The sequence below is a fragment of the Bos indicus x Bos taurus genome, chromosome 10 (assembly GCF_003369695.1).
Source record: "Bos indicus x Bos taurus breed Angus x Brahman F1 hybrid chromosome 10, Bos_hybrid_MaternalHap_v2.0, whole genome shotgun sequence".
NCBI lineage: Eukaryota > Metazoa > Chordata > Mammalia > Artiodactyla > Bovidae > Bos > Bos indicus x Bos taurus.
The window spans coordinates 82,701,065-82,989,422 of NC_040085.1; the positions used below are offsets into that span (position 1 = coordinate 82,701,065).

General features: G+C 46.8%; 1 protein-coding gene and 1 long non-coding RNA gene across 3 annotated transcripts; one reads left to right on the top strand and one right to left on the bottom strand.

Moving 5' to 3' along the window:
- Window positions 1–22,223: 22,223 nt before the first annotated feature.
- On the top strand, window positions 22,224–162,586 carry ADCK1 (aarF domain containing kinase 1). 2 transcript variants are annotated; one of them, XM_027552541.1, is made up of 11 exons: window positions 22,224–22,482; window positions 45,651–45,796; window positions 50,473–50,556; window positions 86,723–86,926; window positions 118,917–119,075; window positions 130,563–130,721; window positions 138,126–138,242; window positions 153,425–153,574; window positions 154,983–155,180; window positions 159,231–159,424; window positions 160,911–162,586. In XM_027552541.1, exons 1-11 carry the CDS (start codon window positions 22,452–22,454, stop codon window positions 161,080–161,082), a joined length of 1,614 nt encoding a protein of 537 aa, XP_027408342.1. In that variant the 5' UTR covers window positions 22,224–22,451; the 3' UTR covers window positions 161,083–162,586. The 2 variants fall into 2 exon arrangements, with proteins under 2 accessions (XP_027408342.1, XP_027408344.1); XM_027552543.1 differs by lacking the exon at window positions 22,224–22,482 and adding an exon at window positions 28,765–29,375.
- Window positions 162,587–177,924: 15,338 nt separating this feature from the next.
- Window positions 177,925–178,996, bottom strand: LOC113899542. Its single transcript, XR_003512934.1, has 2 exons — window positions 178,420–178,996; window positions 177,925–178,112 (listed from the first exon to the last, which is right to left on the bottom strand). It is a non-coding gene; the product is annotated as an uncharacterized LOC113899542 (long non-coding RNA).
- Window positions 178,997–288,358: the final 109,362 nt, after the last annotated feature.

Consider the following 288,358-nt stretch of genomic DNA (forward strand, 5'->3'; position numbering starts at 1 on the left):
GATCTCCCTGGTTGTTCAGTGGTTTAGAATCTGCCTGCCAATACAGGGGACATGGGTTCGATCCCTGGTCCAGGAAAACACCACATGCCACGGAGAACTAAGCCCGTGCACCACAGCTACGAAGGCCTCATACCTAGAGCTTGTGCTCCGCAACAAGAGGAGCCCCTGCAATGAGAAGACCATGCAGCACAATGAAAGGAGCCCCCACTTGCAGCAGCTAGAGAGAGCCTGTGTTCAGCAACAAAAGCCCAGTGCAGCCAAGGAAAGAATACTTGCTGTGTGTTGACGAGCTCTTCCGCGTCTGTTTATTTCATTTAACTCTTGCAACAGCCCTATGAGTAGCTAACACTTATTATCCCCATTTTACAGATTGGAAAATGAAGGCTTAGAGATGTCATACAAGTTGCCAAGATGACAAATGGAAAGTGACAAATTTGGAAAGTGACTTAAACTGCCAAATATGATTTTACCCACTCTTCTTTACTGGCTCCCAAGTGGAAGACTGCCTTTCTAAAAAATCTGGAGTCAGACAGACTTGAGTTTGAGTCCTGCCTCCCTTGCTTCCTAGTTCTATAACCTTTAGCAAGCCTTTGTTGTTTAGTCACTAAGCCATATCTGACCCTTTTGCCATCCCATGGACTGCAGCTTCCCAGGTTCCTCTGTCTTTGGCATTTCCTAGGTAAGAATACTGGAGTGGATAGCCATTTCCTTCTCCAGGGGATCTGTCTGACTCAGGGATTGAACATGTGTCTCCTGCAATGCAGGCAGATTCTGTACCATTGAGCTACCTGGGAAGACCTTAGCAAGCCTACCTACCTCATAAAGCTTTAAAGATGCTATAATATAAATGTAATGTGTAAATGCTTGGTCTGGTGAATAATAAATGAATATCAGGGGGTTTTCTTCAAAAATGTATTAAGTACTTTCTCTGTATGAGACCCTAAGCTAATCTGAAGGGACTTGGGGTTAAATGCTATACAGCCTGAATCCTAAAGGCCAGAGGGATGGTAGATCTGGGGCTGATGGGCTGAATCTGGCCTTGAGAAGTGTTCTGTTTGTCCACACATGCTTTAGCACTTTTGAATTAGTTCGAGACATTTAAAAATTGGGAGATTTTAATAAAAATCTGATTTCCAGCTCTTGAAAACTAGTCGAGGGGGCAATCCTAGGCCTACATTCTCACATGGCAGCAGCATCTAGAAGGGAGTGTGCCAATACGGGCCACAGTCCCCTCCACTCCTTATTATATCTGAGGAAGTCAGTGGCCATCCACTGCTACAGTTGTGCACTCTTTTCTTTCTTTCTTTTTTTTGGCCACACCAGGCTGCATATGCTCCCCTGGTGGCTCAAGCGGGAAAGAATCTGCCTGCAATGCAGGAGACCAGGTTCAATCCCAGGGTCTGGAAGATCCCCTGGAGAAGGAACTGGCAACCCACTCCAGTATTCTTGCCTGGAGAATTTTATGGACAGAGAAGCCTGGTGGGCTACAGTCTATGGGGTCTCAAAGAGTTGGACATGACTGAGCAACTAACTTTCACTTTCACTTCTTTCATGCAGCATATAGGATCTTAGTTCCCCTATCAGGGATCAAACCCATGCCCCTGTAGTGGGAGTGCAGAGCCTTAATCATGGGACTACCAGGGAAGTTCCTCCACCATTTTCCTGAATAAAAGAAGTGACATGCTTCCTGTATCTATGATGCTCTTGAAAGAAAACAAAAGGTAGATCAAGGAAACTGTGTGATTTAAAATGGACGAATTTTTTGTTTTCCTTTAAAAGCCAGGACTATTAACATGTCTGACCTGCTCCACTTACTTTTGTTACCTTTCATTTATTTATTTGGCTGCACTGGCTCTTAGTCGTGGCATGTGGGATTTAGTTCCCTAACCAAGGGGAATGCAGAGCCCTAGCCACTGGACCACCAGGGAATCCTTATTTTTGTTATCTCTTTGGCCTCTGTAAGCAGTTGAGTTTGCAGCCCCTGGTGTAAAGAGGTAACCTCATCACAGTATGAAGTAAGCGCAAGTGCTGAAGGTGAGCCCAAGTAGCTTTGGAAGTATAGCCAAGCCTGGGAATTGAGAGGATGCTTCCTATAATGTCCAGTTGAGCTATTTCAAATCCTAAAAGATGATGCTGTGAAAGTGCTGCACTCAATATGCCAGCAAATTTGGAAAACTCAGCAGTTGCCACAGGATTGGAAAATGTCAGTTTTCATTCTAATCCCAAAGAAAGGCAATGCCAAAGACTGTTCAAACTACTGCACAATTGCACTCATCTTACGTGCTGGCAAAGTAGTGCTTAAAATTCTCCAAGCCAAGCTTCAACAGTACGTGAACCAAGAACTTCCAGATGTTTAAGCTGGATTTAGGAAAGGCAGAGGAACCAGAGATTAAATTGTCAACATCCGTTGGATCATCAAAAAAGCAAGGGTTCCAGAAAGACATCTACTTCTGCTTTATTGACTATGCCAAAGCCTTTGACTGTGTGGATCACAATAAACTATGGAAAATTCTGAAAGAGATGGGAATACCAGACCACCTGACCTGCCTCCTGAGAAATTTGTATGCAGGTCAAGAAGCAACAGTTAGAACTGGACATAGAACAACAGACTGGTTCCAAATCAGGAAAGGAGTATGTCAAGGCTGTATGTTGTCATCCTGCTTATTTCACTTATATGCAGAGTACATCATGAGAAATGCTGGACTGGATGAAGCACAAAATTGGAATCAAGATTGGAATCCTGGAATCAAGATTGCCGGGAGAAATATCAATAACCTCAGATATGCAGATGACACCACACTTAATGACAGAAAGCAAAGAAGAACTAAAGAGCCTTTTGATGAAACTAAAAGAGGAGAGTGAAAAAGTTGGCTTTAAAGTCAACATGCAGAAAACTAAGATCATGGCATCTGGTCCCATCACTTCATGGCAAATAGATGGGGAAACAATGGAAACAGTGACAGACTTTATTTCCTTGGGCTCCAAAATCACTGCAGATGGTGACTGCAGCCATGAAATTAAAAGAATTTTAATCTTGCTCCTTGAAAGAAAAGCTATGACCAACCTAGACAGCATATTAAAAAGCAGAGACATTACTTAGCCAACAAAGGTCCGTCTAGTCAAAGTTATGGTTTTTCCAGTAATCATGTATGGATGTGAGAGTTGGACCATAAAGAAAACTGAGCACCAAAAAATGGATGCTTTTGAACTGTGGTGTTGAAGAAGACTCTTGAAAGTCCCTTGGACTGCAAGGAGATCCAACCAGTCCATCCGAAAGTAAATCAGTCCTGAATATTCATTGGAAGGACTGATGATGAAGCTGAAACTCCAATACTTTGGCCATCTGATGTGAAGGAGTGACTCCTTGGGAAAGACCCTAATGCTGGGAAAGATTGAAAGCAGGAGGAGAAGGGGATAACAGTGGATGAGATGGTTGGATGGCATCTCTGACTCAACGGACATGAGTTTGAGCAAGCTTCAGGAGTTGGTGATGGATGGGGAAGCCTGGAGTGCTGCAGGCCATGGGGTCACAAAGAGTCTGACATGACTGAGTGACTGAACTGAACTGAATTTCCGATAATGTCACCTGACCAAGATCATGTGCCATTAATAGGTGAGACCCTGAAGAACAATTTCAGAGGTTTGGGTGTTGGGTGGAGTGGACGAGCTGTTTAAGCAGGCAGAACAGCTTGGGAAAGGGCTAGGGGTAGCAGCAATAGCCTCTGTCTCTTCTTTGATCTATTGACCTGCCTTTAAGTGTTCCATCCAGACCCCATTCCAGGTGCAAGTGGAGTCTCTGGCTCTGTCATCACTGGCAGAGGAAAGATGACTGAACACAGCTGATGGCTGAGACTTCCTGGCTCCATAGACTAACTGCACGCATATCCCAACGTTCTCCTTGACTAACCAGACACACATGTACCCGTGGGGACCACCTGTGAGAATCCCAACACAGGCTTCTAACAGAAGGAGTCTTTACACCCCTCACTCAGCTATACACCAACAATAATGTAGGGCTCTTGTTTCGGATGAGAAGCTGAGAATAGTTTAGTATTTAAAATAATAGATATCAGAGTTTGTTTGGGAGGTAGAATTTATGTCCTCCTACAAAATAACCACCCATAAATGCTTGTTCCTGACAAATGCCAATTAAATTCCTCCAGAGGCAATAAAGAAAAACCGCCAGAGGTGAGGAGAGAGTATTTCTGGAAGAATCCAGAAAAGTAGAGAGATTCTCTACTCTAGGAGAGAATTCTAGCTCCTTGCTAGATTCTAGATCCTTACAACATGAGAATGGAAGCCTGTCTAAATGGTCAGGATCAGTCTCAGCACATAGGAAAAAGAACATTCTTCAAAGTGGGTGAACTCTGAGAACTTTTTGAGGGTATCAGGAGACCATTCTTACCAGAGGTCTGGGAGACTTGGCTAATGCTGGGTGAATGCTGAGGATGGAAGAGACTCTTAAAGGTCAAGTTCAACCTACAGACAAGAAATTTGCTCCAGAGAGTTCCCTGGTTGCCTACGGGTTAGGATTCTGGGCCTTCACCTGGCCAGAGAACTGAAATCCTGCAAGTGATGCAGCATGGCCAAGAAACAAATATATATATATGTATATATATATATATATAAAAGAAATTTGCTCCAAATCGCAATAAGATACCACTCCATACCCACTAGGATGATTATAATCAAAAAGGCAGACAACAAGAAGTATTAGGAAGTAGAGAAATTGAAACTCCTATATATTGTTGATGGGAAGAAAATGATATGGTTGCTTTGGAATACAGTCTGTCAGTTCCTCAAAATGCTAAACACAGAGTTACCATATGACACAGAAATTTCATTTCTAGGTGTAGACCCAAAAGAAATGAAAACATATATTTATTATGAAACCTGTACACAATATTCATAGCAGCATTATTCGTAATAGCCAAAATATGGAAACACACTAAATGTCCATCAACTGATGAAACAGTAAATGAAATGTTGTCTGTATCTTCACACCATAGAATATTCTTCGGCAATAAGAAGGAATGAAATACCCCTACGTGATAATGACTTATATGAACCTTGAAAACATTATGCTAAGTGAAAGAAGCCAGTCACAAAAGACTAGATATTGTGTGAGTCCATGTATATGAAATGTCTAGGATAGGCCTGTCTGTACAGAATGTAGATTAGCGGTTGCCCGGGGGCTAGGACAGGCTAGAAATAAAGGGAGACTGGAACCAAGAAGTGCCTGCTACTGAGTACACATTTCTTTTTGTAGTCTTAGAAAAAGTCCTAAAATTAGATAGGGTGAAAGTTATAACTCTGTGAATATAATAAAAATCACTGAATTGTACACTCTGAGAGGGTGAACTTTATGGTATGTGGAATTATATCTCAATAAAGCTGATACTAAAAAAAAAAAAAAATCTCTGTTCCAACTTTCCGCAGACTCTCTCTGACATAAATGGAAGCCACAAGGGACTTCTGCCTCTTTCCCCTTATTTTGTAAAAAAATTCCTGAGCCCCTCTTTGTGTATTAACTCTTTATCTGCCCATCTTTCTTAAGGTTCTGCTTTAGACCCTTTTTTAGTTTAGCTTCCATGAAGGCCGACTCCCAACTTTTCCACTAACTAGTTGTGTGATTGTGAGCAAGTTAGTTAACTTCTTGTCCTCAAGTTCCTCATTTGAAAAGTGAAGATAATAATTGCACTGTTATTGAATCAGGTCTGGCTGCTCTCCACTGGAAAAATCAATACTTAGAGAGAGGCGTATCTTGGTAGAAAGGAAAGGTGCTTTTAATCAGAATACTGGTAATCTGAGGAGATGGTGGACTCAGTGTCCCCCCAAACCACCTCCGAAAATTCTGCTCAGCCATGAAAGTTTTAAAGGAAAGAAGGGAAGTAATCTCAGTTACCCACTGAGAGAGGGGCTCAGAGCCATTGTCATACCCCGCTGTGCACAGACTCATGGACTGCTCGTGATCTTCCTCTAAAGGTTATCTTGTTCACACAGTTTGTTCTTGAGATTATGGAAGGGGAAGCTAGGGAAGAGATCTCGTCATCTGTTAATAACTTATTCTTCTTTTTGACATGCTTTATTTATGGAAAGAACCAACAAGGTAGTGGGTGGTTAAAAGATTTGAAAGATGTGCAAGGGCCAGAGAGGAGAAGAGCATGGGGGTGCCTGGTTTAAGGTTAGTGACAAGACAAACAGGGTTCCTCCTGCAGAGAGCTCTTTCCTGCAAAGAGCCTTGCCCTGCCAAAAGCTGCTTACAGGGTCTCCTTCATAGGTTAAGTATGAAGATAAAATGACTAAATATATGAAGGCTATTTAGAACAGTACCTGGCACATTGTAAATTCTGTATTAGAATTTCTAATGATTGAAAGTGTGTTAGTCAGTCGTGTCCGACTCTTTGTGACCTCGTGGACTATAACCTACCAGGCTCCTTGGTCCATGGGATTCTCCAGGCAAGAATACTGGAGTGGGTTGCCATTTCCTTCTCCAGGGGATCGTCCCAACCTAGGGATTGAACCCAGGTCTCCCACAGGACAGGCAGATTCTTTATCTTCTGAGCCACCAGGGATGCCCATATTAAAACATTAGAACAGTATTTAGCACATGGTGAGTGCCCAGTAAGATTAGCCATAATTTAGCCATACCTCATTAAAAAAAAAAAAAGATTATTGTTCTTGTTTAATTGCTAAGTCACGTCTGACTCTTTTGGGAAACCATGCTCCTCTGTCCATGGGATTTCCCAGGCAAGAATTCTGGAGTGGGTTGTCATTTCCTTCTCCAGAGGATCTTCCCGACCCAGGGATGGAACCCGTGTCTTCTGCATTGGCAGGTGGATTCTTTACCACTGAGCCACCAGAGAAGCCTGGTAAAAAAAGATTAGCTATTGTTAAATTGAAGTGAAGTTGCTTAGTCGTGTCTGACTCCTTGTGACCCCATGGACTGTAGCCTACTAGGCTCCTCGGTCCATGGGATTTTCCAGGCAAGAGTACTGGAGTGGGTTGCCATTTCCTTCTCCAGGGGATCTTCCAGACCCAGGGATCAAACCTGGGTCTCCCGCATTGTAGGCAGAGGCTTTATCATTTAAATTTTATTAGAGAGGGTTATGGCAGATGGCACCCCACTCCAGTACACTTGCCTGGAAAATCCCATGGATGGAGGAGCCTGATAGGCTGCAGTCCATGGGGTCGCTATGAGTCAGACAAGACTGAAGCGACTTAGCAGCAGCAGCAGCATGGAAGATTTAGGGCTTCCCAGAGGGCGCTAGTGGTAAAGAACCTGCTTGACAACACAGGAGACATGAGAGGCAGGTCGATCCCTAGGTCAGAAAGATCTCCTGGAGGAGGAAATGGCAACCCACTTCAGTATTCTTGCCTGGAGAATCCCATGGACAGAGGAGCCTGGCGGGCTATGGTTCATAGGGTTGCAAAGAGTTGGACATGACTGAAGTGACTTAGAACACACAATGGCAAACTTGTCTAAGACTTTGTTCTCCTGTTGATGAACATTTGAGCTGTTTCCAATTTGGTGTTATTAATGAATAATGCAACTTTGAATATTTGCACAGCAGTTACTCTAGGATACACACTTAGGAGTAGATGACTGAGTCATAGGATATGCAGATATTCCTATTTCCAGATAATACCAAACCATTTTTCAAAGCGAGTGATTCAGTTTATAGTCCCACCTCCAACACTTGATATACTCATGTAAAATTTTACATCTGGTATGTAATGACAGCATTGATTTTAATTTGCATTTCCATGATTACTGATGAGGGGAGCAGTTTTGATTTCCTCTTTTGTTAAGATCCTGTTTAAGTCTCTTGTCCATTTTCTTATGGGTTGATAAGTCTTTTTCTTGATTTGTGAGAAATTGTCATTCTGTTTGGAAACCAGTGCTTTGTCTATTGCAAGTACTTTTAAAAAAATTTATTTTATTGAAATATAGTTGATTTACAATGTTGTGTTAATTTCTGCTGTACAGCAAAGTGATTCAGTTATACATATATGCATTCCTTTTGTATTCTTTTCCATTATGGTTTATCACAGGATATTGAATGTAGTTCCCTGTGCTATACAGCCGGACCTTGCTGTTTATCCATTCTATATATAATAGTTTGCATCTGCTAATTCCACACTCCTGATCCACCCCCTACCCATGTTGCCTTGGCAACCACAAGACTGCTCTCTATGTCTGTGAGTCTGTTTCTGGTTTGTTGTATTGCAAGTATTTTCTATTGGTCTACTTTTCTTTGGCTCTAACTATGGTTTCTTTTGGAGAAGGCAATGGCACCCCATTCCAGTACTCTTGCCTGGAAAATCCCATGGATGGAGGAGCCTGGTAGGCTGCAGACCATGGTGTTGTGAAGAGTCAGACACGACTGAGCGACTTCACTTTCACTTTTCCCTTTCATGCATTGGAGAAGGAAATGGCAACCCACTCCAGTGTTCTTGCCTGGAGAATCCCAGGGATGGGGGAGCCTGGTGGGCCGCCATCTATGGGGTCGCACAGAGTCGGACACGACTGAAGAGACTTAACAGTAGCAGCAGCATGGTATCTTTGGATGAATAGAAAATTCTAACTCTTAAGTAAGCAAATTTATGAATCTTTTCTGTAATGGCGTGTTTTTCGTGTCTTGTTTAAGAAATTCTGCCCTGTCTCAGGGTCTTGAATGTGCTTTCCTGAACTATCTTGTAAAAGCTTACTAGTTTTCCTTTGTATACTTAGGTCAATTCCAGTTGTATATGAGCTGAGATATGAGTGCAATTTCAGGTTTTTTTTTTTTCCTACACAGATACTCAATTTTATTAGCATCATTTATTTAAAAATATGCTCTTTCCTCACTGCTCTGCAGGCCACCTCTGTCATGTGGCAAGTATCCGTATGTGCAGGTCTGCTTGGGGGCTCTTTATTCTGTTTCTGTTACAGCAAGCCCTCTCACTTTATTCTCCTGATTCAGTAGTGTGTTACAACTTGGCCCTTTACCTTGAGAATGTGCTTATCCAGTTACACACACACACACAAGCTAAAACCTAAATAAAACAAAAACAGTTTTCTTAATCAGTATACATCTCAAGATCTAACTGGGGTTAAAAAGAATGAAATAATGCCATTTGCAGCAACATGCTTGGACCCAGAGAGTGTCAAACTGAATGAAGTAAGTGAGACAGAGAAGGAGAAACATCGTATGACGTCCCTCATACATGGAATCTAAAAAGAAGGGATTACAAATGAACTCACCACACAGAAAGAGACTCACAGACTTAGACAATGAACTTATGGTTGCCAGGAGGAAGTGATAGTAAGGGAGTTTGGGATGGTCATGTACACACTGCTTTATTTAAAATGGGTAACCAACAAGGACCTACTGTATAGCACATGGAACTCTGTTCAATGTTATGCGGCAGCCTGGATGGGAGGAGAATTTGGGGGAGAATGGATACATGTATACATATGGTTAAGCCCCTTTTTTGTTCATCTGAAACTATCACAACATTGTTAATTGGCTATACCCTAATACAAAATAAAAAGTTAAAAAAAAAACAAAACTAACTGGAGGGTGGGGGCAGGGGCTTTTTCTTTTTCCAGATGGAGGGGAACAAAGAAGCCTGTAGATTTAGTTGTGTCTCTTTGATTTGACAAACTGTCTTATTCTAGGAACATCATATTATTATGGGGTTGAAAACAACAGTCAGAAATAGGCAGACTGCTGAGGACAGAATCATTGAGGACAGTCAGAGCACATCTCCTGAATCCTTTGTCCTTCTTGATGCTGCAGCTCCATCAGCCTAACTTGGGCTTTTTTTTTTTTTGGAGGCAACCAAAAGCACCCTAACGTATCCATAAGCTGTCTTAAATTTGAGGTTTCCCAGGTGGATCAGTGGTAAAGAATTTGCCCGCAATGCAGGAGTTGCAAGTTCGATCCTTGGGTTGGGAAGTTCCCCTTTAGAAGGAAATGGCAACCCACTCCCATGTTCTTGCCTAGGAAATTCTATGGACAAAGGAACCTAGCGAGCTACAGTTCCATGGGGTCGCAAAAGAGTTGGACATGACTGAGTAACTAAACAACAACAGCACTTCTAAAATACAGACTTGAATGCAGGAACAAGTGAAAAAGCCTCTTCATGAAAAGGAAAACAGCAGTTATAAAACTATGAGTTTTACTCCATAGAAAGGTCAGTTCAGTTCAGTTGCTCAGTCGTGTCTGACTTTTTTCGACCTCATAAATTGCAGCATGCCAGGCCTCCCTGTCCATCATCAACTCCCGGAGTTCACCCAAACTCATGTCCATCGAGTCGGTGATGCCATCCAGCCATCTCATCCTCTGTCGTCCCCTTCTCCTCCTGCCCCCAATCCCTCCCAGTGTCAGAGTCTTTTCCAATGAGTCAACTCTTCGCATGAGGTGGCCAAAGTACTGGAGCTACAGCTTTAGCATCATTCCTTCCAAAGAACACCCAGGACTGATCTCCTTTAGAATATGTAATAAAAAAATAATAATAATGATAATGATGATAGTTACCGCTAACATCTGCCAAGCCAGGCACTGTGTTAGGAAATTAACAGAAAATATATCATTACATTTATGACTTTATTCAATGGTTATGACCTCCCAGTGCTAGTCTGTTCCCAGGACAGAGATGTTAACTAATTCTCCCAACATTACACAGCTAATAGTATTCAAAGGTAGGCTTGTCTGGCTCCAACACACTTATCAACTGCTCTTTTGACTTAGAATTTTTTATTAAGTAGGGAATATTAAATGCTTCCAGAAAAGTAAGGTTTCAGGAAAAGGGGAATTCTACTTCACTATAGGTAGAAACATAAGTGGATGACCTTTCTAAAGAGTGATTTGGTAGTTGTATTAAATACCTGAAAATGCTTAGTCTTTTAAGCACTAATTCTACTTTTTAAAAATGAGTGGTACCCCCAAATAAAGATTTTCAAGGATGTTCATAGCAGCAACATTTTTAGCAGTAAAAATGGAGTTTTGATTAAATAAATGTTAGAAACTAAAACACTATTATAGCCATTAAGAACAATGCTTTAGAGTTTTTAAGGACAAGAAAGAATATACTATCTTAAGTGAAAGAAGCAGTACAAAATGATATTCACAGCAGGGTTTCTTTAATATGTATTATTTAAAAGTCAAGAAGGATATACTGTAAAATGATAGTAGTGATTATCTCTGCAGGGTGGGATTATGGATAATTTTTCTTCTTTTACTTTTCTGAAATTTTCAAGTTTCAGCCATGAACTTCCAGAATATTTTATCAATGAAAATTTCAAAGGTCTTAAAAAATAGAACAGGGAAATGCACCTGATGAATTCACCAGTGACTTTAACAATTTTCAATACAGGCCAGTCTTGTACTATGATCCTCTTTCCCACGTCCTCTGTTGGATTATTTTGACGCAAATCTCAAGCATCATATTTCATTTGTAAAACTTTCATTATGTTTCTTTAAAAGACAGACTCCTATTTAAAAACCACAGCCACAGTATCATTGTCATGCCTAAATTAAAAAAAAAAATATCCTTGATATCATCAAATATCCAGTGCTTGAATTTCCCTGATTTTGTTAAAATTAGGTTTCACGTTAAAAAAACACAAAAGTGTTCTTGGGTTTTACTTTACACACACATGCATACTTGCATGCAATTTGTTTGTCTGAATTGAGATCCACTGTGTTAGGTTGATATATCTCATGGAACAGAACAGAATTCTGCAGAGCCCCTCCAAGCACAAAGGCCCCTCCATGTCTCCTGCCTCTTGTCTGTAGAAAAGCTGGTCTCCCAGGCTTCCCAGTGTCACAAAAGTGCTCAGTGTCAAGCAGTTAATGACAATAGAGTCACAGAATCCTTCAGCATGAGTTGTTTTCCAGATTCTGTAACTGTCATCACAGGGAAAAAGCTAACTGCACGATGACCAGACAGCAGCCGTGACATAAGCTGCTCTATCTTCGGCAGTACCGAATCTCTGGCTAGCACAGTCCCAAGAACTGGCCTTAAGAGAATGGGATTAATACTACTGCTCATAATTATCTGTATCTTTTGGGGCATCAAAATAATTATAGCTTGTTCAACCCATATATGTAAGCAGGCAGCTGAAAGTGTCAGCACAGAGAGGCTACAGACCCATGTCAACATCTTGTGCGCTGAGAATATGGTGCCCTATGTTACCCACTCCAGTATTCTTGCCTGGAGAATTCTATGGATAGAGGAGCCTGGTGGGATATGGTCCATGGGAGTGAAAAGAGTCAGACACAACTGAAGCGACTTAGCATGCACACATGCTAGCATGAAGCTGTTGTCGTTCACTCACTAAATCATGTCCGATTCTTTGTGGCCCGCCAGACTCCTCTGCCCATGGAATTTTCCAGGCAAGAATACTGGAGTGGGGTGCCATTGCTTCCTCCTGGTTATCTTTCTGCCCTAGGGATTGAACTTGAGTCTCTTTTGTCTCCTGCATTGCAGGAGGATTCTTATCTTTTTTTTTCTTGGCTGTGCTGGGTCTTTGTTGCTGTGTGAGTTTTTCTCTAGTTGCAGACAGCAGGGGCTACGCTCTAGTTGCCGCGCTCAGGGGCTTATTGTAGTGGCTTCTCTTATTACGGAGCATGGGCTCTAGGGCACAAGGGCTTCAGTGGTTGGGGCACATGATCTCAGTAGTTGGGGCTCTGGGGCTCCAGAGCACAGGCTCAATAGTTGTGGCAAGTGGGCTTAGCTGTTCTGTGGCATATGGGCTCTTCCTGCCTCAGTGATCAAACCCATGTCTCCTGCGCTGGCAGGCGAATTCTTGACCACCATTAAGCCACCCTGGTGGCTCAGACAGTAAAGCATCGGCCTGCAATGTGGGAGACCTGGGTTCGATCCCTGGGTTGGGAAGATCCTCTAGAGAAAGAAATGGCAACCCACTCCAGTATTATTTCCTAGAAAATCCCATGGACGGAGGAGCCTGGTAAGCTACAGTCCATGGGGTTGCAAAGAATAGGACACGACTGAGTGACTTCACTTCACTAAGCCACCAGGGAAGCCCTGGCAGGCGGATTCTTTACCACCGGCACCACTGGGAAGCCCCCTTCATCCATCATTCCATAGAAATGGAATGATGTTCTGACAAGTGGGATTTATAAGCAGCTTTTTGCAGAGAAGAGCTCTCTGCAGGAGGCCCCTTTTGTCTTGTCACTTTAGCAAAGCTATTGTAACTAACCTTAAACCAGGCATCTCCAGCCCAAGCCACTATTCAAATCTTTTGATCACAAAATATTTTGCCTAAACTGTTAGTTCTTTCCATTCATCAAAGTAAAACTTATTAACAGATATTGTTAACAGAAGTAGAAGTAATTAACAGATGAACAGATCTCTTCCCCAGCTTCCCCTTCAGTAATCTCATGAATAAACTGTGCGAACGAGACAGCATGTAAAGCAGGAGCAGGAGGAGTTGACAGGCCTGCACACAAGCCCACACACAATGGGAGATGGCCATGAGTCCGATCCCCTGTCTTAATGATTAACTGAAATCACTACACCATCTTCCTTTGGAAAACTTTCGTGGCCAAGCAGAATCTTCCGAGTTGGTTTTAGGACACAAGCCTGTCTTCTCCCCAGAGTGCTGGCTTTTTAATTAAAAGTAACATTTACCATTTCAACCAACACTCGCCTCTTGAATACTGATTTTTTGGTGGTGGGCAGTTGGACTTGAGTTCAGTAACATCATATCTCTTTTACTTAAAGGTTCCCCTTCCATCTCGTTTATTATTTTTTTTCCATGCAGTATTTTGTTTGCTTTGTAGAGGTTCCCATAACCCCTATTTTGTATCTTTGTAATGTTCCTCCTCTGTTTCCTATAAGTTCTTCATTAGGTCTAAAGGCCTGTTTAGATGCAGAGTTTTTTTTTTTCTTTTCTTCATTTTTGTGGTGGGGTCAGGGGAGGGAATAAAGCAATTTCACAGATAGTACTGTTTACTTCTATTAGGCAGATCCAAAATTTGGTGGTCTTGCTCATGATGTTAGCTGCCGTTTATGATCATTGTTACACCCATAAATCATTAGTTATTGTGAATTCAATTCAGTTCAGTCGCTCAGTCGTGTCCGACTCTTTGCGACCCCATGAATCGAAGCATGCCAGGCCTCCCTGGCCATCACCAACTCCTGGAGTTCACTCAGACTCACGTCCATCGAGTCAGTGATGCCTTCCAGCCATCTCATCCTCTGTCATCCCCTTCTCCTCCTGCCCCCAATCCCTCCCAGCATCAGAGTCTTTTCCAATGAGTCAACTCTTCGCATGAGGTGGCCAAAGTACTGGAGTTTCAGCTTTAGCATCATTCCTTCAAAGAAATCCCAGGGCATATCTCCTTCAGAATGGACTGGTTGGATCTCCTTGCAGTCCAAGGGATTTTCAAGAGTCTTCTCCAACACCACAGTTCAAAAGCATCAATTCTTTGGCGCTCAGCCTTCTTCACAGTCCAACTCTCACATCCATACATGACCACAGGAAAAACCATAGCCTTGACTAGACGAAACTTTGTTGGCAAAGTAATGTCTCTGCTTTTGAATATGCTATCTAGGTTGGTCATAACTTTCCTTCCAAGGAGTAAGCGTCTTTTAATTTCATGGCTGCAGTCACCATCTGCAGTGATTTTGGAGCCCAAAAAAATAAAGTCTGACACTGTTTCCACTGTTTCCCCATCTATTTGCCATGAAGTGATGGGACCAGATGCCATGATCTTCGTTTTCTGAATGTTGAGCTTTAAGCCAACTTTTTCACTCTCCTCTTTCACCTTCATCAAGAGGCTTTTGAGTTCCTCTTCACTTTCTGCCATAAGGGTGGTATTATTTGCATATCTGAGGTTATTGATATTTCTCCCGGCAATCTTAATTCCAGCTTGTGTTTCTTCCAGTCCAGCGTTTCTCATGATGTACTCTGCACATAAGTTAAATAAGCAGGGTGACAATATACAGCCTTGACATACTCTTTTTCCTATTTGGAACCAGTCTGTTGTTCCATGTCCAGTTCTAACTGTTGCTTCCTGACCTGCATACAAATTTCTCAAGAGGCAGATCAGGTAGTCTGGTATTCCCATCTCTTTCAGAATTTCCCACAGTTTATTGTGATTCACACAGTCAAAGGCTTTGGCATAGTCAATAAAGCAGAAACAGATGTTTTTCTGGAACTCTCTTGCTTTTTCCATGATCCAGCGGATGGTGGCAATTTGATCTCTGGTTCCTCTGCCTTTTCTAAAACCAGCTTGAGCTTCAGGAAGTTCACGGTTCACGTATTGCTGAAGCCTGGCTTGGAGAATTTTGAGCATTACTTTACTACCATGTGGAATGAGTGCAATTGTGTGGTAGTTTGAGCATTCTTTGGCATTGTCTTTCTTTGGGATTGGAATGAAAACTGACCTTTTCCAGTCCTGTGGCCACTGCTGAGTTTTCCAAATTTGCTGGCATATTGCGTGCAGCACTTTCACAGCATCATCTTTCAGGATTTGGAATAGCTCAACTGGAATTCCTTCACCTCCACTAGCTTTGTTCGTAGTGATGCTTTCTAAGGCCCGCTTGGCTTCACATTCCAGGATGTCTGGCTCTAGGTGAGTGATCACACCATCGTGATTATCTGGGTCATGAAGATCTTTTTTGTACAGTTCTTCTGTGTATTCTTGCCACCTCTTCTTAATATCTTCTGCTTCTGTTAGGTCCATACCATTTCTGTCCTTTATCGAGCCCATCTTTGCATGAAATGTTCCCTTGGGATCTCTAATTTTCTTGAAGAAATCTCTAGTCTTTCCCATTCTATTGTTTTCCTCTATTTCTTTGCATTGATCGCTAAGGAAGGCTTTCTTATCTCTTCTTGCTATTCTTTGGAACTCTGCATTCAGATGCTTATATCTTTCCTTTTCTCCTTTGCTTTTCATTTCTTTTCTTTTCACAGCTATTTGTAAGGCCTCTTCAGACAGCCATTTTGCATTTCTTTTCCATGGGGATGGTCTTGATCCCTGTCTCCTGTACACTGTCATGAACCTCATTCCATAGTTCATCAGGCACTCTATCAGATCTAGGCCCTTAAATCTATTTCTCACTTCCACTGTATAATCATAAGGGATTTGATTTAGGTCATACCTGAATGGTCTAGTGGTTTTCCCTACTTTCTTCAATTTAAGTCTGAATTTGGCAATAAGGAGTTCATGGTCTGAACCACAGTCAGCTCCTGGTCTTGTTTTTGCTGACTGTATAGAGCTTCTCCATCTTTGGCTGCAAACAATATAATCAATCTGATTTCGGTGTTGACCATCTGGTGATGTCCATGTATAGAGTCTTCTCTTGTGCTGTTGGAAGAGGGTGTTTGCCATGACCAGTGCATTTTCTTGGCAAAACTCTATTAGTCTTTTCCCTGCTTCATTCCGTATTCCAAGGCCAAATTTGCCTGTTACTCCAGGTGTTTCTTGACTTCCTACTTTTGCATTCCAGTCCCCTATAATGAAAAGGACATCTCTTTTGGGTGTTAGTTCTAAAAGGTCTTGTAGGTCTTCATAGAACCATTCAACTTCAGCTTCTTCAGCATTACTGGTTGGGGCATAGACTTGGATCACTGTGATATTGAATGGTTTGCCTTGGAAACGAACAGAGATCATTCTGTCGTTTTTGAGATTTCATCTAAGTACTGCATTTCAGACTCTTTTGTTGACCATGATGGCTACTCCATTTCTTCTGAGGGATTCCTGCCCACAGTAGTAGATATAATGGTCATCTGAGTTAAATTCACCCATTCCAGTCCATTTTAGTTTGCTCAATTCTTTCTCTTTAATGGCCATCTAATTTATAATAATTAGATGGTTTCCTACTATTCTTTACACGTGATTATTTTTTTGAGCATCATTGTAAACTTTATGGAGTTAAATGTATTTGATGTGTGTCAATCCATTAATCATTTTGGCAGATTGATGATCAACTTGCCCCACTTTTAGCAAATGGGAGACTCTTAATGTTGACTTCTGAATACTTTGAACCCAACTCCCATAGTTTTCGATAACGTCCATGCTTTCTGGAATGATGAGATATTCCAGGATCATCTTCTATATTTCCATCCCCAGATCTGAAATGAGACACAGAAACTACCCTTTGTAGAATGCTGCTAAACAGACAAGCTGATAGAGAAAGTCTGAAGAGGAGGGTATATACTGAGAATATTCCACGGTGGAGCTTACTTCTGAGAATTAAACCCTGATTTCAAAAGGACTTTATTCTCTATGGAAATTTTAAAAATAGAAAAGCAAACAGAAGAAAACAAAACCCACCTGCAATCCCATAATCCAGAGACAATTTCCATAAAGTTGGTGTATATCCTTCCAGGCTTGCGAGGGGCATTTCAATTACTCTTTTGTCCCAGCAGACACCATCAGGGACTTGCTTGGGTTCTCTCAGCAAGTAAGCGAGAGAATCTACTCTGGAACTCAGCTGCTGAATCCTGAAGTTCACTGTGCTCCACAGGAAGAAGGAATGGAGGGGCTCTCCCCTCCCCCAGTATTACTTTACACATTTGTCTATATAGACTATAAAAATCCCTTTATTGAATTTGTTACAATATTGTTTCTGCTTTATGTTTGATTTTTTGGCCACAAGGCATGTGGGGGTCTTACCAGGGATAGAATCCATAACCTCTGCACTGGAAGACAGCCTTGACCACTGGAAAACTGATTGTACAATTACAAAAAAAAAATCTCTTGTCTACTACCAAACTGTGGATTTCTCAGCAGTGCTGGGGCATCATTTTATTTACATCAGTGTTCTCAAAACAAGGTCTGGTGTTTGGGAGTGGCTCAGTACCTGGATCACGGCAGATCTCCGGTAACTGTTCCTTCCAGGCAGGGAGGCGGAGACAACTCCCTGGCCTCCCTCAGACCCGCATTGCAGGTGTCCTAGATTTTCCTAGACTGACCTGGTTTTCTCCCAAAGAAACAGTTTGTAGCACCCCAGCATTCGAGAAACAGGATATCTTCTTCAAAGCACGATGTAGGAATCAGAGAGGGTGTAACCTTTCAGACATTCCCTGGTGAGGCAGCCCCCTTCAGCGCATCAGTGTTCCAGAGAAGGGAGCTACTGTGAGCTGTTAGCAGCCAACACTCGTAGCAATTGGGTGATGGGCATACTAGCTGGTCAAGGGAACCGGACACCAACAGTGTGTATCACACACCTAAAATAATCTACCACTGGAAGCACTTAGTTTAGAGTGCTGTAGTTTAGAAACTCTGGGTATACAGGATGGCATTTTGAATACAATGTCTTAGATGGTGTTTTGTGGAATGTTTGGAGGAAGGGGGACTGGATGGAAGTCTAGTCATGGGATGTGTGTGGAGCTTGACAATGCTTGTGGTGATACGCATGGGGAGGAAGAGAAAGATGGGAAAGGTTATAGAAGGACATGTCAAAAGGGACTTCCCTGATGGTCCGGTGGCCAAGACACCACATTCCCAATGCAGGGGGCCCAGGTTTGATCCTTGGTCAAGGAACTAATCCCACATGCTGCAACTATGACCCAGCACAGCCAAATAAATAAGTATTTTTTAAAATAATAAAAAGAAGGAAGTATCAAGAGACTGAGTGAGTAATGAGGGGTTGAGAAGAATGAAGGGAAAAGGATGACTTGGGTTAGAACTTGGGGGCCTGGGAGAACAGAAGTGCCTGGGAAGGCATAGAGATTTTGGGTGAGGAAGCCAGCTTTGTTCTTCTGTCGAGACATAGAGAGCAATTCTCCAGTGTGAATGTTTGTGTAAATATCCTCTCCTTTGCTTTTGTCTGGAATATCCATTGTTAAAAAGTAAGGATTTGCTGCCCCCCAGATTTTAGCAGGGCCTCCCAGGTTGCAGAACCCGCTTGCCAATGCATAAGATGTAAGAGACGCAGTTTTGATTTCTGGGTTGGGAAGATCCCCTGGAGGAGGGCATGGCAACCCACTCCAGTATTCTTGCCTGGAGAGTCCCATGGACAGAAGAACCTGGTGGGGTACAGTCTATAGGTTGCAAAGTGTTGGACACTACTGAAGCGACTTAGCACGCAGCACAGATTTTAACAAAAGAAGCAGACTAGGTGATGGTCAAAACCCATCTGCCATGTCTTCCTACAGAAATGGCAACCCATCCACCTGCCCCCAAATCAGGGTAAGGCCAGGGTGTCAGGAACCCTCAGCAAAGCTGTAAGACTTTCTCCTCTTTCAGGATTGAATTAGTCCTATACAGTGAGTCACATTTCAGTGCCTTTCTGGCTAGAGGGTCCTCGCTGCCTCCACTGCCCTCCCTTCCTGGCAAGAGAAGCGTGGTGTGAGATTTAATTTCTTAAGAAAACTAAAAAAGACACAAAGATCCCCAGTCTCCGTCTCACGTGAGCCAAGATCGTCTTCGGGAGAAGAGGGTCAGTGCAGACAAAGGCGCTCTCATCACTTGCGATGCTTCTCTCTCTAATTATAGAAAGTATTTAGCTATTGTTCCCTAATTGCTTGCTGAAGTTGGGTTTCAGCATTGTTTTTTTTTTTTTTGACAAAAGCCTAGTTTCTTTTTTTTTTTTTCCTGTCTTGGTCCACTGCCGTATCAGCCCCTGGCTATTCCGTTGGAGAACTGAAGGAGGTGGTATGGGATTTCTGGAGAAGCCACTTTAACCCATCTAATTGTTCTGATGGCTTCCTCCCTCTTCCTCCCAGTTGCCTAAGAGAGAAAGACAGTTAACATCTACTGAGCATCTCTTTAGAATGTGCCAGGAACTGCATAGATTGTTATATTCAGTCCTTGAAGCAAAGCTGAGAGGCAGATATTATTTTCCTCAATTTGCCGATGAGGACTCAGACACAGGAAGTTCTTACAGCCTGTAAGTGACTGGGTCAAGGTTCAAACCCAGTGAGTTTGAACTGGAATTCCAACCCAGGTCTGTCTGTCCTACCCATGTCGCCTCTCTCAAAAGAGCCCAAGAGTTTGTTTTTTTTAAAATAGAGTTTGGCTAATAGAATATTGATACTGATGTTGCCACCACTGGAGGAGAATCGGGGAATCTTGCCCACTCCGTTGAAAGTGCCTATTTCTAGGCTCTCTGACTCCGAAAGGATGCCTGTGGGACTCTGAAAGGAGGTCTGGCATTCCTATGTCGGTTTATGACATGTGGAGAGACAGTGGCAATGATAAGGAGGAAAGCCATCCCACGCTCAGGGGCTGCAGTAGTCAGGGTCCTGTGGGAAACAGATGGCACATTGGAGGGTTTAAATCCAGAGTGCTGAACGAATGGACTGCTTTGAGGAGGCGTGGATGTTAAGGGGAAGCAGCTGGGTGCTAGTCGAGCAGGAAGCCATCATCATTCCTAATCATCCCTAAATCTAAAGGGGTGTGGGATGGGAGTGGTGTTCCTGCAGCCCGGTGGGAACTGGGGCCAGGGCAGTAGTGCCCCATGGGAGATGTGTCAGGAGAGGAGCCCAGCTGCTGTCAGAATGGAGACAGGAAGGGCAGGCGCACACGTGGTGTGTCTGTGTGTGTGTCTGTGTGTGCAGACACAGGGTCTCTCTCTCCTTGGCCTCCCTGCCTCCTGCTCACACTTAATACTGGCTGCACTCAACTGGAAGACAGAGGGCAGGTGAGCCCTGGGGATGCAGCCTGTACTGGTCAGCCTCCTGGGCACAGCACAGGGCAGAGAAGGGTGGAGAGAGGACCTTGGGGAGGACACAGAGGCTGTGCAGTACAGGGGCTTACTCATGCCTGCCTTCCCTGTCAGTCTATAGGGATAGGACATTGCTTACAGACTCAAAGAATCACGGAATGTGAGTGTTGGAAGAGCCCTTAGAATTGTGCCCATAGAATCCCTTTACTTTACAAAAGGGGCTTCCCTAGCTGGCTTAGATGATGAAGAATCTGCCTGCAGTGCAGGAAACCTGAGTTTGATCCCTGGGTCAGGAAGATCCCCTGGACAAGGGAATGGCAACCCATTCTAGTATTCTTGCCTGGAGAATTCCATGGATAAAGGAGCCTGATGGGGTTCAGACCATGGGGTGGCAAAAAGTCGGACACAACTGAGGGACTGACACTTTGATTTACAAAAGAGGATACTGAATCCCAGGGAGGGGGAAATGACAGGTCCAAGGTCAACTGCTAATTAGCATAGGCAAGACTGGAACCCAGCTCCCTAGCTCCCAGTCCACCATGCTTCTTATTTGAGACAGTTGGTAATAAAGGATTACTGCTGAGCCAGCTTGACTTTCTCCTGATAAAACTGCTCAAAGATCTCAGGGCGTATTTTACTTTGACCCCAGACATTTGCCTCAAATGATTCCCTTTCTAAATAGATCTGTGACCATCCTGGGTTGCCCATTCCAGAGAGTGGGCTCTGGAGTCAGACTCATGGGTTGGAAGTCCAGCTCTGCCCTTCCACATGACCTTGGTCAAGTTGCTTAACTTGCTGAATGTTAGTTTGCTCAACTATAAAATGCAGACAATAATGGTATCTATGTCATGTATCATGATGATTATATGAGAAAATGTCTATACTTAAAGCACTCGGCAATAATAAGTGCTTTATAAATGATAGCATATGTGTGTGTTTATAGAATATCTATTAGAATATATAAATGTACATGGGAAATATATATATAGTCTAATAAATAGAATTGGAATTCTGCTTAAGAATTCATATGCATTTTCTTTACTGAGATATATAAGCTATTTTTTCACAAGGAATTTTTCTTCTCCCTTATGACAGATAAGAAAAGTGAAGAGTATGTCAATTAGATTTCAATAAAGCTAGAGGAAAAAAACCTGAAGAGCCTGGGTGACGTGCTTTATGTGGGATTTCTCGGCCAGTCAGAGGCAGATAAGAAATCCCTGTTCTCCATATCACTCCAGCCCCTGGGTTGGAAATTAATTCCAGATTACTTATCTTGACTTATTTCCTCCCAGGTATTAAAGAAAATCCCTTTCATCCTTCCAGCAGGTTCAGGCCAGTTTGACCACCTCATGGGGCAGGCCAAGCAGGTTTCTGCCTTTCCACTCTACTACATAAGTTTTTATGGATTGGCTTGCTGATCCTCTGGCAAATGCTAAACTGTCCTCTGGGGTAGCTGGATCCTGACCTTCTGGTTCTGGGTCTGAGTCAACTTCCTTTGTTCTACTGGAACATTCTGTCCTGGGCGGGTGCCAACACAAGCTTCAGGCCAATAGTCCATGCCTCCTTCTGCTGCTGCTTCTGTGGACAGACTCCTGCCGGCATTGCTCCCCTCTGAGATGCTGCTGGGAGCTAACGCAGCTTTTCTGCTTTCTTTACCATGGACCTTAAGCCCCCTTGTTCCTTCCTTTGCAGTGCTCTTTTCTTGTGGCCTTAAGGAAGAACCTTGCACTTTAGTTTCTCTTGCTTTTCCTCTGCTTGGCTATAGGATGCTTTCTCACAGATGGTCCATCTCTGGGATAAGCCACACAGCATCCTGAATGAAAACCTCTCTTGGACGGCATTCAATCAGTAAGTATGCAATGTGCCAACCCAGGTCGTGCTGCCCCAGAAATGCACCTGGGACTCTGGCAGGTTCTGGGAAGAGTTAGTTGCTTCTCTTAATGGTTTTGGTTGCTCAGTGCATTTTCCACTTAGTTTCTCTGTTCATACCTCATGTCAATTTAAAACCCTTCAATGTGGGAATTCCCTGGTGGTCCAGGGCTTAGGGCTCTGTGCTTCCACAGCAGGTGGCATGGGTTTGATCCTTGGTGGGGCATCTAAGATCCTGCATGCTGCATGGTGTGGCCAAAGGAAAAAAAAAAAAAAAAAAAAACCCAAACAAACAACAACCAAACTTTCTACAGCAGAAACCAACACAACATTGTAAAGCAATTATCCTCTAAGAAAAAAAAAAAACACCCCAAACCCCACAAAGTGAAAAACAAGCAAAAAACAACCTTCAACGGCTTCCTATTGCACTTGGACTAAAACCCAAACTGTCAAGCCCTCCAAAGGCCCCCTGTGGCCCAGCCTCTGCCTGCCTCTCCTACTTCCTCCCACACCAATCTCTCTGTTGAGTTACTCTGGGTACCTTCCTGTTCCTCAAACATGCCAAGCTCTTTTCTACCCCTGGGCTTTTGTACTTATTGTTCCCTTCGCTTGGAACATGCGTCCTCATCTTCCTCATGGTTGACTTCCTCATCTGTTAGGTTGTGATTTCCTCAAAGAGACCTTGTGTGACTACTCTATCCAAAGACACAATACTGATTACATCCAGATACTCTTTACTACACCCCACCTCCCATTGCTTTCTTCCTTCACAGGGTTTATTACATCATGCAACTATCCCGTATGTTCTTTGCTAGTCTATTGTCTGTCTCCTTTTCCATCTCAGCCAAATGATGCTCTGGGATGGCAAGGACCTTGCCTGTTTTCTTCACTATTACATACCCAGCACCTGTTGTGCATCACCCAGTGCCTACTGTGTATCAAGCACTGTGGACCCAAATCCCTGCTCTTATGGAGCTTATATTCTAATGGAGGAGACAGAAAACAGCTGTCTTAAGCAAGTGAATGATGTAATTTCAAGTACTGATGAGTACTTCAAAAAATAAAACAGTGTAAGGGGATAGAATGTGCCTGAGGGAATGCAGACGGGTGGTGGTAGTTAGATAAAAGTGATCAGGAGAGGAGGTGTTGAAAGAGAGAACAGATTTCTGTGATAGGGCAGACCTTTGAAATTCTGGGGGGACAGCAAGTGTAAGGGCCTTAAGGCAGCAGCCAGATTGAGGGGTTGAGGAACAAACAGGAAGCTGGTGTGGCTAGAGTGTGATATGAGCTGGGGGAGAAGGCTGGGAAACAGAGGCTGGAGACAGAGGGAGTGGTAAAATAGCCATGCGGAGAAGGAAGGGTTGGGTAAAGAGTTTGCATTTTCTTCTAAGTGTGATGGGCCACATCTGTACAGCAATAGTCAATTTCCAAAGCACTCACACTGTCTCACTTGATCCTCACAAGAACCTCTGAGGTTAAATAGAACAGATGATAGTTAATATCTTTTATTAAGAAGGAAACCACCATTTGATCATTTTATAAAGAAGAAAACAAAGTTCTACCAAATTAGAAAACTTGAGTCACACAGTTCAAACAAGGTTCTTTATCTTTTTAAAACAATGTTTACTTTATTTATTTGGCTGTGCCAGGTCTTAGTTGTGACATGTGAACTCAACTCTTAAGCTACTCTTAAGTTGTGGCATGTGAACTCCTAAGTTACAGCATATGGGATCCAGTTCCCTGACCAGGGATTAAACCTGTGCCTCCTGCATTGGGAGCACGGTGCCTTAGCCACTGGACCACCAGAGAGGTCCCTCACACAAGATTCTTTAAATCAGTGGTGTTTAACCTTGGCTGTGCATGGAAATCCTCTGGGGGAGCTCTCTGCAAAATACTTCTATCTGGGTTCTGTTTCCTGAAAATGGATTTAAGAGGTCCAGGAGGATTGTTAAGGCTCTACAGGTGACTCTATGGGGGCTGAAAGCACTGCTTTCAATATACCCACTTTTCACTACATAAACTGCCAGCTTGACAGAGCTTTTCCACTAAGCTGCCCATTTGCCGGGAGCCATCTCCCGGCATATTGCATATTGAGTGCAGCGCTTTCACAGCATCATCTTTCAGGATCTGGAATAGCTCAACTGGAAGTCTGTCACTGCCAGGAGCCGGCGTGAGGAGCTCCACCCGTGGCAAAGGTCATGAGGAAGGAGGCTCGGCATACGCAAAGGCGGGATCAGGCTTCAGGAGTTCCCCTGGCAATTCTCGAGCATTTACCCCCAAAACCATAGTCTGCCTACTTTCTGCTTTGTGCTCTCACCTACACCTCTGACTTTATGGGGGGCTGTCCCCCACTACCTCTTTTTGAAAAAAGAGTTAACTAACAGCTCCAGTTAATAAAGTTCCTGGGTGTGATAGTGTTTCAACCTACAAACTCCTTTGGAAGTCCTCTAGCCTGCCTGAATAGGTTTTTCCGGCCACATGTGATTGCTCAGAGCCTCCCAACTGTGAGAGGCATGAGATGTTCTAAACTGTCTAAATACAGAGTCCTTTGATAAATTAAAAGATTGATTAGAAATTGTATTGGTGAAGGGTTTTTCACTTGTTGGGCCAATGTTTGCTGCTAAGTCTCCATATCCCTTACCTGCTGTGTCCCTGGCAGTGTATTGATTAATGTAATTGGTGTAAGTAGTAGCTTTAATGTTTGTAACCTTGGACCCTTGAGTTAATTCTTTTTTGTTGTAGCCCACCACACCTTTGCCCTATAGGAATGCAACTTTAATGCCTTTGGAGGGTGGCGCTTGCCTAATCACCTTTAGAGAAAAATAAGTTTTCTGAAGAAAGGGTCTTAAAATGTTAACAGGCCTCTGGGCCAGAAGATGATGCAAATCACCTAAACTTTTGCATAAGATAAGTTTGCAGGAAGAAAGCCTGGCTTACTGCATGACTCTACCCCTTCCCCCATTATCCTCTATGCATAACTTAAGGTATAAAAACTACTTTCAAAAATAAAGTGCGGGCCTTGTTCACCGAAACTTGGTCTCCCCATGTCGTTCTTTCTCTCACCTTCTGGCTGAATTATTCAGCCTCTTTTCTCCACTGAATTTCCTCACTGAGCTATCCTCATTCTATTACTCTTTATATCTTTGATGAATATTTAAATAAATAGGTCACCGAAGCCGTCTCTCCTTTGAATACCCTGGATCAGCCGGGGCTGGACCCCCGGCACCCATTAAAATCACAGGGGAGTTTTCTAAGAATTACAGAGGCCCAGACCCCAGACTAGACTCTAAAAATCAGAATTTCTGGGGTTCTGGGGACTTCCCTCTAGGTCCAGTGGTTAGGACTCCAAATTTCCTTGCAGGGCTGGGGGGTTGGAGGCAAGGGGTGGGGGGTTGTCTGGGAACTGGGATCCGGCATGCCACCCTAAGAGGCCAAAAGAAAAAAAAAGAATTTCTGGGGTTGGGGCTCAAGCACTAGCTTGTTTAAAAGCACTTTATGTCCCTATCTGCTTTGGAGCTACCCACATTTATTTTTTAATTTTTCCTGTCTGTTCTTGTCTCCTTTATTGTTCCTTTTTGGGTTTATGCCTTTTTATTCCTTTCCTGTCATTTTCATGGGCCTTTAGGAAGACATGAATTTAAATGGGTATACCAAACATACCATGTTGAACTGGAAATTTGCTAAATTAAAATAAAATAAAATTTTTTTTTCTGGTCACACTGCACAGCTTGCAGGATCTTAGTTCCCTGACCAGGGAGGGAACTTGGGCCTTTGGCAGTGACAGCATGGAGTGCTAACCACTGGACCACCAGGAGATTCACAAACAATGAAATTTTAATTATAAAGCTTATATGCACACGCAAAACAAAAAATTATCAGCACATTCACTGTAAAAAAAATCAAATACTACAAAAGGGTACAGAATACACTGAAAGTACTCCAGTCTCACCTTCCTCATTCCCATTCCTTAGGGTTAGCTGCTAGCCTGCTTGTAACAATTTCATAGTTAAAGTTCAGTTAAAGTAATTGTTTTTAGTACATTTTCTCTCTGTAGTTTAAAAATTTCCATTTTAATTTAAATGTCTTTATGCCTTTTACTGTGTTCTGCATCTTTATGCTTTTTTAAAAAACTATTTTTGTTATTGCTATTTTATTTTTTGACCATCCTGCTCGGCATATGGGATCTTAGTCCCCTTAGACCCCAGAGATCAAACCTGCGCCCTCTGCATTGGAAGTGTGGTCTTAACCACTGGCCCACTAGGTAAGTCCCCATGCTTTTTTCTATGACTTTTCCTGCGCCTCGGCTGCTCCCTAACACCCTTCTCCTGGGGGACCCCTGTTAGCCTATCAGGTCTTAGTTTGCAAAACATTTCAAAATCGCTTGGCCAAAATTAATGTTTTCTCCTTTGTGTTCTTACACTACTTTGTTCATGACTCTATCTTAATGCTTCTGATACCATTTGGAAATTATTCATTTTCTTTTCTTAGCATCTATATATTGGTACTTCCCAGGCAGTCCCGTGGTTAAGATTCTGAACTCCCAATGCAAGGGACAGAGGTTTGATCCCTGGTCAGGGAACTAGATTCCATATTCCAAAAGGTGTGGCCAAAATATTTAAAAAACAAACAAAACAACACCTATACATTGCAAACTTGAGGTGGTGGGGGCTGTATCATGCACCTCTGTGTTACTGCTAGTTCTTTACTGTGGCTTTGTACTGCAAGTGTCTTCTCCCAAGTGGTCTTGTCTTTTTCTTCATGCCTTTTGATGAGGGAGTTCTTAACTTTCATGTCATCCACATTTACCAAAGTTTTCTATACCATTTGTGCCAATGTTATTTAGTAAACCCTTCCCTGAGATAGTAAGTAGGAAATTTTCCTTTATTTTCCTTCAGAAGTTCTGATTTTACTTTTTCCTTTTAAATTCTTTAATCTATTTAGAGTTAGATTTTGTGTTGGGTGTCCAACAGATAAGCAGTTGGTTCAGCTCAGGTACTGAATAATCTATCTTTCCCTATTGTTCTATTAATATAATGCCAGATCTGTCATATATCAAGATTTCACATATGCCTGGATTGTTTCTGAGCTCTCCAGGCTGATTCATTTCCCCCCTCAGCCTATCCCTATACTAATATCCCATGGTCTTAATTTTTATCAGTTCAGTTCAGTTCAGTCGCTCAGTCGTGTCCGACTCTTTGTGACCCCATGAATTGCAGCACACCAGGCCTCCCTGTCCATCACCAACTCCTGGAGTTCACCCAAACTCATGTCCATCAAGTCAGTGATGCCATCCAGCCATCTCATCCTCTGTTGTCCCCTTCTCCTCCTGCCCCCAATCCCTCCCAGCATCAGAGTCTTTTCCAGTGAGTCAGTTCTTTGCATGAGGTGGCCAAAGTACTGGAGTTTCAGCGTTAGCATCATTCCTTCCAAAGAAATCCCAGGGCTGATCTCCTTGCAGTCCAAGGGACTCTCAAGAGTCTTCTCCAAAAGCATCAATTCTTCGGCGCTCAGCCTTCTTCACAGTCCAACTCTCACATCCATACATGACCACTGGAAAAACCATAGCCGTGACTAGACAGACCTTTATAGTTTCATACTAAATGTTGATATATAGAAGGATAGGTCCTTGAAACAGGAGCTGAAATAGGTCTCTACTTTTCAAGAGTGTTTAGGTAATGCTTTGTCCTTTGTTTTTCCACATAAATTTTAGCTTAGCTTGTAAACATCCACGGAAAATCCTGTTGGAAATTTATTAGAATTGCTTTGAACTGGTGGCTCAGAGGGTAAAGCCTCTGCCTGCAATGTGGCAGACCCAAGTTCGATCACTGGGTCAGGAAGATCCCCTGGAGAAGGAAATGGCAACCCACTCCAGTATTCTTGCCTGGAAAATCCCATGGATGGAGAAGCCTGGTAGGCTACAGTCCACGGGTCACAAAGAGCTGGACACGACTGAGCAATTTCACTTTCTTTCTTTGAATTGACAGATGAATCTTCCACCCCATCTCTACCCGACATGAAGTATTAATAATAGCTCAAGAGATGTTTGGAGAAGGCAATGGCACCCCACTCCAGTACTCTTGCCTGGAAAATCCCATGGACGGAGGAGCCTGGTGGGCTGCAGTCCATGGGGTCACGAAGAGTCAGACACAACTGAGCGACTTCACTTTCACTTTTCACTTTCATGCACTGAAGAAGGAAATGGCAACCCACTCCAGTGTTCTTGCCTGGAGAATCCCAGGGACGGGGAGCCTGGTGGGCTGCCGTCTATGGGGTCGCAAAGAGTTGGACACGACTGAAGCAACTTAGAAGCAGCAGCAGCAGCAAGAGATGTTTGTAGAATGAATGAAGGTCTGATGATCATCTCCAAAGTACACCTTATAAACAAACATTCCATAAATAGAGGTCAATGAATGAATGGATGAGAGACAAAGATGACTAAGATGAATCAGCAACTGTGTAAAAATTTTCCTTGCCTGTTCGAATACCTTATTTTAAATACACAAAGCCACAACTCCATCCTCTTACTGAACATAAATTTATGACCAGTTTGGAAAGACTCTTGGAGATAATTTTTTTCAGGAAGGCTCGTGTCCGCAGCGCAGGCAAAGAAACAGGCTACCTGCTACCCGCAGGTCAAGTGTCTGCGACGCCTCGGCCTCCGGAGGAAGAGCTGTCCAGAGGGAGCGCGGTCTTTCTCCCGCCCCCGTCTCCGCGGCTGAGGGCACCAAAGAACTACAACTCCCGGCAGGCCGCGCAGCGCCCCGGCTTAACCAAGCGCAATCTGGGGGGTGGCGGCAAAGTTGCCCGCGAATCCCCGCCGCCCTGGTTGCGGCTGGAAGCCTAGCGCCACGTCTTCCTGCTTCCCTACTCGGGTGAGTAGGGGCAGCCCCACTTCGGAGGCCGAAGCCGAGCCCGGGCCGCCAGGGGCCGCGGGAGCGCGGGGAAGCCGCAGTGGACGCGCCTCCGCCGGGGCCGCCGGTCGCGAGGGGACCCCGCGCGAGTGTCCTTGGCACCCGCGGGCCCGGCGCGCGGCCACGTGACTCGGGCGACTAGCAGGGCCCCGCCTCCTCCGCGGCCACTTCTGCCGGCTCTCCGGTGGGCGGAAACGGGGCGCGGTCCCGTGTGTCCGGTGGAGCCGGCTGGAGGAAGGCAGCCGGTGGCTCACTCAGACCTCCTCGGGCCCTGTGGTCTGTGGCCTCCGAGGCGCAGGCGTCCCGGGGCCTGAGCGCGGTCTGGATCAGAAGCAAGAGCGCGCGGTTATCTCTGCCCTCCGTTGGGGCCCGCGGCGCCCAGCAGCTCTCCTTATCTGTAGCACTGGCTGGGGCTTCCCTGGTGGCTCAGATGGTAAAGAATCTTGTTCAGTTCAGTCGCTCAGTTGTGTCTGAATCCTTGCGACCCCATGGACTGCAGCACCGCCAGGCTCCCGGTCCATCGCCAACTCCCGGAGCTTACTCAAACTTATGTCCACTGAGTCGGTGATGCCATCCAAGCATCTCATTTTCTGTTGTCCCCTTAAGAATCTTATCTGTCTGAAATGCAGGAGTGCCAGGTTCGATCCCTGGGTAAATAAGATGCCCTGGAGAAGGGGGCATGGCAACCCTCTCCAGTACTTTTGCCTGGAGAGTTCCCATGGACAGAGGAGCCTGGTGGGCTACCGTCCATGGGGTCACAAAGAGTCGCACATGACTGAGCGACTTTTTCACTTTGCTGGGCTCTGAGCTTCCGGATTGCAAGGTAAACTTGTGCTGATGACAGCCGGTGTGTGGAGAGCTTCCTCTAGAAGATACCTACTGAGTACAGCTCTCTCCCCAGGATAAGTGACATTTACTTTGTACTGACTAGGAAGTCATTCGATTCAACAGATACTTACTGATCACCTCCGTGATTCTTGGCACTTGGTGTTCAGGAAATATTTGCAGAGTTGAAAGTGAGTTAGACTTTGTCTGTGCCTTCCCACCGGGGAAGGCAATGGCACCCCACTCCAGTACTCTTGCCTGGAAAATCCCATGGACGGAGGAGCCTGGTGGGCTGCAATCCATGGGGTCGCTATGAGTCGGGCACGACTGAGCGATTTCACTTTCACTTTTCACTTTCATGCACTGAAGAAGGAAATGGCAACCCACTCCAGTGTTCTTGCCTGGAGTATCCCAGGGACGGGGGAGCCTGGTGGGCTGCCGTCTCTGGGGTCGCACAGAGTCGGACACGACTGAAGTGACTCAGCAGCAGCAGCAGCAGTGCCTTCCCACGTTTTCATTAAGCAGTAGTTCTCAAACTTCAGCGTGTATCAGAATCACCTGAAGGGCTTGGTACAACACAGAAACCTGGACCACATCCCCAGAGGTTCTGATTCAGTAGGTCTGGGGTTCCCAGATGAAAGCTCAGTGGTAGAAAAAGTCCTCCTGCCAATGCAGGAGATGCAGGTTCAATCCCTGAGACGGAAAGATTCCCTGGAGTGGGAAATGGCAATCCACTCCAGTATTCTTGCCTGGGAAATCCCATGGACAGAGGAGCCTGGAGAGCTACAGTCCATGGGGGTCACAAAGAGTCCGACATGAGTGAGCACTCACACACGCACAGTTCTACGGTGGGGAGCAAGTATTTGCATTTCTAACATTCTGTTCTGGGGATACACTTTTGTGTATCATTGTTCTGTAGGAAAAAAATCCTGTGAACTTAAAGCACCAGCTCTTCACTCCTGGACCTGGGCTTTTCTATGCTGGTGCCCGTTTCACTTTGGTAGTGATAGTGAGCATGTACGTATTACTTTGTTCGCTGTAACTTCCCCCACATTTTATACAGATTTTCATGTATAGGTCTACACGTGTCAGTTTTCCTGAGTTACATCGTATTTTATCTTGCTGTGTCTGCTTGGCCATTTCTCAGCAGCCCTCAGGATGTAAAATTTGACCTCTGCTGGTAGAGTTTACATTTTTTTTTCCTTTCTGATATACACATTTTCTTCTCATACAAGGGACCTGTAAGATAAGAATAGTGCTTGGTTCAGGCATCTACCCCTCCCCCCCACGACTCACTGAATAAACTATTTCAGTTTAGCTATATGCATCAGAGGCGCTCAGCAAGCCCTGTTCTCATCCACCTTGTGTGCTCTTGTTTGGATCAGATAGGCTTGTATTCAAGTTCTGGCTGCATCACTTAGTAGCTTTCCATCCAGGTTTCTTACTTTTTCTAAAACTCATCTTCCTCTGTAGAATGAGGGTATAATAGGATGCACCCCAGAATGCAGTTGTGTGAGTTACATGAGATGTTTAAGCACACTGTTCTTCCTGAGTCCGCCTCTCTCTGGATGAAATAGTGGTAAATTCTACTCCTTGCCTGGGTGAGATTTATTTTTCCTGTCTACTCCAGGACTTTGGCATCAGTTGGGGATTCATCAGCATTGATTTGAGACATCAAGTCAATGGATGGTACCATCCCCTTGGTCGCTTTTTGTCTACATCAGTAACTAAACTTCCCTGAAAACCTGATCACTCTTTCCAAAGGTATTGTTGGGTCTTTTCCAGTCCTGGGAGCAGACCAAAAAAAATACTGCTCATCTGCGTAACAGTCTTTCTAGGAAATGGGAGGGGGTGCTGTGGTCACTTTATGGGATTAATGGGATTAGAGCCTTAAATTATTTCCTCTGTGGTCATTCTCACCTGTGCAACCAAATAGGATGCAGTGATTCTAGGCTTATTGTCCTGGAATATGGCTTGGGAAAGAAGCAGCAGATGGATGGTAGTTGAAAAGACCCAGCCCAGTGAACAGTAAGTGCTTGGTTCCCTATTTAGTTCGATACAGGGGATGGAATTGCATTTGACCATTAATTTATCAGACTCTGCTCTTGCCTCGTCTCATGACTTGCTGGTATGTTTCCTGTGGTCCAGCAAGATGGATACCATTCTCATCCTTGACTTGACAGTGACATAGCTCTCCTAAACATTTCATAGCCTGGAGTGGTGGCTTATAGTGATTTTTTTTTTTTTTGATTGATCTTGTGACATGCTGTTGATTTCTGGGGTGCCAAGTAGCGATGTCCCTGTGCCTAGCTCTGTTTGGGGTTGGTAGAGGGTCAGAAGTCATAGTGACTGATGTAGTTACTTGAGAATGGAGGTGAGAATGATGGTGATTGGAGGTCTGCATCTGGTGATCGGAGTCCCCGATCAGGAAGGTCTGAGGTCACGTACCATAAAGAGAAAGCGCTGAAGGGATTTCCCTTGTGTGTATATGTGTTAGTTGCTCAGGGGTGTCGGACTCTTGGCGATTCCATGGACTGTAGCCCACCAGGCTCCTCTGTCCTCTGTCTACTCTGCTGTTTACTAGCTGAGCCACCTGGGGGTAAATCCCTCACCCTTTCTGCTCCTTGATGTCCTCATTTATCCCTGGGGGTGGCAGTGGTATTTGTCTCACGTCACTGTGTGCTGAGGGGGATGTGTGGAACAGGTGTCCTCAGCCTCTGAGATCTAATGCCTGATGATCTGAGGTGGAGCTGCTGTAATAATAATAGAAATAAAGTGCACAATAAATGTAATGCATTAGAATCATCCCCAAACCATCCCCACCCCTCACCCTAGTCCATGGAAAAATCATCTTCCATGAAACCCATCCCTGGTCCCCCAAAGGTTGGGGACTGCTGGTGTGGAATAACTAATGAGATAATGAGTGCAGAGGGCTGTGTGAAGGTCAGTTATTACCAGTATTATTATCTAATTGTTAGGTTTTGGGGTCCAGTGTCCTCAGGCACTCCGCCTCTCACCCTCAACTGAAAGAAAAGAAGGACGTGATGGTATAAGAGACAACTCAGGTGAAAGTCAAAAAGGCAAGTAAATAGAACAGGGCAGGTGATTCATTAGCAAAAGGTTTAATAATGAAAGGTGTTTCTCATCGACAGACATATTTCATGGCTGACAGAGTCTTTTAAAATACCCCGAGGGAAGCAACTCATTTACATGTTAAAGACTCACTGACACGTTTTGAAAAACTCCAGCTCCAGTCTATTTAGACACAGTTGGGCTCCTATATCATCTATTTTATATTTTTCAATTTCCACCTCTTTTATTACTGAGGACATTTGCATGAAAGCTGAGACTTGGGAATTGTGTCTACTTCAGTGCTGATGTCCCATTCAGAGGTGGTCTCAAGGCCGGGGGAGGCCTGTCGCCTGGAGGGCCAGGCCTGGAGGGTGGTGCAACCTCAGGAAGATGGGCTTGGGGAGGGTGGGCTGGGAGCTGGGGCCGGGGATAACTGGGGGAGCATGGCAGCCCTGGGGTTGTGATTCTTACCTGGGGACCTGTGTTGTTACTGACTCAGTACAGGTCTCACAGGGTGTAGTTTATCCATCTCAGAAGGGCTCCAAATATGGGGTGGTTAGTTTTTATGGGCTGCTGCTGCTGCTGCTAAGTCGCTTCAGTCATGTGCGACCCCATAGACGGCAGCCCACCAGGATCCCCCGTCCCGGGAATTCTCAAGGCAAAAACACTGGAGTGGGTTGCCATTTCCTTCTCCTTTTATGGGCTAGGTAATTTCATAGGCTAATAAGTGGGAGGATTCATTCTATTTTGGGGAAGGGGTGGGGACCTCCAGAAATTGGAAATTCCCGCTCCCAACAGTCAGCCTCAGAACTGTCATGGCCCCTGTGGGTGTGTCATTTAACATGTGCTAATATATCACAATGAGCGTATAATGAGGCTCAAGGTCTGCTGGAAGTCAAGTCTTCTGCCATCTTGGGCCTAATTGGTTCTAACTAGTTTATGTCATTTCTTTATGTCAGTTCTAACTAGCTATGCCGTTCTTTTAAAGGGTGTGCCCTGCCCCCTTTGCTCCTGATTCACTTTGAGTGAGGTGGGCGCCACTGGAGAGTTAGAGCACAGGAATGCATAGTTGGACTTGAGTTTCCATGTTGAAGATAGACTGGAATATTTTCACTCTTTCATTCATTCAGTGTGCCGGGGTCCAGCCCTGGTGGATCCAGGGAATTCGAATCGGGGACGGCGTTGGCGAACTGGAAACAATAGTTTTAATTAAATATTAATTAGAGACATAAAGAGTAATAGAATAAGGATAGTTCAGTGAGAAAATTCAGTGGAGAAAAGAGGCTGAATAACTTGGTTTACGTGGAAAGCTAATAAAATTCCAAAATAAGGAATTTGTGTCACCTATGTAGGCTGCAGGCATCCTCCCGTTCTCCCGAAGGAGAGGAGACACTAAGGCCTCCCTGGTCAGATCTTAGAAGCCCAGGCAAAATTAGTAGGCTTGACGAGCCTCCCACGCCCCAGATGGGAATTCAGCCAGAAGGTGAGAGAAAGAATGACATGGGGAGACCAAGTTTCAGTGAACAAGGCCCGCACTTTATTTTCCAAAGTAGTTTTTATACCTTAAGTTGTGCATAGAGGATAATGGGGGAAGGTCAGCAGTCCTTGATCCTTATCGAAGCCAGGCTTTCAAACTTATCATATGCAAAAGTTTAGGTGATTTACACCATCTTCTGGCCAGGAGGCCTGTCAACATTTTAAGATCCTTTTTTCAAAAAACTTATTTTTCTCTAAAGGTGATTATTCTAAAGTCAGGTGCCACCCTCCGAAAGCATTAGATAAAGTTGCATTCCTATAGGGCAAAGTTGTGGTGTGCTATAACAAGAAAAGAATTAACTCAAGGGTCCAAGTTTACAAACATTAAAGCTACTACTTACATTCCTATACACCAATTATGTTAATCAATACACTGCCAGGGACACAGCAGTTAAGGGATGTGGAAACTTAGCAGCAAACATTGGCCCAACAAGTGAAAAACCCTTCACCAATACAATTTCTAATCAATCTTTTAACTGCTCAAAGGAATCTGTATTTAGACAGTTTAGAACACCTCATGCCTCTCACGGTTGGGAGGCTCTGAACAATCACATGTGGCCAGAAGAACCTATTCAGGCAGGCTAGAGGACTTCCAAAGGAGTTTGTAGGTTGAAACACTCTTGTCACGCCCAGAAACTTTATTAACTGGAGCTGTAAGTTAACTGTTTTTCATAGAGAGGTGGTGGGGGACAGCCCCCCATAAAGTCAGAGGTGTAGGTGAGAGCACAAAGCAGTAAAGGAGGCAGACTCTGGTTTTGGGGGTAGATGCTCGAGAATTTCCAGGGGGATTCCTGAGGCTTGATCCCGCATTTTCGTATGGCCGAGCCTCCTTCCTCATGACCTTTGCCACGGGCAGAGTTCCTCACGCTGGCTCCCAGCACAGTGGGTATTCTTTTTTTTTTTTTTTTATTAGCAGGGTTACTTATTCATTTATTTATTTGTTAGTGAATTCTGCCCTTTGCATCTAGTGGAAAAGGCAGACATTGGACCAGATTATTAGACGTAAAAGCATTGCGCAATAAACCAGAGAGGAAGGAACAAGGAAGGCTGGAAGGTTGACTGATAAAAGGCTTCATAGAAGGTTAGTAGGGGATTGACTGTGGGAGATGAAGCTGCAAAGGTGGATGGGGATGAGAATGGGGTGGGTCTTGAATGCCTTACTAGAGAATTTGGACTTTTTGGTAGATAGTAGGGAGGTAAGATAGAATGTGGTCCACTGGAGAAGGGAATGGCAAACCACTTCAGTATTCTTGCCTTGAGAATCCCATGAACAGTATGAAAAGGCAAAATGATAGGGTAGTGAAAGAGGAACTCCCCAGGTCGGTAAGTGCCCAATATGCTACTGGAGATCAGTGGAGAAATAACTCCAGAAAGAATGAAGGGATGGAGCTAAAGCAAAAACAACACCCAGTTGTGGATGTGACTGGTGACAGAAGCAAGGTCCGATGCTGTAAAGAGCAATATTGCATCAGATCAGATCAGATCAGATTAGTTGCTCAGTCGTGTCTGACTCTTTGCGACCCCATGAATCACAGCACACCAGGCCTCCCTGTCCATCACCAACTCCCGGAGTTCACTCAGACTCACGTCCATCGAGTCAGTGATGCCATCCAGCCATCTCATCCTCTGTCGTCCCCTTCTCCTCTTGCCCCCAATCCCTCCCAGCATCAGAGTCTTTTCCAATGAGTCAACTCTTCGCATGAGGTGGCCAAAATACTGGAGTTTCAGCTTTAGCATCATTCCTTCCAAAGAAATCCCAGGGCTGATCTCCTTCAGAATGGACTGGTTGGATCTCCTTGCAGTCCAAGGGACTCGCAAGAGTCTTCTCCAAAAGCATCAATTCTTTGGTGCTTAGCCTTCTTCACAGTCCAACTCTCACATCCATACATGACCACTGGAAAAACCATAGCCTTGACTAGATGAACCTTTGTTGGCAAAGTAATGTCTCTGTTTTTCAATATGCTATCTAGGTTGGTCATAACTTTCCTTCCAAGGAGTAAGCGTCTTTTAATTGCATGGCTGCAGTCACCAACTGCAGAGATTCTGGAGCCCAGAAAAATAAAGTCTGACACTGTTTCCATTGTTTCCCCATCTATTTCCCATGAAGTGATTGGGACCGGATGCCATGATCTTCGTTTTCTGAATGTTGAGCTTTAAGCCAACTTTTTCACTCTCTTCTTTCACTTTCATCAAGAGGCTTTTGAGTTCCTCTTCACTTTCTGCCATAAGGGTGGTGTCATCTGCATATCTGAGGTGATTGATATTTCTCCTGGCAATCTTGATTCCAGCTTGTGCTTCTTCCAACCCAGTGTTTCTCATGATGTACTCTGCATATAAGTTAAATAAGCAGGGTGACAATATACAGCCTTGTTGTACTCCTTTTCCTATTTGGAACCAGTCTGTTGTTCCATGTCCAGTTCTAACTGTTGCTTCCTGACCTGCATACAAATTTCTCAAGAGGCAGATCAGGTGGTCTGGTATTCCCATCTCTTTCAGAATTTCCCACAGTTTATTGTGATCCACACAGTCAAAGGCTTTGGCATAGTCAATAAGGCAGAAATAGATGTTTTTCTGGAACTCTTGCTTTTTCCATGATCCAGCGGATGTTGGCAATTTGATCTCTGGTTCCTCTGCCTTTTCTAAAACCAGCTTGAACATCAGGAAGTTCATTGTTCACATATTGCTGAAGCCTGGCTTGGAGAATTTTGAGCATTACTTTACTAGCGTGTGAGATGAGTGCAATTGTGCGGTAGTTTGAGCATTCTTTGGCATTGCCTTTCTTTGGGATTGGAATGAACACTGACCTTTTCCAGTCCTGTGGCCACTGCTGAGTTTTCCAAATTTGCTGGCATATTGAGTGCAGCACTTTCACAGCATCATCTTTCAGGATTTGGAATAGCTCAACTAGAATTCTATCACCTCCACTAGCTTTGTTCATAGTGATGCTTTCTAAGGCCCGCTTGACTTCACATTCCAGGATGTCTGGCTCTAGGTGAGTGATCACACCATCGTGATTATCTGGGTCATGAAGATCTTTTTTGTACAGTTCTTCTGTGTATTCTTGCCACCTCTTCTTAATATCTTCTGCTTCTGTTAGGTCCATACCATTTCTGTCCTTTATCGAGCCCATCTTTGCATGAAATGTTCCCTTGGTATCTCTGATTTTCTTGAAGAGATCCCTAGTCTTTCCCATTCTGTTGTTTTCCTCTATTTCTTTGCATTGATCACTGAAGAAGGCTTTCTTATCTCTTCTTGCTATTCTTTGGAACTCTGCATTCAGATGTTTATATCTTTCCTTTTCTCCTTTGCTTTTCACTTCTCTTCTTTTCACAGCTATTTGTAAGGCCTCCCCAGATAGCCCTTTTGCTTTTTTGCATTTCTTTTCCATGGGCATGGTCTTGATCCCTGTCTCCTGTACAATGTCATGAACCTCATTCCATAGTTCATCAGGAATTCTATCTATCAGATCTAGGCCCTTAAATCTATTTCTCACTTCCACTGTATGATCATAAGGGATTTGATTTAGTTCATACCTGAATGGTCTAGTGGTTTTCCCTACTTTCTTCAATTTAAGTCTGAATTTGGCAATAAGGAGTTCATGGTCTGAGCCACAGTCAGCTCCTGGTCTTGCTTTTGCTGACTGTATAGAGCTTCTCCATCTTTGGCTGCAAACAATATAATCAATCTGATTTCAGTGTTGACCATCTGGTGATGTCCATGTATAGAGTCTTCTTTTGTGTTGTTGGAAGAGGGTGTTTGTTATGACCAGTGCATTTTCTTTGCAAAAGTCTATTAGTCTTTGCCCTGCTTCATTCTGTATTCCAAGGCCAAATTTGCCTGTTACTCCAGGTGTTTCTTGACTTCCTACTTTTGCATTCCAGTCCCCTATAATGAGAAGGACATCTTTTTTGGGTGTTAGTTCTAAATGGTCTTGTATGTCTTCATAGAACCATTCAACTTCAGCTTCTTCAGCGTTACTGATTGGGGCATAGACTTGGATTACTGTGATATTGAATGGTTTGCCTTGGAAACGAACAGAGATCATTCTGTCCTTTTTGAGATTGCATCCAAGTACTGCATTTTGGACTCTTTTGTTGACCGTGATGGCTACTCCATTTCTTCTGAGGGATTCCTGCCCGCAGTAGTAGATATAATGGTCATCTGAGTTAAATTCACCCATTCCAGTCCATTTCAGTTCGCTGATTCCTAGAGTGTCGACATTCACTCTTGCTGTCTCTTGTTTGACCACTTCCAATTTGCCTTGATTCATGGACCTGACATTCCAGGTTCCTATGCAATATTGCTCTTCATAGCATCGGACCTTGCTTCTATCACCAGTCACATCCACAGCTGGGTATTGTTTTTGCTTTGGCTCCATCCCTTCATTCTTTCTGGACTTATTTCTCCACTGATCTCCAGTAGCATATTGGGCACCTACTGACCTGGGGAGTTTCTCTTTCAGTATCCTATCATTTTGCCTTTTCATACTGTTCATGGGATTCTCAAGGCAAGAATACTGAAGTGGTTTGCCATTCCCTTCTCCAGTGGACCACATTCTGTCAGATCTCTCCACCATGACCCGCCCGTCTTGGGTTGCCCCATGGGCATGGCTTAGTTTCATTGAGTTAGACAAGGCTGTGGTCCTAGCGTGATTAGATTGACTAGTTTTCTGTGAGTATGGTTTCAGTGTGTTTGCCCTCTGATGCCCTCTTGCAACACCTACTGTCTTACTTGGGTTTCTCTTTCCTTGGGCGTGGGGTATCTCTTCACGGCTGGTCCAGCAAAGCACAGCCATTGCTCCTTACCTTGGACAAGGGGTATCTCCTCATTGCCGCCCTTCCTGACCTTCAACATGGGATAGCTCCTCTAGGCCCTCCTGCACCCGTGCAGCCACGGCTCCTTGGACATGGGGTTGGTCCTCCCAGCCACCGCCCCTGGCCTCGGGCGTGGGTTGCTCCTCCCGCCTGTTGCCCCTGGCCTCGGGCTTAGGGGCATGGGGTAGCTCCTCCCGGCCACCGCCCCTAACTTCGGACGTGGTGTAACTCCTCTCATTGCTGCCCCTGACCTCGACGCTGGGTATCTCCTCTCAGCTGCCCTTCCTGACCTCGGACGCAGGGTAGCTCCTCTCCGCCGTTCCTGCGCCATCTCAGTCTGGTACTGTCTGCCTCTGCCCCTGACCTCGGACGTGGGGTAACTCCTCTTGGCCGCCTCCCTTCGGGCATGGGGTCCTCCTGACTTCCTCCCCTGACTTCAGACGTGGGGTGGCTCCTCTCGGCTGCGCTTAGCGCGCCGGTCGCAGCCGCCTGCGCTTAGCGCGCCGGTCGCAGCCGCCTGCGCTTAGCGCGCCGGTCGCAGCCGCCTGCGCTTAGCGCGCCGGTCGCAGCCGCCTGCGCTTAGCGCGCCGGTCGCAGCCGGCAACCTGCATAGGAACCTGGAATGTCAGGTCCATGAATCAAGGCAAATTGAAAGTAGTCAAACAGGAGATGGCGAGAGTGAACATTGACATTCTAGGAATCAGCGAACTAAAATGGACTGGAATGGGTGAATTTAACTCAGATGACCATTATATCTACTACTGTGGGCAGGAATCCCTTAGAAGAAACGGAGTAGCCATCATGGTCAACAAAAGAGTCCGAAATACAGTAGTTGGATGCAATCTCAAAAATGACAGAATGATCTCTGTTCATTTCCAAGGCAAACCATTCAATATCACGGTAATCCAAGCCTATGCCCCAACCAGTAACGCTGAAGAAGCTGAATTTGAATGGTTCTGTGAAGACTTACAAGACCTTTTAGAACTAACACCCCAAAAAGATGTCCTTCTCATTATAGGGGACTGGAATGCAAAAGTAGAAAGTCAAGAAACACCTGGAGTAACAGGCAAATTTGGCCTTGAAATACGGAATGAAGCAGGGCAAAGACTAATAGACTTTTACAAAGAGAATGCTCTGGTCATAGCAAACACCCTCTTCCAAAAACACAAGAGAAGACTCTACACATGGACATCATCAGATGGTCAACACCGAAATCAGATTGATTATATTGTTTGCAGCCAAAGATGAAGAAGCTCTATACAGTCAGCAAAAGCAAGACCAGGAGCTGACTGTGGCTCTGATCATGAACTCCTTATTGCCAAATTCAGACTTAAATTGAAGAAAGTAGGGAAAACCACTAGACCATTTGGTATGACCTAAATCAAATCCCTTATGATTATACAGTGGAAGTGAGAAATGGATTTAAGGGCCTAGATCTGATAGATAGAGTGCCTGATGAACTATGGTCTGAGGTTCGTGACATTATACAGGAGACAGGGATCAAGACCATGCCCATGGAAAAGAAACGCAAAAAAGCAAAATGGCTGTTTGGGGAGGCCTTACAAATAGCTGTGAAAAGAAGAGAAGTGAAAAGCAAAGGAGAAAAGGAAAGATATAAACATCTGAATGCAGAGTTCCAAAGAATAGCAAGAAGAGATAAGAGAGCCTTCCTCAATGATCAATGCAAAGAAATAGAGGAAAACAACAGAATGGGAAAGACTAGGGATCTCTTCAAGAAAATCAGAGATACCAAGGGAACATTTCATGCAAAGATGGGCTCAATAAAGGACAGAAATGGTATGGACCTAACAGAAGCAGAAGATATTAAGAAGAGATGGCAAGAATACACAGAAGAACTGTACAAAAAAGATCTTCATGACCCAGATAATCACGATGGTGTGATCACTCACCTAGAGCCAGACATCCTAGAATGTAAAGTCAAGTCGGCCTTAGAAAGCATCACTATGAACAAAGTTAGTGGAGGTGATGGAATTCCAGTTGAGCTATTCCAAATCCTGAAAGATGATGCTGTGAAAGTGCTGCACTCAATATGCCAGCAAATTGGAAAGCTCAGCAGTGGCCACAAGACTGGAACAGGTCAGTGTTCATTCCAATCCCAAAGAAAGGCAATGCCAAAGAATGTTCAAGCTACTGCACAATTGCACTCATTTCACATGCTAGCAAAGTAATGCTCAAAATTTTCCAAGCCAGGCTTCAACAGTATGTGAACCAAGGGCTTCCAGATGTTCAAGCTGGGTTTAGAAAAGGCAGAGGAACCAAAGATCAAATTGCCAACATCCGTTGGATCATAGAAAAAGCAAGAGAATTCAAGAAAAATATCTACTTCTGTTGCATTGACTATGCGAAAGCCTTTGACTGTGGATCACAACAACTGTGAAAAATTCTTCAAGAGATAGGAACACCAGACCGCCTTACCTGCCTCCTGAGAAATCTGTGTGCAGGTCAAGAAGCAACAGTTAGAACCAAACATGGAACAGCAGACTGGTTCCAAACTGAGAAAGGAGTACGTCAAGGCTGTATATTGTCACCCTGCTTATATAACTTATATACAGAGTACATCACGAGAAATGCCAGGGTAGATGAAGCACAAGCTGGAATCAAGATTGCCAGGAGAAATATCAATAACCTCATATGCAGATGACACCACTATTTCGGCAGAAAGTGAAGAGGAACTAAAGAGCCTCTTGGTGAAAGTGAAAGAGGAGAGTGAAAAAGCTGACTTAAAACTCAACATTCAAAAAATGAAATCAGGGCATCTGGTCTCATCACTTCTTGGCAAATAGGTGAGAAAACAATGGAAACAGTGAGAGACTATTTTCTTGGGCTCCAAAATCACTGCGGATGATGACTACAGCCATGAAATTAAAAGATGCTTGCTCCTTGAAAGAAAAGCTGTGACAAACCTAGACAGCATATTAAAAAGCAGAGATACTACTTTGCCCACAAAGGTCTATGTAGTCAAAGCTATTTCCAGCTGAAGTAGCTCAGCTGGAATTCCAATACCTCCACTAGCTTCGTAGTCATGTATAGATGTGATAGTTGGACCATAAAGAAGAACTTATACTTTTGAACTGTGGTGTTGGAGAAGACTCTTGGGAGTCCCTTGTACTGCAAGGAGATCAAACCAGTGAATCCTGAACGAAATCAACCCTGAATATTTATTAGAACGACTGATGCTGAAGCTGAAACTCCAATACTTTGGCCACCTGATTCAAAGAGCTGACTCATTAGAAAAGACCCTGACGGTGGGAAAGATTGAAGGAGGAAAAGGGGATGACAGGGAATGAGATGGTTGGGTGGCATCACTGACTCTATGGACATGAGTTTGAGCAAGCTCCAGGAGATGGTGATGGACAGGGAATTCTGGCTTGCTGCAGCCCATGGGGTCACAAAGAGTCGGACAGGACTGAACAACAACAACAGGGATGGGGTAAAGGGGACACTGCAAGATGGTTTAATTTATTCTTTTTATCTACAAAGCCCTTACTTGCAGAGTTAGGAACTGATCCCAGGAGTTGGGCCAGAACATTTGTGTTTAGTGAAAGAAATGAGTTTCTTAAATTATCCCTTTAAAAATAATTGCTTGCAGTCATCCTCCTGGGGTGAATGCAGTCATCTGGGGTGTGAATGGGTAGGATAAACTTGGAAGGCTTGTTTTGGGGGCATGGTTTCACTGATGAATTTGAACACACGAAGCCTCTATTAAAAATGAAATATTAACAAGAATGGGTCTCAAACTTTGCAGAAAAATAGCCCATTATGTTTCCTATTAAAATGCAGATTCCCAAGTCCTACACCCAGTGTTGATTTAGCGGGCCAAAGAGTGGGCTTCAGAAATCTTCATTTTTTTTTTTTTTACTGTTACATCATTATCATTATTAATTTTTATTGAAATATAGTTGGTTTACAGTGTTTCAGGTGTATAGCTAAGTGATTTATTTTAAGCATATTTTTGTTTTTCAGATTCTTTTTCCATTATACATTATTATAAGATACTGAATATAGTCCCCTGTGCTATGCAGTAGGTCGTGTTGTTTACTTTATACACAGTAGTGTGTCTCTGTTAATCTCAAATTCCCAATTTAGCCCTTCCCAACCCGTTCCCCTTTTGGTAATCATAAGTTTGTTTTCTGGGTCTGCGAGTCTAGCAGAAATCTGCATTTTTGAAATGGCACCCAGATTGATATTTTTTGCAAGTGTTCTTCTAACCACACTTTAGAAATGTTGGCTAGGAAAAGAAGACTGCAGAGGGAAAAACAATGGTATTATAAAAAGAACTGGGTCCCAAAAAGTCAAGAAAGGAGAGAAAAAGACACAGAACAGGTAGGAAAATAGAAAGCACAGAAGATGGTAAAATTAAGTCAGAATACATAAGTGACTATATTAAATGCAAACAGACAAAACCCACTATATACTATTTAGAGAGATAGTATAGAGTGTAAGTTGAAAGTAAAAGAATGGAAAAAAGCTGTCCCTGTGGATACTTTAAAAAAAATCTGTGACTATATTATAAGGCATGAGTCAAAACTGACTTTAAAGAAAGCAGACAGGCTATTTACAGCAATTGTCTCCATATGGAGGGGAATCAGAGGCACAGATCAGGGAGGGGATGGTCATAGACAGTCCAGCGCAGAAACAAACAGGGTGATGACCTAAATTTTCCTGCTGCAAGGAAATTTCCCCCTCCAAGTCTGTGCCGGATTTGTACTTGTGGGTGGCTTGGTGGTGGCACTTCTCCTGGGTGGGTCTTCTTCACTGGCAGCTGCAGCTGTGGTCCAGGATGTTAGATGGAATATTTCTCGGAATTGAAGGGGAAGCTGCCCGTTGGGTGCAGTGGCCTCAAAGACTGTGCAGCCACTTGGTGGACTGAGCAGTACAAGTAGGGTGGGGAAAGTATCAGAGAGCTGGTAGCCCACTTGGTTCAGCTGAGCGGAACTGTGAGTTTGGGTTAATTGGAGCATATCTGCAGGGGGACCTTGAGCCGTAAAGCAGCCTATGGGATTGGGAGTGGATGAAGTAATAACAGCCATGGTGTTGTCTTTCAAGGAGCTTACAGTCTAGAAAAGGGGCTGTCTATATTCTATCCAAAAGAAATAGTTTGAAAATCGATCCGATGTGGAGGGCTTACCTGGCAGCTTCTGAGCACCTGTCGTTTTGGCTGTGGCCCCTTCCAACCTGGGCCGAGAGGGCTGACAATGCCTGTGCGAGCTTACTGGTATAATAAGAGCTTTCAGGTAACAGAAGTTACCATGCTCTCGCTTCTCTTATCAAAAGCAGCATGCTTGACTACATATTCGTCATCCTTTCTCTTATCCACTTTGATTTTCTTTTCAGCACTGATTCCCTGCTGTTCTTCTAGTACATACCTTATGATCTGTCACCCCCTCTAGAGCGTTAAGAACTTTGTTTTCTTTGCTGTCTCCCTAGTGCCTAGCGCAGTGCCTGGTACTGTGAAAGGAAGAAGGGCTTTGAGCATTGACTTGTGCTGGATACTGTGCTCAGCATTTCATACACGTGATCTCATTTTATCCCAACTACTATTATTTTTGAAATTTATTTTTTAGTTTATATTATTTTGGCTGCACTAGGTCTTCGTCACAGCGCATGAGCTTTCTCTCGTTGCGGTGTGTGGGCTCAGTAGTTGGGGCTCTAGATCACAGGCTTGGTGGTTGTGGCACATGGGCTTTAGCTGCTCCTCAGAATGTGGCATCTTCCGGGACTGGGGATCGAACCCTTGTTCCCTGCATTGGCAGGCAGATTCTTAACCACTGGACAACCAGGGAAGTGCTTCCCCAGCAAATTTTGAGGTAGGTATCATCACGTTTCACAAATGAGGCAATGTGGATGCAGTGAGGTTGAGAAAATGACCCCAAAATCATACAGTCTATTAAGTGGCAGAGCCCCGATTTGATTTTGGCTCCGTATGAAACCCTTTAACTGCTCCCCTTTCTCTGCTTTCCCGCTGCAGGGTCTGGGGACATGGCCAGAAGGGCTCTCAAGCTCGCCTCGTGGACCAGCATGGCTCTCGCTGCCTCTGGCATCTGCCTCTACAGCAACAAGTACTTGGACCCCAACGACTTTGGTGCTGTCAGGGTGGGCCGAGCAGTGGCCACGGTAGGTTCTTCTCCTTTCGGGAGGGGCAGATGAGCTGCAGCACTGCTTGCAGATGTTCATGCATATAGCCGATGGACTCGCCAGTCACACTCATCGGTGATACACGTGTACCGTGACCTGTGTGAAGCTCCCACTACACAGTTGCACTGTCATGGAGGTGCACCACCCCCCCCCACCGCCCTGTGCCCCTGTTCACACAACCTCTGCCATCCTGAAGTTAAACATACAGTGGGATTGCCTGGGGTCTCTGTTCTGGAAACGTTACCTTTGCAGAACCTTCTGTATCTTATTTTAGGGACCGATTCATCAGGCGGTCTCCTTAGCAAACACACAGGGAAAGAGGCGTTTGCAGCTTTGATTAAATCCTAGCCGAAAACTTGGTCTGCCTCCAGTGAGCTCCTGGGAACAGTTCATGACGGACGCCGGGCTCACACTCAGAGTATCGGGGCCTGAAAGAACTTTGGGGATGTGCCCCAAGCCCCAGACTAAGAGAAGCTGAGCTGAATATTTGACTGTTGGAGGTTTCCTCCAGTGGCTCAGCGACATGTTCTGGTGTGATGGTGCCCTCTGTACCTCTGTTGAAGGCGGCTCCTCCAGAGAGCGCTGTGTCATTGCTCCGTGGTGGGCAGGTGGCCACGTGCTTCACGCCTTCTCTCCTTCTTGGTCTGCTGCAGGATGAGCTCATGCATTCCTCCCCTTGGTGTAGATATATACTCCGAAGCATAGTCTGTCTGGTCGTTTCTTTTAATACTCAGCATTGTCCTGTCTTCTCCCCAGCCTGGCTCAGACATGGGGCCTGCTCCTCAAGGTAAACTGGAACTTATCATAGCTCACGATAAGCAAATAGATACATAGGCCATGGAATATGCAACGATTCCCACGTGCTTGCTAGGGGCCCTTTCTGAGCCCAACATTGTCTTATAGGCTTCAGGGGTAGAAATGAACTGTCTTGAAAGAGCTTTTGATTGAGGAGTGTCCACACGTGGATGGGTCAGATAAACAGTCTAAAGCCCAGGATTGTGTCAAGCTGTGGAGAAGGCAATGGCACCCCACTCCAGTACTCTTGCCTGGAAAATGCCATGGACGGAGGAGCCTGGTAGGCTGCAGTCCATGGGGTCGCTAAGAGTTGGACATGACTGAGCGACTTCCCTTTCACTTTTCACTTTCATGCATTGGAGAAGGAAATGGCAACCCACTCCGGTGGTCTTGCCTGGAGAATCCCAGGGACAGAGGACCCTGGTAGGAGGCTGTCTATGGGGTTGCACAGAGTCGGACACGACTGAAGTGACTTAGCAATAGCAGTAGCAGTGTCAAGCTGCGTGACTCAGGTGACGGCTGCTGTGGGACCTCAGACACAGGAGTGAGTCCTGTGGGCTGGGAGTCAGGTTGCGTGTCTTAGGGGAAGCCGGGTTGGATGGAACCTTAGGAATTTGCATAGTTAGAGAGGAGGGATGAAGGTATAAGTCAGTGCTATATAAACCAGCCACTGGGTTGTACATTCTTTTCTTCTTTAAATAAGTGCTTTATTTGGGGGTCATTTTAGGTTTATAGAAAAGTTGGAAAGATAGTACAGAGTGCCCATATGCCCTTCATCCAGTTTCTCCTAATATTAAAATCTTACATGACCATGATACATTTATGAAAACTAAGAAAGTAACATTGGTACCTTGCTATTTGCTAAACTCCAGGTTCTATTCGGATTTGATCAGTTTTATTCTGTTTCTGTTTCTGGATCTACTCCAGCATATCACATTGCATTTAGGGCACTTGAGTTTTGTTTTTGTTTGGCTTAGTTTTTTTTCTTTTGAAATTTTTATTGAGGTTATTGTAGATTCACTGGGCTGTCTATTCTTTAAAGATCCAGGCTCTGGTCTTTTTTTTTTTTTTTTGGGAGGGGGAGTGATATTTTAAAAATCCTCTTATTGAAATATGGTTGCTGTATGATATTATATAAGTTACAGGTGCACAATATTGTGATTCACAGGTTTTAAAGGCTATGCTTCATTTATAGTTATTTAAAAATGTTGGCTATATTCCTCATGTTGTACAATATATCCTTGTAGCTTATTTTATACCTAATAGTTTGTACCTGTTAATCCCCTTCCCCAATTCTGCCCTTCCCTATTTCCCTCTTCCCACTGCTATTGTTTGGTCACCAAGTTGTGTCCGGCTCTTTGCAGTCCCATGGACTACAGGACACCAGGCTTCCCTGTCCTTCACTATCTCCCAGAGTTTGCTCAACCTCATGTCCGTTGAATTGGGGATGCCATCCAACCATCTCATCCTCTGTCGTCCCCTTCTCCTCCTGCCCTCAATCTTTCCTGCATCAGAGTTTTTTCCAATGAATCAGCTCTTTGCATCAGGTGGCCAAAGTGTTGGAGCTTCAGCATCAGTCCTTCCAATGAATATTCAGGACTTGTTTCCTTTAGGATGGACTGGTTGGATCTCCTTGCAGTCCAAGGGACTCTCAAGAGTGTTCTTCAACACTGGTGCTCAGCCTTCTTTGTGGTGCAGTTCTCACCCCTGTCCATGACTACTGGAAAAACCATAGCTTTGACTAGATGGACCTTTGTTGGCAAAGTAATGTATCTCTACCTTTTAATATGTCTAGGTTGGTCATAGCTTTTCTTCCAAGGAGGAAGCGTCTTTTAATTTCATGGCTGCAGTCACTGTCTGCAGTGATTTTGGAGCCCCCCAAAAATAAAATCTAGGGCTCCAAAAAAATTGTTTCCATTTTTTCCCCTTCTATTTGCCATGAAGTGAGGGGACCAGATGTCATGATCTTCAATTTTTGAATGTTGAGTTTTAAGCCAACTTTTTCATTCTTCTCTTTGACCCTCATCAAGAGGCTCTTTAGTTCCTCTTCACTTTCTGCCATTAGAGTGGTATCATCTGCATAGCTGAGGTTGTTGATATTTCTCCTTTCAATCTTGTTTCCAGTTTGGGATTCATCTAGCCCAGCATTTCGCATGATGTACTCTGCATAGAAATTAAATAAACAGGGTGACAATATACAGCCTTGACATACTCCTTTCCCAATTTTGAACCGATCCATTGTTTCATGTCTGGTTCTAACTGTTGCTTCTTGACCTGCATAAGGGGTCTCAGGAGACAATAAAGTGGTCTGGTATTCCATCTCTTTAAGAATTTTCCACAGTTTGTTGTGACACACACAGTCAAAGGCTTTAGCATAGTCAGTGAAACAGAAATAGATGTTTTTCTGAAATTACCTTGCTTTCTCTATGATCCAATGGATGTTGGCAATTTGACCTCTGGTTCTTCTACCTTTTCTAAATCCAGCTTGTATATCTGGAAGTTCTCTGTTCATGTACTGCTAAAGTCTAGCTTGTAGGGTTTTGAGCATTACTGTGAGATCATGTGAAATGAGCACAATTGTATGATAGTTTGAGCATTCTTTGGCATTGCTGTTCTTTGGGATTGAAATGAAAACTTAGCTTTTCCAGTCCTGTGGCCACTGCTGAGTTTTCCAAATTTTCTGGCATATTGAGTGCAGCACTTTGACAACATCATCTTTTAGTATTTGAAATAGCTCAGTTGGAATTCCATCATCTCCACTAGCTTTGTTCATAGTAATGCTTCTGAAGGCCCACTTGATTTCACACTCCAGTATGTCTGGCTCTAGGTGAGTGACCACACCATCAAGTTTGTTCTCTATATCTGTGAGTCTGCTTCTTTTTTTATATTCTCTAGCTTGTTGTATTTTTTGGATTCCACATTTAAGTGATATCATTTGATTCCACATTTAAGTGATATCATTGACTATTTGTCTTTCTCTGTCTGACTTATTTCACTGAGCATAATGCAGGGCTCTGGTCTTAATTATCCTTGTGGACCACTCAGGCCACGTCTTGCTAGTGGTTGGTATTCAGTAAGTATATATGGAATGGAATGAAACTTTGGGAGTATAGACAAAGGAATAGATTTGTGAATATAGACAAAGGACTCTTCTTAATACCAGCCTTGTTAAGCCCCTTAATTTCTAAGGGCCTCAGTTGCTGAATTCTAAAAAGGAAGGTTTGGGCTCAGCAACCCTCAAGGCTCCTCTGTACCTGAGATCCCTGGGAGCCTGTAACTTTCTGATTCATCAAACATAAGATAACCTCTTCTGGAGTTTTGACCAAGGGACCTAGATTTAAAATTTATGCTGTTAGAGCAAACATAAATATGAAATGGTGTTTATTTGTGATACAGAGAGATGGGATAAGTTTATCCAACAGCATTCATCTAACTAGTATTTGTTGAGCACTCACCTGTGCGCTTGGCACTGTGAAAGATGGCGGGGATACGATGAAGAATAGGAAGGATATGCCTTTGTGCTTATAGAGCTTAATTTCTAGTGAAGTGGAGACTGTCCATATACAAGGAAACCAATGAGCAAGGCAACCTTGGATGGCGGTTTGTCATGATAAATAATTGGGAGTTCCCAGTGGGTGGGGGTCTCTTTAGATTGAGAGTCTGTGCAGGGGTGGTATTTGTGCAGAGCCTTGACTGATAGGGAGAGACCAGCTAGACCAGAATCTGGGGGCAGGGCCTCTACAAGATAGGATTGCTTCTCTGGACATGCCACCTGTGTCAGGGGACTGTAGATGTGGGCCTTGGATAGTGGAGTAATATTTGATGTCTGGTGCTAAGCCTTCCTTTTTCTTGGTTCACAGACGGCTGTGATCAGTTATGACTATCTTACATCCCTGAGGAGTGTCCCCTATGGCTCAGAGGAATACCTGCAGCTTCGATCCAAGGTAAGGACCTGTGGGACCCATCTGAGCCAGGCCAGATAAGTCCAGAGATGACTGCAAAGCCAGCAAGCTTCTGGCGTGCAGCTGGAGGTGGGCAGGGGACGGGGTGGGGATTGAGGCAGGTGGCTTGGGAGGAAGGAGGGGAGCTGTTTTAACGCCCAGGGGGTGGGCTGCCAGGCTGCCATGAGGCTGGACCCCCTGGTTCTAAGGTTGTAAATCTAAAAGGTGCTGTTGGGGAGGCCGGTGTGTGTTCCCGGGGAACACAAGTGTCTGCAATGACTCAGGAGGGCAGAAGGCAGGCTGTCCCTGATAACTCAGCTGGCTTTCAAACTGCCTCGTCAGGCAAAACTGAGGTTAATTGCTTTCCTGTCCTCTGAAGGCTACCCCTGCTCTAGGCCTCTGAGTGGCGCTGTTGACCACACACTCCGGTCTCATTTGGAAAACGGTAGTTGATTTTGGTGCTCTGCCTACATGTCCCAGAAAGTTAGGGGATTAAGCAAGAGGGCACTTGTGTGGGATGTAAGTTGAGTTTGGGGTCAAGTAGAGATATCTTTGGGCTTCCCAGGAGGCACAGTGGTAAAGAATCCTCCTACCAATGCAGGAGACACAAGAGATGCAGGTTGGATCCCTGGGTCGCAAAGATCCCCTGCAAGAGGAAATGGCAACCCACTCCAGTATTCTTGCCTGGAGAATCCCATGAACAGAGGAGCCTAGTGGATTAGAGTCTAGAGAGTTGCAGAGTCAGATATGACTGAGCGACTGAGCACGATAGATACCTTCGGTTCTTCCAGAGAGAGGTATGTGATAGACAGAGGGAGGTGTGTGATAGATCTGTGTATCTTGGCTCAGCCTGGAAGGCCCTCTGTCCCTTAGAAAATTCCTCGTTATCCTTCGGGACTCAGCGCAGACACCTTGCCTCTGTGATGCTTTCCTCCTTAGTCATCCTAGCTGGCTGGAATAATTACTTTTAAAATTTTTATTTAAACTTTTCATTATGAAAATTTCAACCATCCACAAGGGTAGAGTAGTATGGACCCCTGTGGAACTGTTAATCCAGCTTCAGGAATTGTCAGCATTTTGCCAGTCTTGTTTTATCTGCTGTCCCCTTTATTAATTCCTTCATTTACTTCATTCGTTACTATTTTTTGCTGAAATACTTAAAAGCAAATCTCCAGCATCACATTATTTGTAAAAACTTCAGTGTCTATCTGTAATAGATAAGGACCTTAAAAAACACCTTAACTATAGAACTATAGGAACATGATGATTCAGTTACTCAGTTGTGTCTGACTCTTTGTGACCCCATGGACTGTAGCATGCCCGGCCTCCCTGTCCATCACCAACTCCTGGAGGCTACTAGAACTCATGTCCATTGAGTTGGTGATTCCATCCAACCATCTCATCCTCGATTGTCCCCTTCTCCTTCTGCCTTCAATCTTTCCCAGCACCAGAATCTTTTCCAGTGAGTCAGCTCTTCACATCAAGTGGCCAAAGTATTGGAGTTTCAGCTTCAGCATCAGTCCTTCCAGTGAATATTCAGGACTGATTTCCTTTAGGATGGACTGGTTGGATCTCCTTGCTGTCCAAGGGACTCTCAAGAGTTTTCTTCAATACCACAGTTCAAAAGCATTAATTCTTTGGTGCTCAGCTTTCATCATACCTAGCAAAATTGATGATAATTTTTTAATACCTCTAATAGCTAGTCTATATTCAAATCTTCCTCGTTGTCCCCCCAAATTTTTTTTTTAAGTTGATTAAACCTGTATCCACCCAAAGTGAATATATTACGTTTGATTGATGTTTTCTACATGTTTTCAAGTCCATAATATGTTCCCTCCCTCCTTTTCTGAGAAACTATTTGCTTGTTGAAGAAGCCAGATCATTTATCCTGAGAAATTTCCCACATTCAGTATTTGGCTGATTGCATCCTCAAAGTGTCGTTAAATGGGAAGTAAATTCAGTGGTACACAATTCAAAATATATAATATTTGAACATACAAAATGATCCTCCTCTCCCCGTTTCTCAGGTACCCAGTTTTCCTGCCTGGAGGTGATCATTGCTTCCTGGATATCTTTCCAGAGATATCTTCCTATTTGGATTTAATCACTCTATCTTTGTTTCTATATACACGATAGGTGGTTATGTGTCTTTCTCTCTCTTTAGACCATAAATTCCTTTAGATCAGGGACTGGGTCTTTCTTTTTTTTTGCAGCTTCTACCTCTATCCGTGAGGCCTGAAACTGAGTTAACATCTGTTTCAACGCCAGGCTGTAACCTGCTAGCTCCCTGCCTTGGGAGACACCCCAGAAAGAGTAAGGTTTGTAGTCAGAAGACCTGAGCTTGTGCTTTAAGAAGGTCTTTCAACCTTTTGGAGTGCCGTGTTCCTTGTCTGTGGGCTACAGGTGGCTCTGCCACTTACGGAGGATTATATGGACAGTGTCTGAGCCAGTTTTTTATAAATATAACTATAAAACAGGTATCAAAAGTCAGTCAGATGTCTACTAGAAGGTACGTTCCATGAGGACAGAGAACATCTGCGGCACCTGTTACAGTACCCAGGACACATCAGGTCCTAAATAAAGGTTTGTTGAATGGACGAACAAATGAATGAAATATTAGCTTTTATTGGAAGATCTCGAAGTCCTTGTCTCTGAGACTCAACGCCACCTGCTTTCCCTTACCCCATTTTCTCCAACTCAGCAGTGCTATGTATGGGCTTTGGAGCCCACCAGAGCCACATTCTACAGAAAATCTAGGCCATGGAAACAGGGGTAAGTCCTCTGCCTTGGGGAATCTGCAGAATGGGCAGGGGAGCGGTTGTCCTGAAGACAGCTGGCCTCCGTGTGTCAGGCATCTGGAAAGCATTGAGGCTGCAGGTCAAGGAGAAGCTGGGGGGATGCAATAAGGGATGCGCGGCCTGGCAATTGATGAAAGATCAGCAGCGGGTGGTGGCTGGCACCGGATAACAGGGTGCAGGCTGGACCCCGGGAGGTGTACCCAGGAAGGGGGAGCCGGGTGGCATGAAAGAGCACAACTAAATACCGCAGGAGTGTTTCCTTCTATCGGAACACTTATCTGTTCTGGTCTGAGAGATGATAGAGAAGTGCGTGAAGGGGAAGACATAATTATCTCACCTGTCAAGCCAGCATCCCTGGGTCCCGGAGTGTGCGGGCGCCAGATGAGCTTGGCTGGCAGTGACTTCGGGAAGCACATACAAGGTTGGCTCGGCTCTGCGTCAGGAGCGGGTGGGAGCCAGGGTGGAGGAGTGTCTTCTAGGGCACAGGGGCACTTTGCTATGCAGTAAGGGCACAGGACGGGACCCAGATACCTTGGAGAACCAGGCTTCTGACGCCCAGAATGCTTATAAACAGAGATGGCGGGTGTGAACTTGCTTGTGCGTAAAGCACAAAGAGGGCTTCTCAGGTGGCTCAGTGGTAAAGAATCCGCCTGCCCATGCAAGTGACGTGGGGTTCGATGCCTGGGTCAGGAAGATCCCCTGGAGAAGGAAATGGCAGCCCACTCCAGGATTCTTACCTGGAAAATCCCATGGATAGAGGAGCCTGGCGGGCTACAGTCCATGGGGTCCCGAAGAGTGGGACAGGACTTAGTGACTAAAACAACAACAGCAGCAAAGCACAAAGAAGTCACTGCTGGTCCAGACATCCAGACAGTGGGCTGGAGGAGGCAGCACGGACTTGATTCTGCCCGAGGGGTCGGGTGTAGTGGACAGATGTTAATTTTGCAGTGCAGGAGTCATCCTCGTTTTAGGGAGCAGCATCTAAATTTTCCTTTGGGGAACCACCCCTATCTCATATATACGTGCCATGAGGTTTGAGTGGGGTTCCCCCCACTCTCAGGGTGGACATGTGACTTGGGCTGTCGGTGTAGTCCATTCCTCTGATTCCAGGATGAGTATCTAAGCCAGTTCTGGTTAGTGAGCATCAGTCAGCTCTAGAACTTTTGAGGGTGTCCCTCAGGGGACACTGTCTTTTCTGCTGGATTAGTTGAGAGTATCAGATGTTGGCTTAGAGCTGCTGGCAGCCGTCTTGCCACCATGAAGTGAAAGCCCATCTGTGAATGGAATCAATATTGTAGAGAGATATGTCATTTGAATCTAGAGATCTAGCTGAGCCTGATGCTAGATGACCACTGGACTTTTCATTTGTTTATGCCAGGAAATTCTCTTTTTGTTTCAGATGGTTTGAGTTCAGTTTTCTGTTCCTTGTAGCCTAATGAGTCCTGATATATTCTTGGGGAAGCATACTGGATCTGTGTGTGTGTGTGTATTTGGAGTGGGAAGAGCAGGAGAGTGAGAGGGATAGGATATGCCTTTTCCTTCCTTGATCAGAGTCCTAATATCAGGAGGGGACCTTGATTGCTCTTGTGACTGAGAATCTTTTTAGCTGAATTCAATTTCTTGTTACGGAGCCGGTCACTGGGCTCCTGTGGTTTGCTTCCTGGGATACTTCAGGTCCTCGGTGTGTGTGTGTCATATTAATTACTATAGTTGTTAATAAGTATTTGAGCTTAGGAGGTAGTGATGTAAATATTCTTTTCCTCTTGGCCTGAGAAGCAGATCCAAGGAGATGCAGGGCTCTGCCAGGTGGAGAACAGGAATATCAGCTTTATTACTGATTAATGCTGGGTTGGAGCAGGTGGGCTTCACCTCTGAATTTGAAAGACTTACCTGCCCAGGTATAGATGAGGCAGGACAAGCCTCTCAAGTGGGGTCCTGCCTCTTAGGGCAGAGAGGGGCAGGTGGACACAGTTCCAGATCCCAAAAGGGAGGAGAGAGGAAGAGGTGAGCCAAACTCACCAATCCGGTTGATGATTGCTCCTTCCACAGGGAGGGCGAGAGAAGGGAGAGAGAGGAGCTTACACCTCTGGGGAGCTCCCTCCGGGTCCTGAAGCTTGAGGACAGGAGCTGCACCCGCGCTCTTACCCTCAAAAGGGGAGGCAGCTGTACATTTGCTGTAAGACCCCTTGCTGCCCGTTGAGCCCTGTTAACCTTCACACCTGACTGTTTAGGGACACAGGCTGCTTCTGGCTGGAATATGGGATGGCAGTTTCCGCATTACTGAATTCTACATTTTAGGGGAAGGAGTCATACTTTGTCAACCTTTAGAACTACGGCGTACGGTGAGGTATTTGGGGGGGAAATGGACTCCACTTCTGACTAGTGGTTATTGGTCAGAGGAGCGGAATAAGCGTCTCAGGTAAGGCGATGGCTGTTTATACTCGATCCATTGAAAGACATCTTTGGCATCAGCCCACTCAAGGCTCCAATGTACAGATGTGGGACTGGAGACTCAGAGGCAGGCTGTGCTTTCTTCAGGACCATGCAGGTGTGTGGCAGATCCTGGACTTGCTCTTGGACATCCAGATCTTGCCGAGTCCCAGGTTCTTTGTCCTCTATACTTGGTTGTCTCCCTTTTTATCCACTTGCAACCTCAGGGAAAGCACCAAGTTGGATAAAAAGTAGAGCCAAAGATGTCTGTGTGGCTTCTCCCCTAGTGGGAGCCCCGAAGCTGTGGTTCTGCCTGGGGTGGGCTTGGGAAACAGAGGAGAGACAAGGGCGATAGCTTTCTCCCTGGGATCCCTTTACTTATTTAATCCACCAACCAAAGAGCTGTTAATTCAACAAATATTGGGAGGTTTGCATTCCCCAATGGAGGGGAGTGTAGACCCTCCAGAGGAATCAGTAGATGCTAGTTCTTTTGTTTTGGGAAAGTGTTTCAACTCTTGAGCTGCTGAACAACTGCTGGTTTTGAGGATAACCACATTCTCAGCTTTGGAGAAGGGAACAGCTACCCACTCCAGTATTCTGGCCTGGAGAATTCCATGAGTTGTGGAGTCCATGGGGTCGCAAAGAGCGACTGATTGAGTGACACGATTGAGCGACTTTGACTTCACTTCACATTCTCAGCTTGGTGAGGGTGTGATAATTCAATAAGCATTTTAAAGATCTTCTTGCTGTGCGAGGGGAACTGTGGCAGCATCTAGCTCTTTAGGAATATTCTCTGAAACTTGGGACTGTCCTGGTCAAACCAGTGCATGCCTTCACCATTCTTCCGTCCACCTGTTACTTTAACCGGCATTAACCGAGCCTGCTGTGTGCCAGGCGCTGTGTCAGGCTCAGGCTCAGAGGATCTAAAGGGAAATAAGGCTTAACCTCTGCCCTTCAGTTGCCCACAGCCTGGTTGGGGGAGCAGGCATGAAGTCTCCAGTTGCAGAAGATCAGTGTGTTTTCATTGTAGCTCTGGCCCCGTACAGCAGCTAACTCCTAGCCAAGAGGTTGGGGGCAGGAGCCCTGCCTGGGAGGGGCTGCTAACCCAGCTGGGGCTGGGGGTACCTGCCTGGATTGCCTCCTCCGCGGTTGCCTTTTCTAATGGTGCCACTGTTCCATGGCACGTTTGGTGTCTGTCAACCTGGCGTGGATGCTTTTCAGTGAGTTTTCATGGACTCTGTCCTGCAGACTCCTTTTGCTGCTTTCGTTTGTCATCATGGAATATTTTGCCTCAGAGTGTGCTGCTCAGAGCGGGAGGGAAATTGAATCCTTGCTGCCTTGATGACTGGCTTTCTCAGAGTTTGTGATAATTTCTGCAGGAGCATGAGCTGCATTTAATTTGCTCTGGTTGGGTCATCTGAGGACCAGGTCTGTGGTGTAGGGAGACCAGAGTCTGCTATTGAATCTAGAACCTCCTTTTCAATATACGCAAACCTTTCTGAGTACTGCCTTGCAAACCTCCATGACTTTCTGCAGTGGCCCTGACCCTAGCGTCTTTCTGATTCAGAGAGAATTCCACAGCAGGAGGCTGTTGGGCCTTGGTGTGAGCTGCAGAAAGCCTTTTGGGGGTCCATTCCCATTAGTGGGGGCCCTGGGGGAGAATGTGGCATGCTTTGTGCTTCCCCTGGAGATTGGGCCCACTGCGTGGCTTTTCTGTAGTTCCCAGGCAGCTCATGCAAATGCCAAGTTGTCTTCTTGGTTGCCCTAAACTTCTCAGTGACTTATGGACCATGGCCAGAAACAGTACCCATTTTGCCATGTCTGCATGCCTCTTATCTTTTTTAAACGAGTGAAACATAGGACCTAAAAAAGATGTAAAATAATTTAGTGACCACCCTTACACTCTCTGCTTAATTTCAGAAGTGATACCTTACCCATACAATTGTAGACTCCTCAGTACTTCTTCCCTGATTCCAGCCTCCTTTCTGTATAATCAGCAGCAAGCACTGTCTTGAATTCACTGGTTATCATTCCCACTCACTTTATATCCCACTATTCATGTATTGGTATGACCTTTTGCATTTTATTGACTCTTTTTTCCTTTATTTGGTTTTGTTCTAAGCAAACATATCTGTGAAATCACAGATTTGATAGACTAGCATTCTTTCTGTGGGTCTAATGCATATGCAAATAAGATTTGTTTTTCTGGTGTTCTGGGTACCACCCCAGATCGCCTCTTGTGCCACTTTTTTGCACACCATCCCTGGTAACCAGGTCACACTTGGGAAAACACAGGCTTCACCACCTGTAGCAGATGCTGGGCCAAACTCTGGCTTGCCCCACCATTGCCTTGGTCTTTCCCCTGCTGGGCTTGGCTGCTCTCTTTCTAGCTTTTCTCTCCCCCCAGCTCACCTGGTCTATCTGTTAGGGCTGCTTCGGGCTGTAAGCTGCCTGATGGGATGGTGTTTGTTCCTGCTGCTCAGAAGCAGTGATCTCTTTCCAAAGGCCACAGCTGAAATGAAACAAAATAAGCCCTTGGCTTTTGGTGACAGGAGGCCATTGCCTGCGCGAGGGCATCTCTCCACTCTGATCAGCACGATCATCATCATTAGCCAGTTCCTCGTGTACAGTGTCTGCAGCATCCTTGCCTACACGGGCTGCCTTGATCCTCGGGGATGCTGCCCCGAGCTGCTCTCCAACTGCCCCTGCCCCCTGGTTCTGTGGGGGAGCTGGTGGAGGGCAGAGGGCCCTGCTCCCCAGAGATGGTGTGCTGATGGGGCAGGAGCCAGAGAAACCCCAGCTTCAGCCCGTCTTTGCTCATATCAGAGTCCCTCTCAGATTAACCACAGCTGGGCTTCTCACTGCTGATGGCTTTTTCCTCAGAAAACCTCCCTGCAGTTTCCTTTTTCACCTTGGATGGGATGCTTTCCCATGACCACACTGAGAACTGGTGCTTTCAAACTGCGGTGCTGGTGAAGACTCTTGAGTCCCTTGGACAACAAGGAGATCAATCAATCCTAAAGGAAATTAACCCTGAATAATCATTGAAGGACTGATGCTGAAGCTGAAGCTCCAGTGCTTTGGCCACTAATACGAAGAGTTGGCTCATTGGAAAAGACCCTGATGCTGGAAAAGATTGAGGGCAGGAGGAGAAGCGGGTGACAGAGGATGAGATGGTGGGAGGCATCACCGACTCAACAGTCATGAGTTTGAGCAAACTCCAGGAGATAGTGAAGGATGGGGAAGCCTGGCGTGCTGCAGTCCATGGGGTTGCGAAGAGTTGGACACGACTGAGCGACTGAACAGCAAATGGGGCGGAGCTGGAGAAGTCCCAACTTCAGCCTCTCTTTCTTCCTCTCAGAGTCCATCCCAGACTAACTGTGGCTGGGCTTCTCACTGCTGATTGCTTTTTCCACTGAAAGTCTCCCTGGAGTTTCCTTTCTCACCCTGGACTGGGTGCTTTCGGTCTGACCAAGCTGTTTCTACCTCAACAGGGAAATGGGGTGAAGCTACATGATGGGGAATTTGGCAAAAGCTGGGCCTTCTTACTGTGAAGGTGGTTGAGTGCTGGAATGGGTAGTTTAGTACAGCTGTGAAATCAGCATGCAGAAGGACAGCTTCCTGGAAACAGCAGAGACTCCGTTGTGGAGGGGGAATGTGACAGCTCACAGATGGTTCCTAACCTGGCAGATAATCAGAGGTACCTGGGGAGCCTTGAAAGTATAGACTCTTAGAGCCTATAGTCTAGAATTTGTTTTCATTGATTTTGGAGTGAGGCCTGGAGAACCCATTTTTCAAAATGGGTTCCCCAGGTGGCTTCTGATGCTAAGAGCAAGTGTTCACGTTGACGGAACACCACGGGACAGGCATTGTGCCAAGAGCTCTCTTTGTGTTTTAACTTCACAAGGACCCCGAGGCGGATCCTGTTGTTCTCACCCTTCCTTTACAGATGGACAGACTGAAGCACAGATTGGGTGACTTGTCCCAGGCCCCACAGCTAGGAAGCAGGTGTACTAGTTTCCTGTGGTTGCCATGACAAATGGCCACCACGGAGGTGGCCAACAGAAGTCGTTCTTTGACGGTTCCGGAGGCCGGAACTGTGAGGACGAGGTGCCGTCAGGGCCAGGCCTCCCTGGGGGCCCCTTCCTGCTGCTGCTGCTGGCTCCAGGCCTCCCTGTGGCTGCATCGCTCCAGTCTCTGCCTCCGTCTTCTCTTTTCTTCTGAGGATACTTGTCATTGGACTTAGGGCCTATCTGGGCAATCCAGGAAGGTCTCATTTTAAGATTCTGAACTGAATCACACCTGCAAAGACCCTTTTGTCCACTGAACGTCACAGTCAGAGGTTCTGGGGGTTAGGACGTGGGCATATATTTTGGGTGCCATCATTCAACCCACTAAGAGGGTCTTTTTTTTTTTTGAAGTTTTTTATTTGTTTTGGCTGCCCCAGGTCTTCACTGTGGCATTCAGGATCTTTCATTGTGGCATGCACATTCCTTAGTTGTGGTGTGCGGGATCTAGCTCCTCAACCAGGAGTCAAACCCGGGCCCCCTGCGTGGGGAGCGCAGACTCTTAGCCCCTGGGCCACCAGGGAAGTCCCCAGGGTAGGGTCTTGAATTTAATCGCCGGCAGTGTGGCTCCCAAGCCTGTGCCTCTAACCACTCGACTCCCCGGCGCTCTCTCCTGTACCGGATGAGCTTCCAGGCTTCCTCTCAGCCAGCAGCCAAGGTGTGGGTGAACTTGCTGTTTCAGGGAGTTTGACAGTCCAGGGTTTTGCCTCTGCCTCGCTCCCATCCTCCAAGTCCTCCATCATTTCTCCTGAAACCCCCTGGGCTGTTCATCTCAGACTCTGAAATTCTCGCCCCTTGATGTGCTTGGGAGGCTTCAGGGGCCGAGGCCACACTCATCTTGGCTTGGGTGAGATGCATTTTTCTTGCCTCAGTGGCCACGTCTCTCCAAAATGGGGATCGCTGGAATGGCAGGGGTAGATGGAAGGCCATAATACAGCTAATAAAGTTGATGGAAGGCGTTCTGCAGCTGTACGGGTGATGGAGGCGCTTGTTAACAACACTAATAATCTAATAGCCTGTTCTTGATTTCCTGCTTCTCACTGTCTTGGCCCCAAGCAGCTATTTTCTACCAAATTAAAATCCACTCAACTCCCTTCCTGTTCCTGAATAAAACTACCCTCAAAGCTCTTGCCTGTTACAGCAAGACTTTTTAATAGACTTTTCCTTGTAGAACCGTGAGACATATGTCCAATTAGTGGAATAACTTCGCTTAAATATACAAATAAACTGTTGACAGATAATGGCGGGACATATGTGAGGCTGATTGAAGGCCACACGCTTCGGGAATGGGGCACTGTCCTTCTCCCACCCCCAGTCTGTCTCCAGGCCTCTCCTTCCCTCCAATTTCTTGCTCTTAGGATGTAACTTTATGCTCCACCCTCTATAGGATGAAGAAGGATGTCTCCATCCTGTGCCCAGTCACAGCCCAAAGTACCTGGGCCACTCATTACTCATACGGTCAGGTGTGCAACAAATGTGTGGGGGTTTTTTTTTTTTTTTTTTTTTTAGATTTTTAAAATTTGAGATGTGGAACATTTTTAAAAGTCTTTACTGACTTTGTTACAAAATTGCTTCTGCTTTATGTGTTGGTTTTTTGGCCACAAGGGTTGTGGGATCTTAGTTTCCCAAGAAAAAGTATGAAAGTGAAAATCTCTTAGTCATGCCCAGCTCTTTGTGACCCCATGGACTGTAACCTGCCAGACTTTTCTGTCCATGGAGTTCTTCAGGCAACCATGCTGGAGTGGTTAGCCACTCCCTTCTCCAGGGGATCTTCCTGACCCAGGGATCGAACCTGGGTCTCCTGCATTGGCAGGCAGATTCTTTACCATCTGAGCCACCAGAGAAGCTCAGCCAGGGATCAAACCTGCAGCCCCTGCATTGGAAGGTGAGGTCTTAACCACTGGACCGCCAGGGACATCCCTGCACAAATGTTTTTGGGCACTTACTATGTGCCAGGCACTGTGTGAGGTGCCAGGTGTACAACAGTCTGCTCTTGAGGGGATAGCAGAGTGTTAGCAATTGATGACACTCACAAAAGTGCGTGGTCCAGGGGGGCAGACACTCAGTCTGTTTCTCTTGCCGCTGTACCCTCAGCACTTAACAACAGTGCCTGGCATAAAACAGGCTTGGTGAATACTTTTTAGTGACTCAAGGAGGTAAGTGAATATAATGTCAGCTCTTGCTGAGTGCCCTGAAAGAGATAAAACATGGTCATGGGATAAAGAGTGACTGAAGCTGGGCTTGGGAAATGCTCTCTGACATGGGGTTTTTTTTTCAGATGAAACTGAGAAGTGCTGAAAGAACCAGCACGTGAAAAGCTGAGAGAATATGGAAGAGACAGGGCGGGTTATGTAATTCACAGGGCCCAGCGCACAGCGACCATGCCGGCCTCTGGCTGGGCGGGGAGTCAGTCTCCCTTTCCCGTAGCCCTGCTGCCCCAGCCCACAGTGGATGGGAAACTCCCAAGAGCTCACAGCCTCTGTGCTGGGAGGTGCTCAGGCCGTGGACGGGGCATGAGTGAGAAGTTTCTGCTGAGTCACCTGCTGAGCTTGTCTTGGTGATGCTGGTCTAGGATGTGGAGGGATACTGCTCGACAGATGTATGACCTTGACCCTTCTTTTTTAAAGAATTTTAATTTGTGTATCTTTTTACACTTCATTCAAGGCATGGTTCTTAAATTCATTCCATAGCTCAAGTTCACTGTGAACATGCAGAAAAACTTATGGGGAGAAAGGGAAATAGATATTTAAATGTTATACTCTCATCTGTTAAACTAAAGGGTAACCAACATAAATCATAGTCCTTTGTAACCTTAAGTCATCCTATCACAAAAAACTCCCTCAAAAAAACAGCAACTGTATTTTACACTCTGAAAATGACTATTTGAGCATACGTGCAGGAGTGAAGCAACTCATTCCAACTTGCCCCAGTCAGCCAAGCCAGACACCTCTCATTTCATTTTGTGCTTTCACTGCTGGGATGAAGAGGAATGTAACTGGGCATGAAGTGACCCTGACCCTTCTTATGTCTATACCAAGGCCCCCAGTGGGTGCAAAGGGCAACGGAAGAAGGTATGCCTCCCCCACCAAAATGACCTGGTTGCCTTGCTGGGAGGAGAGCAGCTGTAACGGTGGGGAGGAGGCAGGGAGGCCAGATGGAGCCAGGGTACTGGGCTTGGGGTGGGGAAAGGGCAGCCAAGAACCCACTGTGGAGATGGGACTGTGTGTGAGCTGCGTGTGAACTTCCATCAACTTTATTAATTGCATTATGGCCTTCCACCTACCCTTTGCGTGTGAGCTTGCTCCATCTTCCCATTTGGCTTTATCTGAAAAACCCACATCCAAAGATAAGATTAAGAATGTCAAGACAGCTACGCTGTATTAGTTTCCTAATTGCTGCTGTAACCAATTATTATAAACTTGATGGTAGCCTATCCCTTCTCCAGTGGATCAGGGTCTCCTGCATTGCAGGAGGTCATGCATTGCATGACCAGGGTCTCCTGCATTGCAGGCGGATTCTTTATCAACTGAGCTATCAGGGAAGCCCCTATAACACAGGTTTATTCTTTTACAGTTCTGGAGGTTGGAAATCTAAACTGGTTCTCACTGGACTAAAATGAGTGTGTCAGCATCAGCAGGGCTGTGTTCCTTTTGGGAGCTTGGGGGAGAGTCCACTGCCTTGTCTTTTCTAGCTTTTATCGGCCACCTGCATTCCTTGGCTCAAAGCACTCTTTCTCCATCTTCAAAGCGAGCAGTGTCTGGCTAGGTCCCCATGCTGCCATATCTCTGCTTCTCTTCTTGTGCCCCCCTCTTCCACTTAGAAGAACCGTTGTGATTACACTAGACCCACCTGGATAATCTAAGCTAATCTATCTCAAGGTCAGCTGATCAGGGACCTCAGTTTCTTCTGCAGCCTTAATCCTTCTTTGCTGCTAACATATTCACAGGTTCCAGGGACTAGGTCGTGGACATCTTTGTTGGGGGGTGTTATTCTGTCTTTCATGTTAAACCTCGGTGTGAAGCCCTTTTGAGTGTGGGGTGCAGTCTGACTATAACACTGGTCACATGCTCATGAAGTTGGCCCTAGGAAAAGGGGGCTGCAAGCCTAAGAGTCCTGAGATGGGAATGAGCATGGCTGTTCCAGGACCCAAAAGGAGTCTGACATGATGGACTAGGGTGAATGACAGGGCATGTGGCACACAATGAGACAAGAAAGGCTGGCCCAGGTCTAAAACACACAGCCTCCTGGGCTACAGTGAAATGTTAGGAACAGGTAGGGATCTGCCTTAAATCTTAAAACAAAAGCACAGACAAAAACTCTGTATGAAAAATTTCAGATGTATTTAAAAAAAGAATAATATGGTGAACCCTATGCACCTGGATCTAAAATAGTTTGCCATAATTCCTTCATTTATTTATTTTGCTGAAGACTTTTAAATTATAAAAATCAGGGCTTTTCACCCATAATTTCAGTGGGCATCTCTAACAACTGACATTTTTGTATGTATTCATGTCATTATCACAATGAATGAAATTAGCAAGAATCCTTTAATTTCATTGAATTCATGTGTGTGTTTAGCTGTCCCTCAAATGCCCTGCTGATTGATCTTCACCTTGTACCTGAACTTTGCACCTTTTCCCCTTTCTGAGGTTAAAGTGAGACTTCCTTCCCTGTATCTCTCAGGATTTGGTTTTTTGTTCCTTCGCACTCCTGTTGCACACCCAGGTCCATGGCCTGAACAGGGTTGATGGGGAAGGGAAGCGAAGCAGGCTGGATGGATGTGTTATTCTGCTTGTTACATGACAGTTTTTTGTGTGTGCCTGTAATTGCCATTCCAGAAATGCCCTCACTATTCCAGCCACAGAGCAACTGTTGAGAACAAATTAATTATGCATCTTCTCAGTGTGTGTGATTAAGTGGCAGATGGAGGGAAGGGTTCTCTTCAGTTTTTCTGGCAACTAAGTTCCCAAATGGATGCTTTCCAGGCCAAAGAGTGCGTGTCCTGGGCTCCCATGAGCATCCGAGTTTGTCTCTGTAGTGGCAGGCTTGGTCACTGGCAGGCAGAGTCAGAAGTTGTCAGTAATAATATTATTAATCCCTTAAATTTGCAGCATATTTGCTATTTGCTGAGGGCTTGCGCACTCACGTCAGCTCATTTGTTGGGATTTCAGGGGTGCTGGAACAACTTCCTTTGCTTATTCCCTCCCTAAATCATTGCTGATGCTCGTAATTCCACCATTAGAGATTAATTCTTTTGGCCCCAAACTGTTCCCTATTAAAATGCAAGTATCCTTGGCAGCTGTGTAGCATGTTTTATTCATTAAGCTTTCTCAGCCACTCTAGTGGCTCCCCTCCCCAAATGCCCCCTCCCACAACTTTCTTTTTAGGATGACCTTCTCTGAAACAGAACCTGTGTTTGGAATCTATCCCATCCCACAGAACTGGGCTCTCGACTAGTTGCTGAAGCTGGAAAAAGAGGCAGAAACTCACGCTAAGGTGTCAGTGACTGATAATAATTTCCCGTGTTACCGTCTCTAGGGAGTATTTGTATTCTAAGTGGAACTTTCTGGAAACACAATGCTTAGCACAAAGGAACCTGCACCCCTTCATCCTATTATGTCAGCGGCTTTGGCCTTAGATCTCCTTTTTATTGGGCTCCCTTAGAGAGACAGAGGAGAGAGAGGGCCAGCACGTCCAGTTCGTCCATTGCGGGTTGGGGAGACAGTGGAGCAGACCACGTGTAACATAATGTCCATCTTGCAGAAGGAAGATGGAAATGAAAGGACAAAATCTATTTGGAATGGGGCTAAAGTTTTGTCTTTATAACCCCAGTAACACAGTTGTAGATTTTTAGAGTCAGAAGACACCTTAGAAACAAGCTTAACTCTGGGAAAGCAAATGCATTTCATCTGTTAATTCCAGTTGATACATAGTAGTTGAGTACAGGGTAGAGAATGAGTGAGTCTTCACCTGGGCTCAGTGTGTTGTGGTTGATTAGTGAGGCTGATGGGTGCCATGGTGATAGAGGGGAGGCATGTATGCTGCACGTGTGTTCTTGATTCTCTGCAACCTGTCTTTGTATGTATGGGCCAGCTGAGGTCCTGAAACTTCAGATGATTTGTTCAGGATTACATTAAGTAGGGGCGATAAATTAGGGGCAGAACTGGCCCAAGATCCAGGTACCATGAATCCAGGTTCAAAGCCTTTTCACTTGGAGTATCCAGGTATCCTGAGAAGCTTTTCACTGTGGTTAAAGAGCAGGCAGTCTTGCAACCACACTGCCTGGGCTCAGGTCTTAGCTGAGTGCTCTGGGCCAAGATATTTAACCTTTCTGAGCCATTGCCTCTTCATCTCTGAAACAGAAGGTAATAATTGTGCCTACCTTATAGGGTGGTTGTGGGATTAAATGAGATATAATGCCCATATAAAGCATTTGGATTAGGGCCGAAACACAGTAAGTATTAATAAGCGTTGGTAATGGGATTAAAGTGTTCATTATATCGTCCTTCTAGATTATTGCTGGATACGGACACAAACCTCCCCATGGTCAGCTCGCTCTGCAGTCTCCCGTGGAGTTGCCCCTCAGACACCTGCTTTTCTTCCTTCCCTATTAAATGCTCTGGGATTTTCTGTGTTTGATGTGCTCCTGAAATTTGTCATTGGTGATGGAAAGTCCCACAGTACTAACAACTGAGTTGTGAGATGGTGCTGGGTCTATAAATGTCCATGTTTGGGGTGTCACACTTCACACTCCACAGGAGTTTGTTTTGGTTTGGAGCAATGACAAACCCCTGGAAGCCGGGTGGGGTTCACTAAGGACCACCTGCTAAAGGGGCCTCAGTGAGACCGTTTTGCTGGGTGTCTCCTCTGACCAGAACATCACGACAGCATCTCCCCAGACCACCCCTGCTCCCCTGAGCCAGTATGTGCCCCCCAAGTGCCAACCTAGTTTGTAGACTGTACATCAGTGCCCAGCTGTGCCAGCCCCCTCCCCCTCAGGCCAGCCTGTCCTGTGGGCTTAGAAAGCAGGGCTCTGGCAGAGTCCAGACCCAGAAATTGCGCTGGGGTCCTCTTTATGTCTTTGTCCAGCCATACGGACCCTTGTCAGTGGTCCCTGTGGGTGACCTTGAGGGGACCCAGGGAGGCCTTGAGAGCCAGGCAGAGTCCGTGATCATCCCAGATGTCCGGCCTGGGGCGACATCCTCTAGGACAATTGTCTGCCCACTGCCTTGTTCAATTTCACCTCTTGGTAGCATGCTCAGTTCCTCGTGGAAGCAGTGCTTGGTGGCTCCTCTTGGAGTGGAAAGCGGGGAGCCGCAGCGGTGGGGTGTCTCTCTGGGTGTTGTGATGGGCACGTGGCTTCTGCTGAGCGAGTCATTGGTGATTCCAGTCCTTGGCTGTGCAGGAAAAGCTGCTGCCCTGGATGCTCAAATGGAGTCCTTCTTAGGATCTGCCCGTCCGTTCCCTACAGAGGAATGAGGGGATGGGGGCTGTGGGAAGGGGGCCATCCCCACTGGAGGATGGTCACATCATCGTCCGTGACATTCGGAAGCTCTGTTGCCCTGGGCCTTTCACCTTGGATCACAGCCAAGCGTGGCTGCAACCTGGCCGAGTCTGTGGCATCTTCCTGCTTTCTGTGGTCTGGCCCCAGAGCAGGTGGTCGTACCCAGAGCTGCAGCCCACTCAGGAGCTTAGTTTTGTTTTTTTTCCAAAGGAGGTTCAGAAAATCAGAGGATGGGGAGGCTCGCTGGAGATGAAGCCCTGGTTGCTGCTGTTGGTTCTGGGCTGGTGGGCAGCAGCTGCATCTGGGAGAGGAGACAGGGAGGACAGGAGCACGGGCTGGGCTGGAGCTAGGAAGATGCGAGGGGACTGAGGCCAGGATCCAGGCTGAAAAGGGTTTTGACAGGTGAGAGAGAGGGGTGGTGAGGTTGTGAAGCTGCCTGTGCAAAGGCTGGGGGCGGGGGCAGGGGGCAGGGGCTGGTGCAGAACTGACCCCTGTGGTTGGGGAGGGGGAGGGAGTGGGAAGGTAAGAGATGACCCGGGGGACACCTGGGTCGCATCGTGATGGGCCTGGTAGGAGTGTAGATTTCCTACCAAGGACAGTGGGGACTTTCGGAGGATTACCGTCTGGTGGCAGACAGTGAAGAATCTGCCTGCAATGTGGGAGACCCGGGTTTGATCCCTGGTTCGGGAAGCTCCCCCGAAGAAGGGAATGGCTACCCACTCCAGTATGCTTGCCTGGAGAATTCCACGAACAGAGGAGCCTGGCGGGCTATATAGTCCGTAGGGTCACAAAGAGTCGGACACGGCTCAGTGACTAGCGCTTTCACTTCTGTTGAAGGCTGTGTCCCTGTTTCCACCAGGGCCAGTGCCCTGCCCCTTTGTGGCCTGCCTCCCGGGGCTGCAAGTCCTGTGGTCTTGTCCATTGTCTGCAGTGAGACCCATTAAGCCTCCAGGGCCTGCCTTGTGTCCTGCTTCCAGTGGCTCCCTGATTGCGGTTTGTGTGACTGGTGTTTTCCAGGCCCCTGTGTACTCATGGGTTTCTTCCTCATCTTGGTAATAGCTGGCTTAGTGGGATGACTCCTGGGGCCCCAGACCTGCCGGGTGTGGGAAATCACTGGGGATAGGAGTGGGGGTGTTATGAGCATACAGGAGGGCAGCTTTGAGGGCCCATAGCGGGCGCTGGACATCTGGACCTTTTCCTTTTCATTCGTGAAGAATGTTTAACAGTGTGTTTGGAGGGGCAGCAAAGTCTAGCAGAAAGCGATGGGTTTTGGAGTCAGAAGGCCGTGACTCAAACCCTGGATCTCCCATTTACTGGCTGAGTAACCCTAGCAAGGCCCTTACCTTCCTTTGAGCAGTGGAAGTTCTCACACCTGTGCAATGTAGAGAATGATGATACCTCCCTGAGGCTCTTACCTGGACCAGGTGAGATGATGTGAGTGCTGGAAAGGATTGTGCATTTACTGCTGAGGACCAGCCATTGTTGCAGAGTGTGTGATGAACAAGGTGGTTTTGTTTCCCAGCAGCTTCTATCATATGCTGATATAGTGAATCAACAATTGAAATGAAGCTAATGATTATAGAGTGTGTGAAAATTATAAATCAGGGACCTATTTGTACTTGCATTGTGCTGACAAGTCGTTTGGCATCTTGTGTGATTCTCATTTTAATATGAAATTATTCATTGAACTTGAGTGTTAGTAAAACATAATAGGAAACTCATACATACTGGGCACTCACAACCTTTATCAGCTATTAATGGGTACTGACAAATTGAATGAAGACAGACTTTTATTTCAAAGACTCGATAGATATTTATATAAAGTGTGACTAAAATATAATAAGAGTTTTAAAAATAAAACAATTTATATGTTCTGGAATTAGTGATGATATTAATAGTTACACTACTTAAGTGAATATAGTAAAACCCACAGAACTGTATATTTTAAAATGGTGAAATTTATGCTGTGTGAATTATAGATCAATTAAAAATAGAAAAAAATTATTAAAGCAGTGAAAGTGAAGTCGCTCAGTCGTGTCTGACTCTTTGCGACCCTGTGGACTGTAGCCCACCAGAAATGTACAGATTTAAGAAAAAAATATAATTTCACCAACTCACACTTATTATGATTTTGATATGCTTTCTATCTCTTTCCTGTCATTTGCCTGCTCTCTTCAGCATTTTCCATGTTGTTACAATAATCTTCATGATCTTCTGTTAAAATGGCTACTTAATACTGAACTGTGTGACTGTTCTATAATAAACCCTTTTTCTGCTTTTAGGATGCATCTATTTATTATTGTTGTTCAGTTGCCCAGTTGTGTCCAACTCTTTGTGACCCCATGGATTGCAGCATGCCGGGCAACACCCCCCCTCCATCCCTCACCATTTCCTAAAGTTTACCAAGTTCATGTCCATTGCATCGGTGATGCCATCCAGCCATCTCATCCTCTGATACCCTCTTCTCTTTCTGCCCTCAATCATTCCCAGCATCAGGGACTTTTCCAGTGAGTCAGCTGATTGCATTAGGTGACCAAAATACTGGAGTTTCAGCATCAGCATCTATTTACATATATGTTTTTCTAGTATAATTGGCACTGTGCTGAATGTCTCTGTTCATAGGGTTTTTGCCTATGTCCTAGATTATTTACTTAGGAGGAATTCCTGAAATGATATATATGAATCTAAACATTGCTGAGAGAAATTAGAGAGAAATAAATAGAGAAATATATTGTGTTCGTGATATAGGACAGAGAAGCCTGGCATGCTGCAAGTCCAAGGGGTTGCAAGGAGTCAGACACCACTTAGCGACGGAACAACAGCAATCATGTTCATGGGTTGGAAGACTCAGTATTGTTAAGATGTCTATTTTCCCCAAATATATTTCAGTTCAGTTTAGTCGCTCAGTTGTGTGTGACTCTTTGCGACCCCATGGACTGCAGCACACCAGGCTTCCCTGTCCATCACCAACTCCTGGAGCTTAGATTCATAACTATCCCAATCAAAATCCCAGCGGGCTTTTAAAATAGAAACAGACAGGCTGATTCTCAAGTTTATATAAGAATGCAGAGGGTTTTAGAGTCAATTCTAGAAAATAACACTGAAAAAGGAGAACAAAGTTGAGGACTAAAACTGTCTGATTTCAAGACTTACTATAAATGTATAGTAATCAGAATAGCATGGTATTGGTGTAAATATAGACAAAATAATCTATGGAACAGATTAAACGATCCAGAAATAGACCCACACATAATATGAACAGTGAGTTTTTTTTCAATGGTGAAAAGGCAATTCAGTGTAGAAAGGTTTGTCTTTTCAACAAACAGTGCTGGAACAGTTAGATATTCATGTGCAAAATTGAACTTTGATCCATATGTCACACCACGTAGAAAAATGGCTTCCAAATAGATCACACAACCAAATGGAAAACGTGAAAATTGAACACTTTTAGAAGGAAACATAGGGGGAAATAGTTGTAATTTGGGTTATGCAAAGATTTCTTGCATAAGGTAAGGAGCAGCGGCGGCACTTTGCTGGAGCAGTGGCTGTGCTTTGCTGGAGCAGCCGTGAAGAGATACCCCACGTCCAAGGTAAGAGAAACCCAAGTAAGACAGTAGGTGTTGCGAGAGGGCATCAGAGGGCAAACACACTGAAACCATAATCATAGAAAACTAGTCAGTCTAATCACACTAGAACCACAGCCTTGTCTAACTCAGTGAAACTAAGCCATGCCCTGTGGGGCCACCCAAGATGGGTGGGTCATGGTGGAGAGATCTGACAGAATGTGGTCCACTGGAGAAGGGAATGGCAAACCACTTCAGTATTCTTGCCTTGAGAACTCCATGAACAGTATGAAAAGGCAAAATGATAGGATACTAAAAGAGGAACTCCCCAGGTAGTAGGTGCCCAATATGCTACTGGAGATCAGTGTAGAAATAACTCCAGAAAGAATGAAGGGATGAAGCCAAAGCAAAGACAATATCCAGTTGTGGATGTTACTGGTGATAGAAACAAGGTCCGATGCTGTAAAGAGCAAAATTGCATAGGAACCTGGAATGTTAGGTCCATGAGTCAAGGCAAATTGGAAGTGGTCAAACAGGAGATGGCAAGAGTGAACGTCGACGTTCTTGGAATCAGCAAACTAAAATGGACTGGAATGGGTGAATTTAACTCAGATGACCATTATTTCGACTACTGTGGGCAGGAATCCCTTAGAAGAAATGGAGTAGCCATCATGGTCAACAAAAGAGTCCAAAATGCAGTACTTGGATGCAGTCTCAAAAAGGACAGAATGATCTTTGTTCGTTTGCAAGGCAAACCATTCAGTATCACAGTAATCCAAGTCTATGCCCCAACCAGTAACGCTGAAGAGGCTGAAGTTGAATGGTTCTATGAAGACCTAAGATGTCCTTTTCATTATAGGGGACTGGAATGCAAAAGTAGGAAGTCAAGAAACACCTGGAGTAACAGGCAAATTTGGCCTTGGAGTATGGAATGAAGCAGGGCAAAGACTAATAGAGTTTTGCCAAGAGAATGCTCTGGTCATAGCAAACACCCTCCTCCAACAACACAAGAGAAGACGTTATACATGGACATCACCAGATGTCCTGAAATCAGATTGATTATATTCTTTGCAGCCAAAGATGGAGAAGCTCTATACAGTCAGCAAAAACAAGACCAGGAGCTGACTGTGGCTCAGATCATGAATTCCTTATTTCCAAATTCAGACTTAAATTGAAGAAAGTAGGGAAAACCACTAGACCATTCAGCCATGACCTAAATCAAATCCCTTATGATTATACAGTGGAAGTGAGAAATAGATTTAAGGGACTAGATCTGATAGATACAGTGCCTGATGAACTATGGACGGAGGTTCATAACATTGTACAGGAGACAGGGATCAAGACCATCCCCATGGAAAAGAAATGCAAAAAAGCAAAATGGCTGTCTAAGGAGGCCTTACAAATAGCTGTGAAAAGAAGAGAAGCGAAAAGCAAAGGAGAAAAGGAAAGATATAAACATCTGAATGCAGAGTTCCAAAGAATAGCAAGAAGAGATAAGAAAGCCTTCCTCAGCAATCAATGCAAAGAAATAGAGGAAAACAACAGAATGGGAAAGACTAGAGGTCTCTTCAAGAAAATTAGAGATCCCAAGGGAACATTTCATGCAAAGATGGGCTCGATAAAGGACAGAAATGGTATGGACCTAACAGAAGCAGAAGATATTAAGAAGAGGTGGCAAGAACACACAGAAGAACTGTACAAAAAAGATCTTCATGACCCAGATAATCACAATGGTATGATCAGTCTCCAAGAGCCAGACATCCTGGAATGTGAAGTCAAGTGGGCCTTAGAAAGCATCACTATGAACAAAGCTAGTGGAGGTGATGGAATTCCAGTTGAGCTGTTTCAAATCCTGAAAGATGATGCTGTGAAAGTGCTGCATGCAATATGCCAGCAAATTTGGAAAACTCAGCAGTGGCCACAGGACTGGAAAAGGTCAATTTTCATTCCAATCCCAAAGAAAGGCAATGCCAAAGAATGCTCAAACTACCCCACAATTGCACTCATCTCACACGCTAGTAAAGTAATGCTCAAAATTCTCCAAGTCAGGCTTCAGCAGTATGTGAACTGTGAACTTCCAGATGTTCAAGCTGTTTTTAGAAAAGGCAGAGGACCAGAGATCAAATTTCCAACATCTGCTGGATCATGGAAAAAGCAAGAGAGTTCCAGAAAAAACATCTATCTCTGCTTTATTGACTATGCCAGACCACCTGACCTGCCTCTTGAGGAACCTATACGCAGGTCAGGAAGCAACAGTTAGAACTGGACATGGAACAACAGACTGGTTCCAAATAGGAAAAGGAGTACGTCAAGGCTGTATATTGTCACCCTGATTATTTAACTTATATGCAGAGTACATCATGAGAAACGCTGGGCTGGAAGAAGCACAGGCTGAAATCAAGATTGCCGGGAGAAATATCAATAACCTCAGATATGCAGATAATGCCACCCTTATGGCAGAAAGTGAAGAGGAACTAAAAAGCCTCTTGATGAAAGTGAAAGAAGAGAGTGAAAAAGTTGGCTTAAAGCTCAGCATTCAGAAAACAAAGATCATGGCATCTGGTCCCATCACTTCATGGCAAATAGATGGGGAAACGGTGTCAGACTTTATTTTTTGGGGGCTCCAAAATCACTACAGATGGTGATTGCAGCCATGAAATTAAAAGACGCTTACTCCTTGGAAGGACAGTTATGACCAACCTAGATAGCATATTCAAAAGCAGAGACATTACTTTGCCAACAAAGGTCCGTCTAGTCAAGGCTATGGTTTTTCCTGTGGTCATGTATGAATGTGAGAGTTGGACTGTGAAGAAGGCTGAGCGCCGAAGAATTGATGCTTTTGAACTGTGGTGTTGGAGAAGACTCTTGAGAGTCCCTTGGACTGCAAGGAGATCCAACCAGTCCATTCTGAAGGAGATCAGCCCTGGGATTTCTTTGGAAGGAATGATGCTAAAGCTGAAACTCCAGTACTTTGGCCACCTCATGCGAAGAGTTGACTCATTGGAAAAGACTGTGATGCTGGGAGGGATTGGGGGCAAGAGGAGAAGGGGACGACAGAGGATGAGATGGCTGGATGGCACCACTGACTTGATGGACGTGAGTCTGAGTGAACTCCGGGAGTTGGTGATGGACAGGGATGCCTGGCGTGCTGTGATTCATGGGGTGGCAAAGAGTTGGACATGACTGAGCGACTGAACTGAACTGAACTGAAAGATTTCTTAGATACAACACCAAAAGCATGATCCATGAAGGAAAAAGTGGTAAATTTTACTTTATTAAAATAAAAAAATTTCTTTTTGGAAAAATGTTAAAGGAAAGACAAGCCACAGACTGGGAGAAAGTATATGCAAATCATTTATTTGATAAAGTACTTGTATATGGAATGTATACAGAATGCCTATAACCGAATAATAAGAAAACAAAGAATTCATTAAAAATGGACTAAAGATTCACATTTCACCAAAGAAGATACAGAGATGGCAAGTAAACACATGAAAAGATTTTCAACATCATTAGTCTTCAGATCAGATCAGATCAGATCAGTCGCTCAGTCGTGTCCGACTCCTTGCGACCCCATGAATCGCAGCACGCCAGGCCTCCCTGTCCATCACCAACTCCGGAGTTCACTGAGACTCACGTCCATTGAGTTAGTGATGCCATCCAGCCATCTCATCCTCTGTTGTCCCCTTCTCCTCTTGCCCCCAATCCCTCCAAGCATCAGAGTCTTTTCCAATGAGTCAGCTCTTTGCATGAGGTGGCCAAAGTACTGGAGTTTCAGGTTTAGCATCATTCCTTCCAGAGAAATCCCAGGGCTGATCTCCTTTAGAATGGACTGGTTGGATCTCCTTGCAGCCCAAGGGACTCTCAAGAGTCTTCTCCAACACCACAGTTCAAAAGCATCAATTCTTCGGCGCTCAGCCTTCTTCACAGTCCAACTCTCACATCCATACATGACCACAGGTAAAACCATAGCCTTGACTAGATGAACCTTTGTTCGCAAAGTAATGTCTCAGCTTTTGAATATGCTATCTAGGTTGGTCATAACTTTCCTTCCAAGGAGTAAGCGTCTTTTAATTTCATGGCTGCAATCACCATCTGCAGTGATTTTGGAGCCCAGAAAAATAAAGTCTGACACTGTTTCCACTGTTTCCCCATCTATTTTCATTAGTCTTAGTGAAATACAAATTTAAACCACAATTAAATACAATTGCACATAATGACTAAAATTCAAAGGACATTATGCTGAGCATTGGGATAATGTAGAGGAACTCTCATACACTGTTGGTGGGATTGTAACATGGTACAACCACTTTAGAAAACAGTTTAATTTCTTAAAAAATTAAGCATATACTGCCATACAGTTTGAAAATTAAGCATATACTGACATGCAGTTTGAAAATTAAGCATATACTGCCATACAGTTTGAAAATTAAGCATATACTGACATGCAGTTTGAAAATTAAGTATATATTGCCATACAGTTTGAAAATTAAGCATATCCCTGCCATGCAGTTTGACCACTGCGTTCCTAAGTATTTGCCTGTAAGAAATGAAAGCATGTCTGCACAAAGACTTGAACAAGAAAGTTCAGAACAGCTTTATTTGTAGTTCAAAACTGGAAACAACCCAAATGTGTATCAGCTGATGAATAAATAAAGAAATTGTGATATTAATATATTTATGCAATGGAATACTACTCAGTAAGAAAAAAAGAGTAAACTGTTGATACATGTAAGAACGTGATGGAGCTCAGAAAAATTGTGTTGAGGGAAAAAGACTAGGTAAAAAAAATGTGATTCCACTTACATAAAACTCTACAAAATTCTAGGCTATACTGATAGGAAGCAGATGAGTGGTTTTCTGGAGATGGGAGGTATGTGGAGGGATGGGACTGGAATTATCAAGGGAAATCAAAGCTTTTGGGGGTCATGGATATGTTTAACTAGCTTGATTGTAGTGATGGATTCATAAGTGTATGCGTATGTCAAAATTATCAGGTTGTACATTTTAAATATGTATAGTTTATTGTGTCAAAATATCTCAGTGAGGCTGTGAAACAAACAATGAGAGTAATGGATTATGATCCACTGAAAAAATTTAGAAATCCATGAGTCCATACTGATACAAATAAACAAATGAATAAATTGAAATTTCAGTAAAAAACTGGCTATTTGTACAATTTGAAAGGACTTCCCCATACAATACTTAGTTGTAAAAAGAAAAGAAAAAGTGAGAATGTTAGGCGGATAACCATCAAAATTAATGTTGCCTGTAGGGAGACAAATCAAAATTGTGCACTATATGATAGGTTGTAATGAGAACAGAACCTGTTTATAGACTGGGCTCAATTCGCTAACACTTTTTTAAAAAAAAAGAATTTTTGCATCTGTGTTCACTGTGAATATTGGTATATAGCTTCTTTCTTCCCTTGTATTTTCTGTCTGGTTTTGATATTGGCATTACATCGGTTTCATAGAATGGATTAGGAGGCATTCCATCTTCATTTTTCTGGAAGAGCAATATTTCTTCCTTAAGTCGTGTCCTTTAGCTGTGACACCATCTTGAGTCAGAGTTTCTTTGTCTGTTACATACATAGTCATTCCAGCTTTATTTTAATGGATATTGGCATGGTATATCCTTTTCCATCCTTTTCATTTAACCTGTTTGTGTCTTAATATTAAGAGGACAGTTTCTTATAGATAACATATACACGAATCTTTCTTTTTTATCCAATTTGACAATCTCGGACTTTTAATTTGGGTGTTTAGACCACTTATATTTGATGAGATTATTGACATGGTTAGATTTTCATCTTTCACCTTGCTACTTGATTTCTACTTGCCCTATTTATGCTTTATTTTTTTCTCTCATGCCTTCTTTTGGATTGAGTTTTTTTCATGGTTGCATTTTTGTCTCCTTTGTTGGCTTATGGACTATAATTCTTTTTATTATTTTAGTGATTGCATCAGTTTATGGCATACATCTTTAACTTGTAGTCTACATACAAGTGACATTGTACTGCTTCACAGAGTGATGTGAAGAATCTTACAATGATATACTTTAATTTCTTTCTTCCCAGCCTTTGTGCTATTGTAATACATTTTGCTTTTACATATGCTGTAAACTTCATGTTATACTATTTATGTACTAAAAAAGAAGTCTTGTGCCTTGACCTATGAAGTTTCTGTTTCTGGTCTCTTTGTTCCTTTGTATTTCTGGTATCATTTTCTTTGTGTCTGAAGGATATCTTTTAAAATTTCTCATTGTGTAGGGAGATGAATTCTATCAGCTTTTATATGTCTTAAAGAGCTTTTAGTTTACCTTTGGTGTTAAGAGATGTTTTTGCCGGGTATAGGAGTCTAGGTTTTCTTTCAGTCCTTTCAGAGATGTTCCTCCACTAACTTCTGCTTATGTTGTTCCCAGCGAGAGATCTGCTGTCATTCTTATCTTTGTTCCTTTCTCTATAATGTGTCTTTTTCCCTCTGGATACTTTCAGGATTTTCTCTTAATCACTGATTTTGAACAAGTTCATTATGCAGTTTTCTTTCTTTCTTATGCTTGGGGCTTACTGAGATTCTTGGATCTATTGGTTCATAATTTTTAAAAAATCAAATTTGAAAAATTTCAGGTATTATTTCTTTAAGTATTTTCCCCCCATTCTCTCCCTGACCTCTCTTTTGGGGATTCCAACATTCCAATGTTTATAAAATTGCTTGAAGTTGTCCCATAGATCACTGCTGCTCTTTTCATTAAAGTTTTTTATTTTTGTTTCATTTTGAATAGTTTCTATTACTAGGACCTTTCTTCTACAATGTCTAATCATCTATTTATCCTACCCAGTGTATTTTTTTGTGGGGGGGATGCGTTGCAAGGCATGTGGGATAGAACCTGCATCCCCTTGCAGTGGAAGTGCAGAGACTTAACCACTGAACCACCAGGGAAGTGTCATCCAGTGTATTTTTCATATCAAAAATTACCATCTCTAGGAGTTTCATTTGGATCTCATTCTTTTTTTAATATTGTCCATGCCTCTGCTTAACATTTTGAACATATGAAATACAGTTATAACAATTGTCCTCTTTTGCTAATATAGGTTTCAATTTTGAGTTGGTTTTGATTGATTGATTTTTTCTTTCTCATAATGTGTTGTATTTTTCTGTTTCTTTGAATACCTGGTAAATATTTTATTAGGTGCTAGACATTGCAATTTTGTCTTTTTGTCTAGATATATTTGTATTTTTATAAATATTATAGAGCTTTGTTCTGGGACAGTTAAGTTACTTGGAAACAGTGTGATTTTTTTCAAGTCTTTTAGTATTTATTGCTTGGGAATGGAATGGTGTTTAGTTTGGGATATTCCCCTCTTCTGGGTATTATAGCAAATGCCTCAAGAATTATGAAATTTTTCTAGTCCAGCTAGTAGAAATAGACCTCTATGAACACACAGGGTACTGTTAACCCTAGGCTTTTGCAGTTGTCATCTTTCTGGCTTATGTAGTTTTCTTGTGTGTACATGCTGACTGTTACTCAACCAGGTACACGAGGCAGACCCTAGGCAGCTCTTCAGGGTTCCTTCTTCATATGGCTCTCTGCTCTCCAGTACTCTGTCCTGTGAACTCTAGCTGCTGTGGTCTTCCTGGACTCTCAGCTCTGTGTCTTCAGCTCAAAGTCTTCTGGGTGCTGCCTGGCTCCCCTTTCCCTGCACTGTGGCCTGGAAACCCTCAATGCTGTGAATTGGGGCAACCATAGGTTCCCTGTGTTTGCTTCGCATCTTTCAGGAATCACTCTCCTTCCTTTCCTGATGTCCAGTTTTTATTACTTCAGACAAGGAAGGTACTTTTGTACCCTATTTGGAAAGAGATGTTAAGGATGACATCAAGATTATGGCTTTAGCAATTTCACGTTTAGAGTTGCAGTTTAACCAGGATCTACCCGACAGGTAGTCAGTCAGAGGAGGGACAGAGGACGCTGCTAAGGGGTAGGATTAAATCTGTGGTCAAGCTTCTTCAAAACTTTTATAAACTGCAACTTGTTTCCCCCCCGCCCCCCCCATAAGGCATGATGAGTTTTACTTTGCTCATTAAGTAAAAGCTTAAAGCAAAGGGTGACATCCAGAAAAGAGACTTTGGAGACTGTCCTGGCTTGATTTCTTGGGGATGAAGGGGGAGTTGCAATTCCATTTTCATGATGAAAAACACACATGTGGATCATAGCACCCTGCAAAATTGGGGAAACAGTGCTGGATTCTGCACCAAGCTGGTCCAGTCTGTGTGGTAGAGAATTTGGGGCTGGATTTCTATTTCCAGAAGATGTTGAAGAAGAGATTATTTAAAAAAAAATTCTCCTCTATTATTGATATGATAAATATTAGTTTTAGGAAATTTTAGAAATACAGAGAGACCTATAAAGAAAAGTACTCTTGTAATCTCACTGACCAGAGATAACACTGGTTGCTTGTCAGTGCATTTCCTTTGGGTGTTGAGTCTTTGACTGGGAGAATCTGTCAAGGGGCTTGTGTGCTTTGGGGTCTGTCTGTGACCTTCTCTTGTACCATCTCTTCCTGTGATGTGTGGGGTTGTATGTGTGTCTGTCTGTTTCATCTGTGTCTCACACTCAAACCCCAAAACCCCATTGGAGATACTGCCCAACTGCCCAATTCTGATGGGGGAGCCCTACTGATTGAGGCTGGCTTTGGTACCTTTCTTCCCTACTCTTTGGGATTTAGGCACAAGTAAAGGATTTCCCTTCTTGGGCCTTTGCTCCATCCCTCCCAATCAATAATTAATCAGTACTGAGTTGATCTTATTAGCTGTTCACTGCCCACTCCCTCCTCCCCCCAAATCCCAACCCAAGCTGGCTAATGACAATGCTTTTAATTAATACGAGGCAGATTAAAGCTCATTACAACAAGGTTATTGGTAATGAGATCATCATAAGGCAAGTTATTGAGCTGGGAGTGAAAACGAAGTTGGAGGAGGGGCAGAGAGATGGTGCCAGCTGTTCCTGCCCTGTTTGGCAGGAATGGAACCTGGAGTGGGAACTCTGCAATGAGGACATGCTGCAGCGACAAACACCCATCCAGCTCATGAAACCCGGTGCTGGCTCCACAGGCCTCGGGGCCAGTGAGCAAATGGGTGTGCAGTGTTTAGGGCAGTAGTGTGTGTTGAGAAGCCAGCGCTGGTGTATTCAATTAAGAATGTGCAGATTATGACCTGCTGAGTCGGGGGCACAAGCCACCCACACGGGGTCCGCAGACAGCTCTCTCGGCATCCAAGCTCCCACTGGGGAAGTGAAACTCACTGGGGTGTTTTGATTGAAGGTGCAGTTTAAACACATCCACCCAGAGGAAATAGAATCACAAGATTTATTATTACAGATCCCAGAAGCAAAGATGCTCAGTGAGCAGGAGAAGGGCGGTCCTCCGTCCCAAGTCACCAGCAAGCAGGAGGTGAATGCTCAAAGAGGGACTTTGCACTAAGGCAGCAGTTTCTTGAATTTCTGAATGAGACCTGCCTTCTGATCCTAAGGGACAGTGGAACTGTAGGAGCTGGAGCTGGAAAGGGACCTGGAGATCAGAATGCCTGCTCTGTTATTCAGCATTTGTGTCTTTTGACCTTCAAAGAGCATTTACATTTTTTTGGTGAGTGGAATATCCCTCATCCCCATATGACTGTGTGTGTTTAAGACGCTGGTTGAAATATGGGTGCCATTTGCAGTAGATGCCGATTCAGTTTCATGGATTATGGTTTTGTGTGTGTGACCCATGGTTGTCATCAATCTACACTTACGGCTCATCATGGCTTGCCCTGGGGTACACAGAGTCTACAGGGGACACACGTGGTCTCTGTTCCCAATGGCTGGTGTGCCAGGGAATGAGTGAGTCAGAGGTAGACCAGCCTTCCTGGGCTTGTGTGACCAGAGAGGGCTCCCTGCATTGCCCAGACAGTGTGAACGTGACCTTTACTTTGTGCCAGGAGACACCCTACCTGGGACTGGCTCAGGGCACAGGAGGGAGGCAACAGAGCCCTGACTGTGCTCCCTGGTAGGAGGCCTTGTTGGTGTGAGGCTAATGCTTTCTGAGTTCTTCCAGTAGCTGAGAGAAATGCAGATGTGAATCTAGTCTAAAGAAAATGGTGGAGCAGGTCTTATACACACACACACACACACACACACACACACACATGTTGTGTTATTCTCTTGACCTGAAATGCTCTCCTTTTTAATCCTAATCTATTCACATTCAATTGCAGGGGTTGTATCAGCCAGGGACTAGTCATACCTGTAATTTATTTTATTAAAAAATGCCGGGGACCAGCCCCGGCTGATCCAGGGTATTCGAAGGAGAGACAGCGTAGGCGAAGATCAGGAAACAATTGCTTAATTAAATGTTAATTAAGGATATAAAGAGTAATAGAATGAGGATAGCTCAGTAAAATTCAGTGAAGAAAAGAGGCTGAAATAAGGATAGCTCAGTGAGGAAATTCAGTGGAGAAAAGAGGCTGAATAATTCACTCAGAAGGTAAGAGAAAGAACGACATGGTGAGACCAAGTTTCGGTGAACAAGGCCCGCACTTTATTTTCCAAAGTAGTTTTTATACCTTAAGTTATGCATAGAGGATAATGGGGGAAGGGGTAGAGTCTTGCAGCAAACCAGGCTTTCTTCCTGCAAACTTATCGTATGCAAAAGCTTAGGTGATTTGCATCATCTTCTGGCCCGGAGGCCTGTTAACATTTTAAGACCTTTTCTTCAGAAAACTTATTTTTCTCTAAAGGTGATTGGTCAGGAGCCACCCTCCAAAAGCATTAGATAAAGTTGCATTCCTACAGAGCAAAGGTGTGGTGGGCTATAACAAGAAAAAGAATTAACTCAAGGGTCCCAGGTTACAAACATTAAAGCTACTACTTACACCAATTATATTAATCAATACACTGCCAGGGACACAGCAGGTAAGGGATATGGAGACTTAGCAGCAAACATTGGCTCAACAAGTGAAAATCCCTTCACCAATACAATTTCTAATCAATCTTTTAACTACTCAAAAGAATCTGTGTTTACACAGTTTAGAACATCTCCTGCCTCTCACAGTTGGGAGGCTCTGAACAATCACATGTGGCCGGAAAAACCTATTCAGGCAGGCTAGAGGATTTCCAAAGGAGTTTGTAGGTTAAACACTGTCACACCCAGGAATTATTAACTGGAGCTGTAAGCTAACTTTTTTCAGAGAGGTAGTGGGGGACAGCCCCCTGTAAAGTCAGAGGTGTAGGTGAAAGCACAAAGCAGAAAGTAGGCAGACTCTGGTTTTGGGGGTAGATTGCTCGAGAATTTCCAGGGAGACTCCTGAGGCTTGATCCCGCCTTTGCGTATGCCAAGCCTCCTTCCTCATGACCTTTGCCAGAGGCGGAGCTCGCTCCCCGCAAAAAAAAATATTTATTTATTTAAAATTTTTATTTAATTATTGGCTGCACCACGTAGCATGTGGGATCTAGACCCCTGACCAGGGACTGAACCTGTGTCCTCTGCATTGGAAGGCAGAATCCCAATCACTGGACCACCCAGGGAAGTCCCAATAATTATGTATTTGGCTGCGCTGGGTCTTAATAGCAGCACGTGAAATCTTTCAGTTGTGGTATATGGGATCTGGTTCCCCAATGAGGGATTGAACCCAGGCTCCTTGCATGGGGATCTTGGAGTCTCAGCCACTGGGCCACCAGAGACGTCCCCATATTTGTAATTTAAATGTAAAAATGTATTAATTAGGAAAAGGTAGTTAACTCCTAAAAGCAGTAGTAGAAGAATCTAAGGGGACAGAGGTAGTAAATGCATAAAGCACCTGCTCCCTCTAGGATCGGGGTGGTGAACAAGAACAGACCTGAAGACTTGGCTGGGGGCCTCCAAGGCTGGGATCCCAGGCTGCCCTGGAGACAAGGAGACATGGGCCATGGTCACAGCGTGCCTTGTGGCAGAGAGATTTGTAGGAGAAGACGACCTAGAACTAGTGTGTGGGAGCTGCCTGCTGGGCGGTCAGAGCACTTGCTGGAGCATATGGGCCTGAGTTGGTCCACAGAAGGGGCCCACTAGGTAGTGAGGGTGGGCTGGTCCATGAGGGCCACCGGCAGGTCCCTAAACCCCTGTCCCGCTGGCTGATGAGCTGGAAGCCGCCCAGTGGGGCCGGTAGGGAGCCTCCTTGTGCTGCTGTGGTCTTGCAATGTCCACCCCCGCCCCCCAAGCCCCGCTGTTGACCAAGCCTAATAGTGACCCATCTGACACAGGAGAAGTGGCACAGGGTCAGTGCAGTATCATAGCGCGTGGCAAGGAAGGGTGGATTGGCAGGGCCTAAGGACAGCCTCCGAGTGTCTGGGGTCCAGGGCATCCCTTTGCTATAGACGGAGCGGGTAGGTGGGCTCCCTGGCTGCTGGGACCAGGGTATTTGGGGCTGCAGCATTCTCTTTTTAATTCTTACAGTAATAGTTTTCTGTGTGGTTCACTTGGCAACTAATCATGTAGAATCTTTGAACATTTCTTCCATCTTTGTTGCCTACCGTTATTTAACTCTTCACCTGGTTTCTTGCCTCCAACATGCTCTTAATTATGTGAGCATCCTTCGTAGCACTTGAGAGTGTAAGTCCATCATAAATATTCACTCTCCTGGTTGACTTACAGGAGGAAGAGGGTACCAGGTTCCCACAGAGCCCTGGGCCTCCCTTGTCTTCTGTTTGTGCCCATGGCTCCATCCTGTTCAGGAACTGTAGCTCCAGGAAGGCAGGACCCTCAAAATTCCAAGATCCTCAGCAGAGTTGGGGTGGTGACTGGGGATGTGCAGCCTGGGGGCGGGTGGGGGCCACATCCCACTCCAGAGGGATAGGTGGGCATCAGGAGGGGAGTTAAGGCTGGCCTGTCTTGCACCGCCTGGCCTGCTGCCCACCCTATGTGCCTAATGCCCCGCTGTGACGTTTTCTTCCAGTTAACAGGAGATCCCGGCTAAAGTCTGCTGAGTTAAAGAGCCCTGGGACTGAAGTGCTTTCTAGACCTTGCTTTGACATTTATTAGCTTTTTCTATAATCAAAACACCTGAGTTTCTTGTCCTTAAAGACACCTGTACTTGCTTCCCTAAATTGCTGGAAGAATTAAAAAAATAATGACTTTGGCATCTTTGAAAATTGTAGACCTCCAAACAGACAGTGTCATTAGTATGGCTGAGGGGTGGGTGGCAAATGCATGAACTTAGCATATCCTTGAATGAATCATAAATGTCTCAGAACTAGTTGAAAACCTTACACATGCTTGTTTCCGTGGGAGTGGGACTCAGACCAGGTAAGTTTTAAAGGAAAGGCGATCAGAAGTGTCGGGCCATGTTGGGCCATGTCTGGAGGCTGGCTGCAGTTGGAGGTTGGAATTGACTGGTCTGGGTACCAGAAGACTGAAGGTGAATGATGGGGTGGTGTCTGTGTGTGTATGTGTACCAAGAGACTGAAGGTGAATGATGGGGTGTGTGTGTGTATGTGTGTGTGTACCAGGAGACTGAAGGTGAATGATGGGGTGTGTGTGTACCAGGAGACTGAAGGTGAATGATGGGGTGTGTGTGTACCAGGAGACTGAAGGTGAATGATGGGGTGTGTGTGTGTATGTGTGTGTGTACCAGGAGACTGAAGGTGAATGATGGGGTATGTGTGTACCAGGAGACTGAAGGTGAATGATGGGGTGTGTGTGTACCAGGAGACTGAAGGTGAATGATGGGGTGTGTGTGTGTGTGTGTGTGTACCAAGAGACTGAAGGTGAATGATGGGGTGTGTGTGTGTATGTGTGTGTGTACCAGGAGACTGAAGGTGAATGATGGGGTGTGTGTGTACCAGGAGACTGAAGGTGAATGATGGGGTGTGTGTGTACCAGGAGACTGAAGGTGAATGATGGGGTGTGTGTGTGTGTGTGTGTGTACCAGGAGACTGAAGGTGAATGATGGGGCGTGTGTGTGTGTGTGTGTGTGTGTGTACCAGGAGACTGAAGGTGAATGATGGGGTGTGTGTATGTGTGTGTGTACCAGGAGACTGAAGGTGAATTGATGGGGTGTGTGTGTGTGTACCAGGAGACTGAAGGTGAATGATGGGGGCTGTGTGTGCGTGTGTGTGTACCAGGAGACGGAAGGTGAATGATGGTGTGTGTGTGTGTGTGTGTGTGTACCAGGAGACTGAAGGTGAATGATGGGGGGTGTGTATGTGTGTATATCAGGAGACGGAAGGTGAATGATGGGGGGGTATGTGTACCAGGAGACTGAAGGTGAATGTTGGGGTATGTGTGTACCAGGAGACTGAAGGTGAATGATGGGGTGTGTGTGTGTGTGTGTGTGTGTATGTGTACCAGGAGACTCAAAGTGAATGATGGGGTGTTTGTGTGTGTGTGTGTGTGTGTGTATGTGTACCAGGAGACTGAAGGTGAATGTTGGGGTATGTGTGTACCAGGAGACTGAAGGTGAATGATGGGGTGTGTGTGTGTGTGTGTGTGTATGTGTACCAGGAGACTCAAAGTGAATGATGGGGTGTGTGTGTGTGTGTGTGTGTGTGTGTATGTGTACCAGGAGACTCAAAGTGAATGATGGGGTGTTTGTGTACCAGAAGGCTGAAGGTGAATGTTGGGGTGTGTGTATACCAAGAGACTGAAGGTGAATGATGGGATTGTGTGTGTGTGTGTACCAGAAGACTGAAGGTGAATGATGGGGGGTGTGTGTGTGTGTGTGTGTGTGTGTGTACCAGGAGACTGAGGTGAATGATGGGGTGTGTGTGTGTGTGTGTGTGTGTGTGTGTACCAGGAGGCTGAAGGTGAATGATGGGATGTGTGTGTGTGTGTGTGTGTACCAGGAGACTGAAGGTGAATGATGGTGTGTGTGTGTGTGTGTGTGTGTGTGTGTGTGTGTGTACCAGGAGACTGAAGGTGAATGATGGGGGCTGTGTGTGTGTGTGTACCAGGAGACTGAAGGTGAATGATGGGGGCTGTGTGTGTGTGTGTACCAGGAGACTGAGGTGAATGATGGGGTGTGTGTGTGTGTGTGTGTGTGTGTACCAGGAGGCTGAAGGTGAATGATGGGATGTGTGTGTGTGTGTACCAGGAGACTGAAGGTGAATGATGGTGTGTGTGTGTGTGTACCAGGAGACTGAAGGTGAATGATGGTGTGTGTGTGTGTGTGTGTGTGTGTGTGTGTGTGTACGTGTACCAGGAGACTGAAGGTGAATGATGGGGGTGGTGTCTGTGTGTGTGTGTGTACCAGGAGACTGAAGGTGAATGATGGGGTGTGTGTGTGTACCAGGAGACTGAAGGTGAATGATGGTGTATGTGTGTGTGTGTGTGTGTGTGTGTGTACCAGGAGACTGAAGGTGAATGATGGGGTGTGTGTGTGTGTGTGTGTGTGTGTACCAGGAGACTGAAGGTGAATGATGGTGTGTGTGTGTGTGTGTGTGTGTGTGTACCAGGAGACTGAAGGTGAATGATGGTGTGTGTGTGTGTGTGTGTGTGTGTACCAGGAGACTGATGGTGAATGATGGTGTGTGTGTGTGTGTGTGTACCAGGAGACTGAAGGTGAATGATGGGTGTGTGTGTGTGTACCAGGAGACTGAAGGTGAATGATGGTGTGTGTGTGTGTGTGTGTGTGTACCAGGAGACTGAAGGTGAATGATGGGGTGTGTGTGCATGTGCAAGTACATGTGCATGCGCACTGGGGGGTGAATCAGGGTATCCACGCAAAGCGGGCAGGAAAAGAGAAGTGCGCCCAGTGGGCAATGGGCACTCACGTCTCTCTGGCCCCGTCTGTCTCCCTGCAGGTGCACCTCCGCTCTGCCAGGCGCCTCTGTGAGCTCTGCTGTGCCAACCGGGGCACGTTCATCAAGGTGGGCCAGCACCTGGGGGCTCTGGACTACCTGCTGCCGGAGGAGTACACCAGCACGCTGAAGGTGCTACACAGCCAGGCCCCACAGAGCAGCATGAAGGAAGTCCGCCAGGTCATCCGCGAGGACCTGGGCAAAGAGGTACCCGCCTCCGCCGGGAGGGGTGGGTCCCTTCCTGTACAGTGTGTTTCCAGAAAGACCCTGCAGAGTTCTTGGCTTGGCCCCAGGCCCTGGGGATCCAACAGAGGTGGGGAGCACGGAAACTTTCAGTGTGAAATCAGAGAGGTTAGAAGGAACCTGAGTGGCCCTCAGTAAATATATTACTTGGACCATATGAAATAGTTATATGTTTAGACTGTTTTCAACCTGTAACCTAGTACGATTCATACGCTTCAATCTAATAGTTGCTGTCAGTTGTTGAGAGTTTACTGTGTGCTCCAAGCTCTGTTGTTTCCCACACGTTATTTCACTTAGTCCTTATGGCAAACCTACAAGACACACACTATCAATAAGCCTGTTTGGTGGATGAGGGATGGAGGTTTAGAGTGATCAGGTAAAGTGTCCAAGGGGACTGTTAGTACACAGTTCTGGCGCCCTGCTCTATCAGTGAGCTGTCCTAATCATTCAGTGCAGTGGCTTCTGGGACATCGCTGGGCCTCTGCTTGATTGCCTCCAGTGACAGGAAGCTTATTCTCTTATGGGCTGCCTGATGTGGTCTGCTCTATTATCAGTCATCTCTAATTGTAATAAGTGCTTCCTCCTGAGGGCTGATGCCTGCTTCCTCAAACTTCTCTGATCTTCATTCTGACCCTGGAGCCACAGACAAAGGGGCTGAGGGCCATTCTGTATGTGGCCCTGGTCACGCTCCTTTGGACTCACGCCAGTGACCTGCGGGATGTGTGGAACCCAGACTGGGCCCAGTGGTGTGGATCCTTGTTGGCCTGATCCACTCATCGTGATTCTGGGGAGGGAGTGTTTGGAACAGCCATCTGCAAGGATCTACAGAGCAGGCCCAGGCTTACGGACTATGTGCTAGAATTTCATGGTACCTAAGAGAACTCTATTCAGTAAAGCTTTTCTCCCTTCACCTATTACATTTGAAATTCTCCTTTTTTTAAAAAATTATTTTTATTTCTTTTTTCCCTTTTTTAATTAATTTTTTTTTTTTTGTCTATGAAGCAGAGCATATGGGATCTTAGTTCCCTAACCAGGGATCAAAGCCATACCCTCTGCATTAGAAGTATGGAGTTTTAGCCCCTGGTCCGCCAGGGAAGTCCCTGCAATTCTCCTCTTAGAGAGAGAATCCTTTGGATCTTCTAGGATTTTTCTGAGCAAAATAATCTTAAATGTCAAGCCTAGATCAGCTGACGCCTTTCCTGAAATTATTTTATTACCTCTGATACTTCCCAATTTCCCCAAATAAAATCTTTAGCTGGGCTTTTGAGATCCACCCCGTCCACTTTCAGCTTGCCATGGTCTTCGTCTGCTTGGAGTCTCTTTACTCCACCCTCTCCCTGTCAGTCATTCCTTGTGTTCCTAGGCCACTGGCTCATCTGTCTGTCTGTCTACCAAACGCCGGGCACTGTGCTAGATGCTGGGGGTCCTGGCCAAATCCCAGCTCTCCCATGAAGTCTTCTCTGACCATCTGCACACCTTTGCTCCCTCCACTTGTTCTTCTCGTGGGTTGGTTAGTTGTGTCTAGGTAGTTTCACCACAAATTGTGAAGTCTGGGGATGAACACCATGGTGGTTCTTTTATTCCTGTCTGCAGTTCCAGAATAGTACGTGGTGTATCGGGGGTGCCGGTGTTTGTTTAATGAACCAGTGATGGATAAGTGACAGTTTCCTTAGGCCACTGAGGGCCAGGCGGAGAGTTGGGGCAGAGGGTCATAAAGCTCAGTTGTTCCGTTTCTGCTGATTTGCGTGCAGCTGGCCCTGACTGTCGGTCCCTTAATGTAGAGCTGGCATCGCATGCCTGGCATCCCTCCAGAGAAGTCCCACTCCTCACTGATGGCCTGGCCTGGCTTGGCCTCATTATTGGACTCTCTGGGAGAGGCATGGGCACTGGATCACCCAGGAGGGCTCCTTTCTCCTGGGCCCTGGTGCCCACAAGGCTTTGTTTGTGCCCTCCAAGAGCCTGTCTCCCCAGTCCTGTGTACATTTTGTAATCAAATCCCACTGGCCTCCGAAGTCAAATTCCCTGGGGGTTCTCAGTCCCTTTGGCCAGATCCCCAGGTTGGGAAATCTGCTGTAGGTCCTAGAACTTTCTCAGCAGCACTAGAATTTGTTTGGTATAATGGTTCTGAGCATAGACACCTCTGTGGACTTCCTTCCTATGGAGGAACATCTCCTCCAAGGGGATGGGGCGGGGGTGGAAGATTGAGTGAAGAGTAGACCTGATTTAGGGCTGAGTCAGGAGCAGGCCACAGGCTGGGCAGAGTGGGGTGAGGATGGAGGGGCTGCAGGCCGGGGGGACGGCAGCAGCGTGGCTCAGCCTTCGTGTGCCTGTTTCTTGCCAAGACGGTTGGCCTCCTGCTTCCTACAGCATTGAGATGCACCCCCAAATGAACACTAAATAAGTCACTGTAATAGCAGTGTGAAGTGCACCATTGCTGGGCACTGTGGCAGCTCAGCGGGGGTGGAGGCAGGAAGAGAAGACAGCAGCTTAACCCTTGGAGCTGGAGGGGGAGGCGAGAGCAGGGCAGCGGCTTTCCTCCAGGCCAGGGTGGAGCGAGACGGGAAGTTCGGGGCATCAGCAGTCATCGTGTGCCTGCCCGCCCAGCTGGCTGCAGGGTGTCTGCAGTTGGGAGACGCTGCCTGCGTCTTCAGGGCCCCTTCTCTTGGCAACCCCCTCGCCCAGCCAAGCCATCCTGAGCCTGGTGGCCTGTGTCTCCTGCCCCACAGCTGGTCATGAGCCTGCTGAGAGAAGGAGACTAATGTCAAGGCCATGGCTTGGAGGGCATGTCCCTCCTGGCTGGGAAGCTCAGAAGCCTCAGGGTTCTTACCCCGGCCCCCACAGACGCACAGTCAAAGTCTTGCCTCACCCCTTCCTCCCCCTCCCTGCCGGGAAGATGGCATTTGTTCCCGGTTCCACACTTTCTTAGCCTGTGGGCGGAGGGAGGGGAAAGGGGGCCGCGTGGGAAGCAGGGTAGGCGGGTGTCGGGGAGTGAGGGCGGGGAAAGTCACTCACTCTACCCTTCCCTCCTCCCCCAGCTCCTCCCGTGACACTTCTTGGGGAGCAGCCTTCCCCGCCCCCCCCATCCTCCCAGGAAGACGTTTAAGCTGGCTCCTCTAATCCTGAGCACCACGCCCACCCCGGGACCCTCCATTTCATCCCTGGTTCCAGGAGCGGTTAAAGGAAGCTGAGTCTGCCATGCATCACTGTCTTCTTCCTAGGTCCGAGTCCTCGGGTGGACCCTGAGGTCACCTGGAGCTCAAAGACTGCACACGTGTTCAGTTGCTCAGTTGCTCTTTGTGGTCCCATAGACTGTAGCCTGCCAAGCTCTTCTGTCCATGGAATTTTCCAGGCAAGACTACTTAAGTGGGTTGCCATTTCCTTTTCCAGGGGGATCTTCCGGACCCAGGGATGGAACCCATGTCTCCTGCATTGGCAGGTGGATTCTTTACCACTGAGCCACCAGAGAAGCCCCAAAGATCGGTCACGTGGCTGCCCCTAAATCTCACACTGAGAGGAGAGGGGTGACCAAAGAGGAGTTAGAGGCTGGTGTGCCCCAGCCTGCCCTGACTGGCTCCGTGTCTGCCTTGTGAGCAGAGCCCTTAGCGCTCTCAGACTGATTCCTGTCCCTGGAGGATAGCACTGGCCCTGAGGGGATGTCCCCAGCCTGGGGCGTGAGGGTGAGGTTGCAGCTCTTCTGGACTCTGTGATGTACGTTTGGTGTTAGATCAGTTCACATCCCTGGACAGCAGGCAGTGCCGTCAGTGTCGAGGTGAGAGCAGGTGAAGTGATCCCATTCCCGGCGTAGGGACTGGCCTCTTTCGGGAGGTGGGGTGCTGCTAGTGGGGGGACCATGTAGCTAAGGGAGCGGCATGTGAGGGGTGGGATGAGACCTCAGATGTTTTGATCTTCTGGCCAGTGCTTTGTCTCCTATGTAGCAGAACTTCTGTTTGGCAGAAACCCTTTAGGAATCACTTTTTTATGTGTCTGTGCCTTAGGAGTTTCTATCCTTACCAAAAAGAAGCTTACTTTTTTCCTTTTATTTTGAATGTTAGGCTTACGTCTTGCACGACAGGTTGAGCAGTCAGCAGTAAGAGCTCTAGGAGGTGGGGTCATTGCTTCTGCCTGGAAGTGACTTGAATCTGGAGTGGGTTGGGGTTGGTCTCAGTCTTGTCTCCTGACCACCCTTGGGGCGGCGGGTCCAGGCGCAGTGCTGATCCTGACCAGCAGATGGCGCCTGAGCTTGAGTGTCCGGGAGGGCTGTTGAAGTCCTTTGCTCCTTACGAAGGGAGCCCTGACGGCTGGATGAGACTCTGGTTCTTTCTACTCCTGGGCATGGTCCCTGCTGTGGAGCGGGGCTGACAGCTCTGTACTCTGAATGGGGCAGACGCAAGCTTAAGTTATGAGACTGTTGACCACCCTGGGTTTCAGGAGCTCTTGGCGCTATGCTGGAGGACCTGGCCGGGTTCTTCGTGCTGACCACCAACCCATCCTTAGAGCTTCTTCATTTGGAGTAGGAGTTCTCTAAGGCCCCTGTAGGCTCTAACAACATTCAGTTCTGTGGTTCAACACCTTTTCCTTGACTATCCTCTCTCTCTCTCTCTCTCTCTATATATATATATATATATATTTTTTTTTTTTCATTCTGTCTGTTGTCTAAGCAGCTGGTATTTAGGGGGAAAGGTACAGAGCTGGAAGTTGTAGCTACAGTCAACATGGGTAAAACCTTCCTTCTGGCCCGTATAGTCTAGGGTCAACAGGAGGTACACCCATTGCTGTAATACCTGGTCCTGTGGGGAGGGGGAGGAGATGGCGAGGGAGAGAGATATTACATTTGGGTGGGTGGAAGCTTTCTGCAGCCCATTGTGTCTCATCTAGGTTCTCAAAGATGGGTGGGGTTGGGGGAGGTGGAGGTTGGAGGAGGGGGTCACCAGTTAATGAAATGGGCCGAAGATGCAGGCTGTGGAAAGCATAAAACACAGGGGAGTGCATGGTGAAGTCTTGCTGACTGGCAGAGGGAGTTCAGCCTGGTGACTCGCGGGGCCGAGGTGTAAAGCTGGGGCTGAGGTTACATTACTAAAGGTCTTTGGATGTTCTTTTCATAAGGTGAGCCTGAAATAGGAGGGCTTGGAGAGGTTCTCAACAAAGAGGAATGGAGTGGAGCTGAATTTCCTTAATAACATGGGAGATGAGGTGGGGGAGGTGAGGCTGGAGGTTTGAGGTGGGTGGAGAGCTTGGGGGCAGGAGTCACAGTGGGACTCAGGAAGAGATAAGAGAATTTTCAGCTGCACTGGTACAGTTATCTTTGGTTGTGCACACACACACACACACACACACACACATCTCTCCCCCCTCCTGGAACACACATGGACAAGTCCAGTCTCCTTATGATACATTTCAGTGAGAGATCCAGTTTCGTCTGTTGTGCTGGAACATAGCTGTATCAGATGATGTTCTTCCCAACTCTGGAACTCGATGAAAAACGAAAGGAAATTAGGTCAGGGGCCAGAGTTCAGAAACACCTTTGTGAGGGGCTGTGTTTGTGCTGGTGCTGAAGGCTTGGGGTTTGGCTTCTGTCCTCCAAAACACATTTTATCAGTCTTTTCCCTCCTGAGCTTCCATGGGGTGGGGTTTCTAGACTTGACCTGGTTTTGTAACCCCCTTGTGGCACCCAGGGACAAGTGCTCAAATGTTTCTGAGGGACCATCCAACCTGAGTGGCTGTGAGGATGCAGACAAGAACCATTGCAATTCAGTTGGGGAAACGCACCTCTCATTGTTTCACACGCACCTACAGATAATAGGTGCAGGGTGAGTTTCAGGTGTCAGCAAAAGGTCAGAAAGGAGGGAAAGAAGCCCTGCTCCCAAGAACATCATTTGTTTATTGAGTGGTGGGGGTGGCAGAGAGAAGGCCCTGCTGACAAGAGGGGCAGCGGAGGCAAAAGCAGACGGGGGGAGGTGAGGGCAGGGTGCTCTTGGCCCATGTGAGAGGTTCCTGGTGAGTGGAGCCCCAGGTGGGCACAGCGCAGAGACTGGGGCAGAGGCTTGGGTGGGTGGTGGGGGAGGGGTCGGGGGAGGGGACTTGCAGAGGGAGTGGCCAACTCTGGGGTGACCCTTATCATTTCCGCACGTTTGCATTCAGGACCTCATGCTGGCATGCAGAGAACTTTGTGAGAACGAGGACAAGGTGCCCCAGCTGGGTCTTGCTTTCACGTGGCCGTCAAGCTCCTATATTGAGCCTTTGAGGTGGGCAGGAGCCAGAAGCTGCCTGTTGGCTTTATTGGCCTCATAACCAGGACTTCCCTGGTGGCTCAGATGATAAAGCATCTGCCTACAATGTGGAAGACCTGGGTTCAATCCCTGGGTTGGGAAGATCTCCTGGAGAAGGCAATGGCAACCCATTCCAGCATTCTTGCCTGGAAAATCCCATGGACGGGGAAGCCTGGTAGGCTGCAGTCCATGGGGTCGCAAAGAGTCGGACACGAGTGAGCAACTTCGAGACCTTGGACAAGCAACTTATCTTCTCTGTCCCTCAGGTTCCTCTTTAGTACAATGGAGTTAATGATGGTACCTTACCTCCTCAGCTTGCTGCAGGGATGAAATGAATCAATGAATGTGGAGCGTGGAGCCAACGTCTGGCACAGAGCAGGTGGCCAGCAAACATGAGCTACCACTTCTGTGTTGTGCTGGATGCCTTCGGTGTGTGAGGAACCAAGGTCCTGAGGGACTTGAAATGGTGGAGTTGGGTCTTTAACCATGTTTTCTGATACAAGACTATGGTTCTCTGTCCCCGATGCTATTTTTCTAGAAGAATGGGCCTTTCCCTCCCCCTCCCCTCCCACTGGTACCCAGTGTTCCATCTAGTGGCCAGCCGCAGCCCTCACTGGTGGAAGCCTCCCTCAGGCTGCCTTGGAGCCTGTCCCCCGGGCTTCTTGAGAGCCTCCTTCCGCCCTGGGAGGCTGCCAGTGGCTCACTGGGCACTTTCCTGAGGCTACTCAGCAGCGCCTGCGGTGTGGTCTTGGACTGACTCCACAGATGGGATAGAGCCATGGGTGTCCGGGGTCAGGGAGCTGGTGGCTGTGTTGTGTCTAGTGACAGCTGACGGTGAACAATGTCGGATTTGCGATATCCAAAGAAGAAGATTTAGCTTCAGGACCAGGGACCAGGCTTGATCACTCCGGAGCTTTTGTGTAGCAGAGTTTTATTAATGAGAAAAAGGGGCAGAGAAAGCTTCTGACACAGACACTGGAAGGGGGGCGGAGCGTGCCCCCCTTGCTAGTGTGAGCAAGGGAGCTATATCCTTTTTTAATTGGTTATTACAATAAATCAAAAGAATTTTACCAGACCCACTCCCACACTTACATTTTAGGATAACAGGGTTAGAACTTAACAATAGAAAGATCCTACCAGACCCACTCCCATAATATACATTCTAAGATATCAGGCTGAGCGCCGAAGAATATGATGCGTTTGAACTGTGGTGTTGGAGAAGACTCTTGAGAGTCCCTTGGACTGCAAGGTGATCCAACCAGTCCATCCTAAAGGAGATCAGTCCTGAGTGTTCATTGGAAGGACTGATGTTGAAGCTGAAACTCCAATACTTTGGCCACCTAATGCAAAGAGCTGACTCGTTTGAAAAGACCCTGATGCTGGGAAAGATTGAAGGTGGGAGAAGGGGACGACAGAGGATGAGATGGTTGGATGGCATCACGGACTCGATGGACATGGTTTTGAGTAAACAGCGGGAGTTAGTGATGGACAGGGAGGCCTGGCGTGCTGCAGTCCATGCGGTCACAGAGTCAGACAGGACTGAGCGACTGAACTAAACTGACTGAACATATCAGGATTAGTCAGAAGGTTTTCAGGAAGGAGAAACTGTCCTCAAGCAGGATACATTATTGTTATATAACCCCTAGTACAGAGTTTAAACAGTTGTGTAATCATCAGTTCCAGGCTTAAAGAAGAAAAACTGTTTTATGTGACTCAGACTAAGGAATGTAGAGGAAAAGAAAAAGTTTGTCCTTTCCTCGTCCTTGAGACCCCCAGACCTCTCTCTCCTCCTCCGGGACCCCGGACTTCTCATCAACCTGCCTAGGAATTGACTCTCTCACTAGGGCCCCTCGTGCCTGCCTCACCTGAGGGATGGCAGCTGGACTCAACTTCCCTTGTCCTGGAGGAGTTGGGTATGGGGTGGGTGACAAACATGCTCCGGGTTGAACTGGGGCTGGAGAAGAGTGTAGAGGACAGGCTGCAGGGGGATTGCGCCTACCCCGGGGCCTGTGGAAGCTTTCCTCCTCGATGACAGCCGCCTCTGTGGTCCAGTGTTCCCCGCTGCCTTCTTTCCAATGCCGATCCAACTCCTCCCTGTGCTTCTCTGACTTCCCTCATACTTTTGATGGAGCTCTCCTCTGTGTCAGCCCCGGGGTCCCCGCCCTCGGGGTGGGGTGGGGGGGCTCCTGCCTGGTTTTTATACACCCCGGCAGGGGGCGGGCCAAGGCGGGCTCGGCCTTTATACCACCCCCAGGGCTGCTCTGCTGGCCTGGACCTGGGCACCAGTCGAGGGCTGCAGCTGTCTGTAGACCTGCTTCTTTTGGTCTTCAGAAGAGCCTTGGAGTTTATTCTGGCGTCTGGTTCCTTCGTCTCCCCAGACAGTGCCTCGCCTCCCCCAGGCTTCTGGGAGGGGAGCAGAAGGCGCTGGAGTGCGGGCAGGACCCGGTGTGCCAAGCGGGGAGACGACCCTCTCCGCCGACTTGGGCTCCTCCAGCCTTCCCAGCAGCTCTCAATAAAAAACGCATTTATATTAAAAACACATAATGAAAAATAGAAAAACATTTTTTCCCCCAATAATGCCAAACAACCAAAGGAGATTTTTATCAATTACGGGAGAGAGATTTGGGTTGGTAATTTAACGAGCGGGAGATGGATGGCAGGCAGTGTCCCTGTCAGCGGACGCATGGCGCGCCCTTAGTCCCGGGACTGAGGCGCCGCCTGCTCTCCCCGCCCGCCCCGGGCCCGCGCCCTTCCCCTGGGCGGGGGCGCCCGGCCCGCCTGGTGGACCCGCACAGCCGGGCCGCGGCCCCCTCCCTCCTGGGCACCGAAGCCCTGGGCAGCGGGGCGCCCCCTCGCGCCCCCGTCCTCCGCAGCCTCACACAAGCGCCCTGACCGCTCGGGTGTCTCCCGCCAGCCGGCCTCTGCTCCTCAGGCCCCCCTCTCATCCCTACTTGTTCCTCAGGCTTTCTCCTCCTCTAAGCTCCCACTCTCACCACCACTGCTGCTGCTACTGTGACAACAGCAAACACTACACACACACACACACACACACACATGGAGACACATACACATAGACGCACGCACAGATGGACACACACACATAGACACAGATGGACACACAGGCGCGCGCACACACACTCAGACACACACAGAGACACGTAGACACACACACATAGACACAGATGGACACACACAGACACACACACACAGACAGACACACAGACACACACATAGACACACGCATAGATGGACACACACAGACACACATAGATGGACACATAGACACACACTCAGACACACACACATACAGAGACACGTAGACACACACACATAGACACAGACACACACACACAGACACACACACACACACACACACAGAGACACGTAGACACACACACATAGACACAGATGGACACACACAGACACACACACACAGACAGACACACAGACACACACAGACACACGCATAGATGGACACACACAGACACACATAGATGGACACATAGACACACACTCAGACACACACACATACAGAGACACGTAGACAGACACACACATAGACACAGATGGACACACACAGACACACACAGACAGACACTCAGACACACACAGACACACGCATAGACACATGCATAGATGGACACATACAGACACACACAGATGGACACATAGACACACAGACACACACACACTCAGACACACACAGACACACACACAGAGACACGTAGATAGACACACACATAGACACAGATGGACACACACAGACACACAGATACACAGAGATACACGGACACACACAGACACACAGATGGGCACACAGACACGCACACACACAGACACACACAGATGGACACATGCACAGACACACAGATGGACACACACACAGACACACGCACAGATGGACACACACACACAGATGGACACACACAGACACAAACACACACACAGACACACACACAGATGGACACATGCACAGACACACACATAGATGGACAGACATAGACACACACAGATACACACACAGATGGACACATGCACAGACACACACACATACTGACACAGATGCACACACATAGACACAAACACATAGACACACACAGATGGACACACACAGACACACACACAGATGGACACACACAGACACACACAGATGGACACATGCAAAAAACACACACATACTGACACACAGATGGACACACACACACACACACATACTGACACATACACATATGGACACATGCACAGACACATACTGACACAGACACACACACATAGACACACACACACGGACACACACAGACATACACACAGATGGACACATGCATAGACACACACACATACTGACACAGACACACACATAGACACAAACACATAGACACACATATAGATGGACACATACACAGACAGACACACACATACAGACACAGACACACACACTGTGGATGCCTGTGACACACAGATGGACACAGACACACACATACACACACCGTGAATGCCTGTCAGGCGTCAGGCATTGCTGTAGAGCTTTCACATGGATCAACTCACTTCTCACTAGAACTCTCTGAGATGGGTACTGGTATTCCTCGCTTTACAGCTGGGAAACTGAGGTGCAGTGTCTGGTGAAGTGGTCCCCCTGGGCCTCCCCAGGTACCCCCCCAGTCAGGATTAATGGCTCTTTTGTGTTTCCCTACTCCGGTGCCGCTCTTAGGCAGTTGTCTGTTGTGTTAAGATTGGTTGCCTCCCCATCTTATCCCCAGTGGGGCCTAGTGTGGGCTCTGCACATAGTAGGTGTTGTGATGTGGTTGGGTTGACTTCTGAGCTATTTCAGATGCCCCTGTCCCCTTGAACAGGCTGGCCTTCTCTTTCGGCCTGGTGGTCTGGTTGTCTCAGAGGGCAGTTTATGTTCCTGGGATGGCAGGTCCCTTCCCCCTCGTCTTGGGGTTTCCTCAGGATGCTGTCCATGCCCAGCACACAGAAGGTGCTTAATAATGGGTTATAACATGCGCCGAGACACTCCATCGGAGGCAGGGCATCATGGCTCGGGGTTGCGGGGCCTGGGGTTCTCAGGGAGGCCAGCTCTGCCCCGCCTCGGTCTTGGTCCCACTATTCCCTGGGATGTTCCTGTACAAGCCTGTAGAGTGCTGTATGAGGGTGTGTCTGGGGCTATTTAAATGATGGGCTGATGGGAAGCCAGGGTTTGGAAGGAGCAAAAGGATCATTTCTGAGGCAGCATGGCATAAAGGTTAATAAAACAGGCTCTGGATTCAGCAGGCTTTGCCCAGACCCTGAATCTATCATATTCTCACTATAGCGTTAGTTCTTTCTTTAAAAAAAAGCTCTATTTATTTCATTCATTTATTTGTCTGCACCTAGTCTTAGTTGCGGCGTGCGGGATCTAGTTCCCTGACCAGGGATGGGACCTGGGCCCCCTGCATTGGGAGCTCAGAGTCTTAGCCCCGGGCCCACCAGGGAAGTCCCTCATTGGTTTTTTTTTTTTCCCCCTGAACTTTAGTTTCCTCATCTGTAAACAGGAATGATAATAGAACCTTTGCATTAACAGGCCTGTGATGAGGATTGAAAGGCTAGACCATCTAAAATGCAGTGCCCAGCTTATCGTGAGTCCCAGCAGCTGTTAGCTGTGGTTGTTGTGTGTGGGGTTGTGAGGAAGAAACAAAGCAGTAAGACAGGATCCTCACTTTATATCCATCCCCTCACCTGGGTGCCCGGATCTTCCTGGGGTTTGACAAACGCTGTATCTTCTCATTGAGCCCTCGCTGACCGGAGGCAGCTGCTTTAGACAGCAGTTATCCCAGAGTGTCACTAACTCATGGGTTATATGGATTTTGAAATCATCTTGTCCAAGCCTGGTTTTGTTTTTTGTATTTTTTTTGCAGGTGAGGAAACTGAGGCTCAGAGAGGGGAAGTAACTTGCCCAGAGTGGCACAGTTGCTTGGTGGTAAAGGCAGGAGTGGAACCTGGGTCTCCCAACCCCTAACCCAGGGCTCGTCCTCCCAGACTCTTCTGTTCGGGGCTGGAAACTTTGTGCCTGGAAGATGGGGGCTGGCATGGGAAACGAGGCCATTCTTGTTCTCAGCGAAACCCAGAGGGCCTCAGGTAGCTTCCACCCTACTTGGGACCGTGGAGTCCCCTGTAGACTTCGAGGAGGCTGGATGTCCCTAAGTTCACCCCCCAAGGGGATGGGATTCTGTTCTTTGTATCCTTCTGTCAGCCCCATCTGTGGTTTGAGGCGGTTCTACCCATTTGCTCACCAGTTTGCCCTCAGCCCACAGTCCAGGCTTGGGGTGGTGCCCGTCCCTGGCATCTGGCATGCAGGGATGCCCACATCCTCTGCTGAGCTGCTGTGCCCAGGCTGTTCTGTGAAGAGAGAGCCTCAGCTCATGGTGGCCACATTCACAGACTGATACTTTGCTCGCCCAGAAAATACAGGTTTGTTGAGTGACTGATAGCTCTTACCTCTGTGTCAGGGCTGTGGAGGATACAGAAAGCATCAAAGCCACGTCCCTCCTTCCCATACCCCCAAAACCAGGCAGACAGAACAGTCCACAGGGGGCATAATTAGAGAAGAATTAAGTGCTCAGCTGTGGGGCTGATGCAGGAGAAATGCAGGGCTCAGGTGGTAAAGAATCCGCCTGCAATGCAGCAGACCCTGGTTTGATTCCTGGGGTCCGGAAGATCTGCTGGAGAAGGGGTAGGCTACACACTCCAATATTCTTAGGCTTCTCTTGCGGCTCAGCTGGTTAAGAATCCCCCTGCAATGTGTGAGACCTGGGTTGGGAAGATCTGCTGGAGAAGGGATAGGCTACACACTCCAATATTCTTAGGCTTCCCTTGTGGCTCAGCTGGTAAAGAATCCGCCTGTAATGCAGAAGGACCTGGGTTTGATCCCTGGGTTGGAAAGATCCCCTGGAGAAGGGAAAGGCTACTCACTCCAGTATTCTGGCCTGGAGAATTCCATGGACTGTACAGTCCATGGGGTCACAAAGAGTCGGACACAACAGAGCGACTTTCACTTTCACTTTTCACTTTGTGGGGCAAGTTCAGAAGGGGGTTCTTGGATGAGGTGGGCCATGAACTGGCCCTCACAGGATGAGGAAGATTTAAGGAGGGAGATATAAGAGCATGAGGAGCTGGGCGGTGTGGTGGCTGGGGCTGACCTCAGCTTGTTTCCCACTGAGAGCAGGCCAGGAGGGCTGGAATGACAGGGAACTTGGCTGAGGGTCTGTCAGTTTGCAAAAGCTGTTGTAATTAAGTACAGAGGTCAGGTGGCTTATGCAACAGAAATCTGTTGTTATATAGTTCTGGTGGCTGGAAGTCCAAGATCCCGGTGTTGGCAGGGATGGCTCACCTGTGGGCGTCGGGGAGGCCCTGTTGCGTGCCTCTTCTCTCGCTTCTGGAGGTTTGCAGACAGTCTGTGGATTTCCTTGGCTTATAGAAGCATCACCCTGATTTCTGCCTTCACCCTCACCTGGCGTTCTCCCTCTGTGTGTGTGTATCTGTGTCTGAATTTCCAGTTTTCATAAATGCAGTCCTGTTGGATCAGGGGGCCAGCCTGTGCCACCATGATCTCATCTCAACTAATTACATCTGCAAGGACCCTGTTTGCAAGCAAGTTCATGTCCTAAGCGCTGGAGGCTAACACATGGATATTTGGACACAAATCAACTCATTATCGGTGGTGTGTTGGCTGTGAGGATCAGAATCCCAACTTGAACTAGCGGAGGCAAAAAGGCAGATGTCTTGGCTCATGGAACCACATCTTAGCAAGGGTTGGAGTGGAACTGTGGCTTCCGGGAGCTCTTCCCGGACTCTCCTCTCTGTCTCTCAACTTCTTCCTGAGTGACCTTCATGACCTTCATGAGTGAAGGTCAGCTTCACTCGTGGTTCCCTCCATGACCACTGGCCACCAGCCTCTCTTGGCCTCACCTCTTCCCAGCTGTGGCCCCAGGAGAGACTCTGTCCTCTTCTAGTTTCACTTTACAAAATAAAGTGTTCCCCATCGACCCCCACAACTCAGGTCTATGTGGAACCTCAGACTGTGAGATGAGGTTTTGCAGATGTAAGCAGGCAACCTGAGATGAGTTTATACTGGCTTAGGGTGGGCTGCAGTGACTGGTCTGTCCTTTTAAGAAGGCCATGAGACAGTGGGAGCAGAGATCTGAGTGATGTAATGATGATGAACTGAGAGACTCGGAAGATTGCGGGACACCAGCAGAAGCCAAGAAGATGCAAGAAAGCATTCTCCCTTAGAACCTGCAGAGGGAATGCAGGCCTGCCATCACCTTGATTCCAGGCTTCTAGTCGCCAGAACCGTGAAACAATACATTTGTATTGTTCTAAGACACCCAGTCCAGAGAAGGCAATGGCACCCCACTCCTGTACTCTTGCCTGGAAAATCCCATGGATGGAGGAGCCTGGTAGGCTGCAGTCCATGGGGTCGCTAAGAGTCGGACACGACTGAGCGACTTCCCTTTCACTTTTCACTTTCATGCACTGGAGAAGGAAATGGCAACCCACTCCAGTGTTCTTGCCTGGAGAATCCCAGGGACAGGGGAGCCTGGTGGGCTTCTGTCTATGGGGTCGCACAGAGTCGGACATGACTGAAGCGACTTAGCAGCAGCAGCAGCAGCAGCAGTAAGACACCCAGTCAGTAGTGATTTGGTGTGGTAGCCCTAGGAAGCAAACACGGCATCCATTCCCTACAGACCAGTCACTGTGGTCAGAGGAGGTGGGTCTGTGAGATGTCACTCCCCCCGCCCCCATTCAAACCCCAATACAGTTGGGGTCGGGTGGAAGGGGCAAGGCATACAAAGGCATGAAGAAGAGGGGAAGGCCAACAGAACCAGAGATGTTCATGTCAGTGGATGATAACGGTAGTTTCTGGGTATTTGGTACTTGCGATGTAGTATATCTTGGACGGATGTTTTGTAGGTTTTATTTCTAACCCTTACAGTCATTCTGCAAGGTTTGTCGGTTTTACCATTCCAGTTTTGCATATGAGGCAGCAGAGGCCCTAGAAGGTTAAGAAACATCCAGATCACAAAGCTAAAGGAAGCAGAGGAAGGTTTGGTACTCTGTTGCCTAAGGCCCTGCCCCTCCTGCCTTCTAGCTGCTAGCCCTGAAGAGGAGCTGGTTCCTGGAGGACATTAGAATAGGTGTTAGAATGGGCTTGGGTATGTAAGCTTCAGGGAGTGGCCCCAGGTTCCGGCTCTTAGGAGTAATGTTATATCAAATCAGCTAAGTGTGTGTGTGTGTGTGTGTGTGTGCACGCGCATGTGTGCATGCAGGCATGTGTATGCACATGTGTTATGCAAGCTCCCATGACTAATGAAAAAAACATTTCAGGCAGAGTCAGTCAACAGTGCAAGATGGATGGAGTGGCCCAAGGCAGGAACCTTGGGATGGGGCAGGGACTCTGTCCGTCATTCATGCCTAACAGAGGTGAACTCTCCTTGATGTTTAATCACTCAGTCGTGTCTGACTCCTTGCGACCCCACGGACTGTAGCCCGCCAGGCTCCTCTGTTCATGGAATCCTCCAGGCAAGAATACTGGAGTGGGTTGCCATTCCCTTCTCCAGGGGATCTTCCTGACCCAGGGATCAAACCTGTGTCTCCTGCATTGGTAGGCGGATTCTTTACTGCTGAGCCACCAGCCTGTTTTAGCTGTCTCCTGGGGCTGAGGCAGGGCCACGTTCTTCCCTCACCATCCCATCCTCCTGCAGCTCCGAGCAAGTGCCCTCAGCTGAACAGTGAGTCAGATGGCTACAGGCCAGAGGATGAGTGCCATAGTCTCTGCCCTTGAAGGAGCTGCCTGGACAGCTGACACTTCATGTCCTCTGGGGCTGCTGGAGGGACTGCAGGGCCCTCATCTTCTCCTTGAATGCAACTGTGGCCTTTTGTCCCCTTCCTGTGGAAAGTGGGTCCCTACTTGCGTCTCTCAGGGCTGGGATTGGTGGCACGGGCAAGGTGGGTGTGATTGCAGTAGTTTCTGTCTCCATGTGAGCCCAACAACTGTCTTCACTGGTGATAGCCAGCGTAGAAGCGATGGTTTGGAGGAGTCCCAGGTTCTGCCCCATCCCATAGAGAATGTAAATGCCAACTTTGGCCCAGTGCTAAGGGAACGAGAGCTGCTCATCCTGGTTGGGGGCTCCCAGAAGATGACTCCAAGAAAAGGGTTCCAGGGCAAGTGGTTTTGTGGAAGCTTAGATGCTTGGGCTTCCCAGGTGGTTTAGTGGTAAAGAATCCACCTGTTAAGAAGGAGATGCAGGTTCAATCCCTGGGTCAGGAAGATCCCCTAGAGAAGGAAATGGCAACCTCACTCCAGTATTCCTGCCTGGAGAATTCCATGGAAAGGCGAGCCTGGTGGGCTATAGTCCATGGGGTCGCAGAAGGGTTGGACACAACTGAGTGACTGAGCAACAGGAACAAACAGCAGGTGCTTCCAAGTAGGGAAGTGGGAGTGTGGCCCAGGGCAGAGAAGGCAGCGGTGGCTGTGTGCTCTAAACCAGCTGCCACGGTGGGTGAATGAAGGTTAACTCTGTGGGGAGGCTGGGAAATGGTGCCAAACAGTCTCCTTAGAATTATCCCACCCAACAGCCAGGGAGAAGGTAGCGTGTTTATGCACCAGCTAACTTCCTGAGTGAGGGCTACTCCTGAGGGCTATTAATGCCCGTGGCTTTGGAGGCAGAGTCCTCAAGCACAGATGCAAATATGGAGAATGGCAGTCAGGCCAGAACCAGAGGAAAGACCAGAGGGAGTGTGTGGGACCCTTGCACAGTTTGCAGACATCACCTCTTACAACCCTCACAGCTGCCCTGGGAGGGGGAAGTGCGGTTATTCCCATTTCACAGAGGAGCAAACCAAGACCAGAGAGGCTGAGCCACATGCCTGGGGTCACACAGAGAGTATCAGGCAGAGTCAGGAGCAAAGCCGGCCTGACTGCAGAATCCAGGCTCCTAACCCCTGAGTTCCCTTGCTCTCTGTAAGGAGCCCCCTGCTTTTCACAAGGTTTCCTATTCCGGCGTTTGGTGGCCTCTCCTAGCACTGCTGAGTGGGAGCTGGGGCAGGCAGATGGGGAACCCTGGCAGGTCAAGGAACTGAGTATTGATGAAGGGCTTGTTTTCTCCTTCCTCGGCACGTGTTGGAGGTTTCCAGACGCCCAAGGTCTCATTTAGTCTTCACAGCAGCTCAGCGGGGTGGGTATCCCTTTCCATGTTTCCCAGGTGTGGACACTGAGGTTCAGAGATGCTCCGTAACTTAACTGAGGGTCACACAGCAGGACAGTGGCTCGACTGGTGACTGAACCTTAGCAGTGTCTGATTCCAGAGACCCACACGCTTCAGTTACACAGCCTGCTTCAAGGAGGAGAGGGGCTGGTTCAAGGCCCTGCTTTCTTTACATCTGTGTCTCTTTTGCTGTCTTGCATATAGGGTCATTGTTACTATCTTTCTAAATTCCATATATATGCATTAATATACTGTATTGGTATTTTTCTTTCTGACTTACTTCACTGCATATAATAGGCTCCAGTTTCATCCACCTCATTAGAACTGATTCAAATGCATTCTTTTTAATAGCTGAGTAATACTCCTTTGTGTATATGTACCACAGCTTTCTTATCCATTCGTCTGCCGACGGACATCTAGGTTGCTTCCATGTCCTAGCTATTGTAAACAGTGCTGCAGTGAACATTGAGGTACACGTGTCTCTTTCAATTCTGGTTTCCTTGGTTGGACTCTGTGGGAGAAGGTGAGGGTGGGATGATTTGAGAGAACAGCATTGAAACATGTATATTATCATGTATGAAATAGATCGCCAGTCCAGGTTTGATGCATGAGACAGGGCACTCAGGGCACTGGGATGACCTTGAGGGATGGGATGGGCAGGGAGGTGGGAGGGGGATTCAGGATGGGGGACACATGTACACCCATGGCTGATTCATGCCAATGTATGGCCAAAACCACTACAATATTGTAAAGTAATTAGCCTCCAAATAAAATAAATAAATAAAAAAGAAAATAAAAGGCTGTGCTGTTGGGCCTCTGAGATGCAGTCTGGTTCCTGGGGGCCAAGCTCCCTCCTGTGACATCACTCCAGTCCTCGCCTTTGCCTTCAGCCCCGGGCTAGCCCCATCAGGTGACGGCTCAGCGGGTGCTCTGAGGAGCCTGGGGACGGGGTTCAGGCACTGTTGGGCTCTCCTTTCCAGCTCCCCTGTGGACAAGGAGCCACCCTTCTGTGTGTGCAGGTGGGGGGCCCTCGTCTCCTTCCACTGGCCCTGCTTGCTGTCTACCTGACACCGCTCCTTGGCAGTAGAGGGGGGCAAGCCCTCCACGTCCACCTGATTTATGTTCCTCGTTGAAACAATAATGTTTAATCTGGAAAGGGCTAATCAATTTTTTATGCTGATTATGAATAGGCCAGCTGTGCCTGCTTCTTTATTCATGGAGCTTTAGGAACAAGCCTGTGTCCCAGACAAGGCACCCTTGGTGATATCTGCCCACAGGGGGCTCTGCTTCAGGGAGGACCCCTTAGGGGCCTTGCCTGTGCCACTTGGGAGTGACTCTGAGTGTGTGTGTGTGTGTGTGCGTGTGTGTGTGTGTGACCAGAGAGGGTAAGCTGACTCCCGGTGGAGAAGCGGACGTAGTGAGTACATGTGCAGGTGTGTGTGTGTGTAAGAGGCGGCTGGGGGCACAGTTAGGGGCGTGTTGGCTGGAAGGTAAGTGTTCCGGGATCACAGAATTGGGAAGGATATCAAGGATCATGTGCCCTGACACCCTGTTTTATAAGCGAGGAGGCGTTGAGATCCAGAGAAGGTGAAGCAGCTTCCTCAGGTCACACTGCCGGCTGGTGGCAGGGGTGGGATGAGAACCCCGGACTTGGAGGGCGCAACACTTTCCACAGCAGAACGGGCAGGGTGGAGTCAGAGGAGGGTGCCGTGTGGGCTGCTCTCCTCCAGTTATTGACATCACGCAACTGACATCTCAGAGGAGCCTGTGTTTTGGATACAGAGTGAGCTGTAGACGTAACTTAATAAGAGGTTGAGACAGGACGAGAGGAAGTTCTCTGAAGTTTTGGCAAGTTTTCCGGTGTTCTTGGAAGCCGCAAATAGGGATGCAGGGAGGGCTGAGTTAGGGCAGCGTCTGAAGGGGGACAGACGCGGGCAGGACGTCAGTGCTGTAAAAGGAGCGCGCGTGGACAGGCCCAGAGGGTGGGTGGAACAGCCTGAGCAGACGGGCAGAGGCAGGGCTGAGGACCCCGGGGAGACCTCTGAACCTGAGCCGCACCCGGGGGCCGGGGCCTCTGAGGCTGGGGCTGGGTGGCGTGGCTGGCCCACGGGCTGGGGCTCCCGTGTGGACCCTCTGCAGCCTTCCTGCCTCCCAGGACCTCACCCATCTTTGGCTTGTTCATTTATTGGCTCAGCAGATGTTTACCGAGCTCTGTCGTGTGGGCACCGGGGGTCATGTGCGCGAGCACACTGCCGTCACGGGCGCTCGCGATCCAGTTGTGGGGACCGCAGATGCTAAGCAAGCATTCGGGAAAATGAAAAGCCATTGGCACTTGTGATAAAGGCCGCAAGAGAAGAGTAGTGCTCTTCGTGTGGGGGCCTGGGTGGCCTTTCTGAGGAAGTGAGAATGAAGCCAAAGCCAGAGGGACCTTAGGGGAAGGAGAGGCGGGACAGAGAGAATGCAGAGGCGGCAGGCTGGGGCAGAGCGTGGATCTGTCTGGGGGGCAGAAAAGGGGTGTAGTGGCTGGACAGAGAGACACTCCAAAAGGTGAGGCTGGAGAGGCACTGGGCATGTTCAGGAGATCGGAGGTTGGCAGGGGCACTGGCTCCCAGCAGAGAACAGCACAGCCCAGCCTGCAGGCTCACAGGGGATCAGGGTGGAACCGGATGACCAGTTACCAGGCTCTCGAGGTCATCTAGGCAAGAGGTGATGGTGGCTCAGATGAAGGGTGAACAGATGTGCTTTGGAGGCTGAATCCACAGGACTCAGGATGAATCAAACAGGGAGGCGTCAGGGAGAGGGACGCCCAGGGTTCTGACCACAGCGCTGAATGGGGTGGTGGGGGAAGTGAGTTAGCAATTCAGCCTGCAAGCAGCTTGGAGAATGGTCTTCCTACAGGGCTGGGTTTGCACAATGGCCCCCTCTCTCCTTAAAGCTGATGGTCAGAGAAGGCTGGAGAGTCCATGGGAGACTCAGCAATTTGGGGTTCAGCCTGGAGAGGCTTGGATCCAGCACTGGGTTCCTGGTGTCCAGATATTTAAAAAAGTCGTCAGCGCCCCGATCTGATGAGAGCTGTAGGAGTGTGTGTGTGTGTGTGTGTGTGTGTAAAACGGGTTTTATAGAAGGAGGGGCTGTTACTTCAACAGCGGGGACAGCTCCTGTGTCATCAGCATGATGATGATGAGGGGTCTCTCAGGGCCCGCGCTGCTCTTCCTGTCTCTGGTGTGTGAGCTGATGACAGGTGCTTCTGTATGAGGTCTGAGGCTCTTTGAGAGGAAGGGGAGAGGCTGATCCAGGTATTAGGGTTTGACCTGAGGGCTGGGAGGGAACGTTGGAGGCAGCTGGGGGAGCAGAGAGCGCCCTGCCCTGGAACGTGGGTGAGGACAGGACTGGTTCTAGGTGTTCGCCCTGGCGCAGCAGAACCGGAAGTCGTGACGTGCCCTTCCTGGTTCACGTCTCAGGGTTTGCACTTGACCTGGGTTCCCCACACTACCGGTGCATCTCTTTGTCACAGTCTCCAGTGTTCTAGCCCCACCTCTATCCTGGGAAATGCAGGAAAAAGAATAAAAACTGACATACACTGAGAGTGTTACACTAGCTCTATTTCAGGGCCTGTTTTAGATTCCTATTGCTGCTATAACAAATTACCTTGGATTTAGTAGCTTAAAGCAATATACATTTATTATATTACTGTCCTGTGCGTCATGCTAAGTCACTTCAGTCGTGTCCGACTCTGCAACCTTATGGACTATAGCCTGCCAGCTCCTCTGTCCATGGGATTCTCCAGGCAACAGTACTGGAGTGGGTTGCCATGCCCTCCTCCAGGGCATCTTCCCGACTAAGTCAGAAGCCCTAAAATGCAGGTGCTGGCATTCCTTCTGGAGGCTTGAGGGAAGACTCTCTTTCCTTGTCTTCTCCAGCTTATATAGCTGGTCATGTATGGATGTGAGAGTTGGACTATAAAGAAAGCTGAGTGCCGAAGAATCGATGCTTTTGAACTGTGGTGTTGGAGGAGACTCTTGAGAGTCCCTTGGACTGCAAGGAGATCCAACCAGTCCATCCTAAAGGAGATCAGTCCTGAGTGTTCATTGGAAGGACTGATGTTAAAGCTGAAACTCCAATACTTTGGCCACCTGATGCGAAGAGCTAACTCATTTGAAAAGACCCTGTTGCTGGGGAAGATTGAAGGCAGGAGGAGAAGGGGACGACAGAGGATGAGATGGTTGAATGGCAGCACTGACTCGATGGACATGGGTTTGGGTGGACTCCAGGAGGTGGTGATGGACAGGGAGGCCTGGCATGCTGAGGTTCATGGGGTCAGAAAGAGTTGGACACGACTGAGCGACTGAACTGAACTGAACTGAACATTCTTGGCTCGTGGCCCCTTCCTTCATCTTCAAAGCCAGCAGCGAAGCGTCTCTAAGTTTCACTCTCTGTCATGCTTTCACCTCATTCCTTTTCACATCTTTGCTCTAATACTGGCCCTTCTGCTTCCCTTTTATCGACATAAGGACCCTTATATCCATTGCACTAGGTCCACATGGGAATTCAGGACACTGTCCCATCTCAAGAGCCTTAATTTCATCACATCTTTGGAGACGGAGACAGGGACATCTTTGTTGTTCAGTCGCCTAGTCGTATGCGACTCCTTGCGACCCCATGAACTGCAGCACGCCAGGCCTTCCTGTCCCTCCCTGTCCGTCTCCAGAAGTTTGCCCATGATCACGAACATTGCATCGGTGAGTCATCTGTCCTTAGAGAGGGGCATTTTTCTGCCTACCACAGGGCCAGATGGTAAACAGCTTAGGTTTTTCAGGCCACATACTTTCTGTGGCAGTGACTGACTCTTCTTCCATTCTAGGATGACAGCGCCTGTAGACAGTAAGGAATGAATGGGCATGCTGGGTCCCAATAAAACTTTATTCATGGGTGTGGAAATTGAGTTTCATGTAACTTGCACATGTCATGAAGTATTATTCTTTTGATCTTCCCCACTTGAAATGTGAAAGAGTATTCTTTGCTTGTGGGCTGCAATAGCAGGCAGTGGCTGGTGTTCCTAACCTCTGCTCCGGTAGCCGGGCTCAGCCAGGACTGTGTGTGGTTTCCCCCAAGTCTGGTTAGGGGCTGCAGATCCTCCTGTCTCTGGCTGTCTCCTGTTGCCATAACGTACTCCCTTTATTCATGGTTTACACAGGCTGCCCCTCTACCTAGAACGCTCCTGCTTCCTTTCTTCAGTTGATTAACTGGTTCCTCATCCTTCAGAGCTCAGCTCTTTGTTACCTCCTCTAAGAAGTTCTCCCAGCCCAGGTTTAACCCTCTGAGCACAGGCTCCTATTTCTTTGTGATTTCATAATTAATTCCTGTCTCCCTACTGGACCTGACGTTCCAGTAGTGACTCCAGGGCGGGGTGGCCGTACCCAGTTAGGACTCATTCTCCCCATCCGGGTCCCCAGTGACTAGTCCAGGGGCCCTGCACATGGCAGTCATTCAGTGAGCATTTGTTGGATAAACAAATGAGTGACCTTTAGGGGCTATGTTCTCCTGTGTGCAATGGGGGCAGTGATATCTCCTCTACCTAACCTCAAGAGAGGGTAGGGAATTACATAAGAGCAGCAAAGACTATGCAAATACAAGGAATTTCCCATGGTTAAACATTCAGCCCCCACGGAGCAAAGATATTGTGACATCCCTTATTCTGGCCAAGCTTGAGTTCCAGGAAGAAGTGGTGAGTCCTCACATGAGCAGGCTTGCAGTGGAGGGCGTAGAGCTCAGCCTGTCCGGGTCTTGGGTCTGAGTTCCTGGCACCCCCTGTGTCTGGGTGCTGTGATGGGATGTGAACATTTGGCACAGCCCTAAACCCCCCACCCCCACTCCCCACCCCCGCCCAGACACTTCTCATCTCCACAGACAACTCATCATCTCTGCACTCTGATCATCTAGGGGATACCTGCCCTGGCTGTGGGTTGGTGGGGGGGTCCTCAACGTCACACTGCATTGCCTGGGATCTCTGGTCTTGCTACCCCAGAGATCTCTATCACAGGCAGAGACATAGACCTGTCACCCTGTGTGGCTGGACAAGTTATTAAGATGGGGAACGTGGAAAGATTAGATTTATGACAGCCCACGGCGGATTATGAAGAATAATTTATCAAATGTCAGCGCCTGCAGCCTACAATTTACAGAAGGTTTGCTTAAACTGAGGAGATCTGATTGGACTGCACCCTCCCCCCCACCGCTAATGAATGACAGATGTAATGGATGGCTTCCCGGGGCTGGCCAGCCACACTGGGTGTTTATCTGCTTTTTATTAATCATTATTATCACAACATTTCCATAGAGTCCCTCCACCCACAGCGCTCAAGGTGCCCAGCCACCTTGAGGGAACCGTAGCCACTTTAGCTGCCCCAGATCAGCTGGAAGGCCTGGAGACCCCTCGCCAGGAAGAGAATGGGGACATTAAAACCTCACCTCCATTCATTCTGCAGTTATGTGCCAGGTGCCTTGATGGCAATGCTGAGCAGGAGCAGAAGTCTCTCATCTGCATGGGAAGAGGGAGATGCAGCAAATATAAACTGAGGCAAAGTGCAACTGTGTGATGGCTACTGAGGAGGGCAGTGAGTTCTGAGATTGTACACGAGGTGACCGTCGAGCTGTGATTTGAAGGATGAGTAGGAATTCCCTCGAGGAGGAATTCCTATTCATTCCTTCTAGGCAGAGAGGATGGCATGTGCAAAGGCCCTGCAGTGGACAGGTGGGGAGTGCGCTGGTCATCAAAAGAGGCCTTCTGTTCAGGGCAGAGAGAGCTGGAGGGGGCCAGAAAGAGGAGAAGGGGCAGGAGAGGTAGGCAAGGTCAGCCCCTGTGGGTCATGCTGAGGATCTTGACCCTGGGAAGCTGCTGATGTGTTGGAAGCAGGGAGACATGGCATGATCAGCTCATGTTTGGAAAAACTCACCTGAGCTGTATGTGGAAGAGGGCTTGGCAGAGAAAGGAACACGAATGGGCAGACCAGTTAGGAGTCTTCAGGTGAAAGAGGATGGTGGCTTTCACTTGCTCATAGAGCCTACCTGACAGCCTCCTTGTTCCAATGCCCTTTTCATTAGACCATGTGCTCTTTGTGGAGACCTCAGATGGAGTACCCACTACTCTTGCTACCATTACTGGGGGGTCTTCTTCGGCTCTATCCTAGACTCTTTATGTATGATGTTTCATATAATACTATGAGGTAGGTACCAAAATTCCCATTTTACAGATGAGAAAGCTGAGGCACTGAAGGGTTATGTCACTGCCCAAACTGATGCACCTTGGAGCCAGAATTTGAGTCAGGGCAGTTTGACCTTGAGCTTGCATTGAAATCACTATGCCTTGCTGCCTCTTGGATCTGACTGTCCTGGCCGGCAGGTGGGCATTCCTAGGGAACACACCATGGCTTTCCTAGGGTGTGGCTGCCCCTGGCTTCTTGCTTCTCTTTCTGTCAGCTACTTGTCACCATCCTGCAGGAAAAAAGAAGCTTAGTCTGACTTGTGATCCCCTTGGCAAAGCCCGATAGATGATTACCCTGTACCTGGAGGCTCTTCAGCAAATTGGTAAGAGTTGAGTGTTGTGCCAGCCTCCTTGCAAGAATTTCAACAGGAATGATGTTTTGTTATTTCTGGGGGTGACCCTTGTTGAGAAGGGCCTCAAGCTCTGCTGTTGGCCCAGCTTGGCAGTAGCAGTAAGTAACAGCTCTGCAGAACCGACGCTTTGATCTTTTAGAACCCCAGAGAGAACACAACTTCCATGAAAGGATCTAGGTGTCCTTGAGCTGTTATTGTTGATGTGATTTTTGTTATAATAAATTGTTCTGAGTTGGCAGCTGGAGATGGGGGTGCCCCCACCTTGAGGCAGGGCAGCTGTTGAGTGGGGAGACGGAGAGACAGTTGGATGCCCTGTCCTCTCCCCTGGCCCCCCAGGATCTGTATGGTGGTGTTGGAGGTCCCCTCTGCTTACCTTGCCAGAAGGTCCCTTGGGGTTGGGTGAAGCACACTGGGAAGGGGGCACCCTCTCCAGCAGGTCCTGCTAGAATGCAGCTGTGTTTTTCAGAGGCTGTTGCCTTCTTCCAGTAGGACATTCTGCTGGACCAAGGTCTCCTCATGGCTCGGGACTGCCTGTTTTGTTGGCCCATGTTCCTACCGGGGTTTCTGTCATGTACATATTTGTTGACTGATTGGCTTAGACTTGTTGTTCAGTTGCTCAGTCGTGTCCAGGTCTTTGCGACCCCATGGACTGCTGCTCGCCAGGCTTCTTTGTCCTCCACCATCTCCCAGAGTTTGCTCCACTTCGTATGCATTGAGTCCATGATGCCATCCAACTGTCTCACCCTCTATCTTAGGCTAAGGAATGGCAGATGGTTTCATCTCATATGCTAACTCTGGTCAGTTGGTAGTGGCTGCCTGGAGCTCAGGGTTGAGAGAGATTTTGAGGCATCATCTGGACCCAGCAGGAGTGAAGCTGTGATTGATTAGTGATGTCTGGCAGGGTGTGCTTGGGGTCCATTAATCAGCTACTGCTGCATAACAAATTACCCATAAACACAGTGCCTTAAAACAACAGGGTTCTGATGTTTTAGGGTCTCTGCGGGTCAGGAACTTGGGGATGACTCGCTGGATGGCTTTGGCTCAGTCTCTTCATGAGGTTCTAGTCAAGATGTCAGCTGGGGTGCAGGCATCGGAAGGCCTGAGTGGGGAGGGAGGAGCTGCCTTCAAGATGGCCCACGGTCAGCAGGAGGCCTCGGTTCCTTACCACGGGGGCCTCTCCACAGATTGCTGGAGGGGCCTCGTGACACGGCAGCTTGCTTTCCCCCAGGCAAGCATTCCAGGAGAGAAAGCAAGGAGGACATCACAGTGACAGTTGGAAACTGGACATTGTCCTTTCCTCTACGTGCTCTTTGTTAGGAGTCATGGTCATTAAGTCCAGCCCCTACTCAAGGGGCAGGAATTGCAGCAACTGGGGTAGCAGTTGATGGGGCAACTGTGAGATGTAGGGATTCTGGGGGCAGGCTCCTGGGAAATGCTGCCCAGAGGGGGCAATGGATTTCCTCTCCAAGGCAGGCTTGGACAGTGTTTTGCAGTTCTAGCCAGCTAGGGCTCTGCTGTCTGCCTCAGGCTGGGGTGGGTACCGTTCACTCCTGCCACTTCATTAGCACGGGGACTTGTCCTTCTCCCCATCAGGCGGCAGCCAAAGGCTGCTGGCACCCAGCCAGGTGTGGGGTGGGCCATCTCAAGAGGGCGAGAGCCAGATGTCGTTTGCTGCTGATGCCATGGTAACCTGCTCAGGTGCCCTGGGCAGTCGTCCTGGCTCCTCACTAGGAACTGCCTGGCCCCGGCATCAAGGCCTGGATTTGCTTCTTTCTAGAGCTGGCCTGTTCAGGGTCTGTTCAACTTGTTAGCTTTATCATATGGGGATGTCGTTTCTGAATCCAGAAGAGGTCTGAGGTGAATGAGTGTGGGGTCAACAGGAGAGGATATTTTCTATTGGACCATCCTCGATAATCTGGGACATTCCCCACCCTGTGACTGATGCACCAGTCCTCACGAGACTGGCAGGCTGTAGGCTTTGGTGGGGCTGGCTGAGAGACCCAAGTGGAACTCTCCCCAGGGATCATTGTTGAGGCTTCTCCAAAGATCCTGACTTCCTGCCTCCTTATTTTAGGCTGAATGAGGGCCTGGCCAGCACTTGGCTACTCGGTGTGGCATTTTGGAAACATTGCCCAGTAACCTGGCTTCGAGGGACTCCTCCTGGCTGATGTTCTTGGGAGTCACTCTGCCCTGGACTGGGGTATCATGTCATGTGGTCTCTCGACTCTTGGACCTCAGCTGAAGCCAGTCTGCTGACATCTTTTTCCTTCCAGTTTTATTGAGATGTAATTGATACTCCTCACTGTATAGTTTAAGGTGTACAGCGTGATGGTTTGACTTACATATATTGTGAAATGATTATGGCAGTAAATTTAGTTAACATCCATCATTTCATATCAGAGAAGGCAAAGGCACCCCACTCCAGTACTCTTGCCTGGAAAATCCCATGGATGGAGGAGCCAGCCTACCAGTAGGCTGCAGTCCATGGGGTTGCTAAGAGTTGGACACGACTGAGCGACTTCACTTTCACTTTTTCACTTTTATGCATTGGAGAAGGAAATGGCAACCCACTCCAGTGTTCTTGCCTGGAGAATCCCAGGGATGGAGAAGCCTGGTGGGCTGCCGTCTATGGGGTCGCACAGAGTCAGACACGACTGAAGCGACTTAGCAGCAGCAGCAGCATCTCATATATTCGTGTTACAAAGTCTTAACCTGAGCCTCTGGTCAGCTAACCCCCTAGGGGTGACATGTTTTTTCTGGCCTTTCTGATGTCCATAAACTCCCCAACACACACACACACGGACACACACATCATACAAAACTAGAGCAACTTTCTTTCTGATTATTTTTCCTTTTCCAGACAGGGACATCGATGTATTTGAATCATGGGCCGACAGTAATTAAAAAGCACATAACTAGTCATTTTAAAATGTAGTTGTTTTACTTAATTGATTTTGCCGCCAGACCCAGAGGGGAAGAAATGAGAGCACAGGGGAAAGGAAGCCTTAGAAAGGGAGACAGGTTCCTGCGAGTGACTGGAGGCAGCTGAGGGCCCTGCTTGAATCTAATTGCTGCAAATGGTGCAGTTTGTTTCTGCTAATGGTTTTCTGCTGAAAGGGCTGGGGGGATGAGGCCTGATTGGAGGGGGGTGGCGTTTGTTTCAGCTGCATGGGGGGTATAATTCTGCTTTCGGGACAGGGTCTATTTTTCCTTATTCTCTATCAGCATAAAGTACTTTCAGTGAACACTTTGAATCAAGGTTCCATTTAGAGATACTTTATTCATATTTAATTACAGGCTGTAGTACCAATCTTTAATTACCTTTTTTATAAGCCAGCTAGGAACATTCACTAGCAATCAATTAATGGGTGTGTGTGTGTGTGTGTTTAAGCACAGTGGGGTGTGGGTGTGTGATTTGCTTGCTGATAGAGGGGAGAAGGGTGGCTCCAGGGGCCCCAGGAGGCGGTGGGGGGCAGGGGTGGGTGGGGCGGGCCATCTGTCCAGCAGGTTCCCTGAGCCCCATGACTGGTGCACCCTCGCTTCCCTCGCCTCTGCTTCCACTGGTCAAATGGGGGATTTGGGCAAGTCCTCACAGTTTGGCCTCGTTCAGGGTGCCGAATTGGCACCTGGGCTTGGGTGGTCCTGGGATTGCCCCCCATTCCAGCCGGTGGCGGGAGCAGGGGATTGTAGAAGGCCCCCTCCCCATTCCCAGGGGCTGTGGGAGACCTGCCTTCCTCTCACCTGGAGGCTGGGCTCTGCTTGCCCTGGCCGGTTCCCCCCTCCTCCTGCCCCTCCCCGCTCTTGGCAGCTCTTCTGGACACACAGCCCTAGGGATGCCATGTCAATCTTCAGTTGCAGTGACTCTGCAACGTCCCTGCAATGACACGGATTCGAAGACTGGTTGTCCTTCTCAGAGCATGAGCAAAATGTTCCCAGGGAGCCAGGCAGAGGCTTGGGGTGGGGGTAGGCTCGGATGACCCCCAAGACCTCCTTGTAGTGGGGAGATTGGCCCAGTCTAGCTGCCAGAGGTGAGGGTCTGAGTTCACAGCTTTTTTTTTTTTTTTTCCAGAAAAGCCTTCTCCTTGGTGCTCCTTCAGGAATTACCAGAGGGCTTCCTGGGAAGTGGTGTGGTTGCCATTATGTAATGGATGGGAGCATTTCTGAAACCCCACCTCCCTTCTGTTTCTGGATTTCAGTCCCAGCAAGAGGGTGGGGAGGGGATGGGACTCACACGTACAGAGCCTCTTGGGGGGCACCGGGCACCATGCCCAGGTTCCTTTCATCTATTCCAGCTGGGGCCTGAGTGCACACTGCGTCAGTCAGGGCCCCTTCAGTTGTGTGTGACAGAAAACAACTCACACTGCCTTCAGCAAAAAAAAAAAAAGATATTATGGGGTGGGCACCGAGGCGTGGCTAGGACCAGTGTGACCGGGACTCACTCTTTCCAGGCTTGGCTCTCCTCTTTGTTTCTACTGTGTGACCCCTGGTAGCTCCAGACTTCAAGTTCAGTTTTTAGCTTCGGGTTGAACAGCAAGAAGGAAAAGCCCTTCTACCGGTCAAACTGAACAGTTGAGTCTGATTGGACCAGCTGGGTCATGTGTCCGCCTCTGATCTAATCAGGATGGCCCGCGGTCCCCGGGGCTCTGACTCAGCAGGCCAGGGTCTCACACCCACCCTGGAGTAACAGGTGGGATGCCCGCAGGTAAACCCTACTCCCGACACATGCTTTTACACGTTTAGCACCGACAGTTCCTGTCCTGTTCTAAGTGCAAGGAAGTCAGCAGCGAACAAAACAGAAAGAAGATCGCTGCCTGTTTGGAGCTGCTGTTCTAATGCGGGATGGAGGGCGGGTGGTCCCGTCGTTCTTAGTCTACGCCCAGGCCCAGGATAACGGGTTCTTGTGTGGAGAGACCCCAGGTGATTCAGGGTGACGGTGTGGGGAGGAACTGGCCCTCAGGGAGCCCAGAACTCAAGAAGGAGGGAAAAAGACAGGTTGCATGGTTGGGGAAGGGGGCGCTAAGGAGAGGAACAAAGTGAGGAAGGAGGGGGACGGGAAGCCAGTCTGGACGCATTGCCCGTGACAGAAGAGGGGAGGCCCCTCCCGCGTTTGCCTGGACCTTTGGCCCCCGCAGGATATTGACAAATGGCATGGAGTCAGTGAAAGCTACAAAAATGATGACAGGACTGGAGGGAGTGATTTATGAGAGGAGATTAGCAGAGTGATGGTGCGGCCTAGCAAACAAAGGGATGGGGTAGGGGAGGCCGTGGGTCCTGTGAACCTCCGAAGTCCAAGGAGAGGCGAGGGGCTGGGGGGCAGCGTGGAGTGGCCACTGCAGAAGGGGGACAAAGCAAGGCAGTGGGGGCCGGGGGCTACATCAACCTTGGCACGAGACCCTGGCGTGAGGAGGAGGGGAGGTGTGTGAGACATACACACAGGGGTGTGTGTATGTGTGCATGTGAATGTCTGCTTTTCCAGAATTGTGAGGCTATCCAGGGGACTCAAGAAATGGAGGGGACAAAGATTTCTGCCCTGGGGAAATTCTGCAAGAGGCTTTTGGGGCCCTCCTTCCCATCTGGGAGAATATTCCTATCTAGACTGTTTAGCTGATAACCAACCACTCAAGTCAGAAAGACCTTTTCCTTCAGGAGAACTGGGATGGCATTTCTAAGAGGGAAGCAGGGGGAAGGAAGAAGGGAAAGTGAAGTTGCTTAGTCCTGTCTGACTCTTTGCAACCCCATGAACTGTAAGCCTACCAGGCTCCTCCATCCATGGGATCTTCCAGGCAAGAACATTGGAGTGGGTTGCCATTTCCTTCTCCAGGAGATCTTTATGACCTAGGGATTGAACCTGGGTCTCCCACATTGTAGGCAGACGCTTTACCGTCTGAGCCACCAGGGAAGTCCAGGAAGAAGGGAAGAGGAGATGCAAGAACATGGGGTATATGGTCTGATTCGTAGAGCAAGTGAGGCACAGAGGACGGGTATTGCCCAGGACTCCTGGCATGGCATCACCGGTGAAGACCAAAAGCCCAGCTCTGGTCTGCAGCCTGGGAGCTCTGTCAGGGAGCCAGGTCAGGAGTGAACTTGGGGACCCACGTCGAGGCTCAGGCAGCAACAAGTGGTCATTGCTGGGTTTGGAGCCTGCAGCCCACGTGTCCTTGAGCTTTCCAAGTTGGCGGGGTTGAAACGTCTTCCATCTGATGCCCTGTCTTGAGCTGCCCTAGCCCAGGTTCTGTTAACATTTGAGTGTATCCATATGTGAGAGCCTTGGAGGCACATGTGGTGCAAGTGTTCATTGCTTAGTCACGTCTGAGTCTTTGCAACCCCATGGACGATAGTCCACCAGGCTCCTCTGTCCATGGGATTCTCCAGGCAAGAATACTGGGATGGCTGGCCATTCCCTTCTCCAGGGGATCTTCCTGACCCAGGGATCGAACCTGGGTCTCATGCCTTGCAGGCAGATTCTTTACTGTTTGAGCCACCAGGGAAGCCCCTGGAGGTCCAATGGTAGGTGATTAAATGGATGGATGATGCATAATCTTGGACATTCTAGATGGCACTTTTTTGGCTTTAAGTGGAGATGCGCTGGGTTTCCAAGCACAGGTAAGTCACGTCCTCCACATGTGTTTTCTGTCTCACTTCCTGAGTGAGGACAGGTGTGTGTGAATTTCCATGGCTGCAAAGGACCCAGGCAAAGCAGCTGAGAGAGGAGAAGTCTGTCATGGAGGCATTTGCCACCGCTGGCGGAGGCCCTGGGCCATCCTCCCCCCATCCCTCTAAGTGAGTTGAGTCCTCGTAACTGCTCTGTCCTCTCTTGTCCTCTCTTGACAGATTCAGGATTTGTTCCTGAGCTTTGACGACACCCCTCTGGGAGCGGCCTCCCTGGCCCAGGTCCACAAGGCTGTGCTGCGTGATGGGCGGACAGTGGCCGTGAAGGTCCAGCACCCGAAGGTGCAGGCTCAGAGCTCAAAGGATATTCTTCTGATGGAGGTGAGAGCCTTCCTCCTCCCCTCCCTTCATCCTCATTCTATGTTTCCCTGGGATCTGGGCAGTCCCAGTGAAACTGGTGGAAGGCCTATGGGCTGGAGTGTGGGCCTCTGAATCACAGAGCGGGAGAGGAGAGCTTGAGATCACAAAGATGTCATGACAGCGCTGCGACCCGGGGACCCATGGCTGGGTTGGCCGATTTTTGATTCATTCCTGGGAATTGTTTTGATTCATTCCTGGGAATTGTCTGTGGATGGTCTCAGAACACGTGAGCAACTGCTGGGGCCAAGGAGAACTTGTGGCGGGGGGTGGCATATTGTAGAGATGAGGTGACCCAAATAGGTGATTTCCTTGGGGGTAGAAAAGGCCACATCCTAATCTGGTCCATTATAACGAACGGGAGCATGTGGTCAGCCAAGGAGTTTGAACATGACACGGAGATCACATAGAAATGTTTATGCAGAGCGCTCCTTTGCTTCCCTGATATTTGTTCTGCACGAGCAAACGCGCATGCCCTGAAGTGGCCCTGAGACAGCTCTAGTGGATCCTATGCTTCTGGACTTTTCTAGCTCCCTGCCTCGAGCAAGGGGAAAGGGAGAGTGGCCAAGGCTTGGGCCATAGCCAGCAGCCCCAGGGGAGGTCCGCAGTCTGCTAACCCTGCCAGCATGTTCCCCTGCTTCCTTTCCCTTTCCTTGGTTCCCTGTCCTCACTTTGAACACTTAGTTTATTCTTGCAGCTCTCTGACTAAACCTGATAGGTGCATAGGACACGCGAGTGAGCGACCTGCCTCTTCATCCTCGGACAGCCTGCCCCCCAATTTAGTGGAGACCTGAACACAAACAGTCCTCGACTGTGAGCTCCATCTAAGGGGTGTTGGCAAGGTGCCGTGGAGCCTGGACTGATGGGGGCATCAGAGGGGCTTCACCGAGGCGCCCACGAGACTGCTGGACAGCGGAAGGGTGACCCAGCTGAAGGTCTCGAGTCTTAGGGGAGCAGGGTGCACGTGGAGAGTGTCAGCTGGTTCAGATGGTTTGAGCTGGGTGTGGGTGCAGGCGAAGCTGGGAAGGTAGGCAGGATGGAACACAGAGGTCCTTGGGTTCCAGGCTCAGGTATAGGGTGGAACACATAGTAAATATGTATTTACTGGGGAACCGAGCAGATCTGATTTTCTCCTGCAGTCAGTGGGGAACCATTTAAGAATTTTAATCAGGGAAACATCGTGATCAGACATGCCTTAGAAATAAAAGTGTGTTAACAGTCTGGAGGATGTTTGGGGGAGGCAGGAAGACTGCAGCCAGGGAGACCAACTGAGGGGCTGCTGCACCACTCTGAGAGAGCAGTGGTGTGAACCAAGGCAGCGTCATGGGGGCGGAGGAGAGGCGTGGATTCACGGGGTGGGAGCATCAGGACTTTGTGACCAGCTTGGTTTACATGGATTGAGGGAAGCTACCAGTGTGGATCAGAATGAAAACAAATTGTATGTTTCTGGCTTCTGTGATTAAACCTGGGGGCCTTTAACCATGTGTATCAGTCTGGGTTCAGTTGGGAAAAAATAACTTGTTCTAGGCATGTCAGAGGGAGTTTAAAACAGAACATGCGGTTCACTGGGGATGGAATGGTTGAGAAGCCAAATGGGATGGTGAGATGGTCACCCAAGGCAGGAAGCCACTGCCACCCTTATAGAGGAGGGACAAGAAGAGGTGGTTCCCTGGATCCCAGGTGCTGGGGCACCTGAGGGGAGTGGGTCATGGACATAGGGTCCGTCACGTGGTATTGGAGCCACAGATGCTGTTTGAGGTGGTGGGTGTTTCACTTCCTCCTGTCCCCCCGTATGCCACTAAACCTAGCTGGAAGCTGGTTGGCAAGGGAGCCTGGGGAATGTACTTTCTTGTGAGATAAGGGGGTGGCATGGATGTCAGAACAAACGGAGTAGGTGATGGAGCGACCATGTACTATAAGACATTGCTGTCCGGATCTCTCTTGTTGTTTAGTCACTAAAGTCATGTCGGACTGTTTGCGACCCCATGGACTATATAGCCCAAAAGGCTTCTCTGTCCGTGGGATTTCCCAGGCAAGAATCCTGTAGTAGGGGATCTTCCCAACCCAGGAAGTTATTCCCGAGAATCTTTCCGAGCCCGCCATCTCCTGCTTGGCAGGCGAATTCTTTAGCACTGAGCCACCTGGGAAGCCCGTCTATAATTCAGGCTGGGAATACAGGTTTCTGGATTTATCAGCAAGGAGACTCATGGGAGCTGGATCCAGGGGAGTAGTTGAGATTGCTTAGAAAATCTGCCGCTGCTCCTGCTGCTGCTACGTTGCTTCAGTCGTGTCCGACTCTGCGTGACCCCATAGATGGCAGCCCACCAGGCTCCACCATCACTGGGACTCTCCAGGCAAGAACACTGGAGTGGGTTGCCATTTCCTTCTCCAATGCATGAAAGTGAAAAGTGAAAGTGAAGTCGCCCAGTCATGTCCAACTCTTAGCGACCCCATGGGCTGCAGCCTACCAGGCTCCTCCACCCATGGGATTTTCCAGGCAAGAGTACTGGAGTGGGTTGCCATTGCCTTCTCCATTAGAAAAGCTACATAGACTAAAACAAAAGGGAGAGGGCAGAGACAGAACCGTGAGGAACATCGTCATCTGGGGACTGTGCCCAGGAGGGTGAGTTCCCGAGGGAACTAAAGAGGCATGGTCAGAGGGATTAGAGGAGAACCAGGACTGAGCATCTGCATTCAGCAAAAACAGTGTCAGAAAAGAGCTCTGTCCGCTATCTAGCATCCTAACTGATGCAACTGCTAGTCTGCACATTGAACCACCTCAAAAGGGAGTGGCTTAAGACCCCAGTCGAGTACTATGCTCCTGACTGCAGTCTGCGCAGGGCATGATAGACGCATCTCAGTTCTAAGTGGTTACAGGTGGGGAGCTGGAGGACCCACTCACATGGCTGGCAAGTGGGTTCTGGCTGTTGGCTGGGATCCCAGCTGGAGCTGTGGGTTCAGGGCCTCACGTCTTCTCCGTGGAGGCCTTTCCAAGGCCTGTGTGGGCTTCCTCGCAGCCTGGCGGCTGGGTTCTAAGAGTAAGCGTCCCAAGAGCATAAGACTGAAAGTTGATCATGGTTTCATGACCTGGGTGTGGCAGTCATGTAGATTACTTCTTCCTTCCTTTATTGGTAAGAGCGAGAGTCACAGTGGCCCCCTAGGCTTTGTTCAGTTCAGTTCAGTCGCTTAGTCGTGTCTGACTCTTTGCAACCCCATGGACTGCAGCATGCCAGGCCTCCCTGTCCCTCACCAACTCCCGGAGTTTACTCAAACTCATGTCCATTGAGTCACTGATGCCATCCAGCCATCTCATCCTCTGTCCCCTTCTCCTCTTGCCCCCAATCTTTCCCAGCATCAGGGTCTTTTCAAACGAGTCAGCTCTTTGCATTAGGTGGCCAAAGTATTGGAGTTTCAGCTTCAGCATCAGTCCTTCCAATGAACACCCAGGACTGATCTCCTTTAGGATGGACTGGTTGGATCTCCTTGCAGTCCAAGGGACTCTCCAGAGTCTTCTCCAACACCACAACATCAACACCACAAAAGCATCAGTTCTTCGGTGCTCAGCTTTCTTTATAGTCCAACTCCCACATCCATACATGACTACTGGAAAAACCATAGCCTTGACTAGATTGACCTTAGGCTTGAGGGGGCAGTGGAATAGACTCTGCCTCATGATGGGGGGATGGCATGGTTCCAGACGAGCACTAGAGGGGGAGACATTGTTGCAGTCGTTTTGGAAAACAGAGTCTGTCAGAATTAATTGATATTGCCAAGTGGAATGTAAATTAGTAAAGCTCTGAAAAGAGTATGTTTGGTTTGGTGACTTAGAGTTTTTGGGGAAGAACAGGAATGATGGGGTGAGTGGGGGTGAAAGAGAATTGAGGACTCAGGGAGCGGAGACGGTTAATGGAGACTACCCTTTCCATGTTTGGCCTTGGATGGTGGAGGACAGTGAGGGTAGTGGTTAGATCTAAGCACAGGATTAGGTGGGGGTCTTGCGGAGGCTGTCACTGATGAGGAAGGGGCAGCGGAGTTGGGGGCTTAGAGATTCAGGGGAGAGCAGTAACTGATAGAGCTGGTGCAGGAGATGCCTGGAGGGACTGGGTCCCAAGGACACAGGCGGAAGCGTGAGGCTTTGGCAGACTTTGTTCTGGGGCTAGAGCTTTGTTCTTGAGGCTGGGTCCAGATGAGTGAGTGGGGCAGAGGGGGAAGGCAGGGACAGTGGGCAGCTGAGTTGTACCAGCCTGATAGCGTCTATTTTTTCCTCTGAAGTGGGAGGTAAGACCATCTGCTGAGAAGGAGAGGGTAGGAGGTGGCATGGAGGCTTGAGGGGGATGAAGGTTTGGAATCCTGCCGGGTGCACTGGAGAAGGATGCTGACCGGGACCCAGGAGCGGGGCTGCTGAGTGGCACTGGGCATCCACCTGGAAACCTGGGTTTTCTGACGCATCAGTCTGTGGTATGGAGCAGCCACAGATGGAAGCACACTGCCAGTCTTGGAGGGTCCCTGGGTGTTCCTGGAACCCCATGGCCACACCTGAGTTGGGCTGGAACCTGTCTCTGCCTGGTGGTACCAACAGGGCCCACGGGAGCTGGGAGGACAGCTGACATCTCTCCTCTGCCCAGAGCCTCTCCCCTCCCTAAGTAACGGTGGCCGTAAGGTCAACCGCAACAATAGCACTGGTGAAGATTTGGCATCTTCCTCCCTGAGATAAGCATCAGATGCGTTTCTTGAAATTACCAGCCGTGTGGCCATGTGCTGAATACAGAGTAGCGGCTCCCTTGCAGTGGCTGGGGCTGGGATCTCAAGGTGGACTGGAGACCCGCACTCACCGCCTGCAGGAGAGAAGCTGGAAATGAGACCTGAGGTCTTCCGTGGACCGCCAGCAGCAGCAGCAGCAGCGCAGAGTGGTACTGCCTTCTCATTGCACTTGGCCTCTGGTGGGAAAAGCCTTAACTTGGTCACCCTTCTCTGGTTTACAACCAAGAAGTGCCAACTGGAAAGCTCATTTTGTTTTATATCTAAAATGAGCATGACTTTTTTTTTTCAGACCTAAATTAAGCCCAGACCTACATGGTGCCTTGATTTTAGTGATGATATATGTTTGGGTGTGCTTGGTGGGAAAGAATGATTTCTGAGAGGCGTTAGGACTGTCATACCTGCCAGAAACTTGGAGATAGAGGGGAGACAAAGCCGCTTTTCTGTAGAGCCTTCTGGTGCTTCTTTTCTTGCTAATTCCAGGTGTTGTGTGCCCTCGGACTTCTCTCCCACTGCCCACTATTGTCTCTATCTCCTCTTCAGCCCTGTGTTTGGTCCCGGCCTTGTCTTGAGAGGAAGAAAATTTGGGTAAAGTAGTTCATACTAAGGGGAGAGTGGCTCATAGGCTTAACTTCTGGATATTTGCAGTTTACGAAGTGGGCTTGTAAATCCAAACACATATCTGCTGTAAGGATGGACGTTTACAAGAGTAAAACTTTTGAGAATAAGGAGGTGGGGACTACTGGCTATATCAGTTAGAATGCTTTTAGCTGCGTGTATCAGGAAATCCAACTGACAGTGGTCAATAGTAACCTATATTATCTCACATTTCAAGACATCTACAAGTAGGGTCAGCTGTTTCAGGGTTGACTAATCCAGCACTTCACTGAGGTTTTTAAGGACCTAAGTTCTTTATGTCTTCCACTCTGCCAGCTCAGCTTCCTGGCTTGTCCTTCTAAGGTAGTGCTCCTCGTGGCCCTCAAACAGCTGCAGGGTTCCTGCCATTACCAGTGTCTTTCCTCATATTAAAGAATAGCCATTCAGTAGAATTTCTTTCAGTACTCATTGGCCAGAAGCAGGCCTACTCGCCCAAGCCTGAAGCAGTCTTGGCAAGAGGTTTGGGACCACTGTGACTGCCTCAGACCGATTGTGATTCACCTTCTCAGGCTAAGGTCTGCCTTCCTTGAAGGACATGAAACATGCACAAAATAGAGGTTCTTTTGGCCAGGAAGATGGGGAAATGAATGGCGTGTGGGTTGGCACCCAGGAGCATGTGCCACCCTGGTGTTCTGTGTCTCCTGTGAACCTGGGCCTTCTCCTGGGGAAGGAGACAGTGCTGGGGAGAGCTGCTGACTGGTGCCAGAGAATCAGAGACCGACTCTCAGTAAATGGTGATGAAGCTGATGGTGTCGGTGACTTTGCACAAAAGAGAAAGGCACAGCCAAGGGTGTTTTCAGCTTTGTCATCATCACCTGATATTGTCCCTTTAATAGTTGGGGCAACTCTACTTCTCGATGCACGGCCAGTGACTCTTATTGATTTGAGTGGCTGTCCGGAGCCAGACTAATTGGGCCCAGAGATTGGAACAATGATTCAGCAGCACGGGGTGAACTGACAAGTCAGAGTCTATCTGTCTGCTGGCGGGCTGGCTTTGCAGCAGTCCTTGCTTGCCCACGAGAGCCGGGAGCTTACTTAGCAGGCTGGGAATCACTGCCACTCTCCTGTCTGAGAACAGGGTGGGACTCAGCTGACCTGTGAGGCAGTGTTGAGACCACCATTCCCAGGTTTCCAGAGCACTACCCTGTATCACACCCTGTTACCTCTCAAGCTTCTGAACTTGGTAATGAACGCCCTGTGCTCTATCCTGAAGAATCTAACTCCTGACCAGGCCCTTCGTGTATCACCTGTCCCCAAGGTCTGCAACATTAGGGCGGGATGCTCAGATCTGAGCACCAGAATCCCATCCACCATTGGAAGGCCTCCGGCTCATACCCAGGGTCTCTAAAAATAAAGACCTGTGACAGTTATGTTTTTGATTTTTTTTTGAACAACATTTTCAGTGCATGCTGTCTGTCATCTTGTTTCTTTTCTGAGTGTGTTGATTGAACAGTGGGTGGCTAGGTAATGTTTGTGTTGGCACAGAATCCAACAGCTGATTTTATTTTTTTAAATACATTTTTGAAAGCCCCAGAGATGTAGATCATCCCTTGGAAACTTCTCTTCACCCTGTAATTCTGTTTTCTAAACAGTCTGCACCTTAATAACTTATCTGAACAAAGATAAACCCCATGAACGGTAAGCTATTTACATCACTCTGAATTGATTTTCGATCCTTGTCGAACATCCATTTTTACCAGCTCGGATCCGTGCAGGCGTTCTGTTTAGTGTCCTGTTTTCCCGTGGACCATTATTTCTTTTATAATATATAATAAGTTGATAGCAGTAACTCGAATTTCAGTTGCATTTTACAGTTTACAAAGCTCCTTTTATGCTTTATCTCAGGCTCTCTATTGTATTGTCCTATATTGTATTGCCTGAGAAGGACTGCGTAAAGAAAGAAGTGAAAGGAAGGAAAAAAAAAGTGGGTTCAAGCCCTGCATTTGAAATGGCAAGCTGTGTGACCTTGAGAAATGCTTTAACCTCTTGGATCCAATTTCCTTCTCTGTGAAATGGGCAAGAAGAGGAAGAAATGAGAGCATGCATATCAAGTGCCTCATGGTGCGATGCTTGTGTCTCAATAATGATAATTCCCATTTTTTTTGCTATCATATATAGCAATCACTAATTTTCAAACTTTTATGTGACTCTCAATTTTTCCATTATGTTTCTGTGTGGTCCATAATTTAGTTTTCTTCCTGGGAGCCAATAGTCCTGTAGGAAAATGATTTCATTATTCTCCCTTGAAGGAGAGAATAATCTATTCAACTATTAATTGTTGAATATACCCTGATTGATTAACAAGGCTTCAAGTGAAGTAGAATATTCTCAGACATTTCAAAACTGTGGTTCCCCCACATTCAGAGGTAATCCCTTCTTCCACCCAAATCTCTGAGGCGTACAGATGTAATCCATCTGCGTAATGCACATGTGAGCAGATAACTATTTCTGGGGAGAAGGCAGGCCTTTTGGAATGTTCATTTATTCACTCATTCATTCACATGAATATTCAGGAAACATCTGCTGAGTGTTGAATACGTGCTAGGCACTGGTGAAAACACTGGCAGTTGGAAGAATTTTATGAGAAGATGAATTTGGGAGAAAAATCAAAAAGTCAAATTGATAACAACACCTGTTTTATTTTAGTTGATTGCATCTGTTGTCAAGAAAGAAAAACATAAAAGAATCTACTTGGGGCAGGCCCTTCAGAAGGGAACTGAGTTAAAACAGAGGATGAAATGGAATTTCGTTTTCTTTTCCCAAGCTCAGAGAAGTCCAAAGTGGCAGCAGCCCAAACTGGTTTGGATTTGGATCAGATGATTCTTTTTTTTTTTTGGACCGGATGCCTCTTAACCTGACCTCAACCCTCCCTTTGAAGTTCAAGGGGTGATAAACCCCCGAATTATGTACAAAATTATGGGAGTATGTGTGTTTTCTGGGCTTCATTGCTGGCATCACATTTTCAAATCGGTGACTTCCTATAAAGGGGATGACGGCCTCTAAAACTACGAACCACTAACTTCCATGCAAACAGACCCTCTCATTTTAGAGTAACCAAGGGAGTGACTTGCCAACCACCACAGAATGGTTTGGAAACCAGTTTTATGAGTCCTGAAAAGTCCCAGGGGTTATGAATTAGTTTACTAACTTATTAGCAATTAATATCAACCAATAAAACCTTTGACTGCTTTTATGGTTAATGATATAAAGTATCAATAATAACCAATAGTATTAGTAAGGACTAATTACATAATTGATTGATAACAGAAAAATCTTTAAGGTGCCTTTCAGGGCTGTTTGGATATTAATGATAATTTAAAATTTCACAAATGACAGTGACCAGACAGTCAGCAATGAGGAGGTAGTGTGTGGCCACAGAAGCCTCATCGCCTGATGTAGACCCCACTTGGCTACATGTGGGTCTCTGTGTGTACCTACGGCTGGTCCAGGGTTATCATCTAGAAGGTAATCAGTAAATACATTTTGGCTGAAAAAGATGAGTGAGACTCACTGTGGCTCCTTCCTTGTCCCTCCTGGATGGGAAGGTCTGGAACCTGTGCTGGAGCAAAACACACAAGGGCTTCCCAGATGGTGCTAGTGGTAATGAACCCACCTGCCCATGCAGGAGACATAAGAGATGCGGGTTCAGTCCCTGGATTGGGAAGATCCCCTGGAGGAGGCCATGGCAACCCACTCCAGTATTCTTGCCTGGACAATCCCATGGACAGAGGAACGTGGCGGGCTACAGTCCATGGGGTTGCAAAGAGTCGGACATGACTGGAGCGACTTAGCATGCAGCATGCAAAGCACACAAGAGGCTTCTTGCTTGAAACTTGGAGCCTAGAGACTGGAGTTCAGGTGCCTCAGATGACAGCTGTGCCCTCGGCATGGGCCGGGCAGGTGCTTCTGTTTGCTGTGTACCAGCTCTGCTTCCCCTCGGGTGGCAGCCAAGGTGAGGGCACGGTTACGAGACGTGGTGCCCAGATCTGAAACAGTCAGGCCCTTGCCGTTGCCACCTCTCCGTTCTTGTTTCATGTGACACCAAAAGAAACAAAACAAACTAAATCGATTATCATAAGGTCACAGGTCTAGCCCATGAAAGACTAGACAAGCCTTAAAAGAAATTAGACTGCAGCCAAATGTAATTAAAGAGGGTTTGAGAGAAATTGAGTATAATAACCCTGTGTGATGATTCTTACAGAATGGCGTCTGGTACATTGCCTCGGACATAGGATTTAAAAACAAAGCTGTAAATGCCTTGTAGTTAATGGCCCTGCTCTGGATTTATTTCACTGCGCCGTGTGTGCCTAATCCAGTGTTGGAATCATATCAGAGACCAGGGCAGACAAAAGCAGGAGATAAGGCTTGTGACTGGGACCCAGCAAGGCCTTCTGGGTGGAGTGGGTGGTGTTTTGGTCAGCTTTGGCTGCTGCCACAAAATACCATCGATTGGGAGGCTTAAATCACAGACACTTATTTCTCCCAGTTCTGGAGGCTGGGAAGTCCAGGCTCGAGGTGCTGGTTGATTCTGTTCCCAGGGGGAGCCTCTTCCTGGCTGTAGACAGATGGCTGCCTGCTCTCTGTGACCTTGCCTGGCAGGGAAGCGGGGAGCTTTGGTCTCTCTCTTCTTATAAGGACACTAACCTGTCATGTGGGCCTCACCTTCATGGTCTCTTTTAGGCCCAATTACTTTCCAAAGACTGCACCTCTGAACACCGTCTCCCTGAGGTTAGGGCTTGACATATGAATCTGGGGGGCTACATAAGCATTACGTTTCCTTAACAGTGGAGGAAGGTCTCTTGGTAGCAATAGGCCCACGGTTCTTGAGTTCTTGCTCCTTGTCCTTCTGCTCTGACCAGGGCCAGAGATGGGGATTCTCAGAGGACTTGGACCATAATCTATACCAAGAATCACAGATGAGAGTCTGTCAGTGGTTCTCCCCAGGCCTGACTTTGAATACCAACAGGAGGGTTTATAGGAGAGCAGGAAAGTTGCCTTCTGCCCCACCCCAGCCCAATGCTGGAACATTTCCCATGGCCCCAGCCTTACCCTTGCTTTGTCACTATAGAGCCATTGTTTGTGAACTTGTGAGACTATCTCAGATCCAGAGCTCCGGTGGTGGGGTAGCCTCAGAGCTGAGTCCGTGCCCACAGAGGGGCTGTGCTGTGCCCTGCAGATATCTCTGGGCTCTGGTTCTGTGCCAGTCATGTTTCTTTCACATCATTAAATTGACAACTGAAATGTCAGGTAAGTCTTCTAAAACTCCCTCTTTCATCACATCCTGACTCAAGAATCCACAGTGGGCCCAGATCACTAGAAATCCAAGCTTTTCATCCGAGTGGACAAATCCCTTATCTCTTACTCCTCTTGTCATGTCCACCCTTGGTTTCGTATTCCGATATAATTTTTTATCATGAAATATTTTGGATGTACAAAAAGCATAAAAGATATTATAAATGCTCAGGTACCAACCACTCAGCTGAAGAAATAGATAGAATGCAGTTACAGCCGGGCCCCCTCCCAAGGCCCTTTATTGACAGGACCACGAAGCACAAATCTAGGAGCTGCAAAGCCAGTAGTTCAGTGATGTGCTTAAGAGCAAGGGTTTTGGGGCTGAGTAGACCCAGGGGGAATTCTGAATCTGGGCTTCCTTGCTGGGCACATTTAGAAAAAAATCGTATAACCTCTGAGAGCCTCAACTTTTTTCATCTGTAATATGGGGCTGAAGAGTGTATACCTCCTAGAGTTGCTGTGAAGACTAAATGGAGGAATAAGGTGAGTAATAGCACTTACCCAGTGCTGGGCAAGTGGGGAACACCCAGCAAAGGATGGAAGTGGTTTCTGCTGGCGGTTGTTGGGCTTTTATATCTGGGATTTGGATTACAGAGATGGGCCCCAGGGGGCCACTTTCCCACCCATCCTTATTCCAGGGGAGGCCTGGGGACTTGTCAACGCCCTGACCAGGCAGGAGGACAGGGACTAGACTGCCCTTGGTGGGAGTCATGGACTGGCTGATGGGGTGCTTGTGGGTTTCAGGTGCTTGTCCTGGCTGTGAAGCAGCTGTTTCCAGAGTTTGAGTTCATGTGGTTGGTGGATGAAGCCAAGAAGAACCTGCCTTTGGAGTTGGATTTCCTCAATGAGGGAAGGAATGCTGAGAAAGTGGCCCAAATGCTGAAGCACTTTGACTTCTTAAAGGTAAGAAGGCAGGGCCGTGGGGGCCTGGTGGTTGGGCAGAAGAGTACAGGGGAGGACTGGTCCCAGCCCTGAACATCTCCTCTTGCAGGACCCACAGCGGGTGTCTCCTTCTTGGGTGAGGGAGGATGACTGATTTGTCCCTGGTGATGCATGTTCAAGCCCTTGAAGTCTAAGTTACAAATTACCAAAGGGGACTGTTGACCTGTTAAGCAAACTGATGTCTATGGAATGGTCTACAATTGCAAGACCCTGAGCCCTCCTGAGGGCCTGTAAGCCACAGTCTCAGCCTCCATGAATCATGGGTTGATGACACTGAGGATGATGGTAATGGTGATGATAGCTAACGTTACTGTGCTCTGACGTGTTTCCTAAAACTTTATTATATCAGCTCACTGAATACAAGGTCTGTAACACATGTCCTAGAAATCTCCACCGTTTGCAGAATGGCACAGCAGAAACCACAGGGTTTATGGGCAAAAAGGGGGTTAGGCTTACAACACTCAAAACTGTCACCAGTGATCCAGAAAATAAAAGCAGATGGGAACCTAATGAAATGCGAGCATACCTTGGCACACGTTAAATGGCTAAGAAATACAGAAGACCACAGCACACATGGCACTTTACTGGACACGGGCTTGCAGAAATGGGCGTCAGAAGATTTGCTGCTTGGGAGTTACTGTGAAGAGGTGGTAGCGGGGGTCATCTGAAATTGAACAGAAGTTGTGGGGGGGCTGTGACCCATCACACACATGGCAATGTTTGTGTGCCTGCTTTGGGTGTTCCTGTTTGGATCAGCCGGATACAAGTTTTCTGCACTTCCGAGTATTTCTCATGGATAGTGCTGCACCATCAACAAATGTAAAATCTGTGTTATGATCAAATTGTTCCCTCATGTATCTATTACATTGGAACAGATTCGTGTTTTCAGGTATTTACTAGAACTGCTGACATGATAGGTGACACTTACCTTGGGAGACAACATCCGATGACGCATAGTCCCAGCTCAGTGAGAGATCCTGCTTTAAGGATTCAGAAGAAAGGGCTTCTGGGTGGAGCAGGGCAGGGAAGGCTCTGCTGAGGAGTCGGCCTTGGAGCTGGTCTTGGAGGACTGTCCTGATGTTCCCCACAGGTCCCATGGAGATTGGAACGAGACAGATCAAGCCCATGGCACTTGCTCTTCCAACACGTTTTGTGGTGGGGTTTGGACCCATTTACCAGGGGTACCCCTTTCGTCACAGCAATGCGGGGGTCAGAAGCCTCTGGTGTCTATGTGGAGATCTTGGCTTTCAACTCTTGGAAGAGATCCACTCTCTGCTTTTCCGCTGGAGAGGCCTGGAGATTGTGGGAAGATGGGGCGCAGGGCTCCGGGTCCTAGTTCTGGAGCAAATGGTCAAGTGGGGCTCTTCCTGGGCAGGGTGTCTCAGCACGTGAACTGGAAGGTCTCCTGCTTGGGACTGAAGTGTCCAAGTGGCTTCTAAAGACATCCTGAGAAGCCGGAGGCAGTGATTTATACTTACGCTTTCCAGTTTGATTAACAGAGGTGGGGAGGGTGTGTCTACACTAGCTGCCTGAGAATCCTAAATCTTGGTCCATGGGATGAAGACCCACAACTCGGGTGATCGGTGTGGTGTCTTGAGACACTGATTTGGTGGATGGTGTAGCCACTGGCAAAGTTCAGCTCTTTAAGTGAGTCGGGTCTGGCAAGATGCTCCCGGCCTGCTTGACGGGCTGGTCCTTACACAGCCCTACAAGGGAAATGCCACTGTGTGTGCAGACCTTCTTGTGGGTACAAATCCAGATGATCTGGTACCAATTCAATGAAAACTTGGCTTTCTCACACAAGTGATAATATTAACTGATAAGCGTTGTTGTCGGGTCTAAATGACTCTTCCGCTTACCTATTCCTTTTGTTTCATTCCGTTATTCCACATTTATCGAGCACTTCCTGAGCCTGTGGTTGTGCTAGGATCTGGGGGTGTGTAGATTAAGCCAGAGATGGTTGGCTCCTGCCTGAGAAGACTTCGCATTTGGTGGGGGACACACACACAGTGGGTTCTGTAGTTCAGATTGTTGGCACTATGGCAGAGACTGATCTCTGTTTCTGTGGGTGCCCAAGAGGAAGTATCTAATTCTGCCCAGATAAGGAGCTCAGTGGGGGCTTCCAAGAAGTGTTGATTGTGCAAGGGGATAGGCAGAAGTTACTGAATGTTTCTTCTGTGGCTCTGAGTACTAGGCAGACACAGGGACACAAGGTCCTTCCAAAAACCATCATCCCATTTTACAGATGGCAGTCTTAGAGGAGAAGAGCTGGGGTACAAACAGCATTTTCTGACTTCAACTCTGGTGCTCGTCTAAGGACATTGTGTTGCCTCTTACCCAGCAGGGGTGGTCCTCGGCGCCAGTACTGTGAGCCAGACAAACAGAACCATCTCCTCCACTGTTCCCATGGAAACAGCAAAATTGTCCCCTGGCTGGGGCCAACTAGCATCTGTCAGACCAAGACATGTAATAATAACACAAATTTTTGAAACGAGGATGCCAAATGGGTGAATAATTAATGTAACGATTTGACCTGCTGCTTCTCAAGCCTGCACCCCGTTCCTAAGAGAATGGTGGAATTAAGGCTCCCGAGTAATTAATTTTGCCTAAACACATAACAAGTGGGAAGCAAATTTTGCGCCGCGCACCCAGTTCAGCTCTTCAAACAGGAGATAGATTGCTTTGCACACTGGCACCCCATCACAACATCTGTGCGTAATTAAGCCTCAGTGCAGAGTTTACCTCTTGGTGTGTGAGGCCTCTTCCAGTGGGTTTAATAACCTCAGCCCTGTGCCATAAATCGCCGCACCTCAGACGAGCACCGAATGCAAATGCACGTCAGGGAGACTGGGCCAAGGTGAGGGGGCAGCCAGGCCGAACGGTCAAGACCAGGGCGTTTGTGGATCTGGCATCAGAGTGTGTGGGAGGCGACAGGACAGGCAGTGAGGTCTGCGACTGACCTTGGGGACAGCTGGGCCAAGATAGAGGCAGACGCCTTAAAAACACAGGGTTTGGGACTGCAAGGGATGGGAGCGAGTCTGTATACGGGAAGGAGGGGCTTGGTGGGGGGTTGTCTCTGGAGCAGGGGCCCCTCCAGGGTTCTCTAGTGCTGGGTCAGGAACATCTCCTGGAGGAGGAGATGGCAGTCCGCTCCAGTATTCTTGCCTGGGAAGTCCATGGACAGAGGAGCCTGGTGGGTATTGCCAAGTGCATGGGGTTGCAAAGAGTTGAACACCACTGAGCAACTGAGCACACAAGGGGCCTGGGACTCTCTCGAAACTGGGGGCAAACCCTGCCAGGATGAGCATGCTTCTGGTGAAATAACTTTCTAAGGATCTCAAAGATTAAGAGGAACTGATATCTAGTTATTAATACTGTATCCGTTAATTTTTTTTTACATGGCTAGGCTGTGTTAGACATTTTTTAAAGTACTTTATGTCTGTTTACTCGTTGGTTCCCTCTTTTTCGGCCATGGGGTGCAGCACGTGGGATCCTAGTTCCCCAACCAGGGATCGAACCCCTGAGCCCTGCGTTGGAAGTGTGGCATCTTAAGCACTGGACCACCAGGGAAGTCCCTCTATATTTCCTCCTTAATCCTTACACAACCCCACAAGAGAAATGCCATTATTAACTCCATGTCAGCCTCGGGGAAGATGAGGCCCAGAGAGATGAAGCCACTCGTCCAAAGTCATACAGCTTCCTGGGAAAGGGCAGAGGCAGCCTGGCCCCAGGCTCACCTGTTAAACCACTGTGCTCTGGTCCCTCTAGAATAATTGATGGGCAGATCTGAGTTTGTGGCTCAGCTGGTAAAGAATCCACTGGCAAGGCGGGAGAACTGGGTTCGATCCCTGAGTTGGGAAGATTCCCCTGGAGAAGGGAAAGGCTACCCACTCCAGTATTCTGGCCTGGAGAATTGCAAAGGTTTCTGGGGTTGCGAAGAGTTGGAAGCGACTGAGCAACTTTCACAAAACAATCACAACAGTCTGAGTTATGCTGAGCTGTCTGTATCATCAACTCTCAGCCTTGGTTCTGTATCAGAACCACCTGTGAAATTCTCTGTGGCTGTCGTATGGCGGCTGCTGTGCTGCTGAGCACCAGGACCTCATCCATGCCTGTAGGAAGCAGGGAACGTTGCTTTCATTGTAATTGTCATCAGCCTTTTACAGGCAAGGGAACCGCTGCTCAGAGAGATTATGCAACTTACCCAAGTCACACAGCTTGGCAGAGGCAGAGCTGGGGCTCCAGCCTGGCCATCTGACTGCAGGCCTGTGCCCTGCTCCACTGGCCTCAGGTTCGGGGAGCTCCGTGGCCCCAGATAATGCCCAGACGTGCCAGGCCTTCCTTCCCAGGTATGCTTGCCAGGCACCAGAACAAAGAGGAAGTGCAGGTCAGGGCCCGTTAATGAGGCTGAAGTCAAGGTCTTGGGCTGGAACTTTCCCTCCTCTCTGTTCTCCTTCTTGGGGTCACGATTGGCTCTCGTATGGGGGGCAGACGGGGCCTACAGGGGTGGGCCCTCCTGCCGTGAGGAGGTAGACCCCCCCCAGACCCAGAGGTCCTGAGGGCCAGGTGTGACTCTGCCTCTGGGGTCAGGAGGCACCTTGACTGCGAGCCTCCCAGGTTGATTTTTGTTTGGGCAGGGGACAGGGTGGTTCTTATTGCCTCTTTCAAAATTTTTCTCCTTCATTTTCCCTTCTTTGATGGAAAAAGCTGAGAAAGGAATGATGGTGAAACATGAGTGTTGGGGTGAAGTGAATTTCACCTGGTGCCCCTTAACCCTCCTGCTCACGTGCTGATTTAGGGGCAAGTCGCTTGATCTTGTATCCCGTCAGGCCAAGTGTCTCCTAACTGAGCAGGAAGCACTTTTGCATTTTGCAGTCATTTCTGTGTTACATCCATCGAGGGGCAACCGCAGCCCTCCCTGAGCTCCCACGACAAACCCCTCTGCCTTGCTTTTTTTCTGGCGGGGATGGGGGTGGGTGCTGTCTCTGCTGTTTCAGAGCTAAGCAGTGCCTCCGCAGACACACGTCTATTGTGAGGCTGGGTTGGCTGCATTTGGAGGGAGACCTGGGGGAAAGGTAGGGGATGGGGTCTCAGCACACTTAGAACCCTGACCAAAACCCAGGCAGTCTCCAACCTTGGGGTTTTCTCTTTGCATCTCTGGCTCTTGCATGGCTGTTTTCCACGTTGCTCCAGGCAGGCACAGAGGGGTGTCTGACAGCGAGTCTCTAGAGCCCCAGGCACCCCACTGTCAAGCTTCGGCCCCAGGCATACCAGGGGAAAGACTTAACCCCCAAGTATGTCCCTTTTACTTGGAAGCCTCAAACAGCATCTTCCCTGGTGGCTCAGCTGGTAAAGAATCTGCCTGCAATGCGGGAGACCTGGGTTCGATCCCTGGGATGGGAAGATCCCCTGGAGAAGGGAATGGCTACCCACTCCAGTATTCTTGCCTGCAGCATTCCATGGACAGAGGAGCCTAGCAGGCTACAGTCCATGGGATTGCAAGGAACTGGACACGACTGAGCTGCTTTCACTTTCTTTCAAACAGCAGCAGCAAACTTGTACTCGTATTTTTAAAGAGACTTTTTAAAAAATGCCAAGCGAGACCGACTTTTAAGTTCAAAGTGACATAGGGTCCCAGATTTCTCCATTGGTCTAGATTTTTAAATGGCAAAAACCGCAGGAAAGGAGTAAACAAAATGATGCCTTGGTTTCAGTAGGAAATTTGTTCCAGAGGGTTCTCCTGTATGTACGGCCCGCTTTGTCCCCAGTACTCCTTATTGAGATGGAGCAGGAAGAGTCTCCTTCCTTTTTTTTCTTTTATTTTGGCCATGCCCAGGGCATGCAGAATCTCAGTTCCCTGACCAAGGATCAAACCTGTCCCCCCTGCATTGGGAGCCCAGACTTTTAAACACTGGACCACCAGGGAAGTCCCACAGTCTCCTTTTTAATGAGAAAAACAGAGGCCTGGAGGATTTAAGTGGCTAGATTCAAACACAACAGTTGTTAGTAGAGCGGGGAGCAAAAAAGTTTCTTGGCTCAAGCCTGCTGTCTTACTGCTATGTGAACTTTGAGAGCTGGGATGAGGGAAGAACTTATTCCCCCTAATCGCTTGAATTAGCTGCCCTTGCTTCTTTATCTGTAACTGGAATAAGCCCATGAAGTTGTTGGGGAATTGTGGCATGCTGAAAGCCTGGTCCTTCCTCCTTCCTGACATTGGTGGGACTCATAGGTGTCACTCACTCACATGGCACTCGGCAGTCCTTGGTACAGCCCAACGTCTTGGCTGCTTCTAGGGAAATCTAGTATCTTTTTGGTTATTGGGTGTCCTTAGAATCAGAGGGAATTAGAGAGTATATGAGTTAGGAATGCATTTGTTTGTACATAACTGACAGCTCCATCTAGAGTGTTTTAAACAAAAAGAATGTATTTTCCTCACATAACAGGAAGACTTGCCACAGTTGACTGTTGATATTGTCTCAGTGGTCTGACGGTGTCAGAACTGGGATCTCTGTGATTTTCTTAGAATTTTCCTCATGGTTATAAAACAGCTGCTGCAGCTCCAGGTATCACTTCACTCTCAAGGTAGGAAGAGAAGGGTAAGAAGAGTTGCAATATTTATAAACATCCCTTTTTGTTAAGAAAGTAAAAGCCTTCCCACATCCTCTAGCAGACCTCCACTTGTGACTCACAAGCCAGAACTGTGTCACATGGCCATAACTACTGCAAGGCAGGCAGGGAAAGTATTTCGTTTTTCCTGGGGAAGAGGAGGATTGGGAATAGGTGTTGGGTTAGGCTTCAGCACACTGTCTGCCACAGAAGGCTTGCAGGGAACGGTCATGAGAAAACTCAGGACTTCCTAACTGAAAAATTTATCACCTGGTTAAAATTTATTCATTCACGTATATAATAATTACACCCATTGTACAGGTGTTGAAACTGAGGCAGAGTGTTTATATTCACATGAGGAGCCTGAAATAAGCCTGGTGAGAGAGAAATAGCTTTTAACCCCAACTGTGGCTCAGATTTGAGAGGTTCCATGTACTTCCCCGTAAGCCCCACTTTTAGTGTGTGCCTTTCATTGTGTCTGGAAGGCACTGAGGAAGGTGGGGAACTTATTCTCTGGTCCCCAAGCAGGAGGGTCCCTGGGGGAGGCCTGGGGCCTTGCTGGGGGAGGCGGAGCAGCCTGCCCTTCCTTCTCGGCCTGCCTCCTGCCTTCCCTGCCCCTCTCTGCTGGGGTCTCTCTGGGCCTTCCCTCCTGTTCCCGGAAGGTGTGTGAGCTGATGTCTGGCCCACGTGCCTATCTGTAGCCCTTGCCCAGAGCCCCCAGCCTCCCAGCCCTTCCTGACCTGCGCTCTCCCACTCCAGGTCCCCCACATCTACTGGGAGCTGTCCACCAAGCGAGTGCTTCTGATGGAGTTTGTGGATGGCGGGCAGGTCAACGACAGGCACTACATGGAGCGGAACAAGATTGACGTCAACGAGGTGAGTCGAGCGCGCTCTGCTGCGGGCGGGGTCTGCCCGGTGAGGGCAGGTGTGTCCAGGGGAGGTCTCACGGCCTGGAAGCGGGGCCTGTCTTTTCTGAAGAGTTATTAAATCTCTGGAGCATGAAGCAGCCTTCCAGGTGCTCTAGGGCAGCCCTCTACCCATCTCCTGAGCCAGGCTTGGCAGCGGGCAGTGGGGTGCGGGCACGCGCTGGGCCCCTCCCACAGGCCCTGCCTGAACAGGGGATTATCACCATCTGTCTTGTGTCATCCGAGCCCCACAGCTTGCAGAAATGTGAGAACAGTGGTTCAGACTCTCAGGACTTAATCTTCCATCCTGCGGGGCCTGGACACACCTCCTGCCCTTCCTGGGTCTCCAGGTATCAGGCAGAGAGGACATAGCTGGAGCCGGTGAGTAGCCTAGAGCTGAATACAGAAGGGCTTCTGTCTCCTGCCTGCCACTCCCCGGCCTTCAGGGAGCGCTGGCTGGTGGGCTGGGGGGCCTGAACCCCATTTCCTTCTTCTTGGTGACCTGGGGGTCCCACAGATAGGGGTAGAGGGGGGGACCTTTTCACCAGAGTTCATCATTGTTTAGCCCCTACTCTGTGCGAGGGGTGTGGGTTCAGAGGGGAACCAGACACAGTTCCTTTTGTCAAGGATTTCCCAGCCCAGCATTGGAGTCGGTCACACAACTGCATCCTTAGCACCATCCTTCAGGCAGCGAGGGGTGTGAGCCCGTCCCCAGGGCGCCACACGGAAAAAGTGCTCACTGCTTCCCCAGGTTGGCTTCCCCAGCTGTCTGAGTGGGGATTTTCCAGACATGTGTGTGCGTGTGTGCATGTGTGTGCGTGTGTGTGTGCGCGCGCACGTCTCAGGGTGGCAGAGTTGTGGGAGCAGAGGGGTGTTGCAAGGAAGGGCAGAGGAGTGGCGAGGTTCTGCAGGGCTGCGGGCAGATGGAGCAGAACTCGGCCATGACCCCAAGGTCCTGGGGAGTCCCTGAAGGGTGAGGGGTGCAGTGACATGTCCCACGTGGCTGGTGAGGGGAAGGAATGCAAGGGACAACCAGAGCTAGTAGAAGTAAATGCTCTTCCCTACTTTATCCAGGGCAACACACAAAGATGAGCCTAGGGTCCCCATAGGGGGACAGCCCAGGACAAAGCCACTTCTCGGCTCCGCAGATGAGCCAGATGTGGCCGGAGAGTGTGCAGCTTGGGAGCCCAGGCCTCAGTGCCAGTGTGGCCTCCGTCAGCGGGGACGATGAGAGCTCCATTTGTAACGACGGTCGTGATGACCACAGGTTTGTGCACCACCGCACTTAGAACAGTGCGTGGTGTGTGCTGAGCTCTCCAGCATGGTAGCGAGATTATTGTCCTCACTCTTTGGGCTTGTCCTTTTCTCCCTTATCCTGTATCTCCTCTTACTGTTCCTGTTTGCTGAACGCCTAACACCCTGTGCCAGGCCCTTTCCTCCATAAACATCTCAGAAGGGAGGCCTGCATGCCTTCATCTTGCAGGTGAGGCATCAGAGATTCAGAGAAGGAGGGTGCGTTGCCTGAGGTCAGACAGCTCATAGAGCTAGAATTAAAACCCATGTCTCTCTGACTCCAGGACTCCTCTTGGTTCATAAAAAGTGAAAGTGAAATCGCTCAGTTGTGTCCGACTCTTTGAGACCCCATGGACTGTAGCCCACCAGGCTCCTCTGTCCATGGGATTCTCCAGGCAAGAATTCTGGAGTGGGTTGCCATTTCCTTCTCCAGGGAGTCTTCCTGACCCAGGGATTGAACCCAGGTCTCCCACATTGCAGGCAGATGCTTTACCCTCTGAGCTACCAGGGAAGTTCATAAAAGAAGAGGCTGCCAAGAGCATGGCTGGGAAAGGTGAGCCACAGCTGGCCTTGTCCTCCGGGGACCAGCCGTTGGCCCCTGACTTGGGAAACAGGGCTCCTGGAATGCTTCGGGGGGCCTCTTGGGCTGGTGAGGAGGCTGGAGGGGCCTCCCTACTCCCTGCCCTGCTTCACCTGGGGGCAGCTCGGCCATCGCGAGTTGCCTGTTGGGCTTTCCTGGAGAACAGTCCTGTTCCAGTTCAGACCTCTGCTTTAGAGATAGGCGGAAGCCCAGAGACAAAGGGCTCTCCTGGGGTCACTCGGCAGGAGCAGAGCTCGGGGCTTCTGACGCCTGCTGCCCTCACCGTTGGCTGGAGGGTGTCTGGGCAGTGCTCCCTGCAGAGGAGGGTGCGGTGAGACCTGCTCGCCTTCCTCTCGCACCCTTGGTTGGGATGGGGGTACATTCCTGCCTCTAGCCAGGGCTGGTTTGTCCTTTGTCCACCAGTACCCTGAGTACAGAGTCTTTGGCGCCAGGGAGGAGGGGAGGGGAGGTTACCTCTTGTTTATCCTAGTCGTAAAGGGGAGCAGGGTCTCTCTGCCTGCCGAGTAGGGCAGACCCCAAGGGCTTCAAGTTACTGGAATTTACTTCCTGCCAGCAGCAGTGGGCTTCTCGTGCCAGCTGCACCCCTGAATCCATTCATCTCTTGGGGTCCAGTGAGCCCAGAGCTGTGATGGTGTTTAATCAGAGGCAGCTCTGATTTTCAAAGTGCACACAGAGATTTGCTCTGAATTGCTTGCTCCTGGCTGAGTGAGGCTACCTGGGAGAAGGCTGGAGGTGGCTGGTGGGAGCTGGGGCTGGGTGATGTCCTCTGGGGGCCTGGGCTCGACAGCTCCGACTTCAACCCTCTTGAATCAGCTTTGCAGATAAAGCCAGTGTTCTGTGCAGAGCAGACTCTGGTGGACATCCTATGAATTAGCAGACAAATTAAGCCAGCCTCGTGCCCTGGGTTGACCTCTATGAGGCAAGGTTGGAGTAGAGTGTTGGTTTTTATTTTCTGTGAACATGCAAAGTCCGGCAGGCTGATATCAATCTGGTCTGGGAAAAACAATAGCAATAATTATTATTAGCAGCTCAGTTCAGTTCAGTTGCTCAGTCGTGTCCAACTCTTGGCAACCCCATGGACTGCAGCACACCAGGCCTGTCCATCACCAACTCCCGGGGTTCACTTAAACTCCCATCCATCGAGTCCGTGATGCCATTCAGCCATCTCATCCTCTGTCGTCCCCTTCTCCTCCTGCCCTCAATCTTTCCCAACATCAGGGTCTTTTCAAATGAGTCAGCTCTTCGCATCAGGTGGCTAAAGTATTGGAGTTTCAGCTTCAACATCAGTCCTTCCAATGAATACCCAGGACTGATCTCCTTTAGGATGGACTGGTTGGATCTCCTTGCAGTCCAAGGGACTCTCAAGAGTCTTCTCCAACACTACAGTTCAAAAGCATCAATTCTTTGGTGCTCAGCTTTCTTTATGGTCCAACTCTCACATCCATACATGACTACTGGAACAACCATAGCCTTGACTAGAGGGACCTTTGTTGACAAAGTAATGTCTCTGCTTTTTATTAGCAGCTAATAGGAACCAAACATGTGACAACATATAATCTACTCCTTACAGATGCCCTGTCAAGGATATCTCATTAATCCCATTTCTAGATGAGAAGCTGAAGCTCAGAGAGGTTAAACAGGTTGCCTAGCATCACAGAGCTAGCAGGGACAGTCAGGAGCGGAAGCCAGGTCAGCATGAGTTCCGAGTCCTTTCTCCTCCACCTTCTCCATCCTCCTCCCAGGCATCTCTGCCCGGGGCTGCAGGGGAACCTGAGTCTAGTAGGCTGACAGCCACGCCAGTAACTCCTCGAAGAAGGAGTTGGAATACTGACAGAACCTTTGCCAACTCCCAGGGCACCATCCGAATGCAGCCCTCCTCTCTCTAGCTCATGTCAAGTTCATACAAGCGTTGTTCCATTTTCTAGAGGACTAGGTTCACCCTCCTAGTGCATGGCTAAAGCTCCGAATTGGTAGCTAGTTGATGGTTGTTGCTGTTTTCATTATTATCATCATCCCTGGGGCTTGCCCTTTCTCTGTTACCTCCTTTGACCATTGATGTTTACTCACTGCCTGACTCTGGGTGCCATGCTCATTCTGTGTCACAATCTTAGAAGGGAGGGAGGTCTTGTCTCCATTCTAGGGATGAAGAATCAAGAGGACTCAGGGAAGGAAGATAACTTATATGAGGTCTCAGATCTTCATGGAACACCTCGTGTGTTGTCATATGGACATCCCATGTACTCACCAGCTGGGCAAAGACACAAGCCATTTCTAGCCCCATGGCAGGCCCCTCATGCCCCCTCAGAGTCCACACCCTTCTTACTGCCCCCAGAGCCACCGCTGTTCTGACCTCTGTCACCTCCCTGAACTGCGTGTTAATGGCATCATACCGCGTGGTAGTTTAGACCTGGCATCTTTGTCATCAGGCCGCTGCCGGTCTTTTCTGGAGGCTCTGTTCTCTTCCCTTGGTCTGTAGGTCTGTCCTTCTGATAATACCATACTGTCTTAATTCCTTCTCCTCTTAAGCCCCTGCCCCTGGCTCCTAGGGTTTACGTGACCTGGGAGGCTCTTTGGTAGTGTTCCGAGATGAAGTCATTCAATCCTTGCACAGGAACGTTAGACTAGGCCGTGGGCGGTGGGCCATGTGCTCTGCTGACCATCAGTGATATTAGGAGTGGATGAGGAACAGGCCTTGCTGTGCAGAAATTAACCTGTTATTAGGTTAATTTCCCAATTCCCAGCCAACGTCAAAGCCACAGGCCTCATGGAAGATTAGTGGGGTGTGTATGTATATTTGTATGTATATGTGTGTGTATATTTGTGAGTAGCGTGAAAGACTCCATGTGAATGGAAGTTTCTAACAAACTTTTGAGGTTCCGAAGCCTCCCTAGGACTGTGGGCCTGAGTGGGCCTGTCCCTGGCGTGACTGTCCCTGCTGAGGACTGCCTTGCTGAGTGTCGCTTGGCATGTCCTGCAGGGGACAGGGGGGAGTGACCAGAGGCAGATCTTGCCACGATCCTGGGGGGAAGGGTAGTTAGTGGCATCTTGGCTGCTACAAGCTGTTGGCTCAGCAGGAAGTGGCTCTGGAGGGGAGATGGGCAGGGCTGCAGATCCCTCCAGCACTTGTTAGTCGTCCCCACTTCCCTTGAAGAGGCCCCCCTCACCCCACAGCACCCCAGCCCAGTTGGGCCTCATATGTGAGGACCTGAAGACCAGTCTAAGTGGCCAGTTCCTGATAGACTCAGCTAAGAAAACACCATGTTAGCAGGCCAGAGACCTGGGTTCCGGCTCCATCTCTGCCAGTGGGCCGCTGTGTGACCTTGGACAAATTGCTTCCTTCTCTGGGCCTCAATATGCTTACTGGAGGTGTTGGGTTAGCTGGACTCTTAAGGGTCTGTTCTGCTCGGATACTTTACAGAAGAGCCGCTCTCGGCTTGCCAGGAGATAAGACCTGAATGCAGTTGCCTGGGCCCCATCCCAAACCGACTTATCAGAATCTGGGGTGGGAGGGCTTGCGAGAATCAGCATTTTAACAAACTCTCCAGGTGGTTCAGACACTCACTGGAGTTCAGGAGCCACCTGCCACAGGGCCAGGGGGCCCCTGGCTGCCCCAGGTGGGCCCTCAGGCCTCACCTCCGCTGTTTTGTGCATCCAGGCACGTGGCTGCCCTGCCTAGGTGGGCTCTCTGCCCAGTATGGGGCCTGCAGTGCCCGCAGCCTGCAGGGGCCCTCATTCGTCTCTGCTCTGAGCCCAGAAGCGGCATATTACTGAGGGCCTGACCCAGTGATCATATTTGCCAGTCACTTTAAGAGCTGGTGACAGTGACTGTCATTGATTTCATTAAGAATAAAGGTCATGTGGGAGCGTGCTTGCCTGGGCTGGATGCAGCCTCCTCAAGCCACAGGATGACTATTGATTGCGGGACCTTTATCGAAGGTTAATTGGATTTTAGTGAGAGTGTGTTTAAGACCCTACCTGGGCCGAGGCCCTATTGAATTTGTGTGAAATTAGCCGAGAGAAAGGTGACAAAGTCAGGAGCTGGGGTTGGATGAGATGGGGACTAGAGGCCTGGTGGCCTACATGCACAGTCCGGTAAGGATGAGCTGGATGCAGAGATGAGGGGCTTGCAAGAGACACCAGCCTGTCCACTCCAGAGGCCCAGGAGCCTGCTGGGGAAAGAGGGCCGGGTGCTCTGCATGGTCATTATGTGGAATTGGGCCGGGTCCTCTGTCCTCAGGGTGGCGCTCTGGTCTGTGGTGTGTGTGGCAGAATCTGTCTTTCTACCACTCCAGAGAGCAAATCATGTCTTCCATCGGGATCGGGAGGGGATCTGGAGGTTTAGGTCTTACTTTGCACCCCAGCCTGTGTCTCAGAGGTCCCAGGGCCCTGCTGGGCTGGCCTCTCTGGTCTGAGACAGCTGTCATCCAGTTCCCCACTGTCGCCTGCCGCGCCATTTCTCAGTGGCTGTCTGCTCCCCCTGCAAACATAGCCTTGCTAATCGCTTTGCCTGCTGTTGTTGGCCCTTCTACTCTCTACTGTTGCGGGGGGAGGCGGGGGGTCTCAGCCTTTTTTGCCTTCTTTCCAGTCATTTTAGCTGGGCTGGTGAGGAAGGGCAGTCAGGGCCTGGGTTCCATCACACGTGTTTCCAGCTCCCCTTGCCATGTTCCTTCTTTCTGGTAGTCTTTCCATCCCGCGTCACTGGAGAAGCAGTGACGAGATCTCAAACGTGTTTTCCAGCAGATGTTTCTTGAGTACCTACTGTGTGCAGGCCTGGCATGTCAGAGCCATAGGAGAGCTGTGGACAGAGTGTGGGAGAAGTGGGCTGGCCAGGTGTCATTGAGCTTGGGCGTGTGGCAGGCAGGGCAGAGGGTTCGAAGTCGGGCCCCCTGGGGGTGTGCATGGCTCTGCCATTTATTGGCCAGGTGCCCCTGGGTTTCCTCATCTATACAATTGTAGGGATAACAGTACTTCCTTTGTGGGGTGGTTGTGCAGGCTTTGCAGGCTGTGAGGTTTTGTAAAAAAAAAAAAAAAGTCATTTATAATTCATGACATTATTAGTCATAGCGGCACGTCTTCCTCCATAGAATCTCTGAGAATCTTCTTAATTCTCTCCTGTCCACCTACCTCTGCTGTCCATGAGTGTGTCCACTCAGGGGTGATCAGTGGTCATTGGTTGAGCATTCTGTTTCTAAAAGCCATACTGCTGGGGGGTTCCCTCTTGTTGCCCGATCCCAGCTCGCGCTGTTCAGGACTCTGCCTTAGTGCTCAGTGTCATTTCCCATTTAGGAGCCTCTCTGACTGTGTGGTGGAAGGCACTCAGAAGACCAGGGAGGAGAAGCCAAAGAGGCACAAAGACTCCGGTTACTGAAATCACAGGGCTTCCCTGGTGGCTCCGTGGTAAAGAATCCACCTGCCAGTTCAGGAGATATGAGTTTGATCCCTGGGTCAGGAAGACCCCCCTGGAGAAGGAAATGGCAACCCACTCCACTATTCATGCCTAGGAAATTCCATGGACAGAGGAGCCTGACAGGCTACAGTCCTTGAGGTCACAGAAGAGTCGGACATTACTGAGCGACTAACAACAAGACTAACTGAAATCACTAGAGTAAAAACATCTCCCCCCATCGCCCCCTCTCTGTAACCTCTCACATCAGGTCGTTAGAAGCTCGGGTATGTTGGAGGCATCTAGGTGCACAAGTGGGCTCCTGGAGACTCATTTCCCCAACAGCAGGGGTGTCACGAGTGGGGACAGCATCGCTTTGGAGTTGGCCTTCTTGGATTCTCGCGCTGGCTCTGCTGCTTAAGAACTGTGTCGCCTTGGGGGTGCACATCATCCTTGGGAAACCTCAGTTGCCTGCTGTAAAGTGGATGCAAGAGAGCATCAGGGACTTTTCTGGTCCAGTGGTTAAGACTTGTGCTTCCAGTGGCTAAGACTCCATGTTTCCATCGCAGGGGGCACAGGTTTGATCCCTGGTCAGGGAACTAAGATCCTATACGCCCTGTGGTGCAGCCAGAAAAAAAAAAACAAGTGTTGGATTGTTTGATGATTGAAACGTGAAGCAGGTGGGGCAGGACCCACAGTCCATACTCAGCACAGCCTATTTTATTGGAACTCTGGCAATAAAATATTTGCCAAAAGAAGGGGGAAATTTAGGGAAAAACTCTTTGGTCATTTTTTTTTAAATACTGACCTCGGTAGGGTGGATGGATGTGGACACATATTTCTTCAGAGTGAATTGCTGCCCATAGTGGGGATGTCAGAGATTGATATCTGTGTCTTCCTGGAGCCGTGGCCCCTGGATCCACTCCCCGCCCCGCTGGTAGCCATGACCCTGTGAGTGTCACTAGCCAGGGGCCCTTATTGGCCTGTAGATACTCCCTGCCCTCGTTCTCAAGCACTGTCCCGGTTCAAGCCGAGTCTAGAGAAGCTCTCACCGAGCTCCTGGAGGCTCCGAGATGAGAGAAACTTCCCCAGGTTCCTGTCAGTGAACCCAGTTCCTCTTTCTTCCTCACTACATCTCCCAGCCATGTGTGGCTGAAGTCCCCTCTGTCTTCACTCTCAGGGACTTCGCTGGCCGAGATTGACCACTCTGTGATTGGGAAGCAGTGAGGAACTGAGGCTTATATATCCCAGGGGTGGGATTGAGGCGGAGGGGAAAGTGGTCGGGGCAGTTGTCTGGCCCTGAAGGCTGTGGTTCTGCCTCTAGAAGCCTGGGTGGCCACCAGGGAAATGGCAAAGAGAGCTCAAATTACTAACCTTTTTATACTTAATATCGGGCTACTTGTGTGATTATTAATATCTTGGCCTTGCTTCCATGACACCCCCAAGAACATAGACTTTCCCGTGGGGGGTGGGAATACATTAATCCATGTAATTATAGAATAATTAAAGTGCTTTCAAACAACTCAAGTTTTGAGAAAAATAAAAAAATAACTCTGATTTAGATATTATTTACTAATTTAATTCTTTATTCAAACTTTAAAAAAAAATAGATTTCTGTTCTTTTTTCCCCTCCCTACTGTTAGAAACATAAAGGGGTTACGTGATTACTGAAATCACTTATGTGAGTGGCACATTCTTTTTACATGGAACTGTTAAAAACTTGTCACTGATTTTTTTTTCCCCCTAAAAAGAGCTATACTATGGCTTTAGTTAACAGTGTATTTTTGGTTAGACAAACAGCCTTGGATTTCCCACTGTGCCTCTTTTCTCCAAATGGAATGCTTTCTTGGTTGCTGTGGGGACCTGCAGAGGATTTCTGGTGCAGTTTCTGCCTCCAGTAAGGAGCTTTCCCGTGAGTGGAGAAGCAGAAGGGGTTGGTGATTGAAACTGTGCTCCCTGGAGCCAGGCCGCCTGGATTGGACCATGGTTTCACTAACTGCTGGCCAGGTAACCAAGCTGCCTCCTCTTTTTGTATTTCGCTTCCCTCACCTGTCTCCTGCAGAGGTGGCTGTGCGTTCAGATAACTTGCCTGAAATGGTGGGTGGCACAGAGTGTCAGCTGTTACCATTGGGAAAAGGCGGGACTCCGGTCTTTATGTAGATAACTGCCCTTAACGGGGTAAGGGGCAGCCTTAGAGAAGCTGACATTTCTCCCAAGGAGATATACAGATGGCCAAGGGGCACACGAGAAGGTGTTCACCACCACTACTTGTCAGGGAAATACAAATAAAAACCACACAATGAGACATCCTCTCACACTTGCTGGAATGGCTGTCATCAAGAGGACAAGAGATAACGGCCTTGGTGAGGAGGTGGAGGAAAGGGCACCCTTGTGCACTGTTGGTGGGGATGCAAGTTGGTGCATCCACTATGGAAAACCATATGGAGGTTCCTCAAAACACTGAAAACAGATCTACCATATAGCCCAGCAGTTTCACTTCTGGGTATACATCCAAAGGAAATGAAACCCATATGAAAAGGATACCTGCTCGCCCACGTTCACTGCAGCCTCATTTAAAATTGTTTGTTCTTGAGGAGGAGATAGAACCAGGTATATGGAAGGGATGGAGAGAGGGTTTTGTACCCAGTAATGGCCTTAGGTTTCCTCTGCGACTCTCGGTGCTTCTGTGAGTAGGAGGGAGGGGACTGGCTGCCTTTCTCTCGGCAATTCACAATTTACTGCAACTCTGATAGATAAGAAAAATCACTGAGGTACTTCTCTGGTGATCCAGTGGTTAAGACTCTGTGCTCCCAATGTAGGAGGCCTGGGTTCAATCCCCGGTTAGGGAACTAAGATCCCACATGCTGTGTAGTGTGGCCAGGAAAAGGAAAAGCTACCCCAAATTTAGAGATGGGAGTGTGCAGTTTGTCCTTTCAAAGTCATCCTTGAGCATTTGTTTAAGCAGCCTACCTGAGGATTTTTTAGTATCTAAGGGAATGTACTTTTGTTTGACTTTGCTGTTGACAATTAAGGGCTTAGGCTGAAGTCATATGTCAACCTGTAGATCTTATCCAGTAGAGATGCCAATAACTCCTCCCCACTGGAAAAGATAACCCAAAGGTTATGATTTCGTTATTGCCCAGTCAGCCAATAACCAGTTTTGTATCTAATCCTGGAATCTTAGCCTCTTATTCCTGTTTAAATGCCCATAAATTCCCAGTCCCTGAAAATCTTCAATTTGAACTAGCTCTACCTTCTTGCAGAGAAGGCAATGACACCCCACTCCAGTACTCTTGCCTGGAAAACCCCATGGACGGAGGAGCCTGGTGGGCTGCAGTCTATGGGGTCGCAAAGAGTCAGACATGACTGAGCGACTTCACTTTCACTTTTCACTTTCATGCATTGGAGAAGGAAATGGCAACCCACTCCAGTGTTCTTGCCTGGAGAATCCCAGGGACGGTGGGGCCTGGTGGGCTTCCGTCTATGGGGTCGCACAGAGTTGGACACGACTGAAGTGACTTAGCAGTAGCTACCTTCTTGTGGGCTCCTGTATTGATGAGTTTCACAACCTCTGACACATGTTCAGTCTATATTTGTACCATATTCAAGTTTTTTAACTTTTTGAAAATTACTCTTTGATGGTGATAATGGGTATATTTTCTCCCAAGTTTAAAATAATAAGATACTTCATTATAGAAAGCAAGCATCTTTGTGTCATATAGTATACTGTGTAAAGTGCGTTCCCTTTTGTGCAGTCACATTTTGACCTTGAATCTCAAGGTTGCTCTGCGAGGAAGTAGAGTAGATGGGGCCAGTCCCACTTATCAGCTAAGGGAACTTAGATCCAGACTGAGAGGGGAGGTGACTTGGCCGCCAGGTTGCTTGTGCCCGCAGTGGCAGTGCTAGGGTGGCCCCAGGGTGAAGCCAGTGGCACAGGCTGGACCCCAGTCCTGTCTCTGCCTTCCCCGTCTGCCTGTCCAGGTGATATCTGGTTAAAATGAACATCAGAAACAGCCCCCAAAAGGAAAGATGCCAGGTAGGGGCAGCCAGATGGGGAAGGGCTTCCCTGGTGGCTCAGGTGGTAAAGAATCTGCCTGCAGGGCAGAAGACCCTGGTTCAATTCCTGGGTTGGGAAGATCCCCTGGAGGAGGGCATGGCAACCCACTCCAGAACTCCTGCCTGGAGAATCCCCATGGGCAGAGGAGCCTGGCGGGCTCCGGTCCACGGGATCGCAAAGAGTCGGACACGACTGAGAGACTAACGCTTTGCATTTGAGCCTCGGTCGGCAGCCTCTTGCTCTTCCTCCTCCCGTAGCAGCAGCTCAGTTCTCATGGGCCAAGGCTCCCCCAGCCTGAGTCCCCAGACCCCTCGGGGCCACCTCTCAATGTCGTAATATGGGGCCTATAGCGATCAGCAATATTTCAAAAAGCTTCGAGGAGATCATACATCTCCCCATGACAGGTTGGCTCAGACTAAATGAAATGTCATTTCTCTGCTTTGGGCTGAAATTCCGTCAGCTCCATCTGGCTGCCCTGCTTATCTTGGGCTGATCAGGAGCCCTGATTGGACCTCATATGCGTCCTTGACAAATAAAAATGAATTATGACTTAATAAATGCAATTGGTTTGGCAGATATGGCCCTTCAGGGTTCGGCTCCATAGAGCTCCCAAGAGCCTCCCTAGAAGGGGTTCTTGGGGGTGCCGAGGTAGGGACCTGCTGGCTCATCCAGGGACTGGCTCTGGCTTGGCTCCCTCTCCCAGGAAATACCCCCCATCTCAGCCAGAGTCTGAGACTTGACACGGGGCAAAGGCTGTTCCTGCTGCCAACAGACACTGAGGTACTGGGTTCCTTTCCCCCCAGGAGAAATGATGGGAGCTGGAGTGCGTGGTAGCAGGGCCCTGATGGCACAGTCGGAGCCTCAGGACTTCAGTTAGCCTCTTTAACCCTCATTCCATCATTCCTTTAAAAGGCACAAGTAGGGACTTCCCTGGTGATCCTGTGATTGAGATTCTGCCTTCCAGCGCAGGGAGCTCAGGTTCAGTCCCTGGTCGGGGAACTGAGATCCCGTGTGCTGCAGAGCAACTAAGTCCACACGCCCCAGCTACTGAGCCCACACGCCCTGGAACCCGCGTGCCACAGCTCAGAACTGATGCAGCCAGAGATAAATAAGTAAATAAACTAACTTCTTAGAAAACAAACAGGTACATTGAAACCTAGTCTTCGGCCCCTCCAGGAGTATTATGAGGAATCAGGGGCACTAGCGGGCGTCATGCTGGGTTCTAAGCACCACGATGCTGTCATTTGCCCGACCGTCATCTGTGAGGGTTGGCACTATTATTATTTCTGTGTTACTGAAGCTGACAGTTTGACTAACTTGTTCAAGGTCATGAAGTTCAATTGAGAAGTGCAGACGTCCTTGTGAGCCAGTATAGAATTATGGTTCCTAGAAGCCTAGGTTTCACTTGGTTTGAATCCTGGCTTTGCTTCTTTCCAGCCAGGTAGCTCTGGGTAAGTTAAACCTTTGACGAATCTTAGTTCCTAATCTGCAAAATGGGGATAACAGTTGTGCTTAGTTTTAGGGCCCTTTAATAAGGATGACAGCTGTGGTTACTAAAGTAGATTATTCTTGATGGTTGAATTTGAGGTCAATTATCATGGATTGGGATTCAGAGGAGACTAATGGGGTTAGGATAAGCATCAGAGGCGAGAACCGTGGCATCTCAGAAAAATGTGGAGAGACCAGGGTCTCACTCATGTTGAAGGCAGAGTCCTGTATTCACATGTTTGGCCTGTTTACAGGCAAGGGGATGGATAACAGAGCCAGTCTATGATATGGAACTTAGACCTCAATGAAACTATGTAATGAAACAATCAGTTCCAGTCATCATAGGAGCTTACAACAGTGGGCTAGATGGTTGTTAATCAAATAAGAACACAAAGAGTGTGCTAGTGATTAAAAAAACAAACAAAAAAAACAAACTACAGGCCTTCCCTCGTGGCTTACTGGTAAGGAATCTGCTTGCCAGTGCAGGAGACACAGGTTTGATCTCTGGTCCAGGAAGATCCCACATGCTGCAGAGCAGCTAAGCCCGTGCACCACAACCGTTGAGCATGTGCTCTAGAGCCCAGGAGGGCCCCTCTGAGCCCGTGTGCCCCAAGTGCTGAAGCCTGCATGCCCTAGAGCCTGTGCCCCCGAGAAAGAGAGCCCAGGACAACGAGAGGCCTGCACACCACAGGTGAGGGCTACACTAGAGAGGAGCCCTTGCTTGCTGCAACTAGAGAAAAGCCTGCACAGCAATGAAGACCCAGCCCCATCAAAAATAAATAAATAAAACTGAAAACAAAACAAAAAGCAGCACCGTTTAAAAAAAAAAAGGAAAGGGAACAGTCTGCAGCATCCTATGAGAGTGTATGGCAGGAGAACCTCGTTTAATCTAGGAGGGCAGGGGAGGCATCCCCAGGGAAATGATGCTCAGCTGGGATGGGAAGGAAGAGAGGAGTGAACCAGGTGAAGGGGAAATGGAATGATGCTCCTGGAACAAACATCATGTGCAAAGGACCAGAGTAGGAAGGCACAGGGATTATTTGAGAAGAGAAAGAGATCAATTATGGCTGGAATGTCAGTGGTACAAGATTGAGACCAGGGATGGAGGCTGGGCCTGGTCAAAGCAGACTTTGTAGGCCAAGGAACCAATGCAGAGAATGCAGGAGGTATGGGTTCGATCCCTGGGTTGGGAAGATCTCCTGGAGGAGGAAATGGCAACCCACTCCAGCATCCTTGCGGGGAAGTCCCATGAACAGAGAAGCCTGGTGGGCTAAACAGTCCAGGGGTTGCAAAGAGTCGGACACGACTAAATGACTGAACACACACGCAGGCCAAGGAAAGGACTTGAGTCTTTATCTTAAGGCCCTAGTTCCGTGTTCCTTACCCCGGGGGCCCCTCCTCTCCTCTGGCTGAGGTATGTTTGTTAGTGCCCATGGGGTCCAGGCGAGGCTGAGGGATACTGAGGGCAGCGTGTGCCCTCAGGACATCAGCTTCCTGGGATGAGCATCCCTTTGTCCCCTGGAAACCTGTCAACAGACCATCTGTGGGGCCGGGTCTGCCTCTCTTCAGCAGCTGTTCCCTAGCTGGGAAAAGGCTTTTAGCTTTAATAAAAAGGGAGTAGAGATAAGGAGGCTGCCTGGGCAGGGAGAGCGGCCCTGACAGGATGATTTAAATGGCCTCTCCAGTGTCATTTCTTCTGTGCAGACATCATAAATCAGATTAGCATTGGGCTCTGCTGGGGAGGGGAGTAGGGAAAGGGGCCTGAAGGGAGAGGGGAGGCGGGCATGTGACTCCAGGTGCCCCTGGAGCTGACCTGGAGATGCTGGGGCCACCTGTCCCTGGTACTCAGCACCCCCGGCCTTGGAGGAGGGGCAGAGAGAATGATCCCTACCCCCAACCCAGCTTTCCAACCCGCATTCAGCTTTGGGGGGAAAAAGTGAAGAGGGAGTGATAAGAAAGAAGGGAAAAAGACTCACAAAAAAACAGGGAAGTGTGGAGAGGTGGGTGTTACAGCCTTTAGGAACCCTAGAAGCAGCGGTTCTCCCATCTCGCCATCCATTAAAATCACCCTGGACGCTTAAAAAACTACAGATACCTGGGGACCACCCCCAACATTTCTGAGTTCCAGCTGAATCGAACGTGGAGCTAAAGTTAGGAAAAGCTGGATTAGCGATCAGCTTCTCTCGTCAACTCAAGAACTACAGGGTCTCAAGCCATCGCTTCCACCATGATTGCTCAGGCCTTCCTCTTGAAGGTGGCCAGCCTGAGCAGCCAGTCTCTGAGGCAGGTGGTAGCACGGTGCAGCTCCCACCCGGCTCCCTTCTCTTTCAGATCTCACGCCACCTGGGCAGGATGTACAGCGAGATGATCTTTGTCAACGGCTTCGTGCACTGTGACCCCCACCCGGGCAACGTGCTGGTGCGGAAGCGGCCAGACACGGGAAAGGTGGAGATCGTCCTGTTGGACCACGGGCTGTACCAGGTAGGAGGGCCCTTTCCCACCGGCCGGCCCCAGGCTCTGCTCCTGCCTGGTTCAGAGCCCTCTGAACTCCCCTGTCCACCACAGAAACAGGATCAGATGGCAAGGTAGCTGGAGAGGGCGCTGCCCTACACCCTAGGGCAATCGTTTTGTGCAAGTCATGCTCACATGAGCTCTCCAAGCTCTCTGAGCCCCAGCTTCCTCCGCAGAAGGGGGTGACAGAGGACAAGTTGACTGGAGGCATCACTGACTCAATGGACATGAGTTTGAGCAAACTCCGGAAGATGGTGATGGACAGGGAAGCCTGGTGTGCTGCAGTCCATGGGGTCGCAAAGAGTCAGACATGACAGAGTGACTGAACACCAACAACAGAGTGAGAATGATAATCCCTCGTTTAGCAGCAGCCTTGAGGGGTCGATGAGATTGTACCTGGATGTGTGAATCGACTTTGTCAGCTGCCAAAAAAAAAAAAAAAATCCCTTTTCCCCAGGGAAACCCAGGCCAGCCAGACCCTGGGAGGTGAGCTGCTCTCAGATGAGCTTAGATGGGGCAGGGGGCAGGGTCACTCAGCTCCAGTGAGGAGATCGTGTTTAGTGGGGAAGCATGGAGGGGTGGGAAACTCACAGAGGTTGGATGACCCTGAGTCCATCCTCTGGAACTGGGGACAGAGAGCTGGTGCCAGTGAGCCGTGTGTTGCTGCCGGGGAGTTGACAAGTTCCCTGCCGATCCCAGGTCCTGGTTTGATTCCATGAAGCCAATGGTTCTGGCGAGGTTTCCCTGCTGGTCTCCCACTCCTCTGGTCAGAGCTCTGATTGCACACACATCCCCAAACCTGGGATTCCTTTGAAAGGCTCAGTGATGCTGGGCACGTTAGTTTTGGGTGGACACAGCCCCTAAATGAGTGATGGCCCAGACACGACAGACGTCTCATTGCCTGCTTACACACCAGTCCGGGGTGCGTGGAGGAGCCCGCAGGCAGAGGCTGACCGAGGCTGCACCTCCCGGGGTCTCTTTGAGGGTCTCGCCCACCAGCCCCCAGGAGTAGGGTGAGGGCTCAGAGGAATATGCCTGGGAACGTTTTCACAGACCAGGTCTGGAAGTGGAGCTTCTGGCACATCCCATCGGTCAGCACTCAGGCAGAGGGCTACATCTAAAAAGGAGGAAGGCCTGGTGGTAGCCTGTATGGGGGAAGAAAAGGGGAGTGTAGATTTTGGTGGGCTGGTGGTAGCCTCTAACACTCTCCAGGACCAAGGCTGACCCAACAGTAGCTTTGTGCTTGGATCTTCAAGGATGGCTGACGATGGCGGGGAACGGACAGGTGTCATGGTCTCCCCCGCCCCTGCTCACGGTGGTCACACCAGGTGGAGACAAGGTCTTTGTCCCCTGACCTGCCATGCTGCCCCCGCTGTAGGCGCTCACGGAAGAGTTCCGCCTGGACTACTGTCGCCTCTGGCAGTCGCTGATCTGGACCGACATGCAGAGCGTGAGGAAGTACAGCCAGCGCCTGGGAGCCGGCGACCTCTACCCCCTGTTCGCCTGCATGCTGACGGCCCGGTCCTGGGACTCGGTCAACAAGGGCATCGGCCAGACTCCTGTCACCACCACAGAGGTGGGTGCCCCCCGCTCCCGGTCCTGTCCTGTCCCCGAGGAGGCAAGGGGGCAGGGCCAAGGGTGGAACTGTGCCAACCCAGGGTCTGAGAGCACGCTGGTGGGCGGTGGGGCTGGAGTTGGGTAGAGAGGGTAGAATTAGAGAGGTCCTGCCCAAGGAGCGGGGTGGGGTGAGAGAAACAGTGTCCCCGGGGGGGAGCTGGGGGACAGGGAGCGGCGTGCCTCTGTGTCCCCCTTCCGGCCTTGTCAACCTGGAGGATTAAGTAGGTCGCGTTGACTGTATAACCCGGGCCCCGTGATGTTCACTCCGACCTGCCCTCTCAAGACTTCAGCCTTCCGCCACATTCTCCTGCAGGACTTCTGGGCATCCCCCAGAGACTTGACTCATAAGTGAGCCTGGTACTGCCTGCTATCTCCTGCTGAGGACCGTCTCCCCTCACGGGGTTCATCTAGGGTGCCCTGTGGGGAGGGGGCTTCAGTTCCTCATGCCGCTCAAAGGCTTGCTTCTGTCCTATTATGCTATGGAGTTTGTGGTGGAACAGGCTCTAGACGAGAGTCCCCAGGGCTCCAGAGTCCCCAGGGCTCAAGAGTCCCCGGGGCCAGGGTGAGGCCCGCCCTAGGAGCGCCCTTCTCTGTATGTGTCCTCATCGCTACCCCACAGCAGGGCCAGACGCGGGGCTTATTCTTCCTGGCTCAGGGTGAGCTCTTGCCCAGGCGTCTCAGTTCCTCGTGGAATCGCCTCCCATCTTCCTAGGCTGTCAGCTGGCAGGCCTGTGCAGACTTGGCTTGTGTCCTTGTGGGGAGGGGCTCACGCTTGCCGCGAGGGACTGGATTCTGCTTGTGTGGTAGAGGGCCCTGGGCTCTGATTCCAGCCCCTGTTTCTCCTGGTGGCCTGCCCTTGGAGGGTTCTCATCACCTCTCTCAGCCTCAGAGTCCTCCTCCATGAGCTGCCTTGGGGTGGGGGCTTTAGCAATGGCTGGGTCCAGAGTCTCCAACAACGTCCCCCTAGCAGGCCACGTCTTGCCATCTCTTGGCTCCGCTTTCCACTAAGTTGCCATCATTTCCCAGAAAACTTGGTGGCAAAGATGACCGCCGGTTGCCCCAGGCTCATGCAGCTTTTGGTGCATCGCCTCAGAAGAAGAGAGGCCCTCTCCCTCTTTTGCTGAACAGGGGTATGATTCTGCTTGATAACCCATGCAGAGGGCCTCCCCGTCGTCTCTGAAATTTGGTCATGGAACAAACGTTGTTTGGTTGCTGGACGCTGGACTGAGTGCCTGTGGACCCCAGTGGTGAACAGACAGGCCTTCCATTAGTTTGCAGTGTGACAGAGGGAGACAGGTAGGAGACAGATGGTACACAAACAGGTAGATGGCGTGATCACAGGTTAGAGGTGCCAGGGAGAGGCCAGCAGAGCGGCAGTGATGATGTGGGGTGGGGGGGTGCTCTAGAGGAGACGTCACGGGGAAGTCCACATGTAAGCTGAGGCCTGAAGGATGAGAAGGGCACCAGGGACTGCCTTGGTGGTCCAGTGGTCAAGACTCCACACTCCCAATGCAGGGGGCCCGGGTTCCATCCCTGGTCAGGGAAGGAATCCCCCATACTGAAACCAAGAGCCCGTGTGCGGCCACTGAGACCTGGTGCAGCCAGATGGATAAAAGAAAGGAAGGCATCAGCCAGAGGAGGGACTTGGAGAAAGCAACCAGGCAAAGGGAGGCTTAAGGGGGCAGGTTGGGGAGTCTTGAGTCAGTGAGGGGCGTGCTGGGCTGAGACGCGAATGGCAGCTGGACTGGGAGAGCATCATGCAAGGAGAAGTTAAGATTCTTTCCCAGGACAAAACAAAGCCTTGGACAGCTTGTGAGCAGGAGAAGGATATGCTCAGACTCCCTCTGTTAAGTCTCTCTCTGGAGTGGGGCAAGATGAGCCATGGGGCTGAGGCAGGTAGAAAGACCTTGGGGCTGAGACTGTGCGGCGGTGGAGGTGGAGAGAAGCGGATGGAGCCAAGTTGCATTTTGTCTGTTTGCTTTTTATTTCTTTTCTTTTGGCTGTACCAGGTCTTACGGGATTCCCCAATGGCTCAGCCGTAAAGAATCTGCCTGCAGTGCAAGAGACGCAGGAGACCCGGGTTCGGTCCCTGGGTGGGGAATATCCCCTTGAGTAGGAAGTGGCAACCCACTCCAGTATTCTTATCTGGAAAATCCCATGGACAGAGGAGCCTGGAGAGCTACAGTCCATGGGTTCTCACGGAGATGGACATGACTGAAGCAACTTAGCGTGCACACAGCCTATAGTTGGGATTAAAAACACAAAGATGGAAAAGATCGCCTGGCACTCAGTAGGTGCTTGGTGAATGATACCTGTTGATATTAACTAAGTTAGAGTTTTATCTTTGCAATCAGGTAGGCATCCAGCAGGGGCCAAGCTTGAAGGCTGTGCTGCTCTGAGAAATAGCCCCTTAGGGTTGCCTGGGTGGACTCAGGGGCTTCCGTTTGGGTCCAGAGGGGCTGTGGCCAGGCCAGGCCCCCCTCGCTTAGAGGGGCCTCTGTGGTGAGAGGGGCGTTGATCTGGCCTTAGCCCCTGCAAGCAGCAGGGAACGGGAGGTGGGGAGGCAGACGGGCTCCTGGCGCCTGGCTTCACGTTGAGATGTTCTAGTCTGATAGCTCCTGCCTGGGGACATCTCAGGTTCACAGCGAGGCGGTTGTTGGCGGTGCACCCGTGTGCCTGAAAGGGCCTGGAGTCCTGCTCCTGCTGCAGAGGCAGCTTCGGGGCAAAGCGCTGGGCAGCACCGCCGGGCCCTGGTGTGACTTCGCCCCGTATGCCCCCAACACCTTGCCTCTGGGGGCCCTTGGGGTTCTGCTGGGAGGTGGGCACAGCATGCCCGGCTTTTAGGGGAGGACCCTGGGCTGCACGGCGCTCTGTGAGATGACAAGCAGTGTAGCCTGCTGGTGAGGGTGCAGGCTTGGGAGCTGAATGACCAGGGTTTGACTCCTGCCTCACTAGCTGTGGACCTTGGGGAGGTTATTTTACTTCTCAGTGCCTCAGCTTCCTCCTCTCGAATGGGGATATACGCTCACCTAATAGGGTTGTTGTGAAGATGAGATGAGCTAACGCACGCAAGCATGTCAGAGTGCCTGGGTTCCTTAGTGATGCTCAGTACACATGGACTCTTGTCATCACCATCGCCATCATTGCTTCCCTGGAGACTGAGACGGGATCAGAGCCTCGCTCTATACTCAGGACTCTGGCTGGAGGCAGTTATCTTCTCAGAACCATGACAGGGATGGGGAAGGCTGGGAAACTGACCCTGAAACTTACCCACCAGGATGGGCAAGGGCTAGCCCTGAATCCTGCCCCGAGGTCCTGAGGACCTTAGGCATGGGCGGGCTGATGCTGGGTCAAGCCTGGAGGACAGTGATGGGCTATGGCTGTGCAAACAGATCTGGTGGGGCTCGGGTCAGGCAGGGTGTGGGGTAGGACTTTGGATTTGGGTTTGGGGTCAGGATCTCAGAGGTCTCGACTGCACCAGCCTGGGTTTGGCTGGAGGGACGGGGGCCTCAGCCAGTACTGGTGACTCAGCCAGTACCGGCTCCCAAGAGTCATTCCTGACCTGGCCTGAAAATTGGTGGCCAGCACAGAGCCTTGGAGAATAACACAAAGGTGGACCCCTGGGCTGAGAGGCGGGACCCATCAGATAGTTGGTGAGGAGGGGAGGTAGACTCCCTGCCCCATCGGTACTGGCCTGGGGGCTTGGGGGATGGGTCTTGGTGACCTCAGCTGCAAGGAGCTAGGACGGCAGAGGCAGTAGAAATGAGGCTCCGGTGCGGTGTCCGGTGCTGGGCTGGAAGTTGGGGGAGACGTCCTGACCAGGTTCGTCTGGCTACAACACCGCTTGGGCTGAGCTTCTCCCCCAGGAAGGTTCCTAGTGCTGCTGAGGCCGCTGTGCTAGACCCTCCCTCCCGGACCCTCCCCACAGCCCCTTCCGATCGCTCGCAGCCCGGATGCCTGCTGCCGCCCCAGGCCCCCCGCCCCACTCAGGCTGCCTCTTTCTGTTCAGGACTCAGAGATCCGCAACCACGCGGCCAACTACCTCCCCCAGATCAGCCAGCTCCTCAACCGTGTGCCACGCCAGATGCTGCTCATCTTCAAGACCAACGACCTGCTGCGGGGCATCGAGGCCGCCCTGGGCACCCGCGCCAGCGCCAGCTCTTTCCTCAACATGTCGCGATGCTGCATCAAAGCACTGGCCGCGTGAGTGTGGGCTCCGGCCTCCCCCTGCCACCCCACCCCAGCTCCCTGATCCACCCCAGGGGTCTGCACGCCTCCCCTTTCTCCTCCAGCCCCCAGGGCCCGGCCTGAGCTCCCCAGTCTCCAGCTCTCCCTGCAGGAAGTTAGGGGCAGAAACCAGCTCCAGGGAACTGGCTGACACTTGGGGGCTATGTTTAAGGTGGTCCAGGAGAGCCACCTCTGCTGGTTAAAATTGTGGGTTCTGGGACCTCAGCTTCCTGGGCAAGCTTTCCTCGTGACACTTACGCTCAATAAAGTCTGCAGCATTTTCTGATAGTCTCAGTCCCACCCGAGAGTCCCCAGACTTGGGATCAGTATGCCCTGGCTCATATCTCATCCGTGCCTGGTCCTGTGACTGTGTCCCCAGCACCCGCCAGGCAGTGAGGCCAGTGTTCTTTTCCCTGCGAGTGTGGCTGTGACTCAGGAAACGTGTCACTAGCCGGCTCTCTCAGGATCTCAGGTCTTTTCAGATGCCTCAGCATCCTGAAGGTGTTGATGAGGAAGGGAAGGGTGCTTCCCCAGGGAGGCAGTAGTAGAGGAATGGGGATCCCAGGCTCTTCTACTGGATGGTAGCATATACATGGGAAGGCCCATGCTCTGGCTGAGTGTTCGCACCCAAGAGGGGAGGCCTGGCCTGGTCAGCTTCAAGCCATCCTTCCATCCTAGGCAGCAAGTGGGTCATTCTGATAAACAGGTGACGGCAGTGTTGACCACATGCATCATGCACCCGCTATCAAATACTGAATTACAGCAAAATACACTGCCTAGGGAAGGGCTGAACACGGTTCATGCTTCCTCTGAGGTTCCGGAAACGAAGTCTTGGGAGTTCTCTGGCAGCTCAGTGGTTAGGACTCGGTGCTTTCACTGCTGGGGCCTAGATTCAGTCCCTGGTTGGGGAACTAAGGTCCTGCAAGCTGTGTGGTATGGCTAAAAAAAAAAAAGCAAACAAAAGTCTTGAGTAGGTGATCCTCATAAACACCAGTTTCCATCATGTCCTTTTGTTGGTGCAGAAGGCCTTGAGCTGGGTGGAATCCATCTTGGCCCCAGCCTCCCAGGACCACCTTGACTAGGTTTCCAGGTGATTCGTAGCCTCAGAAAATTAGGGAGAGCTCTTTCATTTGAGTCTGGTGGATTCTGACTTGATGAATATAAACTCTACTTTTGGAAAAAGAGAAACTTTGGAACATGATACCCAGCGGGTCCTCCAGGCCTTTGATGAGGTGTGCAACATCTGCTTTTACTTACCCCACTTACCTGGAAAACGCCTGTAGACCAGCTGAGTTCCTCTGGTCCCGGATTGGGCAGTGGTCTGATCGCGTGACCAGGAGCCGTTGTCTCCTGGGGGAGGCGGAGTGGTGACTTGGCAGAGCCACCACCTTCCGTTTTTCCAAGTGACGCTGCTCGTCTCAACTCTGCGTCTTTTCTCTCTTCCTTCGCACCCCTCCTATAGGCACAAGAAGCAGAAGACCCGTTCACTCTTCAGAAGGGCCCAGATCTCTCTGAGGGAGGCCGTCAGCTTATGGAAGATCAACCTTCAGGAGCTCGTTCTGCACCTGAAGGGGCTGAGGCTCACTGGCTGGGTCTGGGCTCTGCTCTGCTGGCTGCTGCCTGCTTCACACTGAGTGGACGCGCTGCCCCCTGCCCGGCGGTGGCCCCTGCCGCGGCTGAGGGGTCTCTTCACCCCTCATTCTTCCGTCGTGTCTCCACCCGCTTGCCCCGTTTCTGCCCCGTGGAGCCCCGCGATCCCTGTCTATGGCACTGTCATGCTCCACCTCTGGAAGTCCTCTCCTGTGAAGCCTGTGTCTCAGGGCCTCAGGCCACGTCCTGGGAGGGTTTCCAGCCGTTCCCAGGGGGAAGGCACCACGGTCTGCTTTCCCGCTCTCCGTCTGTGCCTTTGGGTTGGATACCTGCCCCACCTGCTTCTGTTCACCTTTCTTGTGGTCAAGATGGACTACTTAGCCCACCGAGGGCACATCTAACTCGCCAGACGTTTGGTTTTGCTGCAGAGGGGCTTGGTCCCTGAACTGCTGGAGAAGAGTTTTCTTTCTTTGAGCCATCCCTCCCTGGAGGTGCCAACCTTCCTGGGGTGGCTTGGCCCCCGGGCCAGGTTCTGTTGCAGCTGTGAGTTCACAGCTGTCGTGGTGACCCCTTTGGTGACTTTATGTACTGTGATTCAATAAAAACCACTTCGGGGCTTCAGGGCAAGAGCGTGGTCAGCAGGCCATTTATTCCAGGTTGGGAGTGAGTCCACTCAGGCCACGAGGTAGGAGTGGCCGCGGATGCCATGTGCCATTGTGATCTGCTTGACTTCTTGTCCCCGAAATCCTTCCAGCCTTCCACTGTGTGTCCACTTTCTGATTCTTGTATATTTCTCTTCCTTTCTAAGACAGATCTTGGTTGCCACTGTTAGGAAGCTGAAGGCCAAGAACTCAGAGGCTCAGCAGAAACCTCTGGCGTTGCTTCCCCTGGATTCTCCCCTCATCCCCTATGACCCGGGACCTCCCTTGTTCTGTTGATTGGCTCCTGACTTAGCCCTCAGATTCATCATTCGATATCCCCATTCCTGAGACTGTTGTCTAAACCTCAGTCATGTGGCTGGGCTTGTGCTCTGAAACCTGCTGGTGACCTGCCAGATGCTGCTTCTACCTTGCTGCCAGCCTGCCCCCTGCCCATCCCCCCCTGACCCCCCCGCCGATCATCTGCTCCGGTTTTGGGGATACCTGCAAACGCCTGCTGTAACTTCTGTGTCCGTAGTTTCCAGGTCCCTATGACCCCAGATGCAGCAGGTCCCAGCTCTCACTGAGCACCCTGGCTCACGGTAATTGTGTCTGAATCTCTCTGATCTTACTTCACCTCATTCATGAGGGTAGAGAAAAAAAAATCCTAAATTTGAATCTCATTTTCTGTTCTCTTTATTCATAATACAACAAGCAGATTTTTCACTGACCAGAGATGGTTTGCCATCCCTTTGAATTAATTGTTCTTAGTGACCAGTTGGATGCACCCAGGGACCTGAGAGAATAATCTGCAAGATCTGCTATGAATCATGAGGATGCATGCTGCATATTATATTTTATGGTGTCTTTTATAGCCACTGAAGTAAATATAAATGTCCTTTTTGTTCAAGGTAATGGTTACTTGCTTTTCACTTTTGGTTTAATGGTTGGCTTCCTGCTGCCTTGGGATCTAAAACATCAGCATGTTGCCAGAACAGTTATCCAGAGAGCTGAGAGGCTGAGACAGTTTGGGGTACAGGGCAGTTTGAAAATAGAGGGCTTGATGTGTGAGTGCCTGCCACATGTGAGAGAATATGCTGGACCCTTTGTAAGTAAGTTGCGTCATTGATTTGTCTCATCAACTCTATGAGGGCGAAGGGTCATTAGCCTCATCTCACGGAGGTGGGAACTGAGGCTCAGAGAGATTTAGTCATTTGCTTGAAGTCGCACAGTTGCTGAATGAGGGTCCCTGCTTTGCTGTTTATTCCACAATGCTGGCCGTGTGAATTACGCCTGCTCCTTGGGCTGTCATATGCGCCTGAATAGTGACTCTAACACTGACTTCAGAGGAAGTTGGATTTTCAGTGGACTGGGCGCAGTGGGTGGGTAAAGGAGACCAAAAGCCCTGGAAAAGTCAGACTGAGTACTGCATGTTCCTCAGGCCTAAGATAGGGTGGCCTTGCACCCCTGTGCTGCTGCAGTGCGATTCTGATGTAGACGACCTGGAGTGAGTGCAGCCTCTCTTCCCTTAAGGACGCAGTTTTCCCGTGAGCCTGCTCTCACTTCAGATACTCACTGCAGGCTTGGGGTCCCCAGCCCATGTGTACTTTTGACCAGCTGACTACAAATTTGGGAGTTTCTACCACCTGCTACCCCCCAGACTTGATAATTTGCTAGAATGACTTACAGAGCTCAGGAAGGCACTACACTTGAGATCAGGCAAATGAGACACTCAGGGTGAGGTCTGGGGGGTCCTGTGTGTTGAGCTTCTGGGTTCTTGCCATGGAAGGACCCTCTTGGCACAGAGATGCATCACTGAGCTTCAGTGTCCACAGTTTTTATCAGGGTTTCGTTGTATTAGCACAATTTATTGAATCATTAGCCAGATGACTGAATAAAATCTCCAGACCCTCTTCCCTCCACCCCGCCCCCCCCCCCATTACTAAGAAAGTCCAAGGATTGGGACTCCCCTGGCGGTCCAGTGGCTAAGATTCCAGGCTCTCGGGGGCCTGGGTTCGTTTCCTGGTTAGGGAACTGGATCCACAACTAAAGATCCACATGTTGCAACTAAGACCCAGTGCAGCCAAATGAAGAGAGAAAGAAGGTCCAGGGATTGAGAGGTCATCTTCCAGGAGCAACCAAGGGACAAAGACCAGACAGGTTCTTCATCATATAAGTATACCTCTGGTGTCATCTCGTCCTGTGTACTTGGCCTGAGGTGCATCTTTATCAGCTGACTGCTGGCCTGTAACTTCTCCTCCTCCGGGTGGAGCCGTGTCTGGAAGGAGAGCTCTAGGAGCTCCCATCATCTCTGTTCTGCAGTTCAGAGAGCACCCATGTGAGCTCTTATGCCAGATCTCTGCCCTGCTCCCTTCTCTGTCCTGTAGAACTTGTCATATGTTGACTGGGGTTTGGTGCTTCGAGTAAAATCCTGTGACTTTCTTCCTCCAGCAGTAGCAATGTGTCAGGAAGTCAACATCAGCTTACTTCGAAGGATGCTTTTTCTTTTAATCCTTGGATCCTAGGCCTATGTAGGTGTTGGCTTCTCTGATTTGGGCAAGATGGCTATAGTTCCGCTCCCCTCTTCTCGTCCCCGTGAGGAGAATTCCAACTCAGTGGCCCGTTTGGCCTCTCAAATATGTGCCCAACTCATAGGAAGTGCAGATGTCCTGGTTTGTAGTTCAGTTCAGTTGCTTAGTTGTGTTCGACTCTGTGCGACCCCATGGACTACAGCACGCCAGGCTTCCCTGTCCATCACCAGCTCCCAGAGCTTACTCAAACTCATGTCCATCAAGTCAGTGATGCCATCCAACCATCTCCTCCTCTGCTGTCCCCTTCTCCTCCCGCCTTCAACCTTTCCCAGCATCAGGGTCTTTTCTAGTGAGTCAGTTCTTAACATCAGGTGGCCAAAGTATTGGAGTTTCAGCTTCAGCATCAGTCCTTCCAATGAATATTCATGACTGATTTCCTTTAGGATGGACTGGTTGGATCTCCTTGCAGTCCAAGGGACTCTCAAGAGTCTTCTCCCACACCACAGTTCAAAAGCATCAATTCTTTGGCGCTCAGCTTTCTTTATAGTCCAACTCTCATATCCATATGTGACCACTGGAAAAATCATAGCCTTGACTAGACGGACCTTTGTTGGCAAAGTAACGTCTCTATTTGCAGTAGGTGCTCAATAAGCGTGCGAAAGTTAGACTCTCAGGTTACTTCGCTATTTTCAGGGATGTTGAAACCTGTGTATTTATAAAAAAAAGTCTCGCATGCCACTGTCCTTCCCCTGGGAAGGCTGCCTTGTTTGATTGTCAGGTTAATTTCTGCAGTGTTCCGAGCCCACTGCCAGGACTGGGGATGGTCACTCTCAGGATAATTGGCTTAGAGACCACCGCTCCCCCTGCCCCCCACAGCTGTAAGGCTATGAGGTTGCTGACTTCTAGTGACATCTCAGAAAATGAAGGTGGCTTCAGGAGACACAGATCCTCAGGGACAGTGATTGGGAGGTTTGGGACTACCCTCCGTGTAAACAGACCATAAATCAAGACAGTCATGAAGATCCACCTCTTAAATGCCAGAGGATGGATAAAGACTTAAGAAAAAGCACAAATTGCTTCAGTCCCTTAATTGGCAATATTACCTCCATCTCCCCACTAGATGTTTGTGATAGTGAGCTATCAGTTGTATGATTTCTAATATTTTAGCATTCAGTTACTTTAGTATTGAACCCTTTTGTTTTACACTAGCTGGCTTTCTTGGTGGCTCAGCTGGTAAAGAATCTGCCTGCAGTGCAGGAGACCTAGGTTCGATCCCTGGGTTGGGAAGATCCCCTGGAGATGGGAATGGCAATCCACTCCAGTATTCTTGCCTGGGGAATCCCATGGGCAGAGGTGCCTGGCAGCCTACAGTCCATGGGGTCACAAAGAGTCAGACACTACTGAGTGACTAACACACTCTGTGTAAGCAGAGGTGAGAAGGAGGGGATGGGGCCTTGCCCAGGGACACCTGGGGCTTCAGTGATCTTAGGATGTGGCCTGGTGGAGCTCAGGTCTGAGTCAGGAACTGGTGTCTGCTGAGATCTGAGTAGACAGGGTGAGCAAAGTCGCAGAGAGTTCCTGGAAGCCTGGCCTGCTGGTTTGCCAGGCTGAGTTGGGTGGGGGTGGACGGCGGGGGGCTGTATTTAATGAGATACCTTGAATGCCAAGCGATCTGGTGCCACTGTGGTTTGCAACTGGCCAAGGGGGACTGGGGAGGCCCCATCTCCTAAGCCTGGGAGGTGAAAGTGTTCATCGCTCAGTCGTGTCTGACTCCTCTCGCCTTGGTGGACTGTAGTCCACTAGGCCCCTGTGTTCATGGGATTCTCCAGGCAGGAATACTGGAGTGGGTTGCCATTCCCTTCTCCAGGGGATTTTCCCAATCCAGGGATCCAACCCAGGTCTCCTGCATCACAGGCAGATTGTTTACATCTGAGCCACCAGGGAAGCCCCTCCTAAGCCTTATGAAAGCAAACTTTCATAAAAACTCATTTGTTCAGAAAGCCTCTGCACTCACCTCCTTCCCTCCCTGCCTGTATCCTTCCTTCCTGTTAAATGGAGCCTATTCCAAAGCTGCTCTCTGCTTTTCCAAAGGGAGGGCAAGGTCAGCTCTCAGAAGAGGAAATATTAACCCTTGGGCTGTGATGTCTGTTCTGCAGCCAGGGCCGCCCAGCCTGGTTTACTTGACTGCTCCAAGGGTGGCCTCAGCCAGCTCCCTTCTTGGCCAGGTCACTGTGCCCCTGGCCAGCCCTGCTGGGGACAGAAAACATTCTTTTCTACCCAGTTATGCTTTTGGCTTAATTGACTCTTTAGCAAAGAGCCTCCAATGTTTCTTCCTGATTTTTCTCATTCCCATGTATAAAGGGAAGGCCATGCTGGTGAAGTGGTGAGGTGATGGGTACCAATAACCCTGTGATCCCCAACATTTCAGCTCCCACTTCCTCATCCCTTCTCCCTGAGCAGTGCTTTTCAAACTTCTCTGTTTAAATAAATAACCGGGGCTCATGTTGAAACACAGATTCTGCTCCTGTGGGTCTGCGTGGCGCCTGAGATTCTGCATTTCTAACCAGCTCCCAGGCTGTGCTGACGCTGTGCATCTGAGGACCATGCTTTGAGCCGCCAGGTTCTGATCAGCGGTTCTGAAGGTATGGTCCAGGGACTGGCAGCATCAGTGTAACCAGGGAGCTGTTTAGACAGGCAAATCTCAGACCCCACTCCAGATGTGCCAAAGCAGAGACTCTGGGGCGGGACCCAGCGGTCTGTTCTACTAAACCCTCCAGGGAGTTCTGACGCACACGCTCACGGCTGAAGTCTCTGGTCTGTGGTTCTTAGCTCAACCTGCACATCCGGATCACGGGGAGAGTGCTGAATGCCCAAGATCCTGATTAAATTGCTTTGAATGAGGGTCGGGCATTTGAAACAGTTTTCTAAAAGCCTTTTTATTTGAAATAACTTTAGGTTTACAGTAGAGTTGTAAAGATAGTACTCAGAAGGTCCCCATGTAGCCTTCACCTAGCTCTTGCTAATGTTAATACCTTACATAACCACAGTACCTTTATTAACACTCCGCATTAACCTTAGCACAATACCATCAACTGAACTATTCTGATCTCGCTCAAGTCCTCTCCATGTCCCAGGATCCAGTCTAGGATGAGGTTTACATTCAGTAGTCACATCTCCTTAGTCCCTGCTCTGGGATACTTCCTTAAATGCCCCATGTTTTTCACAACCATGACACTTTGAAAGAGCAGTGGTTGGATAATTTTTTAAATTAATTAATTTATTTTAATTGGAGGCTAATTACTTTACAATATTGTATTGGTTCCCGCCATGCATTGACATGAATCACCCACAGGTGTACATGTGTCCCCCATCCTGAACCCCCCTCCAACCTCCCTCCCCATCCCATCCCTCAGGGTCATCCCAGTGCACCAGCCCTGAGCACCCTGTCTCATGCATCGAACCTGGACTGGTGATCTATTTCATACATGGTAATATGCATGATTCAATGCTATTCTCTCAAATCATCCCACCCTCTCCTTCTCCTGCAGAGTCCAAAAGTCTGTTCTTTATATCTGTGTCTCTTTGGCTGTCTCGCATATAGGGTCATCGTTACCATCTTTCTAAATTCCATATATACGCGTTAACATACTGTGTTGGTGTTTTTCTTTCTGACTTGTAGATTGTCAAGTTTAGCTGGACATTTTCTTGTGATGAGAATGGGGTTATGGGTTTGAGGAAGAAAATCACAAAGGAGGAGCGCCCCCTCATCATGCCACATCTGGAAAACATCACATCATCAGGGGAGATGTGCTGACTTTTTTCTTTAAACCTCTGCGGCCAGGGCAGGGAGACTGCATTAGGCTGTACCTTCCAGGTGTCTTCTGGAGAAAGAAAAAGATTGTAACTTATGAAAGTCTCCACAGGTGGGTGTTAGCCAGAGCCTCTTTAAGACTAAGGAGGGGGAGTCCTGACTGTTTCCAAATTAAAAGGCTCCCAGGAACCCGCCCCTCGCGCCCCCCCCCCCCCCCCGGCCAAATATGCAGATACACCAACACAAGGTAAGAGAAATGGCTGGGTACTTTGAATTTTACCACATGGTAGCTCTGTAAGCGGACACACAAATGTAGTGACAAATGGATGTAACATCAGAAACAGGACACCGAGCCCCTCCCTGGAAAGACAGGCCTGGCCCTAGTGATTTCGTTTCAAGTGCGTTTGCAGTTCTAGAAATGGAAGTCACTATGGTAGGTTGGCAAGAAGCCCTCTGGTCAGTCACCACTGAGTGGTGTCCTCTGCATCAGCCTGGCCTGGCAGCCACCTCCCAGTGCCCTGTGGGGAAGACAAGAGTCTCTCGAAGGGTAGTGGCTGACTGTGTCAAGTCCGCAACTGACTGCCCGAGCCATGAACGATGGAAGCGATGGTGACCTTCTCTTGGTGAGTAATGACAGACAGGGAAGGCTGGAGAGTGGCGTGCCAGCAGCGTGGCTTGCCTCCCTCCAAGGTAACACTGGGTGGGACATGAAGTCCTTCCGGGCTGATGAATTGGGTCAGGGGCTCCGGCTATGCCCTGCCTCTTGGGGTTTCCAGGTCTGTGTGTAGGTGGTGGATCTCCCTGGTCCCTGGGTGCTTGCTCCCTTTCATGCCAAATTAAGTATATTCACATCAGAGTATCTACAAACATCTGTTGACAGTGGCTGCTGCCATCACAGAGGTTATGCCCTCTAGCTCAAGAGCCTGGACTCTGCAGCTGGCCTGAGTTCAGATTCTGTTCTGTGGGGTCTTGGACAAGTAACACAACTTTTCTGGGCTTCAGTTCCTAGATTTGAATAGTGTGGATAATAATACATACCTCCTAGGGGTCATTGAGAGGATGAAGTTAGGTAATATATTCAGTGTACTGGCAGAAGTGCTTAGGGAAGAGAAGCCATATTAAGTGCTCAATAAATGTCATTTGTTTTTATGATCAGCCCCAGTGGCAGACCCTGTTCTCTATCCCTTTTCTCAACCTTGCCCTCTACTTGAGAGGCTGAAAGAGCGAGGTCTTGGTTTCCCAGCTTCTGCAGCACGTGACATGGCCAGTGAAGAGGAATCTTTTGGAGGGATTTTGGGAAATTTTTTTCTTTAGATATTGATAAGGGTATAGTTTGTTAGTATTGCCCCTTTCTTTTCATTCCAGCAGGGGAGACTGGTGTGTGGTTTTGATGTCTGGAACTTTAGCAGCAATTCTGTGGTCTTGAGATGGTAAGCAGAACGTGATGTTTTATTTGGGCATGTAGTCTCCTCTGCTGGATGCTGGGTAGTGCCCCTTTCAGGCACATGGCGATCTTATGAAGGCTAGGGACCACTCTTATCCCCTTTATACAGGTAAGTAAACGGAGGCACAGAAGGTTTAGGTTGCTTGCTGGAGGCACACAAGCAGTGACTGATATAACCAGGCTTTGAGCTGAGGTAATCTGTAGCCAGAGCTTGGGTTCTCAGCTCCTGCCTTTCCATTCTTCTCTGCTGAAGTGGCTGCATCCATTGAGCCTGCTAGAGGTTGGGCCCATCCTGCCTTCCTGCAGCCTCCTCAGCCTGGAGCTAGTGAGCTTCTGCATAGGTGGGCTTCCGTGCTTCCTGCAATGGGTGCAGCTGGGCAGTGGCACCCCAGGAGGAGTCATTTCTCTGCAGAGGGTGGGCCTGTGTGGCCCAGAGCTCACTCAGCCAGTGAGGTGTCGCAGCAGGCCTCTTACGCAACTCTGGGTTCTGGGATGAACCCCCTTCTAGGGAAATCCCTTGAAGGGCAGTTGACATTGATGGAGTTCAATTTTGCCCTGGAGTAAGTAGAAATATGGGCTTCCCAGGTCGCTCAGTGGTAAAGAACCTGCATGCCCATGCAGGAGATGTGGGTTCAATCCCTAGGTTGGGAAGGTCCCCTGGAGGAAGGCATGGCAACTCACTCCAGTATTCTTGCCCAGAGAATCTCATGGACAGAGGAGCCTGGTGGGCTTCAGTCCATGGAGTCGCAAAGAGTAGGATACAACTTAGCAACTAAGCACACTCACACAAACAAGTAGGAACATTGAGGAAGTTCTGCCTTTGTCACTTCTTCCTCTCCCCCTCCCTCACCCCCAGGTGTGCAGGGAAGAGTGATAAGACTGCCAGGGAATTGAGGAAAGAACCCGTAAACATTCTGGATGTTATGAGTTTGTTATAAAGGAATTCTGACTTATAACAGTTTATGTTCATAATAATCAGATGGCACGATGTATCCAGAGTAGGATCTGGTCTCTTTCATACCTTTGTCCTGGACCATATTCTCCGGACAGGGGCAAGTGTTGCCTCCACTGGGCCGGGCAGCTGGAGGTCAGGCCCATCATCCTAATTCTGTTATCACTGGGCAGGTTGCTTTGGTCTCTGAGCCTCTGCTTCCCCTGCTGTGAAATGGGGTGGTTTTCCACAGGTTACCCTTCTTGGAGAGCTGCGATGGATGTGAATAGAGAGTGCCAGTGAAAGTGATGGGAAAAGCAACACTAAGAAACGAACAAATAACACAGAGTGTAAGTGAACAGTTAACAGTTTATCCAGCATTCCTTGCAGCTTTAACAGAACTCCCTTCTCCTACAGTGACACCCATTTCTGCAAGCATGCAATCTAGAATCTCCCATAAGCCTTGGGAGTAGACAGATGGCCATCTCTCTGGCCACAGACATTAGTTCCAGTATGGATTCATGACTCCAAGAGCATTCCTGTGACTTTCAGCTAATACTATGAAGTATGACTATCTCTCTACAGGTTGCTAAGCTCCAGTGACTATCTTGTGTGTCTCTCTTTTGAACTTCAGGCTTCCCTGACAGCTCAGTTGGTAAAGAATCCACCTGCAATGCAGTAGATGCTGGTTTGATTCCTGGGTCAGGAAGATCCGCTGGAGAAGGGATAGGCTACCCACTACAGTATTCTTGGGCTTCTCTGGTGGCTCAGCTGGTAAAGGATCTGCCTACAATGTCGTAGACCTGGGTTCGATCCCTGGGGTTGGGAAGATCCCCTGGAGAAGGGAAAGGCTACATACTCCAGTATTCTGGCCTGGAGAATTCCATGGACTGTCCATGGGGTCACAGAGAGTCAGACACAACTGAGTGACTTACACTTTTGAACTCCTGGATCTTGCTATTCCTACAGGCCAGGTCCACCCTTGGCTTTTCATGACATGAGACAATACATCTGCCTCTCCCTTTTTTGTATGTTACTTGAAGTTGAGTATCTTGAAATTGAGTAACCAAAAGCACCCTCATCATTGCAGCTATTATCTTTAAGGGCCCTGGACCCATGATTGGAAGGTGTGGAGAGCCCAGAGGAAGTCTGGAGGAGAACAATAGAGATGTCTATAGGGATAGAAAATAAAGAGATGATTATAGACTGGACACTGTCCAGAGAGCTGAGTAAGAGAAAACAGTTAAATTACAGTAAGTTCTTCTTGTTCCTGCTGTTGTTGAGACAGTGAGAGTAAGGGCTTCTGATTGGTTGCTTTATATGTCATTTTCTGGTCAAAACCAACACAAAGGCCATGCCATTCTGGCTGGATGGATACACTTTCTGTAATTGTCATGGCTATTTTCTGATGATCCATAGGGTATTTAGAAACTGGCTATTTGGCTGAAATAGGCTTAATTTCCCTTATCGATTCTGCTAGTTGCTGCCCACACAGGTTACCCCCCCAGAGAGCTGGCAGGAGCTCTCTCTTTAATCACAGTATTAGCTTGAAAGAGACATCCTGGGAGCATTTAAGATAAGGACAGTCTCGTGGAGGTGTTTCCCATTGGCCTGAGAGCTGAGCTGGCCAGTTCACAGAGCCCGTGTCTAACCAGGGACACATCTGGGGACTGGGACTGTGTGTGTAGAGGCTTTTCTGCTTTTCTCTCTTCTGCTATTCCTGTATCACACCCTGGTTGAGTGAGGTGAACACGCACGTGAGGGTTGTCACCTCTCTCTGCCTGTCTGGGTGGTGAGATTCCTGAACAGGCTGAGCTTGACATTTTATAGAATAACCAAGTTCACCTCATCTCTATGGTCTTGCTCTGGGTGTTCTCTGCCTCTCTCAACTCTTCCTTATATTCAAAGCAAAGTCCTTTGCTTTCTATCTTCATGACATCTCTCAAGTCCTGCCTTCTGCAGGGAGCTTCCTGAGACGGCTGCCCTAGTTGAGTTGCCTTCTCCTCCTCCCAGTTCTCCTGAGGCTGCTCCCGCCATCTGCATTCAACTGTCCACCTGCCCTGTGCAGCCCTTGGAGGGCAAGGAGCGCTTCTTTGTCTCTTGCATGCTCTTTGACATCAGGACACATGGTTGGCCTTTCATTGGTCACCATGTGGCCACTTACACATGCCTCAATTTGTGTATGTCACATGCATTCCTTCGACACCCTTTTATTGGGAAGAGGAGTGGAGAGATAAAATGAATCAGACATGCTGCCTGCCTTTAAGGAACTAGGATGTCTTTCACAAGAGCACCTGACTTTAAGGAGGATGTACTTGCTGGTGGGGGCAGGGGTGAGCCCAAAGTCTATGGTCTGGAAGGAGAGAAAAAGATTTCAGCAATTCTTGGGGCAGCTCCGCCTGGAAGCAAAATTTGATGAGACCATATCTGTGTTTCTCTTTGGGGCCAGTATGTCCCCAAATTTCGTGTTTACCGAAGGGTCTGCACTCACTGCCTTAGTGGATAATGCCACTGGCAGTCACCCAGGCCTAAGAGCCAGGAGTCAGTCTTTGAAGTCAGGCTCTTGACCTTCTTAGAAATGCCCCATAAACTCTACCTTCCTGTATGTCTTTTATCCACCAGCTCTTCTCTCGCTTGCTACCACCAGCATCCTGGTTCAGATCTTATCTCCTCGTTAGTCTCCTTTACTCCCTTCATGTCCCACTAAACTGGCTACTGCTCAATATACCTAAAACCAACTGGCCCATAGTCACATGACCAAAAACCTGTTTGCCCGAAGATCAGTTCTCCCAAAGACAAGTTTACCTCAAATTAAGTATTTTTGAATGTTTTCAGAGTCACTTAACCTTCCTATTATTTCTTGCTTCCCCCCTCACTTTAAATATTTAAAAAACCAATTCATGCACAGGTATTTGACTTAATTTTATATTTCTCATGAGTATTTTTTTAACAGGCAGTTTTAAATAATTGTTTTGTATTCCTAAAGCTATCTTTTCCTAGAATACCTACTTTCATTAACTTTAAAAATAACCAATATTTAGCCATTTTTTCCCTAAAGACATTTTGCTTCAAATATAGCTGTCCTAGGGAAAAAAAATATTCAAGACATTAATTACAATCAATCGCTATGCACTGTGTTACCTTGATCTCATAACTAAACTGAAAGTGAAAGTTGCTCAGTCATGTCCGACCTCTTTGCTAATTCTCCAGCCCGAAATACTGGAGTGGGTAGCCTTTCCCTTCTCCAGGGGATCTTCCCAACCCAGGGATCAAACCCAAGTCTCCTGCATTGCAGGCGGATTCTTTACCAGCTGAGCCACCAGGTAAGCCTAAGAATACTGGAGTGGGTAGCCTATCCCTTCTCCAGCAGATCTTCCTGACCCAGGAATTGAACCGGGGTCTCCTGCATTGCAGGTGGATTCTTTGCCAGCTGAGCTCCTACGGAAGCCCAATGAGGTTCCATCAATTTCAGAGGGAAATGTTGAATATTAATGTTGAGTTTTGTGTGGTGTATACTATTTTATGAATTAGAGACTTTGGAAAAGGATGATTCTTTTCTAAAAATAATTTTATTTATTGTTTATTGGCTGTGCTGAGTCTGTGCTGCTGCACGGGCTTTCCTCCAGTTGTGGTGCACAGTCTTCTTACTGCAGTGGCTTCTCTTACTGTGGAGCATGGGCTCTTGGGCTCGCAGGCTTCAGTAATTGTGGCACGTGGGTCAGTCGCCATGGTTCCCAGGCTCTAAAGCACAGGCTCAACAGTTGTGGCCCACGGGCTTAGTTGCTTCACAGCACGTGGGATCTTCCCGGACCAGGGATCGAACCATGTCTCCCACACTGGCAGGTGGATTCTTTACCACTGAGCCACAAGGGAAGTCCAAGGGTGATTCTTACCTGCAGTGTGGCAGGTTTGCTACATCTCCCTATTGTCAGTGACTAGTGCATAGAGTATGCTCAGCTCACAGGTCCTGAGGGAATGAGTGAGGTTCTGAGACGCGAGTCTAGTACTACCGCTTGTGGCAAAGCCATTTATCTCAAGATCGAGCTGTGTCAACCATCAGGAAGAAGACATTTGCCTCAGATTTGAGACAGAGAAACCAGTGGTATGAACTAGGCTGTCGCTGGCAAAACCCGGGAGCTTTTGACCTAAGAAATAGATTGGGTTTGTCTAGGGTTCTAAGACAGACATAACAAACACCTGGACCCTACCGCGGCCAATGCAAACTCCACAAATGGATCCTTGTGTCCGCTCAGGTTGAACTGGGATATGGCTCCAGAACCTTTCTTAACACCATCAATGGCTCCTGACTGAGCAGCGTTGGTATGTAATGCCCAGTTGCTATTTTGGGCCTAGAAGTAGGATCCTTTCTTTCCCTGGCATAGTTTCAGGGCTTCATAAATGAAGACAGGAGGACCATCAGGTTAACTTCAGAATGACAGGATGGTCCTAGCTTTCTGGGGTGGGGAGGAGACATCCTGGGCTCATTTGGGCAGATTAATTTCAAGGTGTTTATATGTCCCTAGCTTGGAGGACTTTATTCAACACTGAATGGTTATTTTCTTTTGCAGGGACTTTGATCTCCTGGGGGGCGTGGGGAGAGATTCTAAATCTGTGCATGGGAACCAAAGGTGTTCCAGCCAAGAGCCTGACCTCCTTCCACAGTGTTCAGCCTGGAAGCTGCAGTGTGGAGCTAGCAGGGATCCCAGCTTCCTGGGAGACTGAATGACCAATGGATGCTGACCAGCTAGTCACTTAGGGCAAATCTCCCCAACTCTTTTGTTTTCTTACTTGCAAGTTAAGGAGACTGAGTGGCTCTCCAGGGACATGCTACTATCCCTAGGCACTTTCTGGAAATGTGTAGGGACATTTTTGGTTATAATGACTAGGAAAAAGCAGAGACATTACTTTGCCAACAAAGGTCCATCTAGTCAAGCCTATGGTTTTTCCAGTGGTCATGTATGGACGTGAAAGTTGAACTATAAGGAAAGCTGAGCACAGAAGAATTGATGCTTTTGAACTGTGGTGTTGGAAAAGACTCTTGAGAGTCCCTTGGACTGCAAGGAGATCCAACCAGTCCATCCTAAAGAAAATCAGTCCTGAATGTTGATTGGACTGATGTTGAAGCTGAAACTCCAATACTTTGACCACCTGATGTGAAGAGCTGACTCATTTGAAAAGACCCTGTTGCTGAGAAAGGTTGAAGGTGGGAGGAGAAGGGGACAACAGAGGATGAGATGGTTGGATGGCATCACCGACTCAATGGACATGAGTTTGAGTAAACTCTGGGAGTTGGTGATGGACAAGGAGGCCTGGCATGCTGCAATTCATGGGGTCGCAAAGAGTCAGACACGACTGAGTGACTGAACTGAACTGAATTGAAGGGGATTGCTACGGCACCAATTGGGTGGGGTCAAGGACGCTAGACATCTTCCTGTGGGTAGGGCAGCTTTACCTACCAAAGAATTGTCCTGTGACCAGAGTTCCACAGGAACTCTGTGTCCTAATATGTCCCAATATTCCACAGGCTATTCATGCAGACTGAACCGAATCTACAGCCTAACTGTTTTACATATAAAGGCAACCCCCCCTTTTTTTTTCATGGTATTGGTGGTGGTGGTTTAGTCTCTAAATCATGTCTGACTCTTGCGACCCCATGGACTGTAGTCCCCCAGGCTCCTCTGTCCATGGGATTCTCCAGGCAAGAATACTGGAGTGGGTTGCTGTTTCCTTCTCCAGGGGACATCCGCAACCCAGGGATTGAACCTCCTGCATTACAGGTGGATTCTTTACCACTGAGCCACCGGGGAAGGCTTTTCAAACCCTGTTGAGTTTTCCAGGAGTGCCATTACCATGAGAATTGAGGGATGGTTGTTTTTCTTGAGGTCTCTGTTTTGGGAAAGCACATAACTGATGGCAATGCAGAGCCTGCATTTGAGTATATCTGCATCAATCAGACTTTTGAAAAGTATGGAAGTGGATTAATTTTATATCTACGTAGATAGATCATCATTTCTATGGATTTTGTTTCAGAATGGTCAGCGGCATTACAAAATATTTGTTGTAAAAAAGGGTGCATTAGGTCTGACTGGGCTAAATAAGCATTGGTCTAAAGGTCCCCCAAAGAGCCCTTTTAGCTGTAGCATCCTCTGAGCACGATGGTTGAGAGGAGCCTCACTTGAAATGAATAATGGGAAACATGCAGCGGAAGGGATGACTCAAGGCAAGGATTAACGCCCTCAAATTCAGTGGACTCTGCTGCCGGGAGTGCCTGCTGCTGTGTGGCCCCGGCACTGGGGTGAAGTCCTTGCTTTTGGACTCTGTGTTCAGATGGAATTCAGGATCAGAATGTCCTCGTTAGGCAGACACGTGGATCTTTTTATTTTCCATAAGGGACCCAGGTTCATGGGCACCTATTGTACCTGTGTGGAAGCTTACCTGCTCCCCTTCCATCCATAGCCCTTCCTCATGCCCCATTCCCATGATGTAATTTTAGGAGAATTAAACTTGGGCAGCCCCAAATTATATAATTAATTACATTCAGCTTCAATTACAGTCACTAATTGATCCAAGCCTGCTAGCACAACACTTTCATTATTCAGCACACAATTATTGAGTGCCTACTTTGTGCTAGGAATAAAGTAGGAAATGGTCAATTTCTCCTGAGAAGCAGAGGTCTAGAAGGGAGGTTAGGACTTAAAACAAGCCTCCTGGGGATACTGAGTAGTGGCTAAGGCTTTGCTGGGAAAGTGGCAAGTGGGTACATTCTGCTGGCCTTCTAGTTCACTTTTGAATGTTTGTATGCTAAAATCTCACTCGGGCCGCTCTGGGATCAGGCAGGCTGGTTTTGGCACTGGATGTCACGTGTCGTACTCTTGGTCTCTGCGGTTTTCTTTTGACTGTTGAATCATAGTTAGTTGCATCACCTCACTGGTCTCCCCAGTCCTAACTCTGTCTCTCTCTGTAACGGAAGGCCTTGCAACTCAAAGTTGAATCTGTATTCTTGTGAAATGCAGACTCTGATTCAGCAGGTCTGGTGGGGCCTGCGACCCTGCAGGTGCAACAAGCCCCCCTGGTGATGATGATACCTCCAGTCTAGGGCCCACACTCGGAGTCACCAGGTGCTGGGATCGCCAGATCACTCTCCTTTCAGGTGCTGTCATTTTTGAAAGAAGCCAAAGCAAAATTCTGAAACCCCTCACTGCAGTCAGGAGCCTCCAGAGCAGGACAATTACTGTCCAATTGCACCCAGGTTGCTTCCTCCTTTTCCACTGTGTGTGTTTTTTAATATTATTAAAGATTATAATTGTACAGTATCGAGAAGTATAGAACAAAATACAGTTATTGGAGGACAGTTGCTCTACAGTATTGTGTTGGCCTCTGCCACACATCAACACGCATCAGCCACAGGTATACACGTGGCCCTTCCCTTCTGAACCCCCGTCCCATTTCCCACCCCATCCCACCCTTCTAGCTTGTCACAGAGCACTGGGTTGAGCTCCCTGTTTTACACAGCACATTCTCATTTCTGCTGTTTTTTTTTTTTTTCTTTGTGGGGCAGGGCATGTGTTCTTATTGTTCCTGGTAGTGGTTGTATTAAGTAGCTCACCAGGTGAGTTCAGAGGTGGTAACAGAGGTGACATGTCCCAGAAGTTGTTTAGGCATTTGTGAAGTGACTTATTCACTAAATACTTCCTGTCCATGTTGGAGGAGCTGGATTTTCTAGAAAAAGGAGAGACAGAGGAAAAAGAAAGATATCCCTTGGAGTGGAAGAGGCAGGCATGCAAACAAGCACATGGTCTTATGATGTGATCAGTACCCCACGTGGAGCAACTTGTGTGGGGCTCTGTTCCAGGGGACCCTGGGGACCATCTGTGCCCTGGCCTCAGGGTGATTGTATGTCTGCTTCACCCTGGATGTGGGCAGCCTTGTCCACTTGGGAACCTGAGTTGGAGGGCCCTCTGGGAACCAGCAGGGTGAATGGAAAGCGCCCCACTCCCCGAGTGCTTCACGTCCATCTCCTACTCACCTCTGCGTTTCTCCGTGTCCTCCACCCCTCCTTGGCTTCCAGCAGTGCCCAGTCTAACTCCTGGGCAATCAGGGGAAAGGGGTGTTGGCTGTTGGCTGTTTCCCAGAAAGGAAGAGCTGTAGTGGTGTCTGTTGTCACCACAGCAGGTCTGATGTTGTCTCATCAGCCTGAGAACCCCGAGCCCTGGGACCCCCTTCTCCTCCTGGCTCAGCCTCTGTCAGCCGCCCCCCTCCCTCCGCCCCGCCACTTCAGCTCCCCAAACAGTGCTCTAGATCCACGTTCTGTGCCTCTCACAAGGAGGCTGCAGTCAGGAAGGCCACGGGATTTCCCCACTTCAGGCTCGAACCCATTAAGCCAGGAGGGAGGGGTTTTATTGTAGTCATTTCTTTCCTTCCTGAGGGTTTCCACAGGGCCACTGAAGCATCCAGAGGGGCCTACTAGCCCGCTGATGCTGTATGGCTATGCAGCATCCACTGGGCTGGACCAAGGGGCTGGACCGATGCTCCTCAGCCAGTTTAAGTCAGTGCTTACCTTTCCTTGGCCTTCCCTGTTGGCTCAGCTGGTAAAGAATCCACCTGCAATGCGGGAGACCTGGGTTTGATCCCTGGGTTGGGAAGATCTCCTAGAGAAGAGAATGGCTACCCACTCCAGTATTCTGGCCTGGAGATTTCCATGGACTATTCCATGGGGTTGCAAAGAGTTGGACACAACTGAGCGACTTTCACTTTACCCTTCCTGGAGACATTTATCTTTTGAACCTCAAACACCATGTTTGGCAGAATGATGACCCTCATCCCTCTCTGCTCCACCCGGCTCTGGGCAACTTTGTCAGGACTTCTGGGTGTAGCAATCCCCAGACCGCTGTGCTGGATCACAGGGAAGCCCTGAGACCATAAAACTAGAGACACCATGTGACCGCTTCTTTTCCGCCTCTTTTCTGAGGTCTTGCCTCCAGTTCAGAGGCAGCTCTATCTAGAAAATGCTCACAGGTGTCCTCTGACCAACCTCCACCGCCCATCCCCTCTGGAATCCTGAGGCCTAAATCAGGAGCAAGGAACAGGATGTAGGGTCCTTCTCTGGGACCCAGTGCGGTCTCAGCTCTCATCAGTTTCCCCTGTCTCCCTTCTCACCAGCTCAGGAAAAACAAATTGTTGTCCTTGGGGTTGGATTGGGGGAGGTGGTGGAGGGTGCAGGGAGAGGAGAGAATCTTTCTTCTTTGTCTTATTGTATTCTCCCAAATCCTTTGCTGTGGTCTACTCCATTCCCTAAAGGAAAATCCAAATAGCTGGCTTTTTGACTCAAAAGCCCCCTAAAGGCTCCCATCCCCTTGCCATTTTGCAGCCTCGAATCTTCCCTGGCAGAAAACAGAGAATCCCGGTCGCTGTCTGACCGTGGGGGTGGGGAAAAGGGAGGTGAACAGGGTCGGGGGAACCCCATCACTGAAGAGTGCAGTCTTAATCTGCCTCCATACACTGAGTCTTCCCTTTGGTGAAGAATGCGTTGGGAGATCCTTCTGATCTCTGAGTCCTCTTCTGGCTTGCAGGCCTGCCCCGCTGCCCAAGGATGCCTCTCCCTCCCTTTGGCCCTTTTTCTCCCTGAGAAGTTCTGCCTGCAGCCTTTTCTGAGCTCAGTGGAGCTCACAGCAGAGCCTGGTGGTGGTAAAGCAGAAATATGAAAGATCACTCACTGGGAACTTTGTTTTCCTTTTTTTTAACTTTCAGTGATTTTGAAGTTAAGGCATCCTCTGTCTTCTAGCTATGCCGAGGGTGTGTTTACTGGGTAGCTAAGTTTTCTTCTTGTTCTCTACTGTCTCTAGAGGAAACCTAGGGAGACACACATGAGGGTCTACCAGTGTCTCAGTAAAACAGAGGGGAGAGGAGTCCTTTGGAAGGTGGGTGGCGACGGAGGTAAGAAGCAAAGAGGACCACTGATGATCCCACAGGGTAGTCGTTGGTCAACAAGAGTTTGTTTGGCGTGGATTTGTCAGACAGAACTGGTTAATTCTGGTGCTGTTTTCTACCAGCTGTGTGAGTCCTTGGGCCAGTCATTTACCTTTTTATTCCTCTGTATATTCCTCTATAACATTAACATAATAAAGATACCAACTTCTTACCTCTTAGTGTTATGAGGATTGGAATGGAAGAGGCTTGGGGCATCGTGTGAAAGTGAAAGTCACTCAGCCATGTCCGACTCTTTGCAACCCCATGGATAGTCCATGGGGTTCTCCAGGCCAGAATACTGGGGTGGCTTGGGGCATACTAGGCACTTAATAACATTACCTATTATTATTACTAGGCTTCCCTGGTGGCTCAGATGGTAAAAAATCTGCCTGCAATTCAGGAGACCTGGGTTTGATCCTTGGGTTGGGAAGATCCCCTGGAGAAGGGCATGGCAACCCACTCCACTGTTCTTGCCTGGTGAATCTCCATGGACAGAGGAGCCTGGTGGGCTACAGCCCATGGGGGTTGCAAAGAGTTTGACACGACTGAACGACTAAGCACTCATTATTATTACTACTACTGCTACTAATTTTATTGTTCATTCACTGTCTCAAAGAAACTCATCCTTGTCAAGCATAAGCTCTGATAGAGTGGTTTAAGGAGACTTACATTTCAACATGAAGCATTTCCCCTTTAATTCTCTTAGGAAGCAGCAGTAACAAATTTCCTGTTTTGGTTTCTGATCCTGATTAAGTTCTTGGTCCATTGCCTTGCATAAGTAAGTAGATACTCAGTAAATACTTGTAGATTGAATGATACTCCATACCAACAATTATAACACAAAAATAATGGGACCATGTTTTAAATCACTCTATCTTTTTCTTTCTCTCTCTCTCTCAAATGCACTCAGGCACACCCCATTTTGAAACAGAATTCAACAAGGCTTTAAGCAGACATAGACTGAATGTTAGTTTTCTGTTGGTGTATAACAATATCACAGACTTAGTCGCTTCCAGCAGCACACAGCGTTCTTTCATTTCTGTAGGTTAGAAGTCCCACAGCTTAGCTGGGTCCTCTGCAAGGTTGTGATCAAGGCTGAGCACAGCCTGGCTGTGTTCTTTCCTAAGGCTTGAGTCTCTCTTCCAGGTTCCTTGAGGTTGTTGGCAAAAGTCAAGTGCTTGTGGTTATAGGACCGAGGCCCTCACTTCTTGCAGACTGCCCTCTCCACAGGCAGTTCACAAGAAGGCTTTACTTCTTCAGGGCCAGCAAGAGAGAGTCTCTCTAAACTCAGGAAGGACCTAGTCCTGCTTTTAAGGGCTCACCTGATTAAGCTAGGCCCACCCAGGATAAGCTCCATTTTGGTTTCCTCCAACTCAAGGATGCTGTGAAATCCTTCCACCTTTTCCAAGTAATATGCCCCCAAACCACATAGTGGCATCTCATCGTAATCAGTCTCACCCACATTTAAAGGGAGGGGATTATACACAGTGTATGGGGTGGTGTGTGGGCATTGGAGGGGTAGGAATATTGGGGGCCCTCTTAGAATTCAGTCTCACAGGATGTCTCTTTCAGCCCAGAAGATATCATAATAAGTAGAAACTCCAAAATGTGTTTCTACATTCCAGTTGATATAAACTCAAAGAAGGTGGGGACCTTGCTGAGGGCCGATCCTGCCTAAGGCACCATAAAGTCAATGATGATGATGGTCTCTATACGCCGGGTGCTCTCCGCGACTTTAACGTCCCTTCTTCTCATTGTCACGACTAGTGCATTTTACAGAGGAGGCTGGGATATGAACTGGGGCATTCCGACTCTGGGGCCTGCTCTGACTCCCGTCCTAAATTGAATTTAGAAAAATATGCCCTGGCAAACGAGCGCATGATAAATGATTTACAATGGCGAGCGCGATGGCGAATTTGATGCCGGTGCTTGTGTTCCTTCTCTCTGTCTCTGTCTCCCGCTTTCTCCCGGCTTCCCTCCCTCCCACTCCCTGACATTAAATGCTTGGTTACTCAAGGCCACGGTTACAGGATGTTAAGTAAACAATCCCCCCTCCCCACGCTTTGTTTATTTTTCTAGACAAGAAAATGGAACAGAACATTAGGGAAGGAGGCTTTGCGGCATTTCAGAGCGGCTGACTGCTCTGGGCAGAGGCTGTGGGGCCGCCTGGCTGGGCCCCCTCTGCCAATCGTGGCTGGGGGACCAACCCTCTGTGCTGCTCTAACCACAGGCAGCTCCAAGGGCTCCAGGAGGCCCCCGCCCGGCGCACGCATGTCTAGAATATTTACTCGCAGAAGGGTCTGTGAGGACTAGGAGGTCAGCCATGTGGGCTCAGTAAGGGAGTAAGGTGCTCAGTAAGGGAGGAAGGTGCCTCCCTCCCCCTTCCATGCCACTGTCTCCCTGCAAACCAAAGCTCAGCTTTTGACCTCCCCCGGCCTCTCCTGATCCCACTCGAGAGGGCTTTCCTGCTTTCTGCTTTTGGGGAAGGATAACCATAGCACTGTGTCTGCTCCCCAAATGTTGTAAAGTCCCAGCTCCATCACCTTAGCCTTGAGAATACCAGTTCTGAGTCCAGGGACCAAGGAATTTACACACTTCCACGTGGTATTTGCATATTAATCCAGTAGAAATCTATTTTTTTGCTTCCATCAAGAAATACTAGCTCTCCTATTTTTTTTCTAGAAATGTGCAGCTGCATCTTTTTTTTCTTCCTGAGTATATAGAAGAAATAGGCAGTACTTTTCCACTCAGAAAGTCATCCCACAAGGTTTAGATAGAACTGAACATCCTCCCTGCCTCCTGTCCCCATAAACTTAGGAGTGGGGACACAACTCGGGCCTCCCTAATCAGATCATCTCATTACTCTGGCCACAGCCATTGGATGAGAAATGGTTGGATGGGCTGTGCTGGACCAGTCAGAGTGCTCCCTGAGACCTTTCTATTCCTAATTTCTGGGGTGAGAGCTCTTCTTGTGAGGCTCAGCTGGACTCCAGCTGCTGGCAGCTCTTCTTACCCTGGAAAAGCACTAGAGAAGGATTGCATGAGAAATGGAAATACAGATAGAGCACAGTGACATTGATTGAGCTCCTGGATCCCACTATGCCTGAAGCCTACCTACTGCTGCACTTTGCGGTTAAATATACACATCAAAAAATCTGCTCCCCACACATTTCTTTTTTTCTTAAGTTCGGATCATCTGGGATTCTGTCCCTTGTGACTAGGGAATCCTTATATAAGAACCAACATCCTGGAAATTTCTACCATGTGCCAGGGACTGTGCAATGCATTGTAAGTATTTACATTATCTGTTTTAATCTTCTGTTTAAGGACCTGGCATAGCAGGCCTGATTACCCCAGTCATGCAACCAGAAGAGGGAGGCTCAGAATAGGTTAAGTACATTGCTCATGAGCAAGGGATAGAGCAGAAATCTGTGCTTTCTTTCCAGAACTTTTCTAATGCTTACCATCCTTGCTGTTCCTTGGGCTCGTGTCAGCTGATAGCATTGTTTCACTACTCCCTGGCCTTACGTCTGGCTCAAACCATCTAAATCTAAGATCCCTGGTGGCAGGGACTGCATCCTGTTTGCTGGCCCCACTCTCATCACCACTACACAGGCCCATGGCCTCGGGTGAGGCAGTTCATAAATCTTAAACAAACCCTTGCTGAACTCATGACATGCCCATGGCACTTCGCAAAAGGCTTGTCATAACCCGATTCATGGGCAAGGAGCCATGGGCAGAGAGTACAAGCATATCTGATGAACTAAGCATGCTTTTCACAAGCACTGCCACCAGTTCTCCCCAGGAGCTGACCCTGATGAGTCTCCATCTTTCATTCATTATCCATCCATTCTTATATTCGACACATATTTTCTGAACACTTATTTTATACCAAACATGTTGTAAGACTCAGGATACTAAGTGAATAAGACATGGCTCCTGCCCTCAAGGATCTTATTTATAATCGCCTTTTAATTACCCAGCAGCAAATTTCCCCAATCATTGGCAATTTGCTGTTTGAATTGCTGAGCTCCTCTCTGTGCATCACTGGGGCTCAAGCCTTGCCCAGCCCTGCCATCCTGCTCTTTGTCAACTACCATGGCCCCACTTCCACCAACAGGGCTGTCACAGTGTACAACTCCAGGGGACACCATTCATGCAGACACACGGCATTCTCGGAAACAGAGCAACGCACAGCCTGTACCGCTGTACACGGCAGCTTTGATGACTCAAATTGGACCCATTAATGATAGCCCTTCCCATTCACAATCACATTTCTGGAGCACTTTATAGTTTACAGGAAATTTCACCTCCATGGTGTCAGTTGAACCAAGAAATTCTGTTTTGGTTTCCATGAAACATCCTCTCTCCTCTGCCCTTCTCCCGTGGGGTTCTCTGTTGGTTGTGTGAGCTCCCCCTGTAGCCCCCTCTCAGATGGTGACAGTCTTGCTGAACTGTGACAATTACCGAGCACCGAGTTACATTATCAGCCCCAGGCTTTCTTCCACCCCACAGCACCTACCTGGAATTAGCAGTGGCCGTGGCTTGGCCGAGGTGAATGTGCTGGTGATTACGAGCGTACTTCTTGTTTGTCTTTTCAGCCCTGAAATCCTGTCAGTGAGGAGAAGCGATAATAACATGTTATTAAGTTCTTTCTGGGTAATGTAATTCAGGAGTCAGGAGGCAGTTTGGTCATTTATGTCTTTGGAAAGCTTAGAGAATTTTCAGCATCATTATCCCCCATTTTAAAGAGCCAGGCCCTAATATATAAATATAGATCTGGCCACTCCTGGGGGTATATATAGATACACATATACCCTTAGATGTTCACATGTGAATGTGTATATGGACATGTACACTTAAGCACAGGAAGTGGACAGGTATGTGGCGAAGTCAACACAAACTTCCAGTTACTTACAGATCTGTGTATGATCCTCCTTTTTAGGATCATGGCTTCTATTGTCCAGGTTTTCAGGAATTAAGTTTTATTCCTAGCCTCTGCCTTGACACGTTGTGGACTTTCTGTTTTTGCTCCTCATTATGATAATGAAAGGAAGAAGAACTCTGTAAACACACGCCTCTCGGGTGTGCAGTCCCAACGTAGAGAGACTGTTTCAGTTGTCCGGTCCTTTTCTTCATGCCCCTTTCCAAGCTGCAGGCCCTAGTTACCTTCTTAGAGCTTTTGGTTCCATCAGAAGAAGTCTGTCTCAGCTCAGTTCAGTCGCTCAGTCATGTCGGACTCTTTGCAACCCCATGGACTGCAGCATGCCAGGCCTCCCTGTCCATCACCCACTCCTGGAGTTCACTCAAACCCATGTCCATTGAGTTGGTGATGCCATCCAATTATCTCATCCTCTGTCGTCCCCTTCTCCTCCTGCCTTCAATCTTTCCCAGCATCAGGGTCTTTTCAAATGAGTCAGTTCTTAACATCAGGTGGCCAAAGTATTGGAGTTTCAGCTTCAACATCAGTCCTTTCAATGAATATTCAGGACCGATTTCCTTTAGGATGGACTAGTTGGGTCTCTTTGCAGTCCAAGGGACTCTCAAGAGTCTTCTCCAAAACCAGAGTTCAAAGCATCAATTCTTTGGTGCTCAGCTCTCTTTATAGTTCAACTCTCACATCCATACATGACTTCTGGAAAAACCATAGCTTTGACTAAACCGACCTTTTTTGGTAAAGTAATGTCTCTGCTTTTGAATATGCTGTCTAGGTTGGTCACAACTTTTCTTCCAAGGAGCAAGTGTCTTTTAATTTCCTGGCTGCATTCACCATCTGCAGTGATTTTGGAGCCCCCCCAAAATAAAGTCTGCCACTGTTTCCACTGTTTCTCCATCTATTTGCCATGAAGTGATGGGACCAGATACCATGATCTTAGTTTTCTGAATGTTGAGCTTTAAGCCAACTTTTTCACTTCCTTTTTCACTTTCATCAAGAGGCTCTTTAGTTCTTCACTTTCTGACATAAGGGTGGTGTCATCTGCATATCTGAAATTATTGATATTTCTCCTGGCAGTCTTGATTCCAGCTTGTGCTTCCTCCAGCTTGTGCTTCATCAGCGTATCTGATGTACTCTGCATACAAGTTAAGAAAGGTGTGTCTACAGTATGTGGTAATCACCTTTGCTGCTTGTTTATAGACTGGAATTGCCCAACTGGAAGGGATTTTTGAGATTATATGAGTTGGCTCCTCTTCCCACAAGGAGGCAGGGAGTGGTCAGAGAGGGCATTAACAAGTCCCTGGTTCCTGAGAGTTAGTGGCAAAGCCTGGATAAGAACCCATGCTTCCTGGCCCTTCCTCTACCCAGAGCGCTCTCTGCTAATGGGTTTCAGCCCCCACAGACCACTTTGCCTTCCTCTAAGTGTGCCCTTCCCGTATTTCTTGGTGAGCACAGAGTTGGAGACTGGAGATGGATCGTCCACAACCCTGATGCAGTCCTAGTCAGCCCTTGTCAAGGCAGTCACGGTGCAGTGGGAAAAACATGAAGACTAAAGCCCAGCTTCTCACTGCGGCATTGTCAAATGGCCATGGCCAAGTCTCAAACCCTCTGTGCTCATTTAGTTACCTGAAAATTGGGAATGGTAATAGTATTGAACTCTTAGGGTTGGTGTAAATTAATACACAAAAAGGGCCTGACACATTTTATGTGTTAGCTTTTACTCTTAACCCTCACCTGCCCTATAGCATTTTCATCTTGTTTTCACTAAACTCATCTCCAATTTAGACACTTAACTCTTTTTAGCTGAAATATAGTTAACTAGACACTTAACTCTTTTGTTTGTTTAAATGTGTGCTTTCAAAAATATTTATGTTTTAATTAGAGTATAATTGCTTTATACTCTATATTATAATCAATAACCTCAGATATGCAGATGACACCACCCTTATGGCAGAAAGTGAAGAAGAACTAAAGAGCCTCTTGATGAAAGTGAAAGAGGAGAGTGAAAAAGTTGGCTTAAAGTTCAACAGACTTCAGCAATACGTGAACTGTGAACTTCCAGATGTTCAAGCTGGTTTTAGAAAAGGCAGAGGAACCAGAGATCAAATTGCCAACATCCGCTGGATCATGGAAAAAGCAAGAGAGTTCCAGAAAAACTTCTGTTTCTGCTTTATTGACTATGCCAAAGCCTTTGACTGTGTGAATCACAATAAACTGTGGGAAATTCTGAAAGAGATGGGAATACCAGACTACCTGATCTGCCTCTTGAGAAATTTGTATGCAGGTCAGGAAGCAACAGTTAGAACTGGACATGGAACAACAGACTGGTTCCAAATAGGAAAAAGAGTACGTCAAGGCTGTATATTGTCACCCTGCTTATTTAACTTATATGCAGAGTACATCATGAGAAACGCTAGGCTGGAGGAAGCACAAGCTGGAATCAAGATTGCCGGGAGAAATATCAATAACCTCAGATATGCAGATGACACCACCCTTATGGCAGAAAGTGAAGAGGAACTCAAAAGCCTCTTGATGGAAGTGAAAGAGGAGAGTGAAAAAGTTGGCTTAAAGCTCAACATTCAGAAAACGAAGATCATGGCCTTTGGTCCCATCACTTCATGGCAAATAGATGGGGAAACAGTGGAAACAGGGGCTGACTTTATTTTTCTGGGCTCCAAAATCACTGCAGATGGTGATTGCAGCCAGGAAATTAAAAGACACTTGCTCCTTGGAAGAAAAGTTATGACCAACCTAGATAGCATATTCAAAAGCAGAGACATTACTTTGCCAAAAAAGGTCTGTCTAGTCAAGGCTATGGTTTTTCCAGAAGTCATGTATGGATATGAGAGTTGAACTATAAAGAAAGCTGAGCACCAAAGAATTGATGCTTTGAACTGTGGTGTTGGAGAAGACTCTTGAGAGTCCCTTGGACTGCAAAGAGATCCAACTAGTCCATCCTAAAGGAAATCAGTCTTGAATATTCATTGGAAGGACTGATGCTGAAACTCCAATACTTGGGCCACCTGATGTAAAGAGCTAACTCATTTGAAAAGACCCTGATTCTGGGGAAGATTGAGGGCAGGAGGAGAAGGGGACAACAGAGGATGAAATGGTTGGATGGCATTACCGACTCAATGCACATGGGTTTGAGTAAACTCCAGGAGAGGGTGATGGACAGGGAGGCCTGGCGTGCTGCAGTCCATGGCGTTGCAAAGAGTCGGACATGACTGAACGACTGAACTGAACTGAACTGGTCATTGCTTTACAATCTTGTGTCAGTTTCTGGAGTGCACAACGTGATTCAGCTGTATGCGTACATATACCCCTTGCTGCTCAGGCTCCCTCCCCGCCCTCTAGGCCATCGCAGAGGCCAAGGTGAGCTCCTGGTGCTATGCACGGCCTCCCACTGGCTGTTTTACACTTGGTGGTGTGCGTGTGTCAGTGCCACTGTCTCAATCATCCCACGCTCTCCTTCCCTCAATGTGTCCCCAAGTGTGTTCTCTGTGTCTGCATCTCTATTCCTGCCCTGCCAATAAGTTCGTCAGGACCATTTTTCTAGATTCCCTATATATATATGTATGTGCATTAGATACTTAACTCTTAACAAGGCTTGTGACCCAGTTTCCCATCTATAGCTTTACCTCCTTTAAGTAACTTCATCCACTTTCATTGCTCCCCAGATTTATATCTCCCAGTCCCGTTTACATAAAAATCTCATAGGTCTTATGTTAGCTTCATTCATTCATTTATTCATATAGATATTTACTTAGTGCCTGTTATGTGCCAAGAGCTGTTCTACGTGCTAGGGATTTAGCAATAAATAAAACAGTTGGGCTTCCCTGGTGGCTCAGATGGTAAAGAAGCTGCCTGCAATGCGGAAGACCCTGGTTCAGTCCCCGAGTTGGGAAGATCCCCTGGAGAACGGAATGGCACCCCACTCCAGTACTCTTACCTGGAGAATTCCATGGACAGAGGAGCCTGGTGGCCTATATAGTCCATGGTATCACAACGAGTCAGACATGACTGAGTGACTAACACTTTCACACTTTTTTCAAAATAACTCCAACTCCTTTATCCTCACAGAGCTTGGAATCCTAGTGGTGGTGGTGAACAGTATCTCAAATCATGATACATGCTATGCCAAGAAAGCATGAAAAGGAGATAGGGAATTCTGAAGAGAGGGTAGAAGCTACTATTTAAATAGGAAAGGCCTCCTTGATGAGATGGTCTTTAAACACCAGGAAGACATGGGACCAGCAGCTTGGCTACCTAGGAGATTACTCCAGGCTGAGGGAGCAGCAAGTGCAAAACCCCAAAGGCTGGAATGTGCTTGGTGTGTGTAAAGTACAAGGAGACCTGTATGGCTGAGTAGGATGCATGAAAGGGAAGTAGACATAAGACTGGAGAAGGACTGGCAGAGATGGCAGGTCGAAAGGGCTTTGTAGACTGTTGTCAGCTGGTTGTTACTTAGAGTAATATGGGGATCCAATGGAGAGTTTTGATTGGAGTGACTTGATATGAGGTATGTTTTCATGGAATCATTCTGGCAGGCATGCTGCCAGCAGCTGGTAGGGAGGAAGGAAGTCATTTGGAGGACACTCCGATAAGCCAGGGACTGTGGACATGGTGTTCTAGATGAATTTTTAAAGTAGCGCTGATAATTGGGATTGACACCTATACACTATTGATGCTGTGTATAACATAGATAACTAATGGAAACATACTGTAGACACAGGGAACTCTAGTGAATGCACCGTGGTGACCTGAATGGGAAGGAGGTCTAAAAAGGGAGGGGAGATACGTATACATACAGCTGGTTCATTTTGCGGTGTAGCGGAAACTAACACAACATTGTAAACAGTTATATTCCAACAAAAATTAAAGCAAACAAACAAGCAAAGCAACAACAACAAATACAATAGAGCTGACAGTTTGCCAAGGATTAGAGGAGGGGCTGCTGAGACAGAGGAGTCAAGAACATTTGCTAGGCTTTTGGCCCCAGGAAACTGGTACAAAGGTGTGGTGTTATTAACTGAGATAGAGAAGACCATGGCAGGAGATTTTATTCATTTATTTTTTGAGGGAGGAAGGGATTGAGTTTGATTTGGACATGGTTAGTTTGAGATGATGTTTAAACATCCAGGTGGAGATTTTGAATCAGGGAGGGCATGGAGCTGGAGACACAAATTTGGGACCTTCAGTGTAGAAATGATTGAAAGCCCTGAGCTTAGGGGAGATCACACATGAGTAGGCATCGGTGGAGGTGGCCCAAGGACTGAGGCAATCCAGTGCTGCAGAGATGAGGAGATGAGATGGACACACAAAAGGAAAACTAGGAGACTATGGGCCCTGGAAGTCAAGCACAACAAGCATCTCAAAGAAGAGCCCTGGCCATCTTTGTTAAATGCTGCTGTAATACAAATAAAACGATCAAAGATTATTCACTGGATTTGGCAACGTGGAAGTCTTTGGTGACCTGACATCACCTGGGATCCAAGCCTTCTGGTTGCAGCTAGGTGACATAGCAAGCTAGTGCACGATGCACAGAAAGAGATTCACACCACTTCTAAACATGTGGAAAGATGTTCACCCTCACTGATAGTAAATGAAATGCAAGCTAAAACTATATTAAGATACCTTTTTTTTTTGAGCTGTCAGATTAGCTCAAAGACTAATAATAATAAAAAGTTTAATAATTCACTGTGTTACTTAGGGTCCAGGGTAAACAGACATTCTTCAACTTTGCTGATAAGAATGCAAATTGGTTCAAACTCTGGAAGAGTGTATCAGAAGTCAGAAGCCATCTTAGGTATTTCAAGCAGAAAGGGATTTAGTACAGGGACTTAAATGATGGTAGTAACCACTGGAGGGATTTAAGTAGCAAAAGTTAGGATTATAGGATTGTGCCTCTATTTTTTTTTTCTTTTTCCTTTTGATCACATTGCCCAAAGCTGTGATCAAGAGGTCTGAAAAGCTGTTGCTGCCACTTGGAGACTAAGGCAAAGCTGCCTTGCAGTCTGGTCACTGATGTACTGGCTACTACAAAAACTCCCAGTGGCCAAAGCTCGTGTGAATGGCTTCTACCCTCCTTCAGTCTTTCGCACCTCGCATGGCAAAAACTAACTGTATTCATAGCCCAGTTGGGAAAGAAGTCTGGGAAATGTAGTTCCTGAGTTTCTAGTCCCTGTGAGCTATATCATATTTCCCATGGGAAGAGGATGGTGGTGGTGGGGGGCGGATAGAAAGAGGTGCTGAGTCCCAGTTGACAGCATCTAATGTGGTCCAGCTCTCTGGCTTCTCAGCATCCATTTACACCATTTGTCCATATTTAAATTCCCAACAGCATTAATAAGGACAACATGCTTCCGTCTAAAAGAAAGCAGAGTTACATAAAATAATGCAAATGAGAAGATAGCCACACTCTCCCCCGAGAGGAAAGACCCAAAGACTCATCAGTCATTGTGTCCCTGTCTGGCTGATGTTTTTCTCCCTTCCAGTTCTGTCACCAGAATAGTGAATAATCTTGTTTATAGTCTTTAGAATATCAAATGGGATATTCTAAAGATGATAAGATTTGCTATTCTAAGGACTATAAGATTAGCTACCGCTATCATTCCTTGTATAAAATAATAGGGGAAAGAAAGAAGAAGAAAATACCTAACAAAGCAAGGAAGAATAAATGCATATTTGCTACATTTTTTGCAACCAGCCTCTGTTGATTGCAGCTTCCTTCTTCTGCTACCTGTCCCTTCTTCCTTTTGTTGTCAGCCAGCATTTAGCTGTTCAGAATTCTCTCTCTGGTAGAATGACCCAAGCCTTCCTTCCTGAGCAATGTGCTCTCTTGATGGTTCTTCTTGTATTATTGTAGTTTTCCATTAACTTTTACTAATGGCTGTAGAAGTACAAAAAGTTATAGGAACCCAATGTTCAAAATTAGTATCATTAACTGTGGGACAACTAGATACCATTTGCCTGCAGATGTGATATAAAGTTCAATAGCGAGTTCAAAACATCCATTTATTTTGACCAATCATGTTAAATCTGAATCAAACCAAGCTTTTAGATTACATTACTGCTGGCATTTGTCAAAACACATAGAACTGTAAATTAAAAAATACGATGCTTACCGTATATAAATTATACCTCAATAATATGGCTTTAAAAAACCCAAGCCTTTAGTTCTATCTTATTTCATGGGAAATTCTAGGGATAATTAAATGAAAGCATAAGAAAATAGACATATTGAGAATTGGGACAGTCTACAGGACAGCTGGCCTCTTTATAGAGTCAATGTCATGAGGGACAATTGTCCTAGATAAGATAAAACTTAAGAGCCATAATAAACAATTTTTTTTTTGCATGAAACATTATTAGATCCTGGTTTCAAAGAAACAGGTACAAAATTTTTTAGGATAATTATACATATTTGAATATGAAGTGAGTTTTAGGTGATGTTAGGGGATTATTGCTGTTTTTGTTACATATAATAGTGGTACTGTTAATTGGAGAATTATCCCTGCTCCCTGGAGATACATGTTGAACTATTCAGGGGTGAAGTATCATGATGTTTTCAATTTACTAACAAATGACACAGTTGGGCCACAAAAAAAAAGGCAAAATAAGAATGATGATCGAAACTGGGTGGATGGTACATGGATGTTTGTTATATTCTTTTCCTTTCTGCGTGTTTGAAATGAGAATTGAAATTACATTGAAACAAGCAAGGAAGAAACTGGAGAAAGCTGCTGCTGGATCCACACAGCTGCCCGGCACAGCCTCGTCTACACAGTGACAAATCATAGAATATAGAGCCTAATGGCCATCACAAAAATTTCTGTCACTGAAACTGGTGCTTCAGCAACTGCCACTGGCAAAGGAAGAAGGGCCTCGGCCTCTCTTCCATCTTCCAAATCACGGGTGTGTGATTAACCCTGTTGGCTAGGGATCTCTTACCATGCAGGTAATGGAACTTAAGCCTCAGAGCCCTTCATTTGCACAGGCATCTTCCAAGGTGCTTTTAACGGTCTTTGCAGAAATCAGTTATTTCAACTGTAAACAGCTGAGACTGCTAACTCAACTCTGACTTTCCATGTGTCACACTTCCCCTTGTGTTGGATGGTGTTGGAATGGCCAAGGGAAGTCTGGGGATCCAGCTAAGAGGAAGTTGAACTCGGGATACATTTGTGTGGGTGTTTAGTCACTAATCCGTGTCTTTTGCCACACTATAGACTGTCACTCACCAGGCTCCTCTGTCCATGGGATTTCCTAGGGAAGAAGACTGGAGTGGGTTGCCATTTCCTTCTCCAGGGGATCTTCCCGACCCAGAGACTGAACTTGGGATTGAATAGCATTGTAGGCAATTCTTTACCACTGAGTCACCAAGGAAAACATTTAGTTGGTGTTTAATGAGATCCACTTTGGTGCTTTGCGTTTATTTGCAAGTTGTTCTGTTGTAGGAATGGCTTCCTTGAAGACCCCTTCTGCTCACTGTGACAACTCCCTGGCTTTATGATTCCAAGATGCAGGGCCAGAGGTGACATCACAATGTGAATTCAGAAGCATCCCACGGTGGAGGAGAAAAAAAGGCTGAAATGTACAAAGCCAGAAGCTAGTCTGTGTAATTTTCTTCCACTTACCAGATGTATAAAATCCTAAGTGGAGAATTTGGTACTCACTGATGCCTAGTAAAATGGAGACTTTCTCCTATCAAGAACATGCTCAATAACTGAGCTGACACATTTATGAACATACCAGATATTTTCTGATGGACATTACAAATCATAGAGTTTATCAGTGTTCCATTTGGAGGGCAAAACCCTCAGTAGGCCTACAAACAATGTATCTCATATGTTTATGCCTATTAACTATCAGCAATAGAAATAAAATTTTAATGAACCATGCTGAAAGAAAAATTCAATTATCTTTTTATTTTCCATATTACAAAATCTTATCTTATGGAAAAGTGATCAAAGATTGTATAGCACAAAAAAGTTGGAAAAAACTTACAAAAGTATCTTGGGAAGTTGAATAATTATATTTTTCCTGGATATAGTGATGTTTGTGTTATTTTAGCTTTTAAAAAGCTATGATGCATTATGATTCCCCCCCCTTCATTCTAAATAACTGTTTGCAATTTTGTGTTTTGTCACTTAAAGAAGGCCCCCACAATCATATAAGCTTTAGGCAGGAAGCTGGCAGAGCAAAATGATAGAATCCTGGTCTCTATGACACTTAGAAGCCCATGACAGCTTTGGATAGCCCATCTCCAGACTCTCTTTATTTAAGGGAGAAATAAATATCTGTCTTGTTTAAGTGACTGTTGTTTTGGCTTTTCTGTTATGAGCAACCAAACAGAATCTTAACCGATATGCCCTTTGACTCAGCAGTTTCACTTCCAGGAATTTGTCCTACAGATATACTGGCTCATTTGCAAAAGGATATATGGTCAAGGTCATTAATTACAGCAATAGATGAGAAACAATCTATATGCTCCTCAGTGGAGACTGGTTGAATAAATTATGTACATCCATACAGTGAAATAATAAGCATTGTATATTAGGAGGAATTCCTTAGGAGGAATTCATACTGACATAAATTCTCTCTGACATATATATATTTTAAAATTAATTAATTTATTTTAATTGGAGGCTAATTACTTTACAATATTGTAGTGGGTTTTGCCATATATTGACATGAATCAGCCATGGGTCTGACGTATATTGTTAAGAGAAAAAGTAAGTGCAGGAAAATGTGAATACCATGCTATTATTTGTGTTAAAAAAGTATGCCATAGGTTGTCTCTGGGGGCAACTGAGTGGCTGAGGAGAGAGAGAGACCTTTTCCTGTTTCTTTTGAATAATTGTGAACTTTTAATTTATTAAAAAATAAAATTAAAATAAGAACTGGAAAACATTCTTGTAATTGATACCTGTATAACAAAATGTTTGTTTAAAAAACTCAGGTTAAAAAATAAGTAAAAATTCCATAAGTCACCAAAAAATAGAAATGCGATATGCCTGGCTTGCCCAGGACAGCCCCAGTTTATGTCTCTAGTTCTGGAGTAATTACAAATATCATCTCATTTCCCTCTGTGCTTTTTTGGGTGCTAAATTGTCTGCTCAACCCATCCATGAAATACATCAGAGTCCTTAAGTACCTCAACCTGGCCAGTGATGAAACTGATCCCACCTCTCTGGCTGATGACCCAGATGAAGTAGTTGGCTTCAGTTTAGGGAACCTGAATGATGAAAAATGTTTTTAGTGAGAAATGTATGTCAGTGAGGTGGGCAATGATCATACCGAGAAAGGCAAGAGAGAATGGAACGAACTGAAGGTCTGATTGCTTTTCTTTATCCTCTTGTGCTGGTGCTGGGGCATTGCTTAGTGGGAGGAATGGTGGGTGGGTGAACCGTTGTGTTATTTCACTGATAATTTTCTCTCTTCTTACTGTGTTATTGCATGGACAAATGTTATATGCCCATGTCATGGTTCAACTCTGTAGAACTTACTACATTATACTTACTATACGATATTTGCAACCTGTAGTCTTTCTGGACTGTGAGGAGATATATGTATATACGTATATTCTTTTCCATACTCTTTTCCGCTGTGATTTATCTCAGGATACTGACTATAGTTCCCTGTGTAGGAAGGCTCCCTTTTCTCCATCCTCCCTCCAGGAGTAGAGCTGATTCACAATGTTCCGTTAGTTTCAGGTATACAGCAAAGTGATTCAGTTATACAAATACATGTTATCTATTCTCTTTCAAATTCTTTTCCCATTTATGTTATTGCAGAGTATTAAGCAGAGTTCTCTGTGCTATACAGTAGGTCCTTGCTGGTTGTCTCTTTTAAATAGAGCAGTGTGTACATTTCAATCCCAAACTCCCAATCTGTCTCTTCCCCTCACCCTTCCCCCTGATAACCATAAGTTTGTTCTCTAACTCAATGAATTTGTTTCTATTTTGTAAATAATTTCATTTGTATCATTATTCTTTTTTTTAGATTCTGCATATAAGCAATATCATATGATATTTGTCTTTCTCTGTCTGACTTACATCACTTAGTCCGATAACCTCCAGATCCATTCATGTTGCAGCAAATAGCATTATTTCATTCTTTTTAAAGGCTGGGTAATATTCCATTTGTATATATGTGCCACGTCTTCTTTATCTGTTCATCTGCAGATGGACATTCAGGTTGCTTCCATGCCTTGGCTATTGTAAACAGTGTTGCAATGAACACTGGAGTGTGTGTATCCTTTCAAACCAGGTTTTCCTGTGGATACATGCCCAGGAGTGGGGTTACTGGATCATAGTAGTATAACTTTATTTTTAGTTTCTCAAGTAACCTTCATACTATTCTCCAAATGCTTGTACCAATTTACATTCCCACCAACAGTATAAGAGGGTTCCCTTTTCTCCATAACCTCTCCAGCATTTATGGTTTGCAGACTTTTTGATGACAGCCATTCTGATTGGTGTAAGGTGATATTTCACTGTAGTTTGGATTTGCATTTCTCCAATAAATAATAATGTTGAGTTTCTTTTCATGTGCCTCTTAGCCATCTGTATGTCTTTAGAGAAATGTCTATTTAAATCTTCTGCCCATTTTCCAATTGGACTGTTTGTGTTTTTGTTATTGATTTGTGTGAACTGTTCGTATATTTTGCAAATTAAGCTCTTGTTGGTTGTATCATTAGCAAATATTTTCTCCCAGTCTTCAGGCTGTCTTTTAGTTTTGTTTATGGTTTTCTTTGCTGTGCAAAAGCTTATAAGTTTGATTAGGTCCCATTTGTTTGTTTTTGTTTTTATTTCTATTGCCTTAGGAGACTGACCTAAGAAAACATTGGAACAATTTATGTCAGAAAATGTTTTGCTTATGTTCTCTTCTAGAAATTTTATGGTGTCATGTCTTATATTGAAGTCTTTAAGCCTCAATGATTCAGCTTTTACATCAGTCATCTGAGGACCAATCTCTTTTGCTGATCATTCTCATCACTCAATGGTTGTATCCCCCTCAAATTCACGTGTTGAAGCCCCTAGCCCACAATGGGATGGTATTTGAAGACAGAGCACTGGGGGATAGTTAGGGCTAGTTTAGATCGTGAGGGCAGGGCCCTCATGATGGGATTAGTAGTAGCAGTGTTAGTTGCTCAGTCATGTCTAACTCTTTGCAACCCCACGAACTATAGCCTGCCAGGGTCCTCTGTCCATGGGATTCTCCAGGCAAGAATACTGGAGGGTATTGCCATTTCCTTCTCTAGAGGATCTTCCCGACCCAGGGATCGAACCCACGTCTCCTGCATTGCAGGTAGATTCTGTACCATCTGAGCTACAGGGAAGATCCCATGATGGGCCTGGTGGCCTGTTTGAAGAAGCTTGCACACACTGAGGAAAGACCATATGAGGACCTAGCAAGAAGGTGGCTGGTTTCGAGCCAGGAAGTGAGCTCTCCCCAGGAAGTCAACCTGCTGGACCCTTGACCTTGGACTTCTCAGCCTCTATGATGGTGAGAGATAAATTCCTGTTGTGTAAGCCACACTGTCTATGGCGTTTCGTATGGCAGCCATGAAGATTTAGACAGGTGGCTTACCTGGCCCTGCTGTAGGACAGGAGAGCTCCCTTACACTGGTGGAGGAAGACTGCATGGAGGAGGCAGGGTTTTGGGGCTTCCTGAATGAAGACAGGGTGTGCTTTCCAAGCTGCTGGGGCCTCCCCTGGATCTCGGGGCTCTCCCTCCTCTGCCTGTAGTTTCTTTACAGCATCTCTTCCCACATCAGGGGAATATACTCTCCTGGCCACTCAGGTTTTGATAAAGTCTTAAAAAGATTGGATGGGAGAAAGTAAAGTGCGATAATAATTTCTAAATGCTGCAAGTACAAAGAATGCACAGGTCCTAATTATTCACTTGGATTGTGCCTTGTTCAAAATGGATTGTGAGTTACGCAGTTACTAGTGAACTATCTACCATGCCATCTTCTCTCTTCTCCTCGAGGATGCATATCGAATTCAAGGGACTGTGATGTTGTTTTAGGGAAGGTAATTTTCCAAGAAGTAGCTCAGTCACAAATTTTAGTAGACTCACTGTTATTAGTAAGACATTGCCTTACAACTGATTGAGACACTGTAAGCTAGAGAATGGACTATTCCTTTGTTTCAGTACTGCCTTTTTCTTTTTTTTTAAAAAAACTTGTTTGTTGTGCTGGGTCTTAGTTGCAGCATGTTGGATCTAGTTCCCTGACCCGGGATTGAACTGGGCCCACTGCATTGGGAGCATGGAATCTTAGCCATTGGACCACCAGGGAAGTCCTTACTACTGCCTCTTCCTAAATCTGCTTTAAAACTGCAAATATTCTCCAAAGGATAACATATCGCTGACTTGCAATCTACATCTCTATGTAATGATGGAGTCTGACAAGGTGTGCTGTGGAGTTGTGTCTGTATGTGTGTCTGTGTGTGTGGTGTGTTAGGGGGACGTGGGGTAGGGCTGTTAGAAGGGGTGTGGGGTAGAGAAGGGGGCTGAGTGCTCCAAAGCCTCAGAGTTTTGCTTTGGGCCCTAGAACAAGGCTCAGAGGCAAGCACGGGGCCCTCTGAGGGTGCTGATCCTGGGTCCTCCTGGCGGTAGTCACCGTCTCTCCTGACCTGTGTGTCATCAGCCCTTATTGTCCTTGGCTCTGGGATGCTGTTTTCTGAAGGGGTGGCGCCTGGCTCACGCTGGCCTCCCTCTTGGTGTTTAGGACCACCCGGATCTCCGGGAAAGAGTGAGTGCTTTGGTGGAGGAAGGACGTGGAGGGTTCGGGATCGGATGCACTGGGCTTGAACTCCAGTTCTATCACTTATTAGCTGTGTGGCCTTGGGTAAGTTACTTGACCTTACTGAGCCTCAGTTTCTTCATAAGTAATTGCATTGATAATAAAAGCTTCTACCTTATAAAGTGAAAGTGGAAGAGAAAGTCGCTTAATAGTGGTTGACTCTTTTGCAACCCCATGGACTACACGGTCCATGGAATTCTCCAGGCCATAATCTGGAATGGGTAGCCTTTCCCTTCTCCAGGGGACCTTCCCAGCCCAGGGATTGAACCCAGGTCTCCCGCATTGCAGGCAGATTCTTTACCAGCTGAGCCACAAGGGATAGATGTGCTGAATCAGAACTAATATCATTCTTGACATAGCTCTTGGCACATAATAAGCCTCCAGTAAATGTGAGCTATTATTTTTTCTGTACATGTGCTCATTCTTTTGACCGACTAAAGAAGGTATAAAAAGAGTTTGCTTGGGACACTTCCTAGACATCATTCATAGTCTACCATTCAGCTTGTCACTAGGACAAAAGCCAGAATGAGCTAGCAGGGTCTAGTGTGCTATCAATCGGGGGGGCTTGCCTTTACTTGCCTTTCCCATCTGAGTAGCATCGAGATGCCCAGAGTATCCTGTGGATGATGAGCTTCTTGGAGTTCTGAATATGCAGGAATAAAGTGAGAGGTCAACCCTGCAAGAGGTAATTGAAATCCAAAGTCCGTGTTCTAGAAAGTGGGATTTGGGGGCGGGGCGGTCTCCCCAGAGCAGTCCTTTGGTGGGAGACAGGAAGGTGGGAGTGCCAGGCCAGAGGAGAGGGGTCTGACCACCCTACAAGTCCCTGCTTGCTGATACCCGGAAGCTGTCTTTCACGGGACAATGAGCTGCTCACTGTTGACGGCAGCGATGCCGGAAGCTGGGCCTACAGCCTGGGATGGGCCCTGCTGAGCCTCAGATTTTACAAGCAAGAGCAACGCGCTCTTCCTTTGGAGGCTTGTCACTAACTGTGGATCTTTCCCTAGGCCAAGGGCACCTCTCTGAGTCTTGGTTTTCTTACCTATAAAATGAGAGCATCAGCGGTTTCTGAGACACCTTCCATTGTTGACATTCTGTGGCTAGGAGATCGTGAAAGAGGAAGAAATGGTCTCTTGTGTTGGCCTGGCCTTTCTGCATCTCACTGTTTCTCCCCCTTGTTGCTGTCTCTGGGTCCCAGGAACTTTCTTGCTGTCACCCAGTGGTCTGCTGCTGCTGCTAAGTCTGCTAAATCGCTTCAGTCGTGTCTGACTCTGCAACCCCATAGATGCCAGCCCACCAGGCTCCCCCGTCCCTGGGATTCTCCAGGCAAGAACACTGGAGTGGGTTGCCATTTCCTCCTCCAATGCATGAAAGTGAAAAGTGAAAGTGAAGTCGCTCAGTCATGCCTGACTCTTCGCGACCCCATGGACTGCAGTTTACCAGGCTCCTCTGTCCATGGGATTTTCCAGGCAAGAGTACTGGAACGGGGTGCCATTGCCTTCTCCACCCAGTGGTCTAGGACACCAAAATTTGTGGTCATCTCAGTCACCAGTATTGGCGACATTTTTCTCCTTATCTGCTTCTCCTTGTCCATCCATAAGGATGAACGTCTCACGTCTCCTCCTGCCCGGCACTCGCAAGAATGAAGCCACTAGCTCATTCATTTGTTCATCCATTCATTCTCTAGGTGCCAGGCCCAGTGCGAAGGGCCTCGGCTACCGTGAGAGTGAAGCAGGCATGGTCTGGTGCTCGTGGGTGTGATGGTGGAGGAGACGGGTCTGATGACAGGAGTAAGGGGAATCGAACAGATCCGGGAGGGCAGTTCTCAGGAGGGAATTAGACTGGGAAGGGCACAGGCAGGTCAGATCTCAGGGACCTTTGAGCTGAGACCTCAGTGGTAAGTAGGAGTGAGGCAGGAGAAGCAGCACCTGTACTGGGGAGGAGGAGGGACTGGGGCAGGTGAGGGCCGGATGCCAGGTGCAGGAGGGAAGGGTTTCCGGCTTTGGTTTGCTGTGTATCCTAACGTGTGAAGCAGTAGGCACTCAACCAAGAGCCGTTGAGTGAAAGAGTAGACCAGTTGTGCAGCAAAGTCCCTGTGGCCTGGAGGAAACTGCAAGGCTGGTTCTCTGCAGCACTGCCTTTAGAAGCTCGAAGCAGCTTCTGAAGCGGAGGTCCAGGAGCCAGGTAGGAGGCTCATTAGTTTGGATTCCTCCCCAAAGCAGGTGCTGAGAACGAGATCTAGGTGCTGCTAGTTTCTAGCTGGGAAGCACAAGTGAAGGGACAGGGGAACTGAGATGAAAAGAGAGAAAAATAAAGGGCGGGAGAGTGAAAGGGGGGCAGTGCAGGATTTCAGTGCAGGACCTCTGAGAACCTCGTGGAATATGCCTCAGCATGGTCCTCCCTGGGGAGGGGAACGGGTGGTCATCCGTGCCACTTACGGAGTGTCCCTGGGGGCCATCAAGTCTGTAACAGTGTGGGCTGCCCTGCTCTGGGCAGCTGAGCTCAGAGGAGGCTAGGGGATCCGGGGTGGGCTTTGCAGCATCTCTAAACAGGAGAGAGTGGTGGCTTTAATTACAGCAGTGGCATTGGGCAGGGAGAGAAGTAGGCAGGTTTGAGGTACTTTGGGGAAGTGACAGTGATAACAGTAAAGAGTCGAACTCTCTCTTTCATTCCACACACATGTGCTGGACTGCTCTGGCTTCCTGGGAAGTGGTCTCTGAGGCTGAGTTTATCGAGCATGAATATTAAGGAGCATTCTTGCACGAACACCTGGGGAAAGGAGGGAACAGCTGCAGGAGAGGGTAGAGGAAAACCACACAGCTTCAGCCAACCCCACAGGGGGCTTGGGAGCAGGACCGAAGATCCTTCACAGGGGTGTGCTGGAGCTTCAGAGGGGTCTGGGCTCAGGCCTCAATGCTGGGCCTCCCTCAGTCCAGGGATGTGGGCCAACCTGGGAAGGGCCTGTGTGACTTTGGCCCAGGCAGCTGTCTTCAGCGGAGGCCATTGCTTACACAATGCCATTAACACAACGGCAATAATCCATTGCCGTTATTGAGTCTTTTGCAGGCCAGGGATGGTTGTAGGTGTTGCATATATAGCAAGCAGTGCTTGGCGCCCAGGTGAGGGAGAGACAGCAAACATATAACATATAACACTTGGCAGTGAGAAGTACAGAGCAGAAAGCCACACAGCGTGAGCTGAATGATGGCTGGACAGGGAGGTGAAGGTCAGCATGGAGGTGATGGAACCTGGAGAGTAAAGGTAACCTGATCCTGACAGTCTGGGTGCTGGGCAGCCTCTCCCTGCACTGCAAAGCCCCAAACCTCCACCAGAGCTGCCAGCCACCCCATCTCTGGGCTGCAACTCCCAGCCTTTGTGTAGAAGGTAGGGGCAGCCCCACAACCATGAGAAGTTTGCCATGGGACCCACTGTTTTCTTGTTGGCTGGCAGCCTGGGGTTTTCTGAGCTGGGGATCGGTGAGACAGGCAGTGATGGCTGGAGGTTGGTGAGTCTTGGCTGCTTCCATGTCCTTCCACCCAGAACAGCTGGCGCAGCCTGGGGCCCGATGGTTCATGTGGGGAGCAGGGTGGGTTGGCAGAATGGTGGCTGGGCCCGAGGCACGGCCGAGACTCTGTATGTGCATGTCCCCTCCCGCACGCGACCCTGCTGTCCCCTTCCTCAGCCGCCTCACCTAGGAATGGGCCTGTGGGGGGCATCACGCCAGCTGCTGCTGGGGGCCATGGATAGGGGAGGCTCCCAGACAGGCCTGCTCAAACTGCTGCCTTCCCCCTCTCTCCCAGGCCCTTGTGTTTGCAAAGGAAGGTCGAGTGTCCCCGGGAGTCTGGCTGCAGTCACGGATCATTAGGGCCAGGAGAGCGGGCACAGCCTCCTCTGCCAGGGGCGCGGCGCCTGGTGGACTGGCAGGCGGGCGAGGGCTCGAGGAGCCAGCCCAGATCACCCCGCTGTCCTAGGACACCCCGAGGCCCCTGGAGAGTGGAGATCTCTCTGCCCTGGCTCCGGCCAGTGGGGCATGTAGCATCCAGCCTGGAAACAAAACAAACCCAACACTGAGTTAGTCGGGGACCAGTCCCTCTGTTTCTGACAGCTCAGGTTGGCTTCCTGGTTATTGCCAGAAAGGAAAACCTGAATTTAGGTTGTGGCTCTGCTAGTCTTTGCCTGAGCGCTCCCACACAAGTTACTCAGTCACGCGGAGCCTCAGTGTTCTCATCTGTAAAATGGAGGGATTCAACATGTGCTCGGAATGTTATTTCTGTCTCTAAAGCAGGATCTGTTCTGTGGTCCTCTTCCCGAGCTCCCATGTGGTTTGCTCTGCCTGCCTCCCTTGGGAAACTGTCAATCCTCAATAGCTGTGTTTCAGGCGAGGCTGTTCACTTCCTGTTCCTGCCCAGCAGTGGGAATCTGACCTAAGCTGGGACTTATGAGTCATATTCAGGGGCCTCTTTGGATGGTGAGGGAGACAGCGGCAGGCTCCTTTCTCTGGCTTCGCTAGCTGTGTGGATGAGGTAAGTCTGGAACTGTTGGGAACATCTTTGATGCCACATGGAGTGAACCTGCCTGAAAACGGAGCACACTCCAGGGAAAGCAAAAATAGAAACAGAAGGTCCTAGTGACATAATCTGAACTCCTGCCTAAATATCCAAGCCTAAAGCCAGCCCCACTCTCAAATTTTCCCATTTATTTGTACCAATAAATTCCTCCTTCTGATTATTCCAATTTGAGCTGGATTTCTACTGATTGTGGTTGACAGAGTTCTGGCAAATACATCATCCAATACATAGAACAACACTTCAGGGTGATAAGCTAGATTTTTTTCTAGTCATAGTGGTCCAAAGACCAGCATGGACATCCCCTGGGAGCTTGTTGGAAAGGCAGAATCTCGGGTAATAGCCAAGACCTATTGAATAAAAACATGCATTTTAACAGGAGCCCAGGCTATTCATATATACACTGAAGTCTGAGAAGCGTTACTCTTTACCAGTAGCCCTCAGCTCTGAATGTACACTTAAAGTCCCAACACCCAAACCACACCCCAGACCAATTAAATCAACATTTCTGAGGGTGGATCCTGATATCCTCATTTTTAAAAGTTCCCTGGGAGAGAACAATGTACAGGCTTGGCAATGTACAGCCAAGGTCGATGATCACTGCTTTGTTCTGATTTGCTTGTTGTTGTTCAGTCATTAAGTTGTGTCCGACTCTTTGTGATCCATGAACAGTAGCAGGTCAGGCTTCCCCGTCCTTCACCGTCTCCTGGAGTTTGCTCAGACTCATGTCCATTGCGTCAATGACACCATCCAACCATCTCATCCTCTGTCACGCTCTTCTTTTGCGTTCAATCTTTCCCAGCATCAGGGTCTTTTCCAATGAGTCAGCTCCTCGCATCAGATGGCCAAAGTATTGGAGCTTCAACTTCAGCATCAGTCCTTCCAATGAATATTCAGGGTTGATTTGCTTAACAGGAGCTGAAAGTGCTCATGTTTTGTAGGTTTAGCCTACAGTCAAAGCCTGCTTCTCTTGTGGACACAACAAAGGGACCTTGATGGTGGTGAGGTCCCTTCGAAATGAAGTGGGAGGTGCCCACTTCAGTGCCAGGTGCCTGGCAGAGGGGCCAGGCTGGGCTTTATCCAACAGACAGGATGCACAGGTACCCCCACGGGGATTTCACCAAATCCTGGAATACTTTCTTTTCTTGCCACTGCAAAATATCTTCTCTTCCTTTGAATTCATAACCCAGGACTACGTAAACACCTCATAAGCTTTAAAAATTCAAGTCCCTCCAACACAGGGACTTGACCATAAGCACAACCTGAATCCCAAGCTGAACCCAAATATTATGTTTTTATTGAACCATGAACTACCCCCCAAATATGTTCTGAGTTTTTATTTTCCTTCTAAAAAAACCATCATTGTGATGAATCAATTCACTCTGAAACTAATCCGGATGCTTTCTAAAATCAGTCAACTAGAAGAAGATGGGGATATCAGAAAACTCTCTGAATTGAACATGAGCAAAAATCTTTTCATTGGAGACTTGACTCTGACTGGTCGCGGTGGGAATTTGGCCTGTGGCCTCATGTTTCCAGTGGTTGGTCAGATGCTGTATTCTCCTGCATTTCTATTTCTTTCTGAGTGAGGCCCTTGCCAGGCCCCAGGGGGCACCTGTGACCGATTATGTATGGTCCAGGTGGCATCGCTAGGATGTTAGTAGGTGGCAGAGATCAGGGTGCATGGAAGAAATGAATAGGAGGGAGGTAGCCTCCTGGGTGAGGGAGAAGAGGGATGGATGGGGGTCTGGGGCTGCTTTGTGCTTGTTCTTTATGGTTTTAACTGCTGGCAAAGAACCCTTTCCTGCCTGGAGCTCTGCTTGGGAGCAAGGAGAGGTATGGGGGCAGCTGGGGGAAAAGAGCTGGAATCTGGCCTTTCTCTGCTCACCGCCGTCAGCAGCTCATTCGGGATTCTAATCAGGGAGATATATTTTCCTGTCCGCTCATTACAGACTCTAACAAGGTCCCCGCTCCAGGTCATGGCTGCTTTTCTCCTGCTGGGGATAGCGACGAGCAGCTTGTCGGAGCCTTTGGTAACTCATTTGTGATAACATGCGATTCCCAGCAGTGAGAGGGCCCTGGGATGCAGGAGGCAGAGCAGACAGCAGGGGAAAAGATGGAGGAACAGTCCCCTTGGTAGAGGACAGGAAGGCAAAAACACCCAAGGCTTTGGGGAAACCAAGCCAGACCCTGATGGGCACCTTGAAACTTCTGGGAATCTGGGCCCAGCTCTGTGTGAGGTGCAGACCAGCTCCAGTTGTGTGTGGAAGCAGGTAGCATCATGACCATTGTTGGCTGGGGAATAAAGGGTTAGTTTTTAACCCTGTGGAGACAGTCTTCAGGACCTCTGCTTTGCTTGCTTGCATGGCCCTAGATGTCAATCCTTGAACTGACTCACTGATTTGAAAAATATTTGCATGCCATAATTTCCAGCTCAGAACCTGTCACTGGTTCCCTAATTCTCGTCTTACATCAAAACTTTATTACTTGCCTATCAAGGTTCTCCATAAAATCTGGCCTTGTTGTTTAGTCACTAAGTCCTGTCTGACTCTTTTGCAACTCCATGGACTGTAGCCCACTAGGCTCCTCTGTCCATGGGATTTCCCACGCCAGAATACTGGAGTGAGTTGCTATTTCCTTCTCCAGGGGATCTTCCCAACACAGGGATCAAACCCACATCTCCTGCATTGGTGGCAGATTCTTTACCACTGAGCCACCAGCTAAAGCCCTTTCCATAAAATACTCCTACTCAAACTAGCTGTATTTCAAGTATTTCTCCCATACCAAATCCTCTATTTCAAACTCTTGAAGACTTGCTCTCTGCAACATCCCATAAAAATTGTTTATTTTACTTCTGAGTTGTCCTTCGTTCCTATTCAAGTTCTATCCATTCACCAAAGCTTAACCAAAGAATTATTGTATCGTCTATAAATTCTTTCATGATTATGCAAGTGGATGGCTACAACATGGCTTAAAATGGGAGATCTGACAGATTTGGCCCACCTCTTTCTATAAAGTTTCATTGGAACCCAGCCATGCTCACACACTTACTTAGCTGTTTTATACTATATCAAAAGAGCTGAATAGTTCTAACAGGGACCATATGACCCACAAAGCCTAAAAGATTTACTATTTTTCCCTTTTCAGAAAAACTTGAACTATAAAGTTTATAACTTGAATTTATGTTCCCTTAAATTCTTTCAAAAAGCCTTTCCAGATGATTCTATGTTCTTCCTCTCCCTATCTGTACTCTTCCCATCTTCTCTTGCTCTGAACCTCCATCACATTTTATGTCTTTGTTTCTTGTGATGTGTTTCTCTTTTTTTAAAACTGAAACAGTCATGTGTTTAAATGTTTGTTCTGGTATTTCTCTGGTGTCCAGTGGTTAAGTCTATGCTTCCACTGCAGAGGGCATGGATTTGATCGCTGGTTGGGGAACTAAGATCCGGTATGTCACGTGGCGTGGCTAATACATAAATAAATACCTGTTCTGTATAATCTCTAGTCTGTAGTTCCTTTGCAGGCAGAATCTCTTCAGATCCATCTCTGCAACCCCTCAACTCTTTTTTAAACATTTATTTATTTTTAATTGAAGGATTATTGCTTTACAATACTATGTTGGTTTCTGCCATACATCAACATGCGTCAGCCACAAGTATACAGAAGTCCCCTCCCTCTTGAACCTCACTCCCACCTTCCACCCCATCCCACCGCTCTAGGTTGTCACAGAGCCTGGTCTGAGTTCCCTGAGTCGTACAGCAAATTCCCACTGGCTATCTATTTTGCATATGGTAGTGTGCATGTTTCCCTGCTACTCTCTCCATTCGTTCCACCCTTTCCGTCTCCCCTGCAACCCCTCAGCTCTTAGCACAGAGTTCAATGAATGGGGAAAAACCTTGTTGGTTGCAGATCTGCCGTGGCTCCTGAATGGCCTTGAAATTGCCACAAGGGGCATCAACAGTTTCAGACAGTTCTGTGTGGGGTTACAGCATCATGAGGATCTGTGTTCCTTGTGGGCTAAGGTATCTAATGCTGCCTTCGAACTAGGAGTTAGATCCTGCTTCCTCAGCAGTAAGACCACTGTTTCATGGAGGGAGGGATGCCCTGCAACTCTGGGGACAACTTACAGAGCGTTGTGGATCCTGGTTCATTTCAATCCCTCCTTTCTTTTCTAACAGGCAGTTCTATGGAGAAAAACAAAAAGTTCCTATCTTTCAATCTTTGTTATACAAAGTTACAGTGGAATCGTGATAGGCAGAATAAGATGTCCATGTCCTAATCTCTGGAAACTGTAGCTATGTTACTTTATAATGGGAGTTGGAAGATATGATTGGTGGTTGGTGGTTTAGTCCCTAAGTTTTGTCTGACTCTTGCATTTTGGGATGGTTATTATCTTGGATTATGTGCCTGGTCTACACACTTTGTATAAATGGAATCATACAATATATGATTCCATTCTGATTGGGTCCAATTTAATAAACCAAGTCCTTAAAAGTAAAATAGGCAGGGAGGAGAGTGGGTCAGAGAACTGTGACATGAGAAGGACTCTATCCATCGTTGCTGACTTTGAAGATGGAGGAAGAGGCCATGAGCCAAGGAGTAAGGGCAACTGCTAGAATCTGGGAAAATAAGGAACAGATTTTCCCCTAGAACTTCTGGAAAGGAAGGTGGCCCTGACACCACACCACACCACACCACATTGTGGCTTCCTGAGGCCCATGTCAGACTTCTGACCTTTAGAGCAGTCAGATAACATGTTTGTATTGTTGAAGACATTACATTTCTGATCATTTATTTATAGGAACAATAGAAATACAAGTACCCCCATTTTTTTTAGCCAATCATGACCCTTGCCATTTACACAAAATAGTTCAATGACTCAGGCAGACTGCGGAGGTTGAGGCAAGATGGTATTTGTCTGTCCATTCTAGAAAAAAAAGCAGTGTTGTCTAGAATCCTGGAGCTAAAACTGGCCTGGTTGTCTTGGAGATTGTTACCTTTAACCCTAGGACTTAAGTTACATTGGGAAATGTGAATGGCCTTTTGATGGCAGTCTCTTTGAGAAAGGCGTGGACTGGCCGTGTGGAGTTTTTGTTGCAGGGGTAGAGTGTACATACTTCAGGTTTTTAGCACCAACTGGTAGAACTCTGGTCCGCAGAGGGTCAGGAGCCCCAAAGTCCAGGGACTAGGGTGATTTCCCTGGGCGTTACTTTGGTTGGTTACTAAAACCATTGGATGAACTCTTATCAGTTACCTATTGACATAGTAATGCTACATAAAAAACCATCCCACCCCCCAGACCTTGCTGAGTTAAAACAATAACTGTTTATCATCGCTTATAAACCATTTAGTTTTATGGATCATCTGCACAGCTCCTCTGGTCTGGGCTGGGCTCAACTGGGCTCAGCATCTGTGGTCAGGTTGACTGGAGGCTGATTGGTCCAGAATGACCTTAGCTGGGGAGACTTGGCTCTCTCCCCCCACCTCCAGAAGACTGGCTGATCTTCTCCTGAGGGGTAGGGGAGAAGGAAGGGGGAGGAGAGAGGCCTCTTGAGGCCTAGCCTGAGCTAAGATGTTGTGGCCCACATTCTATTGATCAGAGTAAGTTACAAGGCAGCCTAGATTCAAAGAACAGGGAAATGGATTTAACTTTTTCTTTTTTTAAAGAAACTTTTCATTTTGTATTGGGATATAGCTGATTAGCAACTGAACAAAAAAGAGGGAATCAAACCAGTCAATCCTACAGGCAGTCAACTCTGAATATTCATTGGAAGGACTGTTGCTGAAGCTCCAATACTTTGGCCACCTGATTTTACAAAGAGCTGACTTCGCATCATTGGAAGAGACCCTGATGCTGGGAAAGATTGAAGGAGAAAGGGGAAGGGGCAGCAGAGGCTGAGACAGTTGGATAGCATCACTGACTCAATGCACATGAATCTGAGCAAACTCCGGGAGACAGTGGAGGACAGAGGAGCCTGGCGTGCTATATTCCATAAGGTTGCAAAGAGTTGGACACAACTTATCGACTGAACAGCAACAACAACAACAGCTGATAAATAGCCAATGAACAGTGTTGTAACAGTTTCAGGTGGACAGTGAAGGGACTCAGCCGTGCATATACATGTGATCCATTCCCCTTCTAACTCCCCTCCCATCCAGGCTGCCACATAACCTTAAACAGAGTCCCATGTAGGTCCTTGTTGGAGATTTAACTTCTTGATGAGGGAAAGTACCAAGTCACGTTGCAAGGGATGTGGGAAAGATGGAAAATTAGGGCCATCTTTGCAGTCAGTCTGCCCCAGACTCTCTGGGAAGGAAAACGTGCCCTTTGTCCCAACTAGCTCCAGTCCTCTCCTGGCTGGGGGAGTCATGGGAGCCTCTGGATCCTGTCTGCTGTTCACTCCACACCCCCCTCTCGAGGAAAGCCACAGTTTTCCCATGAACTGCCAGCCGTCAGCCCTTCCCTTCCCTGTCTCTCTGCTGCAAGCCTGAGGGATGTCGTGGGTGAGACCAGCGGCTTGATGAATGCCAGACTCTGTAAACCCTCCTCTGGCCTCTGTCACAGCATCAGCGTGAAATGAACTTGCTAATACTCTGAGAGCCACAGACCTTTTCCTCTTCCCCAGCACAACGCATCGAATCGATCTGGCTGGGTGAGCCGCGACAAACCCCACAGAAAAAGGCATCAGCAAATTTAAAGCCTCGTTCGAGGTCTTGATTCACCATAAACTAAGTTGCCGGCAGCAGGCATTGACATGTCTTCTACTGCGGTTGATACTGGGATTTATCGACTTGCCGTAAGATGTTGATATTGACCAGGACTGAGTTCCAAATGAAAAGGCCTATGGCAGTATATCTTTATTGCTCAGATAATCCTCGGATTTGCTAATCCTTCCTTGTCCCACTCAATACTGTAGCAGAAATTGTTTGGGAATGGAGAGACCACCACTTAGATACAACAAGATGCTCTTTGCCTACAAGGCCTCCTGAAACGGGGCTGGAGGTACAAGCAGCATGTTGGGAACATAACCGGTGTGGGCAGATCTATTTATGCTGGCGCCCAAAACCATAATACCTTTAACTTTTTAGAGACCCAGCTCTCTCCTCTTGGAAGACAGCCCAGGACAAAACACAACAGGACTTGGCATGGGATCTGTTCACGAAGAGTGTCCACTTTCTTTTCCCCACTGGTCCACTTCAGGGCCTGAGGCTGGCCTACCTCTCACCCAGGCTAGTGGATTCCAGTCCCAGGGGACACTATGATGTCACCCTTAGTGCTGGCTCCTGACAGTGAAATTAATGTGACATTTGGTTCTTGCTAATTTCAAGGCCCACTAGGAACACAGAGAAAGGAGGGACAATTTATTACTTGCTAATTTATTTTCTCATTGAAATACAGTTTGCAGCCCTCACTTTAAGGGAGGGTACACTTGCAATAGAGTCACATATGGTGACTTTGGAGTTATTTTGGATATCAGGGACCCTGGGGAAACCAGCAGGGAGCAGAATGAACAGGGCTAAGGGAGCAACCCAGAGTGGCTGGGTCAGGGGGCAAGGCAGAGAGGCAGACTTTTACAGCTCCCTTACCCAGCTCTGTTTCCCTTTAGAGTCTCTAAGGGCCTGTTCAAAGACGAAGATGGAGGCCAGTGGGGAGAGGCCAAGGGAGACAGAGTCACAGGAAGATGGAGATTTCACCGACATGCTTTCCCCTGCGTCAGGTAAGCAGGTTCAGGATGACCCGGACGCTGGTTCACCGTGAGCATCCTGCTCTGCTCTCTCTTCTAAGGCTTGCGTCGTCATTAGCAGTGCAATCTCCACTAGCCCTCCTGGCATGCTGCCTTAGAGAGGGAGCTGATCACAACATCACCTGCATCCCAAAGAGCAATGGACAGAGACTGAGAGCACTGGCTTGGCTGCCAGACAGTTTTGGGTTTGAGATCTGGCTTCTGCACTTATCAGCTGGGTGACCTTGGGCAGAACCATGACAGTTTATCCCCTCCTTTTCTCCTTTGCCAGTAGGATCTTCAGTTTGTTCAGGTTTCAGTTCCTGTGATCTCTGGGGAGGTGGGCCCAGGTCCTGATCTTAGAGTGAACAAGTGATCAGTTCTGCCCAATGAGATGAAAAGGGAACATGTTGGGGATAGTTCTGGCATTTTCACTCCCTGATATGAGAAGGCAGACAAAAAGTATCTCTCTATTCTGTCTGACACCTGCTTTCTTCTTGATGTGAAGCTGGTGGGTGGGTGGGATCTTCCTGTTCATCCTGCCCTCCTGCTTCCTACAGTGGAAATTCATTGATTAATGATGTGGCTTTGGCAGACATTTTACTACCAAGAGGCCAAGAAAATGTGGAGACACCTATTCGGGGTCCTTCCACCAAAGAACAGGCTTCCCAGATGGTGCTAGTGGTAAAGAATCTGCCTGTGGTAAAGAATGCAGGAGATGCAATTGAAATAGGTTTGATCCCTGGGTTGGGAAGATCCCCTGGAGAAGGGCATGGCAACCCACTCTAGTATTTGCGCTTGGAGAATCCCATGGATAGAGGAGCCTGGCAGGCTACAGTCCATAGAGCTGCAAAGGGTTGGACATGACTGAAGTGACTTAGCATGCATGCATGCAGGCACACAATGGCTAATAATGCTAAATATTTGTTTGACATCCACATATCCTCTTTAATGAAGTGTTTATTTCAGTCCTTTGCCCATTTTTAGATTGTGTTATTTGTTTTCCTCTTGTTGAGTTTTGAACATTCTTTGCTTATTCTGGATACAAGTCCTTTGTTGGATATATGATTTGAAAATAGTTTGTCTTTTCATTCTCTTGATAGTGTCTTTTGCAGATCAGAGTTTCTAGTTTGGAAGAAATCTGATTTTCAATTTTTTTCCTTTATGCATTTATACTTTGGTGTCATATCTAAGAATGTTTTGCCTAACTTCATATCTCAAAGATTTTACCTATGCCTTTGGTGAAGTTTGGTAGTTTTATTTTTTTTGTCTTTTAAAATATAGATATATTTTGTATATATATTGTAGTTATATATATTGTAGTTAGCTTACAATGTTTCAGGTGCACAGCAATGTGATTCAGTTATACAAATACACATATATTATTTTTGAAATTATTTTCCATCACACGTTATTACCAGATATCAACTATAGTTCCCGGTGCTCTACAGTAACCCTTTGGTACTTGTTGCATATCTATTTTTTAATTAGAAATCTAGTATTCTATTCATACTAAGTCAAGCATGCTAATCTTCTCTATATTGTTCTAATTTTAGTCCTGCCGAAGTGAGCTCTGTAGTTTTATATTTAGATATATGATCCAGTTATTTTTTTTATATGGTGTGAAGTTTTTTTTTAGTGTGGTTGGGTTTTACATGATTGTTGCAGTACCATTTGCTGAAAACACTGTCTTTTCCCCACTGAATGGCTTTTGCACCTTTGTTTTAAAAAAATGAGTTTGCCATGTTTCTGTGGGGCTGTTTCTGGACTCTATTCTAATTCATCTGATATGTATATGTCTATTTCTTTGCTAATTCCATGTCTTGACTGCTATAACTTTAACAAAATTTGGGTAGTATGACTTCTCCAATCTTACTCTTCATTTTCCAAAATTGATTTATTTATTTGTCTTCCTTAGTCTGGGCTGCTATAACAGAATACCATAGAGTGAATGGCTTAAACAACAAACATTTAGTTTTCAGTTCTGGAGGTTGGAAGTTTGAGATTAGGGAATCAACATGGCTGGGTCCTGGTGAGAGCCCCCGTCTTGGTTCATAGTTGATTGCCTTCTTGATATATTCTTCACATGGAAGAAAGAAAGAGAGGAAGCAAGCTCTCTCTTGTCTCTTCATGTAAGGGCAGTAATTCCATTATCAGGACTCCACTCTCATGACCTAATTACCTCCCTAAATCTCCGTCTCCAAATACCATCGCACTGACAATTAGGGTTTCAGCATACGAATTTTAGGAGTACACAGTCAGTCCATAGGACTATTTTAGTTTCTTTGCTTTTCCATATAAATTTTAAAGTTAGCTTGCCCAAATCTATAGAAAAAATCCTGGTGGAACTTTGAAATTATATGAATCTATAGATCTAGCTGGAAAAATGAATATCTTTACTACATTGAATTTTCCAGTCCATGAGCATGGTATATCTTGCCATTTCAGTCAGTTCAGTCTCTCAGTGGTGTCCGACTCTTTGTGACCCCATGCTTGCCATTTATTTAGGCCAAATTTGAATTCTTTCATTAGCATTTTGTACTCTTTTCAGCACATATATCCTTTGTATATTCTTTAGATTTATGCTTAAGTATTTAATGTTTCTTGAAATATGAAAATGGTATGTATTTTTCAGTTCAGTTCAGTCGCTCAGTTGTGTCCGACTGTTTGAAACCCCATGGACTGCAGGACACCAGGCCTCCCTGACCATCACCGACTCCCGGAGCTTGCTCAAACTCATGTCCATTGAGTCGGTGATGCCATCCAACCACCTCATCCACTGTCTTCCCCTTCTCCTCCTGCCTTCAGTGTTTAAAACTATGATTGATTTTTGTGTGTTGACCTGGTGACCTGTGACCTTGTTAAACTTACTTATTGTTTCTAGGAATTTTGCTGTTATTGTTATTGATTTCTCAGGATTGTATATTTAGAAAATTATGTTGTTTGTGAAGAAAGACATTTTTTTCCTTTTCAATCCGTATTTTATTTCTTTTTCTTGCCTAGTTACACTAACTACAATTTCCAGTATGATGTTGATGGGTCTGGTGAGAGTATATCTTCTTCTTTAAAGGAGAAGAATTCAGTCTTTCTCCACTAAGTGTGACGTTAGCTGTAGGCTGTAGGTTTTTTGTAGATGTCGTTTGTTAGGTTGAGAAAGTTCCCTTATATTCCTAGTTTGCTGGGATTAAAAAAAATGATTATATATTGAATTTTGTCCAATGCTTTTCTGCATCAATTGGTATGATCATGAGGTTTTTCTTCTTAGAATGTTGATTTAGGGGATTGCATGGATTGACTTTCAAATATCAATCCATCTTTGAATTTCCAGGATAAACCTCACTTGTTTATAGTGTATTATTCTTTCTGTATTCTCATGAACTTAATTTGCTAATATATTTTGAAAATTTTGTGTCTGTGTTCATGAGAGATATTGTTTCCACTTTTATTTTTTCTTCTCTTTTCTCTTCTTTCTTTCTTTTCTCTTTTTTGAGGCAGGGAGTACTGTGTTTGACTTTTGGTGTCAGGGTAATGCTAACTTCATAAATTGAAACATAGTGTTCTCTCCTATTTTCAGGAAGAGATTGTCTAGATTATTTCTTCTTTAAAAGGTAGAATTTGCCAGTGAAATAATCTAGTCCTGTGGGTTATTTTGGGGGAAAGATTTTAAATATAAATTCTTTAATAGTTATAGTTCTATTTGGATTATATATTTCATCTTGGGAGAGTTTTGAGTAGTTTGTGGTTTTTGAAAAATTGGTTATTTTATCTAAGTTGTCAAATTTATATGTGGATAATTGTTTATAGTGTTCCCTTACTATCATTGTAATATCTGTGGGGTTTATAGTGATAGCCCCTTTTAAAATTTATATATTGATAATTTGTATTCTCTTTTTTTTTTCTAAAAAATTTTCAATTTTATTCATCTTTTCATATAACCAGCTTTTCTTTGTATTGATTTCCTTTATATTTTTCCTGTTTTCAATTTCATTTATTTCTTCAATCTTTATTACTGATTTCTTCAATTTTTATTGTTTCTTTTCTTTTGCTTTGCTCTCTGTTTATTTCATTCTTCTAATTTCTTAGAGTAGAAACTTAAGTGATTGACTTGAAACCTTGATTGTTTTCTAATATAATCACTTAATGCTATAAATTTCCCCAGAACTATGGCCTTAAGCTATGTCTCACAAATTTTGATGTGTTGTGTTTTCACTTTTGTTTAGTTAAAAATATTTTCTAATTTCCCTTGAGACTCTTGTTTGGCCTATGGATTATTTAGAAGTTTATTGTTCAATTTCCAAGTATTTGGAGATTTTCCTGTTTTTTTCTGTTCCTAATCAATTTAATTCTTTATGGTCAGAGAACATCATTTAAATAGTTTCAGTTCTTTTAGATTTGCTGGTTTATTTCATCACCCATGATTTGGTCTATCTTTGTGAATGTTCCAAGAATGTATATTCTGCTATTCTTGAGTGGAGTGCTGTATTGAGAAGGATGAATATTCTCCTATTGTGGGGTGAAGTGCTGTGTAAATGTCAATTATTGTAGATCTAGTCTGATGATGTTGTTTAGTTCTTCTATGTTCTTGTTGGTTTTCTGTTTACTGGTTTTAATTATTAAGAGTGTTGAAGTCTCCAGCTATAATTATAGAGTTGCTTACTTCTCCTTTCAGTTCTTATTAGTTTTGGCTTCACGTGTTTTGAAGCTCTCTTGTTAGATACACACTTAGAATTGCTATTTCTTCTGGTGGATGACTCTCAGTAATTTTCACATCTCTGAAATATTTTTTGTCTGATGTTGATATAATACTATGACCTTTTTATAGTGTTTGCATTGTGTGTCTTTCCTCTTCTTTTCATTTTTAATAAGTTTCTTATAGATAGCACATAGTTGTGTTATGGGTTTAAAAATGTATTCTGATAATATTTCTTTTAATTTGTGTGTTTAGATAATTTTTACTTAATGTAATTATTGGTAAGTTTTTCTTTAGGTATACAATTTTATTATTTGTTTTCTAGATTGTACTGCCTTTTTGTTCCTCTGATTCCCTTTTCTATTTTATTTTATTTTGGACTTTTAATTTGTATTTAGTTTACAGCAATTTGATTATGATGCATTTGGACATGGATTTCTCTGGGTTTATCCTTTTTTGGATTTACTGAGCTTCTTGAATTTGTATGTTTATTTCTTTTTTCTATTTAGACAATTTAATTTTTAGTGTTTCATTTACATTTCTTTATTTTTGAGTTTATCTCTTTGTACTTTACTTTTAGTGGTTGCTTTAGGGATTACAATATACAGTCTTACCTTTTCACAAACTACTAAGTCAATATTTTCCCACTTCAGGTGGAATGGAGGAATCTTGCCACATCAGTCCCTCTATTCTCTTGATTTTAGGTTGTGATTCTCTTACGTAATGTATCTGCATACACTAAAAGCTTCACCAGATGGTGTTATAATTCTGCTTTTAGTCATCAAATATATTTTAAAGAACTTAAGAGATGAAGAATAGCTTATTATACCTAACCAGATATTTACCCTTTCTGAGGCTCTTCCTTCATTCTGATGTTCCAAATTTTTCTTCTGGTATTGCTTCCCTCTGTCTGAGAAATATCCTTTAACAATTCTTCTAGAGTGTATCAGCTGGCATCTTAGTTTCTCTTCATCTGAGGAGGTCTTTATCTTAAATTCTGAAGGATAATTTTTGATGAGTATGAAATCCCAGTTGAGAGTGCTTTATTTTCAGCACCTTAAAAATGGTATGCCACTTCCTTCTGGTTTCCATGGTTTCTCAAGACAAATCCACAGCCATTGAATCACTCTTTTCCTATAGCTGCTGTGTTGTTTTTCTCTGATTGCCTTCAAGACTTTTATTTTGTATTACAGCAATTTGATTCTGATGCACTTGGGCATAGATTTCTTTGGGTTTATCCCTTTTTGAATTTTCTGAGCTTCTTGAGTTTGTATGTTTATTTCTTTTTTCCAGGTTGAGGGGTTTTCAGCCATTATTTCTTCAAAAAATTTTCAGCAGCATACTATTTTTTCTCTCTGGGATTCTATTAACACAAAAGGCTCTGTTCATTTTTTTTTCATTTTATTTATCTTGGTTCTTCATTTTGAATAAATTTATTCATCTGCCAGTTGGTTGATGCTTTCCTATGTATTATCTATTCTGCCATTGAACTAATCGATGGCCTCCCTTTCAAGGAAAAATGTTGTTTCTTGGGCTCCTTGCGTTGATTTAAGTTACTTTTTTTTTCCTGTTCTTTTTGAAATATATTTTCTTGTTTTAATTTAAATTTAAGGGAACCCTCTTACACTGTTGGTGGGAATGCAAACTAGTACAGCCACTATGGAGAACAGTGTGGAGATTCCTTAAAAAGCTGAAAATAGAACTGCCTTATGATCTAGCAATCCCACTGCTGGGCATACACACTGAGGAAACCAGAATTGAAAGAGACACATGTACCCCAATGTTCATCGCAGCACTGTTTATAATAGCCAGGACATGGAAGCAACCTAGATGTCCATCAGCAGATGAATGGACAAGAAAGCTGTGGTACATATACACAATGGAGTATTACTCAGCCATTAAAAAGAATACATTTGAATCAGTTCTAATGAGGTGGATGAAACTGGAGCCTATTATACAGAGTGAAGTAAGCCAGAAAGAAAAACACCAATACAGTATACTAATGCATATATATGGAATTTAGAAAGATGGTAATGATAACCCTGTAAGCAAGACAGCAAAAGAGACACAGATGTATAGAACAGTCTTTTGGACTCTGTGGGAGAGGGCGAGGGTGGGATGATTTGGGAGAATGGCATTGAAACATGTATAACATCATATAAGAAATGAACCTCCAGTCCAGGTTTGATGCAGGATACAGGATGCTTGGGGCTGGTGCACTGGGATAACCCAGAGGGATGGTATGGGGAGGGAGGTGGGAGCAGGGTTCAGGATGGGGAACACGTGTACACCCGTGGTGGATTCATGTTGATGTATGGCAAAACCAATACAATATTGTAAAGTAATTAGCCTCCAATTAAAATAAATAAATTTAGATTTAAGTTACTTTTATCATTTTGTTCTATAAATATGTGTTGAAGACAACTAGGTCTCAGATTCTTATGCTTACAATGTTCAAACAACTATAAAACAAAATGAAATTTATAAATTAAATGCAAACAAAAGTACAACCCCAAACAATGTAAACCAGCATCATTTATTTAATGTGACAGATGATGCTGTTTGCTGAGACTAGCCCTTCATACTGTGAACTGTGGTGGATGACTGTGGTGCAGGTTCTTTGGTCACATCACTGCTCCCTCGTGCTCGGTCATGACTCAGTTCTCTCACTAATTTCTCTGTTTAACCACTGCACCACTCTGAAGCTTCCTTTTGTACAGTGTGATGTGACATTACTTGGCCCATCTTCAACTCAAAGCAGCATTTACATATTAAGCATCTCTGTCTCTGTTGGTCTGTATCCCTCTTCTTTCTTACCAGCCCAAGAGGTCACTGGTGCCAACATTTGTGCAAATGGCATCAAAATGTTTGATACTGAACTTTCCCAGCAGGATTTAGTTATAAGGTAATCAACCAGATGATCTAGAATATATTAATATTATATTTTTACTCTTACTACCCAATTGAGAACTTGTACATTAAAAATATAGTTTTAGAAAATTCTTTAGATTCAGAAAATGTATTTGTGGATCACTGGAATATTATTTAGTCGAATCATTATAGTGGTAAAAAACCTGCCTGCCAACGCAGAAGACTTAAGAGATGTGGGTTTGACCCCTGGGTCAGGAAGATCCCCTGGAGGAGGGCATGGCAACCCACTCTAGTATTCTTGCCTGGAGAATCCCCATGGATAGAGGAGCATGGTGGGTACAGTCCACAGGGTTGCAAAGAGTCCGACACAACTGCACCAACTTAACATGCGTGCACTGCTTCACACTGAGGAAAATGAGGCTTGGTGAGAGAGGTTAAGCAACTTGGCCAGGGTCTCATAGCTGATAAAGGGCGGGTTCTGGATATGCTGGGAGCAGTTAAGTCTGTCTGTCTCCAGAGCCTCCACTCATAGCTGTGACTCAGTCAAGCCTACTGTTTTTCCATAAAAGCTCATGCCTTGATCCGTTTTTTTCAAAGTGGGCAGAGGCTACCATCTGTGAGGCAGAGGAACCATCCAGATTGCCTCACAGTCTCCCTTCACTCCTTTGATCTAAGTCCCGATGTTCCCCTAACTGGAAGAAAGACTTGTTTTATTATGCCCTCAAGACAAGGAAGAGTACAAGGAACCTAGAAACGCATTCATTTTATTCCTTTGAATTCTTTTTATGTCCTGTTACTGAACAGAAATGCATTTTCCTATAGGTGTCATCAGGCCCATGTTGATGACCCCTCTGAGAAGCCTTTCTGTCTTCTGAGACATGGTTAATCATTCCCTTTTCTCTTCAACATATAACTCTCTGCTCACAGGCCAAATGTAGCACATTATACATTGGATCATCTTGATTTTCTTCCCCTAAACTGTGAGCACCTTGGGGACAAGGAACTCATCTTCCTCATCTTTGCAGTGCTGAAAGAGCCCCAACACAGTTCAATACATGTTTGCGGAGTTCAATTATGTCATGAGCTATTAACTGGCCATATGTTCAAATAAAACTCATCTATGGATTTTCTCCCTGATCATTTTCCTCCCTTCACCTCTTCTCAATCACAGAAAGGGATATTGCCTCCCCCTTACTGTAAACTAGGGCTTCCTTTATTAGGAAGGTAAAGAATCTGTCTGCCAATGCAGGAGATGTAAGAGCTGTTGGTTCAGTCCCTGGGTTGGGAAGATCCCCTGGAGGAGGGCATGACAACCCACTCCAGTATTCTTGCCTAGAGAATGCCATGGACAGAGGAGCCTGGCAGGCTATGGTCTATAAGGTTGCAAAGAGTCAGACATGACTGAAGCAACTTAGCATGCACTGTAAACCACCTTCATCTCTTGCCCGAACAACAGCAATCGCCTCTGGTGAGTTTCCCCACATCCATTCCAATCTGTGGGGATCTCTGACTACCAAGTTTCCCTCTGTCATTTCTCCTTCTCTATGTTTATCTGCTTCTTTCTCTTCTTTCTTCAGCGTGGCTCTCCTTTCTCCTCCTTTTCAGACCATGTATTAGTTATCTGTTGCTGTGTAACCAATTACCCCAAAACTTAATGCCTTAAAACATCATTTATGGTATCAACAGTTTTCAGGTTAGGCATCCTGGTGTAGCTTAGCTGGGTCTTCTTCTTCTTGTAGGCTGTAATCAAAGATGCTAGCCAGAGTTGTGGTCACCTCAAGGCTCAACTAGGGAAGGATCTAAACTCAGCACATGGCTGTTGGTAAGATTCAGTTCCTAGACAGTTGTTGGACCTCAGCTCCTTGCTAGCTGGTGGCAGAAAGCAGTCCTTGACTCCTGGCCATGTGTGCTGCTTGGGGCAGCTCATAATATGTGGCGCTTATTATCAGAGCAAGCAAATGTGAAGAGCTGGAGAGAAAGGGAGCAATATGGAAATTGTAGCTTTTTATAACTTAATCTCAAGAAGTGACATCATTTTCCCCACAGTCTGTCTGTAAGAAGCAAGTCATTAGGTCCAGCCCACAATCAAGGGGAGGGGATTATATATGGACATGAATGTCAGGATGTGTAGACCATCTGGGACTCTTTCATCAGTAGCTGACCACAGAACAGATCACAGGCTGTGAAACATGGCTGTCCCTCCATTCTCACATTTATACATGTACCCAGAGCATTATGGAGAGACGCAGTTCTCATGCTCATAGCGCTAGATTTCTTAAGGAGAGGTCTCTGATTGGCTAGCTTAAGTCATGTGCTCACTCTTGGTTCAATCTACTGTGGCCAGGGTAGCTGAGTTAGGTTGAATAAAGTTGGCCTCTGGGAGTCTACTAGGTCATGTGGACTGAGGGTAGGAGAGGAAAGAGGGGCTCGGTGGTTCAACTGTGGACCACCAGCAAGTATCCACTATAGATGTCTAGGTCCCTAGGCTCTGTAATCATCCTTCTTGCTTTCCCCAACTCCCTAGCTTAAACAGCATCTAAACAGGAGAGGACATTGGTATACATTGGACTCTTGGGGATGCAGTGTTACAGATGCCCCAAGTAGGTCCCAGACAAGAGTGCTTCTGCCTGGCATCACTCAGGCCAATAGAGTGAGACTGAGCTTGGTTTAGAAGCAAAGGTAAACTTGATTCTTCCTCGGTGGTCCAGTAGTTAAGACTCTGTGCTTCCATTGCAAGGGGTATGACGTGGTATGGCCAAAAAAATATAAAATAGAGCACTTGCTCCCCACTTTCCCTAGGGACCAGGCCAGGAGTGGTGCATGCTTTATAGGGATCTCGGCAGCAGAGAGGGAGGTGGAGTTCTCCTGAGCAGCTGTGCCTGCTCGCGGCTCCTGGTGGTCCCAGGTGTCGTCACACAGCCCGGATCGCCATCCTGAATTGCAGTGTTGTGAGCAGTGCTTCTGCACACGGCCCGCTGAGCTGAGGTGTCTGGCCCTGGGAACTCTGGTTTGAGAAGTGGGGATGGAGGCCCCTGCACAGGGGCCTAAGCACCTGTGAGCAAATGGAACTAAGACTAAGCACCAAGGGGAAAAAAGGTTAGACTTTTTTATTACCAGATTCTATTTTTATTTCCGGGGAATTGTCAGTGGGCTTTGCCAGTGACGACAGAACATTCTGGAAGGTCGTCAGAAAGAGAAATGGAGACCATTGTCTTTACATTGCAAATAAACTCCTGGCTTTGGAGAAGTTGGCATGTTCCCACTGGGCTGGGGTCTCTCGGGTCAGAGGAGTGAAGAAAGGAAGGCAGGACAGTCAGAGAAGTGCATCCTTTTGAAATGTCTTGGGTGGAATCCCTTCTCCTTTCCGGTGTGTTGGGCCCTTAGGAATGTGACTTGTGGCGGGGGCATGATCCTTCACAGGGTAGGTGACACCTGCTTGATTTTAGGACTTGAGCAAAGTCTGCATTAAGCTGGGGCAGTTAGAATGCTTTGTCCCTGGCCCTGTTCTTCCTCCACCTACTGTTTCCAATTGGCTGTGGTGATCCTCAGGCTTCCCAGGTGGCTTGGTGGTAAAGAATCCGCCTGCCAGTGCAGGAGATGCAAGAGACCCAGGTTCAATCCCTGGGTGGGGAGGATCCCCTGGAGAAGGAAATAGCAACCCCCTCCAGTATTCTTGCCTAGAAAATCCCATGGACAGAGGAACCTGGTGGGCTACAGTCCACGGGGTCACAAAGAGTCAGACACGACTGGGCACACAGAGTTTCCAGTTGATGGTGATCATATCCAGAAGGGAGCCCTTGAAAACGCCCTCCCAAGGGTCCCTGGACCTGTCTCCTGGACACTGTTGGATTGTGGGCCAGTGAACAGCAGACTTTGCCCTGTCTCTCTGGCCCCAGCGCTGTGCTCTTTGTCTCTTGCCCCAGACCCTGCGGCTGGGATGAGACATTGGATGGGCTCTCTGTCCTCAACAGCTCACAGTAGAATGGGCAACTCCTCAGGGTGGGTCTGCTGCTGCTGCTGCTGTTGCTAAGTTGCTTCAGTTGTGTCCGACTCTGTGTGACCCCATAGAGGGCAGCCTACCAGGCTCCCTGGTCCCTGGGATTCTCCAGGCAAGAACACTGGAGTGAGTTGCCATTTCCTTCTCCAATGCATGAAAGTGAAAAGTGAAAGTGAAGTCGCTCAATTGTGTCGGACTCTTAGTGACCCCGTGGACTGCAGCCTACCAGGCTCCTCCATCCATGGGATTTTCCAGGCAAGAGTACTGGAGTGGGGTGCCATTGCCTTCTCCCAGGGTGGGTCTAGGGAGCCTTTTTGTCTTTTGTTTTTAAAAAGTTGCGGTGAAATTCATATAACGAGTATGTGCGTGCTCAGTCATGTCCGACTCTATGCAACCCCGTGGGCTGTAGCGCACCAGGCTCCTCTATCTGTGGGATTTCCCAGGCAAGAATACTGGAATGGCTTGCCGTTTCCTACTCCTGGGGATCTTCCTGACCCAGGGATCAAACCTGTGTCTCTGGCATTTCCTGCATTGGCAGGTGGATTCTTTACCACTGTGCCACCTGGGAAGCCCTCATATATCATAATTAAGCATTTTTATTTTAAAAAGTAATTAACTTTTATTGGCTGTGCTGGGTCTTCATTGCTGCGCTCAGGCTTCCTGTGGTTGGGGTGGGTTAGGGATCACCCTCCAGTTGTGGTGCATGGGCTTCTCGTGACAGTGGGATAGGAGTGTGGTATGCGTACCCATGTGACTGTGAAAGCACAGGTTGCTGGTGTATTCTAACAGACGGAGTGGTGTGGCCATGAAGAGCTGGATTTTGAAGTCAGGTGACCTGAATTTGAATCCTGATTCCATTGCTTAATAGCTGTTTGAATTAGGGCAGACTATTTAGCATCATGGTGCTTTGGTTTGTCATCTATAAAATAGGAGGCATAATAGTTTTAAGATTGTTATGAGGATTACATGAGTTAATACAGTGTATGTCTAGCATCTGGACAGTGCCTGGCACAGATCAGTTCTATTGTTAATGCAAGCTCTCGGTAAGGCTCAGCTTTTATTGTTCCTCTGGACTGATCACAAAAACCACTCATTAGGGTCAAGAGCCATAACGGCTACTACAAAAGGCCCTGGGTGATTTATATGTCGTATCATTTACCACTCTTGGTGAGGGAGGCTAAAAAGAGAGGCTTGACAGATGAGTAATCAGGCTTGGAGAAGTTTCTCCCAAGCATGCATGCATGCTCAGTTGCTCAGTTGTGTCCGATTCTCTGTGACCTATGGACTGTAGCCTGCCAGGCTCCTCTGTCCATGGGATTTCCAGGCAAGTACACTCGAGTGGGTTGCCATCTCCTTCTGCAGGGGATCTTCCAGACCCAGGGATCAAACTTGTGTCTCCTGCATTGGCAGACAGATTCTTTACCACTGTGCCATGTGTAAAGCCCTTCTCCCAAACCACTTAGCTAACAAGGGATGGAGTCAGCATTTGGACCTGGGTTTGCCTGATTCCAGATCTTCCCTAGTGGCTCAGTGGTAAAGAATCCACCTGCGATGTGGGAGACCTGGGTTTGATCTCTGGGTAGGGAAGATCCCCTGGAGAAGGGAAAGGCTACCCACTCCAGTATTCTGGCCTGGAGAATTCCATAGACTGTATAGCCCATGGGGTCACAAAGAGTTGGACACAACTGAGCCCCACTAACATGGTCCCTGCTCTCTATGTATCAGATTAATTTTGTGTTTGTCCCATAAACCCAAAGGCAGGGGAATGTCTTTCCTGGGACAAAATCTAGCTGGGCACAGGGGCCATGCTTTGGTTCTGGGGAGGGAGACGGGGCATGTCAAGTAGATTCAAACACTGCTCTGTTGTTGTTGTTCAGTCACTCAGTCAAGTCTGACTCTTTGCGACCCCATGGACTGCAGCACGCCAGGCCTCCCTGTCCATCACCAGCTCCCAGAGCTTACCCAAAGTCATGTCCATCGAGTCAGTGATGCCATCCAACTATCTCATCCTCTGTCGTCCCTTTCACCTCCCACCTTCAATCCTTCCCAGCATCAGGGTCTTTTCCTATGAGTCAGTTCTTCACATCAGGTGGCCAAAGTATTGGAGCTTCAGCTTCAGCATCAGTCCTTCTAATGAATATTCAGGACTGATTTCCTTTAGGATTGACTGGTTTGATCTTGCTGTCCAAGGGATTCTCAAGAGTCTTCTCCAACACCACAGTTCAAAGATAAAAAACATCGATTCTTCGACATTCAGCCTTCTCTATGGTCCAACTCTCACATCCATACATGACTACTGAAAAAACCATAGTTTTGACTATACAGACCTTTGTCAGCAAAGTAATGTCTCTGCTTTTAAGTACACTGTCAAGGTTTGTCATAGCTTTAGGTCCTAATTATACTGTAAGTGAAAACTGATTCTCAACCTGTGGTCATGGAGTTGACCCAAGGAGGAGTGGCTTTAGAAGGTATGCCAGAGGTGGTAAGCTAACTGAAGGGGCACAGCTGTCCTGTGAGGGCTGTGGGAGCATCCTCTGGGGGAGGGATACCAGCACCTTTTGGGACCCAGGGCATTTCTAGCTATTAGAGTTCTGGGTCAGGGTCTGTGGGTTCCCAAGGGTTAACTCTGCAGCCTTGTGCTGCAGAAGTTGGCATTCATTTGTGGCTTCTGCTTCTGTCTTCATCGTGATGGAGAAGTAATTTTTGCTGAGAGCTGTTAGAGTGCCTGAGCCAGTAATGGGCTGGAGAGAGTGGCTGTAACTGTGTTTGCTGCTTCTATTAGGACCTTAGGTCCTGCAAGACACCAAAGCATCCTGCTGGAGGCCTTCCCAAGTGGGAACTATCAGGAGGGGCCCGGAAGAAAACATGGCTATGCCCATCCTCCTTGTGGTCTACCGGGTATGGGCTGAGAAGGCCAAGGTCTTCAGAAGTCTGGAGATTGAATTCCGTCTATTTTGACGTTGTTGATTTTAGAATTAGAGGAGGCAGATAAGTAGGGGATCTACGAAGGAGGTTTACATCTGCCTAGAGACTTGTCTGCTTTGATGGGACATAAGCTGGGTAGGCAGTAGGTTCTTTGAGATGTTTGATGTGGGCAGTGAGGGATAAAATGCTCCTGGGCTCTCTGGGGACACACATCGTCTTGGGATTCTCTCTGCAATTAGAAGCGAGAGAATAAATCATCGTTCCCTTCCCCTACCCACCCATCCCTGCCTCCCTCCTTTGCTCCTTCCCTTCCTTTCTAATTTTTCCTTCAAGAGTTTATTGAGTACCTACTGTGTGCTAAGTTGGGTAATACACTTGTGGAGAAAACACAGCAGGGAGTTCTCCATTTAGCGGTGGAGACAGCTGACAATTACAACCTAGAGTGATGATGAAGTCTGTGCAAGGAACCAGGGGAGCAGAGGCGAGAGCAACAGACCGCTTAGAAAGGGAGGTGGGGGCAAAGGGCAGGGGGTCCACTGAGGGCCAGGAAGGGTTCAGAGGGAGCCTAGCATTGGAGAGGAACACTGGAGGAGTTTGCCAGGTAGTGAAGTGGGGAAGGGCCCTCCAGAAAGACCAAACAATATAAGAAAAGGTTTGGGAGGATTAAAGAGAATTGGAAAGGTGTTCAGGAAAATGGGAGTCTGTAGTGTTCCAATAACCTTTGCAACTCAAAATAAATGCCTCTCGTAGACCATTACTAGCAATACACTCAGGTTGGTTATGGACATTTTGGCTATTTGTGACTTTAAGGATACCAAGATCAGTATTAGTTAAGATCTTGATAAAATATGTTAATAAGCTGTGAGTGTATTTTATTAGATAACCAAGGGTTTTGGTGTATCTGGAACAGAATATGTCATGAGGGTGAGAGAAAGAAGAAAGAAATGAAGATACGTAAGGCCAGCTTAATGCTTAACTTGCTACACATTTTAAGGTTTTTTCTTTTTTTGCTTTTTATGATGGAAACGTCCCACACATAAAAGTAGGGATAAGTATAAGGGAAGTCTTTCATACCTATAACCCAGCTTTAATAACCAATGACTTTTTCTACTGATTACTTCCAGTTTCTTTTTTAATTGCTGGAATATCTGAAGCAGATCCAGTACCCATACATACTTCAGTATTATTTCCTTGTTGCTGTTGTTCAGTCACGTTGCAAACATCTTTGCGACTCCGTGGACTGCAGCACGTCAGGCTCCTCTGTCCTCTACTATCTCCTATATTTGGCTGAAATTCATGTCCACTGAGCTGGTGATGTTATCTAACTCTCTCATGCTCTGCTGGCCCCTTCTCCTTTTGCCTTCAAAATAATTTCTTTAGAAGAATATATAACCACAAGAGCACAACAGACAGCTTCTTTTAAAAAAAAACACTAAAATATAATTTGCACACTCAACAAAATAAAAAATTGTTAATATAATTTAAAATCTGGTCCCTTTTCAGTTTTCCCTTATTTTTCTCAAAAAATGTTTTTTTCAGTTGGTTTGTTTGAGTTAGAATCCAGAGTCCTCATGCAGCATATAAATGACTTGTCTCTTAAGCCTCTCTTACTCTGTATTTGTTCTCCAGCCATCCACCTCTTGACTTAAAAAATCTTTTTGTAATTAAAAACATTGTTAGGGAACTGTGTTTTCTCCTGCGGTGCCCCTAATGTTTGGATTTGGCTGATTGTTCAATCCTTTGCAGTGCCCTTTAGCAAGCTCTTAGAAACCCCAGCTTTGCCTGTAAACTGGTAGCTGGAGCTAGAGGCTTGATCAGATTCAGGTTCGCTTTCTTTTGGCAAGAAGGCTTCATGGGTGGTGGTGTGTGTTTCCCAGTGAATCATTAGTTAGTGAGGTTAACTTTGGTTACTGGATTCAGTTATGCCAGACTAATCCATGTGTTACAGAGTTTGTATCAGGGTTTTAAAGGAGTGGCAAAACCAGATTTGTTTGACAAAGATCCCCCTGGTGACTCTCTGAAGAATGACCTAATGCAGTGATCTTAGAGGTGTCGAGGCCAGTTGGAAGCAGTTGCAGAGGTCTAGGTAAAGATGCAGACTTTTGACGAAGAGAGTGGACGGGAGGGTCCACATTTGAGAGGTAATGAAATATGAAGTGGGAGTCTACTGAATGTGGAGGTAAAGGAGGAGAATACAGTCAATCAGTTACCCTGTTGTCTTCCTATGTATACGTCATACCCTGGGAAATCAGCCATTTCCATGGCTTTAATATCCCTATATCAGTTGCATCTCTGGCCTTAAACTTTTATCCTGAGCTTCACATTCTTATATCCAATTGGCTGCTGAGCATCTCCACCGGGATCTTACGCCTCCACATCCAAACCCCTACTGTTGTCTTGTCCCCAGCAGCCTGCTTCTGCCCACGTTTTCCCCGTCCCTATAATGGCACTCCTACTCATTCAGACAAAACCTCTGGGAGTCTCCTTGCCTTTTTCCTGTCTTTACACACTCTCATCAAGTTCTGTGAGCTTACCTTCAAAACATATCTGAGTCTGAACAATTCTCAGCAACTTTGGCCCAAGCCAAAATATAGTCCTTCCCAGGGCCTTCAGGTGCTATAAGAACCCTACTTGGTCTGTCTCTCCAACCTCTTCTTTTACTGTCTTTCTCTTTACTCATTTTGCTCTGGTGTCCTTGGCCTTGTCTGGACTCAAATTCCCAAGTTTGGATGTGCCCCAGGGCCTTTGTATTTGGCATTCCCTCTGCCTGAAATGCTTTCTCTCCAGATATAGACATATCTAAGCTCTTGCTTCAATCTGATCCGGCCTCTAATGTCAGTTCCTCAGAGAGTCCTGTCCTGATCATTCTATCTGAAACAGACCTGTCCACCTCATCACTCATCATGAACCACCTCCTGTCCTGCTTAACTTTCTTATTAGTGCTCATCAGTATGTCAGGTTTCATCACATATGTGTCCTTCATCTATATCTGCCTTTCATCTATTTGTTCACTGCAGAATCCCCAGATCCTGGGGATTGATGATGCTAGTCAATGTTGTTCAGTGCATTTTGTTCAGAACTCTACAAATGTTCACCCTCAGTTCAGTTCAGTTCAGTCGCTCAGTCGTGTCCGACTCTTTACGACCCCATGGACTGCAGGCCCCCAGGCTTCCCTGTCCATCACCCACTCCCGGAGCTTGCTCAAACTCATGTCCATTGAGTTGGTGATGCCATCCAACCATCTCATCCTCTGTCGTCCCCTTCTCCTCCTGCCTTCAATCTTTCCCAGCCTCAGGGTCTTTTCCAGTGAGTCAGCTCTTCACATCAGGTGGCCAAAGTATTGGAGTTTCAGCTTCAGCATCAGTCCTTCCATGAATATTCAGGACTGATTTCCTTTAGGATGGACTGGTTTGATCTTGCAGTTCAAGGGACTCTCAAGAGTCCCCTCTGTATGCCAGACTGTGTGGGACTCACTGAGTCCCTACTGTGTGCCAAATACTAGATTTGATTTTGGTATCTACATGGAAGATTTTTTTTTAATACACAGAAGATTTTATTAATACTATTTAGTGACACAAGGGTTGAGATGGAGAGAATGGGGGACAGGTGGGTTAAAACTTGGGAGTAGCAGGTAGAGGTAGAGAAAGGCAGTTGTAGTCCTGGGAAGGAATTCAAGGTTTTGGAGAGATTGGCAGGAATGCATAACAGAACACATAGAATTCTGTCCCAGGACTCCGTACCAGTCCAGCCAATCTGGCATTCCATCTCTGATGGTGAAAAAGGGGACACTGAGGGAAGAACAGCTGTGGCAGTCCATAATATTAACAGTAAGTTCCAGGGCCTTAAATGATATGGCTTCAGGAGCTATGAATATGTGTCTGCTTCCAGAACCATAGGCTTCTCCAGCTCCCTGTTGGGAATTCCCTTAGAGGGAAGTTGCTCACTTGGCCACTAATTGTTGTTCAGTCGCTAAGTTGTGTCCGACTCTTTGCGATCCCACGGACTGCAGTACACCAAGATCCTCTGTTCTCCACTATCTCCCAGAGCCTGCTCAGGTTCATGTCCACTGATTCAGTGATGCTCTCTAACTCTCTCATTCTCTGCCACCCCTTCTCCTTTTGCCTTTCGTCTTTCCCAGCATCAGGGTCTTTTCCAGTGAGTTGTCTCGTCACATCAGGTGGCCAAAGTATTAGGGCTTCAGCTTCAGCAACAGTCCTTCCAATGAATATTCAGGGTTGAGTTCCTTTAGGATTAACTGGTTGGATCTCCTTGCAGTCCAAGGGACTCTCAAGAGTCTTCTCTAGCACCACAGTTTGAAAGCATCAGTTCTTCGGCGCTCAGCCTTCTTTATGGTTCAACTCTCACATCCGTACATGACTACTGGAAAAGCCATGCTTGTGCTCAGTCGCTTCATTCGCGTCCAACTCTTTGTGACCCTGTGGACTGTAGCCCACCAGGCTCCCCTGTCCATGGGATTCTCCAGGCAAGATACTGGAGTGGGTTGCCATGCCCTCTTCCAGGGAATCTTCCTGACCCAGGGATCAAACCTGCATCTCCTACATTCCAGGCAGATTCTTTACCACTCAGTCACCAGGGAAGCCCACTGGAAAAACCACAGCTTTGACTATATCGGACCTTCGTCAGCAAAGTGATGTTTCTGCGTTTTGATAAGACGTCTAGGTTTGTCATAGAGGAGGCCCCTCCACTGCAAGTCTGTCCTCAGAGACGGGTAGAACACTTACACGGAAACCTTCCAGAAGCCAGGTTTTGGAAATAGAGAATGTGAGGTCTGGGGCAAAGAGCAAGAGGGAGCATGAAGACAAATATATACTGAATATTCCCCACTTCTCGCTTTAAAGTCACTGTCCACAAATTTCTTAAAGAAATTTACTCTAGTGCTCGACAAATATAATCTGCTCTTATATTTGTCTAGCACTTCATAGTTTATAAAATACTGCGTTGAAAAGTCAGGTGCTCCTAAATTTGAATTCTGTCTACCACTGATAACCTATGAGATCTTTGGAGAATTTAGGTAACCTCTACAAATGTTCTAATTTGTAAACTGCAGGTAATAATAACATGGTTACATGAAGCAAGGTATGTAAGGTACTTATCCCACTGCAGCGCATACACGTTAAACGTTAGTTTCTGTCTCTATTTTTTTTTAACCTTTATCTCATTTGAGCTTTACATCATCTCTGAGAGGTAGGTTTGGCAGAAATTGTTATCCCACTTCACAAATGGAAAACGGAGACAGGGAGGTATATTCCGACTTCCCTAAAGCCACAGAGCTTTCAGGTAAGAGAGCTAGGATTTGAATTCGGGTCTTTGGTCCCCATAATTGTCTCTGCACACCATGTTACCAGTAGCTCCTTTCTGATCTTGGGGTATTGATGTTGTCACACGGTGCTGACATGGGGGAAAACAGGGTCTAAACAGTTCCCGCATGCTCTGTTCCATGAGCCAGGAGGATGCCACGGCTTTCCTTTTGTTATAATATACTCTTGGACACATATAGAAGCAGAATGTCTGAAAGCCAGAATAGACTTAAACGTTATCAAAGATATTCTGATCAAACTATACCATCTCTAATGTCATCTTGTTTTTTAGATGTAATCTTTGCTGCTCTGTTTTAAGTCCCTTGGAATGCCTTTCATTTCAATTTTTCCCTCATGATTGAACACAGAGTTGGGTGGCCAGTCAAGGCCTTTGATTCATCTTTTCTCTATTGCCCTAAGTTTATGAGAATTTTACCTTCTTACTAGTATCTGATCTTTCTTCAAATCCTTTCCCAGTTATTAAAAAAATATAACAGCAAGTTCAAGACATTATTTAGATAGTTTCCAGCTAAACCTGACCGTACAAAGGGTGGTGATCTTGCTGACCCTAATTGTGGAAGAGGCAGCAACCTTATGCTGTGGTTCAGCAGAGGCTGCTAGTTTCCAAAGCCTTGAAGGGGCCGTGGATGACCGTCAAGTAAGGCCCTGAAGACTGTGCTCCTGCCCTTCAGGAGGTGTGACTTCCTTGTCAACTACCTGTATTGGCCCTGAACTTGTGTCTGGCCAGGAGGTGGCGCCCTTTCTCTGCCCAGTTGGTAGCAGTTGGTCCTTACTGTGGGGAGGGAAAAAGAAGAGCTTTGCTTGGGCTGTCGTTTCAGAGGCGCTGAGAAGCAGAGGCCCTTGTTTCCCTCTTCTGAGCAGACAATAGTTCCCCGGACGCGGGATTCTGGTTGGGGCTTCTTTTCTGCAGGGTCAGAGCCACTTCTCTGTCCAGGGTATGACCTGCACCTCTTTCCCTTTAGAGGTGCCACTAACACCTCTTTTCTTTGGGGTTCTCTCCCGTTAGAATGAGCAGTCGGTTCTGAGAGAAGGATCAGAATAGAAGACTGTGTTGAGGGTAGAACGGAAATGGAAAAGAGGGCAGGGTGGTGAGGGGCTGCCTTTTGCAGTGGTTTCTTCTCTCTCTCCGTGTTACAAGCAGCCCTCTGCTCTTATTCCAAGAGTAGCAAACTTGTCCTGCGTTTCTGCACACAGAACCCAATCTCCAGTGAGGCTTGTCCCTTGGGCTGCTGTTTGTCCCAAGTCCTTTCTTTTGTTTTAGATGGATTGTGGAGAAACTAAGATCTGGACTGAGAAGGAAGAAGAAAGGGATTGGAAAAATGAAAATCAGAGGAGAAAAAAGGGAAAAGAGACAGTCAAACGGACATCAGAGAGAAAAAACAAAGATTGAGACAATGAGGGATAGTGACATATACACATGGGCGGGGCCATTGATTTGCAGGCAAAAGAATGGATTTGCATCCGAGCTTTGGGCTTCCCTGGGGGCTCAGATGGTAAAATTATCCACTTGCAATGCAGAAGACCCAGGTTCGATCCCTGGGTCAGGAAGATCCCCTGGAGAAGGGAATGGCTACCTGCACCAGTATTCTTGCCTGGAGAATTCCATGGACCAGAAGAGCCTGGTAGGCTACAGTCCATAGCGTTGCAAAGAGTTAGACACCTAACATTTTTACTTTCACTTATCTATTTCAAGCTCTGTGAAGTTTGGAAAGTCACTTGACTGCTCTGAACCTCAGTTTTCACATCTGAAAATGGGAATAATTGCACTTTATCTACACCCCTGGGATGAGGACCATCTGGAATGGATGGAGGAAGTCCATTTGTAAGTGATAAAACTTTGTTTTGGGGGGCTCCTAAATCACTGCAGATGGTGACTGCAGCCATGAAATTAAAAGACGCTTCCTCCTTGGAAGAAAAACTATGACTTTGCCAGCAAAGGTCTGTCTAGTCAAAGCTATGGTTTTTCCAGAGGTCACGTATGGATGTGAGAGTTGGACCATAAAGAAAGCTGAGCGCTGAAGAATTGATGCTTTTGAACTGTGGTGTTGGAGAAGACTCTTGAGAGTCCCTTGGACTGCAAGGAGATCAAACCAGTCCATCCTAAAGGAAATCAGTCCCGAATATTCACTGGAAGGATTGATGCTGAAGCTGAAACTCTAATACTTTGGCCACCTGATGTGAAGAACTGACTCATTTGAAAAGACCCTGATGCTGGGAAAGATTGAAGGTGGGAGAAGGGGATGACAGAGGATGAGATGGTTGGATGGTATCATCGACTCAACGGGTATGAGATTGAGTAAGTTCTGGTGGTTGGTGATGGACAGGGAAGCCTGGTGTGCTGCACTCCATGGGGTCCCAAAGAGTTGGACGTGACTGAGCTACTGAACTGAACTGAAAGCTCTAGTTAAAATGGATGATACCTGATGTCAACCAGACCTTAAGAGAGAGGATGCAGTCCTGACTCACACTGAACCAGGTAGGGGGCATAGGTGGTCTCAGACGCTCAGGGAGGAAACCCTAGCTCCCTGCACCTGAATTTTATTTTCTCAGAGGACTTCTTAAGAGGGGAAGTTTGCTTTCTTCCAGCTCCTGGGCAGAGATACCTCCTTGCCCTGGATGGCATTGGTCTGTGTGTGTGTGTGTGTGTGTGTGTGTGTGTGTGTGTGTGTATAAACACTTCAAGATTACTTTTGCCCAGAATTGCTTGTTGTTGTTCAGTCGCTCAGTCGTGTCCGATTCTTTGCAATCCCACGGACTGCGGCACGCCAGGCTTCCCTGTCCTTCACCATCTCCCATAGTTTGCTCAAACTCATGTCCATTGAGTCCGTGATGCCATCCCACCATCTCGTCTTCTCGTTCCCTTCTCCTGCCTTCAATCTTGCCCAGCCTCAGGATCTTTTCTAATGAGTAGGCTATTAGCATCAGGTGGCCAAAGTATTGGAGCTGCTGCTACTGCTAAGTCGCTTCAGTCGTGTCCAACTCTGTATGACCCCATAGACGGCAGCCCACCAGGCTCCCCCGTCCCTGGGATTCTCTAGGCAAGAACACTGGAGTGGGTTGCCATTTCCTTCTCCAAAGCATGAGAGTGAAAAGTGAAAGTGAAGTCGCTCAGTCATGTCTGACTCTTCAAGACCTCATGGACTATAGCCTACCAGGCTCCTCTGCCCGTGGGATTTTCCAGGCAAGAGTACTGGAGTGGGGTGCCATTGCCTTCTCTGAAAGTATTGGAGCTACTCATAGCTAATCCTGAGCTAACAATACGCTGGGTGCTTTTCTAAGTACACTCCATGGATTAACATTTAATCCTCATAACTGCCTTATAAAATAGGGACTACATTTTAAGTCTCATTTTACAGATGGGGAAACTGAGGCACAGACGAAATTGCCAGAAATTATGCAGGAAGTTGCAGAGGGGATTAAAATCCAGGCCCTCTGGTACCAAGTCCTCATCCTGACCCCCCTGCTACACTGCCTTTGCGGGTCCCCGTCCCCCACTCTCTCATCTGACAGGGAGCAGGAGATTGCCTCAGAGGAGAACTGAGCTGCCATGTGCATGCCGTGTCATCCTAGGAGCACACTCTGGGGGCTGTCCCCACACTCAGGGTACTGAGGGGGTGTCAGCTTGCAGTGCCTATCTTTTGGGCCAGACGTGCTGTAATTCTTTTTTATCTTGCAGTGAGGTGGCAATTTTAGCTCTTTAAGAGACAGATGGAGAAAAGAACTTCACATGCCCTTTGTTCCTGATCAAACGCAGCACCCAGACAGTGTCTAGACACTGCCAGCCACCCTGCTTCCAGCCTTGTTTCTAGAGCTGTCTGAAAGGTCCCGGACTCCAGAGCTGGGCTTGGTCACACAGTGGCTGGGAGCAGACAGCAGGGTTTGCAGTGACGCTGTCCCCATCAAAGGAAGGGTCATCCACGATTTTAATCACTTTCTTTAGGGCAGAAATTGTGGGCCCCGAGTGAAACCCAACGACAGCTTCATTTTGCCTTGTTTTGTGTTGGAAAGTGATATGACAGTGACCAGATGAGCCAGATTCCAAACAGAGAGACACCAATTACAGGCTTTGCAGATACTCTCATTTTGCTGCCATGTGGATACACCTGAAGCCCAGGCCTGCAAACAAGGCTCAGGTTCATCAGTCTCAGTTTCCTCCAGGGAAGGGGAAACCTATACATGGGCCCCTGGGCCAGAGATCGAAGGCTCCTTTTAGGGTATTTTCCTGAGGGTTTCTTCTGACACACTCACTGCCCCGGCTTTCTGACTTCATTGAGCAGTTTTTAAAAGAAGGTGTTGGAATGCTTGACTCTTTGTTTTACCATGTTTGGGAACAGCTGACTATAACCTTAGTTTGTACAACGATCTGTGTAGTTTGTGATTATGTCAAGTTTGCTTTCCTTTAGAATTCTGTGGGCTTCCCAGGGCCAGCGGTAGAGAATCTGCCTACCAATGCAGGAGGTGCAGGAGACGCGAGTTTGATCCCAGGGTAGGGGAAAATCCCCTGGAGGAGGAAATGGCAACCCACTCTAGTATTCTTGCTTAGAAAATTCCATGGACAGAGGAGTCTGATGGGCCACAGTCTATGTGGTCCAAAGAGTCGGACGTGACTGAGCTCGCGTGCATGAGTAGACATTTGTGGACATCTTACTGTCTTCTGGCTTCGAGTGTGGCTGTGAGAAGTCTGAAACCAGTCTGATGTTTTCCCCTCTTTTTTAAATTGAAAATAGATTAAAAAAATTTTTAATGCCGTATCAAGTTTATTTGAATAATAATTGTATGCATATGATGTTTTCCTTCTTGCTTATTCTGTTTATTTTTATCTCTGAGGTCCAATAATTCAACTAGGATGTGTCTTCTTGATGTCTATCGTGATTTATTTATTTTGATTATTATTTTCTTGGATGTTCAATAGTATAAATAGGCTACATCTTGATGTCTATTATTCTGAAATAATTATTCTTGATATTTTATGATATATGTATCATTTTGAATGGCTGATTCTTCCTTCATTTCAATGAAATTTTCCTGTATTATATTTCAGGATATTTCTTGATTCCTATTTTTTAAAATGTAGGGGCACCAATTATTCTTACACTTGTCAATCTTTGTCCTCTACACCTGTAATTCCCTAATTTATTTAATCTCTGTTTTGTTTTCTCCTCATTCACTGTGATTACATCAGGTCTTCCCCCAAACATATAGTTCTGTGTGTCAGCTGAGTCTGTTTCATTTCATGAAGCTCTTTCTAATTTATCTATTAGATTTGTAGAAAGTTTATTTTGGCTCACAATTTGTCTCCTCAGCTTTGTGAAATTCCTTGTAATTTCATTTTATTATTCTATCATGCACTATTTGTTGATTTTATATTTTTATTGAGTTTTATAGACTAAAACTCTCATGGGGAGCTCAGTTCTATTCCTTAGGTTACTTTTCTCCCTTGACTGTTAGATTGGATTTATAATCTTTCTTTTTCCTGTTGTCTCTCTCCCAGTGGCCATTCCTGCCTCTGCAGAGGCCTCATGGATGGAAGGGCTTCTGTTCACTGGAATTATCCCACAGCTGTTCCTAGATCTGTCTACTTACTCTCTCAGGTCACATCTACTCAAATTATAGAGTATATGTGAGAATTCTCAGGAATCTTCGGACTCAATACGTTCCTATATTTTACTCTTGTAAAAAGTGATGTAAGCAGTCATTCTGATCACACCAGAATATCATGTTTCTTTTCTTGGCTATCATTTTGGAATTCTATGGTATAAGGTTCAACTCCTCTTCAGTGGTTGCTGCTCATGACTTTTTTCTGGCTTGTTTCACTTTTTTGCTTTATTTCATTGAGTATTTGAAGAGAGAGATTCTGTGTTCTCGCTCAGGTGATTCCACCCAGAAGTCCGGACTGTTTTTACAATCAGAAAAAATACTTTGACTTCTTTTTTTTAAATATAAATTTATATTTTTTAATTGGCAGCTAATTACTTTATATACTTTGACTTCTAAGGCAAAGAGATCTGTTGTTTCCACTGTCTTGACCAACTGTTCATGTATGCTTTTGAGTTTATTAATATCTGCCTGTATGAATAAGTTTAATAAGAGCACCCCTTTTAGTTTGACTGCTTATTTGTACACAGCTTCAGACAAAAATATAGACAGCAAGTTTGAACCACATTTTCTGTCATTACACGAGCTTTGCTTTCACAGACAATTTTGAGCTTGACCTCAGAGAGGACTTCAATGCTTAGATTTGTTAATTTGCTTTTGCTTTTCATTATATTGATCCTAGTTAGCATTCCTCTTCTTTTGGTGCAGAAACTTAGATTTTCTTTCAGAGCTTGCTTCTTGTTTTTGAATGCTGCCACAAGAGAGAAGGTTACGTGCAATCATTGCACAGGGGTTTCTCACACAAGGAACATCGAAGTTTAGATTTATTTATGTCATAATTGTGTTTTGACAACGACAACAAAACCATACGATGAGCCTATATACAGAATCCATATAATGAACCTAAGTAAATTTTACACTCTTAAGACTGATCGTTGGTTATAACTCACTGTCACCGTCAAGGTCCTCAGTGGCAGCCTAAAGGACAATACCAAGTCAGTTACCACCTTGGATGGTTTTTGGGATGTTCTGAATCTCTGATTATCAAGTTAATGTTTCAAACTTTGTTTTTTTTTTCTGTCTATTCCAGTTCCAAGTTTCAACTCAAATTTCAAAATATTACACTTGGAAAAGATACATGCAAAATTCCAGAATTTTTGGAACTTTGTGTTATTGAGGAATTTACTCCAACAGTACGTGGGGGTTAGCTTTGGCTTGCTCTGGCAAATGAAAATAGTTGGCGTGGCTCAACTGGCTTATTTGATGGTAGGCAAGTCCAAAATTTACAAACTAATGCTGAGCAGGCCGGGAGTCTGGAAAACTCCTGGATGGGAATCGCTGCTGCAGTCTACAGGCTGAGTTTCTTTTTCCTCCAGAAAACTTCAGGTTTGCTCTCAAGGTCTCACAACTGGTTGGATGAGATCCAGGTAATATTATAAAGGATAATCTTTCCTTAAAGGCATCTGACTGTAGATATTAACTAGATGTACATCTCGGACATCACACCTAGATTGGGGTTTGATTGGATAACTGGGTGCTATGGCCAAGCCATGCTGACATCCAAAACTAACCATGACGAATAGGAAGTGGGGGTGGAAAGGGAAATGACACAATAGCAGAGGGGTTGGTTTGGCACATTGCTCTCTCCAGAATTTAATAGGCTAAAATCACCTTCCCACTCCTTGGCTTTGGCAGATGTAACCAACAATGAGAGTCACACCACATAGCTCAGCAAGTGAGTTCTTGGAGACACGCCCCACAGTGAACTGTCCGTGTGAAGGTGCTCTGTGTGTGCCTCTGCCTGCTTATCCCCCTGCTGGAGATTCATTATGTGAGTCACCAGGCTGAAAACCACGAGAAATCCCATAGCAATCATCTTTTTGTTTTAATCTGGCTTTTCCCAAACTCATTTGACCATGAAACCTTTGCTTTCTTTTCCCCATGTAATATCCAGCAACATGCCGAGGGAGAGGCTGGTGTAAGCTTCTCTCCCTAAAGTAATACCCCATTCTACTTGGATACCACCGATGACACAAAGAACAGCTTTTTCAATCACTCGCTGCACGCACACATTACCTGCTTTCCTAGTATTCATGAAAAGTACAAGATTGGCTGACACAGGAAAGTGGAGTTTTGCTGCTTCTGTCTTAGGCACATGAAAAAACCTTTTAAGTGATAAACAATTCAAAACCCCTTTCAGCAAATCTTTGAGCAAAATGGTCTCTAGGAAAGTGCTGCTTGTATATCACTCAGCAGACCGCCAGGTACCCTCAGGGGCATCAGAGCCCGGGGGAAAGCGTGCTCTTGCACTCTTTTGAGATTTTACCCCCTGGCAGCAGGGGGCCAGTGATGAACAGTTGGTCTTGTTGTTCAGTGGCTAAGTCATGTCTGACTCTTTGTCACCCCGTGGACTGTAGCCCGCCAGGCTCCTCTGTCCATGGGATTTCCCAGGCAAGAATACTGGAGTGGGTTGCCATTTCCTTCTTCAGGGGATCTTCCCTACCCAGGGATCAAATCCATGTTTTCTGCATTGGCAGGCAGATTCTTTACCACCAAGCTACCAGGGAAGCCCACAGTTGATCTTATTGAACAACAAATTCCTCAACTAATTCTTAAGTATCTACTGGGGGCTGGACCTCAGTGTATATGTGTGTGCACAGAAGTCAAGAACTAATAGTTTAAGTTAATGGACTTTTGGGTAGGGTTTGATTTAGTTACAGAGACCCTTCAAATAGTACTTCCTTAAACAAGGCTAAGCTTTATTTGCCAGGGTTAGCTAAAACGGGGTTCCAGGGTACAAGGGACCTCGGTTCTGGCATTTGTAAGGCATTTCATTCATCACCTAAAATGGCTCATGCTACAACATCCTCATTCCAGCTAAGAAGGAGGCAGAAATGCCGCTAAGAAGGGCATGTCCTCTCCTTTTCAGGATATAACTCAGAAGTTTCATACACCACCTACTGTACATCCCATTGTCACTTAGCCACATATAGCTTCAAGGATGGGGAGGCATAGAAACATAATCCTCATTCCAAGTGACTATTAACCTGGAAATATCACAGATCATATTATTCTGGAGAACAGGAGAGTGGATTTTGGGGAACAAATAACGTCTACTTCCACAGGGCTATATAAAATACGAAAAGGCATTTATGAAGCCCTTGACTTTTCTAAGCAAGGGTGTACAATAGGCCTTCAATTACAAGGCTTGGACTAAGAGATTTGGATTCTAAGAGTTGAGAACCAGGAGGTGTGTATCATTTATACCAATGAGAAAACAGGAACCATTCTAGAATATGAAACATTTAAGGCTGACATCCCTGTTTCCAAAGTCTCCCAGAGTACTTTTATTTTTAATAGCAACTTAACTTTGCATTATAATTACTTCTGAGTGCAGATGTGTCTCTCTCCCCAATTATGCTGTGCTCCTCTGGGGGGGGGATGCTGTTCCGTGTCTGACTCATGGTAGGTCCTTAGTAAACATCGTCTGATCCGTTGTGGGGAGCTGACACACGTTCCCATTCCCACTTCTGCCTTCTTGCTTACCTGAACTCTGACCCTCTCTTTTGAGAATTCGTTAGCAGTGCTGAGGGGGAATCCAAGTGATAGCTGAGGACCTGGATTCATGGCATCAACTCTATTCTTGGGCTTCCTGACTGCTTCCTTAACTGAAGCTAACTTCATCTGGGGACTATCTGCTCTAGCTTCCGGACACCCTCTGTTCTGACTATCCATTGTCATGCAACAAACTACCCCAAAACTTAGTGGTGTAAAATAACGGCTCACAGACTGTCAGGAATTTGAACAGGGCACAAGTAGAGAGGGTTTCTTTCTGTTCCACAATGTTGGGGTCTCAGCCAGAAGACTCAGAGGCTGGGGGTGACTCAACATCTGGGTTTAGAACTATCTGAAGGTTTCCTCACTCTGGTATCTGACAGTTGATGCCAGCTGTTCGGCTGGTACCTTCACTGGGACTGTTGCTAGGCCTCCCAGGGGGCTCAATGGCAAAGAATCCTCCTGCCAATGCAGGAGGCAATAGGAGATGTGGGTTCCACCCCCGGGTGGGGAAGATCCCCTGGAGAAGGAAATGACAGCCCACTCCAGTATTCTTTTTCTGGGAAATTCCATGGACGGAGGAGCTGGTGGGCTACAGTCCATGGGGTCGCAGAGTCAGACAGGACTAAGCAAGAACACATGCGTCCTCAGTACCCAACCCTTGCCCACAGCTGCCTGAACCTCCTCCCCTGAGCGAGGTGCTCTTAATCCTTTCCCTCCTCTGATCTCCTATCCGCTTTGCCCACCTCTCTCCCTCGCCTCCTCCCTGCCCCCCTTCTCAGCGCACTCCCACCCCCACTTTTTCTCTTCCACATTTTCTGCACCCTATCTTGGTCTCTTTATCCCATTCTCTCTTAAAAAAAAAAAAATCAATCCTCAGAGCGATTAGATTTGCAAATGAGCGGGCAGGAAACGGGGGAACAAAGGGAACCAGAGCCGAAGAGAGAGCAGGTATAATTACTGTAATTAACTCAAGCAGCGGGGACACATCCCCTCTCCCCGCAGCGGCGGCTGCTGAGTGAGGCTGCGAGGCACCACAGGGGAGGCTGAGAGGAGACCCCCCCAGTGACACTCAGACCGCTCCCCCTCCCCACGGCCAGGGTGCTTGGAGGGGCCCGGCTGGGAAGCCCCTCCTGGAATAGTGCCTGTGCGAGCATCCATCTCATCTCCTGTCCTGGGCTTAGCCAGAGCAGGGAGCGGGGATCTGGGCCCCGACAGAGTGGGGCCAGGGAACAAAATCACCGCTTTCCTCTCTTACCTGGACACCTAGCTCTTTAGCTGCTCTATGACATCCTGAGAGTCTCTCTGGTTTCCCTGGGATCCACACATTTCTAGAGACCTTGGAGGAAGAAACTTGTCTCCCATCCCATGAAACTGTCATATCTATGCCTCAGTTTAGTTCAATTCAGCCGTTCAGTGTGTCCGACTCTTTGCGACCCCATAGACTGCAGCCTGCCAGGCCTCCCTGTCCATCACCAACTCCCGGAGTTCACTCAAACCCATGTCCACTGAGTCGGTGATGCCACCCAACCATCTCACCCTCTGTCGTCCCCCTTCTCCTCCTGCCCCCAATCCCTCCCAGCATCAGGCTCTTTTCCAATCAGTCAGTTTCAGTACTTCACATCAGGTGGCCAAAGTATTAGAGTTTCAGCTTCAGCATCAGTCCTTCAAACGAACACCCAGGACTGATTTCCTTTAGGATGGACTGATTGGATCTCCTTGCAGTCCAAGGGACTCTCTCAAGAGTCTTCTCCAACACCACAGTTCAAAAGCATCAATTCTTCGGCGATCAGCTTTCTTTATGGTCCAACTCTCACATCCATACATGACTACTGGAAAAACCATAGCCTTGACTAGATGGATCTTTGTTGCCAAAGTAATATCTCTGCTTTTTAATATGCTGTCTATGTCCCTAGGCACCTCACAAAACACACCTCTGGGCACTTGGGGTTTTCAACTGCACCTTTGCGACCTGACCTCTTGGAGTGCTCCTCATGTCTTCATCCTGTAGCCAAATCTGACCTTTTGATACATCCTAAACATGCGCTGCAGTCTTCTCTTTCTCTGCCTTCTCCTGTGAGATCGTCCCTTTCCTTCTGTGCTGCTGCTGCTGCTGCTAAGTCGCTTCAGTCATGTCCGACTCTGTGCGACCCCATAGACGGCAGCCCACCAGGCTCCCCTGTCCCTGGGATTCTCCAGGCAAGAACACTGGAGTGGGTTGCCATTTCCTTCTCCAGTGCATGAAAGTGAAAAGTGAAAGTGAAGTCGCTCAGCCATGTCTGACTCTTCGCGACCCCATGGACTGCAGCCTACCAGGCTCCTCCGTCCATGTGATTTTCCAGGCAAGAGTACTGGAGTGGGGTGCCATTGCCTTCTCCATCCTTCTGTGCTGCATTCCCCCAAATGCCAGGTGGTGAAACGTTATCCACCTTTTGAGACACATTTGAAACTAAAGCCATTTCTGTGATGTCTATAGCGATCTCACCCCTCTACAGAGGCCCATGGCCTTGTCTCTTTTATGGACTTAACTTACTATACTTCCTGTCCAACTCCTGTTCTTCAGAGAAGGTAGACAGACCCCGACTTTGGATTCCTGGAGTTTGTCACCTCCGGAGGTCTGTGTCAGTCAGACCTGTTTCACCTTCCAGGGACAGAAACCCCAGGGCAAACTGGCATAAACAACAAGGGGAATTTACTAGTTTGCACTCAGGCATGGCTGGATCCAGGAGCCCAGATCTTATCGTCAGATCTTTCTCTCTCCTGTCCCCCTTTCTCAGTGTGTGTCTAGGCAGACCTCTATAGAACGTGGCCCCCCAGCATCCCCAAGCTAATATCATTCCTAGAGCCAGCTGTCTTAGGAAGAGAGTTTCTTCCTCTCAAAGTTCCAGCACATACCTGATATCGTCAGGCTGGATGGGGTTCAGACTGCTGAGTTGGGAGAAATGAAGCCCAGTGATTGACTAGACTGCCATCAAAACCTCGCCCCTGGAGTCTGAGGGGGTGGTGTGGTCAGGCCTATTCAAACCACATGGATTCCCAGAGGGGAGGAAACTTCAAAGGACAATGGAAGAACAGAGCAGGGATGTTGCCCAGGTGGAAACAACAGATGCCTGTCGCTCCCTGAGAATGCCCAGGTGAGGGCCCCATCCCTGGAAATGCCCCATATCCTCCCATGATTATACTCAGCCTGTCCTTCAATACTCAACCCATGTCCATCAGCTCTCTGATGCCTCCTCACCTGCTCTAGGTGCCCAGTGAAAGTCACTCAGTCGTGTCCCACTCCTTGCGATCCCATGGACCATATGGTCAATGGAATTCTCTAGGCCAGAATACTGGAGTGTGTAGCCTTTCCCTTCTCCAGGCGATCTTCCCAACCCAGGAATTGAACCCAGGTCTCCCGAATTGCAGGCAGATTCTGTACCAGCTGAGCCACCAGGGAAGCCCTAGCTGCCCAGAGTCTGTCATTTAGCCAGGTACACACCTCTATGCTGCCTTCTCATGATATTTCTGTTTTCGTTTGTTATAGCCTCATCTGAGCAACAAGATTACAGACCCACTGGGAGCAGAGATGTGACCATGCTTGCGTGCTCCCCTCCCACCGTGATACAGCCCTGGGCACCTGGACAGCAGTCTGGTGGACCCAGCCTAGCGTGCAGATGATGGCCAGGTCTGAGCAATGGCTGGGTCCCTTACCAGCTGAGTGACCTTGTGGAGTCCCCTGACAGCTCCAAGCCTCAGTTTCCACATCTAGAAATTGGTGATATGAAAACACCTGTTTTACAGAACTGTGAAAGTCTCTTCTTGGTTAAGCCCAGACTGTCGTCCTCCAATTGCGTGATGGGTATTTAATTACCACAGAAGTAAAAAAACAGGCATTCACCTCCTCCTTTCTGTGACAATGAGCTCTCCAGGCTTCCCTCTGTCTCCTAGTTATTTTTATTTTCTTGGCCAGCTCCTCTTACTTTTCCCCTAAATAGTAAACAATGTGCATTTGCATGGTCAATGGCACAGGTGTGGGTCCTACATTGCCCATATTGGGGCTGCAGTTATACCACTTGCGAGAGTGTAACCTTAGGTGTTATTTTACTTCTCAGGGACCCAGTTCCTCCGTTTAGGGATCACTCCTCACAAAGTCTTTCTGGATGTCTAACCCCTCCTCCCAGGATGGTCTAGATGCTCACCCACAGCACCCTGGGAATATCTCTATCCTAGAAATTTGTCCTTTTTCTTGTCTGTGTCCTCTACTAGGCCATAACATTAAAGACAAGGTTCTCATGTTCAAATGCCTAAAATGTTCAAATGAGAAATAGCAGTATTGAGTGAGTTAATTTGTGTAAAGCACCTAGAACAGGACTTGGTGGGGAGTGTTATAAAATTGTTAACTATTATTTCTATTTTAATGATCCAAAGTGAAATACATTATCCTTCAGCATCAAGTCCAGTCAATTCTTTCTCTGTAAAACTTCTCAAATTCATTCTTTTGCTCCTCTCCATCCCTCTTCCTAATTGCTTTTTCTAATTAATTAATTTTTTAAATTGAAGGACAATAGCTTTACAGAATTTTGTTGTTTTCTTAACTCAGGCCCTCAGCATATCCAGCATGGATTACTCCCTCATTCTTTTAATTGATTTTCCTTATCTGTCTTGCCTTCTAATCTATTTTCCACACAAAAATCTGATCATATATCTCCCCTGTATTAAGTTTTCAAATGGCATACCACAGTGATGAAGACACAAAATCCAAACTCATAGAGTGTGATGTACAATGTGCTTCATGATTTTTTTTCTTGCTTATTTCTTTAGTCTCATCTATCTCCGCTGATCCCTCATGTCTGGACACATCTGCTCTCACTTCCCTCTTGGTCTAGAATGCTCTTACTCCCCTTCTTCTTCTGACCACTTCTTTGGCATCCACTGAGGCTTCGTTTAGGGATCACTCCTCACAAAGTCTTTCTGGATGTCTAACCCCTCCTCCCAGGATGGTCTAGATGCTCATCCACAGCACCCTGGGAATATCTCTATCCTAGCAATTTGCCAATTTGCATGTCTGTCTCCTCCACTAGATCCTAAACTTATTAAAGACAAGGATCTCATGTTCAAATGCTTAGCTCTTGGCACAGTTTCTGGCACCTCATCTGGGCTCAGTGCATGTGGAATTAATTGAATAATGATCCCTACTGAATTTGTCAGGCGCCTTCTGATTGCAAGTGACAGAAATTGGCATTAGGCATCACTGGATCCTTGTGCTCAAATGACACCACCAGGACAGTATCTCTCTCCAGCTCTTGGCTTTGTTTTCTTCTGTCTTGGTTTCATTCTCAAGCTAGTGCCCTGAAAATAACCATCAGGAGCTTTGCAACCTGAAAAATCCTGAAATTAATGGCATCTCTTTCCCAACATTTTCAGTGAAAGTCTGGACACTACTGTTATTAGACTAATTTGATTTAGTTGCTATCCCAGGGGCATGAAATGTGGTGATTGGTCAGAAATAACAGAAATTTATTTCTTATAGTCCTGGAGGCTGAAAGTTCAAGATCAGTATACTGGTAGATTCTGTGTCTATACTTCCTAGATGCTCATCTTTTGCTATAATCATACATGGCAGAAGGGACTCTCCAGTGTCTCTCTCTTTCTCTTTTAATCATCAGATAATTTGTATTTGGTTTAAGTAAATCCAGTCATAATAATATATATGACCTGTTGCTTTACAGAAATAAAAAAACTACGATTAGTAATAATTCAGCTAAAGGTAGATTTAAACTACTTAGATTTCATTAACAAATCAAATTTGTTTAACAAACTAGCTTTACTTTTTTAACTTTTTATTTTACACTGAAACAGTTTATTAACAATGTTGTGTTAGTTTCATACAGCAAAGCCTCATACAGCAAAGTGATTCAGTTATTCATATACATGTATCTCTTCTTTTTCAATTTTTTATTCAAATCCAGGGGCTCTTATGTGAGGGCACTAACTGCAATCCTGAGGGCTCCACCCTCATGATCTAATCACCCCAGAGACCCCAGCACCTAAGATCATAGTAATATGCCCTTCTCTGGAACTGAGGGATGGTCATGTCCACCTGAAACAAAAGGACAAAATTCAATTCATCCACGAGAAACCCGAGGCTTGGAGTGTTTCAGTGATTTGCCTGAGTTTAATCAGCTTACAAGTGATAGAGCCTGATTCTCAAACAGTCTGACACTAGAGCCTTCCCTCTTAAAAAACAGCTTTTTAAAAGGAATGTATATACACAGTAAAAATTCCAAACAGTGAAAAAAGCGTACAGTGAACAGGAAGCTATACGTCAAGCCCTGACCCTGGTCCTCAACTCCCCTTTTCTTTCCTGCAATCATTCATCCAGAAGGTTTCATCACTTCTATGCTTTATTATGCTGGTCCAGAATAGTCTGTCGTCTAGATCTAATATGTCCCCACTTCCAAGGATTGTACCCCACGCCCAGTTTATTATGAGGTCTTTCCATTTGGGCTGGCAGGAACACAAACTAGTTCCAGCCAGGTGTGAAGTTGAGAAGCTGTTGGACTTACTGCTTTGCAGTTATTCTTTCTCAACCTCTAGTAGCTTCTCACACGTGTACTGACCAGTTCTCGGGCAGTAACTAGAGGGAATCCCTCTGCAAGTTGCAGGAGCTCTCTCTTCTCTGACACCCTGCCTTGTCAATCTAGCTGATGTGGACACCCCGATACAATCTCTGCCTCCTTAGCTCAGGGAGGCCATAGTCCTTTCCACCTGGAAAGGACCGCCTAGCAGTAAGCTGGGGCAACTGTACGGCCCCTTCCTTCCTTTTCCTTCTCTTGTTGTTCAGTCGCTCAGTTGCGTCCGACTCTTTGCGACCCCATGGACTGCAGCATGCCAGGCTTCCCTTCTCTTAGCCAGCAGCAACTCTTCCAGCACTGTCTGCTGCACAATGTCTTAAACTGTTATTTCCTTTTGTCATGAAAAAAAAAAAAAAACCTGAATAAGGAAAGAGGGTAAACCTGGTTCCTATTACTGCCCCATGGCCAGAAGGACTGCTGCTTTCAGCAGGATTTATGAATCCTTCCAGAGATGCTCAGTGCATAAACAAGCATATATATCCTCTCCTCTTTTTGCTGCAGTTTTCCACCTTACTTCATTTTCTTATTATCCTGCAGATTGTTCCCTATAGATTGACCTTAATCTTTAAAGAGAGAGCCTGCACTCCTAACCCTTACTCTAGTCTGCTTCAGTGAATGACAGCTGAGTTATAGTTGGCTGTAATTGATGCTCAGTAAATAGTGGACAAGTTGAATAAATTATGTTGAAACTGCATCCAGGTGGCTGGACTCTCATGTTCTGATGACTGGAGGAAACAGGATATACCATATTCAGTTTGGGATCCTTTGTATTCCAGATTGCTCTGTCCTCTCCTTTTATTTCTCTGAAGTTTCTTCTTGCTTTCTGGCCCATTGAGGCTGAGATGCAGTAATATCTAAACCTCAGCTCTTGTCTTCTATTGGTAGTCTAATTTATAGGACAAAGCCACATCCTCTGTATAAAAAGAGGCACACGTGCCCTTTTGGGGCAGCACTGTTAGTATTGGAAGATATGGAAGTGTGCCTGGACAGTGCTTGGCCTCTAGAAGCTCAGCAAATACTGTTTAGATGAACTTGGGGCTTGTGTCTTGTGCACAAGCCTAATTACTCTTTTGGCTTCTGACATCTATTTAGGATCTATTAAGTGAGGCTGTCAAAGATGAGTATATAGAGATAATTCATTCTTACAAATAGAAATGGAAAATACCCTAAATAATCATAGCAACAGAATTTAGTTGTTAAATTTGTGAGATAAAGTTATTAAATAATGGTGAAAGATTAGCATATAGCAAGGCCCTGATGCTGGAAAAGATTGAAGGCAAGAGGAGAAGGGGAAGACAGAGGATTAGATGGTTGGATGGCATCACTGACTCGATGGACATGAGTTTGAGCAAGCTCTGGGAGTTGGTGGTGGACAGGGAAGCCTGGCGTGCTGCAGTCCATGGGGTCGCAAAGAGTTGGAAATGACTGAGCGACTGAACTGATTAGTATTATCTTAGTCTGTTTGGACTATGACAAAAATACCATAGACTAGGTGCTTTGTACATAAAAACTTATTTCTTACAGTTCTGGAGGATGGGAAGGCCAAGATCAAGGTTCTGGAAGATTTGGTGTCTGATGAGAACCTGCTTCCTGATTCATAGGGGATCATCTTCCTATTGCATTCTCACATGGCAGCTGGGATATGGAGCTCTCTGGAGCCTCTTTAGTAAGGGCACTAACCCAGTTCATGAGGGCTCCACCTTCATGACTCATCACCTTCTAACAGCCTTGAAGCAGGAGATCGATGGGCCCCAGGCTGAGCAGCTGGGGTTGGTCCCCTATGCACAGATACTCCAAGATGAAGATAATAGCAGGAGTGAAGAGGAGATGAGCACTGCCCAGATGAGAGATGAATAGACCACGTATTTATCATTCTTGAGATCAAGGAGACCTTCCCAACTTCACATGCACGGAAAGGCTCCTTGGGGGTCAAAAAGGGAGGGAGCACCACCCTGTTAGGTGACGTCTACTACTACAGGCCTCTTCGTTAGAATCCCTTTTGGCTGAGAGATGCATGTGCACACAGGGGAGGACCTTGGGATTAATTAAATATGGACTCAGAGCCCACAAGGCAAGATGATTGGCCAGAGGAAGCCCAGAGGAAACGCCCCATGTAAGTGATTCAAACTACCATGAGACCATGACTCTTTTTTCTCGTAATAGACACTTGATTATTGTCACTACTTTCCATCTCTTTGTGGAAATTTATTTCTACAAAGTCAATGGGTAAGGCCTTGTTGCTGGCCACTGGCCTAGTGGATAGGATTCATTGCTCACACTGCAGTGGCCTGACTTCAACCTCTGGCTCAGAACTGAAGCCCTGATTCAAGCCGTTGCAGGCCATGGCCACCCACAACCAGCCACATCTCTTAAGAGCATCACACTTGGGCATAGGATTTAATATATAAGTGGGGAGGGGGACAAGCATTCTGTTTATAGCAAGTATTGACTCAATATACAGCTCTTATAAATGTGTGTTAGTGTGTGTCTGTGTGTGTGACAAAGCTTAACATGGCCCCCAAATGCAAGTCAGTCACTTTGTCTGGGTTTTAGTTTTTTCTTACCATGAATTTGGAATCTAACACTCAACCTTAGGTACAAGTTTACTATTTAACATCTCTTCTAGTTCTCACAGCACCCCAAAAAAGTGGCATTATTTGCCTCATTCCTGCGGAACTAGTCAGGGACATATAGCTAACATATGGAGGAACTAGAATTTGAGTTCAGGTCCTTCTGACCCTAAAGCCTGAGCTCCAGCTGCTCGTGGGGGTTAAAACATTGTTCCCAAAATGTGCTCTGCAGAAATCTGCTCCTATGGATGGTTATACGCAAAAATGTGTCCTATTCTTAGGGATATTTGCATTTGTTTTTGAGGAATTTGCATTTTGGTTGTGATTTAAAGCTCACACAGTGATACACAGCTCACACAGTGTAGGCACATGCCATTTTTACTGGTATTTATTTGCAGGTAAAGTGTTTTATTTGTTTACAAATTGAAGGTTTATGGCAACCCTGAATCAGGCAAGTCTATTGGTGCCATTTTTTGCTCGCTTCCTGACTCTAGGCACATTTTGGCAATTCTCACAATATTTCAAACTTCTTCATTATTGCTGTATTTCTTATTGTGCTCTGTGATCAGTGATCTTTGCTGTTACTATTGCAAAAAAGATTAGAACTTGCTGAAGGCTCAGATCATGTTTAGCATTCTTTAGCAAGACAGTATTTTTTAATTAAGGTATGTACATAGCTTTTTTAGACATAATGCTATTGCACACTTCATAGACTACGCTATAGCGTAAACATAACTTTCATATGCACTGGGAAATTAAAAAAAAATTGTGTGACTCGCTTTGTTGTGATATTAGCTATGCTATGGTGTTCTGGAGCCAAACCTGCTCTATTTCCAAGGTGTGCCTGTATTTCCCATCCTCTGCCTGTGGTTCAGAGAGGAGTTTTAAACAGATAGTGGCTGGGCTGACACCTTGGTAAATATGGGAGCCATTTCTACAAGCTGTCCAGATTGTAGAAATCAGAATATCAGGATGAGGAAGGTTCCAGAAATAATTACTCAGGCCTACCTCTTCATTTTAATAATGAGGAAATTGAGGCAAATGGAGACTACCTTATTCAAGGACACCACTTGCTTTGGCTGAGAGTATCTAGAACTCCCTGACTCCAAGTCCAGTGCTCTTTACTCTGGTGAATAAGAGTGTGTATGTGCTACGTCGCTTCAGTTGTGTCCGACTCTTTGTGACCCTATGGACTGTAACCCGCCAGGCTCCTCTGTCCATGGGATTCTTCAGGCAAGACTACTGGAGTGGGTTGCCACGCCTTTCTCCAGGGGATCTTCCCGACCCAGGGATCGAACCCACGTCTCCTGTGGCTCCTGCACTGCAGGTGGATTCTTTACTGCTGAGCCACTGGAGAAGCCTGGGAATAAGGGAGTTCTTTCTAAACTTCCTGGCAATCGATGAGTGGTTTTATGTATATTTTCCCTCTGATTCCATTTCTCTGTGTTTTGGCTTATGTTCTTACACTTTCTGTCTCAGGCCTCCTCTTGTTCACAGTGAGAGGACAGGTTGATCTAAGGAAAAGGTGGCTAGAGAGTTGAGTAGAGGGGGCCTCAGGATGTCGGACTACAGTCTTGCATCAACTCTGATAGGGAGAATTGTGCATCATTACACCCTGGATTTATGACTGAAAAGCTATGTGTACAGGTAAGATTTTATAGGTGAATCATATTAGGGACGCTTCCTATATAAGACTATCACGCACCCTTTGCTTTATCCATTCCATCTCTAGAGATTTAACTTACAAAGATACGTGAAAAAGGATGTTTTGAAAAACACCATTTACAATAGCAAGAGACTATAAACAACCTGAGATACCACTGATGGGGGCATGGTTATAAAAACTGTGGCACATCCAAAACAGCAGAGTATATATGAGATGCAACATGGCAGATAAAAACAGTGTATATATGTCTTGGTTTGGATTTCTTTGAAAGAAAGCCTCAGACAAGGACTTGGGTGCTGAGTCATATACCATTGTGTGTATGTGTTTATCTTGCATTTTCTTCATCCATTCCTCTGTTGATGGACGCATAGGGTGCTTCCTTATCTTGGCAATCATAAATAATGCTGCTGTGAACATTGAGGGGCATATATCTTTTCAAATTACTGGGTTTTTGGATATATTAATATACCCAGGAGTGGGCTTGCTGGATCATATGGTAGTTCTGTTTCAAGTTTTTTAAGAAGCCTCCATATTGTTTTCACCAGTGGCCGCACAAACTTACTTCTCCACCAATGGTGTACAAGGATTCCCTTTTCTCCACATTCTCACCAACATTTGTTATTTGTGTTCCTTTTGATGACAACCGTTCTGACAGGTGTGAGGCGATATCTCATTATGGTTTTGCTTTGCATTTCCCTGGTGATTAGCGAGGCTGAGCATCTTTTCTTGGCTGTCTGCATTTCCTCTTTGGAAAAATGTCTATTCAGTTTTTCTGCCCATTGGTTTTTTTTTTTTTTTTTTTTTTTGAGTTGTATGAGTTGTTTGTATATATTGCACATTAATCCCTTATTGGTCATATCATTTGCAAATATTTTCTCCCACTTAGTAGGTCATCTTTTTATCGATGGTTTTCAACAGATTTTAAGTTTAGTTAGATCCCATTTGTTTATTTTTGCTTTTTTTTCTTCTTACTTTAGGAGGCAGATCCAAGAAATATTCCTGCAATTTATGTCAAAGAGTACTCTGCCTATATTTTCCTCCAGGAATTTTTTATTATGGTACCTGGTCTTACACTTAGGTCTTTAATCCATTTTGAGTTTATTTTTGTATGTACTGTTAGAGAATGTTGTATTTTCATTCCTTTACATGTAACTGTCCAGTTTTTCCAGCATCACTTACTGAAGAGACTATCTTTCTTCATAGTATATTCTTTCTTTATTTTTTTTTTAGTATATTCTTTAATCATCAATGAAGTTTTGATCAATGATCATTTTAAGTTAATTTCTGTTTATACTGTAAGGCAATGTTCAAAGTATACTTATTCCTGGGATATTCAATTGTCCTAGCAACAATTGTTTAAAATCCTTTCCCATTGGATTGCTTTGGCAGTTTTGTCAAAAATTAATTGGCCGTATATGATTTGGTCTGCTTCTGGACCTTTTATTCTATTCCACCCATCTATTCGTCGATCCTATGTTAATGATAAATCCAAAAGCAGTAAGAGCCAAATGTGGTTCTTATGTTGTTTTTGGATGTAGTGTAGGAGGTAGGGTAAGTCCCCCAACTTTGTTCTTCTTTTTCAAAGTTGTTTTGGCTATTTTAAATTCTTAACATTTACATACAAATTTTATTAACAGTTCATCAATTTCTATTTAAAAAAACCCCCGAGATTACATTGAATCCCAATACACTGGAAAATATTAAACATCTTAATAATATTGTATCTGTATCCAACAATCTGTAAACGTTGTATATACTTCCTTCATTTAGGTCTTAACTTTTTCTGTATTTTGTCATTTTCAGTGTGGAGGTTTAGCATATATTTTGTTAAATTTATGCACAAGTGTTTTATATTTTTTGATGCTGTCACAAGAAGTGTTTGTGGCAGCCAGCGCCCAGGCTGGCCCTCTGCTCCTTCTCTGCCAGTATTCATGCCCTTGTACAGTACCCCCTGCACACACATGCAGTGTACCAGGTCTGTGTGACCAACAGGATACGGCAAAGTGATGGAACGCCACTTCTGAGAGTAGGCAGTAAAAAAGCAACACGGCTTCTTCCTTGCTCTCTCTTGGATTGCTTGCTCTGGAAAATATGAGAACAGCTCTACCTGATGGTCCAATGGGGTGAAGGGCAGATGCCATCATAAACAAGGAATTGAGGCCTCCACTAACAAGCCATGAATGAATGATTTTGAAGGTGGATCCTCCAGACCCAGTCGAGCCTTCAGATGACTGCAGCCCTGGCCAACATCTCGACTGCAACCTCCTGAGAGATCCTGAGCCAGGCGACCTGTTAAATCTTCTCCCAGGTTCCAGACTTGTAGAAACTGTGAGATAATAGATGTTTGTTGTTTCAAGCTGATAACTTGATAATTCATTATGTAGCAATTGAGAACTACTACAGGAGTTAAAAAAAATGGTATCTATTTTGTTTTGATTTCTAACACTCTGTTTTTACCATTTAGAAATTCCAATATATATACACACACACACACACACAAACACATAGATATGTATATATACACATACACAAATATACACATATGTAAAGAGAGACCTTGTTTTCCATGTCCTTTCTAAAAATTAGCTTTTTGGCAGATATTTTAGAATTTTCTACATATGCAACCTGTAATCTGTGGCAAAGACAGTTTTTCTCCTTTTCCAATCTGGATACTTTTTGTGTATTCTACTACCTTATTGGTAGGACTTTTAGTATAACATTGAATAAAATGGTGAGAACAGATATTCTTGCCTTGTTTTGATCTTAAGAGGAAAGTCATTCAGTCACTCACCATAAGTATAATGTTAGCTGTGGGTTTTTCTGAGATGTCATTTATCAGGCTGAGGAAGTTTTCTTCTGTTCTTAATTTACCGAGAAGTTTAAAATTTTTTCTCTCTCTCTCTCTCTCTTTTTTTTTTTGTTATCAATACTAGATTTATAGCTTTATTATGGTAGGCTTCCTGGTTTTCACTTGGGAAATGTATTCTTACAGTCTTATAGTCATATATTCTTATAAGTTGCTCTGGCCGCACTTCATATTGGGGTGCCCAAAGCTCTGAATGTTTTGAAGACTTGATCAGCTTCTGAATTCACATGGAAAAGTGGCTTCTTTGTTGTTAACTCTATATGGTGTCTGTACTCCAAATGTCACCTGGAGTTGAGCAGTGAGCTGACTTCAGTAGTGCTGGAGATCTATACCAGAGTGTTACTACCTCATGTATATAGTGAAGTTGCTCAGTCGTGTCTGCCTCTTTGCGACCCCATGAACTGTAGCCTACCAGGATCCTCTGTCCATGGGATTCTCCAGGCCAGAATACTGGATGGGTTGCCATTTCCTTCTCCAGGGGATCTTCCCAACCCAAGGATCGAACCTGGGTCTCCCGCATTGTAGACAGACGCTTTACTGTCTGAGCCACCAGGGAAGTCACTACCTCATGTATATATATTCTAGTAGACATTTCAGAAGCTCTGGGAAAAAACAGAATAAACTAGTTTAAACGTTCCTTTGTTATCGATAGGGTTGAGGTTTTAAATCTCTGTGAAGAATTCTCCTAGGCTGACAAAACACAGTCCATTGTAGGATTTGGTGCAGATAACTGTTAACAAGTGGAGAACCCATGAAGAGACCTGGAGGGATAGAGTTAAAATTCAGAGATGAGATGTAACCTGGATTCCTACGTAACCACATTCGAAGGTGGACTATATTGGGTGACTGTTCTAAAAGAGAAATTTCCTGAATTGTAACACGGGGACACTTCCTCTTTACGTTTTAGTCTGATTTTCTTCATAGTTACCACTTGATCTGTAGTTTACCCTTACACATAACTCCACAGATACCTTCTCCAGCTTTCTCTATTTTGGAAAATTCATCTATGATTGCTCAATCAGAATGGTAGATCTGGATGATTATTCTGTGGTGGTGGACACTAGGGATGGGGTGTCAGAGGAGTGGTGGAGGCAGTGACACAGTTACCATGTCTGTGTCGCCTTTCCTCAGCTCCAAGAGCCCTGAGAGCTTTTATTATGAATAATTTTCTACTAATCTTTCTGGGTCTATTGAGATAATTATATTCTTTCTTTTTTGTTTTGTTAACATGTTGAATTGCATTGATTGATATTTGAATGTTAAACCAACCTTGCATTCCTGAGATAAAATCTGCTTGATCATCATGTATGAATTGTTTCTGAAAATATTTGATGAATCATTGTTGTTCAGTCACCCAGTTGTGTCTGACTCTTTGTGACCCCATGAACTGTAGCACACCAGGCCTCTCTGTCCTTCGCCATCTCCTGAAGTTTGCCCAAGTTTATTTCCATTGCATCGGTGATGCCATCCAGCCATCTCATCCTCAGATGCCCTCTTCTTCTGCCCTCAATCTTTCCCGGCATCAGGGACTTTGCTGATGAGTCAGCTGTTTGCATCAGATGACCAAAATATTGGAGTTTCAACTTCAGCATCAGTCCTTCCAATGAGTATTCAGGGTTTGATTTCCCTGAAGATTGACTGGTTTGATCTCCTTCCTGTCCAAGGGGCTCTCAGGAGTCTTCTCTAGCAATTGGAAGGCATCAATTCTTCAGTGCTTCTTTATAGTCCAGCTCTCACAATACATGACTACTGGGAAGGCCTTAGCCTTGACTATATGGACCTTTGTTGGCAGAGTGATGTCTGCTTTTCAGCACACTATCGAGGTTTGTCATAGCTTTCCTGCCAAGAAGCAAACGTCTTCTGATTTCATGGCTGCAGTCACCATCTGCAGTGATTTTAGAGCTGAAGAAGAGGAAATCTGTCACTACTTCCACCTTTCCCCCCTCTATTTGCCATGAAGTAATGGGACTGGATGCTATGATCTTAGTTTTTTTAATATTCAGTTTTAAGCCAGTTTTTCTATTATTTGAGGCACATTTGCATTTCATCTGAGAGAAACCAGGAGGCTCTGCTCCCATTGGCTGCTTTTGGGACCACAGTGCTTCCTTGGTGCTTGAAACTTGGATAAATGGGTTTTCATAACCGTTGGAGATCCTTGAGGGAAGTGTCCAGACTGAGACATATCGGAATTTTGGTTGATAATTCCCTGCCCCCTTGAATCAATATATTTGTTCAATCAAAATGTTTGTTCAACTTTAATTTGGAAGAGGAGTTGAAAACTGGGATAGTGAAAAAAAGAATGGAGAAGAAGGGCTGCTGGTAGAAACCTCAAAATAGGGAGAATATTAAGATATTAGCTACTGTAAATGACAAATATTTACTATTGAAATCATGGCCTTCAGGGATCTTAGCCACAATTTCAGGATCATTTTACATTATTTCTTTAAACACACCTTTTATTTTCCCGAGAAGAGTTTTGAAATTGCAGTTTTCCTCCTCCTCCTTAATTTCCAGCGACATACCAGCATCCGGTGATGTTTTGGCATACCTTTCCTTCTGCGCTGGTGCCTGGCAGAGCCACTCCTTATTCTGACTCTGGCCTATGTCCCTTCAGTGCTTTGAGATCAGTAAGAGTTTGAGCAGTATTTGTTGAGAGCTCAGTGTCCCCTTCTTCAAGACTCCAGGGAGAAGGGTATGAGATATTATGATAATTTATTTTCACTCAAGGGCATTAAGACCAGTAAAAGCCTCTGTTGGCCTACTTCAGAGGCTGGGGTTAGTGTCCGTATGTTATGAGTAGGGAGACTGAGGCATGGGATTCTGAAAAGGATACTTTCAGTGGATAAAATGATAGAAAAGAGTCGGGATGGCTCCATCAAGTCCCAAACAGCTATCAACTTCTTAAGGTTAACATGCGGAGAAAGGCTAGAACCTCTCCGCTTTCTCCTGCATCCAGGCAGCTATGGGTCTTGAAGACTGTGAAAATGACTGCTGAGCGGAGCATAGCAATGCAGTCTCTCTCTGTCCTCAGTCTCATTTTTCATTCTCTCTCCTTGATCCCCTTCTAATCTAGACTGGGACAATCAGATGACAAAAGAGTTCAACTTTAAAACAAGTGCACTCAGGTATTTATAGTAAGGAAATGGACCGAATGAGCCAGCTGCTAAAAAATAGAAGGTCTGATTTTATCCATTAGGGAAGATTGTGGCCCAATGCAGTTAGGGATACAATAAATCAATTCAGATCTAATATTTAGAAAACTTATCCCGGATTGGAATGGTTGGCCTCTCATGAGAAATGCTATAGGTTTTTCCAAATCGGCAGCACTGGTGGGGATGGACTTTGCAGGGAAAAGGCTTGACATTGCCTGGACATCAGAAGACATTCTCTAGTCTGCTTTAGTTCCCCTCCAGAAAAGTGGTCCACGTCATCTAAGCTCTGCACTACATAACCGTGAGTAAAAGTTGCTGAGTCCTTAAGGGAGGTTTCGGGGCTCTGACTTATGTTTGGGGAATTCTAATTCTACGCCAATCCTGTGGTAGATACTCATTCGATTTTCACACATGGGTAAGTTTGGTGAATGAATAAACATATGCATAGCATTTACTGGGCTTTCCTGCTGGCTCAGATGGTAAAGAATCTGCCTGCAATGCAGAAGACCTGGGTTTGATTGCTGGGTTGGGAAGATCCCCTGGAGAAAGGCATGGCTACCCATTCCAATATTCTTGCCTGGAGAATCCCATGGACAGAGGAGCCTGGGGCCTGCAGTCCACAGGGTTGCAAAGAGTTGGACACGACAGAGCAACTAAGACTTTCACTTTCACTATTGAGCACTTGCTGAGTGCCATGCACCATGCTAGGCCCTTCTCATTCTATTTTATTTAGGTCTCAGCATAACCTTGGCATATGCCCTCCATTTTGCCGATACACAAACTGAGTCTCAGCTAGGATTTTTCAAAGCCATGTTGGTTGAGAAGAGCAGATTGAGATTTATCTAGCATGCAGGATAGATGTGGAGTCTTGATTTATGCAATCCTCTTGGCATTTTATTCTGGGCTGTGCACTTAGAGGCCCTCCATCAGCATTTATAATGAAGGCTTTCTTAACTACATCTCTCATTATCTCTTCCTCCTTGGAGTTCAATAACCTACTTGTACTGAGATGGTTGGATGGCATCACTGACTCGATGGACATGAGTTTGAGTAAACTCTGGGAGTTGGTGATGGACAGGGAGGCCTGGCATGCTGCAGTCCATGGGGTTGTAAAGAGTCAGATACGACTGAGCGACTGAACTGAACTGTTCAACTTTGCATCCATGTTGTTTTCTTTTCCACTGTATCAGTTTAGAAATGCTTTAAGGCACAAGGAAAAAACCTCAACCAATGTGATGTTTAAAAAAAAAAATAGGTTTTAAGTTCTTTGATAGACCTCCAACTGAGATCTAGCATCTCTGTCCCCTTTCCTTGAATTTGATAACTGCTTTGACCAATTGAATAATGAAGAAATGATACTGATTCCTACATGAGGCTGAATCATAAAAATCCATGAAACTTCTACATAGGCCTCTTGGAATGCTTGCTCTTAGAACACAGTAATAGTTCTAACACTGTGAAAAGCCTAAAGCTTAGGGAGAGGCCACGTGTGCTGGCACTTGGTCAAGAGTCCCACGTGAGCCTAGTCTTTGGTCCTTCCAGCTTGAGTACCAGACATGTGAGTCAAGAAGCACTCTTGGAATTGGATTCTGCAGGTCCAGTTATTCTAGTTCCTGAGTATTTGAGTCACTTACCTGGTTGAACCTTCTCAAGAGAGGCCCCAGATACCGTGGAGTAGAGACAAACCATTGCAGATGGACTCTGTCTGAATTCTTGACCTGCTGCCTGTGAGCTTGATAAAATGACTTATTTTAATGTCACTAAGTTTTAGAGTAGCTTGTTATATGGTACAAGTAACTGGGCTATCCAGCTAGCACTGGTTTATAGCAGTTGAAATACGTGTATACCTGTATTTAATGAAGTGAGATCTAGAGGTAGGCTCTTGTTGGCGTTAGTTCATTGCTCAGCTGTGCCATTAGGGACCCAGAATCTTTCCGTACGTTCATATTGCCATCCTTAATGTTACCTTTTTTCCTCATGCTTGTTGCCTCATAGTTTTGGCATAAATGCTGTAGCTCCAGGCATTGCATCAGCATTCAAGTTAGGAAGAAGAAAGGCCAGGCAGAGTTTGCCTCATCTATATGGTTTTATTAGGAAAGCTAAACTTTTCCCAGAAGCCTCAGGTCCTTACTTATGTCTCACCAATTATAATTTTGTCACATGGCCACTCTTATGGGAAGAGAGGCTGGAAAAAAATGAGCATTTATCTGACAGAATGCTGTTCTAAACACAGTCTGGATTTGCTTAGCAAGGACACCAGAGACCACGAGAACCACGTGGGCAAGGCCAGTGTCTGCCACATACCTTAATTGCTTTGCATTATTTTTTCTGGTTGGTTCAACTAGGTAGTGAGTTACTGAAAACAGAGATAATGATGATTACTTCTCTGGAATGCTTCTTAGCATCCAACATAGCACTGAGAATGTCATTTCTATTTAATGCGTTCACCTGTTGAAGAAAGAGGAACATAATGAAGAGGTGATTTTCCAGAGCAGAAGTCTTCACATTTTTTTCTCTGCATAGCCCCTGAAAACATTTTGAGAGGCAATGTGCCTCCTTGTACATTTTTAACCTGGTATTTGCAGTTTTTGTTATAAATTTATATAACAAATTACAAAGAATATAATTTTTGGTAAGTAGTTAATATTGAAATTTTAAAATAAACATTTATATTGCTTTTTAAAATTTCCAGTCTAAATACCATACTGATTTGATACTACTGTCTTCTGTTTTAAAATTTGCAAATGAGTTTTCCTTTAGTAGTTAGAAAATTTTACATCTTTTCTTTTTTTCTTTGTACTCACATTTTCATTCCAGTTTCCTCACAGAATTTTATTCTAATGTAATATGTTTTTAGGCTTGAAAGTTTGCTTTGTTGATTTCTTGCTTCTTATATCATGCTTCTTTGCAACAAAAACATACGTAGAGGTTGAAACAGCAATTTAAAACATTTCATGTGACTAAAAGGCTTTAAGTACTAAAACATTTCTTCTGTATTGAATTATCATTGAAATTATTATACTGTATAATTGAGAAAAGCAACATAAATATATTATACATTTTGATATAGAATTATTAAACACAGAAGTAAAATTCATTGCAAATGTATCTGCCATGAGATGGATGGGATTTTAAAAACTTGTATCATCTGGAGAAGGAAATGGCAATCCACTCCAGCACTCTTGCCTGGAAAACCCCATGGACGGAGGAGCATGATAGGCTACAGTCCATGGGGTCACAAAGAGTCGGACATGACTGAGCGACTTCACTTTCATTAAAATAAATAAATAAATAAATAATAAATAAAAACTTGTATCATGTATCTGTGTATGAATATTACTTATTGCTTGAATGAAACAGTTTGGCATCAATTGCAAGCCTATTTTTGTTTATTAAGACATAAGTGTGGACGAATGTTAAGTAGACTTATTGTGGTCGTCATTTTGCAATATTTACAAGTATTGAATCCTTACATTATACACCTGAAACTAGTGTAATGTTATATTTCGATTAAATAAAGATGAAAGTGCTGAACACGTTCACGTAAGTAAATGGGAATGTAAGGAATATTATTACCTTTGAATTATTTGAACTACTTCCAAGTTGTATATCAAAAATCACATAGTGGCCTGTCATCAGAAATTATTTTTAATCATCTATCAGCTGACAGCTCAATTAGGTCCTCCTTCGATTATGTGGAAAACACCTGACTTGGAAAATAACTTGCAACCAGTCATTTGAGCTGTTCTCTTGCAAATGGATTTTCTCTGCTTATTAGAGACATTCACAACCTCAGTATTTCTATTTTCTACCTCCTGGCTGTAAGTTTGTGCTCCAGGATACATCATAGTAAGATTTGGGATGAGGAAGCCATTTGTCTTGCTGGGAGAAGGGCGGCTGTGAAAGAGAACTAGGGAAAATAGGGAGGAGAACTTGCCTAATGCCCCAGTTGCAGGCAGATCAAGTTTAGGAGAGTGCCGGGGTCCAGCCCCGGTGGATCCAGGGAATTTGAAGTGGGGACGGCGTCCGCTAGGATCAGGAAACAATTGCTTGCTGCTGCTAAGTCACTTCAGTCGTGTCCGACTCTGTGCGACCCCGTAGATGGCAGCCCACTAGGCTCCTCTGTCCCTGGGATTCTCCAGGCAAGAACACTGGAGCGGGTTGCCATTTCCTTCTCCAATGCATGAAAGTGAAAAGTGAAAGTAAAGTTGCTCAGTCATGCCCGACTCTTAGCGACCCCATGGACTGTAGCCTACCAGGCTCCTCCGTCCATGGGATTTTCCAGGCAAGAGTACTGGAGTGGGTTGCCATTGTCTTCTCCAACAATTGCTTAATTAAACATTAATTAAGGATATAAAGAGTGGTTAAATAAGGATAGCTCAGTGAGGAAATTCAGTGGAGAAAGGAGGCTGAAATAAGGATAGCTCAGTGAGGAAATTCAGTGGAGAAAAGAGGCTGAATAATTCAGCCAGAAGGTGAGAGAGAACGACATGGGGAGACCAAGCTTCGGTGAACAAGGCCCGCACTTTATTTTCCAAAGTAGTTTTTATACCTTAAGTTATGCATAGAGGATAATGGGGGAAGGGGTAGAGTCATGCAGTAAGCTAGGCTTTCTTCCTGCAAACTTATCATATGCAAAAGTTTAGGTGATTTGCATCATCTTCTGGCCCGGAGGCCTGTTAACATTTTAAGACCCTTTCTTCAGAAAACTTATTCTTCTCTAAAGGTGATAAGTCAAAAAATAAAATAAATAAAGGTGATAAGTTAGGCGCCACCCTCCAAAAGCATTAGATAAAGTTGCATTCCTACAGGGCAAAGGTGTGGTGGGCTATAACAAGAAAAAGAATTAACTCAAGGGTCCAAGATTACAAACATTAAAGCTACTACTTACACCAATTATATTAATCAATACACTGCCAGGGAAACAGCAGGTAAGGGATATGGAGACTTAGCAGCAAACATTGGCCCAACAAGTGAAAAACCCTTCACCAATACAATTTCTAATCAATCTTCTAACTGCTCAAAGGAATCTGTATTCAGACAGTTTAGAACATCTCATGCCTCTCACGGTTGTGAACTAAAACACTCTTGTCACGCCCAGGAACTTTATTAACTGGAGCTGTAATTTAACTCTTTTTCAGAGAGAGGTGGTGGGGAACAGCCCCCCGTAAAGTCAGAGGTGTAGGTGAGAGCACAAAGCAGTAAAGTAGGCAGACTCTGGTTTTGGGGGTAGATGCTCGAGAATTTCCAGGGGGACTCCTGAGGCTCGATCCTGCCTTTGTGTATGCTGAGCCTCCTTCCTCACGACCTTTGCCACGGGCAGAGTTCCTCACGCTGGCTCCCGGCAGGAGAGACTGTAGGAAAACTGAGGATTTGAAAATGGATCCTCATAAGTCTATCCGTGTTCCCAAACCAAGAGCCTGTGTACCCCAACTTGAGACTGCTGTTCCAAAAGCTGTCAGAGCTCATAGAGATGCTGTCACTCTTGCAGAGGCTGAGTGTGCTTGAGTTCCCTTTAGGCAAACTGCCTGTCACTCAATGAGCTGCTCTATGCAGCGCCTTATAAGTCTTACAGAGTCTGAGAACAGTCTTCTGAGGCAGGAATCATTATCTCTATTTTGCAAATGAGGATGCAGTGGTGAAGGGAAGTAGCAGTCATCAGGCACCAAAACTGGGGTTCAGACCCAGGCAATGGGTGTACAGAGCTTGAGCTGTTTAGCCACTGTGTTCAGTTGAGCCTGGTTCTGGGAACAGGGATCCCAGCTCTTCACAGGAGCTGTTGCCTGGACGGCTGTTGCTTTTATCTGTGTTTCATTCTTGGCAAATTTCTCTAAAGCAGTGGTTCTCAAACCCAGGTGGCTGGGCCCCACCTCTTGAATTTCTAATTCTGTAGGTGTGGGTGAGGCTGAGAATCTGCATTCCTAACAAGTTCCCAGGTATAGGGGGAGAGGGCCCACTTCTCTAAAGCCTGTCCAGTCTCTGGGAGAGAATTCCATTTCTAATGTATGTAGGGACAGGACAGATGCTTTCCCCCTTAAGTTTCTTTTAGGACTGAGGTTGTCACTTGCTTGCTAAGTCGCTTCAGTCGTGTCCGACTCTTTGCGACTCCGTGGACTGTAGCCTGCCAGGCTTTTCTGTCCATGGGATTTCCCAGGCAAGAATACTGGAGTGGGTTGCCATTCACTTGCCTAGAAGTGAGTATATATGAAATCCACATTGCATATATATTTCAGCGCCTGAAACAACTTTGGAAAATCTTGTGCTGCAGGAATTTTTGTTGGAATTTTCTTTGGTGATATTTGTACGTGGGTATACCTGCATCATTTTCACTTTTCACTTTCATGCATTGGAGAAGGAAATGGCAGCCCACTCCAATGTTCTTGCCTGGAGAATCCCAGGGATGGGGGAGCCTGGTGGGCTGCTGTCTGTGGGGTCGCACAGAGTCGGACACAACTGAAGCAACTTAGCAGCAGCAGCAGCAGCATACATGCATGAGGGGAAATTGTGCTTACACGTTTTTATTTATGTGTATATACTTTGCACACAAAGGTCCTCTGTGTTTCTGCTAAGTTGTTGACTCTGTCTGGATGGCATATTCTTTCCTGCATTCTTCACCTATTCGTTCAATCCTCAAGATTCATCTCAAAATAATGCTTTCTCTCTGAAATTTGCTGGTTAACTTAAGTGCCTCTTCCCTGAACTCCTCTAGCCTGGCATAGAATTGAATAGGCATGATCTTGCTTACATGTTTTTTCTCGCTTTGGTTGAAAAACTTGATACTAGTAAGTGCTAAATAAATAACAGCAAACATTTAATTAGCACTTACTAAATACTAAATACTTTCTTTTTTTTTTACTAGAAGGCAATGGCAGCCCACTCCATTACTCTTGCCTGGAAAATCCCATGGACGGAGGAGCCTGGTGGGCTGCAGCCCACAGCGTCATGAAAAGTTGGACACGACTGAGTGACTTCACTTTCACTTTTCACTTTTATGCATTGGAGAAGGAAATGGCAACCCACTCCAGTGTTCTTGCCTGGAGAATCCCAGGGACGGGAGAGCCTGGTGGGCTGCCGTCTATGGGGTCGCACAGAGTCGGACACGACTGAAGTGACTTAGCAGCAGCAGGCGTTTGCTAAACACCTTACATTTACTATTTCATTAAATCCCTACGACAATTTTATGAGATACTGTTATCATCCATATTGCATAGTTGTGGAAACCAAGGCACAGACAGGTAACTTGGCCAAGGGCACACAGCTATTCAAGGGGCATTTCCTAGTTGAAGTCTCTGTGGCTTACACTGATTCTCAAACTTGCAGCCCCAGATACTGACCTGTCAGCCTGTGAAGCTCATTGACATGAATGTACACAATTGAGAGAATGACAGTCCATTGATTTGTGTGACAAGAAATACCAAGGGGAGTGGATACTCTGGACAGTGTGTTCTGTCTCTTATGGCAGACTTCTCATGAAGCCAAAGTATAAGCCTCCATTTGACTAGCCAGCAAAACAGTTCAGACCAGGGGAGTTAGTGACACAAATCCAATCTGTTGTGGCCTCAAGTTAATACAATTCATTGCTGCAACAAAGATATTGGGAATGATAGGGCAAGTCCTTGGACACTATTGTTTGGTGGATAAGAGCAGATATTCTGCAGCCAGACTGGATGGTTCAAATTCCATCGCGACCAGATGCTTTGTGACATTGAGCAAGTTACTTCTCTGACCAAGATATTCATGACAATGGAACCTAGCTCACAGGCTTGTTTCCCAGGCTAATATATTTGTGTATGTAAGGAACTTAGAGGTGTACCAGAACTGTGCTATTGTGACTATTAAATGCATTGTATTCTCAGTGCCTAGCAGAGGCAGGGCCCGTAGCAAGTGCTCTATGCATATTTTTGAATGAATGAATAAATGCATGAATGATTAGTTTGAAACTTTGTTGCTGCTGCTGCTGCTGCTAAGTCGCTTCAGTCGTGTCCAACTCTGTGCGACCCCATAGACGGCAGCCCACCAGGCTCCCCCGTCCCTGGGATTCTCCAGGCAAGAACACTGGAGTGGGTTGTCATTTCCTTCTCCAATGCATGAAAGTGAAAAGTGAGAGTGAAGTCGCTCAGGCATGTCCGACTCTTCCCAACCCCATGGACTACAGCCTACCAGGCTCCTCTGTCCATGGGATTTTCCAGGCGAGAGTACTGGAGTGGGGTGCCATTGCCTTCTCCAGGAACTCTGTTAGACTCTACCAATGTTTAGGGCTTCCCAGGTAGTTCAGTTCAGTTCAGTCGCTCAGTCGTGTCTGACTCTTTGTGACCCCATGAACCGCAGCACACCAGACCTCCCTGTCCTTCACCAACTCGCGGAGTCCACCCAAACCCATGTCCATTGAGTCAGTGATGCCATCCAACCATCTCATCCTCTGTTGACCCCTTCTCCTCCTGCCTTCAATCTTTTCAGCATCAGAGGCTTTTCAAATGAGTCAGCTCTTCACATCAGGTGGCCAAAGTATTGGAGTTTCAGCTTCAGCATCAGTCCTTCCAATGAATATTCAGGACTGATTTCCTTTAGGATGAACTGGTTGGATCTCCTTGCAGTCCAAGGGACTCAAGAGTATTCTCCAACACCATAGTTCAAAAGCATCAATTCTTTGGCGCTAAGCTTTCTTCATGGTCCAACTCTTACATCCATACATGACTACTGGAAAAACCATAGCCTTGACTAGATGGAACTCTGTTGGCAAAGTAATGTCTCTGCTTTTTAATATGCTGTCTAGGTTGGTCATAACTTTCCTTCCAAGGAGTAAGTGTCTTTTAATTTCATGGCTGCAGTCACCATCTGCAGTGATTTTGGAGCCCCCAAAAATAAAGTCAGCCACTGTTTCCCCATCTATTTGCCATGAAGTAATGGGACTGGATTCTGTGATCTTAGTTTTCTGAATGTTGAGCTTTAAGCCAACTTTTTCACTCTCCTCTTTCACTTTCATCAAGAGGCTTTTTAGTTCTTCACTTTCTGCCATAAGGGTGGTGTCATCTGCATATCTGAGGTTATTGATATTTCTCTTGGCAATCTTGATTCCAGCTTGTGTTTCTTCCAGTCCAGCGTTTCTCATGATGTACTCTGCATATAAGTTAAATAAGCAGGTGACAATATACAGCCTTGACATACTCCTTTTCTTATTTGGAACCAGTCTGTTGTTCCATGTCCAGTTTTAACTGTTGCTTCCTGACCTGCATACAGATTTCTCATGAGGCGGGTCATGTGGTCTGGTATTCCCATCTCTTAAAGAATTTCCCACAGTTTATTGTGATCCACAGAGTCAAAGGCTTTGGCATAGTTAATAAAGCAGAAATAGATGTTTTTCTGGAACTCTCTTGATTTTTTGATGATCCAGCGGATGCTGGCAATTTGATCTCTGGTTCCTCTGCCTTTTCTAAAACCAGTTTAAACATCTGGAAGTTCATGGTTCACGTATTGCTGAAGCCTGGCTTGGAGAATTTTGAGCATTACTTTACTAACGTGTGAGATGAGTGCAATTGTGGGGTAGTTTGAGCATTCTTTGGCATTGCCTTTCTTTGGGATTGGAATGAAAACTGACCTTTTCCAGTCCTGTGGCCACTGCTGAGTTTTCCAAAGAATCCCCCTGCCAAGACAGGAGACATAACAGACATGGGTTTGATCACTGGGTTGGGAAGATTCTCTGGAGGAGGGCATGGGAACCCATTCTAGTATTTGTAGTTGGAGAATCTCATGGACAAGGAGCCTGGTGGGCTACAGTCCATAAGGTTCCAAAAAGTTGGACACAACTGAAGTGGCTTAGTTTGCACACACGCACCAATGTTTACTTGAAAGCAAGTTTTTTTTTGACAGTGACTAATAGTAAAGCAAGAAAGTTCCAGAAAACCATCTATTTCTGCTTTATTGACAATGCCAAAGCCTTTGACTGTGTGCATCACAATAAACTGTGGGAAATTCTGAAAGAGATGGGAATACCAGACCACATGACCTGCCTCTTGAGAAATCTGTATGCAGGTCAGGAAGCAACAGTTAGAACTGGACATGGAACAACAGACTGGTTCCAAATAGGAAAGGGAGAACGTCAAGGCTGTATATTGTCACCTGCTTATTTAACTTATATGCAGAGTACATCATGAGAAACACTGGACTGGAAGAAGCACAAGCTGGAATCAAGATTGCTGGGAGAAATATCAATAACCTCAAATATGCAGATGACACCACCCTTATGGCAGAAAGTGAAGAAGAACTCAAAAGCCTCTTGATGAAAGTGAAAGTGGAGAGTGAAAAAGTTGGCTTAAAGCTCAACATTCAGAAAACAAAGATCATGGCATCCGGTCCCATCACTTCATGGGAAATAGATGGGGAAACAGTGCAAACAGGGTTGGACTTTATTTTTTGGGGCTCCAAAATCACTGCAGATGGTGACTGCAGCCATGAAATTAAAAGATGCCTACTCCTTGGAAGGAAAGTTATGACCAACCTAGGTAGCATATTCAAAAGCAGAGACATTACTTTGCCAACAAAGGTCCATCTAGTCAAGGCTATGGTTTTTCCTGTGGTCATGTATGGATGTGAGAGTTGGACTGTGAAGAAGGCTGAGCGCCGAAGAATTGATCCTTTTGAACTGTGGTGTTGGAGAAGACTCTTGAGAGTCCCATGGGCTGCAAGGAGATCCAACCAGTTCATTCTGAAGGAGATCAGCCCTGGGATTTCTTTGGAAGGAATGATGCTAAAGCTGAAACTCCAGTACTTTGGCCACCTCATGCAAAGAGTTGACTCATTGGAAAAGATCCTGATGCTGGGAGGGATTGGGGGCAGGAGGAGAAGGGTACAACAGAGGATGAGATGGCTGGATGGCATCACTGACTGGATGGACATGAGTCTGAGTGAACTCCGGGAGTTGGTGATGGACAGGGAGGCCTGGCGTGCTGCGATTCATGGGGTCACAAAGAGTCGGACACAACTAAGCGACTGAACTGAACTGAACTAAATAGTAAAGAGATCCATTCCTGCCCTGCCCCCCACCCCATAATCAGGTAGATTTGTTTAAATCAGTTTGGTACATGAAACAGATTAGTTTTGCATTTTTTTAATGAACTGATATAAAAATTTCTAAATGTAGCAGTCTACCTGTGCAACAAATATCTGTAAGGTAAAATAAGGGATTTTTAATAGAACTACAATCTGCATGAACAAATCAGATGAAAAGTGTGGAAAGGTTTCTATATATTTTCTGGATTAAAAAAAAAAAAACAACAAAACCCCAAATTATTAATGGCTCAGGATGGGGTGGGATGAGCTACAGTATGCTGAAAGGAGAGATGGGTGGAAGGTGTCCTGATGTGGGTTTAGAACTATGTAGGATCTAGACAGCCCTTCTGAAATGTGTGGGCCTGAGCATCACTTGCTACCCTGGTCCATGCTCCACTGTCTCTGGTCACTTTCTGTTTTCTCAGGTTAACAGTAAGGACAGAATCCTTGGGAAACTTTTCTAGGCATCATCTTAGTTCTTTTCAAGGCTTCTGTATAAATGCCACAGATGGTACTGCTGCTGCTGCTGCTGCTAAGTCGCTTCAGTCGTGTCCGACTCTGTGCGACCCCAGAGATGGCAGCCCACCAGGCTCCTCCATCCCTGGGATTCTCCAGGCAAGAACACTGGAGTGGCTTGCCATTTCCTTCTCCATGTGCTACTAGTTCAAATCAAAGGAGAGGAAAGAGACAGGCTGCATGGTTAGGGGGACCTCAATGTGTCAGTAATAGTACTAACAACTGCTGGGACTATTTACTGAGCATTTCTGAGTGTTGATACAGTGAGTTCTATCTCTTGATTCAAACTGGTAGCTGCATCTCTGCTCATCTTGCGGTTCAGGTTGATTCATCTTGCAGTTCAGGTTGATTCATCTTGATTCATCTTTATTGTTTTAACATGTTAAACTCTCTTCCATTGTTTCTCTGAAATGCTGAACTGCAAGGAGATCAAACCGATCAATCTGAAAGGAAATCAGTCCTGAATATTCATTGGAAGGACTGATGCTGAAGCTAAAGCTCCAATACTTTGGCCACCTGATGCAAAGAACTGACTTATTGGAAAAGACCCTGATGCTGGGAAAGACTGAGGGCAGGAGGAGAAGGGGATGACAGAGGATGAGATGGTTGGATGGCATCACTGACTCGATGGACAAGAGTTTGAATAAACTCTGGGAGTTGGTGATAGACAGGGAAGCCTGGCATGCCATGCAGGCCATGGGGTCGCAAAGAGTTGGACATGCCTGTGTGACTGAACTGAAAGCTAGCTCTCTTAAATCATGGACATTTGGGGCTCTTGTTTATTTCTGGCTTAGGAGGGTGAAAATCTCCACCTGTCTCCTCACACTCTTTCTGTTGCTCTGTTTCTCATTACTTTTCAAAAATATGAGAGCCTTAGTATATTCCCACCCAAAGACTCAGTAATGCAGACGCAAGATCTACTGCCTTTGTACGTGTTCATATTTCCCAAGTATCCCCTAGCCTATTTGTCGTTGATAGTTATTTTTACAAAGTCTTCATCACTTCCTGTTTAAATGTGTTTCTTGCCCCTACTCCTTTCCTTTCCTGTACTTTCACTCTTCAAACAGTGGGTTATGGATTTTTGGATTTCATGGAGTGAAAGTTAAAAAAAGAGAGGCAGGGTAACTTACGTCAGGTTGTTATCTTTTAATTTTTCCAAATAAAGACGAATACCCTTTACTTTTACCATCACTTCATAAAAGAAGCTGCCCAGTGGAGTCCTAGCAGCATGGCAGTGGCCTTTGTGGAGACAGAGTCTCCCAGGAGCTCTTCTTCTTTGCTGATTCAAGTTCAGTGCAATCTCTTGGGCATCCACTGTGTGCTCAGCTTTGTGCTGGACATAAAAGAAAGACTGGACTTTTGCCGTCACGCTCAGGGATCCCATAGGAGAGATGAGACAAACAGCTCAGTAGGACTGTAAATCTGGGTCTGCCTTTTGCATGAGACTGTGTTCTTTTTAAAGGTAAAGATCATGCCCTTATGTCTCTTACATCCCACTGCACCAGCACGTGTCTGACATACCATACACGTTCTATCAATGTTTGGACACTCATATAGAATTATGGGGTGGTGCAAGGTGACATATGCATAGATCTTCAATTGAAGTCAGTCATGTACCACTACTGCATGGTACTGTATCATGAGTGGTAGGATAGCGCAGGAAGGGGGTGGGTCACAGCTGACTCAAGTTGGCAGGAAGACTTCATGGCAGGAGATGGTGAGGTTTGAGATGGGACCTCAGGAGTGATTACAAGTCAAACGACCTGACACTAAGCAGTGAAGCTCTGTTGGAAAGCAGCTTGAAGCCCAAGCATTAATACCCAGAGAGGTGATGTCTTCGTTTTGCAGGGTAATGGCTTACTTGGGGTTTATGGTAGCATGGGATGATGATTGACACCAAAGAACATTTAGGGCAATGATTCACAATTGGGGGTGATTTTACCTGCTATGGGACATTTGGCAACATCTGGAGACATTTTTGTTTCTTAAAACTGGGGAAGGGTGCTATTGGCAAGTGGTTCTGGCATATAGTAGAGGCCAGGGAGGCTGCTAAATACACATGGTGGTCGTCTTCCCCCACTGAAGACTTGACTGGTCACAAATGTCAACAGTGCTATAGTTTAGAAACTCTAGGGAATTCCCTGGTGGTCCAGTCATTAGGAATCCATGCTTTCATTGTCGAGGGCCCAAGTTTAATCCTTGCTTGGGGAACAAAGATCCCCCAAGCCACACAGTGTGGCCAACAACAAAACTCTCTGATTTAGTGGGATTAAGAAGAAAAAGGAAATAAATATGGTGTTATCAATAGCATTTCATGATCATGAGCAGTGCCTGGAATGCAAAGCTGCTCTTACAGGGCAACAGTTTCTCCTCTCCCTCTCTCTTAGGAGCTTCCTTTTCCCTCCCTTCACCCGTCTCTCTCCTGACTTGTGTTGTAGGCGTCCTTCTCTTATCTCATTACCTCTCCTTTGGTTTCAGACCTTCAGAACTTCTGCTGGCCTCCTGCAAATGAAGACCTCAGAGCTACCTGGGGAACTCTGGGAGGCTGATTGGGCCTGTCCACTGGGTCTGAGTTTCTTTGTCTTAAAAGAGAAGGTTTGGGACTGGAACATGTTTACCGGTCTCTTTGGCTTTGATAAAGCAAAACTCTGAGACATTTGAGAGCTGTGTTGAAGACAGTCTAGACTCCAGACTTTTCTATGGGTTTCAGAGACCTCAGACCAATAGTATGGGGAAAGAAGAGGCCAGTTGGGTGCTCAGTGAGAAAAAGTCATTCCAGGGAGAGGGAGAATGTGGACCATCCCTATTGCCAGAAATGCTACCAGAAACACTTACCTGGGCTCTTCTAGAGATGACCATTAAGACCCTTGCTGTCAATGAAGAAAACAAGCTTTATTTTAGAGTAATGTTAGGTGTACAGAAAACTGTGAAGATAATACAGAGTATCCTCATATGCCCTCTATCTGGTTTGCTTTGGTATTAACATTTTATGTTTGTATGACACATTTATTACAGCTGATGAATCAACACTGATATGTCCTTATTCACTAGAGTCTGTGCTTTTTTCAGATTTCCTTAGCTTTTGCCTAATGCTCTTTTTCTGTTCCAGGATCTCACCTAGGATATCACACTACCTTTAGGTTCCCCTTGGTTGTGACGATTTCTCAGACTTTCCTTGCTTTTGATGACCTTGACAGTTCAGAGGTGCACCGGTCAGGTGTTCTGTAGACTGTCCCTCAGTTCGGCTTAGCTTGATGTGTTTCTTACAATCAGATTGAGGGTTGTGGGTGTTGGAGAGGAAGACCACAGAGATGAAGTGCCTTCTTATCACATAGTATCAATGTGACTTTCCACTGATGATGCTGACTTTGGCCACCTGGCTAAGATAGCGTTTATCAGGTTCCTCCAATGTAAAGTTATTATTAGTGTTTTTGTCCCTTTTACACTGTACCCTTTAGAAAGTAGTCACGCTGTGTACAGCCCACACTTATGGAGTAGGAAGTTAGGCTCCCCTTCCTTGGGAGGAATCTTAAAAGTTTTAAAAGAAAAAAATTATTTCGACCCTTGTTTTCCTCCCAGGGGCAGTGAGTGAGCCCATTTTCATTTCTTCCTCCATGTTGGACAGTTAATTGAGGCGTGGGGATTTACTTAAGCTAACAAATGATTATTCTTCCCTGTAGAAGGGTTACCAGAATGCTGAATTTGCTAATTACTCTTCTCTCTGCTTCTCCCAAGCAGTGATCTTGAGAGAGATGGGACAAATCTATCTTTAGTGAGAGCTGCAACTCAGGAAACTGGGAGGCGGAGGATGAGGGAGGGGTGGCCACTTACCAAAAGTGAAGCAGGAGGAAGTGGATGAAGAATTGAGTGGCCTAAAGGGAAATGACATGACTAAGAAGGAATTAACGGGGAGTCTGGTCACTGGGCCTAACTGAACTCTCTCAGTCTGTGCTGTCCCTCAGCATTGCTTCTGGATTTCTGTTTGTGCCTCTGCTGATGGGAGGTGAGCAGAAATGTTCATTTTGGGACATTGGCTAGAAGAAAAGGCTGCTTGGAGTCTCTCTGGCTTTCCCCCCTAACTTGTGGAGTCCACGTCCTCTACATCAGGGCTTTGTTGCTTGACGCATCAGTTTGAATCCAAAAGGGTAAGTATAGGCACAAGTGATGCTTGATCACCATTCATACTTTTGGAAGATACTGCTAACTGATCACTTCTCTCTCTGCTGCCAAGACAGACATGTCCTCAGACTCTTTCTCAGCACACTGCTGTGGGTATTAATTACGTATCAGTTGGCATGGGCAACGAGTAAATGATTTGCCATTCCTGGTCTAGACAGATGCTTTTTTAAGATATTAAGATTCGGGTTACACAGTTCATTCATTATTTAATTAACAAATATTTCTGAGTACCTACATGTGCTAGGCATTGAGCCAGAGGCTGGGTATATATTGGTGAATAAAATAGACAAGATCCTTGCCTCTGTGGAGTGTACAGATTGTAAATTCTTTGATAAATGTCATGTGTAGTGTCTCAGTAGCTCTTTGTGTGGTGTGAAGTGTTAGTCGCTCAGTCATGTCTGACTCTTTGTGATCCCATGGACTGTAGCCCACCAGGCTCTTCTGTCCATGGAATTCTCCAGGCAAGAATACTGGAATGGGTTGCCATTCCCTTCTCCAGGGACTCTTCCCAATCCAGGAATTGAACCCAGGTCTCCTATATTGCAGGTGGATTCTTTGCCAATTAAGCCACCAAGGAAGCTCTTTGTATAGGGAAATAAAAATCAGCTATGGTGGGAGGGGTAGTTAGTAGATTTCATTAAGCATCTTGGGCAAAGTTCAAATATATGAACTCATTTAATCCTCACAGCCACCTTATAAGTTAGGAAGCAGTAGTCACAATCTACAAACAAGAAAAACAAGGCATGCAGAAGTTGCCCAAGAACCAAGAGCAGAGATTGAATCTTTTTCAGTCTGATGCCAACAGTATTGGTTCTTACACCATGCCTCACTCATCCAAGCTTTCTGTTCTTTAATAAAGAGGGGATGTTTTCAGAAAAGGAGGGTAGATTAGAGTCTATCTAGGGAGAAGGGAAGCTGGGTCTGTGTAGATGCTGACCTATGGTTGCTGGAGGCCCTGGCTGAGGTCGCTGGGTGGGGCTGAGGCAGCCAGTGGAACAGGGCTCTGGCTAGAATGATGCTGTAAATGATGCCAGCCCCAAGAAAATGCCTCATCACATCACACCAGCCTGATTTCCTCCTAGGCCTACATTGGACTTGCAGTGTAACCAGTCCTCTCCCAGTTTCTACCAGCTGCTGAAAGCATGAGGATTTCTCCCCATGCTCTTGGGTTGCCTGGAGATAAATTGTGCTCTGAAAAGATGTGCTGCGGGAAGAGGAGGAAAGTGCAAATATTGGGCACAGCTGGGCTGAACTTGTCCTCCTGCCGGTGGCTCCGCTCCAAGCCTAGACCTCTATCCGGGCCTGAACACCCGGCCAGGCCTTGCTCTGTTCTCACATTTAGCCCAGAGCTTTCCACCAGGCCTTGGCAATGTAGCTCCTGAATGCTCAGAAGTTCATTCACAGAGATTGATGTTGTTTGGAGTCCTGGAAAGTCCTCTTTGAATAGTAGGTCCAGTGTGGGTGAAATAAAGGACTTTCCTGGAAAAGAACTAGGAAAGAAAATCTCTGAGGCTTCACTTAGTTATTTCCAGAGACTGGAAAGACCCCATGTCTCATAGAGAAGCACGCCTTTTCTCTTCCTAAATACCAGTTTAGTGGGCTGTGGGAATCTCTCCTCCCTTAAGAGTGAACTAAACCTCCAGGTTGGTCCGCATTGTTTTCGTGTCAGTTTCCCTGAGAGCAGAGTTTGAAGCCAGGACTTGAAGACAGGTAGTGTATCTGGAAGGGGTGGTGGACGCTGGACGCACCATCAGATCTCCCCTTAGGAACAAAGGGCTGATTCCCTATCTGCTGGGAGCACAGTGGCCGAGAGCCTTTGGCTGTCAGGGATGCCCCTCCTGCCCCAACACAGGCTGACCTCAGTTACCAAGGCCCACCAAGTTCAAGATTACACTCATTTCTGGGGGTGCTTACATCCAATGACAGATGGAAGCCAGGGTACAAAGACCTTCCCACTTCTCAGGATGAGTTTGAAGCTGGAGGCATCATCTCAGCTTCAAAACTTCTCTGAGGGTCAGTGGAGGGTCACCTGGTGTTTCCTCCCTCTTTCTCCCCCTCCACGGGTGTGGTTGATTCCTAGAGCCCTCCATAATGAACCTGACCCATGTCTGTAGCCACTTGGCATGGTCTGGGGTAGGGGATTCTAGGATGGGATTTAGGAGCTGAATTATCGCTGCCTGGCTGGCCGCAAGGGTTGTGTTACTCATGATAGGTGGGGCAGTACAAGCTTTAACTTGAGATTTGGGAGGTATACCCAGTGGAAACGATGGGTTAGCTGGTGCAGTGTATCAGCATTTGAGAAATAAGGGATAAATAGTAGCCATGAGGCCAGTGAAATTGGATAGATGTTGCTAAGCTCAAATAATGCTTTGGAAGAAGATATTGAAGAGTTGAGAGTGATTGATTACAACTATAAAGCTAAGTGTGAAGACCAGAGGACTTCCCTGTGGCTATGTAAAGAGGTTCTTATCACCAGCAGAAGGAGAACAGGGAAATCTGAGGCCCAGGCTCAGGACTTAAGCATTAGAAAGGAGCAGTGACTTCAAAGAAAATTAAATAACCAACATACACAAGTGATTGAAAGTGAAAGTTGCTCAGTTGTGTCCAACTCTTGGTGACCCTATGCACTATGCAGTTCATGGAATTCTCCAGGCCAGAATACTGGAGTGGGTAGCCTTTCCCTTCTCCAGGGGATCTTCCCAATGCAGGGGTCAAATTCAGGTCTCCTGCACTGCAGGAGGATTCTTTACCAGCTGACCACAAGGGAAGCCCACACGAGTGCTTAGGTCGAGTCTAATAAAGGTCAGGGCCTTGGTTAGGAAAGAATGGGACCATGACACATGGAACGGGGACTTCTGGTTGATGCATAATACGTGAAAATCTTAAATCACAGATTACCCCATACCCCCCGAGTCTGCAGGAATGACCTTTTCCCCCCTATTAAGGGCTAGCACTCCCCTTACCTTGAAGACAACACAAAGATCTCTGCAAGATGGTGTGTTTCTGCCCAATAATGCCCAAACTCTTATCCTGGTCACTGGATATGGTATGTGATTAGGGTATGATCACAATACCTGGTTAGGAACAAATTGAGCTTGATAGGAAAGAAGGGGCCATCAAGAAGCCACAGGACCCAAATAATATATTCCAATGAGAGCCAAGAGAGCATACCTGGGGCTGTTTTGAGATGCTTGATCAGGTGGGGCAGAAGGTAGAGTTGGTTGATAGAGATTTTATCACTTTGGGAGGATGCCCTCTGCCTGGGGTACACTGCTAAGATAGGTCCAGAAGGTTTGGAAAAGTGTTGGCCCACATTAAGAGATGCCTGGATTTCTCTGATGCTTGGTGGGAGGGAAGAAGGGTCCAAAGGTTGAGAGAAATGAGCATGGTAGAGTGGATATCGGAGAAGGCAATGGCACCCCACTCCAGTGCTCTTGCCTGGAAAATGCCATGGACGGAGGAGCCTGGTAGGCTGCAGTCCGTGGGGTTGCTAAGAGTTGGACACAACTGAATGACTTCACTTTCACTTTTCACTTTCATGCATTGGAGAAAGAAATGGCAACCCACTCCAGTGTTCTTGCCTGGAGAATCCCAGGGACAGGCGAGCCTGGTGGGCTGCTGTCTATGGGGTCGCACAGAGTCGGACATGACTAAAGTGACTTAGCAGCAGCAGAGTGGATATACTATTAAAGCCAGGAAACCCATGAAGGATGGTGATCCATGGAAGACCCTGAGGATTTATGGAAGCTGTATAGAAATTTGTTAAGAGACAAACCCTCATCATTGAGGCGGCTCTTCTCCAGAGACCAAGGACGGGTGGCAGGAGATATTTCACAGAATAGGGATCAATGAGAGCAATGGGGCAGAGGAACCTGATGCAATAGAACCCAGGTGACGGGGCTCCCCTTCAGAAGCCAGGTGGACACAATTGTTGTAGTGTGCAGAAAGGTCGTGGGCAGTCAGAGGGGTCCTCAGCTGTGCTGAGGGATGATTAATTGAACCTGGCATCTCTAGGGGCCGCTGCTGCTGCTAAGTCGCTTTAGTTGTGTCTGACTCTGTGCGACCCCATAGACAGCAGCCCACCAGGCTCCTCTGTCCACAGGATTCTCCAGGCAAGAATACTGGAGTGGGTTGCCATTTCCTTCTCTGAGGGGCTGCTGACAAGGATACTACTCGAATTGCATAAGGAATTGGCAGGATGATCATCATGGCTGTTTATTCAGGTAACTTCATGGGGAAAGGAGAATGACCTAAACTTGTGAAGGACTGTTAACACAGGTTCAGAATTGACGTTGATACTTGGAGACCTGGAGTCGTTTTGAACTCTGGCTGGTTGTAACCTGAACTCTTTCAGTTTGGGGGGGAATTATCTTGCCTACTGCTTTCCAGAGCGTCTTTCCCCAAGTCTCAGGTGGTTCCTTCTCATAAAGGCGCACTGGTGCTCTGCAGATTACTTGAGAAGAGCTTTCGGCAGTGTCTCCTCTCTGGTTCTCTGCCCCACAAATTATAGCCAGCATGGGGTCCTTGAGCTTTGATTTCTGGCTCCCCAGCTCAGCGAGAGAGACCTCCAGGCTCTGTTTGTGCACCCCTTCCATTTGTTGTGGTCAGAAACTCTCTCTCCGCAGTAAAGTAGGCTGGTGTGATAGGAGGGCTCCTCTGGCTTGTTTTTCTTTGCTCAGTGATCACAGTCCTGTGTTGCCTGTTATCTAATCTCTGAAAACCTCTGTTCCTACATTTTGTCTGGTTTTCCAAGTTGCTTAAGGCGTGAGAGTAACTCTAGGCCCTGTTATTCCTTCTTGAAAGTGAAAAGTGAAAGTGAAGTCGCTCAGTTGTGCCTGACTCTTTGCGACCCGATGGGCTGTAGCCCACCAGGTTCCTCCATCAATGGGACTTTCCAGGCAAGAATACTGGAGTGGGTTGCCATTCCCTTCTCCAGGAGATCTTCCTGACCCAGGGATAAAACCAGGGTCTCCTGCATTGCAGGCGGTCTCCTGCATTGCAGGCAGTCTCTGCTGTCTGAGTCACAATGGAAGCTTCTTGCCCATTGCCTTGTTCCTTCTTGCCCAGAAGTAAAAGCCCTCTGATTTTGTTCCTTGTTTGTTTGTTGAAACTGACAGCTCCACCCTAATGGCACAAAGGTGGTAAATGACAGGTAAAGTATATGGTTGGTGGTTGTGGTGAGTAATTCCTTGGACAATAAAGCAGAGGTCTATAGCTTAGCCACTAACTTATCCAAGACTTGCCAAATTTTTCGGCTGAAACTGATAACTTTTCTGCCCAGTGGAAGTACATCTCCCTTTTACTAACAGATCTTATTGGAGGCTGGTTGGTGTCTTTGTAATTGATGTGAGTAACCCATTGGTTGAGGCTTGAAGACCCACCACCATACTCCAATAGGGAGCAGCTATGTGTGCTGATGTCAGAGTGTTTCCAGATTAGGGCTGTTTGGTCTGGCTGGCAGCTACCGAGAATGTCTGATGGATGCAGGAGGTGAGGGAGTGTGTAACATTGGGGAAACCACAGAGGTGAGTGTAGGGTGTATGATAGTAGTGAAAGTGTTAGTCGCTCAGTCGTGTCTGACTTTTTGTGACCCCATGGACTGTAGCCCACCAGGCTCCTCTGTCCACTGGATTCTCCAGGCAAGAATACTGGAGTGGATAGCCATTCTCTTCTCTAGGGATCTTCTGGACCCAGGGATTGAACCCTGGTCTCCTGCATTGTAGACAGAATCTTTACCATCTAAGTCACCAGGGAAGCATCAGGGGAAGTAGAATTCAATGGTTGGGGAGCCAAGTAACCACACAGGGAAGGAAGAGGCCAAAGGAGATGGGGTAGCTGGGACTGAGGCTCTGTTCCCGGGCCTGGAACAACAGAAGTTCTTTCTGAATGGGAGGGTGAGTGAGCCAGCTGAAGATGTGGAGTCAGGGGGCTGCTGGAAGGAGCGCTGAGGAGCTAGGTTTGTCGAGGACAACCTTTATTCCTTCCCTTCTGTGTCTGACCCCTCCCAGAGAGGGGATTTTGTCAGATTTTGGTTCAGAAGCTCATGAGCATCTTGCCTTCAACAGGAGGGCCAGGAAGGATGTCCTTCTGGGGTCTAGTGCAGCCTTTCCAGAAAAGGCTTCCTCAGAGCACAGTTCTTTGAGGGGCATTTCCTCCCTTGTCAAATAAGCTTGGAAAACACTGTATCTGCATCCCTATCTTGAAGAGCCATTAGCATGTTGAAAGTTCTTAAAAAGCTTGAAGCAATGAAGAAAGCGGTGAATTGGGCCTAACTTTCCCTCAGTTCGCTCTGCCATGGGAAGCCCCACTATGGTAACCAGCTAGGGGGCGGTGGGTGGCATCAACCTTCAGTCTGTAACAGGAATCGTAAGAGACTGTGGGTCCTTCTTTACATCATGCTCTCGACCAGGTCCATCATTCTGGTCTTTGTGTTTCTAGAGTCTGTCTCACTCTCCCAGCTAGCCGGTGCCTTTGCATGAGTAGCCCGGCTAGTTCCTTGTCCTAATGGCACCCCCAGCCCCTCACTGCCCCTCCTCACCCCACCTGGCTCTTCAATGGCTGCCTCATCCTTGCCTCCACTCTCGCCTCACCTGCTTGCAGAGGATTTCCTGACCACCCTGCATAAAGCAGGCCTCTGCAATTGTTTTCTTTAAAAGGATTCTTCTCTCCTGAAGTTAATTTATTTACTTGTCCTTCTGCTAGAATGGATTTCTGGGAGAGCTGGGATCTTATCTCCTCTACTGTGGTTATGCCCACAGTCATCAGCTTCTTCATACAATAGCTAATGGCCATCAGGTCTATGGAAGTGACTCAGGTCCCTCCCTTGGAACAGGCACTGCTCTTGGAGCTTTCCCTGTGTTTTCTCATTTTTAAGACTTGTTAACTAGATTAATGAACACCCCCCACCCCCCCCAATATGACTCTGGTCCACGGTTAGTCCTGCCTTGACTGTTCTGGCCGGCACTAGCCATCTTCCTCCATCACACCACTTACTGCTTGGGAACGTCATTCCCCATGCAGATCACGACTTACCTGTGGATTCCTTTCTTATCGACGGTTAAAATTAATTGGGTGGTATTCTAAAATACCAGCTTTACAACTTACTTTCTAATGATTATTGTAGCTTTGCTGCCAAAAGAAAGTTTCTGAACTGTGCTGCAGTGTTGCTGAGACGCCCTTCACTGGGCTGGTCACACCTAAACCGGGGCTCCTTGGCAGCAGGAATCCTCATCGACTCACCTCCATCACCAGGGGTTCACTGAGCATGTAACATGGGCCAGGCACTAGGCAGGGTGTTGAGGGCAGCGTTGAACAGACACGTATCACCCTGGAGCCCATGCTTACATCCTAGAGGAGTTTTCTGGTGGTTCTGCACATCCCGTGGTGTTAACCCACGACTGAGCGTTCATTCATTTATTCAATCAATCACTGACTTAACTCATTCATTGATGTTTAAGTACCAACCAGGTTCTAGGGATTGTGCTTGGTGTAGGCATACAACAGTGAGTGTCAGCAGATACATAACTCTCCAGACAGGGTAGAGGGGGATGGACAGAGAGCCTTAAGGCACATCAAGCTGTATAAGGGAGTTTGCTAGAGTCTGGGGTACCCGGGCAGGCTTCTGTATCTGACAGATGAGGAGATGTTCCCTGGACACAGTGGGCTGCTTTTGTCGACGTTGGGAACAGAAGTGCCCTGGTGGTAGAAGGAAGCTGTGATGCTCTGGAAACCCAGAGAAGGCCAGTGAGCTGGGAGCCGGGGTGAAGGGGCACCTCGTGGGTCTCTGTGGACAAATACGAACTCTAACCATGGCTTTTTACTGAAACACAGACTTGCTTTCAGTGTAACTCAATCCTAGGCCTGCAGCAACCAGTTCTCCTTCCTAGGGGAGAGTGAGGCTGGACACAGATGTGCCCTTTGAAAGAGGCTGCTAGGAGGCCCTGCCCTGGGTGTCTGGAAGGAGGAGCGGAGGGCTGGTGGGCGCGCTGACACTGAGCACTGCAGGCTTGGAGGATAAACACCCCTGGAATAGGCTGTTGCCCGTGGCCGCCTCTAAATCCCTCAGGCTCACAGTGAGACGACTGCGTGTTCAAGGCAAACATTGATTCAGCTGCTGGTGGGAAGGTGTTCTGGGATGGAGGGGGAGACGCGGGGAGGAGCAACCTGGCAGAGGATGGGAGTGGGGAGGCCCACTCAAGGGTTAATTCCTCCCGCCTGTGTCTCTGCCCCTCTCTGCTGGCAGGCTGTATTTATAGACGGGATAATTGCAGAGGCTTTGAAAGGAGCACACTGGAAGAGAGGGGCTGGTGGGTGGGGGCGGGGAGGTCCCACCTGCTTCTGGGAGCTGCCCCTCCCCCACCCTCCCTCCTTCCTTCTTAGGGGACTCAGCTTGGGCAAACAGGGCTGCCCACCAACCCCCTACACACCACCCCACCCCACTAGCAGTGTGTTCACAAGGTGTTTAAATGCCTCACATTTAATCCCCCCAAACTGGGGTGAGAGCAGTCATTTTCCTCCAGCTCCTTGGTAAGACCTTTCCTGAGCGCGTTACCTAAAGGGGCCCTACACCTGAACCCCCACCAGCCATCCTCTAGAACCTCACCGTGGTTTTACTTCTTTCCTAGCACTGATCATAATCACACAGTTATCTTATTATTATTTTTATTTTCACTTGTTTTTAGTGTCTGCTTTGTCCACTTGATTCGAAAAACTGATTCATTAGAAAAGACCCCGATGCTGGGAAAGATTGAAGGCAGAAGGAGAAGGGGACGACAGAGAATGAGATGGTTGGGTGGCATCGCTGACTCCATGGATGTGAGTTTGAGCAAGCTTTGGGAGTCGGTGATGGACGGGGAAGCCTGGCGTGAGGTAGTCCATGGGGTCGCGAAGAGTCAGATATAACAGAACTGAAGTGCCTGCTTCATCTACCTTGTTTGCTGAATTGCCTGGCCTAGGATAGCTGCTCAAGAAATATTTGTTGAATAAATGAATGCTTATTTAACAGAATAGGAAACTGAGGCTTAGAGTGGTGAAGGAATTCTCTGGGTCACGTGAGATGTAAAGTGACTTAGCGGAAATTAGGTTTCATTCTGCTTATCTTAGGGATTCTCTGGTGACTCAGCGGTAAAGAATCTGCCTGCAGTGCAAGAGACTTGGGTTCAAATCCTGGGTTAGGAAGATCCCCTAGAGTAGGAAATGGCAACCCACTCCAGTATTCTTGCCTGGAAAAGCCCATGGACAGAGGACCCCATGGCGGGCTACAGTCCATGGCATCGCAAAGGATTGGACTCGACTGAGTGACTAAACCACCACCACCACCTGCTCGTCTTCAGAGCTTCAGGTCCTGCCAGTGGAATCTCAGACACAGGGCCCAGGCTACTAAGGTGAGTGAGTGAACAGGGATGCAAGTGTGTGTGTGTGTGTGTGTGTATACACCCTGGCTGAAGGGGCCAATGCTGTTTAGTTGTGGCTAATTGTTGCTGGATCTTCCGATTTTTAGAACGAGCCAGAAATCGGGATTTTTATGCAAAGTGTGCTGGATTTTAAATGCTGGCCACAAATCCACATTTAAAAAACACACCACCCAGAGCATGGCCAAGCCTAACACATCTGAGAGCTGGGTGGGGCCATGGTCTGCAATCTCTGTTCTCAACTCACCTGCCTTATGTTGAAAAGCAACATGAATAATGCTCATCCCTTTTATGGACACTGTACATTGAGCATTTCATAGCCTTTCTTTACCTGATGTTTCATTGAACAGTCACAGTGTTTCAGGAGAGAGTCAGGAAGACTGCTGTACCCATTTTAGGGATTAGCGCACAGGGTCCTGGGGGGACTCTTATGAAGGAAAGTGGCAGTGAGTTCTCACTCTTGGGCTCTTTCACCATCTAGCCCAGTGTTGTCTGTCCTGCCGAGGACCCCCTCTCCCCGTGACTTTCATTTCTCCTTCTTGACTTGAGATATAGGAGAGAGGCTCTGTGTGGTGAATGGGGATGAAGAAATCCCACGCTGTGCCTCCCACAGGTCCAGGGTGCCCCCAGCAGGATTTACTGCCAGCTCCGTGGAGAGTGGCCTATGCTGCTGCTTGTTTGGAGAGGCAGTTTTCAAAATATTGTCAGTCTGAGCAATGATACAGCTCCATCAGCATACTCTAATTCTGATGAGGCCTTAACAGTCGTCAATGAGCCCAGCAAGAGAAGGGGGACCCTTGGCTAGTCTGCAAACTCCGGTATGATGCCGTGTTTCCCGTATTCAGCTCTGGGCCACCCCAAGAGTGGAAGAGGACCAGTTGACTGCTGAAAGAAAGACAGAATGAATCCGCAAGTGCCCATGGGGTGGGCAGGGGGTGGGGAGAGGGAATGGGACCTCTAATTACACTGTCTTAGCCATGGCTAGCTCTCACTGTGCACCTACATATCCCAGATACTGCTGTAAGCCTTTTCCACGTCTGTGGGGATAATCTGTAAATCTAGAAGGGTGACTGCCCTTGGTAAGTGCTGGGAACACGTTACCCATCAATGTTTCTCGTCATCTTCACAGCAGCCCTGGGAGGGAGACATTATCATCCTGGTTTCTACATAAGGGAAGCCAAGTCACAAGGAGGCCAAGTGACTTTGTCTAGGAAACCCAACCAGCAGCGGTGCATCCCACACTTGAGCCCCCGGCTGGCAGACCCCCGAGCTCAGACTTTCACCCACCTGGGAATTGCAGAGCAGGGAGATTGCTAGAGAGACCGGAGGAGATCAGAGAAGTGGGGAAGGGCATCCCAAGAGTCAAGAAGTGTGCGTGTGGGAACCAGGCATGTGGGAAAAGGCAGTGAGTGGGGCAGAAAAAAGGGCAAGTGTGAGTCGAATCAGAACCTGGTTCACGGCCCCCCTCCAGGCTGCCACCTTTCCTGCGTGAACATGATGGAAGCTGACAGATCCAGGATTAATCTAAAGGCTTCAGTTCTCTGAGTTCCAGGTGGAAATTTGCCTCCAGCCTGGCCAGAGCGTGATTTGTAAGCGGGCCTTGACCTTGGCTGCCAGCCAGGCTTTGTACCCCGCTCCACACTTCTCCACGGAGGCTGCAAGGGCCAGGGGCTGCCTGCTGAGACAGGTCAAGAGGGTTTAAAAACAAGCAAGAAACAAGAGAATGGATCAATTTTTCTCAGTGAACTTAACGCTCTGTGAAGGAAGCCTGTAATTACATGAACGTACGGGTGTGGGGAGAGACCCATAGCTGCCTGTCTGTGTGTGTCTCTCACTGTGTACTCCCCGTGGGTGGTCTGGAACCTTTTTCAGTATATGTCCCCATGGCTCATTTGGGTGAGGAAGGTGAGAGAAGGCAGGTGCTTCTGATGTCATCACATAGCACACAAACACTGGCCCCGGTCTCCGTGGTCCCCTGGGGCCAGTCCTGGGAGCCAGGGCTGCTGGTGGGTCTGGTCCGGGCCACAGCAAAGCCCGGCCCTCACCTTCAGGGAGGTTGAACTGGTGCAGTCATGTCAGGAGATGAGTTGAAGATGGTGTTTTGAGCCTTCTCCTGAGGCAAGCCAGGCCAACTAAATCTGGGAAGGTGCTTAACATGGGATCAGGGTAGGTTAACTTCAGTTCTCCTTGTCTGATGGTCTAAGGTGACTGTGACTAAGTTTTGGCCAATGAGCTGCAACAGTAAGACTTTTGAGGGCTTCTGGGAAAGGTGTTTCCTTCCTGATAAGTGAGAAGTATGGAAGGAAAAAGCCATTTGTGCTGCCCTCTTTTTAAAAGAAATTATTTTTTATATATTTTAAAGATTATTGTGCATTTATAGTTATTTCAAAATATTGGCTATAATTCCCCATATTGTACAAAGTATCCTTGGATTGCAGGTTATTTCGTACCTAATTGCTGGTACCTCTTAATCCCCTACCCCTATGTTGCCCCTCCACCCCTCGCCACTGGTAACCACTCGTTTGTTTTCTATACCTGTGAGTCTGCTTCTTTTATTGTTAAATCCACTATTTGTTGCATTAAAAAAATTCCACATATAAATGACTTACTTCACTTAGCATAATGCCCTCAAAGTCTATCTGTGTGGCTGCAAATGGCAAAATTTCATTCTTTTTTTCATGGCTGAGTAGTAGTATTCCATTGTGTGTGTGTTTGTATCACATCTTTTTTTTATCCAATCATCTGTTGAGGGACACGTAGGTTGCTTCCATATCTTGACAACTGTAAATAATGCTACTATGAACATTGGGGTGCATGTAACATTTCAAATGAGTGGCTTTGGTTTTTTGGGCATATATACCCAGGAGTGGAATTGCTGGGTCATATGATATTTCTAATTTTAGTCTTTTGAGAAGTATCTGTATTGTTTTTCATAATGGTGGTCCTAATTTATCTTCCCACCAGCAATATATGAGGGTTCCTGTTTATCCACATCCTTGTCAACATTTGTTATTTGTGTTCTTTTTGATGATATCTATTCTGACAAGTGTGAGGTGATGCCTCACTGTGGTTTTGATTTGCATTTCCCTGATAATTAGCGACATTGGGCATCTTTTCATAGGCTTGTCTTCCATCTGCATTTCCTCTTTGAAAAAGTTCAATTCTTCTGTCCATTTTTTGATCAGGCTTTTTCTTTATGTTGAGTTGTATGAGCTGTTTATGCTGCTGTTCTCTTTCTTGAATAGTGTTTTGGACACCATAGTGTGATGATAAGATAGTTGGAATATGGCAGCTATGGTACAATTAATGAGGGGAATGCAATGTTAATATAAGGAAAATGGCAGAGGATTGATGGAACTAGGTCCCAAAGATATGGACAAGCTGGGGTACTTACCCTGGGACCACCTACCTCTTCTTCTTATCTGCTGCTGCTGCTAAGTCGCTTCAGTCATGTCCAACTCTGTGCAACCCCATAGATGGCAGCCCACCAGGCTCCCCCGTCCCTGGGATTCTCCAGGCAAGAACACTGAAGTGGGCTGCCGTTTCCTTCTCCAGTGCATGAAAGTGAAAAGTGAAAGTGAAGTCGCCTGGTTGTGTCCAACTCTTTGGGACCACATGGACTGCAGCCTTCCAGGCTCCTCCCTCCATGGGATTTTCCAGGCAAGAGTACTGGAGTGGGGTGCCATTGCCTTCTCTGCTACTTCTTATCTAGGAAGTAATATTTGTCTCTATAGTTTAAGCCACTGTTGGTCATATTGCTTCTCTTGCATCTGAAGTAATCCTAACTGATTTAGAAGCCTAAACTGGGGGGCTGTGTTTCTGGGTTTTAGGAGGTCCAGACTTTTGACCTGAGCCCTAGAAACAACATTGGGTGATTCCGAACAACGGGTTGGCTTGCATCTTACTTCTTTGGTGTGACGGAAGTTAATGTGGCCCCTTACAGCATTGCCTCGGGGTGCCTATTCCGTAGTGTGTTTTGCTCTATTTGATTTCCTTGCTGCTTTTCCATTTCATAAGAATATCAAATCACTTTGAATTGATGAGGGAATTTCAGTTTCATTTTTAATAAAGTTTCCCTGGCTGAGTGCATTGGAAGAACTTCACATAAGGACGGAGGTACCCAAGGTTGATGGTGGGAAGAGGACTTACAAATAATTAACATTGATTGCAAGCCTATATGCTTGACATAAAAAACTGAATTCTGGGACTCATTTTTATTTCATTGAGCTATATATTTATGGTTATGGCAGTGCCATACTGTCTTGATTACTGTAGTTTTGAAAGAACTTTTGAAATTGGGAACTATAAGTCCTTCAACTTAGTTCTTTTGCAGGATCATTTTGGCTATTCTGGATCCCTTGAATTTCCATATGAATTTTAGGATCAGTTTGTCAATTTCTGCAAAAAGGCAGTAGGGATTTTGATATATAAAATCAATACATACTTTCGAGGTGTTCTGCCATCTTACCAATATTAATCTTCTGATCCATGAATGTGGGATGGTTTTCTATTTTTTACCTCTTTGATTTCAACAATGTTTTGTAGTTTTCAGAATATAAGCTTGCACTTCTTGTGTTAAGTTTATTCCAAAGTATTTAATTCTCTTTGCTATTGTTAGTAAATCGTGTTGTTCTTAATTTCAGTTTAGATTGTTCATTGCAAGTATATAGAAATGCAATTGATATTTGTATATTGATCTTGCAGTCTTGCTAAACTCAGTTTTTCTAAGTAATTCTTTATGGGACAAGTATTTTTTTTCCTCTTCTTAATTTTACTTGCTGTTGATCTCCTGCCTTATCTCCGTAAGGGCTTTTTTTTTCTATTTTAATATAAGTAGACAGAATATTTGAAAAACATGTAAACCTGGTGAGACTAGACATTTGTCCATTTTTTTTTTTATTAGTTTCACTTTTGCTATGATTCTGAGATATGGAGCAAGACAGGGTCCAGGAAAAGCCATGCCAGTGTGTCTGTCACTGAGACTGGTTGCCCAGGTGAAGGGGTGCAGCAGCTTGCCCTGAGAGGCTCTCTCTAGTGTCGGCGTGGCTGGGAGTGAGGAACACAGCTGCCACCCAGTTCTCAGTGTTTGTATCAACTAGTGTTGCATGTCTGCTATGTGTTTGGCACTTACATTCATGACTCCTTAAGATGTTCTGGATGGTAGATGATGATAGCTCTGTTTTACAGGCAACAAAATCAAGTCTCAGGGAAGGTCAGGAACTTTCCCAGTTCAGTTCAGTCGCTCAATTGTGTCCTACTCTTTGCAACCCCGTGGACTGCAGCACACCAGGCCTCCCTGTCCATCACCAACTCGCGGAGCTTGCTCAAACTCATGTCCATTGAGTCGGTGATGGACAAAGTCAAAAGCTGAGAACTGGCTTCTTTGACTTCGAAACCTGCCTTTTTCCTGCAGAGCCACACAGCCTCTCGAGCCCTGGGTTGGGGAGGTTTGCTCTGTTCTGCCTCCTGCAGCCGGTGCCTCCCAATTGTCCTCTGAAAATTCTCTGCAGGCAGGATGCGTGTGTGCATGGTGCTCCTTGATCTGCCTTCTATCACCTTTTTGCAAAGTATCTTTACCTCAGCTCTTGCCCTGATAGCCAGTGCTTTCTGTCTTATTCAGCACTTTCCTGGGAGCTGGGAGAGCAGGGATGGGAAAGGTGAAACACACTCCCTCCTGCTCTCAAAGTCCTACCATCCATTCTCTACATAGATTGGAAGATGAGTGTTCTCCTTTGTGTTTGAGCAAACTGGCCTGTTGGATTCAGTTTTGTAAATAGAGGAGAAGCCCATGACCATCCTACCAAGACCTGGGCATGGCTGGTAATACGTGGCCACCTAGAAATGCAGCTGGGACATAAGTTGGGTCTCAGACACATCTGTTGAATGAATTCTGGTCCTGGCCCAGCACCAGGGTTATAAGGAGCTGAAACCTGTTAATGATTTTCAAAATGAGAGGCAGTCCTGTTTAGA

Coding starts and splice junctions, on each gene's coding strand:
- ADCK1 (XM_027552541.1), top strand. CDS start 22,452: ATGAAAACCTCTCTTGGACGGCATTCAATCA. Junction 45,797..50,472: donor TGGGCCGAGCAGTGGCCACG/GTAGGTTCTTCT, acceptor CTTGGTTCACAG/ACGGCTGTGATCAGTTATGA. Junction 155,181..159,230: donor CTCCTGTCACCACCACAGAG/GTGGGTGCCCCC, acceptor CTTTCTGTTCAG/GACTCAGAGATCCGCAACCA.